This window comes from Pelodiscus sinensis, chromosome 18, assembly GCF_052426305.1.
Source record: "Pelodiscus sinensis isolate ZL-2025 chromosome 18, ASM5242630v1, whole genome shotgun sequence".
Lineage (NCBI taxonomy): Eukaryota > Metazoa > Chordata > Testudines > Trionychidae > Pelodiscus > Pelodiscus sinensis.
The window spans coordinates 34700599-34934395 of record NC_143069.1 but is presented as its reverse complement, the minus strand read 5'-3'; the positions used below and the strand labels follow the sequence as shown (position 1 = coordinate 34934395).

Sequence of the window (233797 nt, the reverse complement as noted above, 5' to 3'; positions counted from 1 at the left end):
CGGCGTGCCCCAGGGCCTGCGGGGAGAGCCCCCCTTCCCTGTGCCCCAGGGCCTGCGGGGAGAGCCCCCCTTCCCCGTGCCCCAGGGCCTGCCAGGAGAGCCCCCCTTCCCCGTGCCCCAGGGCCTGCCGGGAGAGCCCCCCTTCCCCGTGCCCCAGGGCCTGCGGGGAGAGCCCCCCTTCCCCGTGCCCCAGGGCCTGCCGGGAGAGCCCCCCTTCCCTGTGCCCCAGGGCCTGCGGGGAGAGCCCCCCTTCCCCGTGCCCCAGGGCCTGCGGGGAGAGCCCCCCTTCCCCGTGCCCCAGGGCCTGCGGGGAGAGCCCCCCTTCCCTGTGCCCCAGGGCCTGCCGGGAGAGCCCCCCTTCCCCGTGCCCCAGGGCCTGCCAGGAGAGCCCCCCTTCCCCGTGCCCCAGGGCCTGCTGGGAGAGCCCCCCTTCCCCGTGCCCCCAGGGCCTGCCAGGAGAGCCCCCCTTCCCCGTGCCCCCAGGGCCTGCGGGGAGAGCCCCCCTTCCCCGTGCCCCAGGGCCTGCTGGGAGAGCCCCCCTTCCCCGTGCCCCAGGGCCTGCCGGGAAAACCCCCCTTCCCCGTGCCCCCAGGGCCTGAGGGGAGAGCCCCCCTTCCCCGTGCCCCAGGGCCTGCTGGGAGAGCCCCCCTTCCCTGTGCCCCAGGGCCTGAGGGGAGAGCCCCCCTTCCCCGTGCCCCCAGGGCCTGAGGGGAGAGCCCCCCTTCCCCGTGCCCCAGGGCCTGCGGGGAGAGCCCCCCTTCCCCGTGCCCCAGGGCCTGAGGGGAGAGCCCCCCTTCCCCGTGCCCCCAGGGCCTGCGGGGAGAGCCCCCCTTCCCTGTGCCCCAGGGCCTGCCGGGAGAGCCCCCCTTCCCCGTGCCCCCAGGGCCTGCGGGGAGAGCCCCCCTTCCCTGTGCCCCAGGGCCTGCGGGGAGAGCCCCCCTTCCCCGTGCCCCAGGGCCTGCGGGGAGAGCCCCCCTTCCCCGTGCCCCAGGGCCTGCTGGGAGAGCCCCCCTTCCCCGTGCCCCCAGGGCCTGAGGGGAGAGCCCCCCTTCCCCGTGCCCCAGGGCCTGCTGGGAGAGCCCCCCTTCCCCGTGCCCCAGGGCCTGCCGGGAAAACCCCCCTTCCCCGTGCCCCAGGGCCTGCCGGGAGAGCCCCCCTTCCCTGTGCCCCAGGGCCTGCCGGGAAAACCCCCCTTCCCCGTGCCCCAGGGCCTGCCGGGAGAGCCCCCCTTCCCCGTGCCCCAGGGCCTGCCGGGAGAGCCCCCCTTCCCCGTGCCCCAGGCCCTGCCGGGAGAGCCCCCCTTCCCCGTGCCCCCAGGGCCTGAGGGGAGAGCCCCCCTTCCCCGTGCCCCAGGGCCTGCTGGGAGAGCCCCCCTTCCCCGTGCCCCAGGGCCTGCCGGGAGAGCCCCCCTTCCCCGTGCCCCAGGGCCTGCCGGGAGAGCCCCCCTTCCCCGTGCCCCCAGGGCCTGAGGGGAGAGCCCCCCTTCCCCGTGCCCCAGGGCCTGCCGGGAGAACCCCCCTTCCCCGTGCCCCAGGGCCTGCCGGGAGAGCCCCCCTTCCCCGTGCCCCAGGGCCTGAGGGGAGAGCCCCCCTTCCCCGTGCCCCAGGGCCTGCCGGGAGAACCCCCCTTCCCCGTGCCCCAGGGCCTGCCGGGAGAGCCCCCCTTCCCCGTGCCCCAGGGCCTGAGGGGAGAGCCCCCCTTCCCCGTGCCCCAGGGCCTGAGGGGAGAGCCCCCCTTCCCCGTGCCCCAGGGCCTGCGGGGAGAGCCCCCCTTCCCCGTGCCCCAGGGCCTGCCGGGAGAGCCCCCCTTCCCCGTGCCCCAGGGCCTGCTGGGAGAGCCCCCCTTCCCCGTGCCCCAGGGCCTGCCGGGAAAACCCCCCTTCCCCGTGCCCCAGGGCCTGCCGGGAGAGCCCCCCTTCCCTGTGCCCCAGGGCCTGCTGGGAGAGCCCCCCTTCCCTGTGCCCCAGGGCCTGCCGGGAGAACCCCCCTTCCCCGTGCCCCAGGGCCTGCGGGGAGAGCCCCCCTTCCCCGTGCCCCAGGGCCTGCGGGGAGAGCCCCCCTTCCCCGTGCCCCAGGGCCTGCGGGGAGAGCCCCCCTTCCCCGTGCCCCAGGGCCTGCGGGGAGAGCCCCCCTTCCCCGTGCCCCAGGGCCTGCCGGGAGAGCCCCCCTTCCCCGTGCCCCAGGGCCTGCGGGGAGAGCCCCCCTTCCCCGTGCCCCAGGGCCTGCCGGGAGAGCCCCCCTTCCCCGTGCCCCAGGGCCTGAGGGGAGAGCCCCCCTTCCCCGTGCCCCCAGGGCCTGCCAGGAGAGCCCCCCTTCCCCGTGCCCCAGGGCCTGCCGGGAGAGCCCCCCTTCCCCGTGCCCCAGGGCCTGAGGGGAGAGCCCCCCTTCCCCGTGCCCCAGGGCCTGCGGGGAGAGCCCCCCTTCCCCGTGCCCCAGGGCCTGCCGGGAGAGCCCCCCTTCCCCGTGCCCCAGGGCCTGCTGGGAGAGCCCCCCTTCCCCGTGCCCCAGGGCCTGCCGGGAAAACCCCCCTTCCCCGTGCCCCAGGGCCTGCCGGGAGAGCCCCCCTTCCCTGTGCCCCAGGGCCTGCCGGGAGAGCCCCCCTTCCCCGTGCCCCAGGGCCTGCCGGGAGAACCCCCCTTCCCCGTGCCCCAGGGCCTGCCAGGAGAGCCCCCCTTCCCTGTGCCCCAGGGCCTGCCGGGAAAACCCCCCTTCCCCGTGCCCCAGGGCCTGCCGGGAGAGCCCCTCTTCCCCGTGCCCCAGGGCCTGCCGGGAGAACCCCCCTTCCCCGTGCCCCAGGGCCTGCGGGGAGAGCCCCCCTTCCCCGTGCCCCAGGGCCTGAGGGGAGAGCCCCCCTTCCCCGTGCCCCAGGGCCTGCTGGGAGAGCCCCCCTTCCCCGTGCCCCAGGGCCTGCGGGGAGAGCCCCCCTTCCCCGTGCCCCAGGGCCTGCTGGGAGAGCCCCCCTTCCCCGTGCCCCCAGGGCCTGCGGGGAGAGCCCCCCTTCCCCGTGCCCCAGGGCCTGCCGGGAGAACCCCCCTTCCCCGTGCCCCAGGGCCTGCTGGGAGAGCCCCCCTTCCCCGTGCCCCAGGGCCTGCCGGGAAAACCCCCCTTCCCCGTGCCCCAGGGCCTGCCGGGAGAGCCCCTCTTCCCTGTGCCCCAGGGCCTGCCAGGAGAGCCCCCCTTCCCCGTGCCCCAGGGCCTGCCGGGAAAACCCCCCTTCCCCGTGCCCCAGGGCCTGCCGGGAAAACCCCCCTTCCCCGTGCCCCAGGGCCTGCCGGGAGAGCCCCCCTTCCCCGTGCCCCAGGGCCTGCGGGGAGAGCCCCCCTTCCCCGTGCCCCCAGGGCCTGAGGGGAGAGCCCCCCTTCCCCGTGCCCCAGGGCCTGCGGGGAGAGCCCCCCTTCCCCGTGCCCCAGGGCCTGCCGGGAGAGCCCCCCTTCCCCGTGCCCCAGGGCCTGCGGGGAGAGCCCCCCTTCCCCGTGCCCCAGGGCCTGCCGGGAGAGCCCCCCTTCCCTGTGCCCCAGGGCCTGCCGGGAAAACCCCCCTTCCCCGTGCCCCAGGGCCTGCCGGGAGAGCCCCCCTTCCCCGTGCCCCAGGGCCTGCGGGGAGAGCCCCCCTTCCCTGTGCCCCAGGGCCTGCCGGGAAAACCCCCCTTCCCCGTGCCCCAGGGCCTGCCGGGAGAGCCCCTCTTCCCCGTGCCCCAGGGCCTGCCGGGAGAGCCCCCCTTCCCCGTGCCCCAGGGCCTGCCGGGAGAGCCCCTCTTCCCCGTGCCCCAGGGCCTGCCGGGAGAGCCCCCCTTCCCCGTGCCCCCAGGGCCTGAGGGGAGAGCCCCCCTTCCCCGTGCCCCAGGGCCTGCCGGGAGAACCCCCCTTCCCCGTGCCCCAGGGCCTGCGGGGAGAGCCCCCCTTCCCCGTGCCCCCAGGGCCTGAGGGGAGAGCCCCCCTTCCCCGTGCCCCCAGGGCCTGAGGGGAGAGCCCCCCTTCCCCGTGCCCCAGGGCCTGCGGGGAGAGCCCCCCTTCCCTGTGCCCCAGGGCCTGCCGGGAGAGCCCCCCTTCCCCGTGCCCCCAGGGCCTGAGGGGAGAGCCCCCCTTCCCCGTGCCCCCAGGGCCTGAGGGGAGAGCCCCCCTTCCCCGTGCCCCCAGGGCCTGAGGGGAGAGCCCCCCTTCCCCGTGCCCCAGGGCCTGAGGGGAGAGCCCCCCTTCCCCGTGCCCCAGGGCCTGCCAGGAGAGCCCCCTGTGACGAGTGGGGGGTCACTTGCTATCTCATGGCTACTGTCTGTAGCACCAGGGAGCAGGACAGGGGTGAGTCACTGTGCAAAGAGGGTCTCAACCGGTCTGACCAGCCGCCCCCCTGGAGAGGGACAAAGGAAGGGGGATGCTGCCCGGCCGGGGGCAGGGCTGGAGGAGGGGGAGCTAGTTTCTGTCTGGGATGATGGAGGAAGCAGGCTCAGCACAGGCTGGGGGGTTTAGAAGCCGAGACCCCCCCATATCAAGGGGGCTGAGGCATCCTAGGCCTGCCCTGTAGCCTGGTGACATCTGTGCTGGGCTGTATCCTGGGGGAGCAATAAGCCACCTCTATGCTACTGGCTGGGGGAGTCTGTTCGTGCCATTTCGGGGTGCAGGGGGCGGGGGACCCCAACGCGCCCTCACACCCCCCTTCCCCCTGCCCCGGGGCCTGCCGGGAGTGCAGTTCCCGTGGGGCATGCCGGGAAGCAGCCCCGTGCCCATGGCCCACGGGGGGGGGGGTTGCCGCGGGGCATGCTGGGATCAGGGCCGCTTGCCGGCGCAGGGGGGGCCGCGCCGGCCATGGTGGCTGCAGGGGGGGGAGCCAGGCACGGCGGCTGCGAGGGGGAGGGGCCGGGGGAATCGCTCCCTGCCCCCCCGCTCCCTCTCCTGCCCCCCCGCTCCCTCCTGCTCCCCCCCGCCCCGCGGCTCCTGCCCCCCCGCTCCTCCTCCGGCTCCTGCCCCCCTGCAGCCCGCCCGCTCCCCTCCAGCGCCCCCCCCAGCTCCTGCCCCCCACTCCCTCCCGGCTTCTGCTTCCCCACAGCCCCCCCGCTCCCCTCCAGCAGCCCCCTGGCTTGTCCCCCCAGCGCTCAAGCCGAGGCCGCCACAGGAAGGGAACAGGCAGCCGCTTGAAACCGACCAACGCGGGGTCTTCACGCAGCGCACCGTCAACCTGTGGAACTCCTCGCCGCAGGACGGTCACAAGACCGAGACTGTCACAGGGTTCTGAAAAGAGCGAGACAGAGTCACGGAGTCCGGTCCTGTGACGGGGGGGGGGGGCGTCTCTTTCTGCAATCCGCTGTTCACTCTGCTGTTGCATTCGCCGTTTGTCTTATGGGTGCTGTGTGATCCTACTGTCCTGTAGTGATGCGCTGTGTGCGCGCCTCAGTTTCCCAGGCCCTGCAGCACTAGCTGCATGGGGGGGCGGCTGGGTGTGAGTCACTGGGGAAGTATGGTCAGTCTCTGCTGTCCAGTAGCACCCTGGGCCTGGAAGGAGGAGGCAGGGCTGCCTGGGGCGAGTGAGCAGTGGCTGTGGGGGGAGGCTGTGAGGAGGGGTGAAGCCGCCTGCTCTCGGTGCCTGTGCTCACGTCGCTCCTGTACGACACCGTGTCCCTGGGAACCGAAACCCTCCTGTCCCACCGGTCGCCTGCGCGGGGACCCCCACGCGCCGTCACAGGCGATTAGCCATCGTGGGTAGGGATGGGGTCCCTGGCCTCTGTTTCCCTGGAGGGGGGTGACGGGAGGGGTCACGTGAGGATTCCCTGTTGGATCCCTCTGGGGCACCCGGCGCTGGCAGGACCCCGGCTGGATGGACCCTGGCGCTGACCCCGGCTGGCCGCTCTTATGGAATCCCTCACCCCCCACAACCCATGGATTCTTCCCATGGCCCTGGCGAGGGGGTCGTGGCCCCGGGCGGGGTGGGACGGCGCTGGCTCTGGAGAGGGGGTCGTGGCCCGGGCGGGGTGGGACGACGCTGGCCCTGGCGAGGGGGTCGTGGCTCCAGCAAGGGGGTCGTGGCCCGGGTGGGGTGGGACGGTGCTGGCTCCAGCAAGGGGGTCGTGGCCCGGGCGGGGTGGGACGGTGCTGGCTCTGGCGAGGGGGTCGTGGCTCCGGCCAGGGGGTCGTGGCCCGGGCGGGGTGGGACGGTGCTGGCTCTGGCGAGGGGGTCGTGGCTCCAGCAAGGGGGTCGTGGCCCGGGCGGGGTGGGACGGCGCTGGCACTGGCGAGGGGGTCGTGGCTCCAGCAAGGGGGTCGTGACCCGGGCGGGGTGGGACGGTGCTGGCTCTGGCGAGGGGGTCGTGGCTCCAGCAAGGGGGTCGTGGCCCGGGCGGGGTGGGACGGCGCTGGCACTGGCGAGGGGGTCGTGGCTCCAGCAAGGGGGTCGTGACCCGGGCGGGGTGGGACGGTGCTGGCTCTGGCGAGGGGGTCGTGGCCCCGGGCAGGGTGGGACGATGCTGGCTCTGGCGAGGGGGTCGTGGCTCTGGCGAGGGGGTCGTGGCCCCGGCGGGGTGGGACGGCGGTGGCTCTGGCGAGGGGGTCGTGGCCCGGGCGGGGTGGGACGGCGTTTGCTCTGGCGAGGGGGTCGTGGCTCTGGCGAGGGGGTCGTGGCCCGGGTGGGGTGGGACGGCGCTGGCTCTGGTGAGGGGGTCGTGGCCCGGCGGGGTGGGACGGCGCTGGCTCTGGCGAGGGGGTCGTGGCTCTGGTGAGGGGGTCGTGGCCCGGCGGGATGGGACGGCGCTGGCCCTGGCGAGGGGGTCGTGGCCCGGGCGGGGTGGGACGGCGCTGGCTCTGGCGAGGGGGTCGTGGCCCGGGCGGGGTGGGACGGCGCTGGCTCTGGCGAGGGGGTCGTGGCCCGGGCGGGGTGGGACGGCGCTGGCTCTGGCGAGGGGGTCGTGGCCCGGGCGGGGTGGGACGGCGCTGGCTCTGGCGAGGGGGTCGTGGCCCCGGGCGGGGTGGGACGGCGCTGGCCCTGGCGAGGGGGTCGTGGCCCGGGCGGGGTGGGACGGCGCTGGCTCTGGTGAGGGGGTCGTGGCCCTGGCAGGGTGGGACGGCGCTGGCCCTGGCGAGGGGGTCGTGGCCCCGGGCGGGGTGGGACGGTGCTGGCTCTGGCGAGGGGGTCGTGGCCCTGGGCAGGGTGGGACGACACTGGCTCTGGCGAGGGGGTCGTGGCTCTGGTGAGGGGGTCGTGGCCCGGGCGGGGTGGGACGGCGCTGGCTCTGGAGAGGGGGTCGTGGCCCGGGCGGGGTGGGATGACGCTGGCTCTGGCGAGGGGGTCGTGGCCCGGGCGGGGTGGGACGGCGCTGGCCCTGGCGAGGGGGTCGTGGCTCCAGCAAGGGGGTCGTGGCCCGGGTGGGGTGGGACGATGCTGGCCCCGGCGAGGGGGTCGTGGCTCCGGCGTGGGGGTCGTGGCCCGGGCAGGGTGGGATGACGCTGGCCCCGGCAAGGGGGTCGTGGCTCCGGTGAGGGGGTCGTGGCTCTGGCGAGGGGGTCGTGGCCCGGGCGGGGTGGAACGACGCCGGCCCCGGTGAGGGGGTCGTGGCTCCGGCCAGGGGGTCGTGGCCCGGGCGGGGTGGGACGGTGCTGGCTCTGGCGAGGGGGTCGTGGCTCCAGCAAGGGGGTCGTGGCCCGGGCGGGGTGGGACGGCGCTGGCCCTGGCGAGGGGGTCGTGGCTCCAGCAAGGGGGTCGTGGCCCGGGCGGGGTGGGACGGTGCTGGCTCTGGCGAGGGGGTCGTGGCCCCGGGCAGGGTGGGACGATCCTGGCTCTGGCGAGGGGGTCGTGGCTCTGGCGAGGGGGTCGTGGCCCGGGCGGGGTGGGACGGCGCTGGCTCTGGTGAGGGGGTTGTGGCCCGGGCGGGGTGGGACGGCGCTGGCTCTGGCGAGGGGGTCGTGGCCCGGGCGGGGTGGGACGGCGCTGGCTCTGGCGAGGGGGTCGTGGCCCCGGCGGGGTGGGACGGCGCTGGCTCTGGCGAGGGGGTCGTGGCCCCGGCGGGGTGGGACGGCGCTGGCTCTGGCGAGGGGGTCGTGGCCCCGGCGGGGTGGGACGGCGCTGGCTCTGGCGAGGGGGTCGTGGCCCGGGCGGGGTGGGGCGGCGCTGGCTCTGGCGAGGGGGTCGTGGCCCCGGCGGGGTGGGACGGCGCTGGCTCTGGCGAGGGGGTCGTGGCCCCGGCGGGGTGGGACGGCGCTGGCCCTGGCGAGGGGGTCGTGGCCCGGGCGGGGTGGGACGGCGCTGGCTCTGGCGAGGGGGTCGTGGCCCGGGCGGGGTGGGACGGCGCTGGCTCTGGCGAGGGGGTCGTGGCCCGGGCGGGGTGGGACGGCGCTGGCTCTGGCGAGGGGGTCGTGGCCCGGGCGGGGTGGGACGACGCTGGCTCTGGCGAGGGGGTCGTGGCTCTGGTGAGGGGGTCGTGGCCCGGGCGGGGTGGGACGGCGCTGGCTCTGGAGAGGGGGTCGTGGCCCGGGCGGGGTGGGACGGCGCTGGCTCTGGCGAGGGGGTCGTGGCCCCGGGCGGGGTGGGACGGCGCTGGCTCTGGCGAGGGGGTCGTGGCCCTGGCGGGGTGGGACGGCGCTGGCCCTGGCGAGGGGGTCGTGGCCCCGGGCGGGGTGGGACGGTGCTGGCTCTGGCGAGGGGGTCGTGGCCCCGGGCGGGGTGGGACGGCGCTGGCTCTGGCGAGGGGGTCGTGGCCCTGGCGGGGTGGGACGGCGCTGGCCCTGGCGAGGGGGTCGTGGCCCCGGGCGGGGTGGGACGGTGCTGGCTCTGGCGAGGGGGTCGTGGCCCCGGGCAGGGTGGGACGACACTGGCTCTGGCGAGGGGGTCGTGGCTCTGGTGAGGGGGTCATGGCCCGGGCGGGGTGGGACGGCGCTGGCTCTGGAGAGGGGGTCGTGGCCCGGGCGGGGTGGGATGACGCTGGCTCTGGCGAGGGGGTCGTGGCCCGGGCGGGATGGGACGGCGCTGGCCCTAGCGAGGGGGTCGTGGCTCCAGCAAGGGGGTCGTGGCCCGGGTGGGGTGGGACGACGCTGGCCCCGGCGAGGGGGTCGTGGCTCCGGCGTGGGGGTCGTGGCCCGGGCAGGGTGGGATGACGCTGGCCCCGGCAAGGGGGTCGTGGCTCCGGCGAGGGGGTCGTGGCCCCGGCAAGGGGGTCGTGGTTCTGGCGAGGGGGTCGTGGCCCGGGCGGGGTGGAACGACGCCGGCCCCGGTGAGGGGGTCGTGGCTCCGGCCAGGGGGTCGTGGCCCCGGCGAGGGGGTCGTGGCTCCGGCCAGGGGGTCGTGGCTCCGGCGAGGGGGTCGTGGCCCAGGCGGGGTGGGACGACACCAGCCCCGGCGAGGGGGTCGTGGCTCCGGCGAGGGGATCGTGGCCCCGGCGAGGGGGTCGTGGCCCCGGTGGCAGAGACGCGTGCGGGGGAGCCCCCTGGAGAGTCGAGCCACGGCAGTGCCGTGGTGCGTCCCGACCCCGGGGAGCTGGTCCTGGCCCCGAGGCGCCCGGCACGGCCCCGGGGGAGCTGCGGGAGGGGCCGTGCGTCCCGTCTCAGGGCAGCGTGCGGGTTGCTCTCTGGCGCGGTGAAAGTTGGCCAAGCCCCGACCCAGCCCTGGAGTTCCCCTGAAAATTCCCCGCCCGTCTGGGGGGGGCCTTGGGGCAGCAGAAGCCAGTGACACGGGGGGCAGGGGTGGGTCCGGGGGGCGGAGGCTTTGACGTCAGGGTGGGAGGAGGCTGCCCTGCCCATATAACTGGGGGATCCGGGGGGGGGGCCCAGAACCGTCTGAGACCTCCGGTGCCCCGAGCCAGGCCATGGGGCCGCCAGGGGGGCCAGGCTGGCTGGAGCCCTCCAAGGTGAGAGGGGTCTGGAGGGAGCTACGCTCCTGCGGGGGGATCCAGGGTGAGGGGGATAGAGGGTTGTGGGGCGAGGTGTGCGAGTATGCATACACACAGCGCTGCACAACTACACACACGCGCACACACAGCACTGCACGACCCCACACATAGCGCTGCACAACTACACACACACACAGCACTGCACAACCACACACACAGCGCTGCACAACTACACACACACACAGCACTGCACAACCACACACACAGCGCTGCACAACTACACACACGCACAGTACTGCACGACCCCACACATAGCGCTGCACAACTACACACACACACACAGCACTGCACAACTACACACACACAGCACTGCACAACTACACACACACACACACACAGCACTGCACAACCACACACACAGCGCTGCACAACTACACACACACACAGCACTGCACAACCACACACACAGCGCTGCACAACTACACACACGCACAGTACTGTACGACCCCACACATAGCGCTGCACAACTACACACACACACACAGCACTGCACAACTACACACACACAGCACTGCACAACTACACACACACACACACACAGCACTGCACAACTACACATACGCACAGCACTGCACGACCCCACACATAGTGCTGCACAACTACACACATACACACACACAGCACTGCACAACTACACACACGCACACACACAGCACTGCACAACTACACACACGCACACACACTGCGCTGCACAACTACACACACACAGCACTGCACAACCACACACACAGCGCTGCACAACTACACACACACACACACACACAGCGCTGCACAACCACACACACACACACAAAGCTGCACAACCACACAGTCACACACACATACACACACAGAGCGCTGCACAACCACACACACACACACACACACAGCGCTGCACAACCACACACACAGTGCTGCACAACCACATGGTAACACACACACACAGCGCTGCACAACCACACACACAGCGCTGCACAACCACACGGTCACGCACACACACAGCGCTGCACAACCAAACGGTCACACACACACAGCGCTGCACAACCACACGGTCACACACACACACAGTGCTGCACAACCACAGACACACAGCGATGCACAACCACACGGTCACAGATACACACAGTGCTGCACAACCACACACACAGCGCTGCACAACCACACGGTCACACACACACATAGCACTGCACAACCACACACACACAGCACTGCACAAGTGCACACACAAACGCAGCGCTGAACAACCACATGGTCACACAGAGAGGACTGCACAACTACATACACAAACACACAACGCAGCACAACCATACAGTCACACACACACACAGAGCTCTGCACAACTACATACACAACGCTGAACAATTGCACACACACACACACACACACACAGCGCTGGACAACCACACACACACAGACACACAGCGCTGCACAAACACCCAGTGCACAACCACACACATGACACGACTGCACAACCACAGAGGGCTGCACTAGCACGCAAACACACAGTGCTGCACAACCACACACACAAGCACGTGGCCACTCTGTGCAACACAACCAAATGAATATGTAGAACTGCACAACCGCACGGACACGCACCGCACTGTGCGGTCACACAGAGACACTGCTGCACAACCACACACTGACATATAGTGCTACATAATAAAATAGACACATGCAGTGTTACACAGTCACACACTGAAACCTGCACATCTAAACAGACCTACAGCACTGCACAAACACGCAAAGTATTGCCTGGTCACACACGGAGACCTAAACAACCGAATGGACACACAGCGCTACACAATCTCACCGACACCCCCGCTGTACAGCCGCACGCACTCTGGTACACAATCTCACCGACACCCCCGCTGTACAGCCGCACGCACTCTGGTACACAATCTCACCGACACCCCCGCTGTACAGCCGCACGCACTCTGGTACACAATCTCACCGTCACCCCCGCTGTACAGCCGCACGCAGTCTGGTACACAATCTCACCGTCACCCCCGCTGTACAGCCGCACACGCTCTGGTACACAATCTCACCGTCACCCCCGCTGTACAGCCGCACGCGCTCTGGTACACAATCTCACCGACACCCCCGCTGTACAGCCGCACGCACTCTGGTACACAATCTCACCGTCACCCCCGCTGTACAGCCGCACGCACTCTGGTACACAATCTCACCGTCACCCCCGCTGTACAGCCGCACGCACTCTGGTACACAATCTCACCGACACCCCCGCTGTACAGCCGCACGCACTCTGGGTACACAATCTCACCGTCACCCCCGCTGTACAGCCGCACGCACTCTGGTACACAATCTCACCGACACCCCCGCTGTACAGCCGCACGCACTCTGGTACACAATCTCACCGACACCCCCGCTGTACAGCCGCACGCACTCTAGGTACACAATCTCACCGACACCCCCGCTGTACAGCCGCACGCACTCTGGGTACACAATCTCACCGACACCCCCGCTGTACAGCCGCACGCACTCTGGGTACACAATCTCACCGTCACCCCCGCTGTACAGCCGCACGCACTCTGGTACACAATCGCTCTCAGACACACATCCCTACAGTCGCTCAGAACAGCACTACCCAGACACACAGCCTTCCCCACACACGGAGCTGAGGCCGAGGCCAGGGTGGTGGCTAGCCCCACGCTTGACTGCGCTATCAACCTTTCCTTGCCCCAGCAAGCTGACAGACCAAGGCAGGCCTGTTTTCACAAGGAAACTGAGGCACCGAACAAAGGACATTCAACTCACAGCTGCTGGCTCCTCCCACCCCCAGTGCTTTGCCCAAAATCTACCTCCATGTCCTTCCTGGGAGCCAGCTGGGGTCTCTCCCCGGCCATGGGGGGGGGGGGCGGGCAGTGTGGTCTGGTGGTTAGAGCAGGGGCCGGGACTCCCGGGTTCTCCCATGGCCCTGGGGGGGCAGTGGGGTCTGGTGGTTAGAGCAGGGGCCGGGACTCCCGGGTTCTCCCATGGCCCTTGGGGGGGGGGGGCAGTGGGGTCTGGTGGTTAGAGCAGGGGCCGGGACTCCCGGGTTCTCCCATGGCCCTGGGGGGGCAGTGGGGTCTGGTGGTTAGAGCAGGGGCCGGGACTCCCGGGTTCTCCCATGGCCCTGGGGGGGGGCAGTGGGGTCTGGTGGTTAGAGCAGGGGCCGGGACTCCCGGGTTCTCCCATGGCCCTGGGGGGGGCAGTGGGGTCTGGTGGTTAGAGCAGGGGCCGGGACTCCCGGGTTCTCCCCCGGCCCTGGGGGGGGCAGTGGGGTCTGGTGGTTAGAGCAGGGGCCGGGACTCCCGGGTTCTCCCATGGCCCTGGGGGGGGGCAGTGGGGTCTGGTGGTTAGAGCAGGGGCCGGGACTCCCGGGTTCTCCCATGGCCCTGGGGGGGGCAGTGGGGTCTGGTGGTTAGAGCAGGGGCCGGGACTCCCGGGTTCTCCCATGGCCCTGGGGGGGGGCAGTGGGGTCTGGTGGTTAGAGCAGGGGCCGGGACTCCCGGGTTCTCCCATGGCCCTGGGGGGGGCAGTGGGGTCTGGTGGTTAGAGCAGGGGCCGGGACTCCCGGGTTCTCCCATGGCCCTGGGGGGGGGCAGTGGGGTCTGGTGGTTAGAGCAGGGGCCGGGACTCCTGGGTTCTCCCATGGCCCTGGGGGGGGCAGTGGGGTCTGGTGGTTAGAGCAGGGGCCGGGACTCCCGGGTTCTCCCATGCCCTGGGGGGGCAGTGGGGTCTGGTGGTTAGAGCAGGGGCCGGGACTCCCAGGTTCTCCCATGGCCCTGGGGGGGGCAGTGGGGTCTGGTGGTTAGAGCAGGGGCCGGGACTCCCGGGTTCTCCCATGGCCCTGGGGGGGCAGTGGGGTCTGGTGGTTAGAGCAGGGGCCGGGACTCCCGGGTTCTCCCATGGCCCTTGGGAGGGGGGCAGTGGGGTCTGGTGGTTAGAGCAGGGGCCGGGACTCCCGGGTTCTCCCATGGCCCTAGGGGGGCAGTGGGGTCTGGTGGTTAGAGCAGGGGCCGGGACTCCCGGGTTCTCCCATGGCCCTAGGGGGGCAGTGGGGTCTGGTGGTTAGAGCAGGGGCCGGGACTCCCGGGTTCTCCCATGGCCCTGGGGGGGGGCAGTGGGGTCTGGTGGTTAGAGCAGGGGCCGGGACTCCCGGGTTCTCCCATGCCCTGGGGGGGCAGTGGGGTCTGGTGGTTAGAGCAGGGGCCGGGACTCCCGGGTTCTCCCATGCCCTGGGGGGGCAGTGGGGTCTGGTGGTTAGAGCAGGGGCCGGGATCCCGGGTTCTCCCATGGCCCTGGGGGGGGCAGTGGGGTCTGGTGGTTAGAGCAGGGGCCGGGATCCCGGGTTCTCCCATGGCCCTGGGGGGGGCAGTGGGGTCTGGTGGTTAGAGCAGGGGCCGGGATCCCGGGTTCTCCCATGCCCTGGGGGGGCAGTGGGGTCTGGTGGTTAGAGCAGGGGCCGGGACTCCCGGGTTCTCCCATGGCCCTGGGGGGGGGCAGTGGGGTCTGGTGGTTAGAGCAGGGGCCGGGATCCCGGGTTCTCCCATGCCCTGGGGGGGGCAGTGGGGTCTGGTGGTTAGAGCAGGGGCCGGGACTCCCGGGTTCTCCCATGGCCCTGGGGGGGGGCAGTGGGGTCTGGTGGTTAGAGCAGGGGCCGGGATCCCGGGTTCTCCCATGCCCTGGGGGGGCAGTGGGGTCTGGTGGTTAGAGCAGGGGCCGGGACTCGCGGGTTCTCCCATGGCTGGCACACGCCAGGCCTGCCCGCTTGCAGCGCCTCAGGCTCCGTGGAAGGCCGCGAGCTGTTTCCTCTGGGCTGGTTTGCCTCGGGCAGGGCGTGTGCACGAGGGCAGGCAGGCTGGCACGCGCGTGTCTCTCGTGCGCTGTGGTTTCTCCCCTCGCACACCGAGAGCTGTGGTGGTTTCTTATTGCTCCGAGCCCTCGGGGGCCGGGTCGCCGAAAGCCCCAGCCGCAGATGGGTATTTTCGACTTGCAAAGCCCCAAAGGGCACGCTCAGCGCTTCCACTGAGTCACCGGCAGACAGCCCCTCCGGCGCACGGCCCTGCCAGGCGCGGCTCCTATAAGTACCGGGCGGGCGCCTTCCGCACCGGCTGCCCCGCCGGCCCAGAGCCGAGGACTGCCGCGCGGTGAGTGGGGCCGGGCTGGGGCAGGGCGGGCGGCCAGAGCCGAGGACTGCCGCGCGGTGAGTGGGGCCGGGCTGGGGCAGGGATGCAGGCCCCACGGGGACTCGGGACGTCAGCCGGCTGCGAGGGCAGGTGCGGGGCTGTCTGCACGGATGCCCCCGGCTCCGTCTGGAGTCGCCCGAGCTGGGTCTGCTCTCCTGCAGGGACTCTGGCCGGCCCGCTCGCACGGGGGCTCCGCTCTCCTGCTGGGACTCTGGCCGGCCCGCTCGCACGGGGGCTCCGCTCTCCTGCTGGGACTCTGGCCGGCCCGCTCGCACGGGGGCTCCGCTCTCCTGCAGGGACTCTGGCCGGCCCGCTCGCACGGGGGCTCCGCTCTCCTGCAGGGACTCTGGCCGGCCCGCTCGCACGGGGGCTCCGCTCTCCTGCAGGGACTCTGGCCGGCCCGCTCGCACGGGGGCTCCGCTCTCCTGCAGGGACTCTGGCCGGCCCGCTCGCACGGGGGCTCCGCTCTCCTGCTGGGACTCTGGCCGGCCCGCTCGCACGGGGGCTCCGCTCTCCTGCTGGGACTCTGGCCGGCCCACTCGCACGGGGGCTCCGCTCTCCTGCAGGGACTCTGGCCGGCCCGCTCGCACGGGGGCTCCGCTCTCCTGCAGGGACTCTGGCCGGCCCGCTCGCACGGGGGCTCCGCTCTGCTGCCCCGGGCCCAGCCAGCCAAACCCAGGACTTTCAGAAAGAGACTCGCCCACGAACCCAGGCCCCCGGCTGTCGAGGGCACGTTCCCTGTGCCCAGCCCGTGTGGCCCTGGGGCGCGCAGCCGGGAGCCGGGCTGAGCCAGTTCACCTCTCCCTAACTGGGAGTGGCCTGCAGGGGCCAGGAAGCGCCTGAGGCAGAAAGTGGGAGCCGGAGCCGGAGCCGGAGCCGGAGCCGCAGCGCCTGGCTGGACGCGGAGGGGAGAGAGCAGCCAGCGGGGGACTCTGGGGCCGGGAGCGGAGGGCGTCCGTCTCCCCAGGGTGGCATTTCCAGGCCTCGTACAGTTTGACCTTTGTGGGGGAGCAGATATCTGCCCCCTCCAGACCCGGGGCAGCGGGAGGGGGCTTCGGGCTGGAGCTCTGCGCCTGCGGAGCCTGGGGGCCGCCCCAGAGCTAACCCGGCAGGTGACGTGTCCCACGCCGCTGACGTGGCCGGGTTCCGTGACGTCCGGGAAGCGGGGGCCGTGGCGAGGAATCGGGGGGGAGAGCAGGATGTGACCCCGATTCTCGGAACCCAGCCCCCGCCCCCTCTGCTGGGAAGCGGCTCGGAACAGTCCCTGCCCTTGGGGGCAGCGGGGTTCAGGGGTTAGAGCGGGCGGGGGCTGGGAGCCAGGACACCTGGCTCTCTCCTGGCTGGGGTGATGGGGTTCATAGTTGGGGGTCAGGCAGTGGGGGGAAGGTGGGCTGGGGGTCTGCTCTCACCAGCCCAGGGCTGCCCATGCAGCTGGGTGTCCAGGCGTGTGCACAGTGACACGGGAGCGGGCCCCACAGCATTGAGGCCACGCTCGTGCGAGGCACGGGAGGGGTTTGTGCACGAGCCATGTGAACTGGCGTCCCGGTGTCCCAGAAGCTGGAGCTGAGGCGCCCGGCAGCCGGGCAGGCCAACGGCGCGTTGGGGCGCGGCTGCAGGGCTGGGCGCTGGTCCCCGTTAGCGGGAGCTGGGGGGCCCCGCCGGAGCGCTGCGTCCAGGTCGGGCGGTCGCACGGAGAGGGGCCCGCGGGGCTGGAGGCGGCTGGTCCCCGTTAGCGGGCGCTGGGGGGCCCCGCCGGAGCGCTGCGCCCAGGTCGGGCGGTCGCACGGAGAGGGGCCCGCGGGGCTGGAGGCGGCTGGTCCCCGTTAGCGGGCGCTGGGGGGCCCCGCCGGAGCGCTGTGTCCAGGTCGGGCGGTCGTATGGAGAGGGGCCCGCGGGGCTGGAGGCGGCTGGTCCCTGTTAGCGGGCGCTGGGGGGCCCCGCCGGAGCGCTGCGTCCAGGTCGGGCGGTCGCACGGAGAGGGGCCCGCGGGGCTGGAGGCGGCTGGTCCCTGTTAGCGGGCGCTGGGGGGCCCCGCCGGAGCGCTGCGTCCAGGTCGGGCCCCGCTGCGGAAGGGCCGGGGTGCACAGAGAGAGGCCTGCGGGGCTGGAGGGGGCTGGTCCCCGTTAGCGGGCGCTGGGGGGCCCCGCCGGAGCGCTGCGCCCAGGTCGGGCGGTCGCACGGAGAGGGGCCCGCGGGGCTGGAGGGGGCTGGTCCCCGTTAGCGGGCGCTGGGGGGCCCCGCCGGAGCGCTGCGCCCAGGTCGGGCGGTCGCACGGAGAGGGGCCCGCGGGGCTGGAGGCGGCTGGTCCCCGTTAGCGGGCGCTGGGGGGCCCCGCCGGAGCGCTGTGTCCAGGTCGGGCCCTGCTGCGGAAGGGCCGGGGTGCACAGAGAGAGGCCTGCGGGGCTGGAGGGGCGGAGGGCCGGGGGCTGGCTTGGGCGGCCGGAGAGCAGAGCGAGGGGCTCCCCTGGCCCTGGGGCTCGGCTGGGGATGGGGACAAGCGGGTCCCCGGGGCTGGACTCTAGCGGTTTAAGACCTGGCTGGTCCTGCGGCGGGCAGGGCCCTGTGGCTCTGGGACTCAGGCTGTGGATCATGTCGGCTCACACGTGGCACGAGGCCGCAGGGCCTCTCCCATCCCCAGCCCATTGTGGGGGCAAAGCCAGGGGTCCCACATGGCCACGCACGTCCCTCTGTCCGCCGCCCTGGCCCCTCTGTCCGTCTGTCTGCTAGGAACATCAGAGCCGCCAGGCGGGGTCGGAGCCAGGGTCGGTCCAGCCCCGGGTCCTGTCGGCCGACAGTGGCCGGTGCCCCAGAGGGAGGGAACCCTCACGCGATCCCTCCCCTGTCCCCACCCCCAGGGAAATCCCCAGTGATGGACCTAACCCCGTGGATCTCGCTAGCTCTTTTTAAAGCCCTGTGAGAGTTCTAGCCTTCACCGGGTCCTCTGGCAAGGAGTTCCACAGGTTGTGCGCTGAGTGAAGAAAAACTTCCTTTGGTTTTAAACCTGCTGCCTGTTCGTTTCATGTGGTGGCCCCTAGTTCTTATATTGCGGGAACAAGTCAATGACTTTTCCTTCTTCGCTTTCTCCGCACCCGTCACGATTTCACAGACCTGTCGCACCCCCTTAGTCTCCTCTTTGCTACGCTGCAACGTCCCCGTGTCTCCCAGCGCCCTTCCGCCGGGCCTGTCTGCTGCCCTTCGCGGAGCCTCGCGGAGCCCAGGGAGCGCGTCTGGGACGAGGGGCCCCGGCTGGACGCGGGATTCCAGCTGCGGGCGCCCGCGGATATAGAGAGAGGAAATGAGAGAATGTCGTTTTCGCCATCCCCTTTCCTCACCCCCCGGCCGGCCGGCCCCCGTCCCTCTGTCTGTCCATGCAGCCCCGGTCCCTCTGTCTGTCCATGCAGCCCCGCCTCCCGTCCGGCCGGCCCCTCTGTCTGTCCCTGCAGCCCCCGTCCCTCTGTCTGTCCCTGCAGCCCCCGTCCCTCTGTCTGTCCCTGCAGCCCTGGTCCCTCTGTCTGTCCATGCAGCCCCCGTCCCTCTGTCTGTCCATGCAGCCCCGGTCCCTCTGTCTGTCCATGCAGCCCCCGTCCCTCTGTCTGTCCCTGCAGCCCCGCCTCCCGTCCGTCTGGCCCCGGTCCCTCTGTCTGTCCCTGCAGCCCCCGGTCCCTCTGTCTGTCCCTGCAGCCCCCGTCCCTCTGTCTGTCCCTGCAGCCCCCGTCCCTCTGTCTGTCCAGCCCTGGTCCCTCTGTCTGTCCCTGCAGCCCCCGGTCCCTCTGTCTGTCCGTCCAGCCCTGGTCCCTCTGTCTGTCTGTGCAGCCCCCGGTCCCTCTGTCCGTCCAGCCCTCGTCCCTCTGTCTGTCCACGCAGCCCCCGGTCCCTCTGTCCGTCCAGCCCTGGTCCCTCGGTCTGTCCACGCAGCCCCCGGTCCCTCTGTCCGTCCAGCCCCGGTCCCTCTGTCTGTCCCTGCAGCCCCCGTCCCTCTGTCTGTCCCTGCAGCCCCCGTCCCTCTGTCTGTCCCTGCAGCCCCGGTCCCTCTGTCTGTCTGTCCAGCCCTCGTCCCTCTGTCTGTCCACGCAGCCCCCGGTCCCTCTGTCCGTCCAGCCCCGGTCCCTCTGTCTGTCTGTCCAGCCCTCGTCCCTCTGTCTGTCCACGCAGCCCCCGGTCCCTCTGTCCGTCCAGCCCTGGTCCCTCGGTCTGTCCATGCAGCCCCGGTCCCTCTGTCTGTCCCTGCAGCCCCCGGTCCCTCTGTCCGTCCAGCCCCGGTCCCTCTGTCTGTCCCTGCAGCCCCCGTCCCTCTGTCTGTCCATGCAGCCCCGGTCCCTCTGTCTGTCCATGCAGCCCCGCCTCCTGTCCGTCTGGCCCCCGTCCCTCTGTCTGTCCCTGCAGCCCCGTCCCTCTGTCTGTCCGTCCCGCCCTGGTCCCTCGGTCTGTCCACGCAGCCCCCCGTCCCTCTGTCTGTCCGTCCAGCCCTGGTCCCTCGGTCTGTCCACGCAGCCCCCGGTCCCTCTGTCTGTCCACGCAGCCCCCGGTCCCTCTGTCCGTCCAGCCCTGGTCCCTCGGTCTGTCCACGCAGCCCCCGGTCCCTCTGTCCGTCCAGCCCCGGTCCCTCTGTCTGTCCAGCCCTCGTCCCTCTGTCTGTCCATGCAGCCCCTGGTCCCTCTGTCTGTCCACGCAGCCCCCGGTCCCTCTGTCTGTCCAGCCCTGGTCCCTCGGTCTGTCCATGCAGCCCCCGGTCCCTCTGTCCGTCCAGCCCTGGTCCCTCTGTCTGTCTGTCCAGCCCCCGGTCCCTCTGTCCGTCCAGCCCTGGTCCCTCTGTCCGTCCAGCCCTGGTCCCTCGGTCTGTCCACGCAGCCCCCGGTCCCTCTGTCCGTCCAGCCCTGGTCCCTCTGTCCGTCCAGCCCTGGTCCCTCGGTCTGTCCACGCAGCCCCCGGTCCCTCTGTCCGTCCAGCCCTGGTCCCTCTGTCTGTCTGTCCAGCCCCCGGTCCCTCTGTCCGTCCAGCCCTCGTCCCTCTGTCTGTCCACGCAGCCCCCGGTCCCTCTGTCCGTCCAGCCCTGGTCCCTCTGTCTGTCTGTCCAGCCCCCGGTCCCTCTGTCCGTCCAGCCCTGGTCCCTCGGTCTGTCCACGCAGCCCCCGGTCCCTCTGTCCGTCCAGCCCTGGTCCCTCGGTCTGTCCACGCAGCCCCCGGTCCCTCTGTCCGTCCAGCCCTGGTCCCTCGGTCTGTCCACGCAGCCCCCCGTCCCTCTGTCCGTCCAGCCCTGGTCCCTCGGTCTAGCTGCCTTGCCTCTGCTCTGCTCAGACAGCCACGCAGGCCCGTGCCCCAGCCGGGTGTCGAAGGGGCCCCACCCGCCGGGGCGGCAGAGCAGCAGCTGGCACCCAAGGCCCATCGGTCGCACCACGTGCCTCACACCCACGCACCAGTGCACACGGGCAGCTGTTCACGCGCGTGTGCTCCCCGTGCCAATCCATGGGATGTGTTGCACGGATGGCACGTGCACACACCCCCCCCTTCTCAGCAGCCCTGTCTCCCCACAGCTGGCACCTGGCCCCAATGCCCAGCCCCATGGCGTCCCGGCTGCCCCAGAGCGACACCCTGCCTGGCAGGGCCCAGGACCGCCCCACGGTGCTGACCCACGGAACCAGCAACCCCTCCAGGAAGCAGCAGGTGGGTCCCCACAGGGCTGGGGGCACAGACGGGGCAGCCCCTCTCCCCAGCACTGACAGCCTCCCCCTCTGCCTGCCCCCAGGTGCCGCTGTACCCCGTGGGGGTGGGGGACCCCCACACCAGCCCCCACCTGCAGGCCTTGTTCCAGGACAGCCCGCGCCAGGCCCTGCTAATGCAACAGGTACCCCCGGCAAGGGCAAGACGGCGGAGCCTGCGGGAAGGTGACCAGGTGCCCCCTCTGGGTGCCCCTCGGTGCCCTGTGGCAGCCGGAGCCCGAGCGGAAGGGAAACTGAGGCACAGCTCTGCCGCCCCCGCCGGCCTGAGAGAGCGGCAGAGCCTGCGCCAGCCAGCCCCGCGGACGGCTGCATTCCCTACTGGCTCGGGGGTTCTCCTCCCTTCACCCCCTTTTCTCCTCCCACAGATCCCTCCGCAGCCCAGCGCCCGCCCCCCCATCCTGCACCTACAGCCCCCAGGGGTCCTGGTGGTGAGGTCGCGCCCTGCCTTGGCACACGGTAACGCGGGGGGACGGTTGGCGGGGGGGGCAGCCTGGCCTGGTGCCCCGGCCCATGGCCCCTCTCCCCACCTCTCCCTAGGGATTAGCCTGGCCAGCATGGAGTGGTTCACGGGGGACCCGCCCGGCCCCCTGCACTGCCCCAGCCCAGAGGCCCACAGGGGGCAAAGCAAGAGGTGAGCGGGGGAGGGGGCAGGCTAAGATGCCTGCGCCCCGCCTGGCTGGGGGGCCGGCCATTGCGGGAGTGACAAAGGGGGGGCTGGTGGTTGTGGGGGGTGGCAAAGGGGGGCTGGTGATTCCGGGGGTGCAGTAAAGGGGGCTGGTGGTTGTGGGGGGTGGTGGTGTTGCTGGTGGTTGTGGGGGGTGGCAAAGGGGGGCTGGTGATTCCGGGGGTGCAGTAAAGGGGGCTGGTGGTTGTGGGGGGTGGCAAAGGGGGGCTGGTGAGCAGAGGGGGCTGGTGGTTGTGGGGGGTGGCAAAGGGGGGCTGGTGGCTCCGGGGGTGCAGTAAAGGGGGCTGGTGGTTGTGGGGGGTGGCAAAGGGGGGCTGGTGGCTCCGGGGGTGCAGTAAAGGGGGCTGGTGGTTGTGGGGGGTGGCAAAGGGGGGCTGGTGATTCCGGGGGTGCAGTAAAGGGGGCTGGTGGTTGTGGGGGGTGGCAAAGGGGGGCGGGGTGGTGGTGTTCCGGGGGTGCAGTAAAGGGGGCTGGTGGTTGTGCGGGGTGGCAAAGGGGGGCTGGTGATTCCGGGGGTGCAGTAAAGGGGGCTGGTGGTTGTGGGGGGTGGCAAAGGGGGGCTGGTGATTCCGGGGGTGCAGTAAAGGGGGCTGGTGGTTGTGGGGGGTGGCAAAGGGGGGCTGGTGGCTCCGGGGGTGCAGTAAAGGGGGCTGGCAGTCACGAGGGGGGCTGGGGGCAGGTTTGAGCCGTCTGTCTTGGCAGCCCTCCCAAGCAGGACCCGCTGCGGACGCAGGACGGAGCAACCAGGTGCCGGCAGCGTGTGGCTGGTTCAACACCTGGAGCAGCAGGTGGGGGGGGGGCGTGTGGCTGGTCCCACACCTGGAGCAGCAGGTGGGGGGGGGGGGCGTGTGGCTGGTTCAACACCTGGAGCAGCAGGTGGGGGGGGGGGGCGTGTGGCTGGTCCCACACCTGGAGCAGCAGGTGGGGGGGGGGGGGGGGCCCACACCTGGAGCAGCAGGTGGGGGGGGGGGCGTGTGGCTGGTCCCACACCTGGAGCAGCAGGTGGGGGGGGGGCGTGTGGGGGGGGCGTGTGGCTGGTTCAACACCTGGAGCAGCAGGTGGGGGGGCGTGTGGCTGGTCCCACACCTGGAGCAGCAGGTGGGGGGGGCGTGTGGCTGGTTCAACACCTGGAGCAGCAGGTGGGGGGGGCGTGTGGCTGGTTCAACACCTGGAGCAGCAGGTGGGGGGGGGCGTGTGGCTGGTCCCACACCTGGAGCAGCAGGTGGGGGGGCATGTGGCTGGTCCCACACCTGGAGCAGCAGGTGGGGGGGCGTGTGGCTGGCCCCAAGGAAAGGGAGGGAGGAAATTGCAACCGGGTGCTGCCTTGCGGGACCCAGAGATTGGCTAGTGGGGGGGCTCCCCCTGCCTCGGGCACCTCCCTGGAGATTTGGGGCTGGTGTTGTGGGGGGGCAGGGCGGGGAGGCCATGTTCTGATGTCCCGGGGGGGGGGGGGGATCTGCGCCTATGCTCAGCAGCCCGTGGGGGGGCACCCTGGGAGCGGGCGAAGGACAGGCCCCCTCACCTCTCATTCCCCCCCCAGCTGGCGCGGGAGCAGGGGCGCCTGGCTGCCATGCAGGCCCAGCTGGCTGGGACAGATGCCGAGGACAGAGCCCTGGACCCAGTAAGAGCCAGGGGGTGGGGCCTGAGGCCCAGGGGGCGGGGCCTGAGGCCCAGGGGTGTAAAAACCTGCTTCCTTGGCTAACACAGCCCCTCTTCCCCCATTAACCCTTCACTGCCCGTGGGGGGGCAGAGTCCCCTCCCCCCTCACTTACCTGTCCCTGTCCCCCCAGGCAACACCAGCCAAGGGCCCCTCCCGGCCCCCCACGCCCTTGGCCTGGGGCCGCTGGGGAGCCTCCTGCGAGGGGGAGCTGCAGACGGCCCCCCATGGCCTGCCCTGGGCCAGCCGCGGCGCCGTCCTCTCAGGTAAGGGGGCAGGGTGCGGGGCGCGGCTGGCGGAAGGCCAAGGGCCGCCCCCCGACTGACAGCCTGTCCCCCCAGACCTGGGACCCAGCCTGGAGTTCTACCGGCTCAGCACGGCCCGGCCGCCCTTCACCTACGCCATGCTGATCCGCTGGGTGAGCCCCCCCACGCCCCACGGCCCCTGCAGCCCCAGCACCCCGGGGCTGCCCCGGCCTGGGCCCTGACCGCCCCCTCCCCACAGGCCATCCTGGAAGCCCCTGCCCGGCAGCTGACTCTGAACGAGATTTACCGCTGGTTCAGCCGCATGTTCGGCTACTTCCGCCACAACTCCGCCACCTGGAAGGTGAGGGGCCAGGGGGCAGGGACTGAGGGGCCACGGCCGGGCTGGGGGGCAGGAGCAAGGGGCCACAGCAGGGCCTAGGAGATGGGAGCGAGGGGCCTGGCTGGGCTGGGGGGAGGGGCAGGGGGCCAGGGGCAGCCGGGCTGGGGGGGGGGGAGCGAAGGGCTGGCGGCCGGGCTGGAGGGCAGGGGCTGGGAGGTGCGAGTGAGGGGCCCGGCCGCGCTGGGGGGCAGGGGGGCGGGCCTGGGGGGGGAGGGGCCCGGCCGGGCTGGGGGGAGGGGCAGCAGCTGGGGGAGGGGCAGGGGGCCCGGCCCTGGGGGCTGGAGGGGCAGCAGCCAGGGGCCCAGGGGCCCGGCCGGGGGTGGGGGCGGGGGGGCAGCCAGGGGCCCGGGGGCCCGGGGGCCGGGGTGGGGGGCAGCCAGGGGCCGGGGCTGGGGGAGCCAGGCGCTCTGGGGGGGGAGGGGCCCGGCCGGGGCTGCTGGGGGCGGGGGGGAGGGGCGCCGGCCCGGCCCCGGGGGGGGGCAGCCAGGGGCCGGGGCTGGGGGGGGCCGGGGCGGGCTGGGGGCGGGGGGGGGGGGGGGCAGCCAGGGGCCCGGCCGGGGCTGGGGGCGGGGGGGGGGGCAGCAGGGCCCGGCCGGGGCTGGGGGGGAGCCAGGGGCCTGGCCGGGCCGGGGGTGCCTGAGCTGCCCGCCGCTCCCTTCCCAGAATGCCGTGCGGCACAACCTGAGCCTCCACAAGTGCTTCGTGCGGGTGGAGCACGTGAAAGGCGCCGTGGGACGGTGGACGAGGCCGAGTTCCAGAAGAAGCGGAGCCCCCCGCTTCCCCCCCTGCGGCGCCCTGGGGGCGGAGCTCCCAGTGCTGGGCCACGCCCCCAGGGGGCGGGGCCGCCTGGCGGCAGCCCCCCCAGAGGAAGCCCCCCAGCCAGCAGCAGCGTGCGGGAGCAGGGACTTTATTGGCGGGGGGGGTAATAAAGGCAGCGACCGTGGCCCCGGCTGAGCGGCTCCTTGGGGGCTCAGGGCTCCCGGCTCCTCCCCAGCAGCGCCGCATTCTCCTGCCGCAGGGCCCGGAAGTCGCTCAGGATCCGCTCCAGGTTGGCCGGCGCTCTTCTTGGCCCCCTCGCTCTCGATCTGGGGGCGGGGAGCAGATTAGCCCCCCCCGCCAGAGGCCCCGCCCCCGGCTCCCGCCCGCCCCCCGGCCCTGCGCTCACCTGCTCCTCCAGGTCCCGGATCTCCCGCTGGATGGCCCCCGCTTCCTCGATCGTCTGGATCAGCTGGCTGGGGTTCTGGGGGCGCGGGGGGCCCCCGACCCTGACCCCAGCCCTAGCTCCCCCCGCCCCCGCCCAGCTGAGCGCGAGGCCCCCAGCAGCACCCCTGCCCCCCCACCCCCTCCCCACACCCCCCAGCCCTCCTGAGAGCACTCCCCGTACTCCCCCCCCAGCCCCGCCCCTCCTCCCCCGCTCCACCCCCCACACTGCCCCCCCAGAGCACCCCCCGCCCCCCGCCTCTACTCCCCCCCCGCCCCGCCCCCAGCTCCTGAGCACTCCCCCGTACCCCACCCCCCAGCCCCGCCCCCCCAGCTCCTGAGCACTCCCCCCGTACCCCAGCCCCGCCCCCCAGCTCCTGAGCACTCCCCCGCACCCCCCAGCCCCCGCCCCCAGCTCCTGAGCACTCCCCCGTACTCCCCCCCAGCCCCGCCCCCCAGCTCCTGAGCACTCCCCCGTACTCCCCCCAGCCCCGTCCCCCCAGCTCCCAGCACTCCCCCGTACTCCCCCCCCCCCTGCCCCCCAGCTCCTGAGCACTCCCCCGTACTCCACCCCCCCGCACCGCCCCCCAGCTCCTGAGCACTCCCCCGTACTCCAGCCCCCCCCCCCCCAGAGCACTCCCCGCCCCCCCCCAGCCCCGCCCCCCCAGCTCCTGAGCACTCCCCCGTACTCCCACCCCCCCACCGCCCCCAGCTCCTGAGCACTCCCCCGTACTCCCTCCCAGCCCCGCCCCCCAGCTCCTGAGCACTCCCCCAGCCCCGCCCCCCCAGCCCCACTCCCCCGTACCCCCCCCACACTGCCCCCAGCTCCTGAGCACTCCCCCGTACTCCCCCAGCCCCGTCCCCCAGCCCTGAGCACTCCCCGTACCCCCCCCCCAGCCCCGCCCTCCCCCCCAGCTCCCCAGCCCCTCCCCCAGCCCCACACTCCCCCCACCCCCCCACCCCGCCCCCAGCTCCTGAGCACTCCCCGTACCCCAGCCCCGCCCCCCACTCCTGCCCCCCCGCTCCTGAGCCCCCCCCCCAGCCCGACCCCCCCACCCCCCCGCGCCCCCCAGCTCCTGAGCACTCCCCCCCCCCAGCCCCGTCCCCCCAGCTCCTGAGCACTCCCATACTCCCCCAGCCCCGGCCCCCCAGCTCCTGAGCACTCCCCCGTACTCCCCCCCAGCACTGCCCCCCTTCTCCTGGCCCCCCTTGCCTCCAAGCACCCCCCATACTCCTCTCCCCCAGCCAGGAGTAAGCCGCCAGCCCCCCCACTCCCACCCCCAGGCTCTGAGCACTGCCCCCACCTCATGCAGAGCCGCCAAGTACTTATAGGCTTTCCGGACGGACTCGTCCCGCTGGCATCCTGGGGAGAGGCAGAGTCAGGGGGTTAGAAGCCTCCCCCTGCCCCCCTCGCGCCAGCCCCACGGAGCCCGCCAGCCTCCCCGGGACCCCCCCCCCCTCGCGCCAGCCCCACGGAGCCCGCCAGCCTCCTCTCGCCCGGGCCCCCTGCCCCCCTCGCGCCAGCCCCACGGAGCCCGCCAGCCTCTACCCCGGGCCCCCTGCCCCTCTCGCGCCAGCCCCACGGAGCCCACCAGCCTCCTCTCCCCAGGGCCCCCAGCCCCTCTCGCGCCAGCCCCACGGAGCCCGCCAGCCTCCTCTCGCCCGGGCCCCCTGCCCCCTCGCGCCAGCCCCACGGAGCCCACCAGCCTCTACCCCGGGCCCCCTGCCCCCTCGCGCCAGCCCCACGGAGCCCGCCAGCCTTCCCCAGGGCCCCCAGCCCCTCTCGCGCCAGCCCCACAGAGCCCGCCAGCCTCCTCTCGCCCGGGCCCCCTGCCCCCTCGCGCCAGCCCCACGGAGCCCACCAGCCTCTCCCCCTCCCCCCCCCTCGCGCCAGCCCCACGGAGCCCACCAGCCTCTCCCCCGGGCCGCCCCCCCCACGCGCCAGCCCCACGGAGCCCGCCAGCCTCTACCCCGGCCCCAGCCCCGCTCGCGCCAGACCCACGGAGCCCGCCAGCCTCTACCCTGGCCCCCCAGCCAGCCCCACGGAGCCCGCCAGCCTCTCCCCCGGGCCCCCTGCCCCCCGCGCCAGCCCCACGGAGCCCGCCAGCCTCTACCCCGGGCCCCCTGCCCCCTCGCGCCAGCCCCACGGGAGCCCGCCAGCCTCTACCCCCGGGCCCCCAGCCCTCTCGCGCCTGTGCCCCACAGAGCCCGGCCAGCCTCTACCCCAGGCTCCCCGCCCCTTCGCGCCAGCCCCACGGAGCCCGCCAGCCTCCCGGGCCCCTGCCCCCTTCGCCAGCCCCACGGAGCCCGCCACTCCCACCCCCGGGCTCCGGCCCCCCCGCGCTGTGCGTCCCACGGACCCGCCAGCCTCTACCCCCGGGCCCCCTGCCCCCTCCGCGCCCAGCCCCCGGAGCCGCCAGCCTCTACCCCCGGGCCCCCAGCCCCTCTCGCGCCAGCCCCACAGAGCCCGCCAGCCTCTACCCCCGGGCCCCCGGCCCCCTCGCGCCTAGCCCCACGGAGCCCGCCAGCCTCTCCCCCGGGGTCCCGGCCCCCCTCGCACCAGCCCCACGGAGCCCGCCAGCCTCCCCCGGGCTCCCCGCCCCCAGCACCCGTGATGTCCGGCCCAGCCCGCACCTTGAACACCAGCTCGTCAGTGACGGCGAAGGTCCGGTCCAGCTTCCCCGCCAGCCCGTTGATCTCCTGCAGGGCCCGCGTGGCGGCCAGGATCTGGGGGGACAGGAGGATCAGCAGGCCCCGGGCGGGGTGTGTGTGGGGGGGGTTGGAGCAAGGCTGTGCCAGCAGAGGTGGGGGTGTGTGTGTGTGTGGGGGGGGCTGAGCAAGGCTGTGCCAGCAGAGGTGGGGGTGTGTGTGGGGGGGGGCTGGTAAGGCTGTGCCAGCAGGGTGTGTGTGTGGGGGGGCAAGCTGTGCAGAGGTGTGTGTGTGTGTGTGTGGGGGGGGGCTGAGCAAGGCTGTGCCAGCAGCAGAGGAAGGGGGTGTGTGGGGGGGGGGGGGGGCTGAGCAAGGCTGTGCCAGCAGAGGTGGGTGTGTGTGTGGGGGGGCTGAGCAAGGCTGTGCCAGAGGGGGGGGTGTGTGTGTGGGGGGGCTAGCACACTGAAGAGAGGTGGGGGTGTGTGTGGGGGGCTGCCTGATACACTGTCAGAGGTGGGGGGTGTGCGCGCGGGGGGGCGGCTGAGCAAGGCTGTGCCAGCAGAGGTGGGGGGGTGTGTGGGGGGGCTGATACACACAAGAAGAGGGCGTGCGGGGGGGGGTCACTGGCTACCGTCGTTACATGCGGGGGGCGCGTGTGTGGGGGGGACACGATTGTCATCGTCTGCGCGCGCGCGCGCGCGGGGGGTCGATACACGTACTGTTAAGATCCTATGGTGCGTGTATCGACACACGTTCGTTACATGCGGGGGGCGTGTGTGCGGGGGGGGACGGCCGATTACTACCCGTTCGTTACATGCGGGCGCGCACTGACACACCGCGCCCACACATCCGATGGCGGCGTGCGGGTTTTACTCATTGCCACCGTCGTTATATGCGCGCGTGCACACACAGTCACCGTTCGTTACACGCGCGCGCGGGGGGACCGACGCCACACGTCGCTCACACGCGGGCGTGCGCGCGGGGGGGTCGATTGGCCACCGTTCGCGCGCGCGCGCGCGCGCGCGCGCACGCACGACGGGCACGCTCGTTATATGCGGGGGGTGCGCGGGGGGCCGATATAATGCCCGCCATGACTGGCGTGCGCGTGTAAATACACAACGTTCGTTACACGCGGGGGCGCGCGCGCGCGGGGGGATTGATACACAAATGTTACACGGCGGGGGCGCGCGGGGGACCGATAACAATTGTCGCGCGCGGGGGGGGGGGGATGATCACAACGCAGCGCGCGGGGGGGGGTGTGTGTGCGCGCGGGGGGGACGATTACACTGTTCAGCCACATCCGGCGGCGCGGGGGGATTATTACTGCTCCTGTTGCGCGCAAGCGTGCCAGCAGAGGTGTGTGTGTGGGGGGGCTGAGCAAGGCTGTGCCAGCAGACGTGGTGGTGTGTGGGGGGCTGGGTGGGTGCCAGCAGAGGTGGGGGTGTGTGTGTGTGGGGGGGCTGAGCAAGGCTGTGCCAGCCAGACTTGGGGTGTGTGTGGGGGGGGCTGAGCAAGAGGTGTGCCAGCAGAGGTGGGTGTGTGTGTGTGTGTGGGTGTGTGTGTGTGTGTGCTGAGCAAGGCTGTGCCAGCAGAGGTGGGTGTGTGTGTGGGCTGGGGGTGCCAGCAGACGTGGTGGTGTGTGGGGGGGGCTGGAAGGCTGTGCCAGCAGAGGTGGGTGTGTGTGTGGGGGGGGGCTGAGCAAGGCTGTGCCAGCAGTGTGTGGGGGTGTGTGTGTGGGGGGGGGCTGAGCAAGGCTGTGCCAGCAGACGTGTGGGGTGTGTGTGGGGGCGGCTGAGCAAGGCTGTGCCAGCAGAGGTGGGGGGGTGTGTGTGTGTGGGGGGTGAGCACAGGTGGGGTGGGGGGTGCCTGCAGAAGTGGGGGTGTGTGTGTGGGGGGGGGCTGAGCAAGGCTGTGCCAGCAGCATGGCTGTACCAGCAAGTCGTTAAGGGTGTGTGTGTGGGGGTGCAGCAGGGCTGAGGGGGGGGGGGGGCTGAGCAGGCAGGGGGGGCTTTCATGATGGTGGGGGTGTGTGTGGGGGGGCTGAGCAGCACAGCCAGCAGAGGTGGCTGAGCAAGGCTGTGCCAGCAGAGGTGGGGGTGTGGGGGGGGCTGAGCAAGGCTGTGCCAGCAGACGTGGTGGTGTGTGGGGGGCTGAGCAAGGCTGTGCCAGCACGGTGAGCATGGCTGCCCTGAGGCCACCCCAGTGCGGAGGGGGTTGAGTCTGGGCCACCCCAGCCGGGGGGACCCCCCACACCCTGGGCAGAGTGGGGCGGGGCCGGCCCGAGCGGGGGGGGGGGTACCTTGCCGATCTCCTCCTTCTGCTTGCGGATGTTGCCCACGATCTCCAGGATGCGCTGGGTGTAGGCCGCTCGCGACACGTCCCTGGGCAGTGCCTCCAGCTCCACCACCTGGGGGGCGGGGGGGTCAGTGCTGGCCCGGCCCCGCCCCCCCCCCGTGCCCCGCCCCCAACGCCCTGCCCACCAGCTGGCGGCACAGCTCCTCCTTGCGCCGGGCCTCGGCGGCTGCGCTGCGCCCCGCGCTCACGCAGGGCCTGGACCTCCGACAGACGCCGGGTCGACTCCAGCTGCGGGGCGGGGGGGGGGTCAGTGCGGGGGCGGGGCCAGGGAGCAGCCCCGCCCCCGGAAGCCCCACCCCCTGCTCACCTGGCGGGAGTGGCGGGCGGCGCGGAGGCGACGATACTGCTCCAGGAGCGGCCCCCGGCGCGTCTCCCACTGCGCGGCCAGGTGCACCAGGCGCTGGGCGCTGCCCTCCACCAGCAGCTGGGGGCGGGGGGGTCAGCCGGCCCCTCCTACCCCCCCGGCCCCCCCGGCCTCCCATCCCCCCCCCCCCCGGCCAGCCCCTCCTATCCCCCGCCCCCCTGGCCTCCCATCCCCCCACCCCGGCCAGCCCCTCCTATCCCCCCCCACCCCGGCCAGCCCCTCCTATCCCCCCCCCCCGGCCTCCCCCCCATCCCCCACCCCGGCCCCTCCTACCCCCAGCCGGCCCCTCCTACCCCCCCCGCCCCCCTGGCCTCCCATCCCCCACCCCGGCCAGCCCCTCGTATCCCCCCGCCCCCTGGCCTCCCATCCCCCACCCCGGCCAGCCCCTCGTATCCCCCCGCCCCCGTGGCCTCCCCTCCCTTGCCCCACCCCCCGTGGCCCCATAGCCAGCCCCCATACCCCCACCCCAGCCGACCCCCATCCACCCTAACCTCCCCCATTGCCCCCCCAGCCAGTCCCTCTGCCCCCCTGCACCTCCTCTCCCTCCAGTCTCCCCCTGCAGGTCCCCATGGGGCTGCTCTCCAGCCCCTCCCCCAGGCCCCCCGCCCCGGTACCTGCAGCTTGGCCAGCTGCTCTCAGCCTGGGCAACAGCTCCAGGGCCTGGCTCTTCACCCGCAGGGTCTGTTCGCGCCCCCAGGGCCAGCTGCTGCTGTCGCAGCGTCCGCCTCCGCCTGCCGGCAGAGAGCAGAGCCCCCCCCCCCGGCACCCCCGCCTGCCGGCAGAGAGCGGGGAGCCCCCCCCGCCACCCCCGCCTGCCGGGCGAGAGCGGGAGCCCCCCCGTTGGCCCCCCCCGCCCCGAGAGCGGGGAGCCGAGACCCCGCGCCGGGGAGCCCCCCCCGCCACCCCCCCCCCGCCGGCCGAGAGCAGGGCGCCCCCCCCCCCCGCACCCCCCCGCCTGCCGGCCGGCCGGGGGGCCCCCCCGTTACCCCCGCCTGCCGGCCGAGAGCGGCGCCCCCCCGTTACCCCCCGCCTGCCGGCAGAGAGCGGGGCCGCCCCCCCCCCCCGTTACCCCCGCCTGCCGGCAGAGAGCAGGAGCCCCCCGTTACCCCGCCTGCCGGCCGAGAGCGGAGCCCCCCCCGTCACTCCCGCCCTGCCGGCCGGAGAGCAGGAGCCCCCCCCCCCCGTTACCCCGCCTGCCGGCCGAGAGCGGGAGCCCCCCGTTACCCCCGCCTGCCGGGCGGGGAGAGGAGCGGAGCCCCCCCCCCACCCCCCCCGCCTGCCGGCCGAGAGCGGGAGCCCCCCCCCCGTTACCCCCCCCCGCCTGCCGGCCAGAGCAGGGAGCCCCCCCCAGCGGGCAGCCCCCGCCTGCCGGCAGAGAGCAGGAGCCCCCCCCCCCCCCCCCGCCTGCCGGCAGAGAGCAGGGAGCCCCCCCCAGCCACCCCCCGCCTGCCGGCCGAGCGCGGGGCCCCCCCCGTTACCCCCCCCCCCCCGCCCCCCCCCCCGCCGGCCGGCGCGGGGGGCCCCCCCCGTTACCCCCGCCTGCCGGCAGAGAGCGGGAGCCCCCCCCCCCGTTACCCCGCCTGCCGGCAGAGAGCGGGGAGCCCCCCCCAGCCCCCCGCCTGCCGGCAGAGAGCGGGGGAGCCCCCCCCCGTTACCCCTCGCCTGCCGGCAGAGAGCAGGGAGCCCCCCCCTCCCCCGCCTGCCGGCAGAGAGCAGGGAGCCCCCCCCCGTTACCCCCGCCTGCCGGCAGAGAGCAGGGAGCCCCCCCGCACCCCCCTCTGCCGCAGAAAGGGCAAAGCAGGCACCCCACCCCCCCCGTCGTCCCCCCCGCCTGCAGCCAGAGAGCGGGGAGCCCCCCGTTACCCCCGCCTGGAGAGTCCGGGCCCCCCCCCCGTTATCCCCCACCTGCAGGCAGAGATCAGGGAGCCCCCCGTTACCCCCTCCCCAGGGGGCACAGGTCGGGGCCCCCAGCCACCCCGTTACCCACTCCCCAGCAGGCAGAGATTGGGGTGCACGGCCCCCAGTTACCTCCTCCCCGGGCAAGCAGAGAGATCTGGGTTCATAGCCCCCCAGGTGCCGCGAGGGCAGGGAACAGGGTGTGCAACCGCCCCACGCAGAGACATGGGGGTGCACGTGCCCCCCTCGCAAGCCCCCCAGCCCCGACTCTCACCTGGCTCAGGTTCAGCTCCAGCACCTTCACCTCCCCCGTCACAGCATCCACCTGGGCCCCAAGGTGCTGCAGCGCCCCCGCAGGCCAGCCAGCTCCTCCTCCTGCTGCGCCTGCGCCTCCTGGGGGAGGGGTCTCAAAGCCAGCAGGGGAAGCGGCCCCCTGGGACCAACCCTCCCCCACCCGCTGACAGAGCCCGGCCAGCGACCATTGGGGTGACCAGCCATTGTTAGGGGCCAGAGTTAACGCAGGCGGCTGGACACAGCTCCCAGCTGTTTCAGGGTCTGGATCCCGCGGGGGCAATAATATTCCTGGGGGGCACCCCGTGATTTCAGAAAGTCAGACAGAAGGGGCGGGGCTTGGGCATGTGGGGCACAGCTGCTGCTGCGGAGACGGGGGCAGGAGACCACTTCGACGGCACCCCCAGCAGGGGGCGCTCCGGGCCTGCGTCAGGATCCCCCGCCCCCAGCCAGGGCCCCCGTTACCTGCTCCGAGGTGCTGGCGGGCGGCGCCTTTCTGCCACTGCCGGCATCTGGCCCAGCAGCTCCGGGGCGTCCTGGGGAGCACAGGGCAGGTCACGGGGGTCTCCCCACTCCGTCCGCCGCGCTCTCAGCCCCCCCGTACCTGTCCGTGCGCCAGGCGCTGGGCGCGGCTGAAGCGGGAGCCCCTAGGCAGGGCGCCCCGGCCCCCCTGGCGCTCAGGCCCCCCAGCAGCTGGGACAGATCCGGCGCGCCCTGGCGGGGGGGGGGCCGCCTGACGCAGCTGGTCCAGCAGGCGGCGCCGGAGTCGCTGGTGCTTCCACTGCACGTATTCCTGGGGGGTACGGGGGGGTCAGTGTGATGGGGGCCCATACTCCTGGGGACCAGGGGACCCCAGCCCCCTTGCTCCGCTCCAGGCAGGAGCCCCTCACCTTGGGGGCCAGGCGAGACGCCAGCCCTGGCTCTGCCACTCGCACTCCCAGTCGTGCTGCACCCCAAGGTCTGCGGCGTGACGCTCCAGCAGGGAGGGGGCCATGGCGCCGGGCCGGGGGGCTGGGCCGGCACCAGGGGCAGGAACGCCCCGAAAACTCCCGGCGCTCTGCGGGGGAGGGGAGACTTGGAGGTCAGAGGCCCGTGTGCCCATCCTGCCCCCCGCTCTCGTCACCTACCGACAGGGCCCGAATCCCGGGGCAGGACCAAGGGCTGGGCGTGAAACGGCGTCAGCAGCCCAGTGCCCTGTGGGGAGAGACCAGGGGCGTTAACCTGTGGAACTGCCTGCCGCTGGAGACAGGAAAGGGGACGCCCGTGGGGGTGGCAGCCGACAGACCATTTCCACCCTGCCTGCAGAACTACTCCCTGAGGGAGGGGAGGGCAGGGCCGTTGGAGTTGGGGCTGGGTCCTCGTGAGCCAGGCCGATCACACATACGGCTCCGTCATGGCCTGGGCCCCGGCCCGTGCACGGCACCGCACGGCGTGCGAGTGGCACGACCCTGTGACGGCGCGTTGGGGGTTCCCTGTCTCCTGCACCCCGAAATGGCACAAACAGACTGCACCAGCCAGTGGAATTGAGGGTGGTTTATTGCTCCTCCAGCCCAGCGCAGCACAGATGTAATCTGGTCACAGGAACTGGGGCTAAGAGGCCTCAGTGCCCCCTTGAGATAGGGGAGTCCCAGCCCCCCCAGCTCCTTCTCCCCTGCCTTCCAGCCAGGAACCCACTAACCCTCCCCAGCCCCGCCCCCAGCCAGGGCAGCATCCCCTCCCTTTGTTCCTCTCCATGGGGGTGTCTGGCCCCTGGTTCAACAGGTTTGGCATCTCTGCCTAGTGAGGTTTCCCTGCTGGGTCTTGCTCCAGACAGCAGGGGTCACCCCAGCCCAGCAAGTCCCCCCACTACGTCACAGACCCATCCCCCGCGTTTCGCTGCACTGAGCCGGGGCAGGGCGCAGGTTCCGGCCCCTGCCAACCCCCTCCCCCACGTGCCGCCCCCTGCACCGCAGACCCTGTTCACCCCCACGGGAGAGACCTGGAGGGGGGAGGAAGCCAAGGGATTCAGTCCGGCTGGCCTGGGGGTGGGAGGCTCACAGGGTCTGACCCACCTGCAGCAGCTGCAGCCGAGGGGGCGGCACGCGGGGGCACCCAGGGCGTCCCCAGCTGCTCCCTGATGTGGCGGCACGGCACGGAGCAGCCCGGCGGCCTTCCCTGCAAGGGGGCAAAGGTCACAGCCGCCCCCGCCCCAGCCGGGTCTCCCGCCCCAGAGCTCCCCGCCCCCTCGGTCCCCCCCCCAGCAGACCTCCCACTCGCCCCGCCCCCACCCCCCCACCTTTGTCCCCCCCCCAGCAGACCCTCCCACCCGCCCCGCCCCCACTCCCCCCGCCCCCACGGGTCCCCCCGCAGACCCCCCACTCGCCCCCCCCCCATCCCCTGCCCCGCCCCACCCCCACGGGGACCTCCCCCCGCCCCGCCTGGTACCCGCCGGCGCCGCGTACCAGCTGGCTGCCCAGCATCCTCGGCCTCGTCCCCAGCTTCTCCACCAGGGCAGCAGGCGCCGGATCTCGGGCTCACTGCCGTACAGGAAGGTCTGGTACCCGACCTCGCCCTGGTAGCCCAGCTCCTGGGGGGGGTTGGGGAGGGGGGAGGTGTCAGTCCCGGCCCAAGTGGGAGAGGGGGGGGGCGGCCGTGGGGCGGGGCGGGGGTGGGGGGGGCGGGTCAGTCCCGGGGGCGGGGGGCGGGTTGTTGGGGGGGCGGGGCGGGGGGGATGGGGGGGAGGTGTCCCTGCCAGCGGGGGGGGGGGCCCGTCCGGGGCGGGGGGGCGGGGGGGTTGTTGGGGGGGCGGGGCCAGTCCCGGCCGGGGCGGGGGGGGGGGTTGGGGGGGGCCGGGGGGGCGGGGGGGATGTTGGGGGGGCGGTGTCAGGTCCCGGCCAGCGGGGGGGATGTTGGGGGGGGCGGTGTCAGTCCTGCCGGGCGGGGGGGATGTTGGGGGGGGCGGTGCGTCCCGGCCGGCGGGGGGGATGTTGGGGGGCGGGGGCAGGGGTCCCGGCCAGCGGGGGGGACACGGGGGGGCGGTGTCAGTCCCGGCCGGCGGGGCGGGGGGACGGGGGGGCGGTGTCAGTCCCGGCCGGCGGGGCGGGGGGGGGGGGTGTTGGGGGGGGGGCGGTGTCAGTCCCGGCCAGCAGGGGATGCTGGGGGGGCGGTGTCAGTCCCGGCCAGCGGGGGGATGTTGGGGGGGGGGCGTCCGTCCCAGCCGGCGGGGGGGGGCGGGGGGGGGGGGCGGTGTCAGTCCCGGCCGGCGGGGCGGGGGGCTGGGGGGGGGGTGCCGGCCCGGCCGGCGGGGCGGGGGGCTGCTGGGGGGCGGTGTCAGTCCCGGCCAGCGGGGGGGGGGTGTTGGGGGGGCGGTGTCAGTCCCAGCCGGGGGCGGGGGGGGGGCGGTGTCAGTCCCGGGCCGCGGGGCGGGGGCCGGGGGGTGTGCCAGTCCCACAGCGGGGGGATGTTGGGGGGGGGGGCTGCGGCCGGCCGGCGGGGCGGGGGGGCTGGGGGGGCGGTGTCAGTCCCGGCCGGCGGGGGGGGCTGGGGGGCGGTGTCAGTCCCGGCCAGCGGGGGGGATGTTGGGGGCGGTGCCGCGCCGGCCGGCGGGGCGGGGGGCTGGGGGGGCGGTGTCAGTCCCGGCCAGCGGGGGGATGTCGGGGGGGGGGCGGCGGCCGGGCCCGGCCGGCGGGGCGGGGGCTGGGGGGGGGCGGTGTCAGTCCCGGCCGGCGGGGGGGTGTTGGGGGGGGGCGGTGCCGGGTCCCGGCCAGCGGGGGGGTGTTGGGGGGGCGGTGTCAGTCCCGGCCAGCGGGGGCGACGCTGGGGGGGCGGTGTCAGTCCCGGCCAGCGGGGGGGATGTTGGGGGGGGGCGGTGTCAGTCCCGGGCCGGCGGGGGACGTTGGGGGGGGCGGTGTCAGTCCCGGCCGGCGGGGGGATGTTGGGGGGCGGTGTCAGTCCCGGGACAGCGGGGGCGGATGCTGGGGGGGGCGGTGTCAGGTCCCGGGCCGGCGGGGGGGGGGGGGGGGCGGTGCCAGTCCCCGGCCGGCGGGGCGGGGGGCTGGGGGGCGGTGTCAGTCCCGGCCGGCGGGGGGCCGAGGGGGCTCACCTGGCAGGCCTGGGCCAGGCTGGAGCCGAGGCGGAACCGGCCGACATGCCTGGGGGCAGCGTGGGGCTCAGGCTGGCGCCCAGCGCCGGGTCGATCACGCGGAGGCAGCGCACGACAGACTCCACCACCAGCGCCGTGGGGAACTCGCGCAGCCCCTGCACCGCCGCCGGGACGTCCCTGGGGGGCAGCGCGGTCAGAGGGGGCGGACACGGCCCCCCCAGCTCCCACTCCGGGGCGCTCGACCCCCCGCACTCTGTTCCCCCCCCCCTGGCTCCCCCCCCTCCCCCCGGGGACGCTCGGACCCCCCCCCCGCACTCTGCCCGCCCGGCTCCCTCCCCCCGGACGCTCGCCCCCCCCCCCGCACTCTGCCCGCCCGGCTCCCTCCCCAGGACGCCGCCCCCCCGCACTCTGACCCTCCCCCGGCTCCCTCCCCCAGGACGCTCGGCCCCCCCCCCCCCCTCTGACCCTCCCCGGCTCCCTCCCCCAGGACGCTCGGCCCCCCCGCACTCTGCTCCCTCCCCCCGGCCCCCCCGCTGCCCGCCCCTCCCCCCCCAGGACGCTCGGCCCCCCCGCACTCTGACCCTCCCCGGCTCCCTCCCCCCTGGGACGCTCGGACCCCCCCGCACTCTGACCCTCCCCGGCTCCCTCCCCCCGGGACGCTCGGCCCCCCCCCGCACCTGACCCTCCCCGGCTCCCTCCCCCGGGACGCTCGGCCCCCCCCGCACTCTGACCCCTCCCCGGCTCCCTCCCCCCGGGACGCTCGGACCCCCGCACTCTGACCCTCCCCGGCTCCCTCCCCCCGGGACGCTCGGCCCCCCCCCGCACTCTGCCCGCCCGGCTCCCTCCCCCCGGACGCTCGCCCCCCCCCGCACTCTGACCCTCCCCGGCTCCCTCCCCCCGGGACGCTCGGCCCCCCCCGCACTCTGACCCCTCCCCGGCTCCCTCCCCCCGGGACGCTCGGACCCCCCGCACTCTGACCCTCCCCGGCTCCCTCCCCCCCCCCCGGGACGGGCTGCACCTGGCCCCCCCCCCGCACTCTGCCCGCCCGGCTCCCTCCCCCCGGGACGCTCGGCCCCCCCCGCACTCTGACCCTCCCCGGCTCCCTCCCCCCGGGACGCTCGGACCCCCCGCACTCTGCCCGCCCGGCTCCCTCCCCCCGGGACGCTCGGCCCCCCCCACTCTGACCCTCCCCGGCCCCCTCCCCCCCGCTCGGCCCCCCCGGGCCCGCTCGGCCCCCCCCGCACTCTGACCCTCCCCGGCTCCCTCCCCCCGGGACGCTCGGACCCCCGCACTCTGACCCTCCCCCGGCTCCCTCCCCCCGGGACGCTCGGCCCCCCCGCACTCTGACCCTCCCCGGCTCCCTCCCCCCGGGACGCTCGGCCCCCCCCGCACTCTGACCCTCCCCGGCTCCCTCCCCCGGGACGCTGGCCCCCCCCCCCCGCACTCTGACCCTCCCCGGCTCCCTCCCCCGGGACGCTTGGCCCCCCCGCACTCTGACCTCCCCGGCTCCCCCCCCCCTGGGCACTGCCCTCCCCGGCCCCTCCCCCCGCCCCCCCGCTCTGACCCTCCCCGGCTCCCTCCCCCCGGGACGCTCGGCCCCCCCCCGCACTGACCCTCCCCGGCTCCCTCCCCCCGGGACGCTCGGCTCCCCCCGCACTCTGACCCTCCCCGGCTCCCTCCCCCCGGGACGCTCGGCCCCCCCCCCCGCCCTCCCCGGCTCCCTCCCCCGGGCCCGGCCCCCCCTCCCTCCCCCCGGGACCCTCCCCGGGCCCCCCCCCGCACTCTGCCCGCCCGGCTCCCTCCCCCCGGGACGCTCGGACCCCCCCGCACCCTCCCTCCCCGGCTCCCTCCCCCCGGGACGCCCCCCCCGGCCCCCCCCCGCACTCTGCCCGCCCGGCTCCCTCCCCCCGGGACGCTCGGACCCCCCCGCACTCTGCCCCCCCCGGGCGCCCCCGCCCGCCCCCCTGCCCCCCCCCCCCCCCGGCGCCCCCCCCGCACCCTGCCTCCCCGGCTCCCTCCCCCCGGGACGCTCGGCCCCCCCGCACTCTGACCCTCCCCGGCTCCCTCCCCCCGGGACGCTCGGACCCCCCCGCACTCTGCCCCCCCCGGGCGCCCCCCCCGCACTCACGTCCCGCAGAGGCGCAGCGAGCGGATGAGGATTTTGTCCACTTCTTCCATGGCCGGACCGGGGGGCGGGGCCAGTCGGCGGGGGCGGGGCCTAAAGGGGGCGGGGCTCAGACCGCGCGCTGGCGGCTCCCGCTTCGCGCTTCTGCGGGACCCGGAGTCAGCGGAGCCGCCGCACGGGCCGCCGGGAAATGCAGCGCCGCGCGGGGCATGCTGGGAGCCGCAGTCCTGGGGCGGCGCGGGGCATGCTGGGAGAAGTGTCTTTCCGCCTCGCCGCGTGGTGCATACTGGAGCTGTAGTCCGGTCATCCGTGCGGTGCATTATGGGAGCTGTAGTCCAAGGGGGGGGCATGGCACGCACATGCTGGGAGCTGTAGTCCGGTCATCCGTGCGGTGCATTATGGGAGCTGTAGTCCAAGGGGGGGGCATGGCACGCACATGCTGGGAGCTGTAGTCCGGTCATCCGTGCGGTGCATTATGGGAGCTGTAGTCCAAGGGGGGGGCATGGCACACACATGCTGGGAGCTGTAGTCCGGTCATCCGTGCGGTGCATTATGGGAGCTGTAGTCCAAGGGGGGGCATGGCACACACATGCTGGGAGCTGTAGTCCGGTCATCCGTGCGGTGCATTATGGGAGCTGTAGTCCAAGGGGGGGCATGGCACGCACATGCTGGGAGCTGTAGTCCGGTCATCCGTGCGGTGCATTATGGGTGCTGTAGTCCAAGGGGGGGGGCATGGCACACACATGCTGGGAGCTGTAGTCCGGTCATCCGTGCGGTGCATTATGGGTGCTGTAGTCCAAGGGGGGGCATGGCACGCACATGCTGGGAGCTGTAGTCCGGTCATCCGTGCGGTGCATTATGGGAGCTGTAGTCCAAGGGGGGGCATGGCACGCACATGCTGGGAGCTGTAGTCCGGTCATCCGTGCGGTGCATTATGGGTGCTGTAGTCCAAGGGGGGCATGGCACGCACATGCTGGGAGCTGTAGTCCGGTCATCCGTGCGGTGCATTATGGGTGCTGTAGTCCAAGGGGGGGCATGGCACGCACATGCTGGGAGCTGTAGTCCGGTCATCCGTGCGGTGCATTATGGGTGCTGTAGTCCCAAGGGGGGGGCATGGCACGCACATGCTGGGAGCTGTAGTCCGGTCATCCGTGCGGTGCATTATGGGTGCTGTAGTCCCAGGGGGGGACATGGCACACACATGCTGGGAGCTGTAGTCCGGTCATCCGTGCGGTGCATTATGGGTGCTGTAGTCCCAAGGGGGGGGCATGGCACGCACATGCTGGGAGCTGTAGTCCGGTCATCCGTGCGGTGCATTATGGGTGCTGTAGTCCAAGGGGGGGGGCATGGCACACACATGCTGGGAGCTGTAGTCCGGTCATCCGTGCGGTGCATTATGGGAGCTGTAGTCCAAGGGGGGGCATGGCACACACATGCTGGGAGCTGTAGTCCGGTCATCCGTGCGGTGCATTATGGGAGCTGTAGTCCAAGGGGGGGCATGGCACGCACATGCTGGGAGCTGTAGTCCGGTCATCCGTGCGGTGCATTATGGGTGCTGTAGTCCCAAGGGGGGGGCATGGCACGCACATGCTGGGAGCTGTAGTCCGGTCATCCGTGCGGTGCATTATGGGTGCTGTAGTCCAAGGGGGGGGGGCATGGCACACACATGCTGGGAGCTGTAGTCCGGTCATCCGTGCGGTGCATTATGGGAGCTGTAGTCCAAGGGGGGGGCATGGCACACACATGCTGGGAGCTGTAGTCCGGTCATCCGTGCGGTGCATTATGGGAGCTGTAGTCCAAGGGGGGGCATGGCACGCACATGCTGGGAGCTGTAGTCCGGTCATCCGTGCGGTGCATTATGGGTGCTGTAGTCCCAGGGGGGGACATGGCACACACATCCTGGGAGCTGTAGTCCGGTCATCCGTGCGGTGCATTATGGGTGCTGTAGTCCCAAGGGGGGGGCATGGCACGCACATGCTGGGAGCTGTAGTCCGGTCATCCGTGCGGTGCATTATGGGTGCTGTAGTCCAAGGGGGGGCATGGCACACACATGCTGGGAGCTGTAGTCCGGTCATCCGTGCGGTGCATTATGGGAGCTGTAGTCCAAGGGGGGGCATGGCACACACATGCTGGGAGCTGTAGTCCGGTCATCCGTGCGGTGCATTATGGGTGCTGTAGTCCAAGGGGGGGGGCATGGCACGCACATGCTGGGAGCTGTAGTCCGGTCATCCGTGCGGTGCATTATGGGTGCTGTAGTCCCAAGGGGGGGCTGTAGTCCAAGGGGGGGGGGCATGGCACACACATGCTGGGAGCTGTAGTCCGGTCATCCGTGCGGTGCATTATGGGTGCTGTAGTCCAAGGGGGGGGGGGCATGGCACGCACATGCTGGGAGCTGTAGTCCGGTCATCCGTGCGGTGCATTATGGGTGCTGTAGTCCAAGGGGGGGGGCATGGCACGCACATGCTGGGAGCTGTAGTCCGGTCATCCGTGCGGTGCATTATGGGAGCTGTAGTCCAAGGGGGGGCATGGCGCATGCTGGGAGCTGTAGTCTGGCTTGGTGTGGTGCATGCTGGGAGCAGTAGAGCCAGGGGCTCCCCGAGGGGGCACACAGAGGGGGTGCCAGGAGGCAGAGGGGCTGAGCCACTGGGAAGTGGCCCCTGTTGCCTGGGTGACTGGGGTCCCTGGGGGTGTCCCTGCCCCCCCCCCCCCCAGAACAGACCTGTCAGCATTGAGGCCAGGAGTATCCAGTGCAGCCCAGCTTGGGGCGGGAGCCCAGAGCCAGGGCCCTGCCCCCTCCCTGCCCCCAAGCCAGGGCCCTGCCCCCCTCCTTGCCCCCCAAGCCAGGGCCCTGCCCCCTTTCTGCACCCCAAGCCAGGGCCCTGCCCCCCTCCTTGCCCCCCAAGCCAGGGCCCTGCCCCCTTTCTGCCCCCCAAGCCAGGGCCCTGCCCCCCTCCTTGCCCCCCAAGCCAGGGCCCTGCCCCCTTTCTGCCCCCCAAGCCAGGGCCCTGCCCCCTTTCTGCCCCCCAAGCTGGCCCAACTGGACCCTCTCCCTGTCCCCCAAGGCAGGGCCCTGCCCCCACCCTGTGCCAGCCAGTTCAGCCTGACCCCTCCCAGCCCCAGCCTTTGTCCTGCTCCCTGGGCAGAAGGTGCCACTGGGCCCCCTCCTGGGCTTGGTGCTGCCCCCATGAATTGAGAGGAGGTAGCATGTGTCCCCAGGCTTCCCATAGAGTTCTTTGGGGGGGGCTCCCAGAATGCCCTGGGGCAAGGGGCAGGCGGGGGCCTTTGTGCCCACCAGGGATGTCGCCATCCCCTCCCCCGCCGCACGCCTCGTTGGTGCCCAGGGCCTGGCCCCCGCCCCGCGCTGCGCTAATCCCCCTTAATCCGGGCCGAGCGGGGACGCGCCGCCCAGAGACAGGGACAGCGGGAGAGGAGAGGGCACCAGGGGCTGGGCCGTGGGGGGCCGGCAGGGAGTGGGGGCGCTGCCCGAGGACCCCCACCTCCGCCGTCAGAGGTCAGCTGGGCTCAGGCTGAGCAGCCCCCGCCCGAGATGTCGGAGTCGGAGGAGTACGGGAGGGGTGAGTGACCGGCGCCGGGGGGGGCACATACAGTGACTCCCCCTCCAGGGCCCTGCCCCCCGGCAACACTGATTGGAGGGTCGGGGTGATGGAAGGGGCAGGCCCCCAGGCCAAGCCCGGGGTCTCTGAAGGGGGGTGGTGTCCCGCCGGGGGAGGGGGCACACCCTGACCCCTCTCCTCTCTCTCCCGCAGTGGCTGGCGCCCCCGAGAGCCCAGGCTGGGGGGCAGAGGCTGGGGGGCCAGGGACAGAGGCCGACAGCCCCCCACCCGCCCCCCGCCGGCGCCTGGCCCCCACCAAGCACAAGGCACAGGGCAGCCCCACGGTGCCGCGCTCCCCCCGGGCCCTGTTCTGCCTCCGCCTGAGCCACCCCCTGCGCCGAGCTGCCATCAGCGTGGTCGAGTGGAAGCATCCTCCCGCCAGGGCTGGGGAGATGCAGGGCCATGGGGGCTGAGGGGTGGGGTGAAGGGGCGGGGCTAATGCGGGCCAAGGGGTGGGGCACTGGGGGCGGGGCTAATGCAGGCTGAGGGGTGGGGGGCACTCCCTCGGTTTGGCTCCTTAACCCCCAAGACCCTTCGACATCCTCATCCTCATGACCATCTTCGCCAACTGCGTGGCGCTCGGCGTCTACATCCCCTTCCCCGAGGACGACTCCAACACCGCCAACCACAACCTGGTGAGCGAGCGTCCGGCTCCGCCCCCGCCCCTCAGACCCCGCCCCTTCCCGCCCGGCTCCGCCCCCGACCCGAGACCCCTCCCCTTCCCACCCGGCTCCGCCCCTGAGACCCCTCTCCCCTTCCCGCCCGGCTCCGCCCCCGCCCCTCAGACTTCTCCCCTTCCCGCCTGGCTCCGCCCTCGACCCGAGACCCCTCCCCTTCCCACCCGGCTCCGCCCCCGCCCCTGAGACCCCCCTTCCCTTCCCGCCCGGCACCGCCCCCCCGCCCCTGACACCCCTCCCCTTCCCACCCGGCTCCGCCCCTGACCCGAGACCCCTCCCCTTCCCACCCGGCTCTGCCCCTGACCCGAGACCCCTCCCCTTCCCGCCCGGCTCCGCCCCCGCCCCTGAGACCCCCCTCCCCTTCCCGCCCGGCTCCACCCCCGCCCCTCAGACCCCTCCCCTTCCCGCCCGGCTCTGCCCCCGCCCCGAGACCCCTCCCCTCCCCGTCTGGCTCCGCCCCTGCCCCGAGACCCCTCCCCTTCCTGCCCGGCTCCGCCCCTGCCCCTCAGACTCCTCCCCTTCCTGCTGGCTCCGCCCCCGACCCAGACCCCTCCCCTTCCCGCCCGGCTCCGCCCCCCCCCCCCGCCCCTGAGACCCCCCCCTCCCCTTCCCGCCCGGCTCCGCCCCCGCCCCTCAGACCCCTCCCCTTCCTGCCCGGCTCCGCCCCTGCCCCTCAGACCCCCCTCCCCTTCCCGCCCGGCTCCGCCCCCGCCCCTGAGACCCCCCTCCCCTTCCCGCCCGGCTCCGCCCCCCCCCCCAGACCCCTCCCCTTCCTGCCCGGCTCCGCCCCTGCCCCTTAGACCCCCCCCCCCTTCCCCCCGCCCCGGCTCCGCCCCCGCCCCTGAGAACCCCCTCCCCTCCCCGTCCGGCTCCGCCCCTGCCCCGAGACCCCTCCCCTTCCTGCCCGGCTCCGCCCCTGCCCCTCAGACCCCTCCCGTTCCCGCCCCGCTCCGCCCCTGCCCCTCAGACCCCTCCCCTTCCCGCCCGGCTCCGCCCCTGCCCCGAGACCCCTCCCCTTCCCGCCCGGCTCCATCCCTGCCCCGAGACCCCTCCCCTTCCCGCCCGGCTCCGCCCCCACCCCTGAGACCCCTCCCCTTCCCGCCCCTTCAGACACCTCACCTCCCCGTCTGGCTCTGCCCCTACCCCTGAGACCCTCTCCCCTCCGTTTCTGGCTCCACCCCCACACCTGAGACCCCCTCCCCTCCCTGTCTGGCTCCGCCCCTGTCCTTCAGACCCCTCCCCACACCACCCTCCCCAGCTCCGCCCCCGCCCCTCAGAACCCTCCCCTCCCAGAGCTCCCAGCCCAGGTTTGCCCCCCCGCCGCTGAGACCCCCTCCCTTCCCAGAGCCCCCCTGCCTGGCTCCGCCCCCTCCCCTCAGACTCCTCCCCTCCCAGAGCCCCTTGCCAGACATGGAGCTGGCAGGGGTGGGTTTAGCCTCATTAAGAGCTCAGAGCTAAGGACTGGCCTTAACGAGCTGCGGGGGAGGGCAGAAGTCAGGGAGGCCTGGGAGGGACTTGGCGTCAGCTGGGGGTGGGGGAGCCTGGACTCCTGGGTTCTGTCTCTGTGTCCTGGCAGCTCTCAGCCATTGCTGGGGGGTTCCTGGCGGTCACGGGGCGTGGGGAGCCCCGCCCCCCTCCCCCTGGCAGCTCTCAGCCATTGCCGGGGGGTTCCTGGCGGTCACGGGGCGTGGGGAGCCCTGCCCCCCTCCTCCTGGCAGCTCTCAGCCATTGCTGGGGGGTTCCTGGCGGTCACGGGGCGTGGGGAGCCCCGCCCCCCTCCCCCTGGCAGCTCTCAGCCATTGCCGGGGGGTTCCTGGCGGTCACGGGGCGTGGGGAGCCCTGCCCCCCTCCTCCTGGCAGCTCTCAGCCATTGCCGGGGGGTTCCTGGCAGTTCCGGCAGCTAGGGGGACTCTCCAGCGGCAGGTAGAGGAGAAGTTCCGTCGGGTCCCAGGGATGCAGCGTAGCCCCGACTTGTCACAGGAGCCAGGAGCAGCCTGGGGGGGCGGAGCCAGGAGCAGCCTGGGAGGCGGAGCCAGGGCTCTGCCCGGTCCCCCCCAGGCCAGCGAGGCTCCTCCCCCAGCCGGCCCAAAACTAACTCCCGGCCCAGCCCCAGGCAGGCCCCAGGCCTCCCGCCCCCACGTTGTCCTGCTCCCTGGGCCCCCGGACTGAGACTGAACCTGCGTCCCCCGCGAGTCGCGCCCCCCCCACGCAGCGAGCGCGGCAGGGCCCGGGGAAACTGAGGCACGCGCAGAGTCCCTGCGGAACAGCCCAGGACAGCAGGGGTCACAGCGAACGAAGCGAACACAGGGCGCCCCAGAGTGGGCAACGCCCCCGCGACCTCGCCGGGCCCCCCCCGCGGGGATGGCACCCGGCCCTGGCTGCGGGCTGGGTTCAATCCCCTCCCCGGCCCCGCCCCGGCAGGAGCAGGTGGAATACGTCTTCCTCGTCATCTTCACCGTGGAGACCTTCCTGAAGATCGTGGCGTACGGCCTGGTGCTGCACCCCAGCGCCTACATCCGCAACGGCTGGAACCTGCTGGACTTCGTCATCGTGGTGGTGGGGTACGCCCCGGCCCCCCGGCCCCCCCGGTCCCCCCGCCCTGCCCGGCCCCCCCGGTCCCCCGGTCCCCCCGCCCTGCCTGGCCCCCCCCGGCCCTCTCCCCCCCCCCCCGGTCCCCTGGTCCCCCCGCCCTGCCTGGCCCCCCCGGCCCTCTCCCGGCCCCCCCCGGTCCCCCCGCCCTGCCTGGCCCCCCCCCGCCCCTCTCCCGGCCCCCCCGGTCCCCCGCCCTGCCTGGCCCCCCCCCCGGCCCCTCTCCCGGCCCCCCCGGTCCCCCGCTCTGCCTGGCCCCCTGGTCCCCCCAGCCCCTCTCCCGGCCCCCCCGGTCCCCCCGCCCTGCCCGGCCCCCCTGGCCCTCTCCCGGCCCCCCCCGGTCCCCGCACCCTGCCCGGCCCCCCCGGCCCTCCCCGGTCCCTCCGCCCTGCCCAGCCCCCCCCCCCCGGCCCCTTTCGGCCCTCCCTGGTCCCTCCGCCCTGCCCGGCCCCCCCGGCCCTCTTGCGGCCCCCCGGTCCCTCCGCCCTGCCCGGCCCCCCTGCTCTCTGCCGGGCCCTCTCCCGGCCCCCCCAGATCCCTCCCCTCTGCCCGGCCCCCCTGCTCTCTGCCGGGCCCTCTCCCAGCCCCCCCAGATCCCCCTCCGCACTGCCCGGCCCCCCCGGCCCTCTCCCAGCCCCCCCAGATCCCTCTGCCCTGCCCGGCCCCCTGCTCCCTGCCGGGCCCTCTCCCGGCCCCCCCAGATCCCTCCGCTCTGCCCGGCCCCCCCAGCCCTCTCCCGGCCCCTCTGGGTCCCTCCGCCCTGCCCAGCCCCTGCCAGGCCCCTCTGCTCCTGGCCCCCCAAGTCCCCCTGCTCCCTGCCGGGCTCCCTTCTCCCCACTGGGCACTCTCCTGTTCCCCCAGCACCCCCCCAGTTCCCCACTGGGTTCCCTCCAGTCCCCCAGGCTATGCCGGGCCCCTGCTGTGCTGCCCACCACCCCATTTTGGCCCCTGTTACTATTCAGCCCCCTCCGCCTCACTGGGGTCCCCGCTGAGCCCCCGACACCCCACAGGGCTTCCCGCCCTGGGGCTGAGAGGGACTTGCCCCCCTCACCTGCCCCCTCCCCCACAGGCTGTTCAGCGTGGCCCTGGAGCAGGCGTCGCACAAGCCCGGGGAGGCACACCACATGAGCGGCAAGCCGGGCGGCTTTGACGTCAAAGCCCTGAGGGCCTTCCGCGTCCTCCGGCCCCTGCGCCTCGTCTCCGGCGTCCCCAGTAAGGAGCGGGGCTGGCGGGGGGCCCTGGGCGAGCGCACTGCACCACGGCGCCTTGCAGGGCGTGCTGCGCAGGGGCACCAGTGCAGAGCCCCAGGGAGTGCAGTGCGGGTGGGCTGTGTGCCATGGCGCGGTGCATGTCGTCTGGGTGCACTGCTCCACTGCACTGCGCCCATAGCTGCACTGCAAGTAGCGTGAGGTCGCACTACACCATGGAGCAGTGCACTGCACACCTTGCAAGGTTCCCCCGCACTGTGACGCACTGCATGCTGTATGAAGTCGCGCTGCCCCATGGTGCCTCATACTGCATGTCACCTGAGCTCACACTGCACCATGGTGCCCTGCACTGCACACCACCTGAGGCCACGCTGTGTGATGGTGCACTGCACTACACTGCACGCCACCTGAAGTCACAGCACACCATGGTACACTGCACTGCGTGCTACCTGAGGCCACACTGCACCATTGTGCACTGCACTGCATGCCACCTGAGGCTGCGCTGCACCATGGTGCACTGCACTGCACACCACCTGAGGCCACGCTGTGTGATGGTGCACTGCACTACACTGCATGCCACCTGAAGTCACAGCACACCATGGTACACTGCACTGCGTGCTACCTGAGGCCACACTGCACCATTGTGCACTGCACTGCATGCCACCTGAGGCCGCGCTGCACAATGGTGCACTGCACTGCACGCCACCTGAGGCTGCTCTGCACCATTGTGCACTACACTGCATGCCGCCTGAGGCCGCACTGCACCATTGCGCGCTACACTGCATGCCGCCTGAGGCCGCACTGCACCATGGTGCACTGCACTGCACGCCGCCTGAGGCCGCGCTGCACCATTGTGCACTGCACTGCACGCCGCCTGAGGCCGCGCTGCACCATTGTGCACTGCACTGCACGCCGCCTGAGGCCGCACTGCACCATTGTGCACTACACTGCACGCCACCTGAGGCTGCGCTGCACCATGGTGCACTGCACTGCATGCCACCTGAGGCCGCACTGCACCATTGTGCACTACACTGCATGCCGCCTGAGGCCGCACTGCACCATGGTGCATCGCACTGCCTGCTGTGTGCGATTGCACTGCGTTGCAATTACAGTGTGTTGCAGTGTACTGCACTGTAGGCGCCACACTGTTCTTTGCACTGCACCCTCTCTTGCTGCACTGTGCCCCCTCACACTGCAAGCCTCTGCCCCTCCCCCCAGGCCTGCACATCGTGCTCAACTCCATCATGAAGGCCATGGTGCCGCTGCTGCACATTGCACTGCTCGTGCTCTTCGTCATCATCATCTACGCCATCATCGGCCTGGAGCTCTTCATCGGCCGCATGCACAAGACCTGCTTCTTCGTGGGCTCAGGTAGGGCCGCCGGCCGGGCGGTCTGGGGGGGAGGGGCAGGCTAGGAGGGGGGCTGGCCCCAGGAGTAGGCAGGGAGGAGGGATGGGGCTGGGGGCAGGCCGGGGGACTGGCTGAGGCGGTTTGGGGGGTGAGGTGCAGGCCAGGAGGGGGCTGGGGCCGGGGGCAGGCCGGGGGGGGCGGGGCGCAGGTGGGGGGCAGGCGGAGGTACCCATGCACCCCCCCACTGTCAGCCGATGGTCAGGGCAGTGAGTCCCTTATGACCGGCTGAAGTTCTTTTAAATTGTGCTTGGTTCTGTTACAGCAACTGAAGGAGTCAGGTTAAAGCTTAAACAGTTACTATGTTATTGTTACAGGGTAAACTTAGTTGTTAAATGCTACTACTGTGTTACAGATAACACAGACACTACAAAGGACAGGACAGAAATTACACTAATAAGTCACTTACAGGTACCATGAAACCCTTTGGTTCTCTGAGCTCTTATTAAATGCATGCAAAATAGACACATAGCAGGTATATATTCTCACCCCTGCGTTCCAGACTTGGCGTGACCAGCGTCTTTCTCTCAATCCCTCGGGAAGAAGTAGGGCGAGGTTGGGCGTCCCACAGACCTCGGGAGACAATCAATACCTGCCAGCAGGTATAGATGATTGGAGCTCAAATGGGGTGGGCGGCTGAACCTCTTTTATACCCCTTGGGTCATGTAGGCTTCTTCCTGATCTCAAGTGGCCAATTAGGAAAAATGGCTTTGAACACCAAGTTTCCCACGAAAGGTGCAAAGCATAATTTACACCTGGGAAAATGCAGACAATGGGCACCTCTGGTATGTGAGGGGCGAAGATTCCTCTCCTGGGACAGTGCAGGCGTGTCAATTATGGGGTTTTGTGTCTGGCTACATTCCACCCCCTTGACATGCCTCACTATGTCCCAGAACGCAAGATGGCGGTGATGCCAGCACCCTTTGCCCTCCTTGGAGGAAGCTAAAATCGCCCTATCAGCAGGGTCTGATCAGATAATTTGGCCCAATGCCATATACCAGATTTGTGCAGAGGAGGTAGCTGTGTACACAAAATGCCTAACAATACATAGAAACATGCAGCAAGCAATTACAACAAGTAAAATGGTTAGTATAGTATTTACAGTAGAGTGAAGGAAGGGAGTTAACGAAAGTCCTAGGTGTTGGGCTAGACAATCTAGCCATGAGGCTTTACATTTTTAGTTACAGCATGTCTTATCCCATACCGTTCGTTGCCACTTCCCTTGCCTCCCCCCTTGACCTCCCCCCAGAGTTATTTAGAGGACTGCGGTAGTCGCTGTCATCAAACCATACCGGTCCCCATCAGAAGATGTCACTTTGTTTCACCAGTCATTTGGGCTGAGAGGGACAAACTCGATTCCTAGTCCAGTAGAGGAGTCCAGTAAGGTGTTCTGGTACAGCAGTAGCAGTTGGGATGAGGAAGAAGACCATGGCGAGTTGGAGTACCACGTCTTATTTCAATAGTCTGTAACTAACAACAGTGGTTGCAAGCACTACAACAGCAAGCGGTGTATATATACAAAAAGTTCATGGTGGTGTCCCGGATCCACACCAGCATTGGGAGGGATCCATCCCACTGGAGCACTGTTCAGGGCTATTGCCTCAGTTTCCTGTAAGAAAACATAAGGTTTGCTGGTCTTGGATACAATCCAAGCCTCAGTGATGGTTATTGGTGTTAGCCCAGCATCTGCAGTTGTCCAGACTCCTTTTCCCTTCTAGGAGTGCAGTACATGGGTTTGTGTCCCCAAACTGGGGTGTTGGGACAAGGGCTATTGAGTCGTTTAGTCCCATGATCGTAGACAACCCTGTTGTCCATCGGGTTGGGTAAGCAAAACCAATTCTTGAAACAATTTTTACTTCAGTTAAAACATACTCCCACCCTTGCTTACTGGTGGGCAGTGGACCAATATACTCTACTTGCCAGGTTGCCCATAGTATTTTTCTATCTTTTAGCCTGGCAAATCATTGCCTTTCTGTTATATGTTTCCTGAGTTCAGCACATAGGGTGCAAGCTTGTACCAGAGCTCTGGCTTGTTTGTGGGTGATAGGCCACCCCCTGGCATGTGCCTGCCGCACCAGCTCATCGCTTTCTGTGTCCCCCAAGGTTTCATGTAGCCAAATGTACAGGCGTTCCCAATCCACCTGGGCAGCAAAAATTTGTACTGCTGCATCTGCTAGGTTATTTAGCTGTGCAGCTAGAGTATTATTCTTTTGGACACATGACTTATGCTTAAGGCATGTGGGGTTGCATGCTGGTATATCCATTTCCAATATTCCAATCTCCAAACAGGCTTTCCTATTTCCCAGTTATTTATCCACTGGGTGGCTTCAGCCCATATAGCACAGGAGTTAGTGTAAGTCTGCTGAGACAGCAGCAGCCTTCTCTGTCCACTTTCCTTTGAAATAACCAGGCAGCCTGTATTCACATATAATGTTGAATTTAAAAGCAAGCCAAAAGTGTTATCAACTCAGCCTTGAAAGAGACAGTTAAGTTTCAAAGCTTGAGTTTCTAAACTAATAATTTGGTTTCTAGAAAGTTAAATGTCCTTAAGAGTTGAATGCCCAACAGAAGCACTAACCAATTTGTGCCTTGTCAGTTTGCAATTTTAAGCAAGAGGACATTATCCAAAACAAAATAAAACTAGTCAATTTGAAATCCACAAAATAGTTACAATATATAGAGCTCATTCTTTATGCAGTTAACCAATTAAGTTTCAGTAGAATCCCTAATTTTCCTTTGCAGATTTAACAAAGGTGTCCATAGACAAAATGTTTACATTTGATTGTTTCTTTGCATAGATGGTTTGCACAGTGCTTAAGGAAGAGGCTGCAAAGAAACAAGGTGTCATTTTTAAAACAAGTTTTCCCTTCACATATTCCATCCTAATTCCTGCTAAATGACTTTTTACAATGACACATGTTTGTCTACTATTAATTTGGTAAGGAGGGTGAGCTTGTTTACTAAGCCTCATACCTCCTGGTTCTTTTCTTAAACATATTCCTGAGGGAAGAAAAACAAAAAAAATAAATAAATCTGAGAGTTGCTTTAACTCTCAGCACCCATCCTTAAGGGAATCTAGCTCTGTCTGGGTACTGAGGGACATGCATTTCTACCTCTCCACTTTTGCAGCAGAGGCTTTTACATTTTTCCAGTTTCATGTTTGCATTCTTATTCAGTCAGTTTTGAAGAACACCTCATTACAGGTTTTCCATAGAAGACAAAAGCTGCAGCTGTTTCCCTCTCCTTTGAAGTTGAGGGTTTACATATCCACAAAGTTAGTCAATTTGTCTTCTAGGTCTGAAATTGTATGGACAGCAATTAACACTTGATCAGACCAAGGGCTATGCCAGAACCTTTGCAAGATTTTGTTCAAAAGGGGGTAACATCTTTTACAAATGCCAATTGTCTCAGTCTTCTCTCTGCCTTCTTAAAAGACTGCTTACATTTAAACTTTTCCTAGTATACCCAACCTTCTGTTGGGACTAAAATAGCAATACCAATACCTCCTTTTTCTTTCTTTCTGGAGGGTTACAATTTGAACTTTCTGATCTCAGCTAGTTTGCTAATCAAACTTAGCTATTACCTGCAAAGCTTCTTTGTGCTGCCAGCTAGGGCATTTGCACCACAAAGGGAATCACAACCTGGTGTGGCTCCTGGAGCTTTCACAGCATTTTAGTCTGTTTGCAGTTTTTTTTTTGCTCATTCTATAGTTTACAGGAAAATGTGCAATCTTTGTTTACAACACTACTTAGCCACATTAAACTTTGCATATAGTGTAACTCTTTCTTTATGCTTACAGTTTTCCTGTACCTTTATTAAACAACTTGGACTAAAATGGTCTTACTGAAAGTAAACCAAACCAATTTGTTTTAAACCTACAAACAAGATTACTGGACCTTGAAACTTCATATTATTTACACTATATATATATCTATCTACACACAGATAGACATACATTCTCTCTGAACCTTTCTTACACTATTTCTACATAGCTATACAACAATTACATTCCCTTTTTATTCAATGGGGTAGTTCAGTTCCAATAGAACCCCCTCCCTTTAGAGTTCTTTTAGCAGTATCTATAATCAAATGTTCAGATTTGAGTCAAATTTGCCTGGGTTATTTACAGACATTCCTTTGGAAAAAGGGCCCATTTTTCCTTCAGAATGACTGTAAAGAAACCACAATTTTCTATCTACACCATTTTAGCATTTGCACAACTGCTCAATTCTCTTCATTCTCTGCAGAGTTTAAATTCTCTGTGTTTCTCTTTTCTTAAAACACTTTCTTATCTCTAAAATAAAACTGGCCTTGTTTCAGATATTACTCTTGTAAGTATGCTTTAAGGATTTAGATTCCCAGTACTTACTGCCTTTTTCTCAGTTCTACCACAAGGCTTTCAATCTTATCTGTTACCTGCCTGCTTGTCTGGGCCTGATCCTGTTTTCCTTGCTAAATGAAAAGTGGCTCCTTTCCACAGACTCAGGCTTTGTCCCATTCTTTAGCTTGCAGGCAGTTCTATACTTACAGAACTGCACCCACAACTCCTCAGGATTTCCCCAATCCTTTCCTAACATTTCTCTATCCCATTTTGGGTTGCCCCAACCTTCCTGGGCAAACCCTTTCTCTATACCACTAAAATCCATGTTTATCATGACAGGCTTCATGTTGCTGTATGTGAACCAGTAGCACAATCCTGCTGACTACGCCAATTCTGTCAGCCGACGGTCAGGGCAGTGAGTCCCTTATGACCGGCTGAAGTTCTTTTAAATTGTGCTTGGTTCTGTTACAGCAACTGAAGGAGTCAGGTTAAAGCTTAAACAGTTACTATTTATTGTTACAGGGTAAACTTAGTTGTTAAATGCTACTACTGTGTTACAGATAACACAGCCACTACAAAGGACAGGACAGAAATTACACTAATAAGTCACTTACAGGTACCATGAAACCCTTTGGTTCTCTGAGCTCTTATTAAATGCATGCAAAATAGACACATAGCAGGTATATATTCTCACCCCTGCGTTCCAGACTTGGCGTGGCCAGCGTCTTTCTCTCAATCCCTCGGGAAGAAGTAGGGCGAGGTTGGGCGTCCCACAGACCTCGGGAGACAATCAATACCTGCCAGCAGGTATAGATGATTGGAGCTCAAATGGGGTGGGCGGCTGAACCTCTTTTATACCCCTTGGGTCATGAAGGCTTCTTCCTGGGCTCAAGTGGCCAATTAGGAAAAATGGCTTTGAACGCCAAGTTTCCCACGAAAGGTGCAAAGCATAATTTACACCTGGGAAAATGCAGACAATGGGCACCTCTGGTATGTGAGGGGCGAAGATTCCTCTCCTGGGACAGTGCAGGCGTGTCAATTATGGGGTTTTGTGTCTGGCTACACCCACGCAGACCTGGAGGTGGAAGAGGACCCCTCGCCCTGCGCCTTCTCTGGGCACGGCCGGGCCTGCGCCCTGAACAACACGGAGTGCCGGGGCCGCTGGGAGGGGCCCAACGGAGGCATCACCAACTTCGACAACTTCTTCTTCGCCATGCTCACCGTCTTCCAGTGCATCACCATGGAGGGCTGGACCGACGTGCTGTACTGGGTGAGCCCTGCTCCCTTCCGCTTCCGGAGCCAGAGGGACTCTGCGCGGGCCTCAGTTTCCCCGGGCCCTGCCGCGCTCGCTGCGTGGGGGGACGTAGGCTCAGTCTCAGTCCGGGGGCCCAGGGGACGGCAGATCACGCCGGGGAGCAGGACAACGCGGGGGCGGGCGCAGGGGCTGGGGCGGGAGTTAGTTTTGGGCCGGCAGGGGGAGGAGCCTCGCTGGCCTGGGGGGCCGGGCAGGGCCCTGGCTCCGCCCCCCCGGCTGCTCCTGGCTCCGCCCCCCAGGCTGCTCCTGGCTCCTGTGACAAGTCAGAGCTACGCTGGGTCCCTGGGACTCGACAGCCCTTCTCCTCTACCTGCCGCCGGAGAGTCCCCCGAGCTGTGGCAGGAGGGGGCCCAGGGATACCCCCACGCTCTGGGACACCCTCCTAGGCCCCCCCGCAGCCCCGCCCCTCCTTTGTTCACCTTCCTGAGTAAGGTGCCCCCCCGAGCTGTGGTTGTGGGCAGCCCCCCTCTGTGAGAGCCACCCCCAGCATTCCCATCCCCCGCCAGGTTGCCCGGGGAAACTGAGGCACGCAGACACACAGCGCGGCGCCCTGTGTCACAGCCCTTCTGCGGCCTCTGCCCCACAGATGCAGGACGCCATGGGGCATGAGCTGCCCTGGGTTTACTTCGTCAGCCTGGTGATCTTTGGTTCATTCTTCGTCCTCAACCTGGTGCTGGGGGTGCTGAGTGGGTAAGGGGGAGCCGAGGGGCCCTGGTGGGGGCAGAGGCTGGGGGAGCAGGTGCGTGGGGAGGTGCATTCCCAGCGTGTCAGGACGGGGGCAGCTGGAGTGTGTCTGCCAGTGATGTGGGTGGCTCCCAACTCCTTCCTGGGCGTGTGCAGGGTGTGCCGGGGGCGTGTGGGTCCGGGGAGTGTGCGGGGCCAGGGCATGTGAGGTGCGTGTGGAGTGGGCACGTGGGGCTGTGGCATGTGGAGCGCGTGGGGGGGACGTGCGAGGCACATGTGGGGCTGGGGTGTGCAGAGAGCATGCAAGGTGCATGTGGGGCGGGCAGGCGTGTGTGCAGGGCCGCGGTGTGCGGGGGGCATGCAAGGTGCATGTGGGGCCGGGACGCATGCAGGGGTCGTGCAAGGTACGTGTGGGGCCGGGAGGCGTGCGAGGCATGTGCAGGGCCAGGGCGTGCGAGGCGTGTGTGGAGCCGGGGAGCATGCGAGGCCAGGGCGTGCAGGGGGCGTGTGAGGCCGGGGTATTCGGGGGGCATGCGAGGCCCGTGTGAGGCTGGGGTGTGCGGGGTGCGTGTGGAGCCGGGGAGTGTGCGAGGCCGGGGCATGCATGGGGGCGTGCAGGGGGCTTGTGAAGCCGGGGCATGCAGGGTGCGTGTGGAGCCAGGGAGCGTGCGAGGCCGGGGCATGCAGGGGGCGTGCAAGGTGGGGGCGTGCGGGGTGCGTGTGGAGCTGGGGAGCGTGTGAGGCCGGGGCATGCATGGGGGCGTGCAAGGCCAGGGCGTGCAGGGGGCCTGCGAGGCCGGGGCGTGCGGGGGGCGTGTGGCGCCAGGGGCCGTGCGAGGCCGCGTCGGACGTGCGGGGGGCGTGCAAGGCCAGGGCGTGCAGGGGGCGTGCGAGGCTGGGGCGTGCGGGGGGCGTGCGGGGCTGGGGCGTGCGGGGGGCGTGTGGAGCCAGGGGCCGTGCGAGGCTGGGGCGTGCAGGGGCCGTGCGAGGCCGCGTCGTGCGGGGGGCGTGTGGAGCCAGGGGCCGTGCGAGGCCGGGGCGTGCGGGGGGCGGCGGGGGGTGTGTGGAGCCAGGGGCCGTGCGAGGCCGGGGCGTGCAGGGGCCGTGCGAGGCCGCGTCGTGCGTGCGGGGGGCGTGCAGGGGGTGTGTGGAGCCAGGGGCCGTGCGAGGCCGGGGCGTGCAGGGGCCGTGCGAGGCCGCGTCGTGCGGGGGGCGTGTGGAGCCAGGGGCCGTGCGAGGCCGGGGCGTGCGGGGGGCGTGCGGGGGGTGTGTGGAGCCAGGGGCCGTGCGAGGCCGGGGCGTGCAGGGGCCGTGCGAGGCCGCGTCGTGCGTGCGGGGGGCATGCAGGGGCCGTGCGAGGCCGCGTCGTGCGTGCGGGGGGCGTGCGGGGCCGGGCGGGCTAACCCCTCGCCGCCCGCAGGGAGTTCTCCAAGGAGCGGGAGAAGGCCAAGGCCCGCGGCGACTTCCAGAAGCTGCGGGAGAAGCAGCAGCTGGAGGAGGATCTGCGGGGCTACCTGGACTGGCTCTCGCAGGCCGAGGACATTGACCCCGAGGACGAGGCGGGGGGCCCGGAGGGCAAGCGCGCCCGTGAGCCCCGGGGGCCGGCGGGAACCGAGATCCTCGCCCGGGATGAGCCGGCGCCGGAGGGGATGACCGAGGGGGGCTGGGTTCTGGGTCCATTTCCCGGAGCAGGGCAGGGCTGGGGATGCAGCAGAGGTTGCGCTCTTCCCCCAGCAGTGCCATGGGGGCGGTTGGCGGCTGCCTGACACCAGGTGCTCTTCCCTGAGTGGGGGCGGCCGGACTGAGTCCCTGCTCCTGGTTTTCTCCCCCCCCAGTTAATTAGCTCGTCGGGGCCTCGTTAGCGGGCTTGGCTCAGGGATGCTGGGTCACTCGGCCTGCTGCCCCTGGGGGGGCTGTACCAAGGGGTGGGTGTATCTGCCCCGAGCCACAGTGGCCGGTGGGGGGGGTCACATCCCTGAGCTGTCACGGTGCTCATGTCTGTGTGTCTTGTTTGTCACCCCCCCGCACGTCCGTCTGTCCTTCCCTCTGTCCATCCGCCACCCGTCTGTCCATCCCCATCCACCTGCCTGTCCGTCTGTCCGTCCCTCCGCTGCCTGTTCCTCTATACCCACACGCCCCTCTGTCCATCCCCATCCACCTGCCTGTCCGTCTGTCCGTCCCTCCGCCACCTGTTCCTCTGTACCCACACACCCCGTCTGTCCATCCCCATCCACCTGCCTGTCCGTCTGTCCGTCCCTCCGCCGCCTGTTCCTCTGTACCCACACGCCCCGTCTGTCCATCCCCATCCACCTGCCTGTCCGTCTGTCCGTCCCTCCGCCGCCTGTTCCTCTGTACCCACACGCCCCGTCTGTCCATCCCCATCCACCTGCCTGTCCGTCTGTCCGTCCCTCCGCCGCCTGTTCCTCTGTACCCACACGCCCCGTCTGTCCATCCCCATCCACCTGCCTGTCCGTCTGTCCGTCCCTCCGCCGCCTGTTCCTCTGTACCCACACGCCCCGTCTGTCCATCCCCATCCACCTGCCTGTCCGTCTGTCCATCCCTCCGCCGCCTGTTCCTCTATACCCACACGCCCCGTCTGTCCATCCCCATCCACCTGCCTGTCCGTCTGTCCATCCCTCCGCCGCCTCTTCCTCTGTACCCACACGCCCCTCTGTCCATCCCCATCCACCTGCCTGTCCGTCTGTCCGTCCCTCCGCCGCCTGTTCCTCTGTACCCACACGCCCCTCTGTCCATCCCCATCCACCTGCCTGTCCGTCTGTCCGTCCCTCCGCCGCCTGTTCCTCTGTACCCACACGCCCCTCTGTCCATCCCCATCCACCTGCCTGTCCGTCTGTCCGTCCCTCCGCCGCCTGTTCCTCTGTACCCACACACCCCGTCTGTCCATCCCCATCCACCTGCCTGTCCATCTGTCCGTCCCTCCACTGCCCGTCCGTCCATCCCTACACATCTGTGCCCGTCCCTCCATCCATCCGCCTGTCCGTCTATCCGTCCCTCTGTCCCCACACGCCCTGTCCCTCCGTCCGTCCCCTCACTCCCCATCTGTCCATCTCTCCTTCCCATCCCCATCCATCCGCCTGTCCGTCTATCCGCCCCCGGAAGGCGTGACGGTGGCAGAGCTGACGGAGAAGAAGAGGGGCCGACTCGGATGGCTTCACCACTCCAGCCATTCGACCGACACCCACAGTAATGCCGTGTCTCCATCCGTCCGTCTGTCTGTCCGTGCCCGAGGGGGTGGCCGGGGCTGGGGGCGGGCCCTGGGGCTGCAGCCGGAGCCTGGCGGATGGGTCGTACCCAGCTCCCCCGGGCTCCCTGGCCTGTCCGGAGTCGCTCCCCACGGCAGTGGGGGCAGGGCCGGATGCTGGTCCCTGGGTCGGGGCGGGTCCCACGGGCCCTGGGGGAGCTCACCCGCCTGCCTCTCCCCAGCCAGCCTCCCCACCAGCGAGACCGCCTCCGTCACCACCGAGACCGCGGCTGACGAGGAGCATCACGCCGGCTGCTGCGACGCCTACCTGTGAGTGCGGGGGGTGGGGCTCCGCAGGGGGAGGGGGCGGGGGGGTCCACGCTGGGGAGGGGGAGGCGGGGCGAACAGGGGCCACGCTGGGGAGGGGGAGGCGGGGCGGGCGGGGGCCACGCTGGGGAGGGGGAGGCGGGGCGGGCGGGGGCCACGCTGGGGAGGGGGAGGCGGGGCGAACGGGGGCCACGCTGGGGAGGGGGAGGCGGGGCGGGCGGGGGCCACGCTGGGGAGGGGGAGGCGGGGCGGGCGGGGGCCACGCTGGGGGGAGGCAAGTTGGGTGGGGGCGGGTGGGGGGGCCACACTGGGGGAGGCGGGGCGGGCGGGGGCCACTCTGGAGAGGGGGAGGCGGGGCAGACAGGGACCACGCTGGGGGGAGGCGGGGCGGGCGGGGGCCACGCTGGAGAGGGGGAGGCGGAGCGGACAGGGACCACGTTGGGGGAGGCGGGCGGGGGCCACGCTGGAAAGGGGGAGGTGGGGCAGACAGGGACCACACTGGGGGGGGAGGCGGGGCGGGGCGGGGGCGGGTGGGGGGGGCCACGCTGGGGAGGGGGAGGCGGGGTGGACAGGGACCACGTTGGGGGGAGGCGGGGCGGGCGGGGGCCATGCTGGGGGGAGGCGGGGGCCACGCTGGGGGGAGGTGGGGCGGGCGGGGTGGGCGGGGGCCACGCTGGGGGGAGGTGGGGCGGACAGGGACCACGCTGGGGGGAGGCGGGGCGGGCGGGGCCACATTGGGGGGAGGCGGGGCGGGCGGGGGCCACGCTGGGGGGAGGCGGGGCGGGCGGGGGGGGCCACGTTGGGGGGAGGCGGGGCGGGCGGGGGCCACATTGGGGGGAGGCGGGGCGGGCGGGGGCCACGCTGGGGGGGGAGGCGGGGCGGGCGGGGGCCACGTTGGGGGGAGGCGGGGCGGGCGGGGGCCACGCTGGGGGGAGGCGGGGCGGGCGGGGGCCACGCTGGGGGGAGGCGGGGCGGGCGGGGGCCACGCTGGGGGGAGGCGGGGCGGGCGGGGGCCACGCTGGAGAGGGGGGGAGGCGGAGCGGACAGGGGGGAGGTGGGGGGGGGGGCGGGCGGGGGCCACGCTGGGAAGGGGGAGGTGGGGCGGACAGGGACCACGCTGGGGGGAGGCGGGGCGGGCGGGGGCGGGGGGGCAGGGCGCTGGGGGGGGGGCGCTGGGGAGGGGGAGGCGGGGCGGGCGGGGGCCACGCTGGGGGGAGGCGGGGCGGGCGGGGGCCACGCTGGGGGGAGGCGGGGGCCACGCTGGGGGGAGGTGGGGCGGGCGGGGCGGGCGGGGGCCACGCTGGGGGGAGGTGGGGCGGACAGGGACCACGCTGGGGGGAGGCGGGGCGGGCGGGGGCCACATTGGGGGGAGGCGGGGCGGGCGGGGGCCACGCTGGGGGGAGGCGGGGCGGGCGGGGGCCACGCTGGGGGGAGGCGGGGCGGGCGGGGGCCACGCTGGGGGGAGGCGGGGCGGGCGGGGGCCACGCTGGGGGGAGGTGGGGCGGGCGGGGGCCACGCTGGGGGGAGGCGGGGCGGGCGGGGGCCACGCTGGGGGGAGGCGGGGCGGGCGGGGGCCACGCTGGGGGAGGTGGGGGGAGGCGGGGCGGGCGGGGGCCACGCTGGGGGGAGGCTGGGCGAGGTGTTAACAGGCTGGGCCCTGCACCAGAGGTAGCTGCATTTCACGTCTCCCTTCTCTCCCGTCCCAGGGGCAGACTCTCCAGGACACGGCTCTGGTGAGCGGCGGGGGGGTGTCGGCCTGCGGGGGGCGTTCTCCCTACCCGGGGGACCGGGGGCCGACCTGCCTGACCCCCCCACTCTGCCCCCAGCCGCCGGTGCCGGCGCCTGAACCGGCTGCTGCGGAAGCGCTGCCGCCGGGCCGTGAAATCCGTCGCCTTCTACTGGGCGGTTCTCATCCTCGTCTTCCTCAACACGCTGACCATCGCCTCCGAGCACCACGGCCAGCCCGCCTGGCTCAGCCAGATCCAGGGTAGGGCAGCGCAGCCTGCTGGTTGGAGCCGGACGCCGGGGCTCTAGGCCGGCCTGGGAGGCAGGGCGGCTCCTTGCAGCTGCTCTCCCCCATGCCCCGTGGGCCCGACCCCCCCGACCTGCCAGGCAAGCCCAGGGCCCCGGCCAGAGCGCGCCACCCCGCACCCGTCACGCACCCCGACGAAACGCTCGGCCACCGGCCACTGCCACCTCCGCGTCGTCAGTGCCAGCCTGAGACCCCCCTACGGACCCCCAGCCTGCAGCCGCCAGGCCCCCAGCTCCCCCGGCGCCGGCTGGATTCACCCCCAGCTCCCCCAGCCCGCCTGCCCCGTGGTGCCAGCCCAATTCGCACCCATCCGGAGCCGCTCCCCCCCCCCATCTGTCTGTCTGCTAGGAACATCAGAGCGGCCAGACGGGGTCAGGCCTAGGCTCCATCCAGCCCAGGGTCCTGTCGGCCAACAGTGGCCAGCGCCGGGTGCCCCAGAGGGAGGGAACACAACAGGAAATCCTCACGTGATCCCGCCCGTCACCCACCTCCAGGGACCCCATCCCGACCCACGATGGCCAACAGCCATTGATGGGCCTAACCTCCATGAATCCATCTAGCTCTTTTTTGAACCCTGTTAAAGTTCTAGCCTTCACCACATCCTCTGGCGAGGAGTTCCACAGGTTGTGCGCTGAGTGAAGAAAAACTTCCTTTGGTTTGAAATCTGCTGCCTGTTAGTTTCATGTGGTGACCCCTAGTTCTTTCAGTGTGGGAATAAGTAAATAACTTTTCCTTCTTCGCTATTTCCACACCAGTCGTGATGTCATAGACCTCTATCATATCCCCTTAATCTCCTCTTTTTTAAAGCTGAAAAGTCCCCGTCTCTTAATCCCTCTTTCTGTGGGACCCGTTCCAAACCCCTCACCGTTCTGGTTGCCCTTTTCTGAACCTATTCCAAAGCCAATATAACTAGTTTGAGATGAGACGGCCACGTCTGTGCGCAGGGTCCAAGATGTGGGCGTCCTGTGGTTTTATAGAGACTCGAAGAGATTTTCTGTCGTCTTCTCTGTCCCGTTTTTAACGACTCCCGACGTTCTGTTTGCTCCTGTGGCGCCGCTGCGCCCGCGGGGCTGTGTCGGAGACCCGTCCGCGGGGACGCCGAGGTCTCTCTGGAGCCGCTGTGGCCAAGCTCGTCCCCGTCCTCTCGTGCGCGACTTTCCTCTTAGCGACTCGACATGTCATTGGCCGCCGTGTGGCCCGTCGCTCCGTGGGGCCGGTCGCTCCGTGTGGCCCGTCGCTCCGTGTGGCCCGTCGCTCCGTGGGGCCGGTCGCTCCGTGTGGCCCGTCGCTCCGTGTGGCCGGTCGCTCCGTGTGGCCGGTCGCTCCGTGTGGCCCGTCGCTCCGTGTGGCCGGTCGCTCCGTGTGGCCGGTCGCTCCGTGTGGCCCGTCGCTCCGTGTGGCCGGTCGCTCCGTGTGGCCCGTCGCTCCGTGTGGCCGGTCGCTCCGTGTGGCCGGTCGCTCCGTGGGGCCCGTCGCTCCGTGTGGCCGGTCGCTCCGTGGGGCCCGTCGCTCCGTGTGGCCGGTCGCTCCGTGTGGCCGGTCGCTCCGTGTGGCTGGTCGCTCCGTGGGGCCGGTCGCTCCGTGGGGCCGGTCGCTCCGTGTGGCCCGTCGCTCCGTGTGGCCGGTCGCTCCGTGTGGCCGGTCGCTCCGTGTGGCCCGTCGCTCCGTGTGGCCGGTCGCTCCGTGTGGCCCGTCGCTCCGTGTGGCCGGTCGCTCCGTGTGGCCGGTCGCTCCGTGTGGCCCGTCGCTCCGTGTGGCCGGTCGCTCCGTGTGGCCCGTCGCTCCGTGTGGCCCGTCGCTCCGTGGGGCCCGTCGCTCCGTGTGGCCGGTCGCTCCGTGTGGCCCGTCGCTCCGTGTGGCCGGTCGCTCCGTGTGGCCGGTCGCTCCGTGTGGCCCGTCGCTCCGTGTGGCCGGTCGCTCCGTGTGGCCTGTCGCTCCGTGTGGCCGGTCGCTCCGTGTGCGCGCTCTGGAAGCGCCCGCAGGCGGCTCTGCTCTGAGCTCTCGCGAGCAGTTTGGGCTCGTCGGCCGCTGGCCCCTCTCCGGAGTCTGGAGCGTTTAGCAATGGCGTGACCGGGCTTGGCGTGGCTCACCGGCGGTGCTCACACTCGGATCCCCCCCCGTGCGGCAGCCCCTTCTCGGGGGGCCCTCCAGCCCGGCGGCAGTGAGACGGCCCCTTCTCGGGGGGCCCTCCGGCCCGGCAGCAATGAGACGGCCCCTTCTCGGGGGGCCCTCCGGCCCGGCGGCAGTGAGACGGCCCCTTCTCGGGGGGCCCTCCAGCCCGGCGGCAGTGAGACGGCCCCTTCTCGGGGGCCCCTCCGGCCCGGCGGCAGTGAGACGGCCCCTTCTCGGGGGGCCCTCCAGTGCGGCGACCCTCTCCTGGGGGGCCCCTCACCTGGGGGTCACCCCTCCGCCTCCAGCCGCCTGCCTCCGCTGTGAGCCCCTCCGGGGTCCCCACCCTCTGCCCCCAGGCCTCCCTCCCAGCGGGGACAGCGCCCCCCTGCTCCCCAGCCCAGAGCGACTCCCGGCCAGCACCCAACAGGGCTATGGGGCTGTGACCCCTCCGGCCAGTCGGCCTGGGCCCCGCCCACACGTCTCCCCTGCAGCCGGTGAGTCCTGCCTGCTCCGCCCTCAGCCCCCCAAAACAGCCCCCGTCTCCCAGCGGAGCCTCCAACAGCCCCGCATCAGCCCCTCCCCCCCCGGTGCCCCTCCCCTGGTAACAGGGTCGCCTGGGCCCCTCCTCTCCGCCCCCCGTCCAATGTTCCCCCCTCGCTGGGACCCGCTTGGCCGGTCGCCAGAGTCTCCCCTCTGGCCGTGTCCTCTGAGCGGGGCCGGGGGCACCAGACGCCAGCTCCAGTTCTGGGCTGTTCTCTGAACCCCCAAACTCCCCCCCTTGTCGCATTGAACCCGTCACATCTGGGCACCGAGCCCCCCTCTGAACCCCCAAACTCCCCCCCTTGTCGCATTGAACCCGTCACATCCGGGCACCGAGCCCCCCTCTGAACCCCCAAACTCCCCCCTTGTCGCATTGAACCCGTCACATCCGGGCACCGAGCCCCCCTCTGAACCCCCAAACTCCCCCCCTTGTCGCATTGAACCCGTCACATCCGGGCACCGAGCCCCCCTCTGAACCCCCAAACTCCCCCCCTTGTCGCATTGAACCCGTCACATCCGGCACTGAACCCCCCTCTGAACCCCCAAACTCCCCCCTTGTCGCATTGAACCCGTCACATCTGGGCACCGAGCCCCCCTCTGAACCCCCAAACTCCCCCCCTTGTCGCATTGAACCCGTCACATCTGGGCACTGAGCCCCCCTCTGAACCCCCAAACTCCCCCCCTTGTCGCATTGAACCCGTCACATCCGGGCACCGAGCCCCCCTCTGAACCCCCAAACTCCCCCCCTTGTCGCATTGAACCCGTCACATCCGGCACCGAGCCCCCCTCTGAACCCCCAAACTCCCCCCTTGTCGCATTGAACCCGTCACATCCGGGCACCGAGCCCCCCTCTGAACCCCCAAACTCCCCCCCTTGTCGCATTGAACCCGTCACATCCGGCACCGAGCCCCCCTCTGAACCCCCAAACTCCCCCCTTGTCGCATTGAACCCGTCACATCTGGGCACCGAGCCCCCCTCTGAACCCCCAAACTCCCCCCCTTGTCGCATTGAACCCGTCACATCCGGGCACCGAGCCCCCCTCTGAACCCCCAAACTCCCCCCTTGTCGCATTGAACCCGTCACATCCGGGCACCGAGCCCCCCTCTGAACCCCCAAACTCCCCCCCTTGTCGCATTGAACCCGTCACATCCGGGCACCGAGGCCCCCTCTGAACCCCCAAACTCCCCCCTTGTCGCATTGAACCCGTCACATCCGGGCACCGAGCCCCCCTCTGAACCCCCAAACTCCCCCCCTTGTCGCATTGAACCCGTCACATCCGGGCACTGAGCCCCCCCGTGTGCACCCCCCTTTGAACCCCCAAACTCCCCCCTTGTCGCATTGAACCCGTCACATCCGGGCACCGAGGCCCCCTCTGAACCCCCAAACTCCCCCCTTGTCGCATTGAACCCGTCACATCCGGGCACCGAGCCCCCCTCTGAACCCCCAAACTCCCCCCTTGTCGCATTGAACCCGTCACATCCGGGCACCGAGCCCCCCTCTGAACCCCCAAACTCCCCCCCTTGTCGCATTGAACCCGTCACATCCGGCACTGAACCCCCCTCTGAACCCCCAAACTCCCCCCTTGTCGTATTGAACCCGTCACATCCGGCACCGAACCCCCCTCTGAACCCCCAAACTCCCCCCTTGTCGTATTGAACCCGTCACATCCGGCACTGAACCCCCCTCTGAACCCCCAAACTCCCCCCTTGTTGTATTGAACCCGTCACATCCGGCACCGAGCCCCCCTCTGAACCCCCAAACTCCCCCCCTTGTCGCATTGAACCCGTCACATCCAGGCACCGAGCCCCCCTCTGAACCCCCAAACTCCCCCCTTGTCGCATTGAACCCGTCACATCCGGGCACCGAGCCCCCCTCTGAACCCCCAAACTCCCCCCTTGTCGCATTGAACCCGTCACATCTGGGCACCGAGCCCGCCTCTGAACCCCCAAACTCCCCCCCTTGTCGCATTGAACCCGTCACATCCGGGCACCGAGCCCCCCTCTGAACCCCCAAACTCCCCCCTTGTCGCATTGAACCCGTCACATCCGGGCACCGAGCCCCCCTCTGAACCCCCAAACTCCCCCCCTTGTCGCATTGAACCCGTCACATCCGGGCACCGAGCCCCCCTCTGAACCCCCAAACTCCCCCCCTTGTCGCATTGAACCCGTCACATCCGGGCACCGAGCCCCCCTCTGAACCCCCAAACTCCCCCCCTTGTTGCATTGAACCCGTCACATCCGGGCACCGAGCCCCCCTCTGAACCCCCAAACTCCCCCCCTTGTCGCATTGAACCCGTCACATCTGGGCACCGAGCCCCCCTCTGAACCCCCAAACTCCCCCCCTTGTCGCATTGAACCCGTCACATCCAGCACTGAACCCCCCTCTGAACCCCCAAACTCCCCCCCTTGTTGCATTGAACCCGTCACATCCGGCACTGAACCCCCCTCTGAACCCCCAAACTCCCCCCTTGTTGCATTGAACCCGTCACATCCGGGCACCGAGCCCCCCTCTGAACCCCCAAACTCCCCCCCTTGTCGCATTGAACCCGTCACATCCGGGCACCGAGGCCCCCTCTGAACCCCCAAACTCCCCCCGTTGTCGCATTGAACCCGTCACATCCGGGCACCGAGCCCCCCTCTGAACCCCCAAACTCCCCCCCTTGTCGCATTGAACCCGTCACATCTGGGCACCGAGCCCCCCTCTGAACCCCCAAACTCCCCCCCTTGTCGTATTGAACCCGTCACATCCGGGCACCGAGCCCCCCTCTGAACCCCCAAACTCCCCCCCTTGTCGCATTGAACCCGTCACATCCGGGCACCGAGCCCCCCTCTGAACTCCCAAACTCCCCCCTTGTCGCATTGAACCCGTCACATCCGGGCACCGAGCCCCCCTCTGAACCCCCAAACTCCCCCCCTTGTCGCATTGAACCCGTCACATCTGGGCACCGAGCCCCCCTCTGAACCCCCAAACTCCCCCCCTTGTCGCATTGAACCCGTCACATCTGGGCACCGAGCCCCCCTCTGAACCCCCAAACTCCCCCCCTTGTCGCATTGAACCCGTCACATCCGGGCACCGAGCCCCCCTCTGAACCCCCAAACTCCCCCCTTGTCGCATTGAACCCGTCACATCCGGGCACCGAGCCCCCCTCTGAACCCCCAAACTCCCCCCCTTGTTGCATTGAACCCGTCACATCCGGGCACCGAGCCCCCCTCTGAACCCCCAAACTCCCCCCCTTGTCGCATTGAACCCGTCACATCCGGCACTGAACCCCCCTCTGAACCCCCAAACTCCCCCCCTTGTTGCATTGAACCCGTCACATCCGGCACTGAACCCCCCTCTGAACCCCCAAACTCCCCCCTTGTTGCATTGAACCCGTCACATCTGGGCACCGAGCCCCCCTCTGAACCCCCAAACTCCCCCCCTTGTCGCATTGAACCCGTCACATCTGGGCACCGAGCCCCCCTCTGAACCCCCAAACTCCCCCCTTGTCGTATTGAACCCGTCACATCCGGGCACCGAGCCCCCCTCTGAACCCCCAAACTCCCCCCCTTGTCGCATTGAACCCGTCACATCCGGGCACCGAGCCCCCCTCTGAACTCCCAAACTCCCCCCTTGTCGCATTGAACCCGTCACATCCGGGCACCGAGCCCCCCTCTGAACCCCCAAACTCCCCCCCTTGTCGCATTGAACCCGTCACATCTGGGCACCGAGCCCCCCTCTGAACCCCCAAACTCCCCCCCTTGTCGCATTGAACCCGTCACATCTGGGCACCGAGCCCCCCTCTGAACCCCCAAACTCCCCCCCTTGTCGCATTGAACCCGTCACATCCGGGCACCGAGCCCCCCTCTGAACCCCCAAACTCCCCCCCTTGTCGCATTGAACCCGTCACATCCGGGCACCGAGCCCCCCTCTGAACCCCCAAACTCCCCCCCTTGTTGCATTGAACCCGTCACATCCGGGCACCGAGCCCCCCTCTGAACCCCCAAACTCCCCCCCTTGTCGCATTGAACCCGTCACATCCGGCACTGAACCCCCCTCTGAACCCCCAAACTCCCCCCCTTGTTGCATTGAACCCGTCACATCCGGCACTGAACCCCCCTCTGAACCCCCAAACTCCCCCCTTGTTGCATTGAACCCGTCACATCTGGGCACCGAGCCCCCCTCTGAACCCCCAAACTCCCCCCCTTGTCGCATTGAACCCGTCACATCTGGGCACCGAGCCCCCCTCTGAACCCCCAAACTCCCCCCCTTGTCGCATTGAACCCGTCACATCCGGCACTGAACCCCGCTCTGAACCCCCAAACTCCCCCCCTTGTCGTATTGAACCCGTCACATCCGGGCACCGAGCCCCCCTCTGAACCCCCAAACTCCCCCCCTTGTTGCATTGAACCCGTCACATCCGGGCACCGAGCCCCCCTCTGAACCCCCAAACTCCCCCCCTTGTCGCATTGAACCCGTCACATCCGGGCACCGAGCCCCCCTCTGAACCCCCAAACTCTCCCCTTGTCGCATTGAACCCGTCACATCCGGGCACCGAGCCCCGCTCTGAACCCCCAAACTCCCCCCCTTGTCGCATTGAACCCGTCACATCCGGGCACCGAGCCCCCCTCTGAACCCCCAAACTCCCCCCCTTGTCGCATTGAACCCGTCACATTCGGGCACCGAGCCCCCCTCTGAACCCCCAAACTCCCCCCCTTGTCGTATTGAACCAGTCACATCCGGGCACCGAGCCCCCCTCTGAACCCCCAAACTCCCCCCCTTGTCGTATTGAACCCGTCACATCCGGCACTGAACCCCCCTCTGAACCCCCAAACTCCCCCCCTTGTCGCATTGAACCCGTCACATCCGGGCACTGAACCCCCCTCTGAACCCCCAAACTCCCCCCTTGTCGCATTGAACCCGTCACATCCGGCACCGAGCCCCCCTCTGAACCCCCAAACTCCCCCCCTTGTCGCATTGAACCCGTCACATCCGGCACTGAACCCCCCTCTGAACCCCCAAACTCCCCCCTTGTCGCATTGAACCCGTCACATCCGGGCACCGAGCCCCCCTCTGAACCCCCAAACTCCCCCCTTGTCGCATTGAACCCGTCACATCCGGCACTGAACCCCCCTCTGAACCCCCAAACTCCCCCCTTGTCGCATTGAACCCGTCACATCCAGGCACCGAGCCCCCCTCTGAACCCCCAAACTCCCCCCCTTGTCGCATTGAACCCGTCACATCCGGGCACCGAGCCCCCCTCTGAACCCCCAAACTCCCCCCCTTGTCGCATTGAACCCGTCACATCCGGGCACCGAGGCCCCCTCTGAACCCCCAAACTCCCCCCTTGTCGCATTGAACCCGTCACATCCGGGCACCGAGCCCCCCTCTGAACCCCCAAACTCCCCCCTTGTCGCATTGAACCCGTCACATCCGGGCACCGAGCCCCCCTCTGAACCCCCAAACTCCCCCCCTTGTCGCATTGAACCCGTCACATCCGGCACTGAACCCCCCTCTGAACCCCCAAACTCCCCCCCTTGTCGCATTGAACCCGTCACATCCGGGCACCGAGCCCCCCTCTGAACCCCCAAACTCCCCCCCTTGTCGCATTGAACCCGTCACATCCGGGCACCGAGCCCCCCTCTGAACCCCCAAACTCCCCCCTTGTCGCATTGAACCCGTCACATCCGGGCACCGAGCCCCCCTCTGAACCCCCAAACTCCCCCCTTGTTGCATTGAACCCGTCACATCCGGGCACCGAGCCCCCCTCTGAACCCCCAAACTCCCCCCTTGTCGCATTGAACCCGTCACATCTGGGCACCGAGCCCCCCTCTGAACCCCCAAACTCCCCCCCTTGTCGCATTGAACCCGTCACATCCGGGCACCGAGCCCCCCTCTGAACCCCCAAACTCCCCCCCTTGTCGCATTGAACCCGTCACATCCGGGCACCGAGCCCCCCTCTGAACCCCCAAACTCCCCCCCTTGTCGCATTGAACCCGTCACATCCGGGCACCGAGCCCCCCTCTGAACCCCCAAACTCCCCCCCTTATCGCATTGAACCCGTCACATCCGGGCACCGAGGCCCCCTCTGAACCCCCAAACTCCCCCCTTGTCGCATTGAACCCGTCACATCCGGGCACCGAGCCCCCCTCTGAACCCCCAAACTCCCCCCTTGTCGCATTGAACCCGTCACATCCGGGCACCGAGCCCCCCTCTGAACCCCCAAACTCCCCCCCTTGTCGCATTGAACCCGTCACATCCGGCACTGAACCCCCCTCTGAACCCCCAAACTCCCCCCCTTGTCGCATTGAACCCGTCACATCGGGGCACCGAGGCCCCCTCTGAACCCCCAAACTCCCCCCCTTGTCGCATTGAACCCGTCACATCCGGGCACCGAGCCCCCCTCTGAACCCCCAAACTCCCCCCTTGTCGCATTGAACCCGTCACATCTGGGCACCGAGCCCCCCTCTGAACCCCCAAACTCCCCCCCTTGTCGCATTGAACCCGTCACATCCGGCACTGAACCCCCCTCTGAACCCCCAAACTCCCCCCCTTGTTGCATTGAACCCGTCACATCCGGCACTGAACCCCCCTCTGAACCCCCAAACTCCCCCCTTGTTGCATTGAACCCGTCACATCCGGGCACCGAGCACCCCTCTGAACCCCCAAACTCCCCCCCTTGTCGCATTGAACCCGTCACATCCGGGCACCGAGGCCCCCTCTGAACCCCCAAACTCCCCCCCTTGTCGCATTGAACCCGTCACATCCGGGCACCGAGCCCCCCTCTGAACCCCCAAACTCCCCCCCTTGTCGCATTGAACCCGTCACATCCGGGCACCGAGCCCCCCTCTGAACCCCCAAACTCCCCCCCTTGTCGTATTGAACCCGTCACATCCGGGCACCGAGCCCCCCTCTGAACCCCCAAACTCCCCCCCTTGTCGCATTGAACCCGTCACATCCGGGCACCGAGCCCCCCTCTGAACCCCCAAACTCCCCCCTTGTCGCATTGAACCCGTCACATCCGGGCACCGAGCCCCCCTCTGAACCCCCAAACTCCCCCCCTTGTCGCATTGAACCCGTCACATCCGGGCACCGAGCCCCCCTCTGAACCCCCAAACTCCCCCCTTGTCGCATTGAACCCGTCACATCCGGGCACCGAGCCTCCCTCTGAACCCCCAAACTCCCCCCCTTGTCGCATTGAACCCGTCACATCTGGGCACCGAGCCCCCCTCTGAACCCCCAAACTCCCCCCCTTGTCGCATTGAACCCGTCACATCCGGCACTGAACCCCGCTCTGAACCCCCAAACTCCCCCCTTGTCGTATTGAACCCGTCACATCCGGGCACCGAGCCCCGCTCTGAACCCCCAAACTCCCCCCTTGTCGCATTGAACCCGTCACATCCGGGCACCGAGCCCCCCTCTGAACCCCCAAACTCCCCCCTTGTCGCATTGAACCCGTCACATCTGGGCACTGAACCCCCCTCTGAACCCCCAAACTCCCCCCTTGTCGCATTGAACCCGTCACATCCGGGCACCGAGCCCCCCTCTGAACCCCCAAACTCCCCCCCTTGTCGCATTGAACCCGTCACATCCGGGCACCGAGCCCCCCTCTGAACCCCCAAACTCCCCCCTTGTCGCATTGAACCCGTCACATCCGGGCACCGAGCCTCCCTCTGAACCCCCAAACTCCCCCCCTTGTCGCATTGAACCCGTCACATCTGGGCACCGAGCCCCCCTCTGAACCCCCAAACTCCCCCCCTTGTCGCATTGAACCCGTCACATCCGGCACTGAACCCCGCTCTGAACCCCCAAACTCCCCCCCTTGTCGTATTGAACCCGTCACATCCGGGCACCGAGCCCCGCTCTGAACCCCCAAACTCCCCCCTTGTCGCATTGAACCCGTCACATCCGGGCACCGAGCCCCCCTCTGAACCCCCAAACTCCCCCCTTGTCGCATTGAACCCGTCACATCTGGGCACTGAACCCCCCTCTGAACCCCCAAACTCCCCCCCTTGTCGCATTGAACCCGTCACATCCGGGCACCGAGCCCCCCTCTGAACCCCCAAACTCCCCCCCTTGTCGCATTGAACCCGTCACATCCGGCACTGAACCCCCCTCTGAACCCCCAAACTCCCCCCCTTGTCGCATTGAACCCATCACATCCGGGCACCGAGCCCCCCTCTGAACCCCCAAACTCCCCCCTTGTCGTATTGAACCCGTCACATCCGGGCACCGAGGCCCCCTCTGAACCCCCAAACTCCCCCCCTTGTCGTATTGAACCCGTCACATCCGGGCACCGAGCCCCGCTCTGAACCCCCAAACTCCCCCCTTGTCGCATTGAACCCGTCACATCCGGGCACCGAGCCCCCCTCTGAACCCCCAAACTCCCCCCCTTGTCGCATTGAACCCGTCACATCCGGGCACCGAGCCCCCCTCTGAACCCCCAAACTCCCCCCCTTGTCGCATTGAACCCGTCACATCCGGGCACCGAGGCCCCCTCTGAACCCCCAAACTCCCCCCTTGTCGTATTGAACCCGTCACATCCGGGCACCGAGCCCCCCTCTGAACCCCCAAACTCCCCCCTTGTCGTATTGAACCAGTCACATCCGGGCACTGAGCCCCCCTCTGAACCCCCAAACTCCCCCCCTTGTCGCATTGAACCCGTCACATCCGGGCACCGAGGCCCCCTCTGAACCCCCAAACTCCCCCCCTTGTCGCATTGAACCCGTCACATCCGGGCACCGAGCCCCGCTCTGAACCCCCAAACTCCCCCCTTGTCGTATTGAACCCGTCACATCCGGGCACCGAGCCCCCCTCTGAACCCCCAAACTCCCCCCTTGTCGTATTGAACCAGTCACATCTGGGCACCGAGCCCCCCTCTGAACCCCCAAACTCCCCCTTGTCGCATTGAACCAGTCACATCCGGGCACTGAGCCCCCCTCTGAACCCCCAAACTCCCCCTTGTCGCATTGAACCAGTCACATCCGGGCACTGAGCCCCCCCGTGTGCACCCCCCTTTGAACCCGCAAACTCCCCCCTTGTCGCATTGAACCCGTCACATCTAGGCACCGAGCCCCCCTCTGAACCCCCAAACTCCCCCCCTTGTCACATTGAACCCGTCACATCCGGGCACCGAGGCCCCCTTTGAACCCCCAAACTCCCCCCTTGTCGTATTGAACCCGTCACATCCGGGCACCGAGCCCCCCTCTGAACCCCCAAACTCCCCCCTTGTCGCATTGAACCCGTCACATCCGGGCACTGAGCCCCCCTCTGAACCCCCAAACTCCCCCCCTTGTCGCATTGAACCCGTCACATCCGGGCACCAAGCCCCCCTCTGAACCCCCAAACTCCCCCCCTTGTCGCATTGAACCCGTCACATCCGGGCACCGAGCCCCCCTCTGAACCCCCAAACTCCCCCCTTGTCGCATTGAACCCGTCACATCCGGGCACTGAGCCCCCCTCTGAACCCCCAAACTCCCCCCCTTGTCGCATTGAACCCGTCACATCCGGGCACCAAGCCCCCCTCTGAACCCCCAAACTCCCCCCTTGTCGCATTGAACCCGTCACATCCGGGCACCGAGGCCCCCTTTGAACCCCCAAACTCCCCCCTTGTCGTATTGAACCCGTCACATCTGGGCACTGAGCCCCCCCATGTGCACCCCCCTTTGAACCCCCAAACTCCCCCTTGTCGCATTGAACCAGTCACATCCGGGCACTGAGCCCCCCCGTGTGCACCCCCCTTTGAACCCCCAAACTCCCCCCTTGTCGTATTGAACCCGTCACATCCGGGCACTGAGCCCCCCCGTGTGCACCCCCCTTTGAACCCCCAAACTCCCCCCTTGTCACATTGAACCAGAAATATCCAGCACTGAGGCTCCCCCCCCCGAGCTCCCAAACTCCCCCCTGCCTCGCAGACGGGTCCCAGGACGGACCCTGGGGGGACCCCTCTGGTTTCCTCTCCCCACTGGGAACAGTGGCCGTTCATCCCTCCCCTTGGTGTCCTGTCTGGTAACCAGCCCTCAGTGCGCCAAGGTCCTTCCCTCCTCTCCCCCGGCACGTGACTTAGCTTCAGAGCCCTGGGGAGCGACTTTGTCGCGGGCCTTGTGGGAATCGGACACCGGGCGTCTAGTCTAAAAGTGGCCTTTTTCCACAAAGCCTGAGCCTGCGTCCAGCCTGCCGGCCGGCACTGGCCAGAACGCGGCGCTCGCCTGGTTCTGCGAGGAACGGCGCCGCCTTGGGAAGGGGCGTTGCATGGACACGGGGCTTAGTCGCTGGCCGTCTGGACGCACCCGTTCTCCCCGGGGCAGCGTTCCTCGAGCCTCCTTTCCGCAAAGCGCCCCTTCACAAAGCACTAGCAGCGCCCGGCCCACCGCTCTAGACACACGAGTGGCGGGCGGTGACGCACTCGAGCGTCCAGCGTGCAAAGATACGAACGCGCCGGAAAACGTCAGAGAAAAGTTCGGTTTTCTCCACGTTTGTTGTCGACGTGCCCCCCCGCCCACGAGGGTCCTCGCTCCACTGCGCTAGAGCCCCCTTCTCCACTGCTTGTCGACCCCCTTGAAGAGCTCCAGCGGATCAGGGAGGCAGCCCCCGGCGACTCTCCCCCGACAAACCCTGCTCGCCCGCGGCTCTGACCATCCTGTTCCTACTAGAGTTTGTCCGTAATTGCCGGGATCTAGAGCCCCCTGTAAATATCGGCGTGGCGCTAGCGCTCCTCCAGGCGCTGGGTGCCGGAGCCCGTTCCAAGGCTGGGTTCCAAAGCGCCGTTCCCAGTCCCATGGGTGAAAGCCGTCCGGTCCCGGGGCTTGTTACGGTTAGTTGACCCGTTTGGTCCAAGCCCTCCTCTAACGACCCCTCGCTCTGGGGCAGTCCCTCCCGAAGGGCTCGGGGGCACCTCCCGACAGCCGCCCGGGGACGCTGGAGCAAAGGGTCCGTGCTGCTTCCCAGCCGTGGCCTTGAGGGTCCTTTAGTCCCTTGGGGGGAGGGCCCAGCTCCCTGCGGCTGCCCCGCCTGACGCCCGCCTCGCCCGCAGCCTACGCCAACAAGGGGCTGCTCTCGCTCTTCACGCTGGAGATGCTGCTGAAGCTGTACAGCCTGGGCGGGCAGGCCTACGCCGCCAGCTTCTTCAACCGCTTCGACTGCTTCGTGGTCTGCGGCGGCATCCTGGAGACGGCCCTCGTGGAGCTGCAGGTCATGGAGCCGCTGGGCATCTCCGTGCTGCGCTGCGTCCGCCTGCTGCGCATCTTCAAGGTCACCAGGTCCGGGGCCGCCGGGTGCTGCCGTGGGGTGGGGTGGTGGGCCTTGAACCGTCCTTGGGGGCCCGGGCACAGTGGGCTGCGTGGGGGGCGCCTGGCGGGGGCTGTGGGGGGGCTGTGTATGGTGGGGTGGGGGGCTGCACGTGGGGGGTTGCATGCGAGGGGCTGGGGGGCTGCGTGTGGGGCGGCTGGGGGGGCTGCACGTGGGAGGCTGTGTGTGGTGGGGTGGGGGGCTGCACGTAGGGGGCTGTGCATGGGAGGGCTGCGTGTGGGGGGTTGCATGCGAGGGGCTGGGGGGCTGCGTGTGGGGTGCCTGGGAGGGCTGCACATGGGGGGTGCCGGGGGGGCCGGTACCAGCCGTGGGTCTCTCCCCCAGGCACTGGGCCTCGCTGAGTAACCTGGTGGCCTCGCTGCTGAACTCCATGAAATCCATCGCGTCCCTGCTGCTCCTGCTCTTCCTCTTCATCATCATCTTCTCCCTGCTGGGCATGCAGCTCTTCGGGGGGAAGTTCAACTTCGACGAGACCCAGACCAAGCGCAGCACCTTCGACACCTTCCCCCAGGCCCTGCTCACCGTCTTCCAGGTGCCCCCCTGCCGCCCCCCCGCGGAGCCCCCCTAGCGCCCCCCCAGCTCCCTCCGCCTTCGACACCTTCCCCCAGGCCCTGCTCACCGTCTTCCAGGTGCCCCCCTGCCGCCCCCCCGCGGAGCCCCCCTAGCGCCCCCCCAGCCCCCTCCGCCTTCGACACCTTCCCCCAGGCCCTGCTCACCGTCTTCCAGGTGCCCCCCTGCCGCCCCCCCGCGGAGCCCCCCTAGCGCCCCCCCAGCCCCCTCCGCCTTCGACACCTTCCCCCAGGCCCTGCTCACCGTCTTCCAGGTGCCCCCCTGCCGCCCCCCCGCGGAGCCCCCCTAGCGCCCCCCCAGCCCCCTCCGCCTTCGACACCTTCCCCCAGGCCCTGCTCACCGTCTTCCAGGTGCCCCCCTGCCGCCCCCCCGCGGAGCCCCCCTAGCGCCCCCCCAGCCCCCTCCGCCTTCGACACCTTCCCCCAGGCCCTGCTCACCGTCTTCCAGGTGCCCCCCCGCGGAGCCCCCCTAGCGCCCCCCAGCCCCCTCCACCTTCGACACCTTCCCCCAGGCCCTGTCTTCCAGGTGCCCCCCTGCCCCCCCCAGTGCCCCCCAGCCTCCTCCACCTTCCACACCTTCCCCCAGGCCCTGCTCACCTCTTCCAGGTGCCCCCCTGCCGCCCCCCACAGGACCCTTTGCTGCCTCTCATGGTCTCACGGGTCCTGCCCACACTTAGCCCCCCTTGTTCCCGGGTGACCCCCCCAGCACAGCCCCCCAGGGCTGGCAGAGCCCTCAGGAGCCCTCAGGTCCAGCCCCCTGCCCTAGGCAGGACCAGCCCCACGAAACCCGCCCGGCCAGGCCTGTGGCAGGGAGACGGAAACACCCCTAGGGATGGAGCCTCCACCACTTCCCCAGGGCCCCGGCCCAGCGCTTCCCGCCCCGGGGAAAGAGCTTTTCCTAACTCCCACCTGGACCTGCCCCACTGCTCCTGTTCTGCCCCCGCCCCACTGAGACCAGCCTCTCTGGACCCTGCAGGGAGCTGGAGGCTGCTCTCAAATCCCCCCCCAACAAGCCCCAGTCCCTCAGCCTCTCCGCGTGGGTCATGTGCTCCAGCCCCCTCAGCGTTCTGGTCGCCTCCGCTGGCCCCTCCAACGCGCCCACGTCCTTTGTGTAGTGGGGGGCCCGGAACTGGACACCACACTCCAGAGGTGGCCTCCCCAGCGCCGAGTAAAGGGGGATGATCACTCCTGGATCTGCTGGCAATGCCCCTCCTAATGCCCCTAATCTGCCGTTAGCCCTCTTGGCTACAAGGGCCCCTGCTGACTCCTCTCCAGCTTCTCCCCCACTGCAACCCCCAGGCCCTTTTCTGCCGAGCTGCTGCCCAGCCCGGCGGTCCCCAGCCTGTCCCAATGCTTGGGATTCTTCCGCCCCGAGGCCGGACTCTGCACTTGTCCTGGTTGAACCGCAGCCGATTTCTTGTGGCCCAGCCCCCCAATGTGTCTGTCACTCTGGCCCCTGTCCCTGCCCCCCAGCGTATCCACCTCCCCCCAGCTCAGTGCCATCCGCAACCTTGTCTGTGGCCAGGTAACGGGGTCGCCTGGGCCCCTCTTCTCCCCCCCCGGCTGGGACCCACTGGGCAGGGCCCAGACCCCCCTGGCCAGACCCGGCCGTGCTGCCGAGCCGGGCCTGCCGGGTCCCAGACGCTGGGGTCTTCCCTCTCCCGCCACCGGCCATGGTCCCTGAACAGCAGCGCCCCCACCATGACACCAGGGACACTGCCCCCCCGTGTGACCCCCTTTGAACCCCGCTCCCCAGATCCTGACGGGCGAGGACTGGAACGCCGTGATGTACGACGGGATCATGGCCTACGGGGGGCCCCACTTCCCCGGCATGCTGGTCTGCGTCTACTTCATCATCCTCTTCATCTGCGGCAACTGTACCCACCACCAGCCGGGCGGGAGCGGGCGGCGGCCGGGGTGCCAGGCAGGCCCGCAGCCAGTGTGCGTGGTGCCCATCCACGCGCTTCGGTGTGCAGAACAATAGTTATTCCGCACACCAATGGCAAATGAGAGGGGCCGGGGCTCTGCAGTGGAGCGCAGCCGGGACTGGGGTGGGCAGTGGCACGGGGGGGGCAGCAGGGTGAGTGGGTTTGGGGTGCAGCTCAGGCGGTGCCCCCTGTACCCCATTTTCCTGAGCCCCGCCCCCCAGATATCCTGCTCAACGTCTTCCTGGCCATCGCCGTGGACAACTTGGCCGACGGAGACAATATCGACACGTCCAAGGAGAAGGAGGGGAAAAAGTGAGGGGGCGGGACGCCTGGGCCCCTCCTGGGCGCTGGGGGGCGGGACACCTGGGCCCCTCCTGGGCGCTGGAGGGCGGGACACCTGGGCCCCTCCTGGGCGCTGGGGGGCGGGACGCCTGGGCCCCTCCTGGGCGCCGGGTGGGGCGGGACGCCTGGGCCCCTCCTGGGCGCTGGAGGGCGGGACGCCTGGGCCCCTCCTGGGCGCCGGGTGGGGCGGGACGCCTGGGCCCCTCCTGGGCGCCGGGTGGGGCGGGACGCCTGGGCCCCTCCTGGGCGCTGGGGGGCGGGACGCCTGGGCCCCTCCTGGGCTCTCGGGGGGGGGCAGGGGGTGGCCGGGTTCGTGGGTTCTCTCCCCGTCGCTGCTCTGAGCCCCCCCCGTTCTCTGCAGGCAGGACGTGGCAGAAGGATCCCAAGGCAGTGGCAGCGTGACGGTAAGAAGGGCCCCCGGGGGGGCAGCCCAGCCCCCCCATACCCTCCCCACTGTCCCTGCTCTCTCCTATATTGGGGCCCCCTCTCCTGCTCTCTGCCCCACCCCGCTGGCCGCTATTTGGGGTCCTGACTGCTAGGCCTGATGTAACAACCCTGCTCCCCCCACTCAAACACGAGGGAAACTGAGGCAGACTACGCTGGGCTGCTCCGGGCGCTGCCCCTCTCAGCGCAGCAGGGCAGGGCTCCCTGGCTCTGAGCCCCCAGCAGCCCCGGCTCCCTTCCCCGGCCTCTGTCCTGCTTCCCAGCTAACTGTGCCCCCGGTTGCAGACCCCCACCTGGGGCTTGGGGGACGCTGGTGTGACGGCGCGTTGGGGGTTCCCCGTCTCCTGCACCCCGAAATGGCACAAACAGACTGCACCAGCCGGTGGAATTGAGGGTGGTTTATTGCTCCTCCAGCACAGCGCAGCACAGATGGAATCTGGTTACAGGAACTGGGGCTAAGAGGCCTCAGTGCCCCCCTTGAGATAGGGGAGTCCCAGCCCCCCCCCCAGCTCCTTCTCCCCTGCCTTCCAGCCTCTTCAAGCCCTGCCCCCCAGCCAGGGCAGCATCCCCCTCCCTTTGTTCCTCTCCATGGGGGTGTCTGGCCACTGGTTTGCCTAGTGACTCATCCTGTTTTGCTGGGTCGTGGTACCCACGGCAGCCAGTGGGGGTTACCCCAGAGCCAGCAGCATAGAAACCAGCTGGGTACCCCCACTACGTCACAGCTGGCCAGCAGGCAGCGGGGCAGCCTCCCCGCCCTCCGGCCCTCAGCCAAGTCACAGCCCCAGCCAGGCCTTGGGCAGCCCCCAGGGAAACTGAGGCACGGCCAGCGTTCGTATGGGACAGCGAGACTCCCAGGGAGTAGCCCCCTGGAAACACGCCCGGCCCGGAGTCCAGGGTCCCCACTGGCTTCCTGTGGCGGGTCGGCCCTCGGAGCCACAAGGCCGGGCCCTTGGCCCCGGGGGGGCCCAGACACCTGGGCCGGGTCACGGCGGGTCTCTGCAGAGAGCCAGCCTCAGTCGACCAGGCAACACACTGGGGAAACTGAGGCAGGAGCATTCCTGCCGCAAGTTCCCCTCCAGCCCACGGGCTTTGGCTCAGGCCGGCCGGGGACAGTGGCCACGTCGCGCTCTCCCTCCCCAGGTGCCCTGCGGGGGGCAGGAGGAGGAGGAGGAGGAGGAGGAGGGCAGCGAAGAAGGAGGTAGGCAGGGCAGGCCTGGCTCCCGGGCGGGGGACACTGGGGTGCAGGGAGGGGGGCTGGGCGAGGGGGGCAGGGGCAGGGGGTTCCCCGACACGTCATCGCAGGGGGCTGGGCCCTCGGACATTGGCTGCTGGTCCTTAGGCTGCAGCAGGTTTCGATCCTAAATGTCAGGGGCCCTGGGAACTGGACACTGGGGTCTCTCCCGGCTCGGGGGGGGGGCAGTGGGGGCTAGTGGTTAGAGGGGGCTGGCGGCCCGGATGCCTGGGGACTCTCCCAGCTCAGGGGGGGCAGTGGGGACTAGTGGTTAGAGGGGGCTGGCGGCCCGGATGCCTGGGGTCTCTCCTGGCTCGGGGGGGTAGTGGGGACTAGTGGTTAGAGGGGGCTGGCAGTCCAGATGCCTGGGGTCTCTCCCAGCTCGGGGGGGCAGTGGGGACTAGTGGTTAGAGGGGGCTGGCGGCCCGGATGCCTGGGGTCTCTCCCAGCTCAGGGGGGGGCAGTGGGGGCTAGTGGTTAGAGGGGGCTGGCGGCCCGGATGCCTGGGGTCTCTCCTGGCTCGGGGGGGTAGTGGGGACTAGTGGTTAGAGGGGGCTGGCAGTCCAGATGCCTGGGGTCTCTCCCAGCTCGGGGGGGCAGTGGGGACTAGTGGTTAGAGGGGGCTGGCGGCCCGGATGCCTGGGGTCTCTCCCCAGCTCAGGGGGGGGCAGTGGGGGCTAGTGGTTAGAGGGGGCTGGCGGCCCGGATGCCTGGGGTCTCTCCCAGCTCAGGGGGGGGTAGTGGGGACTAGTGGTTAGAGGGGGCTGGCGGCCCGGATGCCTGGGGACTCTCCCAGCTCAGGGGGGGCAGTGGGGGCTAGTGGTTAGAGGGGGCTGGCGGCCCGGATGCCTGGGGTCTCTCCCAGCTCGGGGGGCAGTGGGGACTAGTGGTTAGAGGGGGCTGGCGGCCCGGATGCCTGGGGTCTCTCCCAGCTTGGGGGGGTAGTGGGGACTAGTGGTTAGAGGGGGCTGGCGGCCCGGATGCCTGGGGTCTCTCCCAGCTCGGGGGGGCAGTGGGGACTAGTGGTTAGAGGGGGCTGGCGGCCCGGATGCCTGGGGTCTCTCCCAGCTTGGGGGGGTAGTGGGGACTAGTGGTTAGAGGGTCCTGGCGGCCCGGGGGGGCTGGCTGAGCCCGGCGGGGCCCCGGCCCTGCCCCCACCCCCGTGCGTGTCCCCGCAGGGGAGGGCGGCGACCAGGAGAGCCTGGCGGAGTCGCACCCGGAGCCGCCGGAGCCGCCGGAGAAGGTCCTACCCATCCCGGCCGGCAGCGCCTTCTTCCTGCTCAGCAGCACCAACCCGTGAGTGGCTGGGGGCTGCCAGGGGTGCCCAGGTCCTGCCTGCACTAGGGCCCCCAGCCCCTTCCCGGGGTCACTCTCTGCCGGGGCTCAGCCCCTCCCCCCGGGGCCACCCCTCTCTGCGCCCCCAACCGCCTGAGCAGGGGGTCAGTGAGCTTTGAACCCAGCCCAGGATCTCTCAGGCCTGTGGGTCTGGCCCCCCGCCCAGCCCAGCCCCCTGAGTCTGCCCCACGGCCAGGGGGCTCCCCCTGTCCCAGGCCCCGTCCCACACGCCCCCCTGCCCAGCCCCTCTGAGTCTGACCCATGGCCGGGGGGCTCCCCCAGGCCCGTCCCGCAGCCCCCTCCTCCTCCCAGCCCAGCCTCCCGTCCCCCCCCAGCAGCTCCCCCTCCCGTGCTGTGTCTGTGGCCAGGTAACGGGGTCACCTGGGCCCCTCCCCCCCCATCTGGGACCCAGTGGGCAGGGCCCCCGAGGCCTCTCTCCACAGCCCCTGGGCCCCCACTGGCCCGAGCTGGGCCTGCCGGTCCCCAAGCGCTGGGGTCTCCCCTCTCCCGCCACCGGCCGGGGCCCCGGGGACACTGACCCCCGTGGGGCGTCCCCGTTTCCCCCTGGCAGGGGCGGGTCTGAGCCCGTCTCTCTTCTCCCCCGCAGGCTCCGGGTGGGATGCCATGCCCTGATCCACCACCACGTCTTCACCAACCTCATCCTCGTCTTCATCATCCTCAGCAGCATCTCCCTGGCCGCCGAGGACCCCATCCGGGCCCACTCCTTCCGCAACATCGTGAGCGCCGGCCAGGGGAGGGGCGCCGGGAGCAGAGGAATGGGGGGGCAGGGGTCTCCCCCACAATGGTCGTTGACTCTCCCCCCACCCTTGTCTTGCCCCCATGCTCAGATCCTGGGCTACTTCGACTACGCCTTCACCTCCATCTTCACCGTGGAAATCCTGCTCAAGGTACGGCCGGGCTGGGGACGGGCAGGCAGGGGCCTGCTTCATGCCAGGCTCGGGGAAGGGAGCGGGGCTCGGTGGTCAGCACAGGCCTGGACTGACCCTTCCCCTGCAGATGATGGCCTACGGCGCCTTCCTCCACAAAGGCTCCTTCTGCAGGAACTGGTTCAACCTCCTGGATCTGCTGGTCGTGAGCGTCTCCCTCATCTCCTTCGGGATCCAGTGAGCGGGGCAGAGGGGCAGCGGATTAGTGGATGCAGTGGGATATGCTGGCATGGGACGGATTGGTGGATGCGGTGGGATGCTGGCATGGGATGGATTGGTGGATGCAGTGGGATATGCTGGTGTGGGACGGATTGGTGGATGTGGTGGGATGCTGGCATGGGATGGATTGGTGGATGCAGTGGGATATGCTGGCATGGGACGGATTGGTGGATGCGGTGGGATGCTGGCATGGGATGGATTGGTGGATGCAGTGGGATATGCTGGTGTGGGACGGATTGGTGGATGTGGTGGGATGCTGGCATGGGATGGATTGGTGGATGCGGTGGGATGCTGGCATGGGATGGATTGGTGGATGCAGTGGGATATGCTGGTGTGGGATGGATTGGTGGATGCGGTGGGATATGCTGGCGTGGGAAGGGTTGGTGGATGCAGTGGGATATGCTGGCATGGGACGTATTGGTGGATGCGGTGGGATGCTGGCATGGGATGGATTGGTGGATGCAGTGGGATATGCTGGTGTGGGATGGATTGGTGGATGCGGTGGGATATGCTGGCGTGGGAAGGGTTGGTGGATGCAGTGTGATATGCTGGCGTGGGAAGGGTTGGTGGATGCCGTGGGATATGCTGGCGTGAGATGGGTTGGTGGATGCCATGGGATATGCTGGCATGGGACGGATTGGTGGATGCCGTGGGATATGCTGGCGTGGGGAGGGTTGGTGGATGCCGTGGGATATGCTGGCGTGGGAAGGCTTGGTGGATGCCGTGGGATATGCTAGAGTGGGAAGGGTTGGTGGATGCCGTGGGATATGCTGGCGTGGGAAGGGTTGGTGGATGCGGTGGGATATGCTGGCGTGGGAAGGGTTGGTGGATGCAGTGGGATATGCTGGCGTGGGAAGGGTTGGTGGATGCCGTGGGATATGCTGGCGTGGGACGGATTGGTGGATGCGGTGGGATATGCTGGCGTGGGAAGGGTTGGTGGATGCGGTGGGATATGCTGGTTGCAGGAAGTATTAGTGCATGAATGGGCGTGGGGAACTGGGGGGAATCAGTGGGGGAGGGGTTAGCAGGGGTGCAGGACAGGGAGTTGGGGAACTCCCCCTAAAGTCTCTGTTCCCCCACTCCCTCTTCCCAGCTCCAGCGCCATCTCTGTGGTGAAGATTTTGCGGGTGCTGCGGGTGCTCCGGCCCCTCCGAGCCATCAACCGGGCCAAGGGGCTAAAGGTGAGGGTGGATGCTGAGGGGGGCCATGTCACTGAGGTGTGGGGAGCCCCCGGGCCCAGCCCCCGCCCCCAGCCAGGTGGGACTCTCAGGCGGCAGGTAGAGGAGAGGGTCTATGGGGTCCCACGGACACAGTGTAGCCCAGGTTTGTTGTCACAGGAGCAGCCAGCCTGGGGGGGGAGAGGGGGCAGATCCAGGGCCCTGCCTGGCCCCCCCAGGCCAGCAAGGCTCCTTTTCCCCCAGCCGGCCCAAAACCAACTCCCACCCCGAGCCACACACACAGAGCACTGCACTGAACACACAGCACTACACACACACAGAGCACTGCACTGAACACACAGCACTACACACACACAGAGCACTGCACGCAGACAGCACTGCAAGCACACACACCCAGCACTGCACTGAACACACAGCACTACACACACACCCAGCGCTGCACTGAACACACAGCACTACACACACACACAGCACTGCACTGAACACACAGCACTACACACACACACCCAGCGCTGCACTGAACACACAGCACTACACACACACACACCCAGCGCTGCACTGAACACCCAGCACTACACACACACACCCAGCGCTGCACTGAACACACAGCACTACACACACACACCCAGCGCTGCACTGAACACACAGCACTACACACACACACACCCAGCGCTGCACTGAACACCCAGCACTACACACACACACCCAGCGCTGCACTGAACACACAGCACTACACACACACACCCAGCGCTGCACTGAACACACAGCACTACACACACACACAGCGCTGCACTGAACACACTGCACTACACACACACCCAGCGCTGCACTGAACACACAGCACTACACACACCCAGCGCTGCACTGACCACACAGCACTACACACACACACCCAGCACTGCACTGAACACACAGCACTACACACACACCCAGCGCTGCACTGAACACACAGCCCTACATGCAGACAGCACTGCACACACAGAGCACTGCATGAACACTGAGAGCACTGCACACACTGCTCACACGCACAGCACTGCACGCATGTAAACAATGCGCTGCACTGAACACAGCACCACACACACACACGCACACACACACACAGCACTGCAAGCACAGAGCACTGCACGCACTGCGTACGTGCACAGAGAGAGCACTGCGTGAACGCACACAGCACTGCACACACAGAGCTCTGCACGCACTGCGCACGTACACAGAGAGAGCACTGCGCAAACGCACAGAGCACTGCACACACAGAGCACTACACGCACTGCGCACGCGCACAGAGAGAGCACTGCTCGAACGCACACAGCACTGCACACACAGAGCACTATACGCACTGCGCATGCGCACAGAAAGAGCACTGTGTGAACGCACAGAGCACTGCACACAGAGCACTGCACGCACTGCGCACAGAGAGAGCACTGCGCGAATGCACACAGCACTGCACACACAGAGCACTGTACGCACTGCGCACGCAAAGAGCACTGTGTGAACACACAGAGCACTGCACACACAGAGCACTGCACGCAGTGCGCACGCGCACAGAGAGCACTGCGCGAACGCACACAGCACTGCACACACAGAGCACTGTACGCACTGCGCACGCGCACAGAAAGAGCACTGCGTGAACGCACACAGCACTGCACACACAGAGCACTACACGCACTGCGCACGTGCACAGAGAGCACTGCGCGAACGCACACAGCACTGCACACACAGAGCACTACATGCACTGCGCACGCGCACAGAGAGCACTGTGTGAATGCACAGAGCACTGCACACACAGAGCACTACACGCACTGCGCACGCGCACAGAGAGAGCACTGTGTGAACACACACAGCACTGCACACACAGAGCACTACACGCACTGCCCACGCGCACAGAAAGAGCACTGTGTGAATGCACAGAGCACTGCACACACAGATCACTGCACACACAGAGCACTGCACACACACGCACAGATCACTGCACACGCACAGAGCACTGCACACACAGAGCACTGCACACACAGATCACTGCACACGCGGAGCACCGCACACCCACGCCCATGTGCGCACAGACACAGGGTCTCAGAGCAGCCCAGGGCAGCAGGGCTCCCGCGCACCACGACGCTCGGGGCGCAGGGCTGGGGCCGCGGGCGCCGGGGTCTCACTGCCCCGCTCTCCCCCAGCACGTGGTGCAGTGCGTCTTCGTGGCCATTCGCACCATCGGCAACATCATGATCGTCACCACGCTGCTGCAGTTCATGTTCGCCTGCATCGGCGTGCAGCTCTTCAAGGTGAGGCCCCGCTGGCCCCAGCCCCACCCCCAGGCCCCCCGGCCCCGCCCCCCACAGCTCCCAGCCCAGCGTTCCGGGTCCTGTCCCTGCTGACCCCCCCAGCCTGACCCCCCGGCCCCACCACGTCCCCATGCCCCACTGTGCCGCATCCCAGGCGCTGGTGACCCTGCATCCGCCCATCCCTGGCCCCACAAGCCACCCTGGTGGGAGAGCAGAGTGTGAGGAGGTGGGGCAGGGAATGGGGCAGGGCACAGGGCCTGTGGGGCAGGCGGGGGAAGCGGAGCAGTGGGCGGGGGGCACAGAGCCCTAGAGAGGGAAGGGACCTCGCGAGGTCGAGTCCCCCCGGCCCTCATGACAGGACCCGTCCCCGTCTTGCCCGTCCCTGGGAGTCCAACCGGCCCTGGAATATCTCCTGGGCCCCGGGCAACTTCCCCAGTGTGACCCCCCTGCCGGGCAGGACGTGTGTCCTAACGTCCCCCCAAGCCTCCCCGGAGGCAGTTCCAGCCCCTTGCAGCTCGGCCCGTCCTCCGAGGCCCAGGGGACCGTGTGTCCCCCTGCTCCGTGACACCCCTGAAAAGCGCTTCGCGCCCCCTCGGCTGCTCCTTCCAAACGGAGCCGGCCCTGCAGCTCCTGTCTCAGCTCCTGGCTCTTTCCGGTGGGTGGGGCAGACGGGGGGTGTGAAGGGGGGACGGTGCAGGCAAGGGGCAGCCAGGCCCTGATCCCTGCTCCCCTGTCTCTCCCCAGGGCAAGTTCTACAGCTGCACAGACGAGGCCAAGCACACGCCGGAGGAATGCAAGTACGGCCCCCCTGCCCGCCCCCAGTGCCACCGGCTGCAGCGTCAGGGGCTGGGGTGGGGGTGGGGGACAAGGCCGGGGCTTGGGCTGCTGGGGAGAGCGGGGGACATTGGGGAGCGGGGCAGGCCATCGGGGGCCCTGGGGGAGCCACTGGGGACCAGGCCAGGCCACCTGAGGGGGTGGGGGAGCTGTTGTGGGGTGGGGCCAGGCAATGGGGGTCCCCAGGAGCCGGGGGGCAGGGCCAGGCTGTCGGGGGCTGGCGCAGGGGCTCTGGGGGCCGCTCCAGGGCTGGTGTATCTGGCTGCCCCCAGGGGCACGTTCATCGTGTACAAGGACGGCGACGTGGGGCACCCCATGGTGCGCGAGCGGGTCTGGCACAACAGCAACTTCAACTTCGACAACGTCCTGTCCGGCATGATGGCCCTGTTCACCGTCTCCACCTTCGAGGGCTGGCCCAGGTGCGGGGCTGACAGAGACGGGGACCGTGGGAAGTGGGGGTCAGCGGGGGAGGCACGGGGATGGCGGGGGGCGGAGTGGGGGGGTCACGGAGGAGGCCCGTGGCACAGGGGGGTGGCAGGGGGAGGCCCGTGGAACAGGGGCAGAGCGGGAGGTCACAGGGGGAGGCCCGCGGCACAGGGGGGTCGCGGGGGAAGCCCGCGGTACAGGGGGGGTCGGCGGGGGGAGGCCCGCGGTACAGGGGGGGTCGCGGGGGGAGGCCCGCGGTACAGGGGGGTGGTGGGGGGAGGCCCGCGGTACAGGGGTCGCAGGGGGAGGCCCATGGTACAGGGGGGGTGGCGGGGGGAGGCCCGCGGCACAGGGGGGTGGCGGGGGGAGGCCCGCGGCACAGGGGGGTCGCAGGGGGAGGCCCGCGGCACAGGGGGGTCGGCGGGGGGAGGCCGCGGCACAGGGGGGTCGCAGGGGGAGGCCCGCGGCACAGGGGGGCCGGCGGGGGGAGGCCCACGGCACAGGGGGGTCGGCGGGGGGAGGCCCGCGGTACAGGGGGGTGGCGGGGGGAGGCCCGCGGCACGGGGAGGCCCGCGGCACAGGGGGGCCGGCGGGGGGAGGCCCACGGCACAGGGGGGCCGGCGGGGGGAGGCCCGCGGCACAGGGGGGCCGGCGGGGGGAGGCCCGCGGCACAGGGGGTCGCGGGGGGAGGCCCGCGGCACAGGGGGGGTCGCGGGGGGAGGCCCGCGGCACAGGGGGGTCGGCGGGGGGAGGCCCGCGGCACAGGGGGGGGGGTCGCGGGGGGAGGCCCGCGGCACAGGGGGGTGGCGGGGGGAGGCCCGCGGTACAGGGGGGTGGCGGGGGGAGGCCCGCGGGGCAGGGGGGTCGGCGGGGGGAGGCCCACGGTACAGGGGGGTTGCAGGGAGAGGCCCGCGGTACAGGGGGGTCGCCGGGGGGAGGCCCGCGGCACAGGGGGGTCGGCGGGGGGAGGCCCGCGGTACAGGGGGGTGGCGGGGGAGGCCCGCGGTACAGGGGTTGCAGGGAGAGGCCCGCGGCACAGGGGGGTCGGCGGGGGGAGGCCCGCGGTACAGGGGGGTCGGCGGGGGGAGGCCCGCGGCACAGGGGGGTCGGCGGGGGGAGGCCCGCGGCACAGGGGGGTCGGCGGGGGGAGGCCCGCGGTACAGGGGGGTGGCGGGGGAGGCCCGCGGTACAGGGGGGTTGCAGGGAGAGGCCCGCGGCACAGGGGGGTCGGCGGGGGGAGGCCCGCGGTACAGGGGGGTCGGCGGGGGGAGGCCCGCGGCACAGGGGGGTCGGCGGGGGGAGGCCCGCGGCACAGGGGGGTCGGCGGGGGGAGGCCCGCGGTACAGGGGGGGGGTTGCAGGGAGAGGCCCGCGGCACAGGGGGGTCGGCGGGGGGAGGCCCGCGGCACAGGGGGGTCGGCGGGGGGAGGCCCGCGGTACAGGGGGGTCGGCGGGGGGAGGCCCGCGGCACAGGGGGGTCGGCGGGGGGAGGCCCGCGGTACAGGGGGGTCGGCGGGGGGAGGCCCGCGGCACAGGGGGGTCGGCGGGGGGAGGCCCGCGGCACAGGGGGGTCGGCGGGGGGAGGCCCGCGGCACAGGGGGGTCGGCGGGGGGAGGCCCGCGGCACAGGGGGGTCGGCGGGGGGAGGCCAGAGGAGGAGCGGAGGGTCGCCGGGTCCCGGTCTCACACCCCCCCCAGCCTGCTGTACAAGGCGATCGACGCCAACGGGGAGAACCGCGGCCCCATCTACAACTACCGGGTGGAGATTTCCGTCTTCTTCATCGTCTACATCATCATCATCGCCTTCTTCATGATGAACATCTTCGTGGGCTTCGTCATCATCACCTTCCGCGCGCAGGGCGAGCAGGAGTACCGCAACTGCGAGCTGGACAAGAACCAGGTACCGCCCCACGGCCCGCCCCAGCCCCACTGCGCGGAGCAGAGCTCAGGGGGCTGGGCGGGGAGCGGGGCTCAGTGGGGACAGGCGGGGGGGCGGGATGCAGGGGGGCCGGGCAGGGGGCCAGGCGGAGGAGCGGGGCTCAGTGGGGCCGGGTGGGTGGGGGTAGGATCTGTGGGGCTGAGCGGGGGCCAGGCTCAGTGGGGCCAGGCGGGGGGGTAGGCTCTGTGGGGCAGGGCAGTGGGCTGAGCGGGGGCCAGGCTCAGTGGGGCCAGGCGGGGGGGGTAGGCTCTGTGGGGCAGGGCAGTGGGCTGAGCGGGGACCAGGCTCAGTGGGGCCAGGCGGGGGGGGGTAGGCTCTGTGGGGCAGGGCAGTGGGCTGAGCGGGGACCAGGCTCAGTGGGGCCAGGCGGGGGGGTAGGCTCTGTGGGGCAGGGCAGTGGGCTGAGCGGGGGCCAGGCTCCGTGGAGCTGGGCGGGGGGCCGGGCTCAGGGCTCTGCCCCGCCCCCCAGCGCCAGTGCGTGGAGTACGCGCTGAAGGCCCAGCCGCTGCGGCGCTACATCCCCAAGAACCGGCACCAGCACCGGGTGTGGGCGGCCGTGAACTGCTCGGCCTTCGAGTACGGCATGTTCCTGCTCATCCTGCTCAACACCATCGCCCTGGCCGTGCAGGTGAGCCCGCCGGGCCTGGCCGCGCTGGGGGTGGAGCCTGGGGCCGGGCGGGGCCTGGCCACGCTGGGGGTGGAGCCTGGGGCCGGGCGGGGCCTGGCCGTGCTGGGGGTGGAGCCTGGGGCCGGGGCGGGGCCTGGCCGTGCTGGGGGTGGAGCCTGGGGCTGGGCGGGGCCTGACCGCGCTGGGGGTGGAGCCTGGGGCCGGGCGGGGCCTGTCTGTGCTGGGGGTGGAGCCTGGGGCTGGGCGGGGCCTGACCGCGCTGGGGGTGGAGCCTGGGGCCGGGCGGGGCCTGTCTGTGCTGGGGGTGGAGCCTGGGGCCGGGCGGGGCCTGGCCGCGCTGGGGGTGGAGCCTGGGGCCGGGCGGGGCCTGGCCGCGCTGGGGGTGGAGCCTGGGGCCGGGCGGGGCCTGGCCGTGCTGGGGGTGGAGCCTGGGGCTGGGCGGGGCCTGACCGCGCTGGGGGTGGAGCCTGGGGCCGGGCGGGGCCTGTCTGTGCTGGGGGTGGAGCCTGGGGCCAGGCCGGGCCTGTCTGTGCTGGGGGTGGAGCCTGGGGCCGGGCGGGGCCTGGCCGTGCTGGGGGTGGAGCCTTTCCGCTCTAGGGCCAGGCAGGGCCAGGCAGGGAGTGCCCTGTCTACGTGGAGGTGGAGCCTGGGGCAGGGGCGGGGCCTGACTGTGGGGTGGAGCCTGGGGAGGGTTCCATGGGGAAAGGGGCGTGTCTCTTGCACCCTCACCCCGTGCCCCCCCAGCACTACGAGCAGTCGCAGCCGTTTAACTACGTCATGGACCTGCTCAACATGGTCTTCACCGGCCTCTTCACCGTGGAGATGGTGCTGAAAATCATCGCCTTCAAGCCCCGGGTACGCCCGACGGGGCGGGGCGGGGCGGGGCGGGGCAGGCAGGGCGGGGCGGGGCGGGGCAGGGCGGGGCGGGGCGGGGCGGGGCGGGGCGGGGCGGGGCAGGGCAGGACAGGGGCGGAGCTGAGCAGGATGGGGGCGGGGAGAAGGTGGGCAGAATGTGGGCGGGGCCATGCAGGCAGGGCGGGGCCGGGCAGGCGGGGCGGGGCCGGGCAGGCTGGGCAGGACAGGGGCGGAGCTGAGCAGGATGGGGGCGGGGAGAAGGTGGGCAGAATGTGGGCGGGGCCATGCAGGCAGGGCGGGGCCAGGCAGAATGGGGGACGGTCGGGCAGGACGGGTGGGGGAGGGCAGAACATGAGCGGATCCATACAGGATGGACCAGGGGTGGGCAGAACGGGGAGGGGCAGACAAAACGTGGGCGGGGCCATGCAGGATGGGGCGGGGGCAGGCAGAACATGGGCGGGGCCGGGCTGAATGTGGGCGGGGCCAGGCAGGACAGGGCGGGGGCGGGCAGAACGTGAGCGGGGCCAGGCAGGACAGGGCAGGGATGGACAGAACGTGGGCGGGACCATGCAGAATGGGGCGGGGCCGGGCAGAACGTGGGCGGGGGCAGGCGTGCTGGGGAGCCCCCCCCAGCTGACAACACCCCCCGTTGGCAGCACTATTTCTGCGACGCCTGGAACACCTTCGACGCGCTGATCGTGGTGGGCAGCGTGGTGGACATCGCCGTCACTGAGGTCAACGTAAGTGCCCCCCGGCCCCCAGATTCAGGGCAGGTCCCCCGCCTCTGGGCCGCACCAGCTCTGGATACCCGACCCGGGGTTCTCCGTGCAAACAGGCCCCGTGCCCTGCCCCAGGGTTCTCCGTGCAAACGGGCCCCGTGCCCGACCCGGGGTTCTCCGTGCAAACGGGCCCCGTGCCCTGCCCCAGGGTTCTCTGTGCAAACGGGCCCCGTGCCCGACCCGGGGTTCTCCGTGCAAACAGGCCCCGTGCCCTGCCCCAGGGTTCTCCGTGCAAACGGGCCCCGTGCCCGACCCGGGGTTCTCCGTGCAAACAGGCCCCGTGCCCTGCCCCGGGGTTCTCCGTGCAAACGGGCCCCGTGCCCGACCCGGGGTTCTCCGTGCAAACAGGCCCCGTGCCCTGCCCCGGGGTTCTCCGTGCAAACGGGCCCCGTGCCCTGCCCCGGGGTTCTCTGTGCAAACGGGCCCCGTGCCCTGCCCTGGGGTTCTCCGTGCAAACGGGCCCCGTGCCCGACCCGGGGTTCTCCGTGCAAACGGGCCCCGTGCCTGACCCGGGGTTCTCCGTGCAAACGGGCCCCGTGCCTGACCCGGGGTTCTCCGTGCAAACGGGCCCCGTGCCCGACCCGGGGTTCTCCGTGCAAACGGGCCCCGTGCCCGACCCGGGGTTCTCCGTGCAAACGGGCCCCGTGCCCGACCCGGGGTTCTCCGTGCAAACGGGCCCCGTGGCCTGCCCCGGGGTTCTCTGTGCAAACGCCCCCCGTGCCCTGCCCCGGGGTTCTCCGTGCAAATGGGCCCCGTGCCCAACCCGGGGTTCTCCGTGCAAACGGGCCCCGTGCCCTGCCCCGGGGTTCTCTGTGCAAACGGCCCCCGTGCCCGACCCGGGGTTCTCCGTGCAAACGGGCCCCGTGCCCGACCCGGGGTTCTCCGTGCAAATGGGCCCCGTGCCCTGCCCTGGGGTTCTCCGTGCAAACGGGCCCCGTGCCTGACCCAGGGTTCTCCGTGCAAACGGGCCCCGTGCCAGACCCGGGGTTCTCCGTGCAAACGGGCCCCGTGCCCGACCCGGGGTTCTCCGTGCAAACGGGCCCCGTGCCCGACCCGGGGTTCTCCGTGCAAACGGGCCCCGTGCCTTGCCCCGGGGTTCTCTGTGCAAACGCCCCCCGTGCCCTGCCCCGGGGTTCTCCGTGCAAACGGGCCCTGTGCCCTCCCCCGGGGTTCTCCGTGCAAACGGGCCCCGTGCCCTGCCCCGGGGTTCTCCGTGCAAACGGGCCCCGTGCCCTGCCCCGGGGTTCTCCGTGCAAACGGGCCCCGTGCCCTGCCCTGGGGTTCTCCGTGCAAACGGGCCCCGTGCCCGACCCGGGGTTCTCCGTGCAAACGGGCCCCGTGCCCTGCCCTGGGGTTCTCCGTGCAAACGGGCCCCGTGCCTGACCCGGGGTTCTCCGTGCAAACGGGCCCCGTGCCAGACCCGGGGTTCTCCGTGCAAACGGGCCCCGTGCCCGACCCGGGGTTCTCCGTGCAAACGGGCCCCGTGCCCGACCCGGGGTTCTCCGTGCAAACGGGCCCCGTGCCCTGCCCCGGGGTTCTCTGTGCAAACGCCCCCCGTGCCCTGCCCCAGGGTTCTCCGTGCAAACGGGCCCTGTGCCCTCCCCCGGGGTTCTCCGTGCAAACGGGCCCCGTGCCCTGCCCCGGGGTTCTCCGTGCAAACGGGCCCCGTGCCCTGCCTCGGGGTTCTCCGTGCAAACGGGCCCTGTGCCCTCCCCCGGGGTTCTCCGTGCAAACGGGCCCCGTGCCCTGCCCCGGGTTCTCCGTGCAAACGGGCCCCGTGCCCTGCCCCAGAGGTCCCTGAGTAAACGGTCCCTGTACCCCGTGTCTCAGAGCGTGGGGAGCCCCCGTCCCAGTCCCTCTCCGAGCAGCCAGGGGGACTCTCCAGCGGCAGGTAGAGGAGAAGGGCTGTCGGGTCCCAGGGACCCAGCGTAGCCCCGACTTGTCACAGGAGCCAGGAGCAGCCTGGGGGGGCGGAGCCAGGAGCAGCCTGGGGGGCGGAGCCAGGAGCAGCCTGGGGGGGTGGAGCCAGGGCTCTGCCCGGCCCCCCCCAGGCCAGTGAGGCTCCTCCCCCAGCCGGCCCAAAACTAACTCCCGCCCCAGGCCGCCCGTCCCTGCGTTGTCCTGCTCCCCGGCGTGATCTGCCGTGCCCCGCCCCCCCCACGCAGTGAGCCTGGCAGGGCCTGGGGAAACTGAGGCACGCGCAGAGTCACTCCAGGGACAGCCCAGGGCAGTAGAATCACGTGCAGCACAACAAAGGCAACGGAGCGAATACACAGCGGAGTGAACACGGGGACTGCAGGACCCAGCCTGGACCCCCCACGTCCCCCCCGCCCCACGGGTCCCCCCCCCCACAGCCCAATACAGCAGAGTGCATGTAACAACAGAGTGACAAAGGACTACAAGAGTGGACAACGCCCCGCTACGCCGCCCCGTCCGTCCCCACACCCGCCGTCTGTGTGTCCGTCCGTCCCCACACCCGCCGTTCGTCCGTCCGTCCCCACACCCGCCGTCCGTCCGTCCGTCCGTCCCCACACCCGCCGTCCGTCCCCACACCCGCCATCCATGCATCCGTCCATCCCCACACCCGCCGTCCGTCTGTCCGTCCGTCCCCACACCCGCCGTCCGTCTGTCCGTCCGTCCCCACACCCGCCGTTCGTCCGTCCGTCCCCACACCTGCCGTCCGTCCGTCTGTCCCCACACCCGCCGTCCGTCCCCACACCCGCCATCCATGCATCCGTCCATCCCCACACCCGCCGTCGGTCTGTCCGTCCGTCCCCACACCCGCCGTTGGTCTGTCCGTCCGTCCCCACACCCGCCGTCCGTCCGTCCCCACACCCGCCGTCCGTCCGTCCCCACACCCGCCGTCCGTCCGTCCGTCCCCACACCCGCCGTCCGTCCGTCCGTCCGTCCCCACACCCGCCGTCCATCTGTCCGTCCGTCCCCACACCCGCCGTCCGTCCCCACACCCGCCGTCCGTCCGTCCGTCCCCACACCCGCCGTCCGTCCGTCCGTCCCCACACCCGCCGTCCGTCCCCACACCCGCCGTCCGTCCGTCCCCACACCCGCCGTCCGTCTGTCCGTCCGTCCCCACACCCGCCGTCCGTCTGTCCGTCCGTCCCCACACCCGCCGTCCGTCCGTCCCCACACCCGCCGTCCGTCTGTCCGTCCATCCCCACACCCGCCGTCCGTCCGTCCGTCCCCACACCCGCCGTCCATCCCCACATTTTCCATGTGTCTGTCCCACCCCGTCAGTTCATCCCCGCAAGCCGTCCGTCCGTCCGTCCGTCCGTGAGGCCATCGCCCATGTCGGTGTCTGTCTCTCATCTCTCCCACGGTCGGTGTTTCCTGGCGGCTTGGGGGTCTCCTGGCGCTGGCTCTGTGTCCCACTGTAGAACGGCGGCCACGTCGGAGAGGTAACCCCGGGGCCCGGGGCCGTGGGGGGCGGCGGCAGGGCCTGGCTCTGGGCGGGGCGCGGTGCCCCCTCCCCCCACGTGGTGACCCGGCCCTGCCCTGCAGAGCTCGGAGGACAGCTCCCGCATCTCCATCACCTTCTTCCGCCTCTTCCGCGTCATGCGCCTGGTCAAGCTGCTGAGCAAAGGGGAAGGGATCCGCACCCTGCTCTGGACCTTCATCAAATCCTTCCAGGTGGGCCGGCCTGCGGATCTGCCCCGCCCTGGCGTCCCAAAGGGGCGGGGCTGCGGCGGGAGGGGCCGTCTCTTCCCCCCACCAGGTGCCTGAGGAACACAGGGGAAACTGAGGCACACGGACGTTCCTGCTGCATCACAGGGAGAGGCCATGGGGGTTCACTTGGGGGAGTGAGGGGGCCCCCCACGGGGAGATGGGGCGTGCCCTGAGGGAGCTGGGTACACACGAGGGGTTTGGAGGCAGACCCTGTGGGAGGGGCCACGACCAACCTGCCCTCGTGTGCGGAACAATTCTGCTCTGGGCACCACCCGCGCACGCAACCCAAGCCGGGGGCTCTCACCGGGCACCCTTCCCACGCCCCCCAGGCCCTGACCCCTGCCTGTGTCTCTGCCCAGGCCCTGCCCTACGTCGCCCTCCTGATTGCCATGATCTTCTTCATCTACGCTGTCATCGGCATGCAGGTGAGCGGGCGCCGCGCCCGTCCTAGCGCCCACCCGCGGGGGCTCGGAGACACGGCCGAGCGGGCGCCGCACCCGTCCTAGTGCCCACCCGCGGGGACTCGGAGACACGGCCGAGCGGGCGCCGCGCCCGTCCTAGCGCCCACCCGCGGGAACTCGGAGACGCGGCCGAGCGGGCGCCGCGCCCGTCCTAGCGCCCACCCGCGGGAACTCGGAGACGCGGCCGAGCGGGCGCCGCGCCCGTCCTAGCGCCCACCCGCGGGGACTCGGAGACGCGGCCGAGCGGGCGCCGCGCCCGTCCTAGCGCCCACCCGCGGGAACTCGGAGACGCGGCCGAGCGGGCGCCGCGCCCGTCCTAGCGCCCACCCGCGGGGGCTCGGAGACGCGGCCGAGCGGGAGCCGCGCCCGTCCTAGCGCCCACCCGCGGGGGCTCGGAGACGCGGCAGAGCGGGCGCCGCGCCCGTCCTAGCGCCCACCCGCGGGGGCTCGGAGACGCGGCCGAGCGGGAGCCGCGCCCGTCCTAGCGCCCACCCGCGGGGGCTCGGAGACGCGGCAGAGCGGGCGCCGCGCCTGTCCTAGCGCCCACCCGCGGGGGCTCGGAGACGCGGCAGAGCGGGCGCCGCGCCCGTCCTAGCGCCCACCCGCGGGGGCTCGGAGACGCGGCCGAGCGCGCGCCGCGCCCGTCCTAGCGCCCACCCGCGGGGGCTCGGAGACGCGGCCGAGCGGGCGCCGCGCCCGTCCTAGCGCCCACCCGCGGGGACTCGGAGACGCGGCCGAGCGGGCGCCGCGCCCGTCCTAGCGCCCACCCGCGGGGGCTCGGAGACGCGGCCGAGCGGGAGCTGTGCCAGGTGTGCACGACCCCGATTGCGCAACTCGGGCCTCATCTTGCATCACACGCATGCTGCTGAGTGTGCAACGCGCACAAGAGCGTGCATGGCACAGTTGTGCAAGTCAAGCACCAAGCAAGACATGCAGGAGCACACGTTGCAGACTTACGCGTTCTCCCCACCCTGAGCGTGCGTCGCACAATTGTCTGTGGCTCTGATTGTGCAACATGCACCAGGGAAACCTCTGGCATGTGCAATTCATGCAGTGTCAGCCTCAGGTGGGAAGCTTGAGTGTGTGTCACACGTCCAGTTCTGGGGCAAACTAGTGTCTACCATGTTCGCACCCATGGGTGCTTGTGTGCAAGCCCCATACAGCCATAAGTGTGCAACGCACACCTCTGTCACCCCTAAGTGCACAACACATGCACTTGTGCAACGCACACACGTGTGTCTCCACGCGCCCGGGGCTCCAGGCGTGCATGGCGCTCGTGTCTGCCTGGCACGCGGGGGCAGGAGTCAGGGGAGCGACGCTGTGGGACAGCCGGGAGCTGGGTGCCGGGGGTCCTGTCGGGGCGCCCTGCCCCCGTGACGTCCTGGCGCGTTCCAGACCTTCGGCAAGGTGGCGCTGCAGGACGGGACGCAGATCAACCGGAACAACAACTTCCAGACCTTCCCCCAGGCCGTGCTGCTGCTCTTCAGGTACCCCCGCCCCGGGCCCCTGTCGCGCCCCCTCCCCCGCCCCGGGCCCCTGTGCCCCTCCCCCGCCCCGGGCCCTGTCGCGCCCCCTCCCCCGCCCCGGGCCCTGTGCCTCTCCCCCGCCCCGGGCCCCTGTCGCGCCCCCTCCCCCGCCCTGGGCCCCTGGGCCCTCCCCCGCCCCGGGCCCCTGTCGCGCCCCCTCCCCCGCCCCAGGCCCCTGTGCCCCTCCCCCGCCCCGGGCCCTGTGCCCCTCACCCGCCCCGGGCCCCTGTCGCGCCCCCTCCCCCGCCCCGGGCCCCTGGGCCCCTCACCCGCCCCGGGCCCCCTGTCACTCCCCCCTCCCCCGCCCCGGGCCCCTGCCGCGCCCCCTCTCCCGCCCCGGGCCCCTGTGCCCCTCCCCCGCCCCGGGCCCTGTCGCGCCCCCTCCCCCGCCCCGGGCCCCTGCCGCGCCCCCTCCCCCGCCCTGGGCCCCTGGGCCCCTCACCCGCCCCGGGCCCCTGCCGCGCCCCCTCCCCCCGCCCCGGGCCCCTGTCGCGCCCCCTCCCCCACCCCGGGCCCCTGTGCCCCTCCCCCGCCCCGGGCCCTGTGCCCCTCACCCGCCCCGGGCCCCTGTCGCGCCCCCTCCCCCGCCCCGGGCCCCTGGGCCCCTCCCCCGCCCCGGGCCCCTGTCACGCCCCCTCCCCCACCCCGGGCCCCTGTCGCGCCCCCTCCCCCGCCCCGGGCCCCTGTCGCGCCCCCTCCCCCGCCCCGGGCCCTGTGCCCCTCCCTGCCCCCGGGCCCCTGTGCCCCTCCCCCGCCCCGGGCCCCTGTGCCCCTCCCCTGCCCCGGGCCCCTGCCGCGCCCCCTCCCCCGCCCCGGGCCCCTGGGCCCCTCCCCTGCCCCGGGCCCCTGTCGCCCCCCTCCCCGAGCCCCTGTCGCCCCCTCCCCGGGCCCCTGTCGCCCCCTGCCCCGTGCCCTGTCCCCGCACCCGTGTCGCTCTCTCACTCGGGCCCCTGTCCCTGCGCCACTGCCCCGGGTTCCTGTCACCCCTTTGCCCAGGCCCCTCCGCTGGGCCCCTGTCGCCCCCACACCCACCCCAGGGCTGGGCCAGGTGCCAGAAAGCACCATGTGGTGGGGGCTGAGTTGGGCTTCATGGGGCAGGTATTGTGGGGGGCTGGGCTGGGCACTGGGGGCTGAGGGCTAGGCCGGGGACTCTGGGACGGGGTCTGGGATGGGCTGGGGACCAGGGGAGGGGGGAGGGGCTGCAGGGGCTACGAGGCGGTTGGGGGGCTGAGGGTCGAGCTGCGGGCGGTAAGGGCCGGCCCCCCAGGTGCGCCACGGGGGAGGCGTGGCAGGAGATCATGCTGGCCAGCCTGCCCGGCAAGCGCTGCGACCCCGAGTCGGACGCGGCGCCGGGCGAGGAATTCACCTGCGGCAGCAACTTCGCCATCGTCTACTTCATCAGCTTCTTCATGCTCTGCGCCTTCCTGGTGAGCCCCCGCCCCGCCCCCGCGGCCCCCCCCCCGCCCGGCCCCCCATGCCCCCCCGCCCGGCCCACCCATACCCGGCCACCTCGCGGCCCCCCCGCCCGGCCCCCCCGGCCCTCGCCTCGCGGCCCCCCCGCCCGGCCCCCCCATACTCCCCTGCCCGGCCCCCCCATACCTGGCCACCTCGCGGCCCCCCCGCCCGGCCCCCCCGGCCCCCGCCTCGCGGCCCCCCCGCCCGGCCCCCCCATACCCTCCCGCCCGGCCCCCCCATACCCCCCCGCCCGGCCCCCCCATACCCGGCCACCTCGCGGCCCCCCCGCCCGGCCCCCCCGGCCCCCGCCTGCGGCCCCCCCGCCCGGCCCCCCCATACCCTCCCGCCCGGCCCCCCCATACCCGGCCACCTCGGGCCCCCCCGCCCGGCCCCCCCCATACCCAGTCACCTCGTGGCCCCCCCATACCCAGTCACCTCGCGGCCCCCCCGCCCAGCCCCCCCATACCTGGCCACCTCGCGGCCCCCCCGCCCGGCCCCCCCGCCCCGCCTCGGCGGCCCCCCCGCCCGGCCCCCCCATACCCGGCCACCTCGCGGCCCCCCCGCCCGGCCCCGGCCCTTGCCTCGCGGCCCCCTCGCCCGGCCCCCCCATGCCCCCCGCCCGGCCCCCCCATACCCGGCCACCTCGCGGCCCCCCCGCCCGGCCCCCCCGGCCCTCGCTCGCGGGGCCCCCGCCCGGCCCCCCCATACCCGGCCACCTCGCGGCCCCGCCCGGCCCCCCCGGCCCTGCCCGCAGCCCCCCCCCCTGCCCCGGCCCCCCCGCCCCCCCCATACCTCCCCGCCCGGCCCCCCCATACCCGGCCACCTCGCGGCCCCCCGCCCGGGCCCCCGCCTCACGGCCCCCCCGCCCCGGCCCCCCCATACCCCCCTGCCTGGCCCCCCCGCCCGGCCCCCCCGCGGCCCCCGCCCGGCCCCCCCATACCCAGTCACCTCGCGGCCCCCCCGCCCAGCCCCCCCATACCCGGCCACCTCCGGCCCCCCCACTCGGCCCCCCCATACCCAGTCACCTCGCGGCCACCCCCGCCCAGCCCCCCCATACCCGGCCACCCGCGGCCCCCCCACTCGGCCCCCCCATACCCAGTCACCTCGCGGCCCCCCGCCCCAGCCCCCCCATACCCGGCCACCTCGCGGCCCCCCCTTGGGCACGGCCCCCCACCCACCTCGCCGCCCCCCCCGCCCAGCCACCTCGCGGCCCCGTGGGGACGGCCCCCCCCGCCCGGCCACCTTACAGCCCCCCGCCAGGCGCGGCCCCCCTGCACCCAGTCACCTCGCGGTCCCCCCAGTAGGGTCTATGCAGCACTGGCGGGGTCCCCCCGAGGGCCCTGCCCCCCCCCGTGTGACCTGGGCCCCCCCCCCCAGATCATTAACCTCTTCGTGGCCGTGATCATGGACAACTTTGACTACCTGACCCGGGACTGGTCCATCCTCGGGCCCCACCACCTGGACGAGTTCAAACGCATCTGGTCCGAGTACGACCCCACCGCCAGGTGAGCGCCGGGCTCCGCCGTGTGGGGGCCTCCTGCCCCCTGCCGCTGGGCAGTGACGTGTGTGTGCCTCAGTTTCCCTGGGCCCTGCCGCGCTGTGTGGACGGGAGGGGAGGGCTGGGCAGACAGCAGCCTGCTGGAGAGCGCCTGCGGGCCGGCCCCAGGCCCCCACGAGTCCCTGAGGGTTTAGGGTGAGAGAGGGGGGCTTGGAGCAGGTGAGGGAACCAGGCCCAGGGCCGCCCCCCCCCCCCAGAGAGCTAGACCTTCTCCTCTACCTGCCGCCTGAGAGTCCCCTCTGGCTGCGGGGGGCAGGGGGCGGGCTCGGGGACTCCCTCACGCTCCAAGGCAGCCCCCGACTCCCCTGGGGCCCCCACTCCCCAGGTCCCTGCCCCCCGACTTCCCTGGGGCCCCCACTCCCCGGTTCCCTGCCCCCCGACTCCCCTGGGGCCCCCACTCCCCAGGTCCCTGCCCCCCGACTTCCCTGGGGCCCCCACTCCCCGGGTCACTGCCCCCCGACTCCCCTGGGGCCCCCACTCCCCGGTTCCCTGCCCCCCGACTCCCCTGGAGCCCCCACTCCCCGGTTCCCTGCCCCCCCGACTCCCCTGGGGCCCCCACTCCCCGGTTCCCTGCCCCCCGACTCCCCTGGGGCCCCCACTCCCCAGGGCCCTGCCCCCCCGACTCCCCTGGGGCCCCCACTCCCCAGGTCCCTGCCCCCCGAGTCCCCTGGGGCCCCCATTCCCTGGGTCCCTGCCCCCCGAGTCCCCTGGGGCCCCCACTCCCCGGGTCCCTGTCCCCCGACTCCGTGGCTCCGATTCCTCTGGGACCCGAGCGCTCCCTGTATCCTGAGCCAGCCCAGACTCCCTCCACACTCAGCCGGGGTCTCAGCTTCCCGGGCACAAGGTGTCACCTGGTCGCCCGCTGGCCCAGCTCAGAGAGTGAAGAGCCTGGGCCAGCCCCCCCGTTAGTCGCACCCCCGCCTGCCCCACAGACACCCGTGCAGTGCCCAGCGAATGCAAGCCCCACGGCGTCACCCCCTGCCCCCTGGGACCGCCCCCCTCCGCCCCCCCTGGGACCGCCCCCCCTGGGACCGCCCCCCTCCACCCCCCCTGGGACCGCCCCCCTCCACCCCCCCTGGGACCGCCCCCTCTGCGCCCCCCTGGGACCGCCCCCTCTGCGCCCCCCTGGGACCGCCCTCCTCCGCGCCCCCCTGGGACCGCCCCCTCTGCGCCCCCCTGGGACCGACCCCCTGCACACCTCCCTCCGCGCCCCCTGGGACCACCCCCCTGGGACCGCCCCCCTCCCGCCCCCTGGGACCGCCCCCCTGGGACCGCCCCCCTCCGCGCCCCCTGGGACCGCCCCCCTCCGCGCCCCCTGGGACCGCCCCCCTCCGCGCCCCCCTGGGACTGCCCCTCTCCACCCCCCCTGGAACTGCTCCCCTCGGATCACCCCCCTCGGACCGCACCCCCCGCCGCCTGGCTCTGCCGGGGCCCCTCAGGGAGCCCCCTCGCTCTGGCCCCCGACCTGCACCCCCGAGGGAGTCACGTGGCCCTGGGGTTCCAGGGGGGCTCATTGGCCTTTAGACCCAGCCCAGGGCCAGTGTCCCAGCCGGGGACGCCCAGAGAGAAGCTGCAGCCCCCAGGCCCCTTCCGCACCGTCCCCCGTCTGAGAGCCCGGCCACCCTGTGCCTAGTGCTCCCCCAGCCCCCCACGGCCCGGGCTTCCCCGCCAGCCCCCCTGCGCTGCCCTCCCCGCGCACGGGCCTGGCTCTCGGCCCCCCCAGGAGCCCCATGTGACCACAGCCCCCCCGCCCCCTTCCCTCCCCAGGGGCCGCATTAAGCACTTGGACGTGGTGACCCTGCTCCGCCGCATCCAGCCGCCCCTCGGCTTCGGCAAGCTCTGCCCCCATCGCGTGGCCTGCAAGGTGAGGGCGCCGGGCCCCCTGCGGGGTGGGGGGCAGACGTCCGGGTTCTCTCCTGGGCTGGGGGGGCCGGGGGCCGACACCTGGGTTCTCTGTGGGGTGGGGGGGCAGACGGCTGGGTTCTCTGCAGGGGGCGGAGCCCGGACCCCTGGGTTCTCTGTGGGGTGGGGGGGGCAGACGGCTGGGTTCTCTGCAGGGGGCGGAGCCCGGACCCCTGGGTTCTCTGTGGGGCGGGGGGGCAGACGGCTGGGTTCTCTGCGGGGGGCGGAGCCCGGACCCCTGGGTTCTCTGTGGGGCGGGGGGGCAGATGGCTGGGTTCTCTGCAGGGGGCGGAGCCCGGACCCCTGGGTTCTCTGCAGGGGGCAGAGCCCGGACCCCTGGGTTCTCTGTGGGGTGGGGGGGCAGACGGCTGGGTTCTCTGCAGGGGGCGGAGCCCGGACCCCTGGGTTCTCTGCAGGGGGCGGAGCCCGGACCCCTGGGTTCTCATAGGGGGCGGGGGGGCAGACGTCCGGGTTCTCTCCTGGGCTGGGGGGGCCGGGGGCCGACACCTGGGTTCTCTGTGGGGGGCGGAGCCCGGATGCCTGGGTTCTCTGTGGGGCAGGGGGGCAGACGGCTGGGTTCTCTGCGGGGGGCGGAGCCCGGACCCCTGGGTTCTCTGTGGGGCGGGGGGGCAGATGGCTGGGTTCTCTGCAGGGGGCGGAGCCCGGACCCCTGGGTTCTCTGCAGGGGGCAGAGCCCGGACCCCTGGGTTCTCTGTGGGGTGGGGGGGCAGACGGCTGGGTTCTCTGCAGGGGGCGGAGCCCGGACCCCTGGGTTCTCTGCAGGGGGCGGAGCCCGGACCCCTGGGTTCTCATAGGGGGCGGGGGGGCAGACGTCCGGGTTCTCTCCTGAGCTGGGGGGGCCGGGGGCCGACACCTGGGTTCTCTGTGGGGGGCGGAGCCCGGATGCCTGGGTTCTCTGTGGGGCGGGGGGGCAGACGGCTGGGTTCTCTGCGGGGGGCGGAGCCCGGACCCCTGGGTTCTCTGTGGGGCAGGGGGGCAGATGGCTGGGTTCTCTGCAGGGGGCGGAGCCCGGACCCCTGGGTTCTCTGCAGGGGGCAGAGCCCGGACCCCTGGGTTCTCTGTGGGGTGGGGGGGCAGACGGCTGGGTTCTCTGCAGGGGGCGGAGCCCGGACCCCTGGGTTCTCTGTGGGGCAGGGGGGCAGACGGCTGGGTTCTCTGCAGGGGGCGGAGCCCGGACCCCTGGGTTCTCTGTGGGGCAGGGGGGCAGACGGCTGGGTTCTCTGTGGGGGGCGGAGCCCGGACCCCTGGGTTCTCTGTGGGGCGGGGGGGCAGACGGCTGGGTTCTCTGCAGGGGGCGGAGCCTGGACCCCTGGGTTCTCTGTGGGGCGGGGGGGCAGACGGCTGGGTTCTCTGCGGGGGGCAGACCCCTGGGTTCCACCTCTCTCTCGGCAGCGGCTGGTGGCCATGAACATGCCCCTGAACGCCGACGGCACCGTCACCTTCAACGCCACCCTCTTCGCCCTGGTCCGCACCTCGCTCAAGATCAAGACGGAGGGTGAGCCCAGGGCAGGGGGCGTCTCTGGCCCGGCCCCTCGGCTTGGCCTGGGGCCGTGGGGTGACTCACAGGCCCTGGTATCTCTGGGTCCCTCCCCAATGGGAGTCTCTGGGGCTGGATGTGCTGCGATCCCCCCAAATCCTCGGGAAAGAGCTGGTGAGCAAGGAAATGCTACACACGAGCATCATGGGAGTTGTAGTCCAACCGCCTCCTTGTCGCCTTCTCCTCCATGGTCTGGAAGCTCTAGAGGGACACACCCTCCATGATGCACCACACCTGCATCACCTGCAGGGCATCATGGGAGTTGTAGTTCCAGGGGCTTGCTGGGTGTAGCTAAGGGTCCATGGACTACAGCTCCCATCATGCACCACGGTGTGAGCCATGCAGGGCATCATGGGAGCTGCAGCTCATGAGACCTGTAGTTCAGTGCCTCTCACGCCCTGTTTGTGAATGGGTTGGGCTGCCCAGCCACACTGCCTGTAGCCTTGGGGAGAGTCATTGCAAGGCATCATGGGAGTGGTAGTTCTGAGGCATTGTGGGAATTGTAGTTCTTTACTTCATTCCAACCCCTCCGCCCCATTCCCCTGACCCAGCTCCCCTCTTCGCCCGGGTGTGTGTGTGGGGGGGGGGTCCTGCCGTGGTGGTCGTGAGGCCGCCGTGCATCTTGGGAGTCCCGCCCAGGAGCCTGCCCCACAGGGGCCCCTGAACCCCACCTTGTCGCTCACGGTGCCATGGCTGCCCTGTCTCCCCGCAGGCAACTTGGACCAGGCCAACAAGGAGCTCCGGGCCGTCGTCAAGAAGATCTGGAAGAGAACGAAGCCCAAACTCCTTGATGAGGTGATCCCGCCCCCCGAAGGTGAGAAACAGCCCCACCCCCACGCAGCCTGGGGCCTGCCCCACATCCCTGCCAATCACCCTGGGCCCTCCTGGGGCGCAGGATACCCCTCTGCACAGCCTGCCCCATTCCCACTGCCAGCCCCCACTGCCCCGGGAGTGCAGGGGACCCGGGCATCCGGACTCCCAGCCCCCCTGCTCCGCCCACTAGCCCCCACTGCCCCGGGCGTGCAGGGGACCCGGGCATCCGGACTCCCAGCCCCCCTGCTCCGCCCACTAGCCCCCACTGCCCCGGGAGTGCAGGGGACCCGGGCACCCGGACTCCCAGCCCCCCTGCTCCGCCCACTAGCCCCCACTGCCCCGGGCGTGCAGGGCCCCGGGCATCCGGCCTCCCAGCCCCCCTGCTCCGCCCACTAGCCCCGACTGCCCCGGGAGTGCAGGGGACCCGGGCATCCGGCCTCCCAGCCCCCCTGCTCCGCCCACTAGCCCCCACTGCCCCGGGAGTGCAGGGGACCCGGGCATCCGGACTCCCAGCCCCCCTGCTCCGCCCACTAGCCCCCACTGCCCTGGGAGTGCAGGACCCCGGGTATCCGGACTCCCAGCCCCCCTGCTCCGCCCACTAGGCCCCACTGCCCCGGGCGTGCAGGGGACCCGGGCATCCGGCCTCCCAGCCCCCCTGCTCCGCCCACTAGCCCCGACTGCCCCGGGCGTGCAGGGCCCCGGGCATCCGGCCTCCCAGCCCCCCTGCTCCGCCCACTAGCCCCGACTGCCCTGGGCGTGCAGGGGACCCGGGCATCCGGACTCCCAGCCCCCCTGCTCCGCCCACTAGCCCCCACTGCCCCGGGCGTGCAGGGGACCCGGGCATCCGGACTCCCAGCCCCCCTGCTCCGCCCACTAGCCCCCACTGCCCCGGGCGTGCAGGGGACCCGGGCATCCGGCCTCCCAGCCCCCCTGCTCCGCCCACTAGTCCCCACTGCCCCGGGCGTGCAGGGGACCCGGGCATCCGGACTCCCAGCCCCCCTGCTCCGCCCACTAGCCCCCACTGCCCCGGGCGTGCAGGGGACCCGGGCATCCGGACTCCCAGCCCCCCTGCTCCGCCCACTAGCCCCCACTGCCCCGGGCGTGCAGGGGACCCGGGCATCCGGACTCCCAGCCCCCCTGCTCCGCCCACTAGCCCCCACTGCCCCGGGAGTGCAGGGGACCCGGGCATCCGGCCTCCCAGCCCCCCTGCTCCGCCCACTAGCCCCCACTGCCCCGGGCGTGCAGGGGACCCGGGCATCCGGCCTCCCAGCCCCCCTGCTCCGCCCACTAGCCCCCACTGCCCCGGGCGTGCAGGGGCCCCGGGCATCCGGCCTCCCAGCCCCCCTGCTCCGCCCACTAGCCCCCACTGCCCCGGGCGTGCAGGGGACCCGGGCATCCGGACTCCCAGCCCCCCTGCTCCGCCCACTAGCCCCCACTGCCCCGGGCGTGCAGGGCCCCGGGCATCCGGCCTCCCAGCCCCCCTGCTCCGCCCACTAGTCCCCACTGCCCCGGGCGTGCAGGGGACCCGGGCATCCGGACTCCCAGCCCCCCTGCTCCGCCCACTAGTCCCCACTGCCCCGGGAGTGCAGGGGACCCGGGCATCTGGCCTCCCAGCCCCCCTGCTCCGCCCACTAGCCCCCACTGCCCCGGGCGTGCAGGGGACCCGGGCATCCGGACTCCCAGCCCCCCTGCTCCGCCCACTAGCCCCCACTGCCCCGGGCGTGCAGGGCCCCGGGCATCCGGACTCCCAGCCCCCCTGCTCCGCCCACTAGCCCCCACTGCCCCGGGCGTGCAGGGCCCCGGGCATCCGGACTCCCAGCCCCCCTGCTCCGCCCACTAGCCCCCACTGCGCCGGGCGTGCAGGGGACCCGGGCATCCGGACTCCCAGCCCCCCTGCTCCGCCCACTAGCCCCCACTGCCCCGGGCGTGCAGGGCCCCGGGCATCCGGCCTCCCAGCCCCCCTGCTCCGCCCACTAGTCCCCACTGCCCCGGGCGTGCAGGGGACCCGGGCATCCGGACTCCCAGCCCCCCTGCTCCGCCCACTAGTCCCCACTGCCCCGGGAGTGCAGGGGACCCAGGCATCCAGCCTCCCAGCCCCCCTGCTCCGCCCACTAGCCCCCACTGCCCCGGGCGTGCAGGGGACCCGGGCATCCGGACTCCCAGCCCCCCTGCTCCGCCCACTAGCCCCCACTGCCCCGGGCGTGCAGGGCCCCGGGCATCCGGCCTCCCAGCCCCCCTGCTCCGCCCACTAGCCCCCACTGCCCCGGGAGTGCAGGGGACCCGGGCATCCGGACTCCCAGCCCCCCTGCTCCGCCCACTAGTCCCCACTGCCCCGGGAGTGCAGGGGACCCAGGCATCCAGCCTCCCAGCCCCCCTGCTCCGCCCACTAGCCCCCACTGCCCCGGGCGTGCAGGGGACCCGGGCATCCGGACTCCCAGCCCCCCTGCTCCGCCCACTAGCCCCCACTGCCCCGGGCGTGCAGGGCCCCGGGCATCCCGGACTCCCAGCCCCCCTGCTCCGCCCACTAGCCCCCACTGCCCCGGGAGTGCAGGGGACCCGGGCATCCGGACTCCCAGCCCCCCTGCTCCGCCCACTAGCCCCCACTGCCCCCGGGAGTGCAGGGGACCCGGGCATCCGGACTCCCAGCCCCCCTGCTCCGCCCACTAGCCCCCACTGCCCCGGGCGTGCAGGGCCCCGGGCATCCGGACTCCCAGCCCCCCTGCTCCGCCCACTAGCCCCCACTGCCCCGGGCGTGCAGGGCCCCGGGCATCCGGACTCCCAGCCCCCCTGCTCCGCCCACTAGCCCCCACTGCCCCGGGCGCGCTGACCCCTCTCGCCCTGCAGAGGAGGAGGTCACCGTGGGGAAGTTTTACGCCACGTTCCTGATCCAGGATTATTTCCGCAAGTTCCGGAAGCGGAAGGAAAAGGGGCTTCTGGGGCCGGACGCCTCCCCCAGCAACTCCTCCGCCCTGCAGGTGCGGGCCCGGCCGGCGGGGGCGGGGCTCCGAGCGGCTGGGGGCGGGGCTCCGAGCGGCTGGGGGCGGGGCTCTGAGCGGCTGGGGGCGGGGCTCCGAGCGGCTGTGGGCGGGGCCGACACCAGGTCACAGGGGAGCAGGTGGTGCAGGGCAGAGGAGGGGGCCCAAGGCAGGGTGGTGGCAGAAGGGGGGCGGTGGGGCAGGCGGGGACTCGGGGCAGGTGGAGGCAGTAGGGGGACAGGGGCCGGGGCAGGTGGAGGCAGTTGGGGGACAGGGGCAGGTTGGGAGGGGCTGGGGCAGGCGGAGGCAGTAGGGGACAGGGGCAGGTTGGGAGGGGCTGGGGCAGGCGGAGGCAGTAGGGGGGCAGGGGCAGGCTGGGAGGGGCCCGGGGCAGGTGGAGGCAGTAGGGGACAGGGGCAGGTTGGGAGGGGCTGGGGCAGGCGGAGGCAGTAGGGGGGCAGGGGCAGGCTGGGAGGGGCCCGGGGCAGGTGGAGGCAGTAGGGGACAGGGGCAGGTTGGGAGGGGCTGGGGCAGGTGGAGGCAGTAGGGGGGCAGGGGCAGGCTGGGAGGGGCCCGGGGCAGGCGGAGGCAGTAGGGGGGCAGGAGCAGGCTGGGAGGGGCCCGGGGCAGGCGGAGGCAGTAGGGGGGCAGGGGCAGGCTGGGAGGGGCCCGGGGCAGGTGGAGGCAGTAGGGGGGCAGGGGCAGGCTGGGAGGGGCCCGGGGCAGGCGGAGGCAGTAGGGGGGCAGGAGCAGGCTGGGAGGGGCCCGGGGCAGGTGGAGGCAGTAGGGGGGCCAGGGGCAGGTTGGGAGGGGCCCGGGGCAGGCGGAGGCAGTAGGGGGGCAGGAGCAGGCTGGGAGGGGCCCGGGGCAGGTGGAGGCAGTAGGGGGGCAGGGGCAGGTTGGGAGGGGCCCGGGGCAGGCGGAGGCAGTAGGGGGGCAGGGGCAGGCTGGGAGGGGGCCCGGGGCAGGTGGAGGCAGTAGGGGGGCAGGGGCAGGCTGGGAGGGGCCCGGGGCAGGTGGAGGCAGTAGGGGGGCAGGGGCAGGCTGGGAGGGGCCCGGGGCAGGCGGAGGCAGTAGGGGGGCAGGGGCAGGCTGGGAGGGGCCGGGGCAGGTGGAGGCAGTTGGGGGACAGGGCCACGCTGGGAGGGGGCCCGGGGCAGATGGAGGCAGTAGGGGGGCAGGGCCACGCTGGGAGGGGCCCGGGGCAGGTGGAGGCAGTAGGGGGGCAGGGCCACGCTGGGAGGGGCCAGGGCAGGGCGGGCCGGTTCCGGGGATCCTGCAGCCACCCCACGGTCGGGTGCCCCCAGGCCGGGCTGCAGACGCTGCAGGACCTGGGCCCCGAGATGCGGCGGGCGCTGTCGTGCGACCTGCAGGAGGAGGCTGGGGAGACGCTGAGTGAGGAGCAGCTGCTGACGTGCCAGGTGAGACCCCCGAAGGCCCTTCCCCTGCGTCCCCAATGCCCCCCCGGCCCCGCTCACCCCTCCCTGCCTGTGTCCCTGCAGAGCCCGGAGGGGCTGGCCGGCAGCGCCCCCAAGCACTGCGCCTCGGTGCCCGACCCCCCCCCGGCGGACAGGAGTGGGGTGCCCCAGGCCAACGGGCTGCTGGGGTCCCGGCGCCCCTCCGCTGTCGGTGTGGACTGGACCCCCGATGGGCCCCCCAGCTGTGAGGAGAATGATGGGGGGCCGGGCGAGCTCCCCGTCACCAGCCGGCGCCGCACGAACAGGTACCCAACGCCTGAGCTGTCCTGGCTCCGGGGGAGGCCGCGCGGCCTAGTGGTTAGAGCGGGGGGTGGGAGCCAGGACGCCTGGGGTCTCTCCTGGCTCCGGGGCTGGTGGTTAGCGCAGGGGGCTGGGAGTCAGGCTGCCTGGCTGTCCTGGAGTGTGGGGAGCCCCCGGGCACGCCCCTCACCCCAGCCAGCGGGACTCTCAGGCGGCAGGTAGAGGAGAGGGTCCCAGTGTGTAGCCCAGGAGCAGCCGGGGGAGGGGGGCGGAGCCAGGGCCCTGCCCGGCCCCCCAGGCCAGTGAGGCTCCTCCCCCAGCTGGCCCAAAACTAACTCCCGCCCCGCCCCCAGACCGCCCACCCCCGGGCTTTGTTCAGAATCCCGGGCCAAGTGCCCCTCGTCCCCCCCCCCCCCCTCAGCTCAGGTCACAGCAACACCCCGAGCCACTCCCGGCATCCCAGGGAAACTGAGGCACGCACACAGTCACAACAGAGCTGCACAGGGCAGTAGGAACCACACGCGGCGTGACAAGCGACCAGCGTGGACACGGTTTGCGCTGCGTCACTCCGGGTGCGTCATGGGCGTGTGTGTCCAGGCGCAGCTCCGAGGGGACAGCAGCCCCCCCCGCAGTGCACGAAGAGCCCACCCTGGACGAGGAGACCGCCGGGGAGCAAGGCTACAATAGCCGAGAAGACGACTCAGAGAGCCTGGCCTACCAAGAACGGTGAGACGCCGAGATGCAGCCACCTCTGGGGCAGAGCCGCAGGGGAACAGCCACACAGAACGCCACGTGGGGAGGGCTCGCCCGGTGCAGAGATGCAGCCACCTCTGGGGCATGGTTGTGGGGGAACAACCGCACAGAACGCCGTGTGGGGAGGGCTCGCCCGGTGCGGAGACGCAGCCACGTCTGGGGCGGGGCCGTGGGGGAACAGCCGCACAGAACGCTGCGCGGGGAGGGCTCGCCCGGTGCGGAGACGCAGCCACGTCTGGGGTGGGGCCGCGGGGGAACAGCCGCACAGAACGCTGCGCGGGGAGGGCTCGCCTGGTGCGGAGACGCAGCCACGTCTGGGGCGGGGCCGTGGGGGAACAGCCGCACAGAACGCTGCACGGGGAGGGCTCGCCCGGTGCGGAGACGCAGCCACGTCTGGGGCGGGGCCGCGGGGGAACAGCCGCACAGAACGCTGCACGGGGAGGGCTATCCCAAACTGGGATTCAGCCTGGATTCATGCCCTGGTCGTTGGGGGTCAGAGCTAGAGTGGGGCTCCGGCCCCCCAGCATCTCTTCCTTCCCTCCTCCTCTGATTGGTTTGTTCTTTTCTGCAACTACTACTTCTCTCTTCTTATTCTCCCCCGCCCCCGGCTTCTCTCACCCCTTCTCTGCCTCTCTGATCCTCTCCCGCCTTCTGCTGCCTCTGCACCCGCCCGGCCCCTCTTCCACTGCCTCTGCGCCCGGCCGGCCCCTCCTGCCTTCTGCTGCCTCTGCACCCGCCCGGCCCCTCTTCCACTGCCTCTGCGCCCGCCCGGCCCCTCCTGCCTTCTGCTACCTCTGCGCCCGCCCGGCTCCTCTTCCACTGCCTCTGCGCCCGCCCGGCCCCTCCTGCCTTCTGCTGCCTCTGCGCCCGCCCGGCTCCTCTTCCACTGCCTCTGCGCCCGGCCGGCCCCTCCTGCCTTCTGCTGCCTCTGCGCCCGCCCGGCCCCTCTTCCACTGCCTCTGCGCCCGCCCGGCCCCTCCTGCCTTCTGCTGCCTCTGCGCCCGCCCGGCTCCTCTTCCACTGCCTCTGCGCCCGGCCGGCCCCTCCTGCCTTCTGCTGCCTCTGCACCCGCCCGGCCCCTCTTCCACCGCCTCTGCGCCCGCCCGGCCCCTCCTGCCTTCTGCTACCTCTGCGCCCGCCCGGCTCCTCTTCCACTGCCTCTGCGCCCGGCCGGCCCCTCCTGCCTTCTGCCTCCTCTGCACCCGCCCGGCTCCTCTTCCACCGCCTCTGCGCCCGGCCGGCCCCTCCCGCCTTCTGCCTCTTCTGCACCCGCCCGGCTCCTCTTCCACCACCTCTGCGCCCGGCCGGCCCCTCCCGCCTTCTGCTGCCTCTGCACCCGCCCGGCCCCTCTTCCACTGCCTCTGCGCCCGGCCGGCCCCTCCTGCCTTCTGCTGCCTCTGCACCCGCCCGGCCCCTCTTCCACCGCCTCTGCGCCCGGCCGGCCCCTCCTGCCTTCTGCTACCTCTGCGCCCGCCCGGCTCCTCTTCCACTGCCTCTGCGCCCGGCCGGCCCCTCCTGCCTTCTGCCTCCTCTGCACCCGCCCGGCCCCTCTTCCACCGCCTCTGCGCCCGGCCGGCCCCTCCTGCCTTCTGCTACCTCTGCGCCCGCCCGGCTCCTCTTCCACTGCCTCTGCGCCCGGCCGGCCCCTCCTGCCTTCTGCCTCCTCTGCGCCCGCCCGGCTCCTCTTCCACTGCCTCTGCGCCCGGCCGGCCTCTCCTGCCTTCTGCTACCTCTGCACCCGCCCGGCCCCTCTTCCACTGCCTCTGCGCCCGCCCGGCCCCTCCTGCCTTCTGCTGCCTCTGCACCCGCCCGGCCCCTCTTCCACTGCCTCTGCGCCCGGCCGGCCCCTCCTGCCTTCTGCCTCCTCTGCACCCGCCCGGCTCCTCTTCCACTGCCTCTGCGCCCGGCCGGCCCCTCCTGCCTTCTGCCTCTTCTGCACCCGCCCGGCCCCTCTTCCACCGCCTCTGTGCCCGGCCGGCCCCTCCTGCCTTCTGCCTCTTCTGCACCCGCCCGGCTCCTCTTCCACCACCTCTGCGCCCGCCCGGCCCCTCCCGCCTTCTGCCTCTTCTGCACCCGCCCGGCTCCTCTTCCACCGCCTCTGCGCCCGCCCGGCCCCTCCCGCCTTCTGCCTCTTCTGCACCCGCCCGGCTCCTCTTCCACCACCTCTGCGCCCGGCCGGCCCCTCCCGCCTTCTGCCTCTTCTGCACCCGCCCGGCTCCTCTTCCACCGCCTCTGCGCCCGCCCGGCCCCTCCCGCCTTCTGCCTCTTCTGCACCCGCCCGGCTCCTCTTCCACCACCTCTGCGCCCGGCCGGCCCCTCCCGCCTTCTGCCTCTTCTGCACCCGCCCGGCTCCTCTTCCACCACCTCTGCGCCCGCCCGGCCCCTCCCGCCTTCTGCCTCTTCTGCACCCGCCCGGCCCCTCTTCCACCACCTCTGCGCCCGCCCGGCCCCTCCCGCCTTCTGCTGCCTCTGCACCCGCCCGGCTCCTCTTCCACCGCCTCTGCACCCGCCCGGCCCCTCCTGCCTTCTGCTGCCTCTGCACCCGCCCGGCCCCTCTTCCACTGCCTCTGCGCCCGGCCGGCCCCTCCTGCCTTCTGCTGCCTCTGCACCCGCCCGGCCCCTCTTCCACCGCCTCTGCGCCCGCCCGGCCCCTCCTGCCTTCTGCTACCTCTGCGCCCGCCCGGCTCCTCTTCCACTGCCTCTGCGCCCGGCCGGCCCCTCCTGCCTTCTGCCTCCTCTGCACCCGCCCGGCCCCTCTTCCACCGCCTCTGTGCCCGGCCGGCCCCTCCTGCCTTCTGCCTCCTCTGCACCCGCCCGGCTCCTCTTCCACCGCCTCTGCGCCCGGCCGGCCCCTCCCGCCTTCTGCCTCTTCTGCACCCGCCCGGCTCCTCTTCCACCGCCTCTGCGCCCGGCCGGCCCCTCCCGCCTTCTGCTGCCTCTGCACCCGCCCGGCTCCTCTTCCACCGCCTCTGCACCCGCCCGGCCCCTCCTGCCTTCTGCTGCCTCTGCACCCGCCCGGCCCCTCTTCCACCGCCTCTGCACCCGCCCGGCCCCTCCTGCCTTCTGCTACCTCTGCACCCGCCCGGCCCCTCTTCCACTGCCTCTGCACCCGCCCGGCCCCTCCTGCCTTCTGCTGCCTCTGCACCCGCCCGGCCCCTCTTCCACCGCCTCTGCACCCGCCCGGCCCCTCCTGCCTTCTGCTACCTCTGCACCCGCCCGGCTCCTCTTCCACTGCCTCTGCGCCCGCCCGGCCCCTCTTCCACTGCGCCTGCCCGGCCCCTCTTCCACTGCCTCTGCGCCCGCCCGGCCCCTCTTCCACTGCACCCGCCCGGCCCCTCTTCCACTGCCTCTGCACCCGCCCGGCCCCTCCTGCCTTCTGCTGCCTCTGCACCCGCCCGGCCCCTCTTCCACTGCCTCTGCGCCCGCCCGGCCCCTCTTCCACTGCGCCTGCCCGGCCCCTCTTCCACTGCCTCTGCACCCGCCCGGCTCCTCTTCCACTGCCTCTGCACCCGCCCACCCCCTCCTGCCTTCTGCTGCCTCTGCACCCGCCCGGCTCCTCTTCCACCGCCTCTGCACCCGCCCTGCTCCTCTTCCACTGCCTCTGCGCCCGCCCGGCCCCTCTTCCACTGCCTCTGCGCCCGCCCACCCCCTCCTGCCTTCTGCTGCCTCTGCACCCGCCCGGCTCCTCTTCCACTGCCTCTGCGCCCGGCCGGCCCCTCCTGCCTTCTGCTACCTCTGCACCCGCCCGGCCCCTCTTCCACTGCCTCTGCGCCTGCCTGGCCCCTCTTCCACTGCCTCTGCACCCGCCCGGCTCCTCTTCCACTGCCTCTGCACCCGCCCACCCCCTCCTTCCTTCTGCTACCTCTGCACCCGCCCGGCTCCTCTTCCACTGCCTCTGCACCCGGCCGGCCCCTCCCGCCTTCTGCTGCCTCTGCACCCGCCCGGCCCCTCTTCCACCGCCTCTGCACCCGGCCGGCCCCTCTTCCACTGCCTCTGCGCCTGCCTGGCCCCTCTTCCACTGCCTCTGCACCCGCCCGGCTCCTCTTCCACTGCCTCTGCACCCGCCCACCCCCTCCTTCCTTCTGCTACCTCTGCACCCGCCCGGCTCCTCTTCCACTGCCTCTGCACCCGGCCGGCCCCTCCCGCCTTCTGCTGCCTCTGCACCCGCCCGGCCCCTCTTCCACCGCCTCTGCACCCGGCCGGCCCCTCTTCCACTGCCTCTGCACCCGCCCGGCCCCTCCCGCCTTCTGCTGCCTCTGCACCCGCCCGGCCCCTCTTCCACCGCCTCTGCACCCGGCCGGCCCCTCTTCCACTGCCTCTGCACCCGGCCGGCCCCTCCCGCCTTCTGCTGCCTCTGCACCCGCCCGGCCCCTCTCCCGCCTCGGGCCTGGGCTGGCCCTGGGTCACCACCCGGCGCAGGGAGCCCTGTCTGGCACGCTCCGGGCTCTACCGGCGCCGCTGGGACAACGGGTACGGGGGGTCCCTGCCTCTGCCCCCCCGATGCCTCGCTCGTGCCCCCCCGGACGGGGGGTTAGGAAGGAGGCAGACCAAGCGGCGACGCCTCCTGCCCCCCACGCCTGCAGGTAGGGGGCATGGCTGGGGAGGGGGTGGGGCTGGAATTGGCCAAGGGGCAGGGCTCAGGGGCTGGTCAGGGAGGGGGAAAGGGCTGGAAGCCATGTTGGGGCAGGGCAAGAGGGCGGGGCTAGTGTCACAGGCAGAACAGGGGAGGGGCCAAGTGTGGCTTGGGCTGGGGGCGGGGCTTATGAGGGCTGGGGTCACGCCCCCTTTTGCCCCGCAGGCCGGAAGCCGCCCTTCCTCATGCAGTGTTTGCAGCGCCAGGGTAGCTCTGAGGACACCCCCATTCCAGGCACCTACCACCAGAACGTCCCGGCCCGGCGCCTCCTCCCCCAGGTACCAGAGGTGGGAGAGCGGGCGGGACGCCCCTCGCACGGCCCCTCGCACAGCGCAGCACGCCCCTCGCACGGCCCCTCGCACGGCACAGCACGCCCCTCGCACGGCCCCTTGCACGGCACAGCACGCCCCTCGCACGGCCCCTCGCACGGCGCAGCACGCCCCGCGCACGGCCCCTCGCACGGCGCAGCACGCCCCTCGCACAGCCCCTCGCACCACAAAGACCCCCGTGTCACCGAGGGTGCCCCAGGCAGGCCGGCGGGAGCACAGCGGGGGGGCTGGGGCGACAGGGACACAGCGGAGAACAGGCTCGGCAGCACCGGCACCAGGAACCACCAGGACAGCCCAGGCCAGGGCCCTGTCCCCTCCCTGCCCCCCAAGCCAGAGCCTCGCCCCTCCGCCCCAGCCCACACTCACACACTCCCAGCCCCGTGGGGGGTGGCAGTGCACATGCACCCCCTAACCCCCTCACCCGCCGGTGTCCCCAGGACTACAGCAGCACCGCCTCCTGGCACAGCACCAGCCGCCCCCCCGGGGCCTCCTCGCAGGCCTGGGCTGCACCCCCCAAGCGGGGCCGCCTGCTCTACGCCCCGCTGCTGCTGGTGGAGGAGGACGGGCTGACGGTCGGGGGCTGGCCCGAGAAGAGCAGCAGCCGCAGCCTCCCTGCCCCGTCCCGCACCCGCTGGGGGACCCCCGAGCCGGCCCTGCCCTGGCCCGCCTACGCCCATCTCCGCATGCCCGGGCCCGGCTACCGCGACCAGCGGGGCAGCGCTGACAGCCTGGTGGAAGCCGTGAGTTGGGGGCCGCCGCTGGGGGGGGAGCGTGGGGGGAGGGCCAGGGAAGGCCCCTCCCTCCTCTGATCCCCGGTGCCCGCAGGTGCTGATCTCGGAGGGGCTGGGGCTCTACGCCCAGGATCCCAAGTTCGTGGCCTTCGCCAAGCGGGAGATCGCCGACGCCTGCCACATGACCATCGCCGAGATGGAGCACGCCGCCTCCGACCTGCTGGGCCGCGGGCGGGGCCCTGGGGGCAGCGACGGGGAGGGCGGCCCCCCCTACAGCGACGAGGAGCCGCTGCACTCGCGGGCCGAGGACGAGCTGGCCGATGAGATGGTCTGCGTGCGCGCATGCTGAGCCCCCGCTGCGGCCTGGGGAGGGGCGGGGGGGCCGCCCCCATGGGCTGAGGTGCCCCTGCCCTGCTCTGCAGTGGGGATGGTGGGTAGGACAGTCTAATAAAGGCTCTTTGGAAGGAGCAGCTCTGTGGTCTCTGGCTGGGCCGTGGGGGGGGGGGCAGGGAGAAGCCCCCCCAGCACAGGACAGGGGGAGAATCGCCTGTGGCTGCAACCCCCCATGTCCCTGGCTCCTGCCCCCCCAGGTCGGGGCGAGGGAGATGGAGCCAGAGGACGGGTCGTCGCCCCCGGGATGCGGGGAACTAAGAGATGGAGAAACTCAGCGAGAGCACGAGGCGGTTCCAGCCCCCTCCCCAGCCCGGTCTGGAAGGAGGTCGGAGCCCACAGGCCCTGCACCTCCGCCCCCATCAGGCTTTCGAGTCCACCCCCCGCCAGGCTCAGACCCACAGACCCAGCGTCCTGCATGTCCCACCCCTCCCCAATCCATGGGCCCCGCCAGGCTGGTCGCCGGGCTCAGCTCCCCTGCCCCCTTCCCAGCGTGTAGCCGGGGGGTGGGGGCGGAGGAGTGCAGCCAAGGCAGACAGATGGACAATTGGGTCAGACGGATACTTATCTTGTCACTGCTCAGTGGGGTGGGGGAGAAGGGGATTAGGGGGAGTGTGCTTCCTGGACACAGTTAACCCTCTATAAATACCCTCAGTTCCTCTCTGATCCAGCCCCTCGCCTGCACTGGCCCAGAGAAATCCAGGCAAATGTACGTCAGTAGGGGGCGGGGACATGCCCCCCCATTGCAGTCACCTCTGGGGTGGCTGAGGGACAGCTGGGTATAACAAGGTGTGAGAGACTCAGCTGGCACGGAGATGCAGCTGCCTCTGGGGTGGGGGAGCCGGGGAACACTCACACACAACGCTGCGGAGTTTAACTCTCCTGCACATCAGATGTGGACACTGGGGGTTAAGTGACAAGGAGGGGGCAGATGGCTCTGAAATAACGAGGGCTGAGCCTGCTGGCTCATGCCTGGAGCACATGGGCCGGGAAGCCCAAGCGCCCAAACCCTCCCTTGAGACCAGGCCCGAGTGCAGGGCCCGGCTGACCCCTGGGGTCCCGCTTTCCCTCCTGGCCTGGCCACGCTACCTCAGACTGGGCCACTGGCTGCTGGCCCTGCCAGACCGCTGCTGCCCGGGAGCTGGTGGGTTTCAGACAGTCCTTCTGGGCCCTGCTCGTCCCACCTAGGCAAAACACGGAGGGGAAACTGAGGCACACCTAACGATTGTCCTGACGTTACGGGAAATCCCCACTCGGTCCCGTCCCTGCTTCCCGGCCTCTGAACCGTCCCTGGCGCCAGCCCCGCAGGGTCCAGGCACGTCTGCGCCACCCAGCTGCCGGCTGCGACGTCCTGGCGCCGGGTGACTTGCCCCGGGGGCCGTACCCTGGAGCGAATGGGTCAGCCCTGCCCAGGCCCTCTGACTGCCTGGGGATGCAGTCTCATTGATTGGCAACCTCACTTTGCTGCACCTTCCGACCGGCCCTGGGGCCTCGCTAATCGGCGGTGATTAGCTAATTGGGGCTAATCGGTGCTGGGCCCGAGCGCCCCCGCCGTGTCACTAATGACTAGCTAATTATGCTAATCGAGGGGAGGCACTAATTGGCGGGTAGGGGGCGCTAGAGGTCGCTTGGAGGACCAAGCGGGTGACGCTCCCCTTCCTGCACCTCTATGACCCGGCACTTCCGGGCCCACGAAGGGACGCTCTGCCCGCGGGTGGCGCCCTACTCTCTATCGTGGGCCCTTCCGGTGCGCCGGCCCGCGGCTTCCGGGCTGGCTCGCGACGCTCTGCCGCTACTTCCGGCGCCACCCTCCGCGTCTCTATGGTCCCCGCTTCCTGCTTCCGGCCGACGCTCTGGCCCGGCCTGGGCGCCTCGATGCTCCCTCGAGTCCGGCGGGCGGGGGCGGGATCATGGCGCAGGCCCTGTCGGCGGAGGAATTCCAGCGGCTGCAGGTGGGGCCCGGCCCCCCCCCCGCGGACCCCCCCCGCCCCACTACCCGCCCCCCCCGCGCCCTGATCCCCCCGCGGACCCCTCCCCGCCCCCCCCCGCGGACCCCCCCCGCCCCACTACCCGCCCCCCCCGCGGACCCCTCCCCCGCCCCACTACCCGCCCCCCCCGCGCCCTGACCCCTCCCCGCCCCCCCCGCGGACCCCCCCCGCCCCACTACCCGCCCCCCCCGCGGACCCCCCCCCGCCCCACTACCCGCCCCCCCCGCGCCCTGACCCCCCCGCGGCCCCCCCGTATTCCCCACTACCCGACCCCCCCGTGTCCCTGCCCCCCCACGCTCTGACCCCCCCGCTCCCTTCCCGCTCCAGACCCCCCCGCACGCTCCCCCAGCCCCCCCCCACTTTGACCCCCGTGTCCCCCCCGGCTGACCCCTCCCCCCCCGCTCTGACCCTCGCTCTGTGCGCAGGCGCAGCTGCTGGAGCTCCGCACCCACAACTACCAGCTGTCGGACGAGCTGCGGAAAAGCAGCACCGGTAACGCGGGGGGGCCTGTTGTGACGTCATCCCCCCCGCTGCCCCCCAGACCTGTCCCAGCCCCTGTGCTGCACCCCCCCCACACACAGCTTGAGGTCTGAAGGGCCTGGCCCCGTGGCCGGGGGGAGGTTGTCGTCCTGAAATCCCCATCCCCGGGCAGGGCTCGGTGCGGTGCCCAGGGAAACTGAGGCACACCCAGGGTCACTGCAGGTCAGCAGCACCCCCATGCCGCAGAGCCAGGGGCCTGCAGCCCCCGCTTGGCCACAATGGGGCCACTCAGCAGTGGGGGCCATGCCCTCCGGAGGGGCCAGGCCTCTGCCCATGTCCCCCTCCCCGCCCGCCCCCGTCCGGGGCAGACGTACCCCTGCGGCTGGGCCCTCGGCTGTGACCTGCTCTCTCTTCCCCACAGAACTGACTGGGCTCCGGCACCGTGTGGCCTTCCTGGACAAGGAGCTGGTCAAGGCGCAGAAGGTGCCAGCCTGGCCCCCGCAGGGGGAGCGGAGGGGCCTGCGGAGGCGCGTCCCCAGTCCCGCTCCTGAGCACTTGCAGGACGCAGGGACAGGGCAGCTGAGGAGCAGCAGCTTATAACGCTGCACAGGGCTGGCTCACCTGGCACTCAGTGCAGCCACCTCTGGGGCGGGGCAGTTGGGGAACAGCCGTGTATAACGCTGCACAGGGCTGGCTCACCTGGCGCTCAGTGCAGCCACCTCTGGGGCGGGGCAGTTGGGGAACAGCCGTGTATAACGCTGCACGGGGCTGGCTCACCTGGCGCTCAGTGCAGCCACCTCTGGGGCGGGGCAGTTGGGGAACAGCCGTGTATAACGCTGCACGGGGCTGGCTCACCTGGCGCTCAGTGCAGCCACCTCTGGGGCGGGGCAGTTGGGGAACAGCCGTGTATAACGCTGCACGGGGCTGGCTCACCTGAAGCTCAGTGCAGCCACCTCTGGGGCGGGGCAGTTGGGGAACAGCCGTGTATAACGCTGCACGGGGCTGGCTCACCTGGCGCTCAGTGCAGCCACCTCTGGGGCGGGGCAGTTGGGGAACAGCCGTGTATAATGCCGCACAGGGCTGGCTCACCTGGCGCTCAGTGCAGCCACCTCTGGGGCGGGGCAGTTGGGGAACAGCCGTGTATAACGCTGCACGGGGCTGGCTCACCTGGCGCTCAGTGCAGCCACCTCTGGGGCGGGGCAGTTGGGGAACAGCCGTGTATAATGCCGCACAGGGCTGGCTCACCTGGCGCTCAGTGCAGCCACCTCTGGGGCGGGGCAGTTGGGGAACAGCCGTGTATAACGCTGCACGGGGCTGGCTCACCTGACGCTCAGTGCAGCCACCTCTGGGGCGGGGCAGTTGGGGAACAGCCGTGTATAACGCCGCACAGGGCTGGCTCACCTGACGCTCAGTGCAGCCACCTCTGGGGCGGGGCAGTTGGGGAACAGCCGTGTATAACGCTGCACAGGGCTGGCTCACCTGACGCTCAGTGCAGCCACCTCTGGGGCGGGGCAGTTGGGGAACAGCCGTGTATAACGCTGCACGGGGCTGGCTCACCTGACGCTCAGTGCAGCCACCTCTGGGGCGGGGCAGTTGGGGAACAGCCGTGTATAACGCCGCACAGGGCTGGCTCACCTGACGCTCAGTGCAGCCACCTCTGGGGCGGGGCAGTTGGGGAACAGCCGTGTATAACGCCGCACAGGGCTGGCTCACCTGACGCTCAGTGCAGCCACCTCGGGGGGTGGAAGGGACGCCGTGGCTCGGCAGCACTGTTCGGTCCTGACTCCCTGCTCTCTCTCCCCAGGCTCTGAGCAAAAGCAAGAAGGCTCAGGTGAGGCTGGCCCGTCCCTGGAGCGGGATGGGTTCGGGGGCAGGGTCGTTCTGTCACCGTGGCATCTGGGCTCTTCACGGTCTGTACACACATCGGTCTTGGCTAGAGGCCTGGGCGTCAATCACTGTTCCGGAGCGGGAAAGCGAGGCCCAGCTAAGCAAGCTGAGTATGGAGGCAGCGGGCTCCCAGCCCCTCTGCTCCGATCACTGGTCCTCACTGCCCTCTGAGATGTGAGAGAACCCAGGCGCCTGGCCTCCCAGCCCCCTGCTCTAAGCAGTAGCCCCCACTGCCCTCCCAGTCCTGGGAGGTGTCCTGAGCCCCAGGCAGGCACCTGGCTGCTCAGCCATTCTGCCCCATGGCCCCTGCTGTACCGGGAGGGGGGGGGTGGCCGACTCTGGCCCAGAGCGCGGGGGGAGGGGTCTGTGCCCGCAGCCCCTGCCCTCCCCCTCTTCCCGCAGGAGGTGGAGGCCCTGCTGAGCGAGAACCAGATGCTGCAGGGCAAACTGCACAGCCAGGAGGAGGACTTCCGCCTGCAGAACAGCACCCTCATGCAGGAGCTGTCCAAGGTACCGGCCGGGGCTCTCCTCTGGCCAGGGGGCTGGGGGGCCAAGGAACCGGGGGGGCTGGGGCTCTCCTTCAGCCAGGGGGCCGGGGGTCCAAGGAACCGGGGGGGCCGGGGCTCTCCTCCGGCCAGGGGGCCGGGGGTCCAAGGAACCAGGGGGGCCAGGGCTCTCCTCTGGCCAGGGGGCCGGGGGTCCAAGGAACCGGGGGGGTCGGGGCTCTCCTCCGGCCAGGGGGCCGGCAGTCCAAGGAACCGGGGGGGCCGGGGGTCCAAGGAACCAGGGGGGCCAGGGCTCTCCTTCAGCCAGGGGGCCGGGGGTCCAAGGAACCAGGGGGGCCAGGGCTCTCCTCCAGCCAGGGGACCAGGTACCACAAAGAAGAACCCCAGCGCCCGTCCAGTGACCCGGGGGGGCGGCTGTGCTGTTAACCCCTGACACCTTCCTCTGCCTCCCCACCCCCAGCTCTGCTCCCAGATCGAGCAGCTGGAGACGGACAATAAGCAGCTGCAGGGGGAGGGGCCCGCGCCAGCCGGGCCCCCAGGCCCCCTGGACGGGGCGTTGCTGCGGCTCCAGGCCGAGAACACGGCACTGCAAAAGAACGTGGCAGGTAACTGGGGGGGGGGGGGGCCGGCAGGCACTGGGTGGTGGCTGGGGGCGCGGGGAGCGGGGTGGGCGGGTGTGGGGTGCGGATCGGAGCAGTAGCGGGGGCCCTGCAGGCTGTGGTTGGGGGAGCGGGGTGGGCGGGGTGGGGGCCGTGGGGTGCGGATCGGAGCAGTAGCGGGGCCCTGCAGGCTGTGGGTGGGGGAGCGGGGTGGGCGGGGTGGGGGCCGTGGGGTGCGGATCGGAGCAGTAGCGGGGGCCCTGCAGGCTGTGGGTGGGGGAGCGGGGTGGGCGGGCGTGGGGGCCGTGGGGTGCGGATCGGAGCAGTAGCGGGGGCCCTGCAGGCTGTGGTTGGGGGAGCGGGGTGGGCGGTGTGGGGGCCGTGGGGTGCGGATCGGAGCAGTAGCGGGGGCCCTGCAGGCTGTGGGTGGGGGAGCGGGGTGGGCGGGGTGGGGGCCGTGGGGTGCGGATCGGAGCAGTAGCGGGGGCCCTGCAGGCTGTGGGTGGGGGAGCGGGGTGGGCGGGGTGGGGGCCGTGGGGTGCGGATCGGAGCAGTAGCGGGGCCCTGCAGGCTGTGGGTGGGGGAGCGGGGTGGGCGGGGTGGGGGCCGTGGGGTGCGGATCGGAGCAGTAGCGGGGCCCTGCAGGCTGTGGGTGGGGGAGCGGGGTGGGCGGGGTGGGGGCCGTGGGGTGCGGATCGGAGGAGTAGCGGGGGCCCTGCAGGCTGTGGGTGGGGGAGCGGGGTGGGGGCCGTGGGGTGCGGATCGGAGCAGTAGCGGGGGCCCTGCAGGCTGTGGGTGGGGGAGCGGGGTGGGCGGGGTGGGGGCCGTGGGGTGCGGATCGGAGGAGTAGCGGGGGCCCTGCAGGCTGTGGGTGGGGGAGCGGGGTGGGGGCCGTGGGGTGCGGATCGGAGCAGTAGCGGGGCCCTGCAGGCTGTGGTTGGGGGAGCGGGGTGGGCGGTGTGGGGGCCGTGGGGTGCGGATCGGAGCAGTAGCGGGGCCCTGCAGGCTGTGGTTGGGGGAGCGGGGTGGGCGGTGTGGGGGCCGTGGGGTGCGGATCGGAGCAGTAGCGGGGGCCCTGCAGGCTGTGGTTGGGGGAGCGGGGTGGGCGGCGTGGGGGCCGTGGGGTGCGGATCGGAGCAGTAGCGGGGCCCTGCAGGCTGTGGGTGGGGGGGTGGGGTGGGCGGGCGTGGGGGCCGTGGGGTGCGGATCGGAGCAGTAGCGGGGCCCTGCAGGCTCTGGGTGGGGGAGCGGGGTGGGCGGGGTGGGGGCCGTGGGGTGCGGATCGGAGCAGTAGCGGGGGCCCTGCAGGCTGTGGTTGGGGGAGCGGGGTGGGCGGGGTGGGGGCCGTGGGGTGCGGATCGGAGCAGTAGCGGGGGCCCTGCAGGCTGTGGGTGGGGGAGCGGGGTGGGCGGGCGTGGGGGCCGTGGGGTACGGCTCGGAGCAGTAGCGGGGGGCCCTACAGGCTGTGGGTGGGGGGGCGGGGTGGGGGCCGTGGGGTACGGCTCGGAGCAGTAGCGGGGGCCCTGCAGGCTGTGGGTGGGGGGGCGGGGTGGGGGCCGTGGGGTGCGGATCGGAGCAGTAGCGGGGGGCCCTACAGGCTGTGGGTGGGGGAGCGGGGTGGGCGGGGTGGGGGCCGTGGGGTACGGCTCGGAGCAGTAGCGGGGGCCCTGCAGGCTGTGGGTGGGGGAGCGGGGTTGGCGGGGTGGGGGCCGTGGGGTGCGGATCGGAGCAGTAACAAGGGCCTGCAGCCCTGCAGGAGCGCTTGGAGAAGGAGGGGGCCCGGCAGGCGGAGGGGCAGGGGGACGCCCCCCAGGCTGTGGGCCCCGCCGGACAGGCCATGGCCGGGCAGCTGCCAGACCCCCGCCCCTGCCAGCCGCGGCCTGCGGAGCTGGAGCTGGAGCTGAAGTGGGAGACGGAGCGCGAGGAGAAGCGCCTGCTGAGGGACCAGCTGCAGCGCCTGGAGGTCAGGAGGAGCCAGGCGGGGGGGGGGGGCTGGGCTCGGCTCGCCGCGTCTCACCCCCTCTCTCCCCCTAGGCGGCAAAGCAGGCTGAGGAGTCCCGGCTGCAGGCTGAGCTGAGCAAGGTGTGGGGGGCCCGGGACTGGGGGGAGGGGGCTGAGCAAGGTGTGGGGGGCCCGAGACTGGGGGGGCGGCTGAGCAAGGTGTGGGGGGCCCGGGACTGGGGGGGGGGGGCTGAGCAAGGTGTGGGGGGCCCGAGACTGGGGGGGCGGCTGAGCAAGGTGTGGGGGGCCCGAGACTGGGGGGGGGGGCTGAGCAAGGGGTGTGGGGGGCCCCGGGACCGGGGGGGGGCTGAGCAAGGTGTGGGGGGCCCGGGACCGGGGGGGGGGGCTGAGCAAGGTGGGGGGGCCCGGGACCCGGGGGGCAGGACTGGGGGAGGCTGAGCAAGGTGTGGGGGGCCTGAGACGGGGGGGGGCTGAGCAAGGTGTGGGGGGCCCGAGACTGGGGGGGCGGCTGAGCAAGGTGTGGGGGGCCCGGGACCGGGGGGGGGCTGAGCAAGGTGTGGGGGGCCCGGGACCGGGGGGGGGCTGAGCAAGGTGGGTGGGTCCCGGGACTGGGGGGGGCTGAGCAAGGTGGGTGGGTCCCGGGACTGGGGGGGGGCTGAGCAAGGTGGGGGGGGCCTGAGACTGGGGGGCTGAGCAAGGTGGGGGGGGCCCGGGACTGGGGGGGGCTGAGCAAGGTGGGTGGGGCCCGGGACTGGGGGGGCTGAGCAAGGTGGGTGGGGCCCAGGACTGGGGGGGGGGCTGAGCAAGGTGGGGGGGGCCCGGGACTGGGGGGGTCGGTGACCCCGAGTGACCCTGACTCCTCTCCCTGCAGCTTGCTGACAAACTGAAGAAAAAGCAAGAGAGGTAGGAGCCGGGACACCTGGGTCCTTTGGCTGGGGTAGGGGCGGGGCCTGGCGGGGGGGTGGGGCCTAGTGGCGAGGCCCCGCCCCCTGGCCGGCTGCCGGTGACTGGGTTTGTCCCCTAGCTTCCTGCGGCTGCAGACGGAGAAGGAGGCTCTGTACAGCGACAGCAGGTGGGCAGGGCTGCGTGGCCGAGGCGGGGCCGGCGCTGGGGCGGCTCCGTCGGGCCGGGCGGCAGGGCAGACCCGGAGCCGCCTCAGCCTTGGCTCAGGGCGTGGAAGCCCCCGGCAGGAGGCCGGGAGTCCCCAGCCCTGTGGCCCGGCCCGGGCTGGCGCCGGAGGACATGCCGAGGGGCCCGGGCCTGGGTCGCCGGCGCCGGAGCCCCCGCCCCCTCCAGACCGATTCAGAAGGGCTGTGAGCGCCTAGGGACGCAGCCCAGCGCAGGGGCCACGTGGCTCACCCCCTCCCTTGGACCAAACAGCCCCCCCGGCCCAGCCAGACGGTCCCAGCCCCCCCTTGTGTCTCTGCCTTCTCATCTGCCAATACAGGTGTGGGGTGAATCAGACCCCAGGGCAGGAGGGGGCACTGGTTACAGACCGGCCCTGCCAGGCCCCTCCCAGGGCCCAGCCCCGCCTCCGAAGTGGGTTTTACTCACACAGCTCTTGAGAGATTTGTTAGTGTCGCCCGGCCCCCCCCCAGCTCCCGCCCCTCCCCCCAGGCTCCCAGCACCCCCCCAGCTCCCGCCCCTCCCCCCAGGCTCCCAGCACCCCCCAGCTCCCGCCCCTCCCCCCAGGCTCCCAGCACCCCCCCAGCTCCCGCCCCTCCCCCCAGGCTCCCAGCACCCCCCCAGCTCCCGCCCCTCCCCCCAGGCTCCCAGCACCCCCCCAGCTCCCGCCCCTCCCCCCAGGCTCCCAGCATCCCCCCGGCTCCCACCCTTCCTGGCCCCACAGGGCACCAAGGAAATGCCTAAAAGTCTCTTTCCACCCTATCATCTCGCACACCTGGGTTCTCCCTACCCTGGAGGAGCAGGGGCCGGTGGGGAGCAGGGTGCCTGGGTTCTCCTGCCCTGGGGGGCTGGAGCTGGGGGGGAGCAGGGGCTGGTGAGCGGAGCGGGGGCCGGTGGGTGGAGTGGGGGGCGGAGCGGGGGCCGGTGGGCGGAGCGGGGGGGGGAGCGGGGGCCGGTGGGTGGAGCGGGGGGCGGAGCAGGGGGCGGAGCGGGGGCCGGGGGGCGGAGCGGGGTACCTAGCAGCCGGTCTCTGCCCCCCAGGGCGAAGATGGAGGAGGTCCGGCAGCGCCGGGAGGAGGAGCTGAAATCCCTGCAGGCTCACAACCAAAAGCTGCAGCAGGAGCAGCAGGCAGCAGAGCAGGTGAGGGGGGGACAGGTGGCGTGGGGCTCGGTTCGGGGGGGGCTCGGTTCGGGGGGGGACTGGTTGGGGGGGGCTGGAGGTTCACGGTCCGGAGGGCCAGCGATTCAGGGTGCCTGGGGCTAGGTGGAGAGGTTCGGGGGGGGCTGGGCGGATTGTTTGGGGCGACGGGGGCCAGGCGGGGGGATTCCGGGGGGTGGGCGGATTGTTTGGGGTGAGGGGGCCAGGCGGGGGGATTCGGGGGGGCGGTTCTTTCAGGGGGGAGGGGGGCCAGGCGGGGGGATTCGGGGGGGGGCGGTTCTTTCGGGGGGGAGGGGGCCAGGCGGGGGGATTCGGGGGGAGCCGTTCTTTCGGGGGTGAGGGGGCCAGGCGGGGGGATTTGGGGGGGGCCGTTCTTTCGGGGGTGGGGGGCCAGGCGGGGGGATTCGGGGGGGCGGTTCTTTCGGGGGGTGAGGGGGCCAGGCGGGGGGATTCGGGGGGGCGGTTCTTTCGGGGGGGAGGGGGACAGGCGGGGGGATTCGGGGGGGCGGTTCTTTCGGGGGGGGAGGGGGCCAGGCGGGGTTGGGGGGCGGTTCTTTCGGGGGTGGGGGGCCAGGCGGGGGGGATTCGGGGGGGCGGTTCTTTCGGGGGTGAGGGGGCCAGGCGGGGGATTCGGGGGGCGGTTCTTTCGGGGGGTCGAGGGGGGCCAGGCGGGGGGATTCGGGGGGGCGGTTCTTTCGGGGGGAGGGGGCCAGGCGGGGGATTCGGGGGGGCGGTTCTTTCAGGGGGGAGGGGGGCCAGGCGGGGGGATTCGGGGGGGGCGGTTCTTTCGGGGGGGAGGGGGCCAGGCGGGGGATTCGGGGGGGGCCGTTCTTTCGGGGGTGAGGGGGCCAGGCGGGGGGATTCGGGGGGGCGGTTCTTTCGGGGGGGAGGGGGCCAGGCGGGGGGATTCGGGGGGGCGGTTCTTTCGGGGGGGAGGGGGCCAGGCGGGGGGATTCGGGGGGGCGGTTCTTTCGGGGGGGAGGGGGCCAGGCGGGGGGATTCGGGGGGGGCGGTTCTTTCGGGGGGGAGGGGGGCCAGGCGGGGGGATTCGGGGGGAGCCGTTCTTTCGGGGGTGAGGGGGCCAGGCGGGGGATTCGGGGGGAGCCGTTCTTTCGGGGGTGAGGGGGCCAGGCGGGGGGATTCGGGGGGGCGGTTCTTTCGGGGGGGAGGGGGCCAGGCGGGGGGATTCGGGGGGGCGGTTCTTTCGGGGGGGAGGGGGCCAGGCGGGGGGATTCGGGGGGGCCGGCCTTTCGGGGGTGGGGGGCCAGGCGGGGGGATTCGGGGGGGCGGTTCTTTCGGGGGTGGGGGGCCAGGCGGGGGGATTCGGGGGGGCGGTTCTTTCGGGGGTGGGGGGCCAGGCGGGGGGATTCGGGGGGGCGGTTCTTTCGGGGGTGGGGGGCCAGGCGGGGGGATTCGGGGGGGCGGTTCTTTCGGGGGTGAGGGGGCCAGGCGGGGGGATTCGGGGGGGCGGTTCTTTCGGGGGTGAGGGGGCCAGGCGGGGGGATTCGGGGGGGCGGTTCTTTCGGGGGTGAGGGGGCCAGGCGGGGGGATTCGGGGGGGCGGTTCTTTCGGGGGTGAGGGGGCCAGGCGGGGGGATTCGGGGGGGCGGTTCTTTCGGGGGTGAGGGGGCCAGGCGGGGGGATTCGGGGGGGCGGTTCTTTCGGGGGTGAGGGGGCCAGGCGGGGGGATTCGGGGGGGCCGGCCTTTCGGGGGTGAGGGGGCCAGGCGGGGGGATTCGGGGGGGCCGGCCTTTCGGGGGTGGGGGGCCAGGCGGGGGGATTCGGGGGGGCCGGCCTTTCGGGGGTGGGGGGCCAGGCGGGGGGATTCGGGGGGGCGGTTCTTTCGGGGGTGAGGGGGCCAGGCGGGGGGATTCGGGGGGGCGGTTCTTTCGGGGGTGGGGGGCCAGGCGGGGGGATTCGGGGGGGCGGTTCTTTCGGGGGTGAGGGGGCCAGGCGGGGGGATTCGGGGGGGCCGGCCTTTCGGGGGTGGGGGGCCAGGCGGGGGGATTCGGGGGGGCGGTTCTTTCGGGGGTGGGGGGGCCAGGCGGGGAGATTCGGGGGGGCGGTTCTTTCGGGGGTGGGGGGCCAGGCGGGGGGATTCGGGGGGGCGGTTCTTTCGGGGGTGGGGGGCCAGGCGGGGGGATTCGGGGGGGCCGTTCTTTCGGGGGGGAGGGGGCCAGGCGGGGGGATTCGGGGGGGCCGGCCTTTCGGGGGTGGGGGGCCAGGCGGGGGGGCCCGGTGCCCATGGGTCTGTGCCCCCCTCAGAGAGCGGCGGAGGTGCAGGAGCAGCTGCAGAGCCGCCAGAGGGAACACGCAGACGCCCTTCACGCCCTGCAGGACCAGGCGAGGCCCCTGGGGGCCTAGGAGGGGGAGCAGCCCCCCAGGCCAGGGCGGCAGAGCGGGCCCCTCCCAGCCCCCCCACTGCCCCGTCCGGCCCCTCTTGCCCCCGGGATGTTGGGCGGGCCCCCTTCCCTCGGCCCCTTGCGTGTCACGCCCGCGGGGGGGAGGTGGCCGGGGCCGCACTGGTGGGGGGCGGTCCCTGGAGACACGGGGGGGGGGGGGGCTGCATGGGGCCGGGGGAGGGGCCGCACTGGTGGGGGGCGGTCCCTGGAGACACGGGGGGGCTGCATGGGGCCGGGGCCTGCGCCGGGGGAGGGGCCGCACTGGTGGGGGGCGGTCCCTGGAGACACGGGGGGGGGGCTGCATGGGGCCGGGGGAGGGGCCGCACTGGTGGGGGGCGGTCCCTGGAGACACGGGGGGGCTGCATGGGGCCGGGGCCTGCACCGGGGGAGGGGCCGCACTGGTGGGGGGCGGTCCCTGGAGACACGGGGGGGGGGGGCTGCATGGGGCGGGGCCTGCGCCGGGGGAGGGGCCGGTGCCGGGCTGTTCCTTGCCGTGTGGTTCCCCAGAGCCCCGGTGGCGTCTGGGCGGCACCCGGCTTTGGCCCAGCAGCGGCTGGGGCGCCCGCCGGGGGGGGGCAGGGCGCGCGCGGTTCCCGTCGAGGCGGGCCCGTCTGCCCGGCGTTAACACCCCCGTGCCCGGGCAGGCGGCGTGCCGGAGCGCGCAGAGCCAGGAGCAAGTGGAGACGGTCCTGTCGGAGAACAGCGCCCTGCGGAGCAGCCTGGCCGCCCTGGAGCAGGTACCCGGGCGGGGACTGTCATTACCCCCAGCTCTCCACTGGGTTCCACTCAGCCGCTGCCCCACCCCAGAGGTGGCTGCATCTCGGCACTGAGAGCCATCCCCGTTGGCCAGGCGCCCCCCTGCTTCTGGATTCCTCCCTCCCCGCCCCTGGGCGGTGCCATCGGCCTCTCTGTCCCCTGCTCGTCGCTGCCCCGCCCGGGGGTATCGTCCCCCTCCAGCAGTGCCCTGCCCTGGGGTGCTCCTGAGCCAGCCCCTGGGCTGCATTCCAGGGGGGAGGATTTGAAGGTGGCCAGGTGGTTCCCCTGGGCCAGGTTGAGAGGGCGGGCGGTTTTGGGGAGTGGATGGTACCTGGGGGCTGGGGTTGGGCAGACAGGTCATGGGGGTGGGTGGGTTTGGGGGGCGGGGCCAGGGCCAGGCAGGTTCGGGGGCCGACTTGGGGGGCAGGCAGGCCGGGGGGCCTCGTTCGGGGGGGTCGAGGGGCAGGCCCGGGGGCCGGGCGCAGGGGGGAGGTCGAGGGGCGGGCCCGGGGGCCGGGCGCGGGGGAGGGGGGTCGAGGGGCGGGGGAGGGGGGGAGGTTGAGGGGCGGGCCCGGGGGCAGGGTGCGGGGGGGAGGTTGAGGGCGGGCCCGGGGGCAGGGTGCGGGGGGGAGGTCGAGGGGCGGGCCCGGGGGCCGGGCGCGGGGGGAGGGCGCGGGGGGGAGGTCGAGGGGCGGGCCTGGGGGGAGGTCGAGGGGCGGGCCCGGGGGCCGGGCCCGGGGGGGAGGTCGAGGGGGGCTGGTCGAGGGACGGGCCCGGGGGCCGGGTTCGGGGGCTGGTCGAGGGACGTGTGTGGGGGAGGGGGGTCAAGGGGCGGGTTTGGCGGGGGTCGAGGGGCAGGCCCGGGGGCCGGGTTCGGGGGGGGTCAAGGGGCGTGTGTGGAGGAGGGGGGTCAAGGGGCGGGTTCGGGGGGAGTCGAGGGGCGTGTGTGGAGGAGGGGGGGTCAAGGGGCGGGTTCGGGGGGAGTCGAGGGGCGTGTGTGGAGGAGGGGGGTCAAGGGGCGGGTTTGGCGGGGGTCGAGGGGCAGGCCCGGGGGCAGGGCGCGGGGCTGGTCGAGGGGCGGGCCCGGGGGCCGGGTTCGGGGGGGGGTCGAGGGACGTGTGTGGAGGAGGGGGGGTCGAGGGGCAGGCCCGGGGGCAGGGCGCGGGGCTGGTCGAGGGGGGGGTCAAGGGGCGGGTTCGGGGGGAGTCGAGGGGCGTGTGTGGAGGAGGGGGGGTCAAGGGGCGGGTTTGGCGGGGGTCGAGGGGCAGGCCCGGGGGCAGGGCGCGGGGCTGGTCGGGGGCGGGCCCGGGGGCCGGAGTTCGGGGGGTCGAGGGGGACGTGTGTGGAGGAGGGGGGTCAACGGGGCGGGTTTGGCGGGGGTCGAGGGCAGGCCCGGGGGCAGGGGGCGCGGGGCTGGTCGAGGGGCGCCCCCCCACGCCGAGCCGCTGAAGCCTCCCCCCAGATCCAGACGTCGGGACGGAGGAGCTGGCCCTGCTGCGGGAGCAGAGCGCGGCGCTGGGCCGGGAGCTGCAGCAGCGGCAGAGCGAGGAGGCGGCGCTGGCGGGGCAGCGGGACGACCTGCGCAGCAGCTGCAGGTGGGGGCCGGGGACCCCCGTGCCGTGCAGCCCCCCGCCCCTCCCCCGCGCCGTGCAGCCCCTACCACCAACCCCCCTCAGTCTCTCATGGCTCCGGCCCAGAACTGACCCTTTCCCCCACCCCTGGCCTCTTCCCTCAGCTCGTGGGACGGGTCTGGCCCTGCCTGGGCGGTGGGGGCCCTGCTGACAGCCCACGCCCACCGGCCGGCAAGGGACTGACTCCGCACCAGGGGTCTGGGCTCGTCCACGTGTGGGCGTCACCCACAATTGCCAACGCGCTCCCGGGTCCCGCTCTGCCCCGAGGCTGGGCGCGACTGGGAGGCCTGCAGGTGCTCTGTGCTGCGATGCCCCGGCCGTTGACCTGCGGAACTCCTTGCTGTGGGAGGCTGGGCTGACCAGCGGGGCAGTGAGCGGCGTTCCTAGCGTCAGAATGGCCCAGGGGCCCCTAACTCTGAGTGCTGCAAGGCAGCACCCCCCAGGCTCGCTAGGGCGAAGGGGCAGCGGGTTCACCCAGCCGCGGCTTGTTTGCCCCAGAATCAGCCCGAGCCAACAGCCGCCTGCTGGAGCAGCTGCAGGAGCTGGGCCAGGAGAGGAGAAGCTGCTGCTTCTGAGCTGGGAGAGAGGCCAGGAAGGTGGGAGCTTGGGGGGCTCCACGCCGGAACGAGGGCACTGGGAGGTGGGGGGCTGCGTGGGAGGGATTCGGGGGGCTCGGGAGCCGGCGGGGGCTCAGGGCTCGGGGGCTGAGGCGCCTGTCCCCGCAGAGCGGAGCGGCGCAAGGCGCTGGTGGACTCCATGGCGGTGGGGGGGCCGGGCGGGGGGCTGGCGGGGCTGAGGAGCGCCTGTCCCGCAGAGCGCGGAGCGGCGCAAGGCGCTGCTGGACGCCATGGCGGTGGGGGAGGCTGGGGGGGTTCGGGGGGCCGGGGGGGCTCAGGGCCGGGGGTTCGGGGGGCCGGGGGCGGGGGCTGAGGCGCCTGTCCCGCAGGGCGCGGAGCGGCGCAAGGCGCTGCTGGACGCCATGGCGGTGGGGGGCCGGGGGGTTCGGGGGGCCGGCGGGGCCGGCGGGGGGCTGAGGCGCCTGTCCCCGCAGAGCGCGCGGCGCGGCGCAGGCGCTGCTGGACGCCATGGCGGTGGGAGGGGGGCCGGGGGGGGGCCGGGGGGCCGGGGGGGGGGCCGGGGCGGGGGCTGAGGCGCCTGTCCCGCAGAGCGCGGCGCGGCGCAGGCGCTGCTGGACGCATGAGCGGTGGGGCGGCTGGGGGGTTCTAAGGGGGGCTGGAGAGGGGTTGGGGGGCCGGGGGGGCCGGGGGCTGAGGGCGCCTGTCCCTTGGGCGCGGCGCGGCGCAAGGCGCTGCTGGACGCCATGGCGGTGGGGGAGCCGGCGGGGGCTGAGAGCGCCTGTCCCGCAGAGCGCGGCGCGGCGCAGGCGCTGCTGGACGCCATGGCGGTGGGGGGCTGGGGGGGTTCGGGGGGGCCGGGGGGGGGGCGGGGGGGGCGGGGGGCCCCAGGCGCCTGTCCCGCAGAGCGCGGCGGCGCGGCGCAAGCGCACCGCGCGGGCGCCGCCTGGCGGTGGGGGGGCCGGGGCCGGCGGGGGGCTGAGGCGCTGTCCCGCAGAGCGCGGCGCGGCGCAAGGCGCTGCTGGACGCCATGGCGGTGGGGGGCTGGGGGGGTTCGGGGGGGCCGGGGGGGGGGGGCCGGGGCGGGGGCTAGGGGCGCCTGTCCCGCAGGGCGCGGCGCGGCGCAAGGCGCTGCTGGACGCCATGGCGGTGGGGGGGCCGGGGGGCCGGCGGGGGCTGAGGCGCCTGTCCCGCAGAGCGCGGCGCGGCGCAAGGCGCTGCTGGACGCCATGGCGGTGGGGGGCTGGGGGGGTTCCGGGGGGCCGGGGGGGGGGCCGGGGGGGCGGGGGGCTGGCGCCTGTCCCGCAGAGCGCGGCGCGGCGCAAGGCGCTGCTGGACGCCATGGCGGTGGGGGCTGGGGGGTTCGGGGGGGCCGGGGGGGGGGCCGGGGGGCGGGGGCTGAGGGCGCCTGTCCCGCAGAGCGCGCGCGGCGCAAGGCGCTGCTGGACGCCATGGCGGTGGAGCTGCAGCGGGAGCGGGCGCAGCAGGCCGAGGCGCGGGGGGCCCTGCGGGCGCAGCAGGAGCGGAGGTGCTGGCCGTGCGGACGCGCCTACGAGCGGGAGCTGCGGGGCTGCACGAGGAGAAGGCGCCAGGAGGAGGAGCTGCGGGGCGCAGCTCAAAGGAGGAGAAGGTGCAGGGGGGGCCGAGTTTTCTCTCCTCGCTTGTCCCAGGCTGCCCCCCCCAGAGGTGGCTGCATCTCGGCAGTGGGCAGCCTGCCCCCAGAGGTGGCTGCATCTCGGCAGTGGGCAGCCTGCCCCCCCAGAGGTGGCTGCATCTGGCGGGCGGCAGCCCCCCCAGAGGTGGCTGCATCTCGGCAGTGGGCAGCCCCACCTACCCCAGAGGCGGCTGCCGCCATCGGCAGTGGGGCAGCCCCCGCCCCCCCCCCCCCCCGAGGGCGGCTGCATCATCGGCCAGCCGGGGCCCTGCTGCTCTCGAGCCGCTTGCGCGGGGCTGGCAGTGAGGAGCCCGGGTCCCCGCAGGCCCCGGAGCCGGGAGCTGGAGAGCGCCCAGCAGACGGTGGAGGAGCTCCACCTGCAGATCCAGGCCATGGACGGGGCCAAGGGCTGGTTCGAGCGAGCGGCTCAAGGAAGCGGAGGTGAGGGGCCCAGGTCCGGCCCTCGAGGGGAAGCCCCAGAGCCCCCTGCCGGGTCCCCCAGCCGTTCTCACCACCCAAGTCTCCTGGCGCTGCAGGGACTCGATCGAGACGCACCAGCGGGAGCACGAAGAGGCACTTGGCCTGTGCAGGCAGCAGCCGCGGGCTGGGTACGGCAGGACGCCGCCCCCTCACCTCCCTGGGCGAGCGTTCTCTGCCCCTATTTCCCCAGCCGCCCCGCCCCAAGGAGAGCTGGCTGCATCCGGCTCCTGGGCGGCGTTCTACCCTGTGTTCCAGCCGCCCCGCCCCCAGAGCTGGCTGCATCCGGCTCCCTGGGCGGCGTTCTACCTGGCTGTTCCCAGCCGCCCCGCCCCAGAGCTGGCTGCATCCGGCTCCCTGGGCGGCCTTCTACCTGGCTGTTCCCAGCCGCCCCGCCCCAGAGCTGGCTGCCCCGTCCGGCACCTGCGCGCTCTCCCTGGGCGGCGTTCTACGTGGCTGTTCCCCAGCCGCCCCCGCCCCCAAGAGCTGGCTCCATCCGGCTCCCTGGGCGGCCTTCTACCTGGCTGTTCCCAGCCGCCCAGAGCTGGCTGCATCCGGCTCCCTGGGCGGCCTTCTGGCTGTTCCCAGCCGCCCCCGCCCCCAGAGCTGGCTGCGTCCAGCACCCTGCGCGCTCTCCCTGGGCGGCGTTCTACCTGGCTGTTCCCAGCCGCCCCCGCCCCAGAGCTGGCTCGTCCGGCACCCTGCGCGCTCTCCTGGGCGGCGTTCTACCTGGCTGTTCCCAGCCGCCCCGCCCCCAGAGCTGGCTGCATCCGGCTCCTGGGCGGCCTTCTACCTGGCTGTTCCCAGCCGCCCCGCCCCAGAGCTGGCTGCATCCAGCACCCTGCGCGCTCTCCCTGGGCGGCGTTCTACCTGGCTGTTCCCCAGCCGCCCCGCCCCAGAGCTGGCTGCGTCCGGCACCTGCGCGCTCTCCCTGGGCGGCGTTCTACGTGGCTCGTGCAGCCGCCCGCCCCAGAGGAGCTGGCTGCGTCCAGCACCCTGCGCGCTCTTCCTGGGCGGCGTTCTACCTGGCTGTTCCCCAGCCGCCCCGCCCCAGAGCTGACTCGTCGGCACCCTGCGCGCTCTCCCTGGGCGGCGTTCTACCTGGCTGTTCCCAGCCGCCCCGCCCCCAGAGCTGGCTGCGTCCGGCACCCTGCGCACTCTTCCTGGGCGGCGTTCACCTGGCTGTTCCCAGCCGCCCCGCCCCCAGAGCTGGTTGCATCCGGCACCCTGCGCGCTCTCCCTGGGCGGCGTTCTACCTGGCTGTTCCCCAGCCGCCCCGCCCCCAGAGCTGGCTGCATCCGGCTCCCTGGGCGGCCTTCTCAGCTCGGCCTTGGCCGCCCTGCTTCAAGCTGGCTGCATCCGGCTCCCTGGGCGGCCTTCTACCTGGCTGTTCCCAGCCGCCCCGCTAGAGCTGGCTGCGTCCCCGGCACCCTGCGCGCTCTCCCTGGGCGGCGTTCTACCTGGCTGTTCCCAGCCGCCCCCGCCCAGAGCTGGCTGCGTCCAGCACCCTGCGCGCTCTTCCTGGGCGGCGTTCTACGTGGCTGTTCCCAGCCGCCCCGCCCCAGGCCCCAGCAGCGTCCGGCACCCTGCGCGCTCTCCCTGGGCGGCGTTCTACTGGCTGTTCCCAGCCGCCCCCGCCCCAGAGCTGGCTGCATCCAGCACCCTGCGCGCTCTCCCTGGGCGGCGTTCTACCTGGCTGTTCCCAGCCGCCCCGCTAAGAGCTGGCTGCATCGCTGGTTTCTGTGAGGCGGTGCCCCTGCACTAACCCGACCCTTCTGCTCAGCTGAAGGACCAGGCGGTGGAGGCTGCCAGGGAGGAGGCTGGAACGCTGAGGCTCAGGGACAGCCACCTGGCTACCATTAGCCAGCCTCGGCAGGTGAGGGCGTCGCGCCTGCCAGGGCTCCCTGGCCCCAGGGGCTCCACACGGGCCGGCCTGAGCCCGGACTCGGAGCCCCAGGGCCGCGCGGGGGCTGAGCCGGGCTCCTCTCTTCCAGGAGGTGAAGGACGTGGTGGACGGACAGCGCATCCTGGAGAAGAAGGCAGCGCCACCGTGAGCCCCCGCCCCTCCCCCGAGCCCGCTAACCACTAGGCCCCGCTGCTCAGCGGAGCCCTGCTTCCTGCCTGGCCCCCCAGGGCCCGGCCCTCCCCACTGTTCTCTGATGCCACCCGTGAGCCCAGCCCGCCCCGGGCCCGCTAACCACTAGGCCCCGCTGCTCCGCCGGGCCCTGCTTCCTGCCCCACCTGGGCCCCCAGGGGGCACGGCCCTCCCCCGCAGCCCCTTCAGTGCCACCGTGAGCCCCCGCCCCTCCCCCGGAGCCCGCTAACCACTAGGCCCGCTGCTCAGCGAGGCCCTGCTCCTGCCTGGGCCCCCAGGGCACGGCCCTCCCCCGCAGCCCCTTCAGTGCCACCGTGAGCCCCCGCCCCCTCCCCGGAGCCCGCTAACCACTAGGCCCCGCTGCGCCGCCAGACCCTGCTTCCTGCCTGGCCCCCCGGGGCACGCAGCCCTGCCCCCGGCCCCTTCAGTGCCTGCCCTCCCTGGCTCCCGCAGCCCTGCCCCGCCCCCCACCTCTCCCCACAGTGCAGCCCCCCGGCGCCCGCGCCCTGCCCCCGCACAGTGCCCCTGGCGCCCGGCCCGGCTGACTCCTCCGGCCTCCCTCCCGCAGCTCAAAGACCTGAGGCGGCAGCTGCACCTGGGCACTGCGCGGGCAGACAAGCTGCAGGAGCGGCTGCCGGAGATCCCTAATAGCCAGCAGCAAGACCCGGACGGGGTGAGCAGGGCCGGCGGGGCTGCCCCCCACCTCCTCCGCGAGCCCAGGGGCGATGGCGCGTCGGGGCCCCGGCCAGCCTGAGGGGACTCCCTGCGAGCCTTGGTCGCCTCTGGGGCTCCCGGGCCCTGAACCCCCTTCCTTGGTCTCCAGCGCCCTCGCTCGCCTTTGGCCAGCCCGGATTGCCCTGCACCCCACAGAACGCCGCGTGGGGAGGGCTGGCCCGGTGCTGGGATGCGGCCACCTCTGGGGCAGGGGCACCCGGGGGCAAAGCCACCGAGCTGCGTGGGGAGGGCTCGCCCGGTGCTGGGATGCGAAGCCACCTCTGGGGCGGGGCAGCCAGAGACAGTGCTGGGCGCTCGCGGGGAGGGGCTTGCCCGGTAGCACTGGGGGGCTGCGGCCACCTCTGGGGCGGGGCAGCCAGGGAGCAGCCGCACAGAACGCCGCGTGGGGAGGGGCTGGCCCAGTGCTGGGATCCGGCCACCTCTGGGGCGGGGCAGCCAGGGAACAGCCGCACAGAACGCTGCGTGGGGAGGGGCTTGCCCGGTGCTGGAATGCGGCCACCTCTGGGGCGGGGCAGCCAGGGACAGCCACACAGAGACGCTGCGTAGGGAGGGCTGGCCCGGTGCTGGGATGTGGCCACCTCTGGGGGCGGAGCCCCGAACAGCCGCACAGCCGTCTGTGGGGGTGATACGGCGCTTGGCAGAGGGCGCTCGCTTTCCACGGTGGGGGGCAGCTCCTCGATTCACCAGTGGCTGAGGAGGTCCAAGCTCCGCTCCCTCCCACGCCAGGGTTTCATTGCCCAAATCTGCAGCACCCCCAGCCCCCGGGAGAGCCCTTGGCTGGGGGCATTCGAGGCGTCTGTGGGAGAGGGGAGCACCCTGTGGAACTCCTCGCCATAGGAGGCGCGCCGGGGCAAACTCCGGGGGATACCGATTCCAGGGACAGCCCCGCGCCCTGGAGCAGTGACGGTCTGTCCCGGGGGAGGGGGAGGGGGTGGGTGGCTGGGGGCCTGGGCTGGGATGGCTGGGCCTGGGGTCTCCGCCCGGCTCCGGGGAGGGCGGGGAGGCCGGGAAGGGGCATCCCCGACTCCTGGGGTCTCTGCCCGGCTCCGGGGGGGCGGGGGGCCGGGGGAAGGGGCATCCCCCACTCCTGGGGTCTCCGCCCGGCTCCCGGGGGAGCGGGGGGCCGGGAAGGAGACATCCCCGACTCCCTGGGGTCTCTGCCCGGCTCCGGGGGGCGGGGCCGGGAGGGGGCATCCCCGACTCCCTGGGGTCTCTGCCCGGCTCCCGGGGGGCGGGGGAGGGCCGGGAAGGGAGCATCCCCACTCCTGGGGTCTCCGCCCGGCTCCGGGGGGGGGCGGGGGAGGGGAAGGGGAGGCCATCCCGACCTCCTGGGGTCTCCGCCGGCTCCGGGGGCGGGGGGGGGCCGGGAGGGACATCCCACGGGCTCCTGGGGTCTCAGCGCCCGGCTCCGGGGGCGGGGAGGCCGGGGAAGGGGGGCATCCCCGACTCCTGGGGTCTCTGCCCGGCTCCGGGGGGCGGGGGCCGGGAAGGGGGCATCCCCCACTCCTGGGGTCTCCGCCCGGCTCGGGGGCGGGGAGACGGGAGGGGCATCCCCGACTCCTGGGGTCTCCCCGCCCGGCTCGGGGAGGCGGGGAGGGCCGGGAAGGGGGGCATCCCCGACTCCTGGGGGTCTCCGCCCGGCTCCCGGGGGGGCGGGGGAGGCCGGGAAGGGGCATCCCCCACTCTGGGGTCTCCGCCCGGCTCCGGGGGCGGGGGAGGCGGGGGAGGGGCCCTCCCCACTCCCTGGGGTCTCTGCCCGGCTCCGGGGCGGGGAGGCCGGGAAGGGGCATCCCCACTCCTGGGGTCTCTGCCCGGCTCCGGGGCGGGAGGCCGGGAAGGGGCATCCCCACTCCTGGGGTCTCCGCCCGGCTCCGGGGCGGGGGCCGGGGAAGGGGCATCCTCCCCCACTCCTGGGGTCTCCGCCCGGCTCCAGGGGGGCGGGGGGCCGGGAAGGGGCATCCCCCACTCCTGGGGTCTCTGCCCGGCTCCGGGGAGGCGGGGCCGGGAAGGGGCATCCCCGCTCCCTGGGGTCTCCGCCCGGCTCCCGGGGCGGGGGGCCGGGAAGGGGCATCCCCACTCCTGGGGTCTCCGCCCGGCGCTCCGGGGGGGGCGGGGGGCCAGGAAGGGGCATCCCCACTCCCTGGGGTCTCCGCCCTCTCCGCAGGGATGGAGGAGCTGGTCCTACGCCGAGCTCAGCTCCCCCAGCCGGGGCAGACGGGCGACAGCAGCAGCATCTCCTCCTTCAGCTGGGAGATCATGAAGGAGGGCTCCGGGCCAGGCAGCAGCAAGGTGAGGGGCGGGGCTTCCTGTGGGGGGCAGGGCCTGTCTGCCAAGTCCACCCCCAGGCTCAGCGCTCTAAGGGCGGGAACGTTTAACCCGGCAGCCCCTCTCCCCAGTGGTCCCCAGCGCGGTGCCGCGGTTGCCGTGACGCCCGCCTAGGGACCAGGAGCGGCGACCCGGGCCCGGTCTTGCCCCGGCAGCCCCCAAGCGCGGAGACCCCAGTCCCTCTGCCCGGGGGCGTGGCCTCTGCTAGCCACGCCCCTGCCACCTGGGCTCCTCCCCCTCCTCACTTGCCAGGCTCCTGGACACCACAGCTGGCCCCGCCCCCCAGCCTGTGCGGTCCCGCCCTCGCTCAGGGCAGCCTGTTGCCCCCCCAGTCCAACACGGGCAGCCCCCAGTCCCAGCGCCCCGCGGACCTGTCGGACGAGGAGATCTCGGAGCTGTTCCAGCGCCTGGCGGAGACGCAGCAGGAGAAGTGGCTGCTGGAGGGAGAAGGTACCAGGGAGTGAGGGGCGGGAGGTCACCGGTGGGGCCGGGGGCAGGGGGCCAGGGGGCAGGGGCCGGGGCCCTGGCTGACCTTGCGGGGCCCTGCAGGTGAAGCACCCGCCCCAGAGGCAGCTGCCGGCCCGTTTCTCCTGCGCTGAGAGGGGGACGGGCCCGCGTTCCCTCCCCTGTCCCCGGTTGAGGGAGGGGCTGTGGGGGCCGGGGGCGTTCCCCACGGCGTTATATGTAGCTGTTCTTTGACCCCGCCCCAGAGGCAGCTGCCGGCCCGTTTCTCCTGCGCTGAGAGGGGGACGGGCCTGTGTTCCCTCCCCTGCCCCCGGTTGAGGGAGGGGCTGTGGGGGCCGGGGGCGTTATATGTAGCTGTTCTTTGACCCCGCCCAGAGGCAGCTGCCGGCCCGTTTCTCCTGCGCTGAGAGGGGGACGGGCCCGTGTTCCCTCCCCTGCCCCCGGTTGAGGGAGGGGCTGTGGGGGCCGGGGGCGTTCCCCACGGCGTTATATGTAGCTGTTCTTTGACCCCGCCCCAGAGGCAGCTGCCGGCCCGTTTCTCCTGCGCTGAGAGGGGGACGGGCCCGCGTTCCCTCCCCTGTCCCCGGCCAGTGCCCCGCCCTGGGGCAGAGGAGATCGTGGTCCCCAGAGGGGAAAGGCCCCTTGGGCCGGATCCCGGCGCCCTGGGACTGGCCCCCTCCTGCTGCTCCTCAAGGACGGGCGGGCCCCTCCCCCCGCTCCGCCAGGGTCACCTTGGGCCGGAGCCGGCTCTGGGAATCGATCCCAGCCTGGCTGAGCCTTGGCGCCACGTCCCCCCCACACACGCTGGGCTGCCACCGCCTTTGCCTGGGCGTGCTCAGCCTGGCGTGGCCCCCGGGGAGGTGCGGCCACCTCTGGGGCGGGGCTCCCCCCTGCATGCTGAGTGGGGTTGAAGACCCCGCCCCCTGGCCAGAGGGGGCGGGGCTCTGGCTGACTCCGCCCCCCCGCAGACGTCTCTGCGGCCCACGGGCCCCTGGAGCGCAGCAGCCTGGGCAGCGTCCTGCGGGACCTGGTGAAGCCGGGTGACGAGAACCTGCGGGAGATGAACAAGAAGCTGCAGAACATGCTGGAGGAGCAGCTCACCAAGAACATGCACCTGCAGAAGGCAAGGGGCGGGGCCGGGGGCGGGGCCGAGGCGGGGGGGCGGGGCCTGGCTCTCTCTGCCCCTCACCTCCCTCTGTTCTCTTCCAGCACCTGGAGGTCCTGTCCCAAGAGATCGTGCGGCTGAGCAAGGAGTGCGCCCCCCCGCCTGCTGCCCCCCCCAGCGGGGCCGCCCCCCCGCGCTGAGCCCTTCCCCCGACCCCCCTCGCTCCTGCTTGCACCGCTGTGGCCAGCCAGCTCGCCCTCCCCTCGGCCCCCGTGCACGGACGTGAGCCCTTCGGCCAGCCTCGCCCCAGCTCTGGCTGCCCCCCCCGGGAATTTCATGCCCCGGCGCACCCCCACTTTGTCCTGGGGCCGCAGAGCAGCGGTTTTGGGGTGCTGCCTCTGCGGGCGGGAGGGGGAACCGCAGCCACGTTCTGCACCGGAAATGTGCCGGGGGGGCCTGGGGCGGGAGTGAGGGGCACCGGCAGGCCTGGGGGAGGGGCTGTGGGTCGGGAGTGAGGGGCACCGGCAGGCCTGGGGGAGGGGCTGTGGGTCGGAGTGAGGGGCACCGGCAGGGCTGGGGCAGGGGCTGTGGGTCGGAGTGAGGGGCACCGGCAGGGCTGGGGGAGGGGCTGTGGGTTGGAGTGAGGGGCACCGGCAGGGCTGGGGGGCCTGTTCATTTCTAATGAGGGTGCCACATCTCCTCCCCCCCCCCCCCCGCATGTGTCCCGCTCGCTGCGCGCCGTGGGCGTTATCCGGCACCCCGTGCAGAGGACTCGCGGGGGCAGCGCTGGGCCCCCGGCTGGGGGGTATTTAATGTGTCCGTGGCGCGACCCCCCCAGGCATTTGTGACAATAAAGAACTGGACTCGCAGTGGTCGGCTCCGTGTCGGGGGAGGGCGCGGCTGGGGGCCCCCGGGGGGGTCGCTGAGGAATGGGGAGTCCTGGGCGGGGTTGTACCCTCGTGCGACCCTGGGCCCGCCCTGGGGGGAGTCACCGGCTGCCGTGTGCTGGGTGTCACCCCTGCTGAGCTGCAGAGTGGGGGGTGGTCCCGGGGGGGCCGTAGCTGTGGCCAAGCGAAGCGAGGGGCGCAGGGGCCAGTGGCTGGGCCGGGGGAGCTCTTTGGACCAAGGGAGGGGGTGAGCCCCCCAAGAGGACTAAGGCTCTGCCCTGGCCACATGGCCCCTGCGCTGGGCTGTGTCCCTGGGCGCCAACAGCCCTTCTGCGAGTGAGAGCCACCCCGGCACTCCCTCCCCCGCTGGGCACCAGTGCGGTGCCTGGGGAAACTGAGGCACGCGGCCGGGGTTACAGCAGAGCAGCACAGGGTAGGAGGAGGTCGAGGGGCAGGCAGGGACCAGAGCCGCCCTCTCCTCTTCGGCCGTCAACTTTCCTAGGGGAGCCCCCAGCCGGGCGGGGGAGTCACGGCTCACCGGTCCTGGCCCCACGCGGCCCATCCGTCCCCGGGCAGGACCCCCCCCGGCTGGGAGCCCCTCCTTGGGGGCCCCCTCCCTCGGGCCCCTCCCAGCGGGGCTAGCCCAGCCCAGAGCGGCTCCCAGCAGGAGGGGTGAGGGGGCTCTGAACAGCAACGTGTCCCTCAGGCCAGTCGCCCCCGGCCCCCCACGTCCGCGTGTCCTCTGCAGCCCGGGGGCTCCGCCCCGTCCCCACAGCCCCCCCCCAGCGTCTCTGCAGCTAAGGGGGTCGCCTGGGCCCCTCTTCTCCCCTCCTCTCGCTGGGCTGGGCACCCCCTTGTCTGGCGTCTGGCCGGAGCCGGCCGTGTCCTCCCAGCGGGGCCGGGGCACCAGACGCCGGGTCCCGTTCTGGGCTGTTCTCTGCCAGGATAGATCCCCCCCTTGTCACATTGACCAGGAACAGCCGGGCACTGAGACCCCCTGTGTGCAGCCCCCCGAACCCCCAAACTCCCCACTTCCCCACCCCCCGCATGCAGCCCCCCAAAGCGCCCCCTTAGCCTCCCCTGCATGCAGCCCCCCGAACCCCCAAATCGCCCCCTTAGCCTCCCCTGCATGCAGCCCCCCGAACCCCCAAATCGCCCCCTTAGCCTCCCCTGCATGCAGCCCCCCGAACCCCCAAGCTCCCCACTTCCCCACCCCCCGCATGCAGCCCCCCAAAGCGCCCCCTTAGCCTCCCCTGCATGCAGCCCCCTGCCCCCTGAACCCCCACCCCCAAATCGCCCCCTTAGCCTCCCCTGCATGCAGCCCCCTGAACCCCAAAGCGCCCCCTTAGCCTCCCCTGCATGCAGCCCCCTGAACCCCCAAAGCGCCCCCTAGCCTCCCCTGCATGCAGCCCCCCGAACCCCCACAGCGCCCCCTTAGCTCCCCTGCATGCAGCCCCCCGAACCCCCAAACTCCCCACTTCCCCACCCCCCGCATGCAGCCCCCCGAACCCCCAAAGCGCCCCCTTAGCCTCCCCTGCATGCAGCCCCCCGAACCCTGCATGCAGCCCCCCGAACCCCCACAGCGCCCCCTTAGCCTCCCCTGCATGCAGCCCCCCGAACCCCCACAGCGCCCCCTAGCCTCCCCTGCATGCAGCCCCCCAAACCCCCACAGCGCCCCCTAGCCTCCCCTGCATGCAGCCCCCCGAACCCCCACAGCGCCCCCTTAGCCTCCCCTGCATGCAGCCCCCCAAACCCCCACAGCGCCCCCTTAGCCTCCCCTGCAGACGGCCCCCCAAACCCCCACAGCGCCCCCTAGCCTCCCCTGCATGCAGCCCCCCGAACCCCCACAGCGCCCCCTAGCCTCCCCTGCATGCAGCCCCCCGAACCCCCAAACTCCCCACTTCCCCACCCCCCGCATGCAGCCCCCCAAAGCGCCCCCTTAGCCTCCCCTGCATGCAGCCCCCCCAACCCCCACAGCGCCCCCTTAGCCTCCCCTGCATGCAGCCCCCTGAACCCCCAAAGCGCCCCCTTAGCCTCCCCTGCATGCAGCCCCGTGAACCCCCACAGCGCCCCCTTAGCCTCCCCTGCATGCAGCCCCCTGAACCCCCAAAGCGCCCCCTTAGCCTCCCCTGCATGCAGCCCCCCGAACCCCCACAGCGCCCCCTAGCCTCCCCTGCATGCAGCCCCCCGAACCTCCAAATCGCCCCCTTAGCCTCCCCTGCATGCAGCCCCCCGAACCCCAAACTCCCCACTTCCCCACCCCCCGCATGCAGCCCCCCAAAGCGCCCCCTTAGCCTCCCCTGCATGCAGCCCCCCGAACCCCCAAAGTGCCCCCTTAGCTCCCCTGCATGCAGCCCCTTGTGACGTAGTGGGGGGACTTGCTGGGCTGGGGTGACCCCTGCTGTCTGGAGCAAGACCCAGCAGGGAAAACCTCACTAGGCAGAGGTAAGGCCAAACCTGTTGAACCAGGGGCCAAACACCCCCATGGAGAGGAACAAAGGGAGGGGGATGCTGCCCTGGCTGGGGGGCAGGGCTGGAAGAGGGTTAGTTAGTTCCTGGCTGGGGGGCAGGGCTGGAAGAGGGTTAGTTAGTTCCTGGCTGGGGGGCGGGGCTGGAAGAGGGTTAGTTAGTTCCTGGCTGGGGGGCGGGGCTGGAAGAGGGTTAGTTAGTTCCTGGCTGGGGGGCAGGGCTGGAAGAGGGTTAGTTAGTTCCTGGCTGGGGGGCGGGGCTGGTAGAGGGTTAGTTAGTTCCTGGCTGGGGGGCAGGGCTGGAAGAGGGTTAGTTAGTTCCTGGCTGGGGGGCAGGGCTGGTAGAGGGTTTGTGGGTTCCTGGCTGGGGGGCAGGGCTGGAAGAGGGTTAGTTAGTTCCTGGCTGGGGGGCGGGGCTGGTAGAGGGTTAGTTAGTTCCTGGCTGGGGGGCGGGGCTGGTAGAGGGTTAGTTAGTTCCTGGCTGGGGGGCGGGGCTGGTAGAGGGTTAGTTAGTTCCTGGCTGGGGGGCGGGGCTGGAAGAGGGTTAGTTAGTTCCTGGCTGGGGGGCGGGGCTGGAAGAGGGTTAGTTAGTTCCTGGCTGGGGGGCGGGGCTGGTAGAGGGTTAGTTAGTTCCTGGCTGGGGGGCGGGGCTGGTAGAGGGTTAGTTAGTTCCTGGCTGGGGGGCAGGGCTGGAAGAGGGTTAGTTAGTTCCTGGCTGGGGGGCAGGGCTGGTAGAGGGTTTGTGGGTTCCTGGCTGGGGGGCAGGGCTGGAAGAGGGTTAGTTAGTTCCTGGCTGGGGGGCGGGGCTGGTAGAGGGTTAGTTAGTTCCTGGCTGGGGGGCGGGGCTGGTAGAGGGTTAGTTAGTTCCTGGCTGGGGGGCGGGGCTGGTAGAGGGTTAGTTAGTTCCTGGCTGGGGGGCGGGGCTGGAAGAGGGTTAGTTAGTTCCTGGCTGGGGGGCGGGGCTGGAAGAGGGTTAGTTAGTTCCTGGCTGGGGGGCGGGGCTGGTAGAGGGTTAGTTAGTTCCTGGCTGGGGGGCGGGGCTGGTAGAGGGTTAGTTAGTTCCTGGCTGGGGGGCGGGGCTGGTAGAGGGTTAGTTAGTTCCTGGCTGGGGGGCGGGGCTGGTAGAGGGTTAGTTAGTTCCTGGCTGGGGGGCGGGGCTGGTAGAGGGTTAGTTAGTTCCTGGCTGGGGGGCGGGGCTGGTAGAGGGTTAGTTAGTTCCTGGCTGGGGGGCGGGGCTGGAAGAGGGTTAGTTAGTTCCTGGCTGGGGGGCGGGGCTGGTAGAGGGTTAGTTAGTTCCTGGCTGGGGGGCAGGGCTGGAAGAGGGTTAGTTAGTTCCTGGCTGGGGGGCGGGGCTGGAAGAGGGTTAGTTAGTTCCTGGCTGGGGGGCGGGGCTGGTAGAGGGTTAGTTAGTTCCTGGCTGGGGGGCGGGGCTGGTAGAGGGTTAGTGGGTTCCTGGCTGGGGGGCGGGGGAGAAGGAGCTGGGGAGGGGGCTGGGACTCCCCTATCTCAAGGGGGGCACTGAGGCCTCTTAGCCCCAGTCCTGTAACCAGATTCCATCTGTGCTGCGCTGTGCTGGAGGAGCAATAAACCACCCTCAATTCCACTGGCTGGTGCAGCCTGTTTGTGCCATTTCGGGGTGCAGGAGACAGGGAACCCCCAACGCGCCGTCACACCCCTGAACCCCCAAAGCGCCCCCTTAGCTCCCCTGCCTGCAGCCCCCCGAACCCCCAAAGCGCCCCCTTAGCTCCCCTGCATGCAGCCCCCCGAACCCCCAAAGCTCCCCCTTAGCTCCCCTGCATGCAGCCCCCCGAACCCCCACAGCGCCCCCTTAGCTCCCCTGCATGCAGCCCCCCGAACCCCCAAAGCTCCCCCTTAGCTCCCCTGCATGCAGCCCCCAAACTCTCCACTTCCCCACCCCCTGCATGCAGCCCCCCGAACCCCCAAAGCTCCCCCTTAGCTCCCCTGCATGCAGCCGCCCCAACTCCCCACTTCCCCACCCCCTGCATGCAGCCCCCTGAACCCCCTAAACTCCCCCTTAGCCCCCTGCATGCAGCCCCTGAACCCCCAAACTCCCCACTTCCCCACCTCCCGCATGCAGCCCCCCCGAACCCCCAAAGCGCCCCCTTAGCCCCCTGCATGCAGCCCCTGAACCCCCACACTCCCCACTTCCCCACCTCCCGCATGCAGCCCCCTGAACCCCCTAAACTCCCCCTTAGCCCCCTGCATGCAGCCCCTGAACCCCCAAACTCCCCACTTCCCCACCTCCCGCATGCAGCCCCCCCGAACCCCCAAAGCGCCCCCTTAGCCCCCTGCATGCAGCCCCTGAACCCCCACACTCCCCACTTCCCCACCTCCCGCATGCAGCCCCCTGAACCCCCTAAACTCCCCCTTAGCCCCCTGCATGCAGCCCCTGAACCCCCAAACTCCCCACTTCCCCACCTCCCGCATGCAGCCCCCAAACTCCCCACTTCCCCACCCCCTGCATGCAGCCCCCCGAACCCCCAAAGCTCCCCCTTAGCTCCCCTGCATGCAGCCGCCCCAAACTCCCCACTTCCCCACCCCCTGCATGCAGCCCCTGAACCCCCAAACTCCCCACTTCCCCACCCCCCGCATGCAGCCCCCCCGAACCCCCAAAGCGCCCCCTTAGCCCCCTGCATGCAGCCCCTGAACCCCCACACTCCCCACTTCCCCACCTCCCGCATGCAGCCCCCTGAACCCCCTAAACTCCCCCTTAGCCCCCTGCATGCAGCCCCTGAACCCCCAAACTCCCCACTTCCCCACCTCCCGCATGCAGCCCCCCAAACTCCCCAATTCCCCACCCCCCGCATGCAGCCCCCCCGAACCTCCAAAGCTCCCCTTTCTCCCAGGCGGAACCCAGATTTGGGGGGTAAATGCCCCCTGCTGCCAGTCCAGCCCCCACGCTGGCGTGGCCCTAGGCTCTGCCCCTCGGCGCCAGGCCGTGTTCTGTGCGGCTGTTCCCAGCTGCCCTGCCCCAGAGCTGGCTGCATCTTCCTCTCTGCAGGGGGCTGGGTGGCGGGTCGCCCTGAAGGATCCCGCCCCCGCGGGCCAAATAAAACTCCCGGCCTCTGAGGGGGAGGAAAACACTGAAAGATTAATGGCCGGGCCAGTGACTGCAGCTGCCCCCCCCAGCGGGGCCCCCGCCCCTCACGCCCGCCCCCAGCTCAGCCCCCCGGCCCCGCCAGAGCCCCCCACTCCCACCCGCAGCCCCGCCCCTCACGCCCGCCCCCAGCTCAGCCCCCCGGCCCCGCCAGAGCCCCCCACTCCCACCCGCAGCCCCGCCCCTCACGCCCGCCCCCAGCTCAGCCCCCCGGCCCCGCCAGAGCCCCCCACTCCCACCCGCAGCCCCGCCCCTCACGCCCACCCCCAGCTCAGCCCCCCGGCCCCGCCAGAGCCCCCCACTCCCACCCGCAGCCCCGCCCCTCACGCCCACCCCCAGCTCAGCCCCCCGGCCCCGCCAGAGCCCCCCACGCCCACCCGCAGCCCCGCCCCTCACGCCCGCCCCCAGCTCAGCCCCCCGGCCCCGCCAGAGCCCCCCACGCCCACCCGCAGCCCCGCCCCTCACGCCCGCCCCCAGCTCAGCCCCCCGGCCCCGCCAGAGCCCCCCACTCCCACCCGCAGCCCCGCCCCTCACGCCCGCCCCCAGCTCAGCCCCCCGGCCCTGCCAGAGCCCCCCACGCCCACCCGCAGCCCCGCCCCTCACGCCCGCCCCCAGCTCAGCCCCCCGGCCCCGCCAGAGCCCCCCACTCCCACCCGCAGCCCCGCCCCTCACGCCCGCCCCCAGCTCAGCCCCCCGGCCCTGCCAGAGCCCCCCACGCCCACCCGCAGCCCCGCCCCTCACGCCCGCCCCCAGCTCAGCCCCCCGGCCCCGCCAGAGCCCCCGACTCCCACCCGCAGCCCCGCCCCTCACGCCCGCCCCCAGCTCAGCCCCCCGGCCCCGCCAGAGCCCCCCACTCCCACCCGCAGCCCCGCCCCTCACGCCCGCCCCCAGCTCAGCCCCCCGGCCCCGCCAGAGCCCCCCACTCCCACCCGCAGCCCCGCCCCTCACGCCCGCCCCCAGCTCAGCCCCCCGGCCCCGCCAGAGCCCCCCACTGCCACCCACTGCCCCTGCCCCCCGGCCCTGCCAGAGCCCCCCACTCCCACCCGCAGCCCCGCCCCTCACGCCCGCCCCCAGCTCAGCCCCCCGGCCCCGCCAGAGCCCCCCACTCCCACCCGCAGCCCCGCCCCTCACGCCCGCCCCCAGCTCAGCCCCCCGGCCCTGCCAGAGCCCCCCACGCCCACCCGCAGCCCCTGCCCCCAGCTCAGCCCCCCGGCCCTGCCAGAGCCCCCCACGCCCACCCGCGGCCCCTGCCCCCCGGCCCTGCCAGAGCCCCCCACGCCCACCCGCGGCCCCTGCACCCCGGCCCTGCCAGAGCCCCCCACGCCCACCCGCGGCCCCTGCCCCCCGGCCCTGCCAGAGCCCCCCACGCCCACCCGCGGCCCCTGCCCCCCCGCCCTGCCAGAGCCCCCCACGCCCACCCGCGGCCCCTGCCCCCCGGCCCTGCCAGAGCCCCCCACGCCCACCCGCGGCCCCTGCCCCCCGGCCCTGCCAGAGCCCCCCACTCCCACCCGCAGCCCCGCCCCTCACGCCCACCCCCAGCTCAGCCCCCCGGCCCTGCCAGAGCCCCCCACTCCCACCCGTGGCCCCCGGCCCTGCCAGAGCCCCCCACGCCCACCCGCGGCCCCTGCCCCCCGGCCCTGCCAGAGCCCCCCACGCCCACCCGCGGCCCCTGCCCCCCGGCCCTGCCAGAGCCCCCCACTCCCACCCACAGCCCTGCCCCTCACGTCCGCCCCCAGCTCAGCCCCCCGGCCCTGCCAGAGCCCCCCACTCCCACCCGCGGCCCCTGCCCCCCGGCCCTGCCAGAGCCCCCCACTCCCACCCACAGCCCTGCCCCTCACGTCCGCCCCCAGCTCAGCCCCCCGGCCCTGCCAGAGCCCCCCACTCCCACCCGTGGCCCCTGCCCCCCGGCCCTGCCAGAGCCCCCCACGCCCACCCGCAGCCCCCGGCCCTGCCAGAGCCCCCCACTCCCACCCGCGGCCCCTGCCCCCCCGCCCTGCCAGAGCCCCCCATGCCCACCCGCGGCCCCTGCCCCCCCGCCCTGCCAGAGCCCCCCACGGCCACCCGCGGCCCCTGCCCCCCCGCCCTGCCAGAGCCCCCCACGCCCACCCGCGGCCCCTGCCCCCCCGCCCTGCCAGAGCCCCCCACGCCCACCCGCGGCCCCTGCCCCCCCGCCCTGCCAGAGCCCCCCACTCCCACCCGCGGCCCCTGCCCCCCCGCCCTGCCAGAGCCCCCCACGGCCACCCGCTGTCCCTGCCCCCCGCCCTGCCAGAGCCCCCCACGGCCACCCGCGGCCCCTGCCCCCCCGCCCTGCCAGAGCCCCCCACGCCCACCCGCGGCCCCTGCCCCCCCGCCCTGCCAGAGCCCCCCACGGCCACCCGCGGCCCCTGCCCCCCGCCCTGCCAGAGCCCCCCACGCCCACCCGCAGCCCCGCCCCTCACGCCCGCCCCCAGCTCAGCCCCGCCGGCCCTGCCAGAGCCCCCCACTCCCACCCACAGCCCCTGCCCCCCAGCCCTGCCCTGGCACCTAGACGGATGGTGTTTTTTCAGCCAAGTCCTGTGGGCCGGGGCAGGACCTGGAAGCCTCCAGCCAGGCGCTGAGCCCGTAGGCGGGGCCCCTCCAGACCCCGGCCCGGCGGGGAGCTGACAGCAGTGACCGGTCCCCAGGCCGGCGTCCTGCAGCACCACTGGTCACTGGTCACTGGGCCGGCGCTGGGCCCACGGAGCCAGGGGCCCCGGCTCCGGCTGGGAAACGGAGCCGCTGCCGGGATGACGGAGCCCCTGGGCCTGTGGGATTAGCCGGAGCCGGGCCTGGGCCAAGTCTGTCCCCAAGGAGGCCGGAGGCCTGCGGCTGGAGCCCCGTGTGGGGCGGGGGGCTCGGGGCAGAGCGGTTCCCCCTGCGCCGTGGGGCACCGGGGCGCCTGGCTTCTCGGCGGGGGAGGGGCCCGCGCCTTGTTTTTCTGGGGCGCGTCTCGCTGCCACTTGACGTATTGGGGGCGCCGGCGCCGCCAGTCACGCGGCAGCAGATGCCGGAGCCGGGAGTGAGCCCAGCCTGGGGGCAGGTTGGGGGGGCGGCAAATGGGCCGAGAGGGCACCTGTTCCCACCCCACCCCACCCCAGAGCAGGGAGACTGCCCCGCCCCCCAGGCCTGCCGCTGCCCCTCGCTCCTGCCCCCAGCCCCACCCCCCAGGCCTGCTGCTGCCCCTCGCTCCTGCCCCCAGCCCCGCCCCCCAGGCCTGCTGCTGCCCCTCGCTCCTGCCCCCAGCCCCACCCCCCAGGCCTGCCGCTGCCCCTCGCTCCTACCCCCAGCCCTGCCCCCCAGGCCTGCCGCTGCCCCTCGCTCCTACCCCCAGCCCTGCCCCCCAGGCCTGCTGCTGCCCCTCGCTCCTACCCCCAGCCCCGCCCCCCAGGCCTGCCACTGCCCCTCGCTCCTGCCCCCAGCCCCACCCCCCAGGCCTGCTGCTGCCCCTCGCTCCTGCCCCCAGCCCCGCCCCCCAGGCCTGCTGCTGCCCCTCGCTCCTGCCCCCAGCCCCACCCCCCAGGCCTGCCGCTGCCCCTCGCTCCTACCCCCAGCCCTGCCCCCCAGGCCTGCCGCTGCCCCTCGCTCCTACCCCCAGCCCTGCCCCCCAGGCCTGCTGCTGCCCCTCGCGCCTACCCCCAGGCCTGCCCCCCAGCCCTGCCACTGCCCCTCGCTCCTGCCCCCAGCCCTGCCCCCCAGGCCTGCCGCTGCCCCTTTGCTCCTGCCCCCAGCCCTGCCGCTGCCCCTCGCTCCTGCCCCCAGCCCTGCCCCTCGCTCCTGCCCCTCGCTCCTGCCCCCAGCCCCGCCCCCCAGGCCTGCTGCTGCCCCTCGCTCCTGCCCCCAGCCCCGCCCCCCAGGCCTGCCGCTGCCCCTCGCTCCTGCCCCCAGCCCCGCCCCCCAGGCCTGCCGCTGCCCCTCGCTCCTACCCCCAGCCCTGCCCCCCAGGCCTGCCGCTGCCCCTCGCTCCTACCCCCAGCCCTGCCCCCCAGGCCTGCTGCTGCCCCTCGCGCCTACCCCCAGGCCTGCCCCCCAGCCCTGCCACTGCCCCTCGCTCCTGCCCCCAGCCCTGCCCCCCAGCCCTGCCGCTGCCCCTCGCTCCTGCCCCCAGCCCTGCCCCTCGCTCCTGCCCCTCGCTCCTACCCCCAGCCCTGCCCCCCAGGCCTGCTGCTGCCCCTCGCTCCTACCCCCAGTCCTGCCCCCCAGCCCTGCCGCTGCCCCTCGCTCCTACCCCCAGCCCTGCCCCCCAGGCCTGCTGCTGCCCCTCGCTCCTGCCCCCAGCCCTGCCCCCCAGGCCTGCCGCTGCCCCTCGCTCCTGCCCCAGCCCTGCCCCTCGCTCCTGCCCCTCGCTCCTACCCCCAGCCCTGCCCCCCAGCCCTGCCGCTGCCCCTCGCTCCTGCCCCCAGCCCTGCCCCTCGCTCCTACCCCCAGTCCTGCCGCTGCCCCTCGCTCCTACCCCCAGCCCTGCCCCCCAGCCCTGCTGCTGCCCCTCGCTCCTGCCCCCCAGTCCTGCCCCCCAGCCCTGCTGCTGCCCCTCGCTCCTGCCCCCCAGCCCTGCCCCTGCCCCCCAGCCCTGCTGCTGCCCCTCGCTCCTGCCCCCCAGCCCTGCTGCTGCCCCTCGCTCCTGCCTCTCAACCCTGCCCCCCGCCCCCGGGCCTGGCGCGCTGCCCATTGAGCGACACTCTCCGCCGCCGAGTATCGATCGCTCTAAGTGCTGCGCGTTTCTCATGTGCTGATTAAGGGTTTGCTCCCACCCTGGCGATGCGGGGGCGGGGGCGGGGGTCCCAGGGAGCCCGGGACTGCGGGTCGGAGTGAGGGGCACCGGCCGGGTGGGGGCAGGGCTGGGGGGCGGAATCTGAGGGGCTGGGGGAGTCCAGGGCTGGGGGCGGGCAGAGCTGGGGGGCGGGATCTGGGGGGCAGGGCGGGGGGGCGCTGAACCTCTTGCCGCGGACTCTGCTGGGACCCGAGCTGTGGGGCGGGGGAGGGGGCCGGACTCCGGGCGCCTCCCCTCGGGCCGGGGCTCTTGGGGGGTCCTGGCTCCCTCCCCCACATGCGCTGCGCCCCCAAACTCTCCCCCGGCCCCGATCGCTGCGCTCACCGCAGGCCCCCCCGCCCCCCGGCTCCCCCGCCCCCCACGGCTCCGTCCCGGCTCACCCCGCCCCCGCAGCGCAATATAAAGCCGGCCCGGGCCGGCGCCTGCCGCAGGCGGGACCCGCTCGTACCCAGCGGGGACGCCCCGGCCCGAGCCCGCGGAGCGATGCGCTTGGGGGGGCCGGGCAGGGCCCCCGCCCCGAGCCCGGATCGCCGCCCCCGGCCGCCGGACAGAGGTGAGCGCGGCCGCGCGGGGCTGAGCCCCCCGAATTTCCCCGGGTCCAGCCCCCGCCCCCCCCGCTCCACCCTCCTCGAGTCCCCCGAATCCACCCGCCCCCCGGAGTCCCCTAGATCCCCTTGTGCGCTGGGTCCCCCGGGCCCCGACACCCCCCAGCACTTCGGCTCCCCCGGCGTCCCGGATCTGCCCCCCCCCGGGTGTGCCCCCTGCGCGGCTCGGGGGCCATAAAGCACCGTGAGCGGGACCCTGAGCCCCGATCCGCCCCTGCCCGGCCCCACTTCCACCCTGAGCCTGGGGTCCCCGGCTGCCCCTCCCCCCTGGAGCAGCCTGGCCCTGCAGCTGGGGGGGGCTGCAAAAGGGATTTGAGTTAAAATCACCCCCCCCCCATTGCTGGACTGGAACTGACCCCAACTCACCAGCGCCAGCTGCCCTCACCACTAGCCCCCACTGCCCTCCCAGGCCAGGAGAGAACCCAGCCCCCCCCCCCGGCTCTAACCACTAGCCCCCACTGCCCTCCCAGGCCAGGAGAGAACCCAGCCCCCCCCCCCCCCCCCGGCTCTAATCACTAGCCCCCACTGCCCTCCCAGGCCAGGAGAGAACCCAGCCCCCCCCCCCCCGGCTCTAACCACTAGCCCCCACTGCCCTCCCAGGCCAGGAGAGAACCCAGCCCCCCCCCCCCCGGCTCTAATCACTAGCCCCCACTGCCCTCCCAGCCAGGAGAGAACCCAGCCCCCCCCCCCAGCTCTAACCACTAGCCCCCACTGCCCTCCCAGGCCAGGAGAGAACCCAGCCCCCCCCCCCCCCCGGCTCTAACCACTAGCCCCCACTGCCCTCCCAGGCCAGGAGAGAACCCAGCCCCCCCCCCGGCTCTAACCACTAGCCCCCACTGCCCTCCCAGGCCAGGAGAGAACCCAGCCCCCCCCCCCCCGGCTCTAATCACTAGCCCCCACTGCCCTCCCAGGCCAGGAGAGAACCCAGCCCCCCCCCCGGCTCTAATCACTAGCCCCCACTGCCCTCCCAGGGCCAGGAGAGAACCCAGCCCCCCCCCCCCCCGGCTCTAACCACTAGCCCCCACTGCCCTCCCAGGCCAGGAGAGAACCCAGCCCCCCCCCCCCCGGCTCTAACCACTAGCCCCCACTGCCCTCCCAGGCCAGGAGAGAACCCAGCCCCCCCCCCCCCGGCTCTAATCACTAGCCCCCACTGCCCTCCCAGGGCCAGGAGAGAACCCAGCCCCCCCCCCGGCTCTAATCACTAGCCCCCACTGCCCTCCCAGGGCCAGGAGAGAACCCAGCCCCCCCCCCCCCGGCTCTAACCACTAGCCCCCACTGCCCTCCCAGGGCCAGGAGAGAACCCAGCCCCCCCCCCCGGCTCTAATCACTAGCCCCCACTGCCCTCCCAGGCCAGGAGAGAACCCAGCCCCCCCCGGCTCTAATCACTAGCCCCCACTGCCCTCCCAGGGCCAGGAGAGAACCCAGCCCCCCCCCCCGGCTCTAATCACTAGCCCCCACTGCCCTCCCAGGCCAGGAGAGAACCCAGCCCCCCCCCCCCGGCTCTAATCACTAGCCCCCACTGCCCTCCCAGGGCCAGGAGAGAACCCAACCCCCCCCCCCCCGGCTCTAATCACTAGCCCCCACTGCCCTCCCAGGGCCAGGAGAGAACCCAGCCCCCCCCCCCCCAGCTCTAATCACTAGCCCCCACTGCCCTCCCAGGCCAGGAGAGAACCCAGCCCCCCCCCCCCGGCTCTAACCACTAGCCCCCACTGCCCTCCCAGGGCCAGGAGAGAACCCAGCCCCCCCGCAGCTCTAACCACTAGCCCCTACTGCCCTCCCAGAGCCAGGAGAGAACCCAGCCCCCCCCAGCTCTAACCACTAGCCCCCACTGCCCTCCCAGAGCCAGGAGAGAACCCAGCCCCCCCCAGCTCTAACCACTAGCCCCCACTGCCCTCCCAGAGCCAGGAGAGAACCCAGCCCCCCCCAGCTCTAACCACTAGCCCCCACTGCCCTCCCAGGGCCAGGAGGGAATCCCAGCTGCAGATCTGCCTCTGCTGCCCTCCGATCTCACCGCGCTTCTCTCCTTCCCGCAGCGCCCTGAGCTGGGCCCTTGGGCCCCTTTGCGGAGAGCGGGAGGAGCCTGTGAACCCACCCATGCCGTGAGCAGCCCGGCCTCATCTGGGCCCCCAGCAGCGCCCGGGCAGGGCCTGCCTGTGGGAGAGAGCCGAGCCCGGCCGGGTCCCCCGATCTCCCCCGGGCACGTCCGCTGGGAGGTGCCCCCTGGCTCCCGGGGCTGCTGCCCGCTCGGCGCTGGGGCCATGGCGGCAGGCGTGGCCACCTGGCTGCCCTTTGCCCGGGCGGCCGCCGTGGGCTGGCTGCCCCTGGCCAAGAAGCCGATGCCCCGGGCGCCCAGCGAGAAGCGGCGCGGGGACGAGCTGCTGGTGGTGAACGTGAGCGGGCGGCGGTTCCAGACCTGGCGCAACACGCTGGACCGCTACCCGGCCACGCTGCTGGGCAGCGCGGAGAAGGACTTCTTCTACGACGAGGAGCAGCGGGAGTACTTCTTCGACCGCGACCCCGAGATCTTCCGCCACGTGCTCAACTTCTACCGCACCGGGCACCTGCACTGCCCCCGCCACGAGTGCATCCAGGCCTTCGACGAGGAGCTGAGCTTCTACGGCGTGGAGCCCGAGCTGATGGGCGACTGCTGCCTGGAGGAGTACCGCGACCGCAAGAAGGAGAACGCCGAGCGGCTGGCGGAGGACGAGGAGGCCGAGGGGGCGGCGGAGCCGGCGGCGCTACCCCCCGACAGCACCGTGCGCCAGCGCCTGTGGCGCGCCTTCGAGAACCCCCACACCAGCACCATGGCGCTGGTCCTGTACTACGTCACCGGCTTCTTCATCGCCGTCTCCGTCATCGCCAACGTGGTGGAGACCATCCCCTGCCGGCCGGCGCCCGGGCGCGCCCGCCCCCAGCCCTGCGGCGACCGCTTCCCGCTGGCCTTCTCCTGCATGGACACGGCCTGCGTGCTCATCTTCACGGCCGAGTACCTGCTGCGCCTCTTCGCCGCCCCCCGCCGCGGCCACTTCCTGCGCAGCGTCATGAGCCTCATCGACGTGGTGGCCATCCTGCCCTTCTACGTGGGGCTGGTCATGCCCGAGAACGAGGACGTGAGCGGGGCCTTCGTCACCCTGCGGGTCTTCCGGGTCTTCCGCATCTTCAAGTTCTCCCGCCACTCGCAGGGGCTGCGTATCCTCGGCTACACCCTGAAGAGCTGCGCCTCCGAGCTCGGCTTCCTGCTCTTCTCCCTCACCATGGCCATCATCATCTTCGCCACCGTCATGTTCTACGCCGAGAAGGGGACGCGCAGCACCAACTTCACCAGCATCCCCGCCGCCTTCTGGTACACCATCGTCACCATGACCACGCTGGGGTGAGCTGGGGGGGTGTGTGTGCACCATCGTCACCATGACCACGCTGGGGTGAGCCGCCGGGGGGGTGTGTGTGCACCATCGTCACCATGACCACGCTGGGGTGAGCCGGGGGGGGGTGTGTGTGCACCATCGTCACCATGACCACGCTGGGGTGAGCTACCAGGGGGGTGTGTGTGCACCATCGTCACCATGACCACGCTGGGGTGAGCCGGGGGGGTGTGTGTGTGCACCATCGTCACCATGACCACGCTGGGGTGAGCCGGGGGGGGGGTGTGTGCACCATCGTCACCATGACCACGCTGGGGTGAGCCAGGGGGGGGGTGTGTGCACCATCGTCACCATGACCACGCTGGGGTGAGCCGGGGGGGGGGTGTGTGCACCATCGTCACCATGACCACGCTGGGGTGAACCGGGGGGGGGTGTGCACCATCGTCACCATGACCACGCTGGGGTGAGCCGGGGGGGTGTGTGTGTGCACCATCGTCACCATGACCACGCTGGGGTGAGCCGGGGGGGGGGTGTGCACCATCGTCACCATGACCACGCTGGGGTGAGCCGCCGGGGGGGGGGTGTGTGTGCACCATCGTCACCATGACCACGCTGGGGTGAGCCGCCGGGGGGGGGGGTGTGTGCACCATCGTCACCATGACCACGCTGGGGTGAGCCGCCGGGGGGGGGTGTGTGTGCACCATCGTCACCATGACCACACTGGGGTGAGCTGCCGGGGGGTGTGTGTGTGTGCACCATCGTCACCATGACCACGCTGGGGTGAGCCGCCGGGGGGGGGGGGGTTGGCACCATCGTCACCATGACCACGCTGGGGTGAGCCGGGGGTGTGTGTGTGCACCATCGTCACCATGACCACGCTGGGGTGAGCCGCCGGGGGGGGGTGTGTGTGTGCACCATCGTCACCATGACCACGCTGGGGTGAGCCGCCGGGGGGGTGTGTGTGTGCACCATCGTCACCATGACCACGCTGGGGTGAGCCGGGGGGGGTGTGCACCATCGTCACCAGGGCCACGCTGGGGTGAGCCGGGGGGGGGTGTGCACCATCGTCACCAGGGCCACGCTGGGGTGAGCCGCCGGGGGGGTGCCCACTACCACTGGCGCCTCCCGGGTGAGCCCCCCCCCGCCGGTACCTGGGCACAGGTGAATCTCTCATGGAGCTGGCCCAGACCTGCATTGCTCTCGTCCTGGGCCTGCTCTGAGCCCCTGGGGGCACCGCACTAGGGCTGTGGGGCAGGGGCTGAGCCAGGGACATTGTCCCCGGGTAGTCGGGGCAGGGCACTGGGGGCCGCCGTGGGGCGGGGAGTCTCACCAGGGGCATCCCGGTGCCCTGGCCATTTCTAAAGAGCAGAGACTTGGCTACATTTCCCTGGCATGTCGACTGCACAGCAAATGTTCTGGATCTGCTAGGCAGCTGTCCCCAGCCGCCCCCCAGAAGTGGCTGCATCGGCACCGGGTGAGTTCCTCTGGCTTGGCGTTCTATGCGGCTGTCCCCAGCCGCCCTCCAGAGGTGGCTGCATCGGCACCGGGTGAGTTCCTCCGGCATGGTGTTCTATGCGGCTGTCCCCAGCTGCCCCCCAGAGGTGGCTGCATCGGCACCGGGTGAGTTCCTCCGGCATGGTGTTCTATGCGGCTGTCCCCAGCCGCCCTCCAGAGGTGGCTGCATCGGCACCGGGTGAGTTCCTCCAGTATGGCGTTCTATGCGGCTGTCCCCAGCTGCCCCCCAGAGGTGGCTGCATTGGCACCGGGTGAGTTCCTCCGGCATGGTGTTCTATGCGGCTGTCCCCAGCCGCCCTCCAGAGGTGGCTGCATTGGCATTGGGTGAGTTCCTCCAGTATGGCGTTCTATGCGGCTGTCCCCAGCTGCCCCCCAGAGGTGGCTGCATTGGCACCGGGTGAGTTCCTCCGGCATGGTGTTCTATGCGGCTGTTCCCCAGCTGCCCCCCAGAGGTGGCTGCATTGGCATTGGGTGAGTTCCTCCGGCATGGTGTTCTATGCGGCTGTCCCCAGCCGCCCTCCAGAGGTGGCTGCATCGGCACCGGGTGAGTTCCTCCGGTATGGCGTTCTATGCGGCTGTCCCCAGCTGCCCCCCAGAGGTGGCTGCATTGGCACCGGGTGAGTTCCTCCGGCATGGTGTTCTATGCGGCTGTCCCCAGCTGCCCCCCAGAGGTGGCTGCATCGGCACTGGGTGAGTTCCTCCGGCATGGTGTTCTATGCGGCTGTCCCCAGCTGCCCCCCAGAGGTGGCTGCATCGGCACCGGGTGAGTTCCTCCGGCATGGTGTTCTATGCGGCTGTCCCCAGCTGCCCCCCCGAGGCGGGCGCATCTCGGTGCCCGTGTTATCTGTGAAGGGGAAGCTGTCGATTCTTGCCGACTCAGATCCGTGCTCTGAGCCTTTCCGCCTCAGCCTGTTCAATAAGTCATGCCCTGTGGAGTGTTTTATTACAGAGCAGCGCTCGGCTGGCAGCGTGTCTGCAGAGCAAAGTAGCTTTCCCAAACGGTGCATTGCTAATAGCCCGCGACCGCCCCACCTGCCCGCGGCTCAGCCGCTGCAGCGTTCCGTGGGGCTGTTCCCAGCCGCCCCACCCCAGAGCTGGCTGCATCTCTGCACCTCCCAGAGCCTCCGGCTGCGGCTCCGGCAGTGCCATGCTGGGGGTTGCCCCCACCCCCGAGGTCAGCTCGTGGCTCATTCCCCCCCCCCACTGCAGGTACGGCGACATGGTTCCCAGCACCATCGCCGGGAAGATCTTCGGCTCCATCTGCTCGCTGAGCGGGGTGCTGGTCATCGCGCTGCCGGTGCCCGTCATCGTCTCCAACTTCAGCCGCATCTACCACCAGAACCAGCGGGCGGACAAGCGCCGGGCGCAGCAGGTCGGGGCAAGGGGGGCTGAGGTCTGCATGGGGGGCTGGGGGCGGGTTCGCGCCTGCGTCTCTGACCCTCCCTCTCTCCGCAGAAGGTTCGCCTGGCGCGGATCCGGCTGGCCAAGAGCGGCACGACCAACGGCTTCCTGCAATACAAGCGGGACGGGGGCCTTGAGGTACGCACGCACGGTCCCCCTCGTGCACCTGTCCTCTTGCACGAGGGGACGCCTGTGTGTCACCTTGCACGCTTCCCCCGCACACTCGCCTTGCACGCTCTCCCCTCCCCCACATACTTGCCTTGCATGCTCCCCTACCCCACGACACTGACACCCCCGTGCAGGGCTGCAAGCCATGCTCACCCCAGCAGTGCTGGCAGCAAGGCCCTTAGCGCACACGCCCCCTGCTGCCAGTTGTACAGACGCCCCTGTGCACGCTCACCCCTCGCACAGTCGCACTAACACCCCCATGCACGGTCACGACACACACTCACACACTCACAGCACCTGCCTGAGCCCCGCATACCCTGTCCACAGACAGTCCCACGGACACACGCGTGCACAACCCCCAACACCCCCATTTGCACGAGCATCCCAGTGCCCCTTGCACACCTGCCCTGTTGCACTAGTGCACCCAGCCCTGCACCAGCACCCCAGGGCAGAACCCAGCCCCGCTCACTCTTTGTACGCGGCCCCCCGTGCCTGTGTGCGTGGGGGGGGTTCTGCCTGTCTCTGATCTCCTCCCCACCCCACGCAGGAGCCAGGCAGCACTGCCCACACCCTGGCGGTGAGGAACCGTTCGACCTTCGAGCAGCAGCACCACCACCTGCTGCACTGCCTGGAGAAAACCACGGTGAGTGGGGGGCCGGGGCGGGGCGGCGGGGGCGCCGTGGACCCCCTGACCTCTCCCCTCCCCCCACAGAGCCACGAGTTCTCGGAGGAGCGCTCCTGCAGCGAGGCCGGGCTGGGGGGCTCGGTGGGCGGCCGGAGCAGCCGCAGCACCTCCCTCTCCTCGCAGCAGGGCGGCGCCACCTCCTGCTGCCCCCGCCGGGGCCCCGCCCGCCGCGCCCTGCGCCCCGCCCCCTCCACCGCCTCTGTCAGCCGGGCCAGCGCCCAGGAGCTCAGCACGCTGCACAAGGCCCCCGCCGCCCCCCAGAGGTACCCGCCGGCCACGGCCCGCCTGGGGTCTCTGCCCCGATCTGGGAGGGGAGCGGGGGGTGGGGGGCGGGGAGCCCGGACGCCTGGGGTCTCTGCCCCGATCTGGGAGGGGAGCGGGGGCTGGGGGGGCGGGGAGCCCGGACGCCTGGGGTCTCTGCCCCGATCTGGGAGGGGAGCGGGGGCCTGGGGTCTCTGCCCCGATCTGGGAGGGGAGCGGGGGGGTGGGGGGCGGGGAGCCCGGACGCCTGGGGTCTCTGCCCCAATCTGGGAGGGGAGCGGGGGCTGGGGGGGCGGGGAGCCCGGACGCCTGGGGTCTCTGCCCCGATCTGGGAGGGGAGCGGGGGCTGGGGGGGGGGGAGCCCGGACGCCTGGGGTCTCCCCCGATCTGGGAGGGGGGGCTGGGAGCTGGGGGGGCAGAGAGCCCGGACGCCTGGGGTCTCTCCCTAGACCTGGGAGGGGGGGCTGGGAGCTGGGGGGGCAGAGAGCCCAGTCGCCTGGGGTCTCTCCCCAGACCTGGGAGGGGGGCTGGGGGGGCGGGGTGCCCGGACGCCTGGGTTCACTCTTTCTCCCTGCCCCCCCAGCCGATCCAGCCTGAACGCCAAGGCCCTGGAGAAGACGCTGTTGAGCTACGACATCGCAGACCTGACGGCCGCTCTCACCAGCATCCCCACCCCCCCCGCCAACACCCCCGAGAGCCACCCCCCCTCGCCCCGCGCCCTGCCCACCCCCTACCTGTCCCACTCCATGGTCAAGATCTCCTCCTTGTAAGGGCAGAGCAGCCGGCCCGCCCTGGTCCTTGGCTTCCACACAGGCCGGGGGCCCGGCTGCCTCTGGGTCCGGCTGGGCCGGACGCCTGGCCCCCGCTTCGGCGCATGCCCCATCCGGCGGCCTAGTCCCGCCCGCCCAGGGCCATCGTCTTCCACAAGCGCTGGGGGGCGTGTCGGCTGCTGGGCCTGGCTTCCTGCAGCATGGCCTCGCCCGGACGCCTGGCCCCCGCTTCAGCGCACGACCTCACCCGATGCCTGGGTCCCGTCTTCCACAGACACCGAGGGTGCCACCCGCCGAGGGATGGGCCTTGCCCAGCCCCCAGGGTCCTGCCCCCGTCCGCTCCCAACTCCACTCAAAGCCATATCTAGGGGGCAGCTATGCAAGGGGCCAAGGGGGCTGCTTCCGGCACTGGCCTGAGGGGGCGGCAGGATACGCACCCGGCACAATCCGCCCCTCCAGCCCCCCGCCCCCAAACATGGGCCAGAAACCTCATTAACCCAAAGCCATTGCTCCTGTGCTGGGGGGGGGGAGGCAGGACGCCCGGGTTCTCTCCATGGCTCCAGGAGGGGAGTGGGGGCTAGTGGTTAGAGAGCAGGGGCTGGGAGCCGGAACGCCTGGGGTTGCTCCCCAGCTCTGGGAGAGGCACAGGCAGGTCTGGCCCACACCTCTGGGGGATCCACTGAGCTCCCAACAGGATTCACACCCGACCTGGGCCCATGCAGCCCCAACCTGCACTGCTCTCGGGACCCATCCCCTCACCCCCAAGTCGCAGCCCGTGGATTATGCATGAGTCTTACACCACTGGGGGCGCCGTCCATGGCTGCTGACAGCCCCTGCATGCATCTCTGTTGTAGACGCCGGGGACAGAAGCCCCCGGCCCTCCCCCCGACCGTCCCTAGGTACAAGAGCCACGTGGAGCAGACACAGCGCGCGAGCCGCAGTCACTGCCGATAACCTCACGCCCGCGCCCACCAGCCACGTCGCAGCCCGCCCTGCGGTGCCGTTCTAGTCATCGGGCGGGGGCAGGACACTGGGGTCTCAGCTTGGTGGTTACAGCAGGGAGCCAGGAGTCCTGGGTTTTCTCCCCAGCTCCAGGAAGGGAGTGGTGGCCAGTGGTTAAAGCGGGTGGGGGACTGAGAACCAGGCTGCAGGTCTGGGAGGGCGGTGGGGCCTAGGGAGTCAGGACTCCTGGGTTTTCTCTCTGGCTGGAGGGGTGGGTCTCAGCCCTCCCCCCCACACCCTGTAGCTCCGAAACACCCCTCCCTGAGTGGGGCAAAGGAGGGCAGCAGGCCCATGCCCCCTAGCACAGAGCAGTGGGGGGGAGCTGGGCCGGGTGAGGTATCCGCACAGCCCCTGGCTCTGAGGGGGCAGGTGCCCAGCGGTTGAATAGCACAAGGCCAGTTTCCTGCATGGCCAGGGCGACAGAATCTGCCCAGCTGCAGCCTCCTGGCCATGGTACCCTGTGGCCATGGCCAAGGGGCTCTGGGTGCCCTAGGAGGGGAGGGGAGTCCAGTGGTTAGAGGGGGCCTGGGAGCCAGGACACTGGGTTCTCCCTGACTCACTGTGTGACCTTGGCCAGGTCACTTCAACTCAGGTTCCACGTTGCGTAATAGACTGAGTGGCTGCAGCTGTGGGGCAGGGCGCTCGCGGTTCAACCCTTTGGGGGCCGGTGGGGCAGGGAGGCGAGGGAGGGGGGCTGCCCTGAGGCCGCTGGGGCGACCTGGGGCGGCACCACTGTCGTTTGAGCCAATACAAGTGAAACGTGTGAAACAGACCCTGACTCCGTGCTTCCTTGGGGCACCAGGGCATGGGGGCCGCCTGGGAGCGGACTGTTTGGGGCAGCTGCCAGGCTGGGGGAAGGCCAGGGCTGCCTGTCGTGGGACTATGGGGGGACTGGACAGGGGCACCTGGGGGAGCAGCTCAGGGGGGTAGACCTGGCTGGGGGTGGCAGCCAAGCTGGGGTCAGGGGACAAACAGCACGGAGGGGGCAGCCTGCCAGGCCAGGATGGATGGGGAAGGTAACTGGGGGGCCTGACAAGCTGGGGGGGAACCATTGGGGGAACCATTGGGGGGGCGCTGCCAGGCCGGAGGGAACACGCTGGGGGGGCTGGGGCCAAGTGAGGGGGCCAGGCCGGGGGGAACAGGTTGGGGGGCTGCCAGGCCGGGGTCCAGTGGGGGGGGCAGGCCAGGCCAGAGGGGCCAGGCTGCAGGGGGAGGGGGGAACACGCTGGGGGGGGGGGGCTGCCAGGCCAGGCTGGGGCCAGGTGAGGGGGGGCCAGGCCGGGGGGGCTGCCAGGCCGGGGTCCAGTCAGGGGGGGGCAGGCCAGGCCAGAGGGGCCAGACTGGGGGGGAGGGGGGGAACACGCTGGGGGGGGGGGGGGCTGCCAGGCCAGGCTGGGGTTCAGGTGAGGGGGGGCCAGGCCGGGGGGGCTGCCAGGCCGGGGTCCAGTCGGGGGGGGGCAGGCCAGGCCAGAGGGGCCAGGCTGGGGGGGAGGGGGGGAACACGCTGGGGGGGGGGCTGCAGGCCAGTCTGGGTCAGGTGAGGGGCCAGGCCGGGGGGGGCTGCCAGGCCGGGGTCCAGTCGGGGGGGCAGGCCAGGCCAGAGGGGCCAGGCTGGAGGGGGGGGGGGGGAACACGCTGGGGGGGGGGGGCTGCCAGGCCAGGCTGGGGCCAGGTGAGGGGGGGCCAGGCCGGGGAACAGGCTGGGGGGGCTGCCAGGGCCGGGGTCCAGTGGGGGGGGGGGGGCAGGTCAGGCCAGAGGGGCCAGGCTGGGGGGAGGGGGAACACGCTGGGGGGGCTGCCAGGCCAGGCTGGGGCCAGGTGAGGGGGGGCCAGGCCGAGGTCCGGGGGGGGGGGCAGCCAGGCGGGGGGGGGGGGGGGACACTGGCGGGGGATGGGACACGGCCCCTCTAGGGGGCAGAAGCGCCAAGGCCTGGCGGGTGGGGGGGGGGGGCGTGTGGACGCCTGTGACTGGTTGGGGTGGGGGGTGTTAAATAAGTGTGAAAAGGGGCGGGGCTATATTTGAGTGACAGCCAAGTCAGTCACTCAGAGCAGCTTCTGGGCCGGTTAACCCTCCCCCCCAGGTTGTGTGTCAGAGCGGGGCACGAGGGAGGCCGCTCATTGGCTGATCCCTTCCAGCCAATTAGAATGGAGGCTTTCTTGGCCAACCAGCCAGCTGCGTGCTGCCCTTCGACCAATCAGACGCGAGGGCTGTGCCGTCAGCCAATTACAGGTCTGACAGGTCTGACAGTTTCTCCCCCCCCGCGAGAAGTGTGAGGCCTGTCCAGCAGCCAATCAGAAACGAGGGTCTCTGTCTCCTAGCCAATCAGAGATGGCGCCTGTGAATGTCAGCCACGCGGAATAGGTTCCGTGACCCTCAGCCAATCAGAAATTGTTTCCGCGCTCTTCAGCCAATCGGAAATAAGCGTTTGCCCTCTGAGCCAATCAGATAATTCATTGTTACTAAGGGCGGCTCAGGTCCCGCCTCCGCCGTGGTTGCTATGGGCTGTGGGGGGGGCGCATTGAAATGAGAAAACGGGGAGGGCGGGACCTGTTTTGATTGGCAGAAGATCCTCGGCCAATCAGATAGTTGGTCCGTCGACCCATGGCCAATGAGCGTGTGGCCTCTCGCGGTAGCCAATGAGCGCAGGCCCGTTGCCCAGGCGTGCGGAGCCCCGCCCCCGGCGTTGCCAAGGGGCGTAGCGGCGGAAGTGAGCGCGCGGGGTCAGGGGCCGGCTGTGTTGATGTTGACACTAGGCCGGGGCCGAGCGCGAGGGGCCGCCGCGGAAGCCGGGAAGGGCCAAAAAGCCGCCACGGGGCGGGGGGGTTGATTCGTCTGCGTCCGGCCGCCCCAGGCTGCTGTCCCCCGCCCCCTCCCCATGGGGGGGCGCTGAGCGGGTGGGGGAGCGGGAGCCCCCCGGGGACGCCCCCAGCCCCCCTCGGGGTACCAGCCCCCCCGTTCCCCCCCTCCGGGTACCTGACCCCCCCCCCCCCCGCCGCCTTCCGGGTACCACCCCCCGCGGGACCCGGCCCCCCCCTCCCCCTCCGGGTACCTGACCCCCCCCCGCCGCCTTCCGGGTACCACCCCCCCCACTCCCCCCGCGGGTACCCGGCCCCCCCGTTCCCCCCCTCCGGGTACCTGACCCCCCCACCCCCCCCCGCGGGTACCCGGCCCCCCCCCTCCCCCCTCCGGGTACCTGACCCCCCCGCGCCCCCCCCGCACCCCCCCGCCAGACGATCCTGCCCAAGAAGAAGCCCTGCCCGGCGGCGGGGGACGGGGAGCGGGACCCGCCGGCCCCCCCCGCGCCGCGGCCCCGGGGGGGGGCCCGGACCCGCACCCCCACCCCCACCCGCGGGGGGGCCCCGGCCCGGACTCGCACCCGCGGGGGGGGCCCGGGGGCGGCCCGGGGGGCGCCGCCGGCCCCGATCCCCGCGGCGGGGGGGCCCGGCCCCGCGCCCTCCCCGCCCCCGCCGCGCTGGGGGGCCCCCCCCGCCGGCTCCCCGCCGCCGCCGGGCCCCGGGGCGGGCGCGGGGGACGCGCTGGCCGGGCTGGACGGGGCCCCGCTGCTGGGCGCGGGCGAGGCGCGGGGCGGGGCTGCTGCGCGGGGCCCGGGCTCAGCAAGCGGCGGCGCCAGGGGGGGCCCGGCCCGGGCAGCCCCCCCGAGCGCGACGAGGCCGGCGGCGGCGGCTGCAACAGCGAGGACGAGTACGAGACCGCGGCCCGCGGGGAGAGCCTGGACCCGGCCACGGCCGAGCAGGTCCGGGGCAGCGCGGGGCTGGGGACCCCCCATTCCGGGGTGTGCGGGGCCCCTCTTTCTGGGGGGGCTGGGGACCCCCCATTCCGGGGTGTGCGGGGCCCCTCTTTCTGGGGGGGCTGGGGACCCCCCATTCCGGGGTGTGCGGGGCCCCTCTTTCTGGGGGGGGCTGGGGGACCCCCCATTCCGGGGTGTGCGGGGCCCCTCTTTCTGGGGGGGCTGGGGACCCCCCATTCCGGGGTGTGCGGGGCCCCTCTTTCTGGGGGGCTGGGGGACCCCCACTTTCCGGGGCAGGCGAGGGCCCCATTCCGGGGTGTGCGGGGCCCCTCTTTCTGGGGGGGCTGGGGGACCCCCACTTTCTGGGGCAGGCGAGGGCCCCATTCCGGGGTGTGCGGGGCCCCTCTTTCTGGGGGGCTGGGGGACCCCCACTTTCCGGGGCAGGCGAGGGCCCCATTCCGGGGTGTGCGGGGCCCCTCTTTCTGGGGGGCTGGGGGACCCCCACTTTCCGGGGCAGGCGAGGGCCCCATTCCGGGGTGTGCGGGGCCCCTCTTTCTGGGGGGCTGGGGGACCCCCACTTTCCGGGGTGTGCGGGGCCCCTCTTTCTGGGGGGCTGGGGGACCCCCACTTTCTGGGGCAGGCGAGGGCCCCATTCCGGGGTGTGCGGGGCCCCTCTTTCTGGGGGGCTGGGGACCCCCACTTTCTGGGGCAGGCGAGGGCCCCATTCCGGGGTGTGCGGGGCCCCTCTTTCTGGGGGGCTGGGGGACCCCCACTTTCCGGGGCAGGCGAGGGCCCCATTCCGGGGTGTGCGGGGCCCCTCTTTCTGGGGGGCTGGGGGACCCCCACTTTCCGGGGCAGGCGAGGGCCCCATTCTGGGGTGTGCGGGGGCTGCGGGCCACCTCCTAGGGAGTATGGCGGCTGGGGGACCCCCACTTTCTGGGAGGGAGCTGCGGGACCCCTCCTAGTGAGTAGGGCATCTGGGGGGCCCTACCTTCCAGGGGCAGATGAGGGCCCCCTTCTGGGGAGTGTGGATCTGGAGGACCCCTACTTCCAGGGGCAGCTGGGGGACCCCTTCCAGGGAGTATGGGGGCTCCCGGCTTTCCGGTGTGAGCTGGGGGCCTCCCACTTTCTGGGGGGAGATGAGGGCCCCCTTCTGGGGAGTGTGGATGCAGTGGGACCCCTCTTTCTGGGGGGAGATGAGGGCCCCCTTCTGGGGAGCGGATGAGCTGCAGGACCCCTATTTCTGCAGGGACCTGAGGGACTCCTAGGAAGTATGCTGGCTGGGAGACCCCCACTTTCCAGGGGGAGCTGTGGGACCCCTTTCTGGGGAGTGTGGGATCCCTCTTTCTGGGGTGACCCAAGGGACCCTTTCTAGAGAGAATGTGGGCTGGGCCCCCCACTTTCTGGGGGGAGATGGGAGATCCTTTTCTGCAGAGTATGCAGGCTGGGGACCCCCTTCTGGGTAGTATGGGGTCTGAAGGACCCCCCACCTTCCAGGTGTAGCTGGGGAACCCTCTTCTGGGGGGCGTGGGGGCTGGGGGACCCTCACTTTCTGGGCGGAGCTGGGGGCCATCCACTATGGAGCAGATATCCTGGGGTGAGGGAGGGGGTCCTCTCTTTCAGAATGGGGAGATCTCTTCCCTCTGTCTGCTGGGGGACATCCCCACTCTGCCCTGGGGGACAGTAGGGAGGGGAGCGATGTAGTGGTCTGGTGCTGCCCCTTACGTTCCCCAGGCACGGGAAACGGGGGTGTATCCGCTGTGGGGGGAGGGGCTGGTAGAGGACATGGTGGCATCTACCCCGGCAGGAAGTGGGGTGCCCTGAGCTTGAGACACTGCTGTGGGGACATGTGGGGTTTCTCCAGCTCTGCCCCCACCCTGTAGGGTGGGTTCGAAAGGGGCCTGGTATTTAGCCCCATTTACTGGGGTCTGGGTGAAGGTCCCCTGCTCTCACCCCCCCCCCCCATGCTCATACTCACCCACTGATCTGTGAACCCGAGCAAGCTGTGGCCACCAGTGCCTGGGATGCAGGGACCCAGGCGTCTGGGCCTGTCTCCCCCTTGGGGGCAGGACTCGGGGGGGCCCGGGGCCTGGCTGTATCGGTCCCATCTGCTGCCCTGCTCTCACGCTCCCTCCTGCGATGGTCCCTCTCCTTCCGTCCATCCCGTGCGGCGAGGCCGTCGGAACACAGGCTGCTGGCGGGGGGCGCTCGCCTACTCAGGGAGCACTGCTGCGGCTCGAGTTGGCATGGCTCTGAGCTCTGGCGCGGAGGCTGGGCTGGCCTGGATTGCGACCCGGGGCCCTGGGCTGCAGCAGAGTTCAGCGAGGGCAGCCTAGCACTGGAGCCGAATTGGCGGAAAGGGTCTGCTCTCCCAGCTGTTAGGTGTATTACGGTAGTTCCTGGGATTCCCCTCGTGCCCCAGGCACTGTATGACTCTCTCAGGTGTATTACGGTACTGCCCCAGGCTGGGGGGTAAGCACCAGGCGCTATATGACTCTCTCAGGTGTATTACGGTACTGCCCCAGGCTGGGGGGGTTAGCACCAGGCGCTGTATGACTCTCTCAGGTGTATTACGGTACTGCCCCAGGCTGGGGGGTAAGCACCAGGCGCTATATGACTCTCTCAGGTGTATTACGGTACTGCCCCAGGCTGGGGGGGTTAGCACCAGGCGCTGTATGACTCTCTCAGGTGTATTACGGTACTGCCCCAGGCTGGGGGGTTAGCACCAGGCGCTGTATGACTCTATTAGGTGCATTACGGTACTGCCCCAGGCTGGGGGGTTAGCACCAGGCGCTGTATGACTCTATTAGGTGCATTACGGTACTGCCCCAGGCTGGGGGGGTTAGCACCAGGCGCTGTATGACTCTCTCAGGTGTATAACGGTACTGCCCCAGGCTGGGGGGTAAGCACCAGGCGCTATATGACTCTCTCGGGTGTATTACGGTACTGCCCCAGGCTGGGGGGGTTAGCACCAGGCGCTGTATGACTCTCTCAGGTGCATTACGGTACTGCCCCAGGCTGGGGGGGTTAGCACCAGGCGCTGTATGACTCTCTCAGGTGTATTACGGTACTGCCCCAGGCTGGGGGGGTTAGCACCAGGCGCTGTATGACTCTATTAGGTGCATTACGGTACTGCCCCAGGCTGGGGGGGTTAGCACCAGGCGCTGTATGACTCTCTCAGGTGTATTACAGTACTGCCCCAGGCTGGGGGGTTAGCACCAGGCGCTGTATGACTCTCTCAGGTGTATTACGGTACTGCCCCGGGCTAGGGGGCTTGCATCAGGTTCTGTATGTTATCTCTTAGGTGCATTACGGTACTGCCCCCCCCCCCCCCGGAGTCTGGGGGGTAGCACCAGGCGCTGTATGACTCTATTAGGTGCATTATGGTACTGCCCCCCCCACGGGTCTAGGGGGTAGCACCAGGCGCTGTATGATTCTATTAGGTGCATTACGGTACTGCCCCGGGCTGGGGGCTCCATGGGAGGGGCTCTGTGGGGCTCTGTCCATGGGCGTGCTGGTGGCTCCGTGGGGGGGAGTCCGTGGGGGGCCCAGGATCTTGCTGACGCCCTGCCCCCTTCTCTCCAGCAGGAGCACAGGTTCGAGAAGTCGCTGCGGGAGAAAAAAGGTTTCATCATCAAGCAGATGAAGGAGGACGGGGCTTGCTTGTTTCGGGCTGTGGGTAAGTCGGGGGCCTGCCCCCTCCAACTCCCCTAGGAAGTTGGGGCCACGCCTCTGTGAACAAGGAGCAGGAGATGTGGCCCTCCCCTTCACTGGCTCCAGGGGGATCCCCCCTTCCCGGGTCTCCGGGGGCTTGCTCGCTCAATGTGAGGCACTGCGGCGGCTGGGCAGGGAATCCTGTTGGGAGTGGGGGTTCACGACATGCCGGGGAGCAGAGGGGAGGGGTGGGCAGAGGAGCGGCCTGCTGGGTTATGTAGGGCTCCAGGGACGGGGCAGTGGAGAGTCTGGTTTGGAGACCAGGCCCCTGGAACAGGAGGAGCCGGGCTCTGTGGGGCGCGTGGGACGTGGCCGGGGCCCTGGGACGGGAGGAGCGTGGGACGTGGTGGGACGTGGCCGGGGCCCTGGGACGGGAGGAGCTGGGCTCTGTGGGGCGTGTGGGACGTGGTGGGACGTGGCCGGGGCCCTGGACAGGAGGAGCCGGGCTCTGTGGGGCGTGTGGGACGTGGTGGGACGTGGCCGGGGCCCTGGGACGGGAGGAGCCGGGCTCTGTGGGGCGTGTGGGACGTGGTGGGACGTGGCCGGGGCCCTGGACAGGAGGAGCCGGGCTCTGTGGGGCGTGTGGGACGTGGTGGGACGTGGCCGGGGCCCTGGACAGGAAGAGCCGGGCTCTGTGGGGCGTGTGGGACGTGGTGGGACGTGGCCGGGGCCCTGGGACAGGAGGAGCCGGGCTCTGTGGGGCGTGTGGGACGTGGTGGGACGTGGCCGGGGCCCTGAGACAGGAGGAGCCGGGCTCTGTGGGGCACGTGGGACGTGGCCGGGGCCGTTGGACGGGAGGAGCCGGGCTCTGTGGGGAGCGTGGGACGTGGTGGGACGTGGCCGGGGCCCTGGGACAGGAGGAGCCGGGCTCTGTGGGGCGCGTGGGACATGGCCGGGGCCCTGGACAGGAGGAGCCGGGCTCTGTGGGGCGCGTGGGACGTGGCCGGGGCCCTGGGACGGGAGGAGCCGGGCTCTGTGGGGCGCGTGGGACATGGCCAGGGCCCTGGGACGGGAGGAGCCGGGCTCTGTGGGGCGTGTGGGACGTGGTGGGACGTGGCCGGGGCCCTGGGACGGGAGGAGCCGGGCTCTGTGGGACGTGGTGGGACGTGGCCGGGGCCCTGGGACAGGAGGAGCCGGGCTCTGTGGGACGTGGTGGGACGTGGCCGGGGCCCTGGGACGGGAGGAGCCGGGCTCTGTGTGGCGCGTGGGACGTGGCCGGGGCCCTGGACAGGAGGAGCCGGGCTCTGTGGGGCACGTGGGATGTGGCCGGGGCCCTGGGACAGGAGGAGCCGGGCTCTGTGGGACGTGGTGGGACGTGGCCGGGGCCCTGGACAGGAGGAGCCGGGCTCTGTGGGGCGCGTGGGACGTGGTGGGACGTGGCCGGGGCCCTGGGACAGGAGGAGCCGGGCTCTGTGGGGCGTGTGGGACGTGGTGGGACGTGGCCGGGGCCCTGGGACGGGAGGAGCCGGGCTCTGTGGGACGTGGCCGGGGCCCTGGGACGGGAGGAGCCGGGCTCTGTGGGGCGCGTGGGACGTGGCCGGGGCCCTGGGAAGGGAGGAGCCGGGCTCTGTGGGGCGCGTGGGACGTGGTGGGACGTGGCCGGGGCCCGGGGACAGGAGGAGCTGGGCTCTGTGGGGCGCGTGGGATGTGGTGGGACGTGGCCGGGGCCCTGGGACGGGAGGAGCCGGGCTCTGTGGGGCGCGTGGGACGTGGTGGGACGTGGCCGGGGCCCGGGGACAGGAGGAGCCGGGCTCTGTGGGGCGCGTGGGATGTGGTGGGACGTGGCCGGGGCCCTGGGACGGGAGGAGCCGGGCTCTGTGGGGCGCGTGGGACGTGGTGGGACGTGGCCGGGGCCCGGGGACAGGAGGAGCCGGGCTCTGTGGGGCGCGTGGGATGTGGTGGGACCTTGGCAGGGCCCTGGGACAGGAGGAGCCGGGCTCTGTGGGGCATGTGGGTGGGGGTAGACGTGCCCGGGGACAGGAGGAGCCGGGCTCTGTGCGGCGTGGGGCAGAGCACTGTCCAGCAGACCCTAAAGGGGGGGCAGGGCCATGCTGGGGGAGCGGGGTCATAGGGAGGTGTGGGGGGTTGGGTGGAGGGGTGCTCTCCCCCTATTGAGTGGGGCCGGGCTGGGGGGTTGGGGCGGAAGCTCTCCCCTGTCGGGTGGGTCTGTGCTGGGGGGGTAGGGCCCTGCTGGGGGGGCTGGGCAGGGGGTGCTCTCTGCCACCAGGCAGGGCTGTTCTGGGGGGGGTTAGGGTCATGGGGGGGGCTGGGCAGGGGGCGGGCCCGTTCTCCAAAGGAGCCGTTGGCCCTATGTTGGATGACATCTCGAACCCACAATGCATCTGGGCTCCCCCGGCCCTGCACTCTGCCCCCTGTGTGTGAGTAACTCCCCCTATGGCAGGATGACCCCACCCCTTTCTCCGCTCTCTGCCCTCCCCCCCAGTTTGAGTGGCACAGACCAGCTGCCAAGCTTTGGGATGCACCCGACTGCGGTGGGGACCCCATCCTGGAGGGTAGGGGTAGCACACAGCTGGCTTCCCCGGGGGGCTCCCCACGCTGGAGGGGCCGTCCCTGCGCCACGTTACACATGGCTGCTCCGCCCCAGAAGTGGCTGCATCTCCGCCTTGCAAGCATGTCACTGCCTTTCCCCGGCTGCCCAGCAGGGAGCAGCGCAGGCCTGGCGGTGCCTCCGCCTGCAGCCCCGCCCCCTTCCACCCAGATAGAGCTGCCCCGCCCACTCCTGGCCAGCCCCACCTTTCCTGGAGCAGCGCAATCGGCGCCCAGCCTGTCCGTGTGGGGCGGGGGCGCCTGTGCGGGGGGTAGATTGAGTCAGGTGCAGAGAAAACCCAGACTCCCCGCCCCCTGCTCTAACCGCCAGGCCCCACTGCCCTCCCCGAGCCGAAGAGGACCCAGGCTCCTGACTCCCCGCCCCCTGCTCTAACTGCCAGGCCCCACTGCCCTCCCCGAGCCGAAGAGGACCCAGGCTCCTGAGTCCCAGCCCCCTGCTCTAACCGCCAGGCCCCACTGCCCTCCCCGAGCCGAAGAGGACCCAGGCTCCTGAGTCCCAGCCCCCTGCTCTAACTGCCAGGCCCCACTGCCCTCCCCGAGCCGAAGAGGACCCAGACTCCTGAGTCCCAGCCCCCTGCTCTAAGCACCAGGCCCCACTGCCCTCCCCGAGCCGAAGAGGACCCAGACTCCTGAGTCCCAGCCCCCTGCTCTAAGCACCAGGCCCCGCTCCCTCCCTGAGCGAGAGAGGGTCCGGGCGCCCCACCCCCTGCTCTAACACGCTGGCGCTGGGTGGCGGGCGGGCCCAGCCTGGCTGCTGAGCAAGGCCAGTTTTGCTGACTCAGAGGAGGTTTTGCAGTGTCATGTTTTGCTCCTGCTCTTCCCAGGCCTGGCAAGCCCTTGTCAGTGCTGGCTGCTCCCCAGACTCAGCCGCCCACGGGGCCTCTGAGCTAGAGCGAGGGGCCTGGTGTGTGCCTGCAGTTGCATGGCCCTGGGGACAGGGTGGAACCCCAGAGTCCTGGCGCCCAGCCCCCCGCTCTAACCACTAGCCCCCACTGCCCTCTTGGAGCTGGGCACAGAACCCAGGAGTCCTGGCTCCCAGCCCTTCCCCCCCCCCCCACCCAACCACTAGCCCCCACTGCCCTCCCAGAGTCAGGGATGGAACCCGGAATCCAGGCTCCCAGCCTCCCTGCTCTAACCATTAGAGACACTCCCCCTCCAGCCAAGTCCGCCCCCACGTCTTAGATGAAAGGCAGTTCTTCCCTCTCGTCAATTGCACGTTGGTTTCTCCAGCAGCGCGTCAGTTTCCTTCCTCAGGGGTTTCCACACACCTCTCCCCCCCCTCCCCGTGGAACGTTCCTGCCCCAGGCATCAGCACCTTCCCCCGGGTAGGGGGCAGGGAGCCCGGACTCCTGGGCTCTGTCGTGAGCCCACACAGGCCACCCCCCTGTTTTGATCGAAACTGAAAGATGCAGCCCACCCTGGCACCGGGCCATCCATCGGGCAGGTCGGGGCCCGGCGCCCCTGCTCTAGGCCTGTGGACTCTCGGGGCGCTAGCCAGTCGTTGGCTCGTCCAGTGGAGCCCCCCGGCCTCTGTGTGAGGCCCCGGCAGGGGCCAGTAGCCATCTAAAAGCTGGTCCCCCCCGCACTGTCTGTCGGGAGGGGAGGGTTGGGGAGGCTGCTCCTGGCGGCTCTGCCAAGCGGCCCTTGTCGGCTACGCAGTTAGGCAGAGAACCGCGGTTCCACATCCGCCGCGGGCTCTGCTCTCCGCTCAGCCCCTCTCCAACATCCCAGAGCCTGCCCCCTGCCCGGACGAAGGGCCCCCCAGCTTCGCCTGCTGTGGCTGGACCCCGAGCGCTCTCCTGGGATGCGGGGGAGCCAGCGGCCGGGGGAGCGTCCCCTCGGCGCTGGGGCAGAAGTGTTGCGCTCCATGGGCCTGCCCTCGCCTCACTGACGTTCCTCTTCCCCGGCCCCGGGGGCAATTGGCTGCTAAGAATAGTGGGTGCTGCAGCTAACCCCCCTCCCGACTCTAACCACTAGGCCTCACTGCTCCCCCCGAGCTGGCGAGAGAGCCCAGGGGTCCTAGCTCTCGCCATGTCCCACTTCTCCCAGGAGTGTTGTCTTGGGAGGTAGAACTGGTGCCCAGCTGCCCTGCTCCAGAGCTGGCTGCATCTCAGTGCCAGGAGAGCCGTCCCGATGTGCCGTTCCGTGTGGCGGTTCCTCAGCTGCTGTGCCCCAGAGGTGGCTGCATTAACCCCTGCGATCCTTTTGGGTGTCCCCTCCCTGTTTGCTGCGGCCCTGGGAGCATTTGTATATTCCCCACTCGCCCGCCTGGGCTGACCCCCGCCCCGTATGGCTCTGCAGGTCTGAGCGGTCGGGGGCGGAAATGAATCCGCACAGTGATTGTTGCTGACGTCGGGGGGGGGGGGGCATCATGAATTTCGGGAGGGGGAATTTAAAGTTGCTCAACAGGGCCAGGAGCTGAGATCTGAGCGGGAGACCGTGTTTTGATTGGCGTGGCAGGATCAGGTGACGTGATGACATCACCAGCCCTCGGATGCCTGGGTTCTATTCCCAGACCAGCTGGGAGGCCGCGGGCAAACCGCTGCCCTGCCCTCGGTGCCGCCATTTCTGCTCCCGGCCTGTGTGTGTCGCCCGGGAAGTCTGCAGGGCCAGAGCTGCTTCCCGCTGTGCGTCTGCGCCGCGCCCCCATGCCTGGCGGAGCAGGGCTCCATGCGGGCCCCTGATCCCACCTGTCCATTGCGAGGGCTCAGCTGGGAGATGGGCAGAGCATGTGACACCAGCACGATGGGGGCCCTGATATCGGGACAGGAGCCCCCCATTGCAGCTGGCACTTGTCGAAGCCCTGGGGCCGTGGCTGGTCTCAGCAGTGCCACGCGCTGCCCATGGTCTGTTCAATGCAATACAGCAGAATCCAGTTCTGCTGCATACCGTGGTGACGGGCGCTGCGCGGGGTCTATTAGGTGCGTTACGGTAGCGCCCGGGCGCGCTGGGTCTGGGTAGTAGCGGGCGCTGTGCGGGGTCTATTAGGTGCGTTACGGTAGCGCCCGGGCGCGCTGGGTCCGGGTAGTAGCGGGCACTGTGCGGGGTCTATTAGGTGCGTTACGGTAGCGCCCGGGCGCGCTGGGTCCAGGTAGTAGCGGGCGCTGTGCGGGGTCTATTAGGTGCGTTACGGTAGCGCCCGGGCGCGCTGGGTCCGGGTAGTAGCGGGCGCTGTGCAGGGTCTATTAGGTGCGTTACGGTAGCGCCCCGGCGCGCTGGGTCCGGGTAGTAGCGGGCGCTGTGCAGGGTCTATTAGGTGCGTTACGGTAGCGCCCGGGTGCGCTGGGTCCGGGTAGTAGCGGGCGCTGCGCGGGGTCTATTAGGTGCGTTACGGTAGCGCCCGGGCGCGCTGGGTCCGGGTAGTAGCGGGCGCTGCGCGGGGTCTATTAGGTGCGTTACGGTAGCGCCCGGGCGCGCTGGGTCCGGGTAGTAGCGGGCGCTGCGCGGGGTCTATTAGGTGCGTTACGGTAGCGCCCGGGCGCGCTGGGTCCGGGTAGTAGCGGGCGCTGCGCGGGGTCTATTAGGTGCGTTACGGTAGCGCCCGGGCGCGCTGGGTCCGGGTAGTAGCGGGCGCTGCGCGGGGTCTATTAGGTGCGTTACGGTAGCGCCCGGGCGCGCTGGGTCCGGGTAGTAGCGGGCGCTGCGCGGGGTCTATTAGGTGCGTTACGGTAGCGCCCGGGCGCGCTGGGTCCGGGTAGTAGCGGGCGCTGCGCGGGGTCTATTAGGTGCGTTACGGTAGCGCCCGGGCGCGCTGGGTCCGGGTAGTAGCGGGCGCTGCGCGGGGTCTATTAGGTGCGTTACGGTAGCGCCCGGGCGCGCTGGGTCCGGGTAGTAGCGGGCGCTGCGCGGGGTCTATTAGGTGCGTTACGGTAGCGCCCGGGCGCGCTGGGTCTGGGTAGTAGCGGGCGCTGCGCGGGGTCTATTAGGTGCGTTACGGTAGCGCCCGGGCGCGCTGGGTCCGGGTAGTAGCGGGCGCTGCGCGGGGTCTATTAGGTGCGTTACGGTAGCACCCGGGCGCGCTGGGTCCGGGTAGTAGCGGGCGCTGCGCGGGGTCTATTAGGTGCGTTACGGTAGCGCCCGGGCGCGCTGGGTCCGGGTAGTAGCGGGCGCTGCGCGGGGTCTATTAGGTGCGTTACGGTAGCGCCCGGGCGCGCTGGGTCTGGGTAGTAGCGGGTGCTGCACGGGGTCTATTAGGTGCGTTACGGTAGCGCCCGGGCGCGCTGGGTCCGGGTAGTAGCGGGCGCTGCGCGGGGTCTATTAGGTGCGTTACGGTAGCGCCCGGGCGCGCTGGGTCCGGGTAGTAGCGGGCGCTGCGCGGGGTCTATTAGGTGCGTTACGGTAGCGCCCGGGCGCGCTGGGTCTGGGTAGTAGCGGGTGCTGCGCGGGGTCTATTAGGTGCGTTACGGTAGCGCCCGGGCGCGCTGGGTCCGGGTAGTAGCGGGCGCTGCGCGGGGTCTATTAGGTGCGTTACGGTAGCGCCCGGGCGCGCTGGGTCCGGGTAGTAGCGGGCGCTGCGCGGGGTCTATTAGGTGCGTTACGGTAGCGCCCGGGCGCGCTGGGTCCGGGTAGTAGCGGGCGCTGTGCAGGGTCTATTAGGTGCGTTACGGTAGCGCCCGGGCCAGTCTACTGTCGCTTGCACCCGGGCCCCGAGCCGGCCTGGGCTTGCCTGGGCTCGCGTTCCCCCTCGGGGCAGGGGCCTGTGGGTGGGGCTGGGCGGGCCCGGAGGCTGCGGGGTGGGGGTGGGGGTGGGGGGGTCCTCACTGTGGGCCTGGGCATTTCCAGAGCCTGGCGTGGGCAGAGCTTGGACACCCCTTTGCTCAAAGCCCCAACCCTGGCCCCCAGCCCCCAGCCCCCTGCTCTGACCGCTACACCCCACTGCCCCCAGAGCCAGGCATGGCCCCTGGCCCCGGCCCTTCTGGACGGGAGGGGTGCGTGTCGTGCATCGGGTGGGGAGCCGGGAGCCCAGACTCCTGAGTCCTGCTCTTGGCTTCCCCCTCCCATCTGGCGGCTGTTTGCCTCAGTTGCCCTTTCTCTGGCCCCGCCCCCAGTGGGGGGGCAGTGTGTGCATGGGGGGAACGGCTGTGGTCTGTTGCTTCCTGTTTTCTTCTGCCCCCTCGCACCCAGGCGTGCGGGTTTGTGCAGAGCGGGGGTATAAATAGCGGCCCGGCCGACCGCAGCGCAGGCTTCTGGGAACCCCCCAGCGCCTCACGTGACTGCCGGGAGCTGCTGGCCAGCCCCCCCAACCCACATCCTTGTTTACATTGAATTGGGGTGAGTCACTCGCTCCCCTGATGCAGCACCCAGGGAGTGCGTCAAGGTGCTAGGCCTCATTGAGCACCCCTGGGCCTGTTGGATCCAGGACCGGCCTGGACCCAGGGGTCCTGGGCCTCAGCCCCCTCCACTCGCACCACTGTACCCCTCTTCTCCCAGAGGTGGGGGGAGGGCCCAGGAGACCTGCCCCCCACTCTGACCACTGTACCGCTCTTCTCCCAGAGGTGGGGGGAGGGCCCGGGAGACCTGCCCCCCACTCTGACCACTGTACCCCTCTTCTCCCAGAGGTGGGGGGAGGGCCCAGGAGACCTGCCCCCCACTCGCACCACTGTACCCCTCTTCTCCCAGAGGTGGGAGGAGGGCCCGGGCGACCTGGCTCCCCACTCTGACCACTGTACCCCTCTTCTCCCAGAGGTGGGGGGAGGGCCCGGGAGACCTGCCCCCCACTCTGACCACTGTACCCCTCTTCTCCCAGAGGTGGGGGGAGGGCCCAGGAGACCTGCCCCCCACTCTGACCACTGTACCCCTCTTCTCCCAGAGGTGGGGGGAGGGCCCAGGAGACCTGCCCCCCACTCTGACCACTGTACCCCTCTTCTCCCAGGGGTGGGAGGAGGGCCCGGGCGACCTGGCTCCCCACTCTGACCACTGTACCCCTCTTCTCCCAGGGGTGGGGGGAGGGCCCGGGCGACCTGGCTCCCCACTCTGACCACTGTACCCCTCTTCTCCCAGGGGTGGGGGGAGGGCCCAGGAGACCTGCCCTCCACTCGCACCACTGTACCCCTCTTCTCCCAGAGGTGGGGGGAGGGCCCGGGAGACCTGCCCCCCACTCTGACCACTGTACCCCTCTTCTCCCAGGGGTGGGGGGAGGGCCCGGGCGACCTGGCTCCCCACTCTGACCACTGTACCCCTCTTCTCCCAGGGGTGGGGGGAGGGCCCAGGAGACCTGCCCTCCACTCGCACCACTGTACCCCTCTTCTCCCAGGGGTGGGGGGAGGGCCCAGGAGACCTGCCCCCCCACTCTGACCACTGTACCCCTCTTCTCCCAGAGGTGGGGGGAGGGCCCGGGAGACCTGCCCCCCACTCTGACCACTGTACCCCTCTTCTCCCAGGGGTGGGAGGAGGGCCCGGGCGACCTGGCTCCCCAGTGCCCCCATGGGGGGTGTCATCTAGTGGAAGGTGGGGGGGCTGGGGTCTGTCTGCCTGCATTGCCGGTCAGGGCGCGTGGCCCCCCGAGGGGCAGTGCCAGGACAAGGCAGGGGCTGGGGTAGGCGGCGAGGGGTGAAGCCGGCCAAGCCGCGGTTCGGAGTCGCGGCACCCAGGCAGGTCCCGGCGGCTCACCCCCCTCGGGACCTCGGTGGGCGCGAGGGGCGTGAGCTCGCTGCGGCCGTGCCCCTGCCCGTCGGTTAGAAGTGGGAGGGGGCAGAGGCGAGAGGGGAGGCGGCTGGGAAGCCCTGACCGGTGGCCAAGCCGAGGGGCAGCGGCGTGTCCCCGGGCAGCGGGAAGGGTTTCTTCACCCGGCACTTGGTTAACCTGGGGAACTCTCTGCCGGGGGATACTGTGCAGGCCAGACCCATAACCGGGTTGCAAACACAGGGGGGCGGGTCCATCCAGGCTCTTAGCCAGGGCGGCCAGGGACGCGGTCCCCATGCCGAGCGTTCCCGCGGCCCCCTCTCCCGACACCCCCTCCTCTCTCGCAGCCGACCAGGTGTACGGAGACCAGGACATGCACGAAGTGGTCCGGAAGCACTGTATGGACTACCTGGTGAGCGGGGCGGCGCTCGCGAGGGCGGGGGGCGGGCCGACTGGACGGAGCAGCCAGCTCTGCGGGCAGGGGGCTGGCCCGTGGGGGGCGGGCCCCGGCCCCATTTCTGCCCCCCGAGGCAGCCGGGTGGGAGCCCGTGGCCCCCGCCAGCCCCCACCTGCGTGACGTCTCTCCCGGGCAGATGAAGAACGCCGATTACTTCTCCAACTACGTGACGGAAGATTTCACCACCTACATCAACCGGAAGCGGAAAAACAATTGCCATGGCAACCACATTGAGATGCAGGCTATGGCCGAGATGTACAACCGGCCCGTGGAGGTCTACCAGTACGGCACAGGTAGGGGCGGCCGCTCCCTAGAGTCCCAGCTGCAGAGGAGCAGCGCGCCTCAGTTTACCAGCCGTGCCGCGGCACTCGCGAGCAGAGCAGGCCCCTGGCTTCACAAGAAGCAGCACCTGTGCAAATACCCCTGCGTGCCTCAGTTTCCCTCACGCTCGGTGTTCTGGGACAGTCTCTGGTCTCCGTTCAGGGGCCGGGCGAGGCTCCGCCTGTCCCTCCTTCCTCTCTGAGAGTGGGTCTGGGCAGGCTGGCAGGGCTGTGTCTGTTCCCACCTCACGGGGTCCTAGAGCCAGTCCCCCACCCGGGCCATGCGCCCCCCCAAGCCCGGCTTCTCTCCCCTGCTCCGGGAGGGGGCTGGGGGCCCGGACGCCTGGGTTCTCCTGTAACAAGGCTGCGCCTGTGCCTGGCAGAGCCCATCAACACCTTCCACAGCATCCAGCAGAGCGAGGACGAGCCGATCCGGGTCTCCTACCACCGCAGCATCCACTACAACTCCGTGGTGAACCCCAACAAGGCCACCATCGGCGTGGGGCTGGGCCTGCCCTCCTTCAAGCCAGGGGTGAGGGGCCTGCCAGCCAGGGGGCTCGCAGGGAGGCGGGGCGGGGCCGAGGGCAGCCGGCGTCACAGCTGGGGCCAGGGTTGGAGGGGCAGGGCACAGGGTGGGATTGGGGGTGGGGCATTGCAGGGGATTGGGTGGGGCACAGGGCAGGCAGGTGGGATCGGAGCAGTTCAGGAGTGGGGTGCAGGCTCTGGGTGGAGCTCTGAGTGGGTGTGGCATCAGGCTGTGGGCGGGGCCAGGGCAGGCGCGGTTGGAGGGGGGCAGTGCGGGCTGTGGGCGGAGCTCTAAGGGGCGTGGCACTTGGCTGTGGGCGGGGCTAGGGGAGGCTGTGGGCGGGGCTCTAAGGGGCGGGGCACTGGGCTGTGGGTGGGGCCCAGGACAGGCTGTGGGCAGAGCTCTAAGGGGCGTGGCACTGGGCTGTGGGCAGATCCCAGGACAGGGCCCAGGGCAGGCTGTGGGTGGGGCACTGGGCTGTGGGCGGGGCACTGGACTGTGGGCGGGGCCCAGGGCAGGGCCCAGGGCAGGCTGTGGGCGGGGCTCTAGGGGCGGGGCACTGGGCTGTGGGCAGGGCCCAGGGCAGGCTGTGGGCGGGGCTCTAGGGGCGGGGCACTGGGCTGTGGGCAGGGCCCAGGGCAGGCTGTGGGCGGAGCTCTAAGGGGCGTGGCACTGGGCTGTGGGTGGGGCCCAGGGCGGGCTGTGGGTGGGGCTCTAGGGGCGTGGCACTGGGCTGTGGGCGGGGCCAGGGCAGGCTGTGGGCGGGGCTCTAGGGGCGTGGCACTGGGCTGTGGGTGGGGCCCAGGGCGGGCTGTGGGTGGGGCTCTAGGGGCGTGGCACTGGGCTGTGGGTGGGGCCAGGGCAGGCTGTGGGCGGAGCTCTAAGGGGCGTGGCACTGGGCTGTGGGCAGATCCCAGGACAGGGCCCAGGGCAGGCTGTGGGCGGGGCTCTAGGGGCGGGGCACTGGTCTGTGGGTGGGGCCCAGGGCGGGCTGTGGGTGGGGCTCTAGGGGTGGGGCCAGGGCAGGCTGTGGGCGGAGCTCTAAGGGGCGTGGCTCCCCTGCCCCCGGCAGTACGCGGAGCAGTCGCTGATGAAGAGCGCCATCAAGACGTCGGAGGAGTCGTGGATCGAGCAGCAGATGCTGGAGGACAAGAAGCGGGCGACCGACTGGGAGGCCACGAACGAGGCCATCGAGGAGCAGGTGGCGCGCGAGTCCTACCTGCAGTGGCTGCGGGACCAGGAGAAACAAGCCAGGCAGGTGAGAGCTGTGCCGGCCCCGCCCCCCGGGCCGCCGGCCCCGCCCCCCGGGCCGCCGGCCCCGCCCCCCGGGCCGCCGGCCCCGCTAATCCCTCGTCTCCCCCCAGCCCCGCAAAGCCAGCGCCACCTGCAGCTCAGCCACGGCGGCGGCGGCCAGCGGGCTGGAGGACTGGAGCAGCCGCTCCCCACGCCAGCGCAGCTCGGCCCCGTCCCCCGAGCACCCCGAGGAGATCCTCACCGCCAAGCCGCCCTCGCCCGGCACCGCCCTCGCGCCCCCCAAGCCCCCGTCGCCCTGCGCCCCAGGTCAGTGCCGTGGGGCGGGGGCGGGGGGGCCGCTCAGGGTCAGTCGCGAAGGGAGGACCCCTTGGCCCTCTGGCTGGGACAGGGGCACGGCCCCGCCCCGGGGGGCTGCCCGTCCGGCCGAGGAGCATCCACGCCCCCTACTAAGCCCCCATGTCTGCCCCCCAGGCACAAGCAGTCAGTTAGCGGCGACCCCGCCCCTAGTGTCCCTGTACCCTGCCCTGGAGTGCCGCGCCATCATGCAGCAGATGTCACCCACGGCCTTTGGTGAGTGTCCTACGCCCCTCCCTGCGCCCCACCAGAGCCGGCAGGGGACCCGGGAGTCTGCCCCCCCACGGCCCCTCCCAGAGCCGGCAGGGGACCCGGGAGTCTGCCCCCCCACGGCCCCTCCCAGAGCCGGCAGGGGACCCGGGAGTCTGCCCCCCCATGGCCCCTCCCAGAGCTGGCAGGGGACCCGGGAGTCTGCCCCCCCACGGCTCCTCCCAGAGCCGGCAGGGGACCCGGGAGTCTGCCCCCCCACGGCCCCTCCCAGAGCCGGCAGGGGACCCGGGAGTTTGCCCCGCCCCCCCCACGGCCCCTCCCAGAGCCGGCAGGGGACCCGGGAGTCTCCCCCCCCCCCACGGCCCCTCCCAGAGCCGGCAGGGGACCCGGGAGTCTGCCCCCCCCACACGGCCCCTCCCAGAGCCGGCAGGGGACCCGGGAGTTTGCCCCGCCCCCCCCCACGGCCCCTCCCAGAGCCGGCAGGGGACCCGGGAGTCTGCCCCCCCCCCCCACGGCCCCTCCCAGAGCCGGCAGGGGACCCGGGAGTCTGCCCCCCCACACAGCCCCTCCCAGAGCCGGCAGGGGACCCGGGAGTCTGCCCCCCCACGGCCCCTCCCAGAGCCGGCAGGGGACCCGGGAGTCTGCCCCCCCCCACACGGCCCCTCCCAGAGCCGGCAGGGGACCCGGGAGTCTGCCCCCCCCCACACGGCCCCTCCCAGAGCCGGCAGGGGACCCGGGAGTCTGCCCCCCCCCCCCACGGCCCCTCCCAGAGCCGGCAGGGGACCCGGGAGTTTGCCCCCCCACACGGCCCCTCCCAGAGCCGGCAGGGGACCCGGGAGTCTGCCCCCCCCCACACGGCCCCTCCCAGAGCCGGCAGGGGACCCGGGAGTCTGCCCCCCCCCACACGGCCCCTCCCAGAGCCGGCAGGGGACCCGGGAGTCTGCCCCCCCCCACACGGCCCCTCCCAGAGCCGGCAGGGATCCCAGGGGCCTCGCCCCACCAGAGCCGGCAGGGGCCCTGGGGGCCTGGCTCCCAGCCCCCCTACCACCAGATGACAGACGGGAGAGCTTGGAATGAGGCCCCGCCCCTGAGGCCGGTAGCCCTGCCCCCGCGGGCTGTGGGGTGTCCCTGCCTTTCCTGGCTGGCCCTGTGGGGTTGGGGGCAGAAAAGGGCCCTGCCATGGGGGGTCCCCTGGTGGGGGCGAGGGGAGGGCCAGTGGCTGGGGATGGGTTGTGGTCAGATCAGTTCAACTAGCTCCAATGGGGAGGGGCAGGAGGGACCCGGGGAGGCTGCAGGCGGGAGGGGCTCGTGGGGCAAGGAGGCTCAGGCCAGGGGCTTGGGGCCTGGGGAGACCCGGGGGTCAGGAGGGCCCGGGCGGGGGGGCGCGGGGGCTTGGGGCCCGGGGAGTCCCGGGGGGGGCGGGAGGGCCCGGGCGGGGGGGCCCGGGGGGCGGGAGAGCCCGGGTGGGGGGGCGCGGGGGCTTGGGGCCCGGGGAGCCCCGGGGGTCAGGAGGGCCCGGGCGGGGGTGCGCGGGGCCCGGGGCCGGGAGGGCCCGGGCGGGGGGGCGCAGGGCCCGGGGAGGCGGGGGCTTGGGGGGGTGCCCGGCGCCCCGCCCTCACGCTGCGCCCCACCCTCACGCTGCGCCCCGCAGGCCTGAACGACTGGGAGGACGACGAGATCCTGGCCTCGGTGCTGGCGGCCTCGCAGGAGGAGTACCTGGAGAGCATGAAGAAGGGCTCCGTGCGCCGGGACAGCGCCGCGGACAAGAGCTGAGAGGACTGGGACTCTGCCCGCCAGCCCGGGCCAGCCAGGGACCCTCCTTAGCGCACGGCTGGAAGGAAAAGAAAAAGTCCCCAACCCGCCTCGTGTGGTGTCTCCCTTCTCGCCTGCCCCCCACCTGGGGCGGGGCCGGAGCCGCCGCAGGGTGGAGGGAGGGTCTGCGCCGGGGCAGCCGCCTCCCCCGTGGGGGTTGGGGTGGGGCGTTTGGGCCTCCGGCTGGGGGTGGGTCAGAGTGCTCGGCCTGCAAGCGCTGAACCGGGGCCTGTCCCACCGGTGTACGCAGCCTGGTTCCCCCCCCCACCGGTGTACGCAGCCTGGTTCCCCCCCCCCCCCACCGGTGTACGCAGCCTGGTTCCCCCCCCCACCGGTGTACGCAGCCTGGTTCCCCCCCCCCACCGGTGTACGCAGCCTGAGTCCGCTCTTCCGCCCCCCCCCCCCCCACCGGTGTACGCAGCCTGAGTCCGCTCTCCCTCCCCCCCCACCGGTGTACGCAGCCTGAGTCCGCTCTCCCTCCCCCCCCACCGGTGTACGCAGCCTGAGTCCGCTCTCCCTCCCCCCCCCACCGGTGTACGCAGCCTGAGTCCGCTCTCCCCCCCCCCCCCCGCAACCGGTGTACGCAGCCTGAGTCCGCTCTCCCCCCCGCCCCCCGCAACCGGTGTACGCAGCCTGAGTCCGCTCTCCCCCCCCAACCGGTGTACGCAGCCTGAGTCCGCTCTCCCCCCAACCGGTGTACGTAGCCTGGTTCCCCCCCCCACCGGTGTATGCTGCCTGAGTCTTCTCTCTCCCCCCCACCGGTGTACACAGCCTGAGTTCCCTGCCTCCCCACTGGTGTACGCAGCCTGAGTCCTTTCCCCTCCCCACCGGTGTATTCAGCCTGGTTCACCCCCCCCACCAGTGTACGCAGCCTGAGTCCTGGCCCCCACCCCTGTGTTCATCACCCGTGTGCAGCCCCAGCTGTCCCTCAGGCCCTCAGCCGGGCGAGCGCAGCCCAGGGGGGCAGACTGGGCCCCGACAGGGAGAGGCCGAGGGTGCTGGGCTCCCACCCTCCCGCCTGCAGGCCAGGCCCTGGCCGACCCCAGCACCCGAGGAGCAGCGTGTGGGAACCTCCCCCCCCCCCCCGCAGAGGTGCCAAGGCCTGGCCTGGTGTAGACCCCTCTGCCCTGCAAGGACAGGGACTGGCCTCTACACATGCCCCCGCCCCCCCCCCCGGGACAAGGCCTAGCCCCCACCCCCACCAGGGACAAGGCCCAGCCTCCAGGCACCTCCCCTCTCCCCCCCAGCTGTGGGACACACACACACACACACACACTCACAGGGATAGGGCCTGACCTCCATGTACCTCCCCCTCCCCCCCCAGCTGTGGGACACACACACACACACACACACTCACAGGGATAGGGCCTGACCTCCATGTACCTCCTCCTCCCCCCCCAGCTGTGGGGGACACACACACACTCCTCTCACAGGGATAGGGCCTGACCTCCATGTACCTCCCCCTCCCCCCAACACACACACACACTGTCAGCGATGGGCCTAGCCCCCCACATGCACTGCCCCCCCCAGCAGGGACAAGGCTCAGCCCCCACGTACCTTCCTCCTCCTGCCCCCGGGCTGGGACAGGGCCTAGTACCCCCCCCACAGAGCCGGGCTAGCAGACACCCAAGCACAACCCAGGCCAGCGGAGATGAGGGCCCTGGCATGCACCCGCCCCCCCACGTCCCCGACTGAGAGGGGCCCCTAGCTCAGACACACGCACCAGCTACGATGGGGGCCCTGGCCCAGACACGCCCCCCTGTGCAGCTGAGCCGGGCCCCCCGGACACACTGTCCCCACCACCCTGGACTGAAAGGGGGTCTGGGTCTGGGTGCGCCCTCCCTACCCCACCCCCCCGCCTGCCACAGCCTAGGCCTGGCACCAAACAGCTTCCCAGTGAAAGAATTTGTGGTGGGTTGTCCTGGGTGGACGGGGCTGGAGGCCTCTTGGCTGTGGGAGGGGGGCTGGGAAGTCAGGGCGCCAGGATTCCTGGGTGTTCTCCTGGCGGGGGGGGAAGGGGGCTGTCAATGGGGCTGGAGCGAGGTGCTGGACCCCCAGCTCCCCATGGCCGCTCACACCTCCCCGGGCCTTCTGCCCCCTGGCCCTGGGTGTGCTTTGGTAGGACCTGGGGGGGGCGGCCGACTGGTGGGTTTCTTTGTCCTCAAGGGGCCCAGTTCCTGCCCCCTCCACTGGCTGCCCCACGCCCACCCGGAGCTGGGACAGAACCCAGCCACCCTGCTGCGCCCTAGGCCCGGCCAGCCGCCAGCATGTTACAGTAGGGGTGCGGGCGGAGTGGGGGGTGCCGGCAGGGCTGGGGGGAGGGGCAGCAGGCAGAGTGGGGGGTGCCGGCAGGGCTGGGGGGAGGGGCGGCGGGCAGAGTGGGGGGTGCCGGCAGGGCTGGGGGGAGGGGCGGCGGGCAGAGTGGGGGGTGCCGGCAGGGCTGGGGGGAGGGGCGGCGGGCGGAGTGGGGGGTGCCGGCAGGGCTGGGGGGAGGGGCGGCGGGCAGAGTGGGGGGTGCCGGCAGGGCTGGGGGGAGGGGCGGCGGGCGGAGTGGGGGGTGCCGGCAGGGCTGGGGGGAGGGGCGGCGGGCAGAGTGGGGGGTGCCGGCAGGGCTGGGGGGAGGGGCGGCAGGCGGAGTGGGGGGTGCCGGCAGGGCTGGGGGGAGGGGCCCTGACTCCCTCCTGCCCCTGGAGGCCGGGCACGCGAAGAGGAGCTGGGGTTTTGCCCTGCACACCCGCAGGGCAGCCCGGGGGGAGGGGGGCAGTTGCCCCGGCTCGCCCTCCAGGGCTTCTCCTGCCGCCGCGTGTGACCAGCGTAGTGGCCAGGGCCTGGGGGCAGCTCTGCTCTGGGCTTTAGGAGCTGGACAGTGGAAGGACCAGCACAGCGCCCCGGCAGCCAGAACTCCTGGATTCTCCCCCAGCTCTGGGAGGGCAGTGGGGTCTATGGGGTAGATCCTGGGGGGGCTCTCCCCAGCTCAAGGAGGGCAGTGGGGTCTATGGGGTAGATCCTGGGGGGGGCTCTCCCCAGCTCAAGGAGGGCAGTGGGGTCTATGGGGTAGATCCTGGGGGGACTCTCCCCAGCTCTGGGAGGGCAGTGGGGTCTATGGGGTAGATCCTGGGGGGGGCTCTCCCCAGCTCAAAGAGGGCAGTGGGGTCTATGGGGTAGATCCTGGGGGGGGGCTCTCCCCAGCTCAAAGAGGGCAGTGGGGTCTATGGGGTAGATCCTGGGGGGGTTCTCCCCAGCTCTGGGAGGGCAGTGGGGTCTATGGGGTAGATCCTGGGGGGGTTCTCCCCAGCTCTGGGAGGGCAGTGGGGTCTATGGGGTAGATCCTGCGGGGGGCTCTCCCCAGCTCTGGGAGGGCAGTGGGGTCTATGGGGTAGATCCTGGGGGGGGCTCTCCCCAGCTCTAGGAGGGCAGTGGGGTCTATGGGGTAGATCCTGGGGGGGCTCTCCCCAGCTCTAGGAGGGCAGTGGGGTCTATGGGGAAGATCCTGCGGGGGGCTCTCCCCAGCTCTAGGAGGGCAGTGGGGTCTATGGGGTAGATCCTGGGGGGGCTCTCCCCAGCCCTGGGAGGGCAGTGGGGTCTATGGGGTAGATCCTGGGGGGGGGGCTCTCCCCAGCTCTGGGAGGGCAGTGGGGTCTATGGGGTAGATCCTGGAGGGGGTGCTCTCCCCAGCTCTGGGAGGGCAGTGGGGTCTATGGGGTAGATCCTGGGGGTGGGCTCTCCCCAGCTCTGGGAGGGCAGTGGGGTCTATGGGGTAGATCCTGGAGGGGGTGCTCTCCCCAGCTCTGGGAGGGCAGTGGGGTCTATGGGGTAGATCCTGGGGGTGGGCTCTCCCCAGCTCTGGGAGGGGAGTGGGGTCTATGGGGTAGATCCTGGGGGGTGGGCTCTCCCCAGCTCTGGGAGGGGAGTGGGGTCTATGGGGTAGATCCTAGGGGGAGGGGGGCTGGGAGCTAGGATTCCTGGATCCTCCCCCAGCTCTGGGAGGGGAGCAGGGTCTAGTGGTTAGAGCGGGGGGGGGGCAGGTGCCTGGGCGCAGCGGGCCCCACCGAGGGTGACAAAGGTGCGGGGGGGAGGGGGGGGAAATGGTTTCTCCGTGACCGAGTTCTCCCGCCCCCTCCGATTCCTGGAAATTCACCTCGCCTGCCCCCCACCGCTTCCTGAACTCATTTGCATATTGCAGCCCCACCCCCGGGGCGGGGCTAAGCAAACGAGGCTGCCGCTGGTTGGCTGGCGGCGGGTAGCGGAGCGAGGCAGCACCAGCGTGGCGGGAGTCCGGCTTGAGCTACTCTCGGGGCGGCGGCGGCGGCCCGAGGCTGCGGTGAGGGGCAGATGCTGCCCAAGGGCATGGAGGGGCGCCACGGCCCCGGAGGTGAGAGCCGGCCCGGCCCGCGGGCACCCCCCGGACCCCCCTCCCTCCCGGGCGCCGGGACCGACCTTCCCGCCCGTGTGCGGAATGAATTTTGTTGTGCCCCGTGGCGGAGACTGGGCACCACGCGAACGCGCCCCCGTCTGGCTGCGGCCGGGGCAGCAGGAGTCCCGGGCCCCGGCCTGACTCGGGGCGGGCCGGGGGGGCTGCAGCCGGGGCCCGGGGTGACTCTGTCCCCTGCCCCAGGGAAGGACAAAGACGCCTTCGACGCCGCGTATCAGAGGGGGCGGCTGCTGGGGAAAGGCGGCTTCGGGACCGTCTATGCGGGGCGCCGGGCAGCGGACGGGCTGCAGGTGAGATCCCGGGGCAGGGGCTCTCCCCGGGGGGGATGGGGCAGGGCTGTCCCCTGGGGGGGGCTCCACCAGGCCCAGGGGCTGGCTGGGGGGGGAATGGGGCAGGGGCTGTCCTCTGCAGGGGGGGCAGGGTCTGATGGGGGGGTGGAATGGGGCGGGGTCTGTCCCCTCCAGGGGGGCAGGGATTGACGGGGGGCGGAATGGGGCGGGGTCTGTCCCCTTCAGGGGGGCAGGGATTGACGGGGGGCGGAATCTGTCCCCTCCAGGGGGGCGGAATGGGGCGGGGTCTGTCCCCTTCAGGGGGGCAGGGATTGACGGGGGGCAGAATGGGGCGGGGTTTGTCTCCTCCAGGGGGGCAGGGATTGACGGGGGGCGGAATGGGGCGGGGTCTGTCCCCTCCAGGGGGGCAGGGACTGACGGGGGTGGGGGGATGGAGCAGGGCCTGATCCGTGTCCCTCTTTGCAGGTCGCCATCAAACACGTGGCCAAGCACAAGGTGGTCCGCTGGGCCAAGCTGGTAGGTTTCCCAGGGCAGGGGGCGAGGAGCGTGTGGCCGTGGGGGAGGGGGCCTTAGTTGAGCAGCCGGTGCTCCTTAGGTTGGGGTGCTCTCAACGGGTCGGTGTTTCCCCCTCGGGAAGTTCCCCCCCCGTGGCACACGAGGCGTCCGAGTCCGTCCTGGGGGGCCTGGGGCGCTTATTGAGGGGCAGAGAGAAGCAAAATCCGCCCCCCAGGTCCTCAGAAGGGCGCTTTGGTCCTTGGGACCCGGGTATGCAAATTAAACCAGTCTCCTCCTTCCCCATTGGCTCCAAGGAAAGGAGGCGTGTCTATGAGCTGAAGGTGGTTTACCAGAGAAATAGCTGCAACCTCTACTGCCCCCTGCAGCATGGGGCCCTGACTGCCAGGCCGCTGGGTTCACACCCCGGTTTCCGGGAGGGGGCAATGGGGGCTAGTGGTTAGAGTAGGGCACCGGGACTCCTGGGTTCTCCCCCAGCTCTGGCAGGGCAGCGGGGCCTGGTGGTTAGAGTAGAGGGGACTGGCAGCCAGGACGCCTGGCTTCTGTCCCCAGCTTGGGGAGGGAGCGGGGCCTGGTGGTTAGAGCAGAGGGAGGGGCTGGGTTCTCTTTGCCCACCCCCCTGCGTTGTCTCCCCACAGCCCAGCGGCCTGCGGGTGCCCCAGGAGGTGACGCTGATGAAGCGGGTCGGCGCCGGGGGTGGGCACCAGGGCGTGATCCGCCTCCTGGACTGGTACGAGGCCCCCGAGGGCTTCCTGCTGGTGCTGGAGCGGCCGGAGCCGTGCCAGGATCTCTTTGACTACGTGACGGAGCGGGGCCCCCTGGCCGAGGGGCAGTGCCGGTACTTCTTCCGCCAGGTGCTGGAGGCCGTGGGGCACTGCCACGCCCGCGGGGTGGCCCACCGGGACCTCAAGGACGAGAACATCTTGGTGGAGCTGCGCAGCGGCCGCCTCAAGCTCATCGACTTCGGCTCCAGCGCCCTCCTGCGGGACTCGGCCTGCACGGAGTTCGACGGTGAGGGGCCCGGGGCCTCGTCCCGCTCTGGGAGGGCAGTGGGGGCGAGTGGTTAGAGCAGGGTGGGGGCTGGGTCCTCTCCCCGCTCTGGGAGGGCAGTGGGGGCGAGTGGTTAGAGCAGGGTGGGGGCTGGGTCCTCTCCCCGCTCTGGGAGGGCAGTGGGGGCGAGTGGTTAGAGCAGGGTGGGGGCTGGGTCCTCTCCCCGCTCTGGGAGGGCAGTGGGGGCGAGTGGTTAGAGCAGGGTGGGGGCTGGGTCCTCTCCCCGCTCTGGGAGGGCAGTGGGGGCGAGTGGTTAGAGCAGGGTGGGGGCTGGGTCCTCTCCCCGCTCTGGGAGGGCAGTGGGGGCGAGTGGTTAGAGCAGGGTGGGGGCTGGGGTCTCCCCGCTCTGGGAGGGCAGTGGGGGCGAGTGGTTACAGCGGGGCAGGCTGGGGGCCCGGAGCAGCAGCGCTGACCGTTGCCTGCCCCCCAGGCACCCGTGTGTACAGCCCGCCGGAGTGGGTCGGCGCCCAGCAGTACCACGCGCTGCCGGCCGCCGTCTGGTCCCTCGGCATCCTGCTGCACGACATGGCCTGCGGGGACGTGCCCTTCCAGCGGGACGAGGAGATCCTGGCTGCCCAGCCCAGCTTCCCGGACACCCTGTCTGAGGGTGAGCGCCCCCTGCTGGCGTCCCGCCCCCCTGGGCCCCGCCCCCCATTGGGCCAGGCCCCGCCCCTGCTGGAGTCCTGCCCCCGCTGGACCCCCCCCATTGGGCCAGGCCCCGCCCCCGCTGGGCCCCGCCCCTGCTGGAGTCCTGCCTCGCTGGGCCCCCCCCATTGGGCCAGGCCCCTCCCCTGCTGGAGTCTCCCCCCCCCGCCGGGCCGCTGCGCCCTCCCCGTTGCGCCAATGTGCCCCGTGTCCCCTCCCCCGCCAGGCCACTGTGCCCCTCGCTCCTCCCCGCTGGGGTATTGCTCTTTCTGCCCCTCGCTGGGCCCCGGGGGCGCGGCCCCCCCCCCACTTTGCCCAGTTGTGCCCCCTCTGCTGGCCCTGCGGGGAACTGCGTCCGCACACGGCCCCCCCCCCCCAATTCCAACGTTATTGTCCCCCTGCCCCCGCAGGCTGCCAGGACGTGATCCGCTGGTGCCTCTCCCCAGAGCCCGCAGACCGGCCCAGCCTGGAGCAGCTTCTCCAGCACCCCTGGCTGCAGCCGGACCCCCTGTACCAGCCGGAGGGCGACGCGCGGAGCCCAGCGCCCCCCCGTGGCACCGCTGGAAACAGCAGCTGCTGAAAGACTTGGCTTGAGCCCGGCCGGGGACGCCCCTGTGGGGAGCCCGTCACCCTCAGGCAGCTGGGCCCAGCCGAGAGCAGCGTTCGCCTGGTTTTACAGGCGTCTGGGGCTGGGGCGAGAACCCCCGAGCCTCCCCCACCGCGAGAGGGCTGGATTCTGGTCCCTCTGGAGGATCAGCCGTCTCTGGACGTGTAAATACTTGTGTATTGCCGCTCCGCTCTGGGCCGGCCCATAGGGCGGGGGTGGGGGGTTCTACCCCCCATCGCCAGCCCCCCATGCTCCCCCCAAGGCGGGGCTCGCTGGGCTGAGAGCGGGGGACCCCGGCGGTCGCCTGACTCACACCAATTCTGTACAGAATTGGGAGGCGGAAAAATCGATTTCAATAAAACAGGCTTTGTCCTGGCTCCGGAAATCCTGGCACCTCAAGGACCTCGCGCCCGGATCCAGCGGTGACACACGCACACTTAGCAGCTGTCACCCACGTCAGTCCCCGTGGACCCGCCTTCCCTGCGCCGCCTGCTGCTGGGCCGCGCCCGACTTCCCCTCCCAGCTGGGCAGCAGAGCTCGTGGGGGCGGGGGCATGTCCCTTGGGCGCTGGCTCCCACTCAGCACCAGGGCAGAGGTGGGGGCCGGCTGGGAGGGTGGAGAGGGGGGCAGTGGCTGGGTGTGGGGCAGTGGTGGAGGCTGGCAGGGAGTGGGGCAGTGTAGGGGGTGGAGGCAGAAAGTGGGGCAGGGGTGAAGATTGAGGGGCTGGGGAGTGGGGCAGTGGTGGGGGCTGGCTCAGAGGGTGGGGAGTAGGCCAGTGGCTCGCTGTGGGGCTAGCTGGCTGGCTGGGAGTGGAGCAGTGTAGGGGGTGGCTGGGGTGGAGGCAGGAAGTGGGTCAGGGGTGAAGATTGGGGGACTGGGGCAGTGGTGGGGCTGGCTGGCTAGGAGGGTGGGGAGTAGGGCAGTGGCTGGCTATGGGGCACTGGTGGAGGCATGGGGGATGGCTGGCAAGGAGTGGGGCAGTGTAGGAGGTGGCAGGGGTGGGGCAGGAAGTGGGGCAGCACTGAGGACTTAGGGATGGGAAGAGGGGCACGGGGGGGGCAGGAAATGAGGATATGGGGCTCTTTCCCCAGCAGGGCTGCTCCCTGCAGCGACCCCTTGCCCAGGCCAACTTCCAGAGTTGGGCAGAGAACCCAAGAGCCCTGCGCTCTATGGTCCCCCCCGCGGGCTCCCCTCTGGCCCGTCCCCCCTGCGCTCTATGGTCCCCCCCGCGGGCTCCCCTCTGGCCCGTCCCCCCTGCGCTCTATGGTCCTCCAGGGGGCTCCACTCTGGCCCGTCCCCCCTGCGCTCTATGGTCCCCCCCGCGGGCTCCCCTCTGGCCCGTCCCCCCTGCGCTCTATGGTCCCCCCCGCGGGCTCCCCTCTGGCCCGTCCCCCCTGCGCTCTATGGTCCCCCCCGCGGGCTCCCCTCTGGCCCGTCCCCCCTGCGCTCTATGGTCCTCCAGGGGGCTCCCCTCTGGCCCGTCCCCCCTGCGCTCTATGGTCCCCCCCGCGGGCTCCCCTCTGGCCCGTCCCCCCTGCGCTCTATGGTCCTCCAGGGGGCTCCCCTCTGGCCCGTCTCCCCTGCGCTCTATGGTCCTCCAGGGGGCTCCCCTCTGGCCCGTCCCCCCTGCGCTCTATGGTCCCCCCCGCGGGCTCCCCTCTGGCCCGTCCCCCCTGCGCTCTATGGTCCCCCCCGCGGGCTCCCCTCTGGCCCGTCTCCCCTGCGCTCTATGGTCCCCCCCCCCGCGGGCTCCCCTCTGGCCCGTCCCCCCTGCGCTCTATGGTCCCCCCCGCGGGCTCCCCTCTGGCCCGTCCCCCCTGCGCTCTATGGTCCTCCAGGGGGCTCCACTCTGGCCCGTCCCCCCTGCGCTCTATGGTCCCCCCCGCGGGCTCCCCTCTGGCCCGTCCCCCCTGCGCTCTATGGTCCTCCAGGGGGCTCCCCTCTGGCCCGTCCCCCCTGCGCTCTATGGTCCTCCAGGGGGCTCCCCTCTGGCCCGTCTCCCCTGTGCTCTATGGTCCTCCAGGGGGCTCCCCTCTGGCCCGTCCCCCCTGCGCTCTATGGTCCTCCAGGGGGCTCCCCTCTGGCCCGTCTCCCCTGTGCTCTATGGTCCTCCAGGGGGCTCCCCTCTGGCCCGTCCCCCCTGCGCTCTATGGTCCTCCAGGGGGCTCCCCTCTAGCCCGTCTCCCCTGCGCTCAATGGTCCTCCGGGGGGCTCCCCTCTGGCCCGTCCCCCCTACGCTCTATGGTCCTCCAGGGGGCTCCCCTCTGGCCCGTCCCCCCTGCGCTCTATGGTCCCCCCCCCCCGCGGGCTCCCCTCTGGCTCGTCCCCCCTGCGCTCTATGGTCCCCCCCGCGGGCTCCCCTCTGGCCCGTCTCCCCTGCGCTCTATGGTCCCCCCCCCGCGGGCTCCCCTCTGGCCCGTCCCCCCTGCGCTCTATGGTCCCCCCCCCCCGCGGGCTCCCCTCTGGCCCGTCTCCCCTGCGCTCTATGGTCCCCCCCCCACGGGCTCCCCTCTGGCCCGTCCCCCCTGCGCTCTATGGTCCCCCCCCCGCGGGCTCCCCTCTGGCCCGTCCCCCCTGCGCTCTATGGTCCTCCAGGGGGCTCCCCTCTGGCCCGTCTCCCCTGCGCTCTATGGTCCTCCAGGGGGCTCCCCTCTGGCCCGTCCCCCCTGCGCTCTATGGTCCTCCAGGGGGCTCCCCTCTGGCCCGTCCCCCCTGCGCTCTATGGTCCCCCCCTCCCCCGCGGGCTCCCCTCTGGCCCGTCTCCCCTGCGCTCTATGGTCCTCCAGGGGGCTCCCCTCTGGCCCGTCCCCCCTGCGCTCTATGGTCCTCCAGGGGGCTCCCCTCTGGCCCGTCTCCCCTGTGCTCTATGGTCCTCCAGGGGGCTCCCCTCTGGCCCGTCCCCCCTGCGCTCTATGGTCCTCCAGGGGGCTCCCCTCTGGCCCGTCCCCCCTGCGCTCTATGGTCCTCCAGGGGGCTCCCCTCTAGCCCGTCTCCCCTGCGCTCAATGGTCCTCCGGGGGGCTCCCCTCTGGCCCGTCCCCCCTACGCTCTATGGTCCTCCAGGGGGCTCCCCTCTGGCCCGTCCCCCCTGCGCTCTATGGTCCCCCCCCCCGCGGGCTCCCCTCTGGCTCGTCCCCCCTGCGCTCTATGGTCCCCCCCGCGGGCTCCCCTCTGGCCCGTCTCCCCTGCGCTCTATGGTCCCCCCCCCGCGGGCTCCCCTCTGGCCCGTCCCCCCTGCGCTCTATGGTCCCCCCCCCGCGGGCTCCCCTCTGGCCCGTCTCCCCTGCGCTCTATGGTCCCCCCCGCGGGCTCCCCTCTGGCCCGTCCCCCCTGCGCTCTATGGTCCCCCCCGCGGGCTCCCCTCTGGCTCGTCCCCCCTGCGCTCTATGGTCCCCCCCGCGGGCTCCCCTCTGGCCCGTCTCCCCTGCACTCTATGGTCCCCCCCGCGGGCTCCCCTCTGGCCCGTCCCCCCTGCGCTCTATGGTCCTCCAGGGGGCTCCCCTCTGGCCCGTCTCCCCTGCGCTCTATGGTCCTCCAGGGGGCTCCCCTCTGGCCCGTCCCCCCTGCGCTCTATGGTCCTCCAGGGGGCTCCCCTCTGGCCCGTCTCCCCTGCGCTCTATGGTCCTCCAGGGGGCTCCCCTCTGGCCCGTCTCCCCTGTGCTCTATGGTCCTCCAGGGGGCTCCCCTCTGGCCCGTCTCCCCTGCGCTCTATGGTCCTCCAGGGGGCTCCCCTCTGGCCCGTCTCCCCTGTGCTCTATGGTCCTCCAGGGGGCTCCCCTCTGGCCCGTCCCCCCTGCGCTCTATGGTCCGTCCCCCCCCGCGGGCTCCCCTCTGGCTCGTCCCCCCTGCGCTCTATGGTCCCCCCCGCGGGCTCCCCTCTGGCCCGTCTCCCCTGCGCTCTATGGTCCCCCCCCCCGCGGGCTCCCCTCTGGCCCGTCCCCCCTGCGCTCTATGGTCCCCCCCCCCGCGGGCTCCCCTCTGGCCCGTCTCCCCTGCGCTCTATGGTCCCCCCCCGCGGGCTCCCCTCTGGCCCGTCCCCCCTGCGCTCTATGGTCCCCCCCCGCGGGCTCCCCTCTGGCCTGTCTCCCCTGCGCTCTATGGTCCCCCCCCGCGGGCTCCCCTCTGGCCCGTCCCCCCTGCGCTCTATGGTCCCCCCCGCGGGCTCCCCTCTGGCCCGTCCCCCCTGCGCTCTATGGTCCCCCCCGCGGGCTCCCCTCTGGCCCGTCCCCCCTGCGCTCTATGGTCCTCCAGGGGGCTCCCCTCTGGCCCGTCCCCCCTGCGCTCTATGGTCCTCCAGGGGGCTCCCCTCTGGCCCGTCCCCCCTGCGCTCTATGGTCCTCCAGGGGGCTCCCCTCTGGCCCGTCTCCCCTGTGCTCTATGGTCCTCCAGGGGGCTCCCCTCTGGCCCGTCCCCCCTGCGCTCTATGGTCCTCCAGGGGGCTCCCCTCTGGCCCGTCTCCCCTGTGCTCTATGGTCCTCCAGGGGGCTCCCCTCTGGCCCGTCCCCCCTGCGCTCTATGGTCCTCCAGGGGGCTCCCCTCTAGCCCGTCTCCCCTGCGCTCAATGGTCCTCCGGGGGGCTCCCCTCTGGCCCGTCCCCCCTACGCTCTATGGTCCTCCAGGGGGCTCCCCTCTGGCCCGTCCCCCCTGCGCTCTATGGTCCCCCCCCCCCGCGGGCTCCCCTCTGGCTCGTCCCCCCTGCGCTCTATGGTCCCCCCCGCGGGCTCCCCTCTGGCCCGTCTCCCCTGCGCTCTATGGTCCCCCCCCCCGGGCTCCCCTCTGGCCCGTCCCCCCTGCGCTCTATGGTCCCCCCCCCCCGCGGGCTCCCCTCTGGCCCGTCTCCCCTGCGCTCTATGGTCCCCCCCCCACGGGCTCCCCTCTGGCCCGTCCCCCCTGCGCTCTATGGTCCCCCCCCCGCGGGCTCCCCTCTGGCCCGTCCCCCCTGCGCTCTATGGTCCTCCAGGGGGCTCCCCTCTGGCCCGTCTCCCCTGCGCTCTATGGTCCTCCAGGGGGCTCCCCTCTGGCCCGTCCCCCCTGCGCTCTATGGTCCTCCAGGGGGCTCCCCTCTGGCCCGTCCCCCCTGCGCTCTATGGTCCCCCCCTCCCCCGCGGGCTCCCCTCTGGCCCGTCTCCCCTGCGCTCTATGGTCCTCCAGGGGGCTCCCCTCTGGCCCGTCCCCCCTGCGCTCTATGGTCCTCCAGGGGGCTCCCCTCTGGCCCGTCTCCCCTGTGCTCTATGGTCCTCCAGGGGGCTCCCCTCTGGCCCGTCTCCCCTGTGCTCTATGGTCCTCCAGGGGGCTCCCCTCTGGCCCGTCCCCCCTGCGCTCTATGGTCCTCCAGGGGGCTCCCCTCTGGCCCGTCCCCCCTGCGCTCTATGGTCCTCCAGGGGGCTCCCCTCTAGCCCGTCTCCCCTGCGCTCAATGGTCCTCCGGGGGGCTCCCCTCTGGCCCGTCCCCCCTACGCTCTATGGTCCTCCAGGGGGCTCCCCTCTGGCCCGTCCCCCCTGCGCTCTATGGTCCCCCCCCCCGCGGGCTCCCCTCTGGCTCGTCCCCCCTGCGCTCTATGGTCCCCCCCGCGGGCTCCCCTCTGGCCCGTCTCCCCTGCGCTCTATGGTCCCCCCCCCGCGGGCTCCCCTCTGGCCCGTCCCCCCTGCGCTCTATGGTCCCCCCCCCCACGGGCTCCCCTCTGGCCCGTCTCCCCTGCGCTCTATGGTCCCCCCCGCGGGCTCCCCTCTGGCCCGTCCCCCCTGCGCTCTATGGTCCCCCCCGCGGGCTCCCCTCTGGCTCGTCCCCCCTGCGCTCTATGGTCCCCCCCCGCGGGCTCCCCTCTGGCCCGTCTCCCCTGCACTCTATGGTCCCCCCCGCGGGCTCCCCTCTGGCCCGTCCCCCCTGCGCTCTATGGTCCTCCAGGGGGCTCCCCTCTGGCCCGTCTCCCCTGCGCTCTATGGTCCTCCAGGGGGCTCCCCTCTGGCCCGTCCCCCCTGCGCTCTATGGTCCTCCAGGGGGCTCCCCTCTGGCCCGTCTCCCCTGCGCTCTATGGTCCTCCAGGGGGCTCCCCTCTGGCCCGTCTCCCCTGTGCTCTATGGTCCTCCAGGGGGCTCCCCTCTGGCCCGTCTCCCCTGCGCTCTATGGTCCTCCAGGGGGCTCCCCTCTGGCCCGTCTCCCCTGTGCTCTATGGTCCTCCAGGGGGCTCCCCTCTGGCCCGTCCCCCCTGCGCTCTATGGTCCGTCCCCCCCCGCGGGCTCCCCTCTGGCTCGTCCCCCCTGCGCTCTATGGTCCCCCCCGCGGGCTCCCCTCTGGCCCGTCTCCCCTGCGCTCTATGGTCCCCCCCCCCGCGGGCTCCCCTCTGGCCCGTCCCCCCTGCGCTCTATGGTCCCCCCCCGCGGGCTCCCCTCTGGCCCGTCTCCCCTGCGCTCTATGGTCCCCCCCCGCGGGCTCCCCTCTGGCCCGTCCCCCCTGCGCTCTATGGTCCCCCCCCGCGGGCTCCCCTCTGGCCCGTCTCCCCTGCGCTCTATGGTCCCCCCCCGCGGGCTCCCCTCTGGCCCGTCCCCCCTGCGCTCTATGGTCCCCCCCGCGGGCTCCCCTCTGGCCCGTCCCCCCTGCGCTCTATGGTCCCCCCCGCGGGCTCCCCTCTGGCCCGTCCCCCCTGCGCTCTATGGTCCTCCAGGGGGCTCCCCTCTGGCCCGTCCCCCCTGCGCTCTATGGTCCTCCAGGGGGCTCCCCTCTGGCCCGTCCCCCCTGCGCTCTATGGTCCTCCAGGGGGCTCCCCTCTGGCCCGTCTCCCCTGTGCTCTATGGTCCTCCAGGGGGCTCCCCTCTGGCCCGTCCCCCCTGCGCTCTATGGTCCTCCAGGGGGCTCCCCTCTGGCCCATCTCCCCTGTGCTCTATGGTCCTCCAGGGGGCTCCCCTCTGGCCCGTCCCCCCTGCGCTCTATGGTCCTCCAGGGGGCTCCCCTCTAGCCCGTCTCCCCTGCGCTCAATGGTCCTCCGGGGGGCTCCCCTCTGGCCCGTCCCCCCTACGCTCTATGGTCCTCCAGGGGGCTCCCCTCTGGCCCGTCCCCCCTGCGCTCTATGGTCCCCCCCCCCCCGCGGGCTCCCCTCTGGCTCGTCCCCCCTGCGCTCTATGGTCCCCCCCGCGGGCTCCCCTCTGGCCCGTCTCCCCTGCGCTCTATGGTCCCCCCCCGCGGGCTCCCCTCTGGCCCGTCCCCCCTGCGCTCTATGGTCCCCCCCCCCCGCGGGCTCCCCTCTGGCCCGTCTCCCCTGCGCTCTATGGTCCCCCCCCCACGGGCTCCCCTCTGGCCCGTCCCCCCTGCGCTCTATGGTCCCCCCCCCGCGGGCTCCCCTCTGGCCCGTCCCCCCTGCGCTCTATGGTCCTCCAGGGGGCTCCCCTCTGGCCCGTCTCCCCTGCGCTCTATGGTCCTCCAGGGGGCTCCCCTCTGGCCCGTCCCCCCTGCGCTCTATGGTCCTCCAGGGGGCTCCCCTCTGGCCCGTCCCCCCTGCGCTCTATGGTCCCCCCCTCCCCCGCGGGCTCCCCTCTGGCCCGTCTCCCCTGCGCTCTATGGTCCTCCAGGGGGCTCCCCTCTGGCCCGTCCCCCCTGCGCTCTATGGTCCTCCAGGGGGCTCCCCTCTGGCCCGTCTCCCCTGTGCTCTATGGTCCTCCAGGGGGCTCCCCTCTGGCCCGTCCCCCCTGCGCTCTATGGTCCTCCAGGGGGCTCCCCTCTGGCCCGTCCCCCCTGCGCTCTATGGTCCTCCAGGGGGCTCCCCTCTAGCCCGTCTCCCCTGCGCTCAATGGTCCTCCGGGGGGCTCCCCTCTGGCCCGTCCCCCCTACGCTCTATGGTCCTCCAGGGGGCTCCCCTCTGGCCCGTCCCCCCTGCGCTCTATGGTCCCCCCCCCCGCGGGCTCCCCTCTGGCTCGTCCCCCCTGCGCTCTATGGTCCCCCCCGCGGGCTCCCCTCTGGCCCGTCTCCCCTGCGCTCTATGGTCCCCCCCCCCGCGGGCTCCCCTCTGGCCCGTCCCCCCTGCGCTCTATGGTCCCCCCCCCCGCGGGCTCCCCTCTGGCCCGTCTCCCCTGCGCTCTATGGTCCCCCCCGCGGGCTCCCCTCTGGCCCGTCCCCCCTGCGCTCTATGGTCCCCCCCGCGGGCTCCCCTCTGGCTCGTCCCCCCTGCGCTCTATGGTCCCCCCCCGCGGGCTCCCCTCTGGCCCGTCTCCCCTGCACTCTATGGTCCCCCCCGCGGGCTCCCCTCTGGCCCGTCCCCCCTGCGCTCTATGGTCCTCCAGGGGGCTCCCCTCTGGCCCGTCTCCCCTGCGCTCTATGGTCCTCCAGGGGGCTCCCCTCTGGCCCGTCCCCCCTGCGCTCTATGGTCCTCCAGGGGCTCCCCTCTGGCCCGTCTCCCCTGCGCTCTATGGTCCTCCAGGGGGCTCCCCTCTGGCCCGTCTCCCCTGTGCTCTATGGTCCTCCAGGGGGCTCCCCTCTGGCCCGTCTCCCCTGCGCTCTATGGTCCTCCAGGGGGCTCCCCTCTGGCCCGTCTCCCCTGTGCTCTATGGTCCTCCAGGGGGCTCCCCTCTGGCCCGTCCCCCCTGCGCTCTATGGTCCGTCCCCCCCCGCGGGCTCCCCTCTGGCTCGTCCCCCCTGCGCTCTATGGTCCCCCCCCGCGGGCTCCCCTCTGGCCCGTCTCCCCTGCGCTCTATGGTCCCCCCCCCCGCGGGCTCCCCTCTGGCCCGTCCCCCCTGCGCTCTATGGTCCCCCCCCCCGCGGGCTCCCCTCTGGCCCGTCTCCCCTGCGCTCTATGGTCCCCCCCCCGCGGGCTCCCCTCTGGCCCGTCCCCCCTGCGCTCTATGGTCCCCCCCCGCGGGCTCCCCTCTGGCCCGTCTCCCCTGCGCTCTATGGTCCCCCCCGCGGGCTCCCCTCTGGCCCGTCCCCCCTGCGCTCTATGGTCCCCCCCGCGGGCTCCCCTCTGGCCCGTCCCCCCTGCGCTCTATGGTCCCCCCCGCGGGCTCCCCTCTGGCCCGTCCCCCCTGCGCTCTATGGTCCTCCAGGGGGCTCCCCTCTGGCCCGTCCCCCCTGCGCTCTATGGTCCTCCAGGGGGCTCCCCTCTGGCCCGTCCCCCCTGCGCTCTATGGTCCTCCAGGGGGCTCCCCTCTGGCCCGTCTCCCCTGTGCTCTATGGTCCTCCAGGGGGCTCCCCTCTGGCCCGTCCCCCCTGCGCTCTATGGTCCTCCAGGGGGCTCCCCTCTGGCCCGTCTCCCCTGTGCTCTATGGTCCTCCAGGGGGCTCCCCTCTGGCCCGTCCCCCCTGCGCTCTATGGTCCTCCAGGGGGCTCCCCTCTAGCCCGTCTCCCCTGCGCTCAATGGTCCTCCGGGGGGCTCCCCTCTGGCCCGTCCCCCCTACGCTCTATGGTCCTCCAGGGGGCTCCCCTCTGGCCCGTCCCCCCTGCGCTCTATGGTCCCCCCCCCCCCCCCCCGCGGGCTCCCCTCTGGCTCGTCCCCCCTGCGCTCTATGGTCCCCCCCGCGGGCTCCCCTCTGGCCCGTCTCCCCTGCGCTCTATGGTCCCCCCCCCCGCGGGCTCCCCTCTGGCCCGTCCCCCCTGCGCTCTATGGTCCCCCCCCCCCGCGGGCTCCCCTCTGGCCCGTCTCCCCTGCGCTCTATGGTCCCCCCCCCACGGGCTCCCCTCTGGCCCGTCCCCCCTGCGCTCTATGGTCCCCCCCCCGCGGGCTCCCCTCTGGCCCGTCCCCCCTGCGCTCTATGGTCCTCCAGGGGGCTCCCCTCTGGCCCGTCTCCCCTGCGCTCTATGGTCCTCCAGGGGGCTCCCCTCTGGCCCGTCCCCCCTGCGCTCTATGGTCCTCCAGGGGGCTCCCCTCTGGCCCGTCCCCCCTGCGCTCTATGGTCCCCCCCTCCCCCGCGGGCTCCCCTCTGGCCCGTCTCCCCTGCGCTCTATGGTCCTCCAGGGGGCTCCCCTCTGGCCCGTCCCCCCTGCGCTCTATGGTCCTCCAGGGGGCTCCCCTCTGGCCCGTCTCCCCTGTGCTCTATGGTCCTCCAGGGGGCTCCCCTCTGGCCCGTCCCCCCTGCGCTCTATGGTCCTCCAGGGGGCTCCCCTCTGGCCCGTCCCCCCTGCGCTCTATGGTCCTCCAGGGGGCTCCCCTCTAGCCCGTCTCCCCTGCGCTCAATGGTCCTCCGGGGGGCTCCCCTCTGGCCCGTCCCCCCTACGCTCTATGGTCCTCCAGGGGGCTCCCCTCTGGCCCGTCCCCCCTGCGCTCTATGGTCCCCCCCCCCGCGGGCTCCCCTCTGGCTCGTCCCCCCTGCGCTCTATGGTCCCCCCCGCGGGCTCCCCTCTGGCCCGTCTCCCCTGCGCTCTATGGTCCCCCCCCCGCGGGCTCCCCTCTGGCCCGTCCCCCCTGCGCTCTATGGTCCCCCCCCCGCGGGCTCCCCTCTGGCCCGTCTCCCCTGCGCTCTATGGTCCCCCCCGCGGGCTCCCCTCTGGCCCGTCCCCCCTGCGCTCTATGGTCCCCCCCGCGGGCTCCCCTCTGGCTCGTCCCCCCTGCGCTCTATGGTCCCCCCCCGCGGGCTCCCCTCTGGCCCGTCTCCCCTGCACTCTATGGTCCCCCCCGCGGGCTCCCCTCTGGCCCGTCCCCCCTGCGCTCTATGGTCCTCCAGGGGGCTCCCCTCTGGCCCGTCTCCCCTGCGCTCTATGGTCCTCCAGGGGGCTCCCCTCTGGCCCGTCCCCCCTGCGCTCTATGGTCCTCCAGGGGGCTCCCCTCTGGCCCGTCTCCCCTGCGCTCTATGGTCCTCCTGTGGGCTCCCCTCTGGCCCGTCTCCCCTGTGCTCTATGGTCCTCCAGGGGGCTCCCCTCTGGCCCGTCTCCCCTGCGCTCTATGGTCCTCCAGGGGCTCCCCTCTGGCCCGTCTCCCCTGTGCTCTATGGTCCTCCAGGGGCTCCCCTCTGGCCCGTCCCCCCTGCGCTCTATGGTCCGTCCCCCCCCCGCGGGCTCCCCTCTGGCTCGTCCCCCCTGCGCTCTATGGTCCCCCCCGCGGGCTCCCCTCTGGCCCGTCTCCCCTGCGCTCTATGGTCCCCCCCCCGCGGGCTCCCCTCTGGCCCGTCCCCCCTGCGCTCTATGGTCCCCCCCCCCGCGGGCTCCCCTCTGGCCCGTCTCCCCTGCGCTCTATGGTCCCCCCCCGCGGGCTCCCCTCTGGCCCGTCCCCCCTGCGCTCTATGGTCCCCCCCGCGGGCTCCCCTCTGGCCCGTCTCCCCTGCGCTCTATGGTCCCCCCCCGCGGGCTCCCCTCTGGCCCGTCCCCCCTGCGCTCTATGGTCCCCCCCGCGGGCTCCCCTCTGGCCCGTCCCCCCTGCGCTCTATGGTCCCCCCCGCGGGCTCCCCTCTGGCCCGTCCCCCCTGCGCTCTATGGTCCTCCAGGGGGCTCCCCTCTGGCCCGTCCCCCCTGCGCTCTATGGTCCTCCAGGGGGCTCCCCTCTGGCCCGTCCCCCCTGCGCTCTATGGTCCTCCAGGGGGCTCCCCTCTGGCCCGTCTCCCCTGTGCTCTATGGTCCTCCAGGGGGCTCCCCTCTGGCCCGTCCCCCCTGCGCTCTATGGTCCTCCAGGGGGCTCCCCTCTGGCCCATCTCCCCTGTGCTCTATGGTCCTCCAGGGGGCTCCCCTCTGGCCCGTCCCCCCTGCGCTCTATGGTCCTCCAGGGGGCTCCCCTCTAGCCCGTCTCCCCTGCGCTCAATGGTCCTCCGGGGGGCTCCCCTCTGGCCCGTCCCCCCTACGCTCTATGGTCCTCCAGGGGGCTCCCCTCTGGCCCGTCCCCCCTGCGCTCTATGGTCCCCCCCGCGGGCTCCCCTCTGGCCCGTCCCCCCTGCGCTCTATGGTCCCCCCCGCGGGCTCCCCTCTGGCCCGTCTCCCCTGCGCTCTATGGTCCCCCCCCCCGCGGGCTCCCCTCTGGCCCGTCCCCCCTGCGCTCTATGGTTCCCCCCCCCCCCGCGGGCTCCCCTCTGGCTCGTCCCCCCTGCGCTCTATGGTCCCCCCCGCGGGCTCCCCTCTGGCCCGTCTCCCCTGCGCTCTATGGTCCCCCCCCCCGCGGGCTCCCCTCTGGCCCGTCCCCCCTGCGCTCTATGGTCCCCCCCCCCCCGCGGGCTCCCCTCTGGCCCGTCTCCCCTGCGCTCTATGGTCCCCCCCCCACGGGCTCCCCTCTGGCCCGTCCCCCCTGCGCTCTATGGTCCCCCCCCGCGGGCTCCCCTCTGGCCCGTCCCCCCTGCGCTCTATGGTCCTCCAGGGGGCTCCCCTCTGGCCCGTCTCCCCTGCGCTCTATGGTCCTCCAGGGGGCTCCCCTCTGGCCCGTCCCCCCTGCGCTCTATGGTCCTCCAGGGGGCTCCCCTCTGGCCCGTCCCCCCTGCGCTCTATGGTCCCCCCCTCCCCCGCGGGCTCCCCTCTGGCCCGTCTCCCCTGCGCTCTATGGTCCTCCAGGGGGCTCCCCTCTGGCCCGTCCCCCCTGCGCTCTATGGTCCTCCAGGGGGCTCCCCTCTGGCCCGTCTCCCCTGTGCTCTATGGTCCTCCAGGGGGCTCCCCTCTGGCCCGTCCCCTCTGCGCTCTATGGTCCTCCAGGGGGCTCCCCTCTGGCCCGTCCCCCCTGCGCTCTATGGTCCTCCAGGGGGCTCCCCTCTAGCCCGTCTCCCCTGCGCTCAATGGTCCTCCGGGGGGCTCCCCTCTGGCCCGTCCCCCCTACGCTCTATGGTCCTCCAGGGGGCTCCCCTCTGGCCCGTCCCCCCTGCGCTCTATGGTCCCCCCCCCCCGCGGGCTCCCCTCTGGCTCGTCCCCCCTGCGCTCTATGGTCCCCCCCGCGGGCTCCCCTCTGGCCCGTCTCCCCTGCGCTCTATGGTCCCCCCCCCGCGGGCTCCCCTCTGGCCCGTCCCCCCTGCGCTCTATGGTCCCCCCCCCCGCGGGCTCCCCTCTGGCCCGTCTCCCCTGCGCTCTATGGTCCCCCCCGCGGGCTCCCCTCTGGCCCGTCCCCCCTGCGCTCTATGGTCCCCCCCGCGGGCTCCCCTCTGGCTCGTCCCCCCTGCGCTCTATGGTCCCCCCCCGCGGGCTCCCCTCTGGCCCGTCTCCCCTGCACTCTATGGTCCCCCCCCGCGGGCTCCCCTCTGGCCCGTCCCCCCTGCGCTCTATGGTCCTCCAGGGGGCTCCCCTCTGGCCCGTCTCCCCTGCGCTCTATGGTCCTCCAGGGGGCTCCCCTCTGGCCCGTCCCCCCTGCGCTCTATGGTCCTCCAGGGGCTCCCCTCTGGCCCGTCTCCCCTGCGCTCTATGGTCCTCCAGGGGGCTCCCCTCTGGCCCGTCTCCCCTGTGCTCTATGGTCCTCCAGGGGGCTCCCCTCTGGCCCGTCTCCCCTGCGCTCTATGGTCCTCCAGGGGGCTCCCCTCTGGCCCGTCTCCCCTGTGCTCTATGGTCCTCCAGGGGGCTCCCCTCTGGCCCGTCCCCCCTGCGCTCTATGGTCCGTCCCCCCCCGCGGGCTCCCCTCTGGCTCGTCCCCCCTGCGCTCTATGGTCCCCCCCGCGGGCTCCCCTCTGGCCCGTCTCCCCTGCGCTCTATGGTCCCCCCCCCCGCGGGCTCCCCTCTGGCCCGTCCCCCCTGCGCTCTATGGTCCCCCCCCCCGCGGGCTCCCCTCTGGCCCGTCTCCCCTGCGCTCTATGGTCCCCCCCCGCGGGCTCCCCTCTGGCCCGTCCCCCCTGCGCTCTATGGTCCCCCCCGCGGGCTCCCCTCTGGCCCGTCCCCCCTGCGCTCTATGGTCCTCCAGGGGGCTCCCCTCTGGCCCGTCCCCCCTGCGCTCTATGGTCCTCCAGGGGGCTCCCCTCTGGCCCGTCTCCCCTGCGCTCTATGGTCCCCCCCCCGCGGGCTCCCCTCTGGCCCGTCCCCCCTGCGCTCTATGACCCGCTTCTCGCTGGCGGAGCCGGAAGCGGAAGTGGGGGATGCGGAAGCGGCGGCGGGGCGGGGCCCGCGGGTTGCCGGGCAGTTGCCACCATGGCAGCGGCGGGGGGGCCCGCAGGCGGCGGGGACCAGGCGGCTGCGGGGGGTGAGTCCCGGGGGGAGCGGGGGTCCGGACGGGTGGGGAAGGGCCGGGGGGGCAGGAGGGAGGGGCCCCAGGCGGGGGGGGAAGGGCCGGGGGGGCAGGAGGGAGGGGCCCCAGGCGGGGGGGGAGGGCCGGGGGGGCAGGAGGGAGGGGCCCCAGGCGGGGGGGCAGGCGGGGGGGGGCCCTGGCCAGGCCGGTCCGTGTCGCGGGGATGCGGGAACCTCCCGGGCCCTTCCCAGCGCTGGGGGCACCATCCCCCCCCCCCCCCACGGCAGCCGTAGGGTTCCCCTTGGGCCCTGTCGGTCCCGCCCACGGCCCCGGCTTCCTGCTGAGCCTGCCCCAGCTGAGTCACACCACACCCAGGCCCACACCCACTGTCACACTCACACTCACACTCACTATCTCACATACACACACAATCACACACTCACTGTCACACTCACTGTCACAATCACACACACACACACACACACATACAATCAGACTCTCACCGTCACACACTCACTGTCACTCACACTCACTCTCACTATCTCACATACACACACAATCACACACTCACTGTCACACTCACTGTCACACTCACACACACACACACAATCACACACACACACACACACACATACAATCAGACTCTCACCGTCACACACTCACTGTCACTCACACTCACTCTCACTATCTCACATACACACACAATCACACACTCACTGTCACACTCACTGTCACACTCACACACACACACACAATCACACACACACACACACACACACATACAATCAGACTCTCACCGTCACACACTCACTGTCACTCACACTCACTCTCACTATCTCACATACACACACAATCACACACTCACTGACACACTCACACACACACAATCACACTCTCACCGTCACACCCTCTTTAACACTCTCGCACACCCCCCCCCCCAGCTCGCAGGCACGGGGATTGCTGCCCAGCGGGTGCCTGCCTTTCGCCCAGGATGCCTGAGTTGTGATTAGCCGCAGTGCATCACCAGCGTTGTAGCTCCATGACGGGCCCTTTACTGCTAGGATCGACAGCCCCGCTGGGGAGACTGTCTGCCAGCCCCAGTGGCTACTTGGCCCCTGCGCTGCAGGCAGATCGTTGTTGCCGGTTTGTTACGGCGGGGTCTGTGGTGGCGCTTGCCCTGCGCTCAGCGCGGGTTATTTCTGTGCGGTGGGCGAGGAGGTCCACGGTGCGAGGAGCTGGCCAGGCGGAGCGGAGAGCCGCGTCACAGAGCTAAGCTTTGTAGTTGCATCATAACAACTCTGAGGGGGGAGCTTGCCAGCCGCTAACAGGAGGAGACAGGCCTGGGCGCCTTGGGAAGCTTGAGCGGGGGGGGAAAGGCTCCGGGGGCCTCCGGCCGGGAGAGGGACTGTTCGTGCCCTGGGACGGGGGCTGCCCCAGGCACCTGCCTTCTCTCCTGGCCAGCCTGCGCGTGAGGAAGCGGAGTTCAGAGCGGGAGGGGCTGTGGGCGCCGGCCCCGCTGAGTGACAGCTTGGCACAAGATGATACAGAGAGGAATTGGCCAGGCCGAACACGAGCAGGTTTCAAACCGTCTGTGGGAGAGGGCGAGCCATCCCCCGGCAGCATTGTGTGCGTGGCTTCCCCACTGCTGCGCCCCAGAGGTGGCTGCACCGTGGCCCTGCGCAGTGTTACAGGCAGCCGTTTCCCGCTGCCCCTCCCTCCCGGTGGCGGCTGGCATGGGGTAGAGCAGGCGTGTGAGAGGTTTGTGGATGGCTTAGGGTGGCCGTGCAGTCCTAGGCTCCCCACCCCATTTCTGCCTTGCCCAGGCGGAGCTGTGGCAAGGGGGCTCCGGGAGGTCGCCCCCAGATGCATCCCTGCTGTGGCGGGGCCAGGGGGGATTCTGCATGCTGTTACGTCCATGTGCGGGGGGCTGGGGGCTGTGTTGCAGGGAAGGGGTGTGTGGAAGGCCAGGAGGGGTCTGATCTCGGGGAGGGGCATGTGCCAGGCTGGGGGTGCCCGGCGGCCTGCCCCCGTGGTGAGTCGTGGCTCTCCCGGCAGGGAACCGTCGCTTGAAGTACGTCAGCCTGGCGGTGCTGGTGGTGCAGAACGCCTCGCTCATCCTGAGCATCCGCTACGTGCGCACCCTGCCCGGCGAGCCCTTCTTCGCCACCACGGCCGTGGTGATGGCCGAGCTCCTCAAGGGGGCCACCTGCCTGCTGCTCATCTTCCTCCAGCAGCGAGGTAGGCGGGCGGCGGGCGGGGCGCTGGGGGCACCGTGCCGCAGGGAGCCGGGCAGACCCCGAGCCCCGCCGATCCCACGGGTCGCCCCCGGCTGAGCCATGCCCGTCTCTCCCGCAGGCGCCGTGCGTCAGTTCGCTCTGTTCCTGTATGAGGCCGTGGTGCTGCAGTACCTGGACACGCTGAAGCTGGCGGTGCCCTCGCTGATCTACACGCTGCAGAACAACCTCCAGTACGTGGCCATCTCCAACCTGCCGGCAGCCACCTTCCAGGTGGGACCCCAGCCCTGCTGCCGGGCCCGGGGGCTGGGCGAGGGAGCAGCGAGCCAGGCTCCCTCGCCCAGCCCTGACCCCTCCCCTGCGCCCGCAGGTCACCTACCAGCTGAAGATCCTGACGACGGCCGTCTTCTCGGTGCTGATGCTGCGCAAGAGCCTCTCGCGCCTGCAGTGGCTGTCCCTGCTGCTGCTCTTCGCCGGCGTGGCCATCGTGCAGGTGGAGCAGGGCCAGGGGGGCCGGGCCGGCTCCCCGGGGGCCGCCCCGCAGAGCTATGCTGTCGGCCTGGCCGCTGTGGTGGTCTCCTGCCTCTCCTCCGGCTTTGCCGGCGTCTACTTCGAGAAGATCCTCAAGGGCAGCTCGGCCTCCATCTGGCTGCGCAACGTGCAGCTGGGCCTCTTCGGGACCCTGCTGGGGCTGCTGGGCATGTGGTGGGCCGAGGGGGCGGGTGTGGCCGCCCGGGGCTTCTTCCACGGCTACAGCCCGCTGGTGTGGGGCGTGATCCTGAACCAGGCCTTCGGCGGCCTGCTGGTGGCCGTGGTGGTGAAGTACGCGGACAACATCCTCAAGGGCTTCGCCACCTCGCTGTCCATCGTGGCCTCCACCGTGGCCTCCGTGTACCTCTTCGGCTTCCAGCCGCGCCTGCCCTTCGTGCTGGGGGCTGGGCTGGTCATCGGCGCCGTCTACATGTACAGCCTGCCCAAGGCCGGGGGGCCCCGGCGCCCCCCCGAGGAGCCCGCCGCCCCCCTGCCACGCGGCGCCGAGCCTGCCGACTCGGGCTTCCTGCCCAAGTCAGTGCTGGTCAAGTGAGGCCTGCGAGGGGGGCGGGGTCTCTCCTGCGCCCTTCTCCGGCTCCCTGGGTCTCCCCCGATCCCACCCCCTCTGGTTCCCTGGGCCCACCCCATCCCTCCTCCCCCTGCCCTCCGGTTCCCTGGGCCCCCCCGATCCCACCTCCTCTTGCCCTCCAGTTCCCTAGCCCCCCCGATCCCACCTCCTCTTGACCCTCAGCCCCCTCTGGTGTCCCCCGATCCCACCCCCCCAACACAGTCTCCTGCTCCCTTCCTGAGAGCCCCCTCCATCCGCCTTTGACCCCCCGAATTCTCTGCCCCCTTCTGCCTCTGGCTCCTCCCAGTCTCCTTGGCTGCAGAGGTCTTTACTGGGGAAGTCTGCACCCCATTTCCGCCCCTGTTCCGACACTGCTCCCCTCTCTGAGGCGGGCTGACCCTCCCGCTGGGAGCGGCTTTTAATGACACTACGGGGGGGAGGTGAGCGGGGCTCACCTCCCCCAGGGACAGACGCATACGCGGTGCCACGTGAACTGCTCAGCTGTAGGAAGCTGGTAGGGTGGGAGACATCACCCCTCTGCAGAGCAATGGTTTGTCCCATGTGGCGGGGGGCGGGGCTGGCCCTTGGATTCCCCCGGCTCCCCCTTTTTGGAAGCATTCTCTGGTGCCCCCCCCTTTTGCTATGGTGTGCATTGGGGCTGGGAACCAGGACTCCTGGCTTTGGGAGGGGAGTGGGCTGAGAGCCAGGACTTTGTAACTTTCAGCTGAGTCCGTTCCCCCAGCTCCGCGCCTCAGTTCCCCCTGGCTATTCCAGGACTGAGCTGCCCTGGCACGGTGTGTCCATAGTTCTTTGGGCCTCGAAAGGCTGACCTGCCAGTAATCACTACTCAGTATCTCCTGGGCAGGATGTGGGCACATCTGGGGGGCAGTGGGGAGCGGGATGGTGGGAGAGCTGCAGCCAGGGCTTCCAGGCATTGCCCCCTGCCCGCTGTGAGCCCCTTCCCGCCAGCTGTGTCTGACCTCACAGACTGCGGTGGCATGACGGAGCCGGCTGGGGTCTGCCTCCAGCGGCGCCGCGGGCGACGGAGCCCGGCTGGGGTCTGCCTCCAGCGGCGCCGCGGGCGACGGAGCCGGCTGGGGTCTGCCTCCAGCGGCGCCGCGGGCGACGGAGCCCGGCTGGGGTCTGCCTCCAGCGGCGCCGCGGGCGACGGAGCCGGCTGGGGTCTGCCTCCAGCGGCGCCGCGGGCGACGGAGCCCGGCTGGGGTCTGCCTCCAGCGGCGCCGCGGGCGACGGAGCCCGGCTGGGGTCTGCCTCCAGCGGCGCCGCGGGCGACGGAGCCCGGCTGGGGTCTGCCTCCAGCGGCGCCGCGGGCGACGGAGCCCGGCTGGGGTCTGCCTCCAGCGGCGCCGCGGGCGACGGAGCCCGGCTGGGGTCTGCCTCCAGCGGCGCCGCGGGCGACGGAGCCGGCTGGGGTCTGCCTCCAGCGGCGCCGCGGGCGACGGAGCCCGGCTGGGGTCTGCCTCCAGCGGCGCCGCGGGCGACGGAGCCCGGCTGGGGTCTGCCTCTAGCCCTCACCTCAGACGGAAGAGGAGCGGTATTTTACCTGTCTCTGGTGCTGTTGGGGGGGGGGGGTGTAGGCACCAGGGTTCTCTCACTGGGGAGGGGGCTGGGAGTCCCATCACTGTCAGTGCCCCCACTGCACCAAGGCAGCCCAGGCCAGGCCCTTTGCTGCACCCACGGGCTTAGCGGGGGACTGAGACCCTGCGCATGGGGGAAGCCGGCCGAAGGTTAGCTCCTCGGCCCTGGGCTCCAGCTGGCTCAGGGAGGGGCAGGTGCTGGGACCGGGGACTCCTGGGTTTTCTGCCTCGCTCTGGGGGGGGGGGGTGCGGGTGCTGGTAGAGGAGAACCAGGCCCCCTGCCTGTGAGAAGGGAGTGGAGCCTAGTGGTTACAGCAGCAAAGTGTGTGGGCCTGGACTGCCAGGGACACGTCAGCTTTGCTGTGCCGGAGCCAGGGTGCTGCTGTGCAGAGGGCTGGCTGCCAGGTTTTGTATGCTCTGGGGGTGGGTTTTTACATGCCTGTAACACTGGCCGCCCGCCTGGCGGTGGCGTCGTGCGATGAATAAAGCGTATTTATGTAGCTGCAGCACTCGCTGATTGCCGGGCGCGTCGGGGTCCTGCATGGCCACTAACCCTACTAACGGCCGGGGGGTGGGCTGTGGGACTTGGCCCCCAAGGGGGCACCGATCCAGTCATGGGGGTGGGCACTGGGTGGCAGGGCCTTGTGCCCCCTTGGGGGACCAGCTGCTGTGAGCAGCCCCCCCACAGCTGGGGGGGGGGGAGTCAACCCCCACAGCCTGCATCTGCGTGACCCTGCTGCTGCCCTAGGCCCCACAGTGCTGAGCCGAGTCCTGAGGTGGTAAAATCTCCCATCTCTGCTGCTGCCCCCCAGCTTTGCAGAGTTCCCCTGGGGCAAGGCACTGCACAGTGCGCCCCCCTCCCCCCCCCTGGGGCAAGGCACTGCACAGTGCCCCCCCTCCCCCCCGGGGCAAGGCACTGCACAGTGCGCCCCCCTCCCCCCCCGGGGCAAGGCACTGCACAGTCCCAGATGAGACTTGCCCTGCTGCCAGGTGAAATAGGCCAAGGGTGTGTTGGCAGCAGTAGGGAAACTGAGGCGCGGAAGCAGAGTTTCCCAGGCGGCCAGAGTGCAAGGGGAGGGGGTGGACTAGGGCAGTGCCAGCCCCAGGCCCCCCCATTTCAGCCATTAGCAAAGAGCATGGGGGGAGCTTACTAGCCCTGAGCCCCAATTGCGGGGAGGGGTGGGGCAGGGACCAGCAGGCTACTCAGGACCCCTTTGGATGGGGGGGGGGGATTCCCAGCCCCCCCCACTGCATTGTAATCTCACCTGCCAGGCTAGGCTGGGGCCTGCCAGTCACGGGGGGGGGGGGGGGGTGTTCTCTTGCTGTGCCACGCCAGTCGCCCCAGCACAACCCCCCTTTTCTGTCTTGCAGGCCGGCGTGTAAAGAGAAAGGCTCCTGAGCCCAGCAGGCACCGGGCCCCTCCCCGCCGGTCAGCCCGCCGTGGGGCCACCAGGGACCAGCCGAGGGGGCACGTTTACGGGGGGGCGCCTGGGCTCCTGCCAGCCGCTTCCAGAAATCAGGCAAGGTGGGGCTGGGAGCCAGGACACCTGGGTTCTCTCCCCAGTGGGAGGAGAGTGATGTCTAGCGGTTAGAGCAGGAGCGATCACACCAGCTCTACCTCACTGCCCTTCCTGCTTTGCCCTGCCTCAGTTTCCCCTTGTCTGAAAGGCAGGCAGCCAGTCCCTTCCTACCTCCCAGAAGGGGGTGCCCCTCCCTTATTGAAAGCCCTCCCCCCGGTGCTTGGAGGGGGGGCCGCAAGCACAGTATTAATGTCCCCTAACAGTAGTTATGGGGCAGCCACGCGTCATGGCCCCTTTTTATCACTCCCTCCGGGGCCTTTTCTATTTATTGTTCAACATGCAACTTGACACCAAGGCTGCTGCGTCCTGTCATCTGTGGGGCTGCAGGACCTCTGGGTTCGCCGCATGGGACGGGCATGGGGGTCAGAACCAGGGGGGAAGGGGGAGCAAGGACTCCTGGGTTCTCTGCATGGGACGGGCATGGGGGTCAGAACCAGGGGGGAAGAGGGAGCAAGGACTCCTGGGTTCGCCGCATGGGATGGGCATGGGGGTCAGAACCAGGGGGGAAGGGGGAGCAAGGACTCCTGGGTTCTCCGCATGGGACGGGCATGGGGGTCAGAACCAGGGGGGAAGAGGGAGCAAGGACTCCTGGGTTCTCTGCATGGGACGGGCATGGGGGTCAGAACCAGGGGGGAAGGGGGAGCGAGGACTCCTGGGTTCTCCACATGGGACGGGCACGGGGGTCAGAACCAGGGTGGGGTGGGAGCAAGGACTCCTGGGTTCTCCGCATGGGACAGGCACGGGGGTCAGAACCAGGGAGGGGTGGGAGCAAGGACTCCTGGGTTCTCCGCATGGGATGGGCATGGGGGTCAGAACCGGGGCGGAAAGGGGAAGCGAGGACTCCTGGGTTCTCCGCATGGGGGTCAGAACCGGGGGGGGGGGGGGGAGCAAGGACTCCTGGGTTCTCCGCATGGGACAGGCATGGGGGTCAGAACCAGGGAGGGGTGGGAGCAAGGACTCCTGGGTTCTCCGCATGGGATGGGCATGGGGGTCAGAACCGGGGCGGGAAGGGGAAGCGAGGACTCCTGGGTTCTCCGCATGGGGGTCAGAACCGGGGGGGGGGGGGGAGCAAGGACTCCTGGGTTCTCCGCATGGGACAGGCATGGGGGTCAGAACCAGGGTGGGGTGGGAGCAAGGACTCCTGGGTTCTCCGCATGGGACAGGCATGGGGGTCAGAACCGGGGGGGTGGGAGCAAGGACTCCTGGGTTCTCCGCATGGGACAGGCATGGGGGTCAGAACCACGGGGGGAAGGGGGAGCAAGGACTCCTGGGTTCTCCGCATGGGACAGGCATGGGGGTCAGAACCAGGGAGGGGTGGGAGCAAGGACTCCTGGGTTCTCCGCATGGGACAGGCATGGGGGTCAGAACCGGGGGGGAAGGGGGAGCAAGGACTCCTGGGTTCTCCGCATGGGACAGGCATGGGGGTCAGAACCACGGGGGAAGGGGGAGCGAGGACTCCTGGGTTCTCCGCATGGGACAGGCATGGGGGTCAGAACCAGGGAGGGGTGGGAGCAAGGACTCCTGGGTTCTCCGCATGGGACAGGCATGGGGGTCAGAACCACGGGGGGAAGGGGGAGCGAGGACTCCTGGGTTCTCCGCATGGGACAGGCATGGGGGTCAGAACCGGGGGGGGTGGGAGCGAGGACTCCTGGGTTCTCCGCATGGGACGGGCATGGGGGTCACAACCGGGGCGGAGGGGGTCTCCTGGCTTTGCTCCCCACTCCGGCCCATGGCCCCCAGGAAATACATCTTGCAACATCCTCAGTAGAATTTCTGGTGGTGGGGAGAAGAGTTTCAGGCTGCGGAGGGGGAAACTGAGGCAGACGGCTCTCCCTCATGCCCCCCATCCACCTCAGAAGGCGCAGCAGCCGTAAGTACCCCGCCCCCCACGCCACCTGGATCTGGAGGGGGGCTGCAGCCACATGCCTGGGAGGACCCCACGTTTCCATGGAGCTAGGGGAGAGCAGCCCGTCCCGCTGGGGGCCACACACCACGGTCAGTCCCAGCCCGTCTCCAGGTTTATTGGGGGAGGGGCTCAGTCCTGCTGCTTGGCGCGCGAGGCCTCGGCGTTGGCGCGCAGCACGGCGCCGGGGCTGGGGTACGGGCGCTGCTGGAACAGGGGCCCGGCTGCCGTCGTGTCCGCCCCCGTCTTCGCCTCGTTCCGCTTCGGGAGCCCCGTCGACCATGTGCCCCTGCGGGGGAGGGGGCAAGGTCAGCGCAACACCCCACCCACTGCAATAGACCCCTCCCCTTCGCCATTCCCGCCGCCCCGCACCCCTCCCCAGCACCCTCCAAGCCTCACCGAGGGGCGTCCGAGTAGGCGCTGGGGTCCATGGGGTCCAGCTCCTCGTCCTTGCGGCTGCCTGGGGAGGGAACGGCAGGGGCTGTATTCAGTGCTCCCCATCCCCCCAGGTACCAATTCCCCCCCTTCCCCTCCCCACTCAACCCACTTTGCCCCCCAGCTGCGCCCCAGGCCCGGCCCCCTCCCCACGCACTTTTCTTGCTCTTGGGGTAGGGCGCCAGCTCCTCCCGGCGGTGGTAACGCCGCTCCTTCACCTCCACGCGCTCCGGCTTCTCGTAGGGGCGCTCCGGCTTCTCCTCGGCGTCTGGGGGAGACACAGGCCCTGGCCTCAGCCTGGTGTCTGCGCCCTCCCCCCTCCCCACTCCGAGCCACTAGCCCCCACACCCGGAAAGGGCAGGAGCCCGCCCAGCTCTAAGCACTAGACCCCACTGCCTTGCCGTTACCCAGGCTGTTCTTCAGCTTCTTAGCGGCTTTGGTGATGACGGAGCCGGGGTCGTTAGGAGACAGCCAGGACACCAGGTCGTTCTCCATGTTCCAGTAATAGGGAAGGCCGCTGGAGGGCAGGGGAGACAGAGTTCATTCCCTTCCCCGCCACGCTTGGGCTGAGATGCAGCCGTGTCTGGGGCAGGGCCGGGGAGGGGGCAGCCACGCCCAACGCGGCAGGGGGGCGCCCTCTTACCAGATGGGGTCAAACACTTTGTACCAGTTGGGAGGCAAGTTCTCCATTCTGGTGGCCTCGTAATCCACGTGGTCGTCGTCATAATCTTCAGCGATGATCTCCTCCTCCGGCTCTGAGGTCAGCGGGAGTCAGAGAATCCCCGGCACAGACCCCTGCCCCACGGCGCCCAGACCCCCGGCCAGGGAGAGCCCCCCGACTCCCCCCTCTGCCCCCTGGCGCCCCGGCCAGGGGAGAGCCCCCCCGCCCCATGGCGCCCAGCCCCCCGGCCAGGGAGAGCCCCCCGACTCCCCCTCTGCCCCCTGGCGCCCCGGCCAGAGGAGAGCCCCCTGCCCCATGGCGCCCAGCCCCCCGGCCAGGGAGAGCCCCCCGACTCCCCCCTCTGCCCCCTGGCGCCCCGGCCAGGGAGAGCCCCCCGACTCCCCCCTCTGCCCCCTGGCGCCCCGGCCAGGGGAGAGCCCCCCCGCCCCATGGTGCCCAGCCCCCCGGCCAGGGAGAGCCCCCCGACTCCCCCTCTGCCCCTGGCGCCCCGGCCAGGGAGAGCCCCCTGCCCCATGGCGCCCAGCCCCCCGGCCAGGGAGAGCCCCCCGACTCCCCCCTCTGCCCCCTGGCGCCCCGGCCAGAGGAGAGCCCCCCGCCCCATGGCGCCCAGCCCCCCGGCCAGGGAGAGCCCCCCGACTGCCCCCCCTGCCCCACGGCGCCCGGACCCCCAGCCAGGGAGAGCCCCCCGACTCCCCCCTCTGCCCCCTGGCGCCCCGGCCAGGGAGAGCCCCCCGACTCCCCCCTCTGCCCCCTGGCGCCCCGGCCAGAGGAGAGCCCCCCGCCCCATGGCGCCCAGCCCCCCGGCCAGGGAGAGCCCCCCGACTGCCCCCTCTGCCCCCTGGCGCCCCGGCCAGAGGAGAGCCCCCCGCCCCATGGCGCCCAGCCCCCCGGCCAGGGGAGAGCCCCCCCGCTCCCCAGCCCCCCGCCCCACCCCCCGCTCACCGGGCTCCACGTGCTTGAGGAGGCCCCGCTTGGCCAGGCGAGACTGAAGCGCCACCGGCAGCGGCATCGCGAACCCTGCGGGGCGGGACCGTCAGGGGGAGAGCGGCCCCGGCCCCGCCCCCTGCCCCCTGCCCCCTGGCCCCTGCGCGCCCCGCCCCCGGCCACGCCCCCTGCCCCCCCCGCCCTAGGCCCCGCCCCCTGCGCGCCCCGCCCTCCCGCTCGGCCCCCCCCCGCACCAGGCTCGTCCGGCTCCTCCAGGCCCCTGCCACTCGCGTGACGCCCTCGGGGGTCCCCGCCCACGTGACAAGATCCGACCAATGGGAGGAAGGGAGGCGGGGCTCTCAGCTTTGCTTTTCCGGCAGGCCACTCGGTGCCCTCATGTCACGTGACAGAGCGCTCGGCCCCGCCCCAAAGGCCAACCAGTCAGCGGGAAGACGGAGTCTCTCATGTCACGTGCTGGCAAAAGAGCCAATAGGGAGGCCCTGACCCCTTCTTGTCAGGTGACCGCAGGGCCGGAATACGGTTTTTTTATGTCATGTGCCTCTCTCTGGCCAATCAGAGCAGAGACTCACCCCGGCCCGGTGTGTGACGCGAAGGGGAGAAGACACCACGTGATTCCAGCTGTCCAATAGGGGGGCGCGGGGTGCCCCTTGCTTGTCACGGGACAGTCGGGTCAAGGGGCGGAGCCTTATGCTCACGTGACCGGCGCGGCCGCTGTTGGGAGTCATGGAGGAATATGCCCGGGAACCCTGGTGAGCGGCCGGGGGGGGAGGGTCAGTCTCTTTTTCCTCCCCCCCCTTCCGGGAAGCTTGGTCTGCCCCGCCCTGAATGCGCCTATGGGCGGGCGAGTCCACTGGGGCAGGAAGGGGGGGGGCAGCGAGGGAAAGCCCCTCCCCCCACGGCCGGGGCCCGTGGGCCGCTCCATTTGGTGCCTGGCCGGTCTGCATAACGAGCCTCCCCGGGCGCTGTTGGTCACTTGGTAGCGCCCAGCCCCTTGTGTGGCCTGAGGCCCGGCGAGTCCATTGGAGGAGCATGGGGGGAGGCAATTCTCTGAACGCTCAGCACACGCCCTTGGGATGGATTCACCTGCCCCCTTCCGTCCTTTGCCCTGCTCCGTGGGGGGCTCGAAGAAACTGACACCCCTATTCTTGGTCACTTGGTAGTTGCCGGGTTTTGGTATCTGTGAGCGGGTGAGTCCATTATGGAGAAAGGTGGGGGTGGGATGAAAGAAACGGACTTGTCGTCCCCCCTCCCCTTCCCGTGGAGCTGGGAGACACCAAGTCACCACGGACCGTGGGGGGGGGGGGTGTTGGGAAATAGCAGGAATTAGAGGGGGGTTGTACCATGTGGTGGTCCCTTGGCTGGGGGGGTTATTGTAGGGTCTCTTCTTGCAGGGAGGGGCCGGATGTGCGTGGTGGTGGCTGGGGGGGAGGCGGTGATGGATTTATTCTAGTGTCTGGGCTGAGGAATCACTTCCCGTGGGGTGACCCCCCCCCGGGATCTGCTCGTGACCCCCCCCCCCCCGGGATCTGCTCGTGACCCCCCCCCGGGATCTGCTCGTGACCCCCCCCCCCCCGGGATCTGCTCGTGACCCCCCCCCGGGATCTGCTCGTCCCTGCAAGTGTTGTGCTTAGTTGTCCTTTCCGGGGGAAGAGGCAAAGGCCAGGTCTTGGTGATACACGTCTAGCAACCCACCTTCTCCTAGACATGGGCTAGATCCCACCCACACACCCTGACTCCTGGTCACCAATAGTTCCCCCTGACTGCACTGGCCAGGTGAGTTAGGTGGGGCCCCTGCAAGATGCCGTCGATTGGTGACTCTTCGGGGGGTGTCTCAGCGCTGCCCCATGCACCTCCAGAGAGGGGGTTCCCAAAAGCAGGCCCCTGCTGCTGACCCCCAAGGCATCCACAGGTCCAGTCTTCTCTCAGTGGGCCTGCTTCCCAGGCCCTTTCACAGGTTCTTGGCTCTGGCTCCCATCCCCTCTCCGGAGGTGCTGGTCTTCCCGTATCCAGTCCCACCTCATCCGCTCCGTAGGGCCTGTTCTACCAAGACTCCATGCGCTGAGCCCGGCTCTCGATGGACAGGCACAGGGGTTCTGTGTGAAGGGACTCAGTGCAAAGCTAAACGGACGTGATACAAAGTTAAAAACTTCAATGAGAAAATGGCTAGTGCAGAGATTGATGCTTAATAGAGAGATCTACCTACAGCAGCCCCCTTCGTCCACCCCAGATTCCTGCTTTCCCTCCCCCCCCCCCCCACACGCTTGCATAGCTTTCCTGCAGGTGGGCTTGGTGCTGTGGTGGGGCTGGTGTCCCCTCGGGCTCATGGCGGGGTGGCCGGGCGCCCCGGAAGGGGATGGTTGCGCGAGGGTGTCTGGCTGTTGTGGAGCTGTTACTGGGGGGGGAGGGGTGCCCTCTTTCTCCCCTCCCCCACTGATGTAGGGTCTTCTGCAGGGTTTGTTTGTTGTAGGGTCTCCCAACCTGGCTAACCCCCCCTTCTCCGGCAGCCCATGGCGCATTGTGGACGACTGTGGCGGTGCCTTCACCATGGGGATGATCGGCGGGGGGGTCTTCCAGGCCATCAAGGGCTTCCGGAATGCCCCAGTGGTGAGCCCTGCCTAGCCCCAGCCTCCCCTCCATTGCCTGACAGCTCTCCCCAGCCCCCGACTTCTGGGGGAGCGGGGCAGCATCTCAGCTCACTTCCCCCTCTGCTCTCCTCCCCCAGGGCGTTCGACACCGGTTCAAAGGCAGCGTCAGCGCCATCCGCATCAGAGCACCCCAGATTGGAGGTGAGGGGCCGCGGTGTGGGGGGAGGCATGGCCAGGTGGGGTACGGAGCTGAGGTGCAGCTCATCCCTGCTCCTTCCTGTCCCCAGGTAGCTTTGCAGTCTGGGGCGGCCTCTTCTCCACCATCGACTGCGGCCTGGTGAAGATGCGGGGAAAGGAAGACCCTTGGAACTCGATCACTAGTGGGGCCCTCACAGGAGCTGTGCTCGCCTCCCGCAGTGAGTGCCAGGGGAGGGCCCCCTGCCCCGCCCCTGTTGTGCTTAAAAGAAGCACCTGGGATAAGGCCACATGCCACATTTATTGACCATCCATAGATGGAGCCATACTTATCCGATGCATAGGACACATCACTCTCATGCACTCTCACACGCACACTCCGTCTTGTTGTTCCCAAAAGTTGCTCCCCTTCACTGCACTGGCCAGGTGCGTAAGATGGGGGAGGGGTGGAGCCAGGCTTCTGCCGATCCGGATCGATGCTCCCATGTTGACAAGAGGAAAACCCAGGGTCCCTCTGCAAGATGCCTCCTATTTATCCCTTTCATGCAGCCAATTAGGCATCACCTCACCTTTCTTAATGCTGCTTCAGAGAGAGTTCTTCCAAGGGCAGGCACTTGCTGCTTGACTCCCAAGGGGTCTGTATGTCCAGTCCTCTTAATGAGCTCCCTTTACAGGTACTGTCTTGGATCTGGCTCCCAGACCTTCTCCACTCTTGGGACTGCTGCTGGAGGTGCTCCCCTTTCATTCTCCAGTCACACCTCAGTCATTCCAACAGGGCAACCAAGGAAAGGGCAGAGCTCAAAAGACAGTTTATCTTACAAGATCTCTTAATACAAAGTTCTAGGAGAAATGTTCCAGAGATTCTCTAAGAACACTGAACAAAGACAGATCTTAATACAATGTCTAATACCACAGGGATTTCTCCACAGCCCCACTCTTCTAACTGGTCTTTTGTCCCAGGTGGCCCGTTAGCCATGGTGGGCTCAGCCATGATGGGCGGGATTTTACTGGCCTTGATCGAAGGAGTCGGAATCTTACTCACCAGATACACGGCACAGCAATTCCAGAACTGTAAGCAAGCCTGGGCTGGCAGGGGCTGCAGGGTGGAAGTGAGGGGCACTGGGGGGGGCAGGGGCCGGGGGTTGGGATTGAGGGGCACCTACAGGGCAGGGCTGAGGGGCGGGAGTGAGGGGCGCTGACAGGGCACGGGTTGGGGCGTGGGCGTGAGAGGCACTGGCAGGGCTGTGGGGCAGGAGTTGGGGGCACTGGCAGGGCTGCACGGGGAGCCCTAGGCAGGGCTAGGAGGGGCTGTGGACCACGGTGGAGGGATGCCACAGAGGGCTGCGTTTCAGGCTGTTCTCCAGCTGCCCTGCCCCCGAGAGGGCTGTGCCTTGGGCGTGTTTCTCACCAGCACTTTTTGCTTTCCTCTGCAGCTAACCCGTTCAGCGAAGACCCCAGTCAGCTGCCCCCGAAGGACGGCCCAGTGCCTCCAGGATATCAGGGCTATGGACAGTATCAATGAAGCTGCTTACTTTTAGGGTGCTGCAGCTAATAATTCAGGGGGCCTCCCCTTGTTGGAATCATCCTGAACACCAACCACTTGTCCCTCCAGTTCTTGGATTCTCCCCCGGAGACAATGCTGTCAGGGCCTGATTCCCTGGGAATCCTTCTAAGTTTCCTGCTACTTTGAGGGGTACGGGGGATAGGGCCTACAGCTGTACATGCAGGTGGTGCTGATGGCATGACAAAACAGGGTGTCCCCCATCTTGACCGGCTGTGCTCTCTGAAAAAGGGGGTTAATGGCCCATTTACATAACCCCTGAGCCCTGCTGGTCCCCCCACCAGAGGGGAAACTGTCTTGGCATATATCCCCCCCCCCCCCCCCCGCAGCTGGGACGGTAGGTCCCCAAACTGCCCACTCTGAGCCGCAATCTCGCCTCCTTTCGGATATTTGTATTTAAAGACGTTTCTAAGAGTGTTGCAGGTTTCGTTTTTCCAGGTGCAAAATAGAGCAAGTACTTTACCATGGGGTCAGCGTGGTGATTGGGCTGCCTCTCCCGGGGGGCGGGGGGAGGGGACTCTGGGCTGTGTCCCACAGGGGGGAGGGCAGTGGGGGCTGGTGGGGGAAGCAGCACGTGGTGGCAGCGTGGTTAAATGAGCAGAAGCCCCTGGTGGGGAAGTGCAGCCTGTCTGGCCCAGCAGCAAGGGGGAGAAGGGACCCCGACTGCTCCAGCAAGAGGCAGATGGTCGGCATGAGTCCCCACCCCGTGTGGGGCAGCCCCCCACTCTGCTTGACCTGCGGGGGCCGGGGGAGCAGAGGGGTGAGCCCCCACAGCGTGATGCACCCCCCTACCCCCCACGCGGGTTAATCGCCCTGCCTGCCTGGGCCCCCGTTCCCCCGGCTGGGGCCTCAGCGTGGAATTAGGGGGCCCCCAGCAACACTCCCCGGGCCCCCCCGGCCATGGCCCTCCCCACCCTACTCCCCCCCCGCCATTGCCCCGCCCACCCTACCCCCCCGGCCATGGCCCCGCCCACCCTACCCCCCCGGCCATGGCCCCGCCCACCCTACCCCCCCGGCCATGGCCCCGCCCACCCTTTTTTCCCCAGGGGCGGGGTTGGGCCGCCAGGCCCTTGTCACGTGACGGGGCCCGCGCGCTTCTCTGCGTCGCTACGCGCCCGGCCCCGTTGCCAGGCGGCCGGCAGGGAAGCCCAGGTGCCGTGCGCGGTGCATTGTGGGAAGGGCCCGGGATGGGGGGAGCGGTGCATTGTGGGAAGGGCCCGGGATGGGGGGAGCGGTGCATTGTGGGAAGGGCCCGGGATGGGGGGAGCGGTGCATTGTGGGAAGGGGCCCCGGGGGGGGGGGAGCGGTGCATTGTGGGAAGGGGCCCGGGGGGGGGGGGAGCGGTGCATTGTGGGAAGGGGCCCGGGGGGAGCGGTGCATTGTGGGAAGGGGCCCCAGGGTGGGGGGAGCGGTGCATTGTGGGAAGGGCCCGGGATGGGGGGAGTGGTGCATTGTGGGAAGGGCCCGGGGCGGTGGGGGGGAGCGGTGCATTGTGGGAAGGGCCCGGGGCGGTGGGGGGGGAGCGGTGCATTGTGGGAAGGGCCCGGGATGGGGGGAGCGGTGCATTGTGGGAAGGGCCCGGGATGGGGGGAGCGGTGCATTGTGGGAAGGGGCCCCAGGGTGGGGGGAGCGGTGCATTGTGGGAAGGGCCCGGGATGGGGGGAGCGGTGCTTTGTGGGAAGGGCCCGGGATGGGGGGAGCGGTGCATTGTGGGGAGGGCCCGGGATGGGGGGAGCGGTGCATTGTGGGAAGGGGCCCCAGGGTGGGGGGAGCGGTGCATTGTGGGAAGGGGCCCCAGGGTGGGGGGAGCGGTGCATTGTGGGAAGGGGCCGGGATGGGGGGAGCGGTGCATTGTGGGAAGGGCCCGGGATGGGGGGAGCGGTGCTTTGTGGGAAGGGCCCCTGGGATGGGGGAGGGAGCAGTGCATTGTGGGAAGGGCCCCTGGAATGGGGGGAGCGGTGCAGTGTGGGAAGGGCCCGGGATGGGGGGAGCGGTGCATTGTGGGAAGGGCCCCTGGGATGGGGGGGGAGCAGTGCATAGTGTGTGTGGGGGGGGGGTCCCTTCCGCAATAGGAGGGTGTTGCATTCTGAGACTTCCCCCCCTCGCATGCTACAGTGCGCTAGGATGCTGTGGCCATGGGCCGGGCCTGGGAGGGGCAGCAGTGCATTGTGGGACGGTGCTCCCCCAGTAGCCCACAGTGCACTGGGGGTCCTGCAGTGGATGGGGTGAGGAGCGGGGCAGTATGGGACAGGGCACCGTGCCGCCCCCCCGCCCCAGTAGCCCACAGTGCACTGGGGGTCCTGCAGTGGATGGGGTGAGGAGCGGGGCAGTATGGGACAGGGCACCGTGCCGCCCCCCCGCCCCAGTAGCCCACAGTGCACTGGGGGTCCTGCAGTGGATGGGGTGAGGAGCGGGGCAGTATGGGACAGGGCACCGTGCCGCCCCCCCGCCCCAGTAGCCCACAGTGCACTGGGGGTCCTGCAGTGGATGGGGTGAGGAGCGGGGCAGTATGGGACAGGGCACCGTGCCGCCCCCCCGCCCCAGTAGCCCACAGTGCACTGGGGGTCCTGCAGTGGATGGGGTGAGGAGCGGGGCAGTATGGGACAGGGCACCGTGCCGCCCCCCGCCCCCCGCCCCAGTAGCGCACAGCGCCAGGTGCCCCTTGCGGGGGTGGGGGGCTATTGCAGCGAATGCCCAGCGGCGCCAGCCAGCGATGGGGCATTAATTGCTCTGCCCGTTTCCAGCTCGAGGCGAGCCCAGCATGGACCAGTACAGCATCCTGGGCCGCATTGGGGAAGGCGCCCACGGCATCGTCTTCAGAGCCAAGCACATCGAAGTGAGAGCGGGGCAAGCAGCTCAGATCTCCGGGCGGGAGCCGGGACCCCTGGCTTCTTCCCCCGGCTCTGGGAGGGGAGTGGGGCCTAGTGATTAAAGGGAGGGGGGCTGGGAGCCAGGACTCCTGCGTCTCTTCCAACTGCATCCCTTCTCGGCAGACGGGGGAGACCGTGGCGCTGAAGAAGGTTGCTCTGCGGAGACTGGAGGACGGGATCCCGAACCAGGCGCTGCGGGAGATCAAAGCCTTACAAGAGATCGAGGAGAATCCGCACGTGAGTCGGCGTGGGCTCTGGTGGGTTAGAACAGGGGCCTGGGAGCCAGGACTCCTGGGGTCTCTCCCGGCTCTGGAGGGTGAGGGGAACCCTTGGGGTCCCTTTCGGCCCTACAGCGCTGGGGTTTTGTGATGGCAAAGCCAGGGTGCTGGGGTCAGAAAGAGGCTAGATGCTATTTCCACACCCCGTCTGCTGCCTGCCCCGCAGCTTCCCTCTTCTGTGTGCGGGCTGCTGCTTCCCCTGTTCCTTTCCTCCTTTGCTGTTCTCTCTCGCTGCTCTTTCCCTGCGCTCCTTCGGGCAAAACACACTTCAACAAGGGCGCTTCCGGGCCATCGGGGTTGGTTGATTGGTTGGTTGTTTTCAGCCTGAAAAACTGGAAAAGTTCAGTTCAAAACTAACCAGTTTTTTTCTTAGGTCATTTAATTCACCCAGAGACCCAAGAAATCAATTATTCATCTAGTTCTTTCTTTCTTTCTTCCCTCCCTCCCTCCCCATTGATGCTAGGAAATGAGGAATGGGTGGGTGCTCGTCTGGAATTGGTCCAGGGCACTGTTGTACCAGTAAAAGCAAGCAGGATCTTACGAGGGGGGATAAGGCAAAAAGCCACATTTATTGTAAAGATGATCATAATAATATATATATTTCTTCCTATGCCAGTCTATGGGAATTGCTGCATCATGCTGGTGTCCAGAGTGGCTGCCAGGTGCTTGTCAGTGATCTCATGGGGGGACCTCCAGTTGTAGTGTCTGGGAGGCATTTCTCAAACCCTTCTCTCTCTGCCTGCTGAGTTAGTTACTGCTGTAGTTACGATGCTTTGAAGAGACGGGCGTGGATTGTGTAACAAGGCCCTTGGTCAATGACAGGGCTTGGCTCCCAGCGCAGAGGTAGTGGCTTGACAAGCAGTGCCCTGGGTCTCAGGGGGAGCTGTGTCTGGCTCCTTAGGGTTATATTCGTAACAGGTTTCAGTTACATGACCTAATGTTACATTCCTAACAAATTACATTCTAGAGGGGCAATAATTATAAATCTAAACATGTAACAATCTTAACAAATAATAATAATAATAAATCTAAACACTTATCAAGCTTGATAACCCTAAATCTAAACACTTCAGCAGGAATCCATCGACCCACTTGTATGCTTCTCCTACTTAACACATTTACACCACTCAGACTTTTAGTCACTTCCACTCGGGGGAATCATTTTTAATACTTTACTATGTTCTCCTACAGCAGCAGGATACTGGAGTGGGTGGGCTGGAGGCGGGAGGCCAGGCAGGATACCGGGGGAGATGGGCTCATGGTTTTGCCCCGTCGCCCGTGCCAGGTGGTGAAGCTGAAGGCCGTGTTCCCCCACGGCGCAGGGTTCGTGCTGGTGTTCGAGTACATGCTGTCGGACCTGGCCGAGGTGATCCGCAGTGCCCAGCAGCCCCTCTCGCAGGCCCAGGTGAAAGGATACATGCTCATGCTGCTGCAGGGGGTGGCCTTCTGCCACGCCAATAACATCATGCACCGGGTGGGTCCAGCCCCTTCCCCTGTTCCCGCTGCCCCCCGGCATCCGGCCCCCTCCCCTGACCCCTTCGCTGTGTCCTGCAGGACCTGAAACCAGCCAATTTACTCATCAGCTCCACGGGGCAGCTGAAGATCGCAGATTTCGGCCTGGCCAGGGTGTTCTCCAGCGACGGAGGCCGGCTCTACAGCCACCAGGTGGCCACCAGGTGAGCGGGCATGGCCGTGCTCTGGGCTGGAGCCGTGGGCCACAGAATCAGGGCTCTGCAATTGGGCTCCTGGGTTCTCTCCCCAGCTCGGGGGCGGAGCCTAGTGGCTAGCGCTGGCCGCTGGGTATGGCGGCCTCTAACCTGCTCCCTCCCCCGTTAGGTGGTACCGCGCCCCGGAGCTGCTGTATGGTGCTCGGAAGTACGACGAAGGCGTGGATCTGTGGTGAGTGGCTCCTGGGCGCCAGCGCCCCGCATCGGTCCAGAGCCCGTGTGCGGAGCCAGCTTTCGCTCTGCCCCCTGCCTCCCGGAGCTCGGGGCGTGGCCGTGGTGCCCTCCCTCCTTAATCTCGCTCTAGCCCTGCTCCGGGGCCGCGTCCCTCCCCCGCTGTGGGGGTAGACCGCAGAGCGGGGCGCGAGGGAAGTCCTGCTGCCACCCAGCCCCTGCCTCTGGGGGGCTCCTTCCATACGCCCAGCAGAGAGGTGACGCAGCGGGGAATTGGCTCAGGCTCTCTGCAGTGCCTGTTGTGCTCAGCGAGCGATCTGCCCCTCCGGGCAGGCCCCCAAGCAGCAGGCTGGGGTCCCCCAGACTGGGCCGTCGCTCGCGCGGGGGGCCAGCCACGGGGTCCGGGAGCACCGATTTGAACCCTGTTAGCCCTGCGGCCCGGTGCCGCGGAGAGCCGCCTGGGGTCAGCTCCCGTGGGGATTGCTCCTCTGCTTCTGTGCTAAGGGCTGTCGGCTGCATCTTCGCCGAACTGCTCAGCAGCTCACCCCTCTTCCCCGGGGAGAACGACATCGAGCAGCTCTGCTGTGTCCTCCGGGTGCTGGGCACCCCCAACCAGCGCATCTGGCCGGTGAGCGGGGCCTGGGTTCTCCCGGCTCGGGAGGGGCCCGGACTCCTGAGTTCTCCCGGCTCGGGGGGGGCCCGGACGCCTGGGTTCTCCCGGCTCGGGGGAGAGGGGGAACGGGGGCCCGGAGGTGTGGGGTCTCCCGGCTCGGGGAGGGGCGGGGGCTGGTGGCCCGGACGCCTGGGGTCGCTCGGGGAGGGGCGGGGCCTGGGGGCCCGGACGCCTGGGGTCGCTCGGGGAGGGGCGGGGGCTTGGGGCCCGGACGCCTGGGGTCGCTCGGGGAGGGGCGGGGGCTTGGGGCCCGGACGCCTGGGGTCGCTCGGGGAGGGGCGGGGGCTGGGGGCCCGGATGCCTGGGGTCGCTCGGGGAGGGGCGGAGCCTGGGGGCCCGGACGCCAGGGGTCGCTCGGGGAGGGGCGGGGGCTGGGGACCCGGACGCCTGGGGTCGCTCGGGGAGGGGCGGGGGCTGGGGGCCCGGACGCCTGGGGTCGCTCGGGGAGGGGCGGGGGCTGGGGGCCCGGACGCCTGGGGTCGCTCGGGGAGGGGCGGGGGCTGGGGGCCCGGACGCCTGGGGTCGCTCGGGGAGGGGCGGGGCCTGGGGGCCCGGACGCCTGGGGTCGCTCGGGGAGGGGCAGAGGCTGGGGGCCCGGACGCCTGGGGTCGCTCGGGGAGGGGCGGGGGCTGGGGGCCCGGACGCCTGGGGTCGCTCGGGGAGGGGCGGGGGCTGGGGGCCCGGACGCCTGGGGTCGCTCGGGGAGGGGCGGGGGCTGGGGGCCCGGACGCCTGGGGTCGCTCGGGGAGGGGCGGGGGCTGGGGGCCCGGACGCCTGGGGTCGCTCGGGGAGGGGCGGGGGCTGGGGGCCCGGACGCCTGGGGTCGCTCGGGGAGGGGCGGGGCCTGGGGGCCCGGACGCCTGGGGTCGCTCGGGGAGGGGCGGGGCCTGGGGGCCCGGACGCCTGGGGTCGCTCGGGGAGGGGCGGGGCCTGGGGGCCCGGACGCCTGGGGTCGCTCGGGGAGGGGCGGAGGCTGGGGGCCCGGACGCCTGGGGTCGCTCGGGGAGGGGCGGGGGCTGGGGGCCCGGACGCCTGGGGTCGCTCGGGGAGGGGCGGAGGCTGGGGGCCCGGACGCCTGGGGTCGCTCGGGGAGGGGCGGAGGCTGGGGGCCCGGACGCCTGGGGTCGCTCGGGGAGGGGCGGGGCCTGGGGGCCCGGACGCCTGGGGTCGCTCGGGGAGGGGCGGGGGCTGGGGGCCCGGACGCCTGGGGTCGCTCGGGGAGGGGCGGGGGCTGGGGGCCCGGACGCCTGGGGTCGCTCGGGGAGGGGCGGGGGCTGGGGGCCCGGACGCCTGGGGTCGCTCGGGGAGGGGCGGGGGCTGGGGGCCCGGACGCCTGGGGTCGCTCGGGGAGGGGCGGGGGCTGGGGGCCCGGACGCCTGGGGTCGCTCGGGGAGGGGCGGGGGCTGGGGGCCCGGACGCCTGGGGTCGCTCGGGGAGGGGCGGGGCCTGGGGGCCCGGACGCCTGGGGTCGCTCGGGGAGGGGCGGGGCTGGGGGCCCGGACGCCTGGGGTCGCTCGGGGAGGGGCGGGGGCTGGGGGCCCGGACGCCTGGGGTCGCTCGGGGAGGGGCGGGGGCTGGGGGCCCGGACGCCTGGGGTCTCTAACCGCCCGTCTCTGACGGCAGGAAATCGCGGAGTTGCCCGACTACAACAAGATCTCGTTCAAGGACAACCCGCCCATCCCGCTGGAGGAGGTGCTGCCCGACGCCCCCCCACAGGCCCTGCAGCTGCTCAGGCGCTTCCTGGTCTACCCCTCCCGGGAGCGTGTGAGGGCAGCCCAGGTAGGGAGTGTCCACGCCTGGCCCGTACGGTCCCGGGGGCCTCTCTCTGCAGCCCCTGGGCCCCCCTGGCCGGAGCTGGGCCTGCCGGTCCCTAGGCACCGGGGTCTCCCCTCTCCCGCCCCGGCCGGGGCCCCGGTTCTGTGCTGGTCCCTGCAACAACAGCGCCCTCCTTCTCCCCTCGAGACAGGGACACAGACCCCCCCACGTGGCCCCTGCCAGCCCCCCGGCTGCCTCACAGGGAGCCCCGCAGATGCTGTGGGTGGGCGTGGGGTCAGCAGGGGGCGCTGTGCAGTGCCTCCTGCTGCCCCCAGGGGGCGCCACCCTCTCGCGTCAATGTGGTGTTGGGGGGGGCTGGTCAGTTTAACCCTTTCTCTTCCTCCCAGGCTTTGCTGCATCCCTATTTCTTCACCCCCCCGCTGCCCGCCCACCACTCGGAGCTTCCCGTCCCCCCGCGGGGCAGCAGGAAGGGATCCCAGCACCAGCGCGACTTCCGTGTCGAGCGGCCCCTGGAGGAGTCTGTGGTGGACCCCGAACTGGTGGCCCCTTATGTGCTGTGGGGGGTGAAGCCGTGACACGGAGCCGGCTGGCTGGCTGGGGGCAGGGAGTGGGGCAGGGCCTGTCCTGCCTGCAGGGGGGCCGGCTCTGAAGCTGGCCTGTGGAGGCTGCCCCCCCCCGGGCTCTTGGTGTTCTCTGGACTCCGGTGTCGCGGGCTTTTGTCATTAAAGGGCCCTGGGTTGCTTGGATCTGCCTCCCGGCCCCTTCCCTGGAGCTGTCCTGGCTCCTGGGGTCTCTCCTGGCTCTGGGAGCCCAGACTCCTGGGCTCAGTGGCCGGCTCTGCCTCCCTGCCCTGCGCTGCCAGCAGTGACAGCTGGGTGACAGCGCCCGGCCTGAGCCTGGCGATAGCGTTATCTCCACCGCCTTGTGCTGGCAGAGCTGGGGGGCCAGGGAGCCCGCCTCTTCCTGCCCGGCCAGGCCCGTTCCCAGCTCGCGCGCTTTCCTGCAGGCCTCCTTCCCCTCGCCCGTCTCCCGCACTCCGCAGCCCTTCCTGTGGCCTCGGCCGCCCTGCCTCGCGCCCCCCTCCCGGCTCGGCAGGGCTTCTCCCTGCCACGCCCGCACGGCCCCCTGCCTGGGGCGGGATGGGCCATGGACAGGGTGCGAGGTCTGGGAGTGCTGGGGTGCACCTGTGGCCCTGGACCCCCTGGGCCGAGCGCAGTACAGTCTGTGGCATGTCACCGACCCCCCGGGCAGACCCTGCCACGCCGGGCGCTGTACAGTCTGTGGCATGTCACCGACCCCCCGGGTAGACCCTGCCACACCGGGTGCTGTACAGTCTGTGGCATGTCACCGACCCCCCGGGTAGACCCCGCCACGCTGGGCCCTGTACAGTCTGTGGCATGTCACCGAACCCCCAGGGAGCCCTGGACCCTGCCGCACCGGGTGCTGTACAGTCTCTGTGGCATATCACCGAACCCCCGGGCGCTGTACAGTCTGTGGCATGTCACCGACCTCCCGGGCAGACCCTGCCACGCTGGGCCCTGTACAGTCTGTGGCATGTCACCGACCCCCCGGGCAGACCACGCCACGCCGGGCGCTGTACAGTCTGTGGCATGTCACCGACCCCCCGGGCAGACCCCGCCACGCTGGGCCCTGTACAGTCTGTGGCATGTCACCGACCCCCCGGGCAGACCCCGCCACGCTGGGCCCTGTACAGTCTGTGGCATGTCACCGACCCCCCGGGCAGACCCTGCCACGCTGGGCCCTGTACAGTCTGTGGCATGTCACCGACGCCCCGGGTAGACCCCGCCACGCCGGGTGCTGTACAGTCTGTGGCATGTCACCGACCCCCCGGGTAGACCCCGCCACGCCGGGTGCTGTACAGTCTGTGGCATGTCACCGACCTCCCGGGTAGACCCTGCCACGCCGGGTGCTGTACAGTCTGTGGCATGTCACCGACCCCCCGGGTAGACCCCGCCACGCCGAGCGCTGTACAGTCTGTGGCATGTCACCGACGCCCCGGGTAGACCCCGCCACGCCGGGTGCTGTACAGTCTGTGGCATGTCACCGACCCCCCGGGTAGACCCCGCCACGCCGGGTGCTGTACAGTCTGTGGCATGTCACCGACCGCCCGGGCAGACCCTGCCACGCCGGGCGCTGTACAGTCTGTGGCATGTCACCGACCCCCCGGGCAGACCCCGCCACGCTGGGCCGTGTACAGTCTGTGGCATGTCACCGACCCCCCGGGCAGACCCTGCCACGCCGGGTGCTGTACAGTCTGTGGCATGTCACCGAACCCCCAGGGAGCCCTGGACCCTGCCGCACCGGGTGCTGTACAGTCTCTGTGGCATATCACCGAACCCCCGGGCGCTGTACAGTCTGTGGCATGTCACCGAACCCCCGGGTGTCTCTGGACCCTGCCGCGCCGGGCGCTGTACAGTCTGTGGCATGTCACCGAACCCCCGGGTGTCTCTGGACCCTGCCGCGCCGGGCGCTGTACAGTCTGTGGCATGTCACCGAACCCCCGGGTGTCTCTGGACCCCGCTGCGCCGGGCGCTGTACAGTCTGTGGCATGTCACCGAACCCCCGGGTGTCTCTGGACCCTGCCGCGCCGGGCACTGTACAGTCTGTGGCATGTCACCGAACCCCCGGGTGTCTCTGGACCCCGCCGCGCCGGGCGCTGTACAGTCTGTGGCATGTCACCGAACCCCCGGGTGTCTCTGGACCCCGCCGCGCCGGGCGCTGTACAGTCTGTGGCATGTCACCGAACCCCCAGGGAGCCCTGGACCCTGCCGCACCAGGTGCTGTACAGTCTCTGTGGCATATCACCGAACCCCCGGGCGCTGTACAGTCTGTGGTATATCACCGACCCTCCGGGTGTCTCTGGACCCCGCCGCGCCGGGCGCTGTACAGTCTGTGGCATGTCACCGAACCCCCGGGTGTCTCTGGACCCTGCCGCGCCGGGCGCTGTACAGTCTGTGGCATATCACCGACCCCCCGGGTGTCTCTGGACCCCGCCGCGCCGGGCGCTGTACAGTCTGTGGTATATCACCGACCCTCCGGGTGTCTCTGGACCCCGCCGCGCCGGGCGCTGTACAGTCTGTGGTATATCACCGACCCTCCGGGTGTCTCTGGACCCCGCCGCGCCGGGCGCTGTACAGTCTGTGGCATATCACCGATCCTCCGGGTGTTTCTGGACCCCGCCGCGCCGGGCGCTGTACAAACTAGGGGGTGCCGGTGAAGTCAATTAACCGATAAGCAGAAGTGTCTGGGGAATGCTCTAGACGGCACGCATTTCCCTCCCCACACTCCTGCCAGAACATTTTTTAGCAGGCAGCCCCCCTCAGCTCTGACCCCCCCCTTAGACAGGGTCAAGCTGCCGGTCCACAAGGGCAGCTGGTTTTTAAACTGGCTCCCCTCACGGACCAGCTCCCGCCTGGCCCCGCGCTGCTGCCTCTGACACGCTGGCTGCCGGCCTGCCCCCGGGGACTCTCGACTAGCCGACAGGAATCGTGAGGTTACCCCGTTAACAGCCCCTGCAGCAGGAGGACAGGCCCTGCCCCCACACAGCTTCCCAGCCGAGACGGACCCCATGTGCACCGAGCCTGGTGCCCCCAGGGCCTCCCCTCTGCCCCCAGGGCCTCCCCTCGCCAGGGCGCTTTTCCACGGCGTCCTGGCGAGAGTGGGCTGTGCGATGACCGGAGAAGTGGGCGGGCTGGCCTGCCTGGTGCGAAGGCTGCGAATCTCCACGAGGTGTACAGATAGTTCGGAATGGCTACGTAGTTCGAACTATCTAGCCCGTGCCGCATGTAGCCGCGCGGCACGGGGTTTGAACAAGCCGGCATTTTAAAATGGCGGCACCCGGCTTGTGCAAATGAAGCCCGGGAAATTCAAATCCCGGGCTTCATTTGCACGTTCGGTATGCATACATTACCCCGCTAGTTCGAACTAGCAGGGTAGTGTAGACATACCCCCTGAGTGTGTGTGTCTCCGTCACTCTCACACAGTGTGTGTGTCTGTCACTCTCTCAGAGTGTGTGTGTGTGTCTCTGTCACTCTCACACAGTATGTGCGTGTCTGTCACTCTGTGTGTGCGTGTCTCTGTCACTATGTGTGTGTTTCTCTGTCACTCAGCGTGTGTGTCTCTGTCACTGTCACACAGTGTGTGCATCTGTCACTCTCACAGAGTGTGTGTGTCTCTGTCACTCTCACACTGTGTGTCTCACTCTCACACTGTGCGTCTGTCACTCTCAGAGTGTGTGTGTCTCTGTCACTCTCACAGTGTGTGCGTCTCTGTCACTCTCTCACAGTGTGTGTTTCTCCATCACTCTCTCAGCGTGTGTGTGTCTCTGTCACTGTCACACAGTGTGTGCATCTGTCTCTCTCAGAGTGTGTGTGTCTCTGTCACTCTCACAGAGTGTGTGTCTCTGTCACTCTCACAGAGTGTGTGTCTGTCAGTCTCTGTATGTGTCTCTGTCACTCTCACAGAGTGTGTGCGTCTCTGTCACTCGCACACAGTGTGTGTGTCTCTGTCACTCTCACACAGTGTGTGCGTCTGTCACTCTCAGAGTGTGTGTCAGTCACTCTCACAGAGTGTGTGTGTCTCTGTCACTCTCACAGTGTGTGTCTGTCAGTCTCTGTATGTGTCTCTGTCACTCTCACAGTGTGTGTGTGTCTCCGTCACACTCACACAGTGTGTGTGTGTGTGTCTGTCACTCTCACACAGTGTGTGTGTGTCTCTGTCACTCTCACACAGTGTGTGTGTGTCTCTGTCATTCTGTCAGGGTATGTCTACACTACCCCCCTAGTTCGAACTAGGGGGGTAATGTATGCATACCGAACTTGCTAATGAAGCCCGGGATTTGAATTTCCCGGGCTTCATTAGCATAAAGCCGCGCCGCCATTTTTAAAAGCCGGCTAGTGCGAACCCCGTGCCGCGTGTAGCCGCGCGGCACGGGGTTCGCACTAGCCGGCTTTTAAAAATGGCGGCGCCGGCTTTATGCTAATGAAGCCCGGGAAATTCAAATCCCGGGCTTCATTAGCAAGTTCGGTATGCATACATTACCTCCCTAGTTCGAACTAGGGGGGTAGTGTAGACATACCCTCCGAGTGTGTGTGTCTCCATCACTCTCACACAGTGTGTGTGTGCGTGTCTCTGTCACTCTCTCAGAGTGTGCGTGTCTCTGTCACTCACCATGTGTGCGTGTCTCTGTCACTCTCTCACAGTGTGTGTGTCTCTGTCACTCTCACACAGTGTGCGTGTCTCTGTCACTCTCACACACACTGCCCTTCCCACTTATCTCCCGGCCCTCACATATGTGGGGGGGGGGCTGTGCTGCTGGCAGTGGGTTGCTCTGGGTTTGTGACTGGTCTGGGCATTTCCTCATTCTCATGTCTCTCCCCCGCTTACACGTCATTCTCGGAGCAGTGCGCTCTGAGCGCTGAGCCCGCGTGGCCGGAGCAGTGACCCCCGTGGGAAGTGCTGCTCTTGGACGTGGCCGCGTGTCCTGCAGCCCCTGAGACAGGCGGAGCGTGGGGTCCCCACAGGCCGGCCTAGCCTGCAGCCCCTCCCTGCAGCTCCCAGTGCTCCGTAGTGGGGAACCGTGGCCAGGGGCTGTGGGCTCAGTGCCAGGACAGGAGGGGCCATGGCGCCGTTGCCGCACATGCCAGCTGCTTTCAGGAGCGAGCTGCCTTAGCCCCGCTGCTCCACCCCCGGAAGCCATCTCGGTTAAACGGAGCCCAGCCCTGAACCTGCCCCAGACGTGTCCCTTGCAACCGAACCCCTTCCCAGAGGTTGCACCTTGAACCCGCTCCTGGACCCCAATCCCCTGCCCCTCCCAGACTCCAGACCCCTTGGCCCAAGGCCAGAGCCTGCCCCCCAACCCCTTACCCAAGCCTGGTGAATGAGGATGGGGGGGAGTGTGCGGGGTGAGGCCGTGGGGCCTCAGAGAAGGGGCGGGAAGGTTGTGGGGCACGGGTAGTTGGGGCTGAGGTAGATCTGACATTGCACTTCAATTGAACGAGTGATCTTGTGATTAAAAAGGCTGGCGACCGCTGCTCTACAGGAAGGACGGGCTCCACCTAACCCAAGATGGACCCAGCCTGCTGGCACGTCACATTGAAAAGGTCGCAGAGCAGCTTTTCAACTAGGCGCTGGGGGAAAGCCGACGGGTGTGGAGGAGCACATGGGGCGGACAGAGGCATCTCTCGGGGAGGGTCTGTTAACAGAGATGCTCTGTGTTCTAGGCAGGAGGAGAGGATGGAAGTGTGGGTCAGATCACATGAGATACGAGCGAATGAAAAAGAGCCGAACTACATTAGGAAGTGGCAGACCGATAACTAGGGACACATGATTAAAGTGCTTATACACAAACGCTAGAAGTCTAAATAGTAAAATGGGTGAACCGGAGTGCTTTGAAAGGAGGATACGGATATAATCGGGATCACGGAAACTTGGTGGAATGAGGACAATCAATGGGTCACCGTCATACCAGGGTACACAATCTATCGGAAGGACAGGTCGTGCGGGTGGGGGAGAGGCAATATAGGTGAAAGAAAATGTAGAATCAAATGAAGTAAAACTCTTAAATGGGCCTAAATGTTCCATGGAATCTCTATGATAGCAGTAATTCTACACTCCAATAAGAAGAATATAGCGATAGGGATCTGTCATCGACCAGGACGGCGATAGTGACTATGAAATGCTAAGGCAGATTAGAGAGTCTATCAAATTAAAAAACTCAATAATAACGAGGGATTTCAACTATTCCCATACTGACCGGGGGGACATCACCTCAGGACGGGCTGCAGAATACAATTTCTTGATACCTGAAATGACGGCTTCTTGGAGCAGCTGGTTCTGGATCCCACAAGGAGAGAGGCTAGTCCTGATCTGGTCCCAAGTGGAGCGCAGGGTCTGCTTCTAGAGGTAAATAGAACTAGACCGCTTAGAAATAGTGACCATAATGTAAAATGTAACATCCCTGTGGTGTGAAAAACCCCTCAGCAGCCCAACACTGGCATTTCATTTCAGAAAGGGGAACTACACAAAAAATAGAACGTTAGTTAAACAGAAATTAAAAAATCCAGTGACAAAAGTAAAATCTCTGCCAGCTGCATGGACCCTTTTCAAAGACACCGTAATAGAGGCCCAACTTAAATGTATATCCTGAATTAAAAACCACAGGAAGAGAACCAAAAAAGTGCCACCATGGCTTAAGCACCAGGTAAAAGAAGCAGTGAGAGATAAAAAGATATAGTTTAAGAAGTGGAAGTCAAATCCTAGTGCAGAAAATAGAAAGGAGCATAAACTTGGTCAAATTTAGTGTAAAAATCTAATAAAAAAAGCCAAAAAGGAGTTTGAAGGACAGCTAGCCAAAAACTCCGAAAGTAATAGCAAATATTTTGTTATGTACATCAGAAGCAGGATGCCGGCTAAAGAACCTGGGCTGCGTCTAGACTGGCAAGTTTTTCTGCAAAAACAGCTGCTTTTGCGGAAAAACTTGCCAGCTGTCTACACTGGCCACTTGAATTTCCGCAAGAACAGAAGAATTTCCACAAGAATTTCCACAAGAAATGCTTTTACGCAAGGGGGCCAGTGTAGACAACGTGGTGTTTTGTGCAAAAAAGCCCCGATGGCGAAAATGGCGATCGGGACTTTCTTGCACAAAACTGCGTCTAGATTGGCACGGACGCTTTTCCGCACATGCCGATCTAGACGCTCTTTTACGCAAATGCTTTTAATGTTAAATCGTGCCAGTCTAGACGTAGCCCCTGGGCACATCTCTACTGGAGGTATCCTGGAAGAACTCTGCTGCGTCCAAAGAATGCGTCTGCTCTTCCAAAAGTTGTTTTGGAAGAGCAGACGAGCTTTTTCAGCATCCCTGTAAACCTTGCTTTTATGAGGAAGAGGGGATGTGCTGAAAAAGGGCTTTTTGCCGACATTTGGCCCAGTGTAGATGGGCCAAACGGCGGAAAAGCCTCTTCCAAAAAAAGTGGAAAAAGAGACGCAAATTGCGGTTTGCAATTTGTGTATCTTTTCCCGGAAGAACTGTGTTGTCTAGACACAGCCCCAGTGGGGCCCTTGGACAATGGAGATGCTAAAGCAGCACTCACAGCTGATAAAGTCACAGCGGGGAAGCTACATGAATTCTTTGCTTCAGTCTTCAGGACTGAGGCTGTCGGGGAGATTCCCAACCCTGAGCCATTCCTCTGAGGTGGCAAATCTGAGGAAGTGTCCCAGACTGAAGTGTCATTACAGGAGGTTTTGGAACAAATTGATGAAGTGACAGTAACAAGTCCCCGGGACTGGATGGCCTCACCCAAGAGTTCTGAGAACTCCAACGGGAAATTGTGGAGCCGTGAACGGCGCTTTGTGACCTGCCCTTGAAATGGGCTCCCGTCCCTAGAGCCTGGAAGATCGCTCACGCGCCGCCGATATTCCCAAAGGGCTCTGGCGGCGATCCCGGCGATTACAGACCCGGGAGGCTAACGTCGGGCCCGGGCGAGTAGCTGGAACTCGAGCGAAGGGCAGAATCCTGGCGCACGGACTTTGCCGGGAAAGTCACCGTGATTTCTGACGCGCTCGTGCTGGACTGGGGGGCATGGCACAGAGAGGGCCCTGTGGGGTACACACGGAGCAGAGCCCACCCTCGCCAGCAGGGGGCGTCAGGGCACCCCCCCCAGCCTTTTCCATTCCAATCTTACTACAGCAAAGCTTATGTATCTGCTCGGCTTTGTGTAGGTCCTACTGTATTTACCAGTCCTAGGACACTGATCTTGGCTCCATGCTCAGGGAATTACAGGGCTGGGAGAGCTGTCCTAGGGCTGGGCTAGTGGGGCTGCAGGCGGGCGTGAGGGGCGCTGGCAGGGCTGGGGGGGCAGGGGCTGTGGGTGGGCGTGAGGGGAGCCGCCAGGGCTGGGGGGCAGGGCCGGGGGGCAGGGGCTGCGGGCGGGCGTGAG

The 233797-nt window shown here is 70.9% G+C and overlaps 12 protein-coding genes and 1 long non-coding RNA gene across 21 annotated transcripts; 10 read left to right on the top strand and 3 right to left on the bottom strand.

Annotated features, from left to right (window-relative positions):
- The first annotated feature begins 21332 nt into the window (after positions 1-21332).
- Positions 21333-24659, top strand: FOXP3 (forkhead box P3). The gene is given in 8 exon segments (XM_089770458.1): positions 21333-21377; positions 22134-22219; positions 22972-23052; positions 23222-23354; positions 23430-23506; positions 23593-23694; positions 24397-24463; positions 24466-24659. Coding segments are annotated over 6 exon segments (624 nt in total). The 5' UTR covers positions 21333-21377; positions 22134-22219; positions 22972-23001.
- On the bottom strand, positions 24625-38942 carry CCDC22 (CCC complex scaffolding subunit CCDC22). Its single transcript, XM_089770457.1, is given in 28 exon segments — positions 24625-24806; positions 24888-24973; positions 26238-26288; positions 27568-27660; positions 29882-29989; positions 30063-30116; positions 30118-30165; positions 30245-30361; positions 30916-30937; positions 30939-31073; positions 32362-32545; positions 32548-32707; positions 33093-33142; positions 33145-33206; positions 33208-33281; positions 33379-33401; positions 33404-33493; positions 33496-33545; positions 33612-33682; positions 34540-34564; positions 34566-34613; positions 34615-34642; positions 34930-34962; positions 34965-34979; positions 34982-35054; positions 36570-36610; positions 36613-36746; positions 38698-38942. Coding segments are annotated over 28 exon segments (2028 nt in total). The 5' UTR covers positions 38748-38942; the 3' UTR covers positions 24625-24703.
- Positions 38943-42120: 3178 nt separating this feature from the next.
- CACNA1F (calcium voltage-gated channel subunit alpha1 F) lies at positions 42121-114500 on the top strand. The gene is made up of 47 exons (XM_089770456.1): positions 42121-42269; positions 42462-42675; positions 42838-42943; positions 45407-45546; positions 46644-46786; positions 48001-48153; positions 53584-53780; positions 54412-54515; positions 55930-56096; positions 57630-57713; positions 57954-58041; positions 59745-59771; positions 59865-60025; positions 73734-73959; positions 74333-74540; positions 76334-76454; positions 76727-76817; positions 77209-77251; positions 78432-78489; positions 79701-79818; positions 80465-80594; positions 80706-80765; positions 80875-80981; positions 82117-82204; positions 84373-84480; positions 85225-85277; positions 85587-85733; positions 87437-87638; positions 88147-88305; positions 89050-89160; positions 89817-89900; positions 93456-93584; positions 93980-94045; positions 95477-95568; positions 96875-97034; positions 98440-98567; positions 100388-100484; positions 101936-102038; positions 102793-102894; positions 105738-105868; positions 107176-107289; positions 107371-107591; positions 108184-108312; positions 111781-112922; positions 113138-113250; positions 113739-114041; positions 114127-114500. Exons 1-47 carry the CDS (start codon positions 42242-42244, stop codon positions 114379-114381), a joined length of 7011 nt encoding a protein of 2336 aa, XP_089626582.1. The 5' UTR covers positions 42121-42241; the 3' UTR covers positions 114382-114500.
- Positions 114501-116221: 1721 nt separating this feature from the next.
- Positions 116222-139216, top strand: GRIPAP1 (GRIP1 associated protein 1). Its single transcript, XM_089770455.1, is given in 26 exon segments — positions 116222-116374; positions 116836-116902; positions 117312-117373; positions 118695-118721; positions 119180-119287; positions 119744-119888; positions 121631-121845; positions 121917-121964; positions 122716-122747; positions 122869-122916; positions 124011-124110; positions 126393-126470; positions 127174-127266; positions 128748-128757; positions 128760-128932; positions 129369-129480; positions 130777-130817; positions 130928-131121; positions 131309-131586; positions 131666-131753; positions 133580-133673; positions 134286-134390; positions 136574-136741; positions 137110-137238; positions 138195-138365; positions 138452-139216. Coding segments are annotated over 26 exon segments (2724 nt in total). The 5' UTR covers positions 116222-116332; the 3' UTR covers positions 138548-139216.
- LOC149523405 (uncharacterized) lies at positions 122926-123996 on the top strand (the record flags this gene model as incomplete). The annotated part of the gene is made up of 1 exon (XM_089770378.1): positions 122926-123996. A coding segment is annotated over one exon (1071 nt), but the record flags the coding sequence as incomplete, so codon positions are not given.
- Positions 139217-149719: 10503 nt separating the features above from the next.
- On the top strand, positions 149720-160147 carry KCND1 (potassium voltage-gated channel subfamily D member 1). Its single transcript, XM_089770221.1, has 7 exons — positions 149720-150159; positions 152245-153584; positions 156298-156460; positions 156544-156627; positions 157205-157300; positions 157370-157605; positions 158187-160147. Exons 2-7 carry the CDS (start codon positions 152470-152472, stop codon positions 158371-158373), a joined length of 1881 nt encoding a protein of 626 aa, XP_089626347.1. The 5' UTR covers positions 149720-150159; positions 152245-152469; the 3' UTR covers positions 158374-160147.
- A 1737-nt stretch (positions 160148-161884) lies between these two features.
- LOC149523402 (uncharacterized) lies at positions 161885-162551 on the bottom strand. The gene is made up of 2 exons (XR_016347175.1): positions 162426-162551; positions 161885-162349 (listed from the first exon to the last, which is right to left on the bottom strand). It is a non-coding gene; the product is annotated as an uncharacterized LOC149523402 (long non-coding RNA).
- Positions 162552-162908: 357 nt separating this feature from the next.
- On the top strand, positions 162909-181010 carry OTUD5 (OTU deubiquitinase 5). 2 transcript variants are annotated; one of them, XM_089770227.1, is made up of 9 exons: positions 162909-163130; positions 166713-166803; positions 176375-176439; positions 176621-176777; positions 177188-177336; positions 178403-178588; positions 178695-178890; positions 179056-179154; positions 180800-181010. In XM_089770227.1, exons 2-9 carry the CDS (start codon positions 166767-166769, stop codon positions 180919-180921), a joined length of 1011 nt encoding a protein of 336 aa, XP_089626353.1. In that variant the 5' UTR covers positions 162909-163130; positions 166713-166766; the 3' UTR covers positions 180922-181010. The 2 variants fall into 2 exon arrangements, with proteins under 2 accessions (XP_089626353.1, XP_089626352.1); XM_089770226.1 differs by having other exon boundaries at positions 166710-166803.
- A 4016-nt stretch (positions 181011-185026) lies between these two features.
- On the top strand, positions 185027-189123 carry PIM2 (Pim-2 proto-oncogene, serine/threonine kinase). Of its 2 annotated transcripts, none has more exons than XM_075918469.2 (6): positions 185027-185332; positions 185576-185682; positions 186148-186198; positions 186834-187206; positions 187676-187852; positions 188337-189123. In XM_075918469.2, the coding sequence occupies exons 1-6, from the start codon at positions 185293-185295 to the stop codon at positions 188468-188470; spliced, it is 882 nt and encodes a 293-aa protein (XP_075774584.1). In that variant the 5' UTR covers positions 185027-185292; the 3' UTR covers positions 188471-189123. The 2 variants fall into 2 exon arrangements, with proteins under 2 accessions (XP_075774584.1, XP_075774583.1); XM_075918468.2 differs by having other exon boundaries at positions 185034-185332; positions 188301-189111.
- Positions 189124-202402: 13279 nt separating this feature from the next.
- Positions 202403-209334, top strand: SLC35A2 (solute carrier family 35 member A2). Its single transcript, XM_075915777.2, has 5 exons — positions 202403-202543; positions 204584-204766; positions 204884-205035; positions 205133-205827; positions 208831-209334. The coding sequence occupies exons 1-5, from the start codon at positions 202492-202494 to the stop codon at positions 208856-208858; spliced, it is 1110 nt and encodes a 369-aa protein (XP_075771892.2). The 5' UTR covers positions 202403-202491; the 3' UTR covers positions 208859-209334.
- Positions 209335-211044: 1710 nt separating this feature from the next.
- PQBP1 (polyglutamine binding protein 1) lies at positions 211045-213398 on the bottom strand. Of its 2 annotated transcripts, none has more exons than XM_089770231.1 (7): positions 213238-213398; positions 213002-213076; positions 212045-212132; positions 211785-211894; positions 211535-211645; positions 211342-211402; positions 211045-211231 (listed from the first exon to the last, which is right to left on the bottom strand). In XM_089770231.1, exons 2-7 carry the CDS (start codon positions 213066-213068, stop codon positions 211075-211077), a joined length of 594 nt encoding a protein of 197 aa, XP_089626357.1. In that variant the 5' UTR covers positions 213069-213076; positions 213238-213398; the 3' UTR covers positions 211045-211074. The 2 variants fall into 2 exon arrangements, with proteins under 2 accessions (XP_089626357.1, XP_089626356.1); XM_089770230.1 differs by having other exon boundaries at positions 212021-212132; positions 213238-213396.
- Positions 213399-213594: 196 nt separating this feature from the next.
- TIMM17B (translocase of inner mitochondrial membrane 17B) lies at positions 213595-217807 on the top strand. 4 transcript variants are annotated; one of them, XM_006125551.4, is made up of 6 exons: positions 213595-213753; positions 215509-215608; positions 215727-215790; positions 215877-216005; positions 216745-216855; positions 217218-217807. In XM_006125551.4, the coding sequence occupies exons 1-6, from the start codon at positions 213728-213730 to the stop codon at positions 217304-217306; spliced, it is 519 nt and encodes a 172-aa protein (XP_006125613.1). In that variant the 5' UTR covers positions 213595-213727; the 3' UTR covers positions 217307-217807. The 4 variants fall into 4 exon arrangements, with proteins under 4 accessions (XP_006125613.1, XP_006125612.3, XP_075774570.1 ...); XM_006125550.5 differs by having other exon boundaries at positions 213601-213753; positions 215472-215608; XM_075918455.2 differs by having other exon boundaries at positions 213603-213753; positions 215456-215608.
- Positions 217808-218344: 537 nt separating this feature from the next.
- CDK20 (cyclin dependent kinase 20) lies at positions 218345-225584 on the top strand. Of its 3 annotated transcripts, none has more exons than XM_075918463.2 (9): positions 218345-218497; positions 220090-220181; positions 220339-220452; positions 221779-221967; positions 222048-222169; positions 222330-222392; positions 222896-223019; positions 224688-224843; positions 225227-225584. In XM_075918463.2, exons 2-9 carry the CDS (start codon positions 220107-220109, stop codon positions 225413-225415), a joined length of 1032 nt encoding a protein of 343 aa, XP_075774578.2. In that variant the 5' UTR covers positions 218345-218497; positions 220090-220106; the 3' UTR covers positions 225416-225584. The 3 variants fall into 3 exon arrangements, with proteins under 3 accessions (XP_075774578.2, XP_089626350.1, XP_089626349.1); XM_089770224.1 differs by having other exon boundaries at positions 218449-218497; positions 221816-221967; XM_089770223.1 differs by lacking the exon at positions 218345-218497 and having other exon boundaries at positions 219581-220181; positions 221816-221967.
- Positions 225585-233797: the final 8213 nt, after the last annotated feature.

What these genes read in the sequence shown, in the direction of transcription:
- SLC35A2 (XM_075915777.2), top strand. Translation starts at nt 202,492, where the DNA reads ATGGCAGCGGCGGGGGGGCCCGCAGGCGGCGGGGACCAGGCGGCTGCG. An exon ending in GGACCAGGCGGCTGCGGGGG is followed by an intron (nt 202,544 to 204,583) that starts GTGAGTCCCGGG and finishes CTCTCCCGGCAG; the next exon opens with GGAACCGTCGCTTGAAGTAC. An exon ending in CATCTTCCTCCAGCAGCGAG is followed by an intron (nt 204,767 to 204,883) that starts GTAGGCGGGCGG and finishes TCTCTCCCGCAG; the next exon opens with GCGCCGTGCGTCAGTTCGCT.
- CDK20 (XM_089770223.1), top strand. Translation starts at nt 219,944, where the DNA reads ATGGGACAGGGCACCGTGCCGCCCCCCGCCCCCCGCCCCAGTAGCGCA. An exon ending in AGCCACCAGGTGGCCACCAG is followed by an intron (nt 222,170 to 222,329) that starts GTGAGCGGGCAT and finishes CTCCCCCGTTAG; the next exon opens with GTGGTACCGCGCCCCGGAGC. An exon ending in AGCGTGTGAGGGCAGCCCAG is followed by an intron (nt 224,844 to 225,226) that starts GTAGGGAGTGTC and finishes TCTTCCTCCCAG; the next exon opens with GCTTTGCTGCATCCCTATTT.
- KCND1 (XM_089770221.1), top strand. Translation starts at nt 152,470, where the DNA reads ATGGCGGCAGGCGTGGCCACCTGGCTGCCCTTTGCCCGGGCGGCCGCC. An exon ending in ACAAGCGCCGGGCGCAGCAG is followed by an intron (nt 156,461 to 156,543) that starts GTCGGGGCAAGG and finishes CTCTCTCCGCAG; the next exon opens with AAGGTTCGCCTGGCGCGGAT. An exon ending in AGCGGGACGGGGGCCTTGAG is followed by an intron (nt 156,628 to 157,204) that starts GTACGCACGCAC and finishes CACCCCACGCAG; the next exon opens with GAGCCAGGCAGCACTGCCCA.
- PQBP1 (XM_089770230.1), bottom strand. Translation starts at nt 213,068, where the DNA reads ATGCCGCTGCCGGTGGCGCTTCAGTCTCGCCTGGCCAAGCGGGGCCTC. An exon ending in GAAGCTGAAGAACAGCCTGG is followed by an intron (nt 211,646 to 211,784) that starts GTAACGGCAAGG and finishes TGTCTCCCCCAG; the next exon opens with ACGCCGAGGAGAAGCCGGAG. An exon ending in CTACCCCAAGAGCAAGAAAA is followed by an intron (nt 211,403 to 211,534) that starts GTGCGTGGGGAG and finishes TTCCCTCCCCAG; the next exon opens with GCAGCCGCAAGGACGAGGAG.
- CACNA1F (XM_089770456.1), top strand. Translation starts at nt 42,242, where the DNA reads ATGTCGGAGTCGGAGGAGTACGGGAGGG. An exon ending in GGAGGGCAGCGAAGAAGGAG is followed by an intron (nt 78,490 to 79,700) that starts GTAGGCAGGGCA and finishes GTGTCCCCGCAG; the next exon opens with GGGAGGGCGGCGACCAGGAG. An exon ending in AGCCTGGCCTACCAAGAACG is followed by an intron (nt 108,313 to 111,780) that starts GTGAGACGCCGA and finishes GCCCCTCTTCCA; the next exon opens with CTGCGCCTGCCCGGCCCCTC.
- TIMM17B (XM_006125550.5), top strand. An exon ending in GCTTCCGGAATGCCCCAGTG is followed by an intron (nt 215,609 to 215,726) that starts GTGAGCCCTGCC and finishes CTCCTCCCCCAG; the next exon opens with GGCGTTCGACACCGGTTCAA. An exon ending in AGCTGTGCTCGCCTCCCGCA is followed by an intron (nt 216,006 to 216,744) that starts GTGAGTGCCAGG and finishes CTTTTGTCCCAG; the next exon opens with GTGGCCCGTTAGCCATGGTG.
- OTUD5 (XM_089770227.1), top strand. Translation starts at nt 166,767, where the DNA reads ATGAAGGAGGACGGGGCTTGCTTGTTTCGGGCTGTGG. An exon ending in TGCCCTCCTTCAAGCCAGGG is followed by an intron (nt 177,337 to 178,402) that starts GTGAGGGGCCTG and finishes TGCCCCCGGCAG; the next exon opens with TACGCGGAGCAGTCGCTGAT. An exon ending in GATGTCACCCACGGCCTTTG is followed by an intron (nt 179,155 to 180,799) that starts GTGAGTGTCCTA and finishes TGCGCCCCGCAG; the next exon opens with GCCTGAACGACTGGGAGGAC.
- PIM2 (XM_075918468.2), top strand. Translation starts at nt 185,293, where the DNA reads ATGCTGCCCAAGGGCATGGAGGGGCGCCACGGCCCCGGAG. An exon ending in GGGGCGCCACGGCCCCGGAG is followed by an intron (nt 185,333 to 185,575) that starts GTGAGAGCCGGC and finishes CCCCTGCCCCAG; the next exon opens with GGAAGGACAAAGACGCCTTC. An exon ending in GGCCTGCACGGAGTTCGACG is followed by an intron (nt 187,207 to 187,675) that starts GTGAGGGGCCCG and finishes CCTGCCCCCCAG; the next exon opens with GCACCCGTGTGTACAGCCCG.